This window comes from Phoxinus phoxinus (genome assembly GCF_949152265.1).
Source record: "Phoxinus phoxinus genome assembly, chromosome: 15".
Taxonomy (NCBI): domain Eukaryota; kingdom Metazoa; phylum Chordata; class Actinopteri; order Cypriniformes; family Leuciscidae; genus Phoxinus; species Phoxinus phoxinus.
The window spans coordinates 7,501-252,500 of record NC_136890.1 but is presented as its reverse complement, the minus strand read 5'-3'; the positions used below and the strand labels follow the sequence as shown (position 1 = coordinate 252,500).

The window sequence follows — 245,000 nt, the reverse complement described above, 5'->3', positions numbered from 1 at the left end:
TCTAAACATGTTTCTCATATATCATCAGAGAACTCCGTACACTTCTCAAACTGCACAAACACAGAGTGTGATGAGGTATTTCTGACGCTCGCAGGCTCGGCGTGTTTTCTGATGTCCGTGTTTATAACAGTTTATACACGCAGCAATGAAAGAAACATGTGAGATCACTTGCAAATCAGGTTTATTGGCGAAACTGACTGACTTTCAGTGGTTTGCAATGAACAAATCAAACAAAAGTCATTGGAATAGCTCAACACAACAGACGTTTCAAGCGGTTTCCCCAAATTCAACTGAAAATGCAACTTTTAATGACTTCTGCCGTCTCAGAATCCCCCTCCCCTGATAGACTCCCTCACAGCTGCACACATCTGCAGAACAGGCGTCGTCTCGCTAATCAAGGGCTCATTAGTGTCTCCAGGTGTGCTCGAGCTGAACACATGACATCTCTGACCTGGAGAGGTGTGTGTGACTGCATGTTAGAAATATGGCAAAAGAATGGTCCAAAAAGTTGAGAAGATATCATCTAGACAGGACTGGATCTCTCGTCCCTCTGGATCGGCGGTGTGTCTGAGGACTGAAGCGTGAGCCTAACCCTAACCCTAACCCTGACTAACCCTAACCCTAACCCTGACTAACCCTAACCCTAACCTGCAGCGTGTGGAGGCAGAGATGCTGTATATCCTCCGGCTCTGAGACCTGCAGCGTGTGGAGCTCGTGATGCTGTATATCCTCCGGCTCTGGAGACCTGCAGCGTGTGGAGCTCGTGATGCTGTATATCCTCCGGCTCTGGAGACCTGCAGCGTGTGGAGCTCGTGATGCTGTATATCCTCCGGCTCTGGAGACCTGCAGCGTGTGGAGCTCGTGATGCTGTATATCCTCCGGCTCTGAGACCTGCAGCGTGTGGAGCTCGTGATGCTCTATATCCTCCGGCTCTGGAGACCTGCAGCGTGTGGAGCTCGTGATGCTGTATATCCTCCGGCTCTGGAGACCTGCAGCGTGTGGAGCTCGTGATGCTGTATATCCTCCGGCTCTGGAGACCTGCAGCGTGTGGAGCTCGTGATGCTCTATATCCTCCGGCTCTGGAGACCTGCAGCGTGTGGAGCTCGTGATGCTGTATATCCTCCGGCTCTGGAGACCTGCAGCGTGTGGAGCTCGTGATGCTGTATATCCTCCGGCTCTGGAGACCTGCAGCGTGTGGAGGCAGAGATGATCCACTGAAGGATCAGGAGATCCTGGGAGAAGACATCACGCCGTCAGTGAGGAAGCTGGAGCTGGACCTTCATCCGGACAACGATCCCGAGCGTTCCTCAAACTCCACAGGCTTGCAGAAGAAGTGCTGGAGATACAATGCAGCACAGTCTCCTGACTCGAACCCATAGAAGATCTCTGCTGGGGTCTGAAGGCGGTTGCAGACACAAGAATAATCCTGAACTGGAATATCACTGAACTGGAATATCCCTGAACTGGAATATCACTGAACTGGAATATCACTGAACTGGAATATCCCTGAACTGGAATATCACTGAACTGGAATATCACTGAACTGGAATATCACTGAACTGGAATATCACTGAACTGGAATATAGTGGCTCAGACTCCTCAGGAACAGAATCTGCTGTCGATCACACATCTCGTCTGCAGCGGCTCGTAACAGCAAAAGGCTCGTCTACTGAGAGCTAAAGATGCTTGCCATGAAGGGGTGAATAATTTTGAGACTGCAGAAGTCATTAAGGTCATCCTTAAAAATATAATTTTTTGCCGTAACCGACCGACCATCCATCCATCTTCTTCCGCTTATCCGGGGCCGGGTCGCGAGGGCAGCAGTCTAAGCAGAGATGCCCAGACTTCCCTAGACACTTCCTCCAGCTCTTCCGGGGGGACACCGAGGCGTTCCCAGGCCAGCCGGGAGACATAGTCTCTCCAGCGTGTCCTAGGTCTTCCCCGGGGTCTCCTCCCGGTGGGACGCGCCCGGAACACCTAACCGGGAAGGCGTCCAGGAGGCATCCGTAACAGATGCCCGAGCTACCTCAGCTGTGGAGGAGAAGCGGCTCTACTCTGAGCTCCTCCCGAGTGACCGAGCTCCTCACGATCTCTAAGGGAGCGCCCGGCCACTCTGCGGTGAAAGCTCATTTCGGCCGCCTGTATCCGGGATCTTGTTCTTTCGGTCATGACCCAAAGCTCATGACCATAGGTGAGAGTAGGAATGTAGATGGACGGGTAAATCGAGAGCTTCGCCTTGCGGCTCAGCTCTTTCTTCACCACGACAGACCGGTACATCGACCGCATTACTGCAGAAGCTGCACCGATCCGTCTGTCAATCTCCCGTTCCGTCCTTCCCTCACTCGTGAACAAAACCCCAAGATACTTAAACTCCTCCACTTGAGGCAGGAACTCTCCACCAACCTGAAGTAGGCAAGCCACCTTTTTCCGACTGAGGACTATGGCCTCGGATTTGGAGGTGCTGATTCTCATCCCAGCCGCTTCACACTCGGCTGCAAACCGTCCCAGTGCAAGCTGAAGGTCCTGGTCTGAAGGGGCCAGCACGACAACATCATCCGCAAAGAGCAGAGACGAAATCGTGTTGTTCCCAAACCAGACACCCTCCGGCCCCTGGCTGCGCCTAGAAATTCTGTCCATAAAAATGATGAACCGGCGACAAAGGACAGCCCCACAACATACAGAGACTTGAGGTACTCAGGGCGGATCTCATCCACCCCCGGTGCCTTGCCACCGAGGAGTTTCTTGACTACTTCGGTGACTTCAGCTTGGGTGATGGACGAGTCAACCTCCGAGCCCTCAGCCTCTGCTTCCTCAATGGAAGACGTGACGGCGGGATTGAGGAAATCCTCGAAGTATTCCTTCCACCGTCCGACGTCATCCCCAGTTGAGGTCAACAGCTGCCCATCTCCACTGTAGACAGGTGGTAGGGCACTGCTTCCCTCCCCTGAGGCGCCGGACGGTTTGCCAGAATCTCTTCGAGGCCAGCCGATAGTCCTTTTCCATGGCCTCACCGAACTCCTCCCAGGCCAGAGTTTTTGCCTCCACAACCACCCGGGCTGCAGTCCGCTTGGCCTGCCGGTACCCGTCAACTGCCTCAGGAGTCCCACAAGCCAACCAGGCCCGATAAGACTTCTTCAGCTTGACGGCATCCTTTACTTCCGGTGTCCACCACCGGGTTCGGGGATTGCCGCCTCGACAGGCACCGGAGACCTTACGGCCACAGCTCCGAGCGGCCGCTTCGACAATGGAGGTGGAGAACATGGTCCACTCGGACTCAATATCTCCAGCCTCCCTTGGGATCTGGTTGAAGCTCCGCCGGAGGTGGGAGTTGAAGATCTCTCTGACAGGAGACTCGGCCAAACGTTCCCAGCAGACCCTTACAGTACGCTTGGGTCTGCCGAGTCTGTCCAGCTTCCTCCCCTGCCATCGGATCCAACTCACCACCAGGTGGTGATCAGTTGACAGCTCCGCCCCTCTCTTTACCCAAGTGTCCAAGACATACGGCCGCAGGTCAGATGAAACGACCACAAAGTCGATCGTCGACATACAGCCTAGGTGCCACGTGTACTGATGGACACCCTTCAGCTTGAACATGGTGTTCGTTATGGACAAACCGTAACTGGCACAGAAGTCCAATAACTGAACACCGCTCGGGTTCAGATCAGGGGGGCCGTTTCTCCCAATCACGCCCCTCCAGGTAGCACTGTCGTTGCCCACGTGGGCGTTGAAGTCCCCCAGTAGAACGATGGAGTCTCCAGTCGGAGCACTTTCCAGCACCCCTCCCAGAGACACCAAGAAGGCCGGGTACTCTGCACTGCCGTTCGGCCCGTAGGCACACACGACAGTGAGAGACCTATCCCGACCCGTAGGCGCAGGGAAACGACTCTCTCGTTCACCGGGGTAAACTCCAACACATGGTGGCTGAGCTGGGGGGCTATAAACAAACCCACACCAGCCCGCCGCCTCTCACCATGGGCAACTCCAGAGTGGTGAAGAGTACATTCTCTCTCAAGAAATGTGGTTCCAGAGCCCAAGCCGTGCGTAGAGGTGATTCCAACTATCTCTAGTTGGAACTTCTCAACCTCACGCACAATCTCAGGCTCCTTCCCCGCCAGCGAGGTGACGTTCCACGTCCCAACCGACCGACCCAATTATGTATTTATTTTCCCTTTTGGTCCGACCGACTTGCCGGTTGTAAACTTGCGTTAAGACCGACCGGTTTTTTTTTACTCTTCAAACAACTAATACAAATGCAATAAAATCATATTAATTATATTTTAGTAAGTATTGTGAATATAAATTGCCTAGGCCTACATACAAATGTAGGCTACGTTCTTTCTTTTAAATAGAAACCCGTGGCGCGTCATCTCATGTTTACACCGTTGGTTCACGCATGCCAACACCAAGCCAATGTGCAAACTATCACAAATCACAGTGAAAGTAAGTCGCTTAACACACCATCGTCTTCATTAAATGTAAAGAAATGAAATTATCTTACTGGGCTGTTGGCGCTCTCTCTTATTGCGGTCTTTGATTTGGAAATTTTAGCTGATGATCAGTAAATGCAGCTCATAACTGTTGCTTTAGGAGACGTGCACTCCATTAAATCTGCATATAGTGCGGGAACTGAAGATCGGATTTATATCCGCAAAAACACATTTATGTGAGCAGGTGTTCATGGAATCGTTTTGATAAATCAGAGAGCAGCTATCCGATCTGAGGAACACATGAAGCAGCCGGGTGTAAACAGCCCATCGGTGAAAAACTAAATATAGATGCATTGTTAACCCTCTGGGGACCAAGGTGTTTATGGGGCCCTTGGGATGTTTTGAAATACCCTGACATTTGTGCTTTTTTCAGTTATTTATAAACATGTTAATGGAAAAGGTGTAAATTCACTCTATATAGCACAAACAGGGCTACCATAATATGTGAGCAACATGTATGTACATGTTTGTATTTTTAAGAGAATAATGTTTATGCGTGGTTATTGAAAAAAATAAAAATGCTGAAATAGACCACAAAACGCATACTAAATATGTGTTCCGGAGACTTTTGACTAATGGATGCTGTCGCTTCGAGTTCTGGCTTCAAAATGATGTGAAAAACATCCTGCCTAATCGTTCACATAAAACAATACATTGATTTAAACTTTGTAAGACAGTTTTTTTGTCAGAAGAGGTTATGCATGACTCTGGTAATGGTCCATCAATATTAATGAGATTTAGACCCGGGGTGTGACAGACACTCCCCCAATGGCCCATCATGAGGCAAGCCTAAACACAGAGATTCAAGGGTTTTGTTCTGTTTTATTGTAATTCCTCTATGTGGAGGAACTAAATGTTCAACTGAAGACACAAGTGAACATTACATGCCAGGCATTTCCAAGGTGTGTCCTGCCTTTTACCAAGCTGTCCTTTGTAAAGCACACAAATCTTGCGACCAACTGTGCAAAAAGGAATATTTAGCAAAACTGCAATGGAAACAGTTTTTGCGCATTTACAGTCACCTGACTTAGAAGACGCGGTGTGTTTGGGGTAGGGGTGTGCGATTTTTACGATTGTACGGGGATATTACGATTTTTGATCGTGGACGATTAAAATGTCTCCACGATCTGGTTTTGAAGAAATATCGTAGGATCGCGCATTCTATCAGTTTGCATTTCTGGCGCCTCCGTCTCAACATACTGTACAGCGCGACGTATATCCACATCAAATGCAGAGGAACGGGACACTGTAGTTCATAAAAATTAATTATTTGCATGTGCTTTAAAGCCTTGCCGGTTAAACATGTCATTCGCTGCTGATGCGCTGTTCTAACGAGCGCTTTTCTGAGCGCAATACACCCGACGTGCGCATGCACTAAAAGCCTGTCTAACAGCGTCTGATTACTGGGCTAAGTTATCTTTCGAGTCTCATTGCTCTAATACTGTCAAATACACACAAGGTTTACATAAAAAAGTTGGTTATGTCTAAAGTGAAGGAACAATAGAAAAAATTAAGAAAAAATCTGCTTGTCAAATGCGTGTATATTAGACTCGTTGCGCGCAGATCTTAAAGTGACAGTAGCCCTAATAGTGAACATGCTGCCGCTTGTCCTTAAAGGGACAGTTACCCAAAAAATTCTGTCATTATTTACTCACTCTCTAATGTTGTTCCAAACCTGTATTAATTTATTTCTTGTGCTGAACACAAAAGAAGATATTTTGAGGAGTGTGGCTAACGGTTGCTGGTCCCCATTGACTACCATAGTGGGAAAAAACTATTATGGAAGTCACTGGGGTACATCAACTGTTTGGTTACCCACATTCCTCCAAATAACTTTTATTTTCAACAGAAGAGGGAGACTTATTCGGGTTTAAAACGTCTTGAGAGAATTAAAATTTTTGGGAGAACTATCCCTTAATAAAACAACAAAATACAAAGAGCATCTCACTCACTCTTGACTGAGAACTTTAAAAGTAGCTTTAATAAGAATCAATGTAAAATGTATACAGTGAAGTCGATGTTGTGTTTTATTTTCATATTTGTTCATTTAATTACTTTCTTCATTGCTGTTAAATTCACCAGCTGAAAAAATAAAGCACTGTTTATTTAATTTGTATATTAAGTTGTGTATGTGTATCTTTGTTCTTAATTTTTAATAACAAAGAAAATGACAAAGATTTTTTATCTTCGCCACTTTGGCCTAAATGTCTGCCATTCTTTTTTATTTTATATTTTGTTACCTAAGGCTTTGTTTTTAAAATAGGGACATTAGTTTGGCTGTGATGCTCAGTCACTTGCAAAATAGTAAAACCAACATGAAAAGGAATCGTGATAAAATCGTGAATCGTGATTTTCCTGAAAAAAATCGTGATATCATATTTTTGCCATATCGCCCACCCCTAGTTTGGGGTCCGTGTACGCAAATAATAATAATAATTATCATCATCATTATTAAAACATTTATTAGGCTACATATTTAGAGACGCTTTTATCCAAAAAGGGAACAAAGCAATTTGTCAAATGTCATTCATAATACGGGTTAGACAACAATAATACAGGGCTAAGATTATCACAAATAAACTCAAGATTTTGACGCATATCCAAGGGTTTGTGTGGAGTGTGGAGCGGCACTGCATGGCACGGAGGCGCAGGCGCGAACACTTGCATTTTCCTATCAACAGTGAAACAACTTAAAATAGCCTACTCTTATCATTTCTGGTCATACAGAAAATAATCATACATTATTCGCAACTACTTTTATTTGTGTAAACTCACAATAACAAGAAAGCGTTGTGCTTTTGTAAAATAAAATAAAACAATCAGGCGCGCTTTCATGATCTCCGTGAACTGGAGCGCGAGAACAGAAACTAAATATAGCCTATGTAGCTAAAGCTTGAAATGTCCACTTTAAAACGAACAAATTCGAATCGAAAGCTAATACATTTTGATTATGTAATGCGTATGAAAGGAGCATTTCTCTCTAAAAGCGCATCTGCTTAACAGCGGAGATGGAGATGTTTTTAGCCGACTTAGAAAACAATAGTTTATTAATAATGTTAATGGCTCTTCTCATTCAGCACTGCGGGAAAAATATCAATTCCAGGTTCTAATTTGGCCTTAGAAATCGACATGTTTTCCATATTAATTTGTGAAAATATCTGTAAAATATCTGTAATAATAGTGGGTAAATATGTACTTACTCTTTCTGATTTCTGAATGTGTTGCTAAGCGCACTCCGAGTTGCAGGCGTAGGTAGTGATGAAGCTTCATTCCTTTTTAAAAAGTTGAAGAATATTATTGTATCGTGCCATCTTCCCAACGCGCAGGTGACTGAATGATGGAACTTAAAGCATTTGCTTGGGGGCGTTTCCCTGTTTTGCATAGACGGCTTAACACATTATCTTGTGAATAGCGCGGCTCCGTCAGTAGAAGTGAACGAATTAAAGTCAATGAGCTCGTAATGAGCTCGACTGGAATCGCTCTCTTTTCATACAGATTACAGAAGCTGAGAATATTTGTTTTTTATATAAATTACTTCATTTGAAAGATGCGATCTCAAGCTTTATGCCCGTGGGTATGTTTGCCTGTTTGACTGGAGTTTCGCGAAGTTACAGATCATTTTCTAACGCGTTTCAAATTGGAGTTCATTGACAGAGTGCAGAACTCGCATCATGTTAATTTTTCTTTATTTGGCAAAAAGCAAAACACTTTATTTTTATTGTGAGTATACAGAAAAAAATTTGAAACTGAACAGTATCGATTGATGTATAACACGAAAATGAAAGATCAAAATTAACAGAGCATTTTGAGTTTATTTTGCATTGCTAAAAAAAAACACGAGCAAAACGCGCCGGCGCGTTTTTGGTCCCCAGAGGGTTAATCTAACACATGTTTTCTCATTGGTATTACATTGCATGTTAATGTAATTAACTGTTATTTTGTGAATTCTAAAGTCATTTTAATTTATTTGTTTCCCACTGAAAATCTACTTTCATTGATATCTAGTGGATTCTGCCGAACCTACCGGTACCTAACGACCCTTTTTTGCTGTTACTGCAAACCAAAATATTTTTAAGGATGGCCTAAAAGGTGCATTTTCAGTTGAATTTGAGGAAACCTCAATAGCTTTGTTGAGCTATTTTAATTACTTTTGTTTGATTTGTTCATTGCAAACCGCTGAAAGTCTTTCAATTTTGCCAATTAACCTGATTTTCAATGAGGGTTGAATCATTTTGATTGGAACTGTATTTATCTATTTGATCACACTGAGAAACATCTTAGACATTCAATATATATATCAAATAAAATGAAGAAAATAATGTTTTTTTTTACACCTCCAAACCCTCAAGTGTGATGTGGCTGATGTAGTTCCCCTACACCACTCTGTGTTTTCTTGGGCAAGTACACTGAAAGAGTGTGTGCAGAAGAGTGTGCAGGAGAGTGTGTGCAGGAGAGTGTGTGCAGAAGAGTGTGCGGTGATCTTGATGATGTGTGTTCAGGAGGCCGAGTTTTACTCTGTGGATCTGGAGAGGGAGAGTAAAGGCTTCGGCTTCAGTCTGAGGGGGGGGAAGGAGTACAGCATGGACCTGTACGTGCTGAGGTTGGCTGAGGACGGAGCCGCCACCAGGAACGGCAAGATGAGGGTACGAGACACACACGGCAACTCTCTTCACAGCGACCTCATCTTAGATATGACGTGTGTCGCCATCATGTGTTCAGAGAAGTGAATTCTGCTCGTCTCTCTATCCTCCTCTTTCTACTCTAACTATTCCTCTCAATCTGTCACTTGGATTTTGTACTTACTGTTTAGTAAAATGACAAAGTATTACAAACTGTAATGGAGGCAGTTCAACTTTCTGAATTTCTTCTATACAAACTGACTGTAACTCTGGAGATTAGTGTCTTCTCTGAGTGTTAATGCAATCCTCTAACTCCTCAATGACCGATCGATCTTTATCACACAGATCTGCTCTATTGCTTTACGATCTCCTGAAACTGCTCTACTAAGCATCATTGTTGGAAGTTACCCAGGGTGATGAATACACATTACTAAGAGACTGAGTTACTATGAGACAGTTTCCATTGGTTAATGCCTGCTGATCTAAAATCAGGGCTTCCAAAATACATGTTAGCATGTGCTCCTCTAAACTGAGAACGGCAGAACCCTTCAGTGCTCCGCAAGGCGTTCAGGACAGGTCCAGACTCACTAACCAGTGTATGTTCACAACGTTAAGAACATTTCCCAGAAGCTCCCAGTTGTTGATGTTCCTCTCGATCCTCGCATGAGCTCATTCTGGTGTGCGTCTGCAGGTCGGTGATGAAATTCTGGAGATCAACGGTGAAACTACAAAAAACATGAACCATTCCCGCGCCATCGAGCTGATCAAGACCGGAGGAAGACGAGCTCGACTGGTGCTGAAGAGAGGAGATGGGTCCGTCCCAGAGTACGGTGCGTAACCCATGCGGGACATCTTCAGCATTCATGTTTTTATCTATCCTGAACTGTCTTCTTGTTCTCCACTGTTAAATCGGTTCTTCTCTGTGATCAATAAGCCTCTATTGAGAAGTCTGAAGTTAAGACTTGAATATGAGACGCATTCAGCTGTACAGCAGCTCTACAGAAGTCATTATTCAGATCAGTGTTGATTCAGTTCAGTTACATAACTGTGTAAAGTTCATTAATTTAACCAGGAGAGAAGATTAAAATCTCATTGTATTATGAAATGAGCTCAATTCAGCTATAAGCAGCTCTACAGAAGACTATAGTGTCACTTTAAGCCAGTCGTGTGTTGATTCATTTCAGGTCAATGATAGTGTTGATGTTGCAAAAAAAAAAAATAGTCCATTGTGAAGTCGATTCAGCTGTAAAGCAGCTCTAAACAGTGCCATTAATCCGATGTATTAAGTTCTAGTTTTGTTCTCATCCAATAGTGCATATGGATAATTGAGTCTTCAGGGTCTGTAGTGAGCTCTTCTGAACAGTATTCAGGGTCTGTAGTGAGCTCTTCTGAACAGTATTCAGGGTCTGTAGTGAGCTCTTCTGAACAGTATTCAGGGTCTGTAGTGAGCTCTTCTGAACAGTCTTCAGGGTCTGTAGTGAGCTCTTCTGAACAGTCTTCAGGGTCTGTAGTGAGCTCTTCTGAACAGTATTCAGGGTCTGTAGTGAGCTCTTCTGAACAGTATTCAGGGTCTGTAGTGAGCTCTTCTGAACAGTATTCAGGGTCTGTAGTGAGCTCTTCTGAACAGTATTCAGGGTCTGTAGTGAGCTCTTCTGAACAGTATTCAGGGTCTGTAGTGAGCTCTTCTGAACAGTCTTCAGGGTCTGTAGTGAGCTCTTCTGAACAGTCTTCAGCGTCTGTAGTGAGCTCTTCTGAACAGTCTTCAGGGTCTGTAGTGAGCTCTTCTGAACAGTATTCAGGGTCTGTAGTGAGCTCTTCTGAACAGTCTTCGGGGTCTGTAGTGAGCTCTTCTGAACAGTCTTCGGGGTCTGTAGTGAGCTCTTCTGAACAGTCTTCGGGGTCTGTAGTGAGCTCTTCTGAACAGTCTTCAGGGTCTGTAGTGAGCTCTTCTGAACAGTCTTCAGGGTCTGTAGTGAGCTCTTCTGAACAGTCTTCAGGGTCTGTAGTGAGCTCTTCTGAACAGTATTCAGGGTCTGTAGTGAGCTCTTCTGAACAGTCTTCGGGGTCTGTAGTGAGCTCTTCTAAACAGTCTTCAGGGTCTGTAGTGAGCTCTTCTGAACAGTCTTCAGGGTCTGTAGTGAGCTCTTCTGAACAGTCTTCAGGGTCTGTAGTGAGCTCTTCTGAACAGTCTTCAGGGTCTGTAGTGAGCTCTTCTGAACAGTCTTCAGGGTCTGTAGTGAGCTCTTCTGAACAGTCTTCAGGGTCTGTAGTGAGCTCTTCTGAACAGTATTCAGGGTCTGTAGTGAGCTCTTCTGAACAGTATTCAGGGTCTGTAGTGAGCTCTTCTGAACAGTATTCAGGGTCTGTAGTGAGCTCTTCTGAACAGTCTTCAGCGTCTGTAGTGAGCTCTTCTGAACAGTCTTCAGGGTCTGTAGTGAGCTCTTCTGAACAGTATTCAGGGTCTGTAGTGAGCTCTTCTGAACAGTCTTCGGGGTCTGTAGTGAGCTCTTCTGAACAGTCTTCGGGGTCTGTAGTGAGCTCTTCTGAACAGTATTCAGGGTCTGTAGTGAGCTCTTCTGAACAGTCTTCGGGGTCTGTAGTGAGCTCTTCTGAACAGTCTTCAGCATCTGTATTGAGCTCTTCTGAACTGTCTTCAGGGTCTGTAGTGAGCTCTTCTGAACAGTATTCAGGGTCTGTAGTGAGCTCTTCTGAACAGTCTTCAGGGTCTGTAGTGAGCTCTTCTGAACAGTCTTCTGGGTCTGTAGTGAGCTCTTCTGAACAGTCTTCAGCATCTGTATTGAGCTCTTCTGAACTGTCTTCAGGGTCTGTAGTGAGCTCTTCTGAACAGTATTCAGGGTCTGTAGTGAGCTCTTCTGAACAGTCTTCAGGGTCTGTAGTGAGCTCTTCTGAACAGTCTTCAGGGTCTGTAGTGAGCTCTTCTGAACAGTCTTCAGGGTCTGTAGTGAGCTCTTCTGAACAGTATTCAGGGTCTGTAGTGAGCTCTTCTGAACAGTCTTCAGGGTCTGTAGTGAGCTCTTCTGAACAGTCTTCAGGGTCTGTAGTGAGCTCTTCTGAACAGTCTTCAGCGTCTGTAGTGAGCTCTTCTGAACAGTCTTCAGCGTCTGTAGTGAGCTCTTCTGAACAGTCTTCAGGGTCTGTAGTGAGCTCTTCTGAACAGTCTTCAGGGTCTGTAGTGAGCTCTTCTGAACAGTCTTCAGGGTCTGTAGTGAGCTCTTCTGAACAGTCTTCAGCGTCTGTAGTGAGCTCTTCTGAACAGTCTTCAGCGTCTGTAGTGAGCTCTTCTGAACAGTATTCAGTGTCTGTAGTGAGCTCTTCTGAACAGTATTCAGGGTCTGTAGTGAGCTCTTCTGAACAGTCTTCAGGGTCTGTAGTGAGCTCTTCTGAACAGTATTCAGGGTCTGTAGTGAGCTCTTCTGAACAGTCTTCAGGGTCTGTAGTGAGCTCTTCTGAACAGTATTCAGGGTCTGTAGTGAGCTCTTCTGAACAGTCTTCAGGGTCTGTAGTGAGCTCTTCTGAACAGTCTTCAGGGTCTGTAGTGAGCTCTTCTGAACAGTCTTCAGGGTCTGTAGTGAGCTCTTCTGAACAGTCTTCAGGGTCTGTAGTGAGCTCTTCTGAACAGTATTCAGCATCTGTAGTGAGCTCTTCTGAACAGTCTTCAGGGTCTGTAGTGAGCTCTTCTGAACAGTCTTCAGCGTCTGTAGTGAGCTCTTCTGAACAGTCTTCAGGGTCTGTAGTGAGCTCTTCTGAACAGTCTTCAGGGTCTGTAGTGAGCTCTTCTGAACAGTATTCAGCATCTGTAGTGAGCTCTTCTGAACAGTCTTCAGCGTCTGTAGTGAGCTCTTCTGAACAGTCTTCAGGGTCTGTAGTGAGCTCTTCTGAACAGTCTTCAGGGTCTGTAGTGAGCTCTTCTGAACAGTATTCAGTGTCTGTAGTGAGCTCTTCTGAACAGTCTTCAGGGTCTGTAGTGAGCTCTTCTGAACAGTATTCAGGGTCTGTAGTGAGCTCTTCTGAACAGTATTCAGGGTCTGTAGTGAGCTCTTCTGAACAGTATTCAGTGTCTGTAGTGAGCTCTTCTGAACAGTCTTCAGGGTCTGTAATGAGCTCTTCTGAACAGTCTTCAGGGTCTGTAGTGAGCTCTTCTGAACAGTCTTCAGGGTCTGTAGTGAGCTCTTCTGAACAGTATTCAGGGTCTGTAATGAGCTCTTCTGAACAGTATTCAGTGTCTGTATTGAGCTCTTCTGTACAGTATTCAGGGTCTGTAGTGAGCTCTTCTGAACAGTATTCAGGGTCTGTAGTGAGCTCTTCTGAACAGTATTCAGGGTCTGTATTGAGCTCTTCTGAACAGTATTCAGGGTCTGTAGTGAGCTCTTCTGAACAGTCTTCAGGGTCTGTAATGAGCTCTTCTGAACAGTCTTCAGGGTCTGTAGTGAGCTCTTCTGAACAGTATTCAGCATCTGTAGTGAGCTCTTCTGAACAGTCTTCAGGGTCTGTAGTGAGCTCTTCTGAACAGTCTTCAGGGTCTGTAGTGAGCTCTTCTGAACAGTCTTCAGCGTCTGTAATGAGCTCTTCTGAACAGTCTTCAGGGTCTGTAGTGAGCTCTTCTGAAGTCTTCAGGGTCTGTAATGAGCTCTTCTGAACAGTCTTCAGGGTCTGTAGTGAGCTCTTCTGAACAGTCTTCAGCGTCTGTAATGAGCTCTTCTGAACAGTATTCAGGGTCTGTAGTGAGCTCTTCTGAACAGTCTTCAGGGTCTGTAGTGAGCTCTTCTGAACAGTCTTCAGCGTCTGTAATGAGCTCTTCTGAACAGTCTTCAGCGTCTGTAATGAGCTCTTCTGAACAGTCTTCAGGGTCTGTAGTGAGCTCTTCTGAACAGTCTTCAGGGTCTGTAGTGAGCTCTTCTGAACATTATTCAGGGCCTGTAGTGAGCTCTTCTGAACAGTATTCAGCGTCTGTAGTGAGCTCTTCTGAACAGTCTTCAGGGTCTGTAGTGAGCTCTTCTGAACAGTCTTCAGGGTCTGTAGTGAGCTCTTCTGAACAGTCTTCAGGGTCTGTAGTGAGCTCTTCTGAACAGTATTCAGCATCTGTAGTGAGCTCTTCTGAACAGTCTTCAGGGTCTGTAGTGAGCTCTTCTGAACAGTCTTCAGGGTCTGTAGTGAGCTCTTCTGAACAGTATTCAGTGTCTGTAGTGAGCTCTTCTGAACAGTCTTCAGGGTCTGTAGTGAGCTCTTCTGAACAGTATTCAGGGTCTGTAGTGAGCTCTTCTGAACAGTATTCAGGGTCTGTAGTGAGCTCTTCTGAACAGTCTTCAGGGTCTGTAGTGAGCTCTTCTGAACAGTATTCAGGGTCTGTAGTGAGCTCTTCTGAACAGTATTCAGGGTCTGTAGTGAGCTCTTCTGAACAGTATTCAGGGTCTGTATTGAGCTCTTCTGAACAGTATTCAGGGTCTGTAGTGAGCTCTTCTGAACAGTATTCAGTGTCTGTAGTGAGCTCTTCTGAACAGTATTCAGGTTCTGTAGTGAGCTCTTCTGAACAGTATTCAGGGTCTGTATTGAGCTCTTCTGTACAGTATTCAGGGTCTGTAGTGAGCTCTTCTGAACAGTATTCAGGGTCTGTAGTGAGCTCTTCTGAACAGTATTCAGTGTCTGTATTGAGCTCTTCTGTACAGTATTCAGGGTCTGTAGTGAGCTCTTCTGAACAGTATTCAGGGTCTGTATTGAGCTCTTCTGAACAGTATTCAGTGTCTGTAGTGAGCTCTTCTGAACAGTATTCAGTGTCTGTAGTGAGCTCTTCTGAACAGTATTCAGTGTCTGTAGTGAGCTCTTCTGAACAGTATTCAGTGTCTGTAGTGAGCTCTTCTGAACAGTATTCAGTGTCTGTAGTGAGCTCTTCTGAACAGTATTCAGTGTCTGTAGTGAGCTCTTCTGAACAGTATTCAGGGTCTGTAGTGAGCTCTTCTGAACAGTATTCAGTGTCTGTAGTGAGCTCTTCTGAACAGTATTCAGTGTCTGTAGTGAGCTCTTCTGAACAGTATTCAGGGTCTGTAGTGAGCTCTTCTGAACAGTATTCAGGGTCTGTAGTGAGCTCTTCTGAACAGTATTCAGTGTCTGTAGTGAGCTCTTCTGAACAGTATTCAGGGTCTGTAGTGAGCTCTTCTGAACAGTATTCAGGGTCTGTAGTGAGCTCTTCTGAACAGTATTCAGTGTCTGTAGTGAGCTCTTCTGAACAGTATTCAGTGTCTGTAGTGAGCTCTTCTGAACAGTATTCAGGGTCTGTAGTGAGCTCTTCTGAACAGTATTCAGGGTCTGTAGTGAGCTCTTCTGAACAGTATTCAGGGTCTGTAGTGAGCTCTTCTGAACAGTATTCAGGGTCTGTAGTGAGCTCTTCTGAACAGTATTCAGGGTCTGTAGTGAGCTCTTCTGAACAGTATTCAGGGTCTGTAGTGAGCTCTTCTGAACAGTCTTCAGCGTCTGTAGTGAGCTCTTCTGAACAGTATTCAGTGTCTGTAGTGAGCTCTTCTGAACAGTATTCAGGGTCTGTAGTGAGCTCTTCTGAACAGTATTCAGGGTCTGTATTGAGCTCTTCTGTACAGTATTCAGGGTCTGTAGTGAGCTCTTCTGAACAGTATTCAGCATCTGTATTAAGCTCTTCTGAACAGTATTCAGTGTCTGTAGTGAGCTCTTCTGAACAGTATTCAGGGTCTGTAGTGAGCTCTTCTGAACAGTATTCAGGGTCTGTAGTGAGCTCTTCTGAACAGTATTCAGTGTCTGTAGTGAGCTCTTCTGAACAGTATTCAGGGTCTGTAGTGAGCTCTTCTGAACAGTATTCAGGGTCTGTATTGAGCTCTTCTGTACAGTATTCAGGGTCTGTAGTGAGCTCTTCTGAACAGTATTCAGGGTCTGTAGTGAGCTCTTCTGAACAGTATTCAGTGTCTGTAGTGAGCTCTTCTGAACAGTATTCAGGGTCTGTAGTGAGCTCTTCTGAACAGTATTCAGTGTCTGTATTGAGCTCTTCTGAACAGTATTCAGTGTCTGTAGTGAGCTCTTCTGAACAGTATTCAGTGTCTGTAGTGAGCTCTTCTGTACAGTATTCAGGGTCTGTAGTGAGCTCTTCTGTACAGTATTCAGCGTCTGTAGTGAGCTCTTCTGAACAGTATTCAGTGTCTGTAGTGAGCTCTTCTGAACAGTCTTCAGGGTCTGTAGTGAGCTCTTCTGAACAGTATTCAGGGTCTGTAGTGAGCTCTTCTGAACAGTATTCAGGGTCTGTAGTGAGCTCTTCTGAACAGTATTCAGGGTCTGTAGTGAGCTCTTCTGAACAGTCTTCAGGGTCTGTAATGAGCTCTTCTGAACAGTATTCAGGGTCTGTAGTGAGCTCTTCTGAACAGTATTCAGGGTCTGTAGTGAGCTCTTCTGAACAGTATTCAGTGTCTGTAGTGAGCTCTTCTGAACAGTCTTCAGGGTCTGTAGTGAGCTCTTCTGAACAGTATTCAGGGTCTGTAGTGAGCTCTTCTGAACAGTATTCAGGGTCTGTAGTGAGCTCTTCTGAACAGTATTCAGTGTCTGTAGTGAGCTCTTCTGAACAGTCTTCAGGGTCTGTAATGAGCTCTTCTGAACAGTCTTCAGGGTCTGTAGTGAGCTCTTCTGAACAGTCTTCAGGGTCTGTAGTGAGCTCTTCTGAACAGTATTCAGGGTCTGTAATGAGCTCTTCTGAACAGTATTCAGTGTCTGTATTGAGCTCTTCTGTACAGTATTCAGGGTCTGTAGTGAGCTCTTCTGAACAGTATTCAGGGTCTGTAGTGAGCTCTTCTGAACAGTATTCAGGGTCTGTATTGAGCTCTTCTGAACAGTATTCAGGGTCTGTAGTGAGCTCTTCTGAACAGTATTCAGGGTCTGTAGTGAGCTCTTCTGAACAGTATTCAGGGTCTGTAGTGAGCTCTTCTGAACAGTATTCAGGGTCTGTAGTGAGCTCTTCTGAACAGTCTTCAGGGTCTGTAGTGAGCTCTTCTGAACAGTATTCAGGGTCTGTAGTGAGCTCTTCTGAACAGTATTCAGGGTCTGTAGTGAGCTCTTCTGAACAGTATTCAGGGTCTGTAGTGAGCTCTTCTGAACAGTATTCAGGGTCTGTAGTGAGCTCTTCTGAACAGTCTTCAGGGTCTGTAGTGAGCTCTTCTGAACAGTCTTCAGGGTCTGTAGTGAGCTCTTCTGAACAGTATTCAGGGTCTGTATTGAGCTCTTCTGAACAGTATTCAGTGTCTGTAGTGAGCTCTTCTGAACAGTATTCAGGGTCTGTAGTGAGCTCTTCTGAACAGTATTCAGGGTCTGTAGTGAGCTCTTCTGAACAGTATTCAGGGTCTGTAGTGAGCTCTTCTGAACAGTCTTCAGGGTCTGTAGTGAGCTCTTCTGAACAGTCTTCAGGGTCTGTAGTGAGCTCTTCTGAACAGTATTCAGCGTCTGTAGTGAGCTCTTCTGAACAGTATTCAGGGTCTGTAGTGAGCTCTTCTGAACAGTATTCAGGGTCTGTAGTGAGCTCTTCTGAACAGTATTCAGGGTCTGTAGTGAGCTCTTCTGAACAGTATTCAGGGTCTGTAGTGAGCTCTTCTGAACAGTATTCAGGGTCTGTAGTGAGCTCTTCTGAACAGTATTCAGGGTCTGTAGTGAGCTCTTCTGAACAGTATTCAGGGTCTGTAGTGAGCTCTTCTGAACAGTATTCAGGGTCTGTAGTGAGCTCTTCTGAACAGTATTCAGGGTCTGTAGTGAGCTCTTCTGAACAGTCTTCAGCGTCTGTAGTGAGCTCTTCTGAACAGTATTCAGGGTCTGTAGTGAGCTCTTCTGAACAGTATTCAGGGTCTGTAGTGAGCTCTTCTGAACAGTCTTCAGGGTCTGTAGTGAGCTCTTCTGAACAGTCTTCAGCATCTGTAGTGAGCTCTTCTGAACAGTCTTCGGGGTCTGTAGTGAGCTCTTCTGAACAGTCTTCAGGGTCTGTAGTGAGCTCTTCTGAACAGTATTCAGGGTCTGTAGTGAGCTCTTCTGAACAGTATTCAGCATCTGTAGTGAGCTCTTCTGAACAGTATTCAGCATCTGTAGTGAGCTCTTCTGAACAGTCTTCAGCATCTGTAGTGAGCTCTTCTGAACAGTATTCAGGGTCTGTAGTGAGCTCTTCTGAACAGTCTTCAGGGTCTGTAGTGAGCTCTTCTGAACAGTCTTCAGGGTCTGTAGTGAGCTCTTCTGAACAGTCTTCAGCATCTGTAGTGAGCTCTTCTGAACAGTGTTCAGGGTCTGTAGTGAGCTCTTCTGAACAGTCTTCAGGGTCTGTAGTGAGCTCTTCTGAACAATCTTCAGGGTCTGTAGTGAGCTCTTCTGAACAGTCTTCAGGGTCTGTAGTGAGCTCTTCTGAACAGTATTCAGCATCTGTAGTGAGCTCTTCTGAACAGTGTTCAGGGTCTGTAGTGAGCTCTTCTGAACAGTCTTCAGGGTCTGTAGTGAGCTCTTCTGAACAATCTTCAGGGTCTGTAGTGAGCTCTTCTGAACAGTATTCAGGGTCTGTAGTGAGCTCTTCTGAACAGTCTTCAGGGTCTGTAGTGAGCTCTTCTGAACAGTATTCAGGGTCTGTAGTGAGCTCTTCTGAACAGTCTTCAGGGTCTGTAGTGAGCTCTTCTGAACAGTCTTCAGGGTCTGTAGTGAGCTCTTCTGAACAGTCTTCAGGGTCTGTAGTAAGCTCTTCTGAACAGTCTTCAGGGTCTGTAGTGAGCTCTTCTGAACAGTATTCAGCATCTGTAGTGAGCTCTTCTGAACAGTCTTCAGGGTCTGTAGTGAGCTCTTCTGAACAGTCTTCAGGGTCTGTAGTGAGCTCTTCTGAACAGTCTTCAGGGTCTGTAGTGAGCTCTTCTGAACAGTCTTCAGGGTCTGTAGTGAGCTCTTCTGAACAGTATTCAGCATCTGTAGTGAGCTCTTCTGAACAGTCTTCAGGGTCTGTAGTGAGCTCTTCTGAACAGTCTTCAGGGTCTGTAGTGAGCTCTTCTGAACAGTCTTCAGCGTCTGTAATGAGCTCTTCTGAACAGTCTTCAGGGTCTGTAGTGAGCTCTTCTGAAGTCTTCAGGGTCTGTAGTGAGCTCTTCTGAACAGTCTTCAGGGTCTGTAGTGAGCTCTTCTGAACAGTCTTCAGCGTCTGTAATGAGCTCTTCTGAACAGTCTTCAGCGTCTGTAATGAGCTCTTCTGAACAGTCTTCAGGGTCTGTAGTGAGCTCTTCTGAACAGTCTTCAGGGTCTGTAGTGAGCTCTTCTGAACAGTCTTCAGGGTCTGTAGTGAGCTCTTCTGAACAGTCTTCAGGGTCTGTATTGAGCTCTTCTGAACAGTATTCAGCGTCTGTAGTGAGCTCTTCTGAACAGTCTTCAGGGTCTGTAGTGAGCTCTTCTGAACAGTCTTCAGGGTCTGTATTGAGCTCTTCTGAACAGTCTTCAGGGTCTGTAGTGAGCTCTTCTGAACAGTATTCAGCATCTGTAGTGAGCTCTTCTGAACAGTCTTCAGGGTCTGTAGTGAGCTCTTCTGAACAGTGTTCAGGGTCTGTATTGAGCTCTTCTGAACAGTCTTCAGGGTCTGTAGTGAGCTCTTCTGAACAGTCTTCAGGGTCTGTAGTGAGCTCTTCTGAACAGTCTTCAGGGTCTGTAGTGAGCTCTTCTGAACAGTCTTCAGGGTCTGTAGTGAGCTCTTCTGAACAGTCTTCAGCGTCTGTAGTGAGCTCTTCTGAACAGTATTCAGCCCGTGTTCTCTTGATTCACCCCTGTTTTTCTCTCTGTTCTCTGCTGGGCTCCTCAGCTATGATGGGTCCGCATCTCGCTGCCTGTCTGAGGAGTGATAAGTTGGGCGAGCCCTGCTACTACCTTATGGGTCAAAACCAAGCCACGGTTTGTAAAGCACAGTGTGTGTCAACCCTTCCCTTCACCCAGTGGCGCGTCACAAGCGTGTGTTGTTCCCTCACCCGCCCTCATGCCACGCTTTCATCCCACTGACCTATGACCCCATGCTCAATGGATTCATATTCCCGATGGATGATGCTCGGATGCATGCGTGATGTTGTTGTTCTGTTAATGGCTGATAACAGATGGGTGAATGTTACGAAAGCTGTCAAGAGCATGTCCGCGTGTTTTTAAAATCAAAATCTGATTTTGCATTAAGAAAACTAAGCCTATTTTTTGGACCATTAATGTTTTTTTGCGTTGTGACATCTAATATGTTTCCATCACCCTATTATTATGTGAATTATGGAACATTGGTGGAGGGAAACACCAAGACAAATTCTAAAAATGTCCATAAAAAATATACTTTCCAAACCTTCTCAATTATGAGCAAACCTCCTGAAAACCCTTGCGTTCAGGAAGAGTTACGGAGGGAGCCGTGCTCCTGTTGCAACGCAGGGAACTGAGAGTTTTTGACATCTTGTTTTCCAGAGGTGTCCTAAAACCCTTCATCCACCTAATTGTATTAAAGTGCCCCTATTGTGCTGTTTTAAAGGCTCCTAATGTTGTTTTGGTGTCTCCTACATGCATCCATGATCAAAAACACTGTAATGTCCTCATAATCTGCACTGCAGCGTCAGCTCTCTTCTCTGTTTCTGAAACGCTTCCATCGAAGATTCAGTCTCTCTAAACCCCGCCTCTCTGAGAGCTGCTCTGCTGTGATTGGTCAGAAAACAAACGCTCATTATAATATCTGAATCTCAGCTCTTGATACGCAGTGATACGAACAGTAACGATGGCATGGGTTTTACCGTATCAATCTCATCAAAGTTAATTTGCTTTGACAGCGTCTTTGATTTGTTTCCCTTTCTTTTCTTTTGATTATCTGTATGTGAATAAGTGAATGTTTATGTCAAAGTTTGTGTTGTTATAACATGTCGTCTTTGTTATGTAATCTAAAAAGCAAGAAAAAAGAAAAAAAGAAAACAGTGTCTTCTCGACATGAACAACACGAACCAAACTCCTCCAGTCTCAGATAAACTACAGTGTTTGAGGGCGGGGCAAAGAGACACTGTTCATCCAATCAAGACCAGAGGATGGCATTATGCTAATTAGTTACAAACCTACACAGGTACAGCAGGAAGTGAGACTGAATTACTGACGACTCGTTTCAGTTCAGAACCGATTCTTTCTTTTATTAGACAAAAACTCAATTTATCTACACTTTGATCTTTAAAACTTTGCACTTTTTACATACATAAACAGCTTTATTACACAATGCATGAAAGATAATATTTGAAGAATAAAACAAACATATTAGGGGCACTTTAAAACATGATCACATTTGGGAAATGCCTGAAAGTGTCCGACACTGTATATCTGTGTGACAATAATAAGGACGCAAGGCTTTTGGAGCAAATATCCGTTGGTGATGCCTCCAAATTTGACGATTTGAGTCACTTAAATTACTCCACACTGATTGTGCCTCTCACGTGTCTGAAAGTGATATGCTTGAGCAGAAGAGATTTCTGTCGTTTGTGTGTTGGCAGCTGCAGCTGATCGTTCCGATGAACCCAAACATAGTTTTCAGAGCTATAAACTAGACCAGTCCAGCTCCAGCCTCGACCAAACTCACCTGTCTGCAACTACAGTGATCCTGAGGAGCTTGAGGAGCTTGATCAGGCGAGTTTGATCCGGGTTGGAGCTGAACTTTGCAGGAGCGCAGCCCTCGAGGGCAAACTGGTACTTTACAGAAACTTAGACATAAGATTCTTTGGTCACTACATAACTTCCATTCTTCGATTTGTGTCATTGTTTATTGTTGACTTGATATAATAAAGAATGAGTAGGTCTGTGTCCAAAGCTTTGACTGGTTGTTGTGTGAGCATTTTGCTTCCATGTGTGATTGCATGAAGTGCTGCCTGCTTGTTAAAAGGTCATGTGACGTCTTTACTTTTAAGGTCCTTGCATACTGAGTCCGAAATTCTCGCACGTTAAAAAATACGACCTCACGTTGTGTCAATCACATTTACAACACTGGCTCCGAAACTTTCGCCCGTCAAAAATATTTTCGGATCAGGCTCGATTTTCTGCGTTTTTCGCATCCGTAGCCAGCATTTTGAGAGATGTTTGACAAGTCAGAGCCACCGAATGACGAATATGAAAAAATGCATATGAACATTTCGGACTCTGTGTGCAAGGCCCTATACAAGCTGAGTGCTGCTAGTGTTCCTAACTGAAAGCCTTTCTTCATTCATTTCCAGACGGCCCAAATGACAGCTACCCTCCCTCGCCCGGGCCACAAAATAATTCGGAAGTGAGGACTTTGCTGGTCAGCGGCCCGTTTCATCCTCCGTCAGAGTCCAGCTATACGTCCGAATATCCCACCCCATCCCAGCCCAAGCAGCAACACCTGAAGGCCAGACAGCCGGAGCGAGAGAAGGACACCGGCCCGGATCCGCACCACCTGTCCTGGAACAACCAGCACAGCCCCAAAAACAACTCCCACCGCAGGGTCAAGAAGTCCGAGTCCGAGAGTGGCATTGCCAAGCTCTTCAAAACATTAAGGAAAGAGGGCGGATTCGGGAGGAAATCTTCCAATCAGGATCTACAGAGACAAGGCCGCAAACCATCCATAGACAGGGAAAGTATCACCGGATCTCAGATGCGTAGTGGATCCTTGGATCGCTCCTCCGGCCGGAAGCGCAACAGCTCTCCGGACCGCCGTCGGGCCAAGTCTGTGGACCGCCGCATCACTCGATCTTATAAAGATCAGTCCCCTGAACGCAGCTATCAGGCCTCTTCCCAGGACCTGCTGAGCCAGATCTCCACTCCTGAGAGGCATTCCCGTTCCCAACGAGACCCGCAGACGCCCCGCCGAAACCCCAGCAGCGAGGGCTACTTCACGAACGAAACGCTGGGCCACACCCCGGAGCGACCCGACAGAGCCGTGGCCCAAACACTCGGACGCACCCCGGATCGACCCGACAGAGCCGTGGCCCAAACACTCGGACGCACCCCGGAGCGACCCGACAGAGCCGTGGCCCAAACACTCGGACGCACCCCGGAGCGACCCGACAGAGCCGTGGCCCAAACACTCGGACGCACCCCGGAGCGACCCGACAGAGCCGTGGCCCAAACACTCGGACGCACCCCGGAGCGACCCGACAGAGCCGTGGCCCAAACACTCGGACGCACCCCGGAGCGACCCGACAGAGCCGTGGCCCAAACACTCGGACGCACCCCGGAGCGACCCGACAGAGCCGTGGCCCAAACACTCGGACGCACACCTGAGCGCGGGCTAAAGAACAGGAACCTTCTGCACAACGGCTCTCCGTCCAGTCAGGCTGAAAGACAGGGATATTTCCTGAACGGTGAAAGAGCCTCCCGCGGGAGATCGGACAGCAGCAGCGACGGGAGTCTCCTGGAGGAGGGCATCACTCCGCAGCTGAGGGATTATTACAATGCTCTGAGAGCCGGGAGCGGGATCGGGATCGGCCAGAACTCTCCCAGCAGGAGACGGCTTTACAAGGAGAACCACGCAGACCTCAGTATCTGACCGCTTCAGCACTCCTTCAGCAGTGGGGTTCTAGTTTCATCTGTCCATTTGTTTATATGTTGTTGCGAGTGAGATCCATGTTTTGTCAAGAAGGTACGGACTAAAACTGTTTTGTTCTCTACAAATGCATCTACTTTGTGTCCTCTTTTCTCCAGATTCAGATTTATTGAACCAGAGCACAAGCATTCAACGTGTGTTTTTTTGTTTGTACATTTGAGTAGATGTGGCAAAACTGGAACTCCAACTATGATGCTACTGTTTAAGAGGTAATATATTGAAGCTGTATATTTATTTTTTGAAAAATTTAAGTGTAACTTGATGGGCTGAAAAGCATCATTCGGACACTATCTGACCTTGTCTTAACACTGCACTGGACTGAGGCACGAGCCGCCCATTAGCAAAAAAAAAAGCGCGGAAGAACTGAGAGCAGAAAGGCATTATCTTGTGGCACAAAATTTTGTTGTTGCTGTTGTTTAGTTTTTTTTTTCCATAATCACCAGAAATTAGACTAAAGGCACATGTGTACAGAAAACTTGACCCGACATTAGCTTAAAGCAAGTTATTACAAAATGTATATTTTATGAACTAATCAGGTGCTTTTAAAAAGTGCGTTGGAGCTGTATGTTTTATCAGCAGGTGTTCCTCTGGAAGATGAAGCACTGAGAGCAGTTGAGCTACAGGAACTGAGCCAATACATGCAAACACTGGAGGAATGAGATACGAGTACAACAGTTGTCTGATTTTAGTCCCTGCATACTTATTAGTGGCAGTTCACAATCATCTCAATCAAGGTCTGAAATACTTTGGAGCGTCCATTACACAGCCACATTTACCTCCACACAGTCCAGTACCAAAGGCCATTGACAGGCTCTGAATTTCTGAACGGTGTTGAGAAATGTGTGGCCTGAACGTCCAGTTACAGGAGACTCCATGAAAACGGCACCTGGCACAATCTGCCGAACTGAGCCACGCGTGTTTCCGTCACGCTCTCACCGCGCAATACCTGTCCGTTTCGACAGGACCGTAATCTCTCGACCAGGAGCAAGAAGAGGGAGTTCCTTCAGTGTCATCTGAATAGTACTGTACTGTATGGAAATGGACGAATCCGCCGCTGTCTTTTGTACAGACTTTTATTACTGTATGTACTTTAAACCAGTGTAGGAAAGGATACTGTTGCCTTTTCTCTGTACAAAAAAAGAATTTATGAAAGATGTCCACCTAGAAGAAGATACTAACATGTTTATACTCAGCTCGCTGGGACTACGATCATGTGTACGCAGAATCAGGCATATGTGACGTTAGTTTTGTTTTCCTCCCTCCAGGAAAGGTGGGAGACTGATGTTTTTTCATGGAAGGCGGGTGAATATCTGTTGTGATGGATAGCCTGCTTCGTTTCTACAGATCTCGTGTACTGTCTGTGGTCTCTGCAAAGTTCTATGGATTTTAAATGCTTTTTTCTGTTGTTAAAATGGTCTGGTCTTTTTTTTTTTTTTTTTTTACAAAACGATGCATATATAAAAATTCTGCATTGTCCATAGCTTTATTTGACTCATGAAGTTATACATAACATTAGTCTAAGTTCAAGTAGACGTGGACTTTTTTTCTTCTTTCTTGTTTGAATGGATCACAATGTATATGTAGCTATCAAAAAGAAGTCTGTGAATGCTATTTTTATTATCAAATAAAGTTTTCCATACAAATGCACAATCTTGTGTTCATTGTGGTGGTGTGAAATTACACTACGTTTAAGAAACATTATAACCAAGCTGACTTGCAGACCCACTGCCCCCTAACCCCCCTAACCCTAACCCTAACTGAAGGTACCTGTGGCTCAAGTCTTATTTCTCAGGGTCCTTTAGGGTGTCTAAGACCCAACATCTAGCTACTGGAGTGCCTCAGGGCTCAGTGCTTGGACCACTTCTCTTCTCAATCTACATGACATCACTAAGATCTGTGATACAGAAACATGGCTTTTCCTATCACTGCTACGCTGATGACACACAACTCTACCTCTCATTCCAGCCGGATGATCCGACGGTAGCCGCTCGCATCTCAGCCTTACAGACATTTCTGGCTGGATGAAGGACCACCACCTTCAACTAAACCTTGCGAAGACAGAGCTACTTGTAATCCCGGCTAACCCAGCACTTCATCACAACTTCACCATTCAGCTCGTCATCCATAACTCCATCAAGATCAGCCAGGAACCTTGGAGTTGTAATTGATGACCAATTGATCTTCACAGACCACATTGCTAGCACTGCCCGGTCATGCAGATTTGCCTTGTACAACATCAGGAGGATCAGGCCCTTCCTATCAGAGCTGCACAACTCCTTGTTCAGGCACTTGTTCTATCCAGACTGGACTATTGTAATGCTCTCCTGGCTGGTCTCCCAGCTTGCACTGTCAAACCTCTGCAACTGATCCAGAAGCTGCAGCTAGAGCGGTCTTCAACGAGCCGAAGAGAGCACACGTCACTCCTCTCCTCACTAAATTGCCGCTCGCATCAAATTGAAGTCACTGACGTTTGCCTACAGAACAACCACTGGCACTGCTCCCCTGTACCTGAACTCATTACTTCAGACTTATGTGCCTTCCAGAAACTTGCGCTCTGCAAGCGAGCAGCGTCTTGTGGTGCCATCTCAAAGAGGCACGAAATCTCTCTCTCGGACCTTCACCATGACTGCTCCCTGCTGGTGGAATGATCTGCCTAACTCAGCCAGATCTGCGGAGTCCGTAGCCATTTTTAAGAAATTGCTGAAGACGTATCTTTTTCAGCAGCACTTGATCCAGTAATACTAAAACTTTCTCCTATATTCTATCTTAAAAAATAAAATAAAAAACTACGTTGGATTGAACTGCGAAGGGTCATAGCACTCACACACTGTTGTCCTACTGCTAGTTTAATTGCTTCTATTGTTCTCATTTGTAAGACGCTTTGGATAAAAGCGTCTGCTAAATTAATAAATGTAAATGTACTAATGTTTCTTTCAGGTACTAATATTAAGCTCTAAATTACTGGGAACTTTTGTGTTGTTTGGTCAGATTATTCTTTCAGTGCTGAACTAAGAGCCTTCTTATGTCCCTGTATCATGTCTACATGTGGCCTTGGCTCGCTTGTGCTGTGTTCTCAAATTGCTACAGAAAGGGAAAAGTACAATCAACAACCGAGGAATGTCTCTCAAAAATATTCAGGTGAGAGTGTCATGATAGCCCTGCATCCGTGCGTCTATATAGCATATTCTTCATTGAGTGTATGGTTATTTGAATTGTACTTCACTGGGAAGTTACTTAGGAAATTATCTACCTAATGAATGAATACACAAAGATTTGAAGGGATTATCTTTTAAGGGATTGCTGTAATTTTCTGGCTTTCTGTGTTTTCACTGTTATACTGTAGGGGGCGCTATTAAACATCTTCTGAAAGAGTACTGAATCTGTTTAAATCCAAGGACTTTAATTTAGAATATTTTCATCAGGTTAGAAACTGATTATTAATCACTTAAACCCCTTTATCTAAACCTCTCTACTTAACCGTCTGACTCGCACATCCGCCATGTTTTTATTTTTTTTAACACTTTTTGTTCGCGTTTGTTGTTCTAATCGAATCCTCGTCCCACGTGTAATGGGTTGTGGGCCGTTAGAGTGAGCACGGATCCCAACCGGGAAAAGTAGACTGTGCTAATGTTCAACATACTTCAATTTGGGACGCACTAATTCTAATTTGGAATACTATATCGGACAGATAGTATGAGTTTTCATTTTCTTTTTTCAAACTTGTTGAATACATGATTTACATACTTTCGACTACAGAAGAGTTCAGTTCAAAGTTGCTGTGCGTCTGTGTTCCTATTTAAACAGATGCCAGTGAAAGGCCAACTATACATAATCATTATCTATTTTCACCACTCTGACCTAGAGCTGGATTAACACGTCAGTTCTGATCCGACCTAATTCATCCATACATATCTGTCAAATCATCCTTCATAAAGCCTTTAATCCAAGGTGACAGTGAGGCTCGCCACTGTCTTAAACTTGCATTGAATAACATTACTCTTATAATATCCAGAATAAATTGTGTGTATTGTATAGGAATGTGTGTACAATTCTAACTCTTGTAGGATGTACTACGTACTAATTCTGAAACTTTGCAGTATTGTTCTGATCTTGATTCTAAATGTTCTCACAGCCTTCCTTTACAGCGAATATATACATCACATTAAAGCTCTCAGCAGAAATCTTGTTTATTCAGTTTAGAATACTATTTTGACATTTCATCACCATCACAGCTCAATCAACACATAAACAGAGCGATTTCATTTGCAAAGTGCTTTTTATTGTTACGTTGCCTTGAATACATGCCTCTACAATCACAACAAAGCCAGTATAAGGAGTCCAGCAGTAAGAGAGTTAAGATATTTTTTCCTTTTGCTGCATTTTAGGAAGAAAAACAAAAAGAATCTTATGCACCATTACGCTGGACTCGCTGGATGTACTGAAACTGGGACATGGTCTGTCCTCTTTCAGAACTGTCTTTTGGTTGAACCAATTGGGTTTTGTAAAAATACAAAAAGGAAAACTGACAGACGATTTTTTCTGCAAGTGGTAGCGGTCGCTCGTTTCCCTGGGCTGAGCGCTCCGTGGTCTCTGAGTGGGTTGCCGTCGAAGCCCAGTGCATGTCGCTGCTCGTCGTGCGTCACGTCCGTGTGTTTATGCTGGGGACACGGAGCTGGACGACACGGAGGAAGCCTCGGTCTTGGATGCGGTGGTGGAGGCGCCTTCTTCCTCCTCGAAGGGGTTCTTGCCGCAGCACAGGGTGGTGATCATGCAGTGGCGGAACTGCTTGTTCAAGCAGATGTAGATGAGCGGGTTGTAGACAGCAGAGGTCTTGGCAAAGAAGGCGGGTATTGTCATGAAGACCGGCCCGAATTCGGATCCCTTGTTGATGAAGATGTACCAGGCCACGCTGGCATAGGGGAGCCAACACACCAGGTAGGCGAAGCCCATGAGGATGACCATGCGGGTGACCTCGCGCTCGGCCCTCTGCGTGGTCTCGGACTCCTGCTGCTGGGCAGCGGCTTCCTTCACAGTGCAGACCAGACGGCCGTAGCAGAAGAAGATGATAATGAACGGGATGAGGGCGTGGACAAGGAACATGTAGATGACGAAGGACTCGTTGTTGTAGCCCTCGGCACGAGTGTAGTAATCGACTCCGCATGAGCACTGCATGCCCTCGGGGATGTAGCGGGACCAGCCGACCAGGGGAGGCACAGCGCAGGAGCTGGCCATGACCCACGTGAAGGCCACACCCATGATGGCGTGGTTCTCTCCGAAGCGGAAGTTGCTGATGGGCTTGCAGACGACGAGCCACCTCTCGATGGCCAGCGTAACAATGGACCAGAGCGCTATTTCACCACCCAGCGTTGCGAAGAAGCCTTCGATGTTGCAGCCGAGGCGTCCCAACACGAAGTAGCCATGCATCGAGGTGTAGATCGTTGTGGTGAAGCCGCCGAACACCATGAAGAGATCGGCGACGGCGAGGTTCAGCAGAATGTAGTTGAGGGGTGTGCGCAGCTTCTTGTGCTCGAGGGTGACGTACAGAGTGAGGAAGTTGATGGGGAAGCCGGTGAGAATGAGGAAGAACATGTAAGCGGCCAGGCAGGCGTAGGCCCATGGTGCCACCAGGTAGTACTGGGGATATTCGTACGGGCTCCTAACAACGCCGGTGGCATTGGACATAGGCACGTAGAATGCCGGTCCCTCTGTACCGTTCATGGCTGCGGTTGGATGTTGTGCTCAGCCCCTTCTGCGGTAGTCTATGGATGACTTGGCAGGAATGTAGAGAAACGAGGCAGGACCGTGCTACGACTGGTTGGGGCGTTCATGCACCCCGCTTTATAGAGACTCGCTCGGGATTAGCGGATGTTTCCAGGCTGTCAGCACCAGTCTATTTAGGCCAGAGCTAATAAAATAATCCCCGCCATCATTGCACTGCATATCTGGCAACTTATCAAGTTATTAAGGTTGTACCTGACCAGCAGGTAAGCAGTGATAAAAGTAATAAAAAAGGTAACCGTTTAGTTTAAGGTCCAATTCTCACTATGAACTAGCATATTACTAGGATAGCTGTTTATTAGTATGTATAAATCACATATTAATGCTTTATTCTGCATGATCATATTCTACATCCCATCCTTTAACGGTAACACTTTATAATACTGTTCCTTCATTCATTAATAACTACACAGGAACAAATGAGTAACTACCATTAACTAACAAGAAACTCTGATTAACAAATTAGTAAGTAATAGCGTTCAGTTGAATGTGGTAGTTCACTATTCGCTAATCAATAACTACTATTATTCATACCTACCAGAGGACTACTATATACAAGGTCCATAATTAACATGAATAATGCATAATATATAATATTAAGTAATGGTAACCCACTAGTAATGACTCAAGTGTTACTACATCCTTCTAAAGGAATGACTGATTTTTTGGATCAGTATCTAAAGTGAAAAACATGATAACTACTTAATATTGACTAAAGTCATTGCAAGCTTTTTAGATTTTTGTAATATTTTGAATAGTAATTCCTTCCGATGGATTTGGTAACACTTTAGTCATTACTAGTGTGTTACCATTACTTAATATTATACATTATGCATTATTAATATTAACTATGAACCAGTATATAGTAGTTCTTAGTAGTCTTCGGTGAGGAATGAAAAATAGTAGTTACTGATTAGCTAATTACTTACTAACTCATTCTTGTTAGTTAATAGTAGTTACTAGACCATTAATAGTGTGTTACTCATTTGCTCCTGTGTAGTTATTCATTAATGAAGGAACAGTATTATAAAGTGTTACCTTAACAAATATCTTACTAACTATTGATAAGCAGTAATTAGAAGTTTAATGAGGCAAATGTCGTAGTTAGTAGTCAGTTAATAGTGAGAATTGGCCCTGTTGGGTTGCACCATGTAAGCAACAATGTAGACGCCCCGAAAAGTATTTGGACACTTAAAAATACATGAATAATTCCAACAAACTAAATAGTTTGACAACAGACAAAAAAATGTTAAACCAAGGGATATTTTTGAAGATAGCACAAGCACATTTTAATCAAAACATTTGACAAAATGAAGTGTGTTTGGTTTGAAATTATTCAATATGCAAGTTTAAGAAATGAAGACTTCCTTGTTGTCAAACCACAGAACGTTCAATGTTACTGTGATTACCTGTGGTGCATTAGTACTAACAAGGTATACTGGGTTACTGTGAGGTAGAGGAGAACCAAAGACAAGTCAAATGCAGAGGTCGAGTTTTGCACACTACAAGATCCTTAACAATACTGTTGTGGAATATATTGGTCTTGATAAATAGTTTTTGTTTTCGCTAGTTTGCGTTTCCTGGGAAGTGAACTCACAACCTTGGGGATATTAGTGCCATTCATTAGCCTACCACTTGAGCTAAGGACCAGAATGCTGGAAAGCTCTTTAGCTACTGTTCTTGACAACACTTTATTTCGATAGTCCACTTTTGACATTCTAATAACTATAAGGAACTTTGCATAACTACATGTCAACTAACTCTCATCAAGAGTATTAGTCGATTATCTGCTTAATATCTGCTAACACTTTATTGTGATGCTCCTCCAACAGACATTCTACTGAATACAAGTAACTTTGCAAGTACAGGTCAACTTATTCTGCTAACCTAACAGAGTCTACTAATACTCTAATGAGAGTGATTGACATGTACTGTAGTTGCAAAATCACTTATAGTAGTAAAATGTAAACTGGAGTATCGAAATAAAGTGTAACCCTGCTCTTATTAATTGGTATTATAAATATAACACATCAAATTTAAATAAGTATATGAATTCAAGAATAAGTAGTTCTTAAAGACGAGAATACTAGTTGTAAAGCGCATTTGTATTTTGTGTGGTGTCAGGTGGACTACGGTTACCCTTGGCACTTGAAATGCCATAGACATGCTCAAGGCTCAGCATATTTCACACAGGTGGGTTTTATGAAGAGGATTTATGGATTACAGAAGAGTTACTCTACAATGAGAAGCTTAAGCACATTAGCGGTTCACTAGTCTGCTGTCCACACTGCAAAGAGGGAAAGGGGAATTGTTCCTAATTGGTCAGTATAGTCTCTCTCAGCATTCTGTGCAATCTTTTACAAATATTTCAACATAAAACATTCACACAATCTGAAGTACAATATATGAACAGAAACATTTTGTCAGTAATGTTAATGTTAGTTTAATGAGTTCAGTTTGTATTTTACAATCTTTGCAAGTTTGAAATGTCACCGTAAAAATGACTCTATACTTAAATTGACTCTATTTAAATAATTAATTTTCAGGCCATCACATATCAGAGCAGTAACTGTTGGAAAGCAGTTTACAAAAGCACTTCTCGTTTTCAAATTGAGCCTATCTATTTAATACTACGTGAAACTGTCTCATATGACACGTTTTTCCCTACTCAATATATTATAGTAGTTTTATGTATATTGGAGGTTTAATAGGTGTACATGTTGTCTTGGTTATTTTATTCCTCTGATCTGTTTTAATGTGTGTACAGATGGTACTCAACCAGAATGCCTATTACCGCCGCGCCAGCCACCGCGGCAAAACTACCGCGGTAAAAATAATCCAGTCGCATTTCAAAGTCATTCGCAAAATGAACACCAGGTGGCGCAAATGGACATCAGCAATTGCCGTATTTTGAAATGTTAGTGGGGTTAATGTCAATTAACAGATGAAATACTATAGAACATTGTTTAGGACAGAAAAATAGAATCATAATTTACAAATAGAGACGAGAACAATATAGCCTTTATTTCATATTGTAGGCTACGCCTAGATGTCGGTGGGCGACAAGCCTATTGCCCGTTGGGAGCAGCGTAATAAAAAAATAAAAATAATAATAATAATAACAAAAATAACAAACAAAAATAAATTAGGTGCAATGAAGCTGATTATTTGTTTACTATCCTATTGAGGAATGAGACGAACGATGAGCGCTTCTCTGGAGAAGACTGGAGAAACCGGGCGTTTCTCGTGAGTAAATTCATGGCCGAGTGGCAGAACTTGCGTATCGATCATTTGAATGATATGGGTTCAAATCCTGAACAAACATAGACTAATGTAGATTTCATATTAGCCTATTAATGCATGTCATAGCCTATTATTAATGCAGACAAACATACAAAAACATTTTTTATATAGGATATCCTTTTTTTTTTGGTTCCTAGCCTATATAAAGAGTTTGTAAAAACATGGTTTTAAGCAAGGTGCGATTTGCCAGGGGGACAGGGATTTCCTTCTGGTCTAAACATCCCTGCTTCTGCTGAATTATTTGAATCCTCCCTCCCTCCACAGTAATCAATGCTATAAATTACTTCACCAATAGACCATATAAAATATATAAACTATATAAAATAAAGATATGCAACAGGCACGTTTAAACGACAAACAATAAAATCATAACCAGTTTCAGTTACGTTCATGGTTCCAGTGGCCTTAATGCAAGCACGGCTTTCAAAATATCACACAGCGTTTTGAGATTATTTTGAATGAAATATTGAAGTTTATAATTAGTATTTTGGCACACCTATCCATTGTTCTAAAGTCGGGTTTTATACTGGCATGTTGAATTAGTGTTCATGCAACCGAAAGCCACTTTCCTCCGCTCAGTCACGATAAGAAATCGGCTAGGTCTAAAGCCTTTAAATGTCTAGATATTTAATAAATGTTATCTGATTAGGTAATCCGTATGAAACCGAGAGGTGCAGAGGATCTACTCAAACATGTTTATCATGTGAGCGCTTCCCAATGAGGAACGGACAAGGGTGAAAATCTCGCTATAATTAAATGTAGTCTAGGCTAAATTGCCCTGAATTTAATTGTAAAAACAGTTCAGATAATTTGTCGAAATGTTGCGATTTTGTTTTTATTTAAGTTCACCATTATTCTATAAATGTTATTTAGTTTAGCAGCAGCACCACGAAGCACTGTGGTTCGAGATTTATATATAAAATATACCAGCACAAAATATACTCCCACACTTCTACCAGCACTCACACACATCAACTCATCCCTCCACACTGGCACTTTTCCTACAGCATTCAAGCAGGCTCGGGTAACTCCACTGCTTAAGAAACCGACATTAAACACATCACTCTTAGAGAATTACAGACCCTTCTCTCTCCTACCATTCATTGCGAAAACACTTGAACGAGTTGCCTTCAACCAAGTATCATCTTTCCTCACTCTGACCAACCAACTAGATGTAAACCAATCTGGCTTCAAGAAAGGGCATTCAACCGAGACTGCATTGCTGTCAGTCACAGAAGCCCTACGGATCGCAAAAGCTGCCTCCAAATCATCAGTTCTCATTCTCCTGGATCTGTCTGCTGCCTTCGACACTGTGAATCATCAGATCCTCCTGTCCACCCTCTCATCACTGGGCATCACAGGAACTCCTCTCCACTGGTTTGAGTCCTATCTCACAGGAACTCCTCTCCACTGGTTTGAGTCCTATCTCACAGGAACTCCTCTCCACTGGTTTGAGTCCTATCTCACAAGAACTCCTCTCCACTGGTTTGAGTCCTATCTCACAGGAACTCCTCTCCACTGGTTTGAGTCCTATCTCACAGGAACTCCTCTCCACTGGTTTGAGTCCTATCTCACAGGAACTCCTCTCCACTGGTTTGAGTCCTATCTCACAGGTACTCCTCTCCACTGGTTTGAGTCCTATCTCACAGGAACTCCTCTCCAATGGTTTGAGTCCTATCTCACAGGTACTCCTCTCCACTGGTTTGAGTCCTATCTCACAGGAACTCCTCTCCACTGGTTTGAGTCCTATCTCACAGGTACTCCTCTCCACTGGTTTGAGTCCTATCTCACAGGAACTCCTCTCCACTGGTTTGAGTCCTATCTCACAGGAACTCCTCTCCACTGGTTTGAGTCCTATCTCACAGGAACTCCTCTCCACTGGTTTGAGTCCTATCTCACAGGAACTCCTCTCCACTGGTTTGAGTCCTATCTCACAGGAACTCCTCTCCACTGGTTTGAGTCCTATCTCACAGGAACTCCTCTCCACTGGTTTGAGTCCTATCTCACAGGGACTCCTCTCCACTGGTTTGAGTCCTATCTCACAGGGACTCCTCTCCACTGGTTTGAGTCCTATCTCACAGGAACTCCTCTCCACTGGTTTGAGTCCTATCTCACAGGTACTCCTCTCCACTGGTTTGAGTCCTATCTCACAGGAACTCCTCTCCACTGGTTTGAGTCCTATCTCACAGGAACTCCTCTCCACTGGTTTGAGTCCTATCTCACAGGAACTCCTCTCCACTGGTTTGAGTCCTATCTCACAGGTACTCCTCTCCACTGGTTTGAGTCCTATCTCACAGGAACTCCTCTCCACTGGTTTGAGTCCTATCTCACAGGAACTCCTCTCCACTGGTTTGAGTCCTATCTCACAGGAACTCCTCTCCACTGGTTTGAGTCCTATCTCACAGGAACTCCTCTCCACTGGTTTGAGTCCTATCTCACAGGAACTCCTCTCCACTGGTTTGAGTCCTATCTCACAGGAACTCCTCTCCAATGGTTTGAGTCCTATCTCACAGGTACTCCTCTCCACTGGTTTGAGTCCTATCTCACAGGAACTCCTCTCCACTGGTTTGAGTCCTATCTCACAGGAACTCCTCTCCACTGGTTTGAGTCCTATCTCACAGGTACTCCTCTCCACTGGTTTGAGTCCTATCTCACAGGAACTCCTCTCCACTGGTTTGAGTCCTATCTCACAGGTACTCCTCTCCACTGGTTTGAGTCCTATCTCACAGGAACTCCTCTCCACTGGTTTGAGTCCTATCTCACAGGAACTCCTCTCCACTGGTTTGAGTCCTATCTCACAGGAACTCCTCTCCACTGGTTTGAGTCCTATCTCACAGGTACTCCTCTCCACTGGTTTGAGTCCTATCTCACAGGAACTCCTCTCCACTGGTTTGAGTCCTATCTCACAGGAACTCCTCTCCACTGGTTTGAGTCCTATCTCACAGGAACTCCTCTCCACTGGTTTGAGTCCTATCTCACAGGAACTCCTCTCCACTGGTTTGAGTCCTATCTCACAGGTACTCCTCTCCACTGGTTTGAGTCCTATCTCACAGGAACTCCTCTCCACTGGTTTGAGTCCTATCTCACAGGAACTCCTCTCCACTGGTTTGAGTCCTATCTCACAGGAACTCCTCTCCACTGGTTTGAGTCCTATCTCACAGGAACTCCTCTCCACTGGTTTGAGTCCTATCTCACAGGTACTCCTCTCCACTGGTTTGAGTCCTATCTCACAGGAACTCCTCTCCACTGGTTTGAGTCCTATCTCACAGGAACTCCTCTCCACTGGTTTGAGTCCTATCTCACAGGAACTCCTCTCCACTGGTTTGAGTCCTATCTCACATGAACTCCTCTCCACTGGTTTGAGTCCTATCTCACAGGAACTCCTCTCCACTGGTTTGAGTCCTATCTCACAGGAACTCCTCTCCACTGGTTTGAGTCCTATCTCACATGAACTCCTCTCCACTGGTTTGAGTCCTATCTCACAGGTACTCCTCTCCACTGGTTTGAGTCCTATCTCACAGGAACTCCTCTCCACTGGTTTGAGTCCTATCTCACAGGAACTCCTCTCCACTGGTTTGAGTCCTATCTCACAGGAACTCCTCTCCACTGGTTTGAGTCCTATCTCACAGGAACTCCTCTCCACTGGTTTGAGTCCTATCTCACAGGAACTCCTCTCCACTGGTTTGAGTCCTATCTCACAGGTACTCCTCTCCACTGGTTTGAGTCCTATCTCACAGGAACTCCTCTCCACTGGTTTGAGTCCTATCTCACAGGAACTCCTCTCCACTGGTTTGAGTCCTATCTCACAGGAACTCCTCTCCACTGGTTTGAGTCCTATCTCACAGGAACTCCTCTCCACTGGTTTGAGTCCTATCTCACAGGAACTCCTCTCCACTGGTTTGAGTCCTATCTCACAGGTACTCCTCTCCACTGGTTTGAGTCCTATCTCACAGGAACTCCTCTCCATTGGTTTGAGTCCTATCTCACAGGAACTCCTCTCCACTGGTTTGAGTCCTATCTCACAGGAACTCCTCTCCACTGGTTTGAGTCCTATCTCACAGGTACTCCTCTCCACTGGTTTGAGTCCTATCTCACAGGAACTCCTCTCCACTGGTTTGAGTCCTATCTCACAGGAACTCCTCTCCACTGGTTTGAGTCCTATCTCACAGGAACTCCTCTCCACTGGTTTGAGTCCTATCTCACAGGAACTCCTCTCCACTGGTTTGAGTCCTATCTCACAGGAACTCCTCTCCACTGGTTTGAGTCCTATCTCACAGGTACTCCTCTCCACTGGTTTGAGTCCTATCTCACAGGAACTCCTCTCCACTGGTTTGAGTCCTATCTCACAGGAACTCCTCTCCACTGGTTTGAGTCCTATCTCACAGGAACTCCTCTCCACTGGTTTGAGTCCTATCTCACAGGAACTCCTCTCCACTGGTTTGAGTCCTATCTCACAGGAACTCCTCTCCACTGGTTTGAGTCCTATCTCACAGGAACTCCTCTCCACTGGTTTGAGTCCTATCTCACAGGAACTCCTCTCCACTGGTTTGAGTCCTATCTCACAGGAACTCCTCTCCACTGGTTTGAGTCCTATCTCACAGGGACTCCTCTCCACTGGTTTGAGTCCTATCTCACAGGAACTCCTCTCCACTGGTTTGAGTCCTATCTCACAGGAACTCCTCTCCACTGGTTTGAGTCCTATCTCACAGGAACTCCTCTCCACTGGTTTGAGTCCTATCTCACAGGAACTCCTCTCCACTGGTTTGAGTCCTATCTCACAGGAACTCCTCTCCACTGGTTTGAGTCCTATCTCACAGGTACTCCTCTCCACTGGTTTGAGTCCTATCTCACAGGTACTCCTCTCCACTGGTTTGAGTCCTATCTCACAGGAACTCCTCTCCACTGGTTTGAGTCCTATCTCACAGGTACTCCTCTCCACTGGTTTGAGTCCTATCTCACAGGTACTCCTCTCCACTGGTTTGAGTCCTATCTCACAGGTACTCCTCTCCACTGGTTTGAGTCCTATCTCACAGGTAGGTCCTTCAGGGTCGCATGGAGAGGTGAGGTATCCGAAGCACATCAACTGACCACAGGGGTTCCTCAGGGTTCAGTTCTTGGACCGCTCCTCTTCTCCATTTACACCACATCACTGTGACCCATCATACTGGCACATGGCTTCTCTTACCACTGCTATGTTGATGACACCCAGCTCTACCTCTCATTTCCACCTGATGATCCCACAGTAGCTGCACGTATCTCAAGCTGCCTGGCGGACATCTCGGCATGGATGAAGGAACATCACCTGCAGCTCAACCTGGCAAAGACTGAGCTTCTCGTCCTCCCTGCCAATTCATCTCTACAGCACGACTACGGACCACATCACAAAGACAGCTCGATCATGCAGGTTTGCACTGCACAACATCAGGAAGATCAGGCCCTTCCAACTGAGCATGCAACACAACTTCTCGCCCAGGCCTTGGTTATCTCTAGGCTGGATTACTGCAATGCTCTTCTGGCCGGTCTTCCATCATGTGCAACTAAACCTCTACAAATGATCCAGAATGCTGCAGCCCGTCTTATCTTCAACAAGCCCAAAAGGCCCAAGTCACTCCTCTGTTCATCTCTCTGCACTGGCTACCACTCGCTGCTCGCATCAAGTTAATTGCATGGCATTGACGCTTGCTTACAGATCTTAATTCACAAATCGCGCACCCTTGGTTGTAAGGATCCAAAGATCCCCGTGGAATTTAACATTGAGTTGAACATTGTATTCATGACAACAAATGAACATGCATTTGAAGATTGTATTTAGGTTTGCTTGGAAAAAGCTGGCCCAAACCCAGGTAGCGTTTTATTTCTTCAATTATTTAAATAATTAAATGTTTAGTAAAAAACTTTAATGACAGAAATATTAGCCTACATGTAGCCTAAATAATTTAATTCTTTCACTATCAACACTTTACTAGCCTAATGCTAATGTCTTTAATACTTTTAATACGGGAACGGCGGCGGTAAAAGTATTATTCTGGTTGAGTACCAACTGTATCTCTTTAACCCCTTATATTGGCACCATTACATATTTAATACAGTAATATCCTATACTAAACCTAAACTAATCTTGACAAACTATATATCATTTGAAAGCTTACAATCTCTAGTTTACATATTTGGTGACTGATTTTTAAAATACATTACAGAGGAGCAGTAATTTATCAATTTACAACAAGAATATGTTCATACTCCTATGGCGTGTTCAGACCTTTATTTTGAAATCGTGATGAACATGAAAAATCATGAAAGAATGGTAGAAACCTGTTTGTTTTCATGCCAAGAGTTCAAAAGATAGCATCCATTCAATTCTTTTAGAAAAAAAGCTCTGAAAATGTTTTAAATATAAAGAAAATAATAATAGATTCAGCATTAGTGATGTGGCAGCGAGCTATAATGCACATACGTGATCTTTTGTGTTTCTTAGAGGATGAATTCATTTCAAAATCTGCCAAACTTCCAGCACTACTTCTGAATAGGATGTCTACTTCATAAATTGTATGTAAATTATAAAAAAATAATGGTTCAGACTCAAACAACATATGGAGATGGAGGCGCCCAAGTGTGGTACTGCGCCCAAACTAAATCTCACTGAACGCTGATTTTCTGAGATATCAACCTAAAATTTGAAACACAACTTGTTCAGATTTTTGTCTTTGATTTTTTTTGCAGTTTTAGAGTCCACTAGGTTTTGAAAATATATATTTTATATAAAATATGAATAATTAAATTTTTAACGTTGTACATCTTCATAAACCCAAACTTCTATAACTTTTTTTCTGTTTAACTTTCTTAATTTATATAACTTCTACAAACTACTTCTTAAAAACAAGACCAATCTTACATCTATATTCCAAAGCATTCTTGAATTACAACCATTTAAGTTCGGAATGTGCATTTTCATGTCTATTAAAAAAAAAGGCTTGATAAGGGGTTAAGTGATACTGGGTCTGCCTGTCATGTGACGTGGCTCTCCTGTCCAAAACCATCTTTGGTCTATCACTTCTGTGGACCGTATACACCGGTGGACAGGGTCTGCGCCAGGGCATAAAATAATAATGACACTTCAGTAAACTTATTTTTAGGCAAACATTAAGCATTGCACTCTATAAAAACCATCACGCCATCACACTACCCGGCACTAAAGAGCAAAGCTACACATAAAGCACCCTCGTAAATAATAATGACCAGCACGGGCCACATATCAGTGACAAAGACCAAAAAGACATCTCAGCTTTAGAAAAGCTCCAGGCGGCGAGTGGTCGTCGTGTTTCAGAAATATTTCTTTCCATCCGTTACGTTATTTCTCTGTAAGGTCCCACTTCAGATGCCAGACACACGAGCTGAGCCTAGCGAGTGTGTTTCAATGCTCTTCTGTTGACTGTAAACAGCTTCTTGAGCATTAGTTCTTGTTTTTTCCAGCTCCGTCTTCTCTCTAAGATCAAATCCTCTCTCTCTGAGAAAACCTTAGAGATTGCTATCCATACGTTTGGATTATTGCAACTCTTCACTGTGGCATGTCCAAATACTCCATTGCTCGTCTCCGATTAGTACAGAAGGCTGCTGCAAAGTTCCTCAAAAGAAAATGAAAATTTGATCACTTTTCTCCAATTTTGAAATCGCTGCATTGGCTACCTGTGCATTTCAGAAGTTTAAAATTCTTCTCCTTGTTTTTAAATCCTTAAATAATCTGGCACCGAGCTATTTGTCAGAGCTACTCTGTCCACACGAACCCTGCTGTCTTTTGTCTGTCCCCAGATCACGGTTAAAGTGTAGAGGAGATAGAGCCTTACATCAGATCGGCACAGTCTCGAACTGTTATAAATCTTTTTTTAAAACCTACTTTTTTTCTTTAGCTTTTAATTCAATGTAAAGCTTCTGTCATGAATGCGTGGTTCCCTTTCGTTGTCACTTCGAGTTACGTCGAATGACGACGAAATGGGGTTCGCTTAGAAGCCTACCCTTTTCGAACAGTAATAAAACAAGCCAATGGCAAGCAAATGCCATGGGTCTGCTGAATTTGCATAGCATAACTCCGCCCCACCTTGTGGGTATAAAGGAAGTGAGCTGGCAACATGCAGATATGTTTTTGCTTCGGAGCCAAGAGCATTCTTCACTCCACAAGCCATTCTGAGATCATCTCTCTTCACTCTTCGAGACGAGCTACTATTCAGGTGTTGGTGTGATGGCGAATTCCAGCGAGCTTCATATTGCCTGCCGATCTGCGCAGTGGTCTGCCAGTCGTGTGTCTCTCCCTGGGCGCTTCAACACTGCTGTTTGAGTTTTATCTCTCTAAAAGAGCTGCACGCGGCGCGTCTTTTTAAAGACGGTTCGCCCGTGTATTTCTGGGTGCGATACACAGATTAAATCAGCTGATGGGCACGGACGCTGTCTGATGTGTTTGGGCAAACACGCAGACAGCGTTCGTGAATGCCTCATGTTCTCATTGTGGGGACATGACCATCGCAATGTAACGACCGAGACTCGATGACCTCCTCGAGAGAGAGTCCCCTCATCCACACCCCGATCTATTCTCTCCGCAAGAGGGAATACTTCGGCTGGTGGCCAAGGTGATCAGAGGCTGCTGTTGTGGAACCAACCCGATGATCTATCCTCGGTCCACACACCCCTCTTCACATTGCAACCCGTGTGGTATCCGGATGAGATCGCTGACCAGTCCCGGCCAGAGGTCGCGGGCTGGTCCAGCATTTCATTCGATGCCCTGGCAGATGAAATCTTGTCTATCGCCGCATCACAAGGTGGGCGTGAGTACGCTGGAGAAGACTCGGCTGTGCTGCCTCCTTCGGGTGTGACAGCATTGCCCGAGTCTGAACCAGAACTCTGCCATGCTTTCCCGGGCAGTCGCGAGCATTGGGTTTGTGTGGAACCCTCCGCCATGTCCCAAGCGCTTAAGGCTGATGATCGGTTTTTGGGGACGCACCGGCACACGTCGGCCCGCCCCCAATTCCTTTCTTCCTGGACGTGCATGAAGAGGTCATGAGACTACTCAGCGGCCTCTTCCACCTTCTCTGCCCTCAATGAGGTCGCGGCCAGTGGGTACACTGGGGTTCCCCCTGTGGAGTGTTCTGTGGCAACACAACTGTGTCCCCACAGCGCCTCCACTGGCGTGGCGACCCTAAGCACCCACCCACCCCAAAGCATGTAGGTTTTTTGTCTACTCCGGTGGCAGAGACCTATAGAGCTGCGGGGCTGGCTGCCACCTCACTGCATGCTATGCCCATCCCTCAGGTCTACCAGGCCAGGGGTGCTCATTGCTAATGCACGAGGGTGGGGCTGGTCCAGGGCTCTTGCAAGAGCTGCGTGCCGCCACCGACCTCGCTCTACGGGCGACGAAGGTGACCACACGCTCTCTGGGTCAGGTGATGTCCATATATGGTCCAGAGAAAAAAACTGGCTTAGTCTGGTTGATATGTGCGAGGCTGAGCGAACCCGCTTCCTCAACTCCCCATATCCCAGACTGGCCTCCTCGGCGGCGCAGTCGAGGACTCTGCCCACAGTTCTCGGCCGCCCAGAAGCAGACTGAGGCTCTGATTCCGCGGCCAGCTGCTCAGCCGCCTCAGTCTGCTCGCCGCCGAGGGCACCCTCCTGCGACACTCCCCGCCGGCCCTAGCAGCATCCTTCACCCAGGCTGTGCCGTGGAGTTAGTCGCAGAACGGTTTTAGACAGAACGCAGTGTTTCAGGACCTCCGACCAGCTCTTTGTCTGTTATGGTGGGAAGCTGAAGAGAAAGGCTCTCTCCAAGCAAGGTTGTCTCACTGGATAGTGGACGCCATTGCTTTGGCTTATCAGCAGCAAGGTCGACCGTGCCCCCTTGGTGTGACGGCCCACTCCACCCGGAGTATGACCTCCTCTTGGGCTCTAGCGCATGGCGCCTCGCTAACAGACATCTGCAGAGGTGCAGGCTGGGCGATGCCCAATACATTTGCCAGATTCTATATTCTCCGAGTGGAGCCAGTGTCCTCCCGTGTACTCGCTTCAACCAGCCGGTACTAGGACCCGCTCAGGTGTCTTCGCTTGCTCGCCATTCCACTCCGCGGACTGGATACGTGCGATATTTCCTCAGGTGAGCCTGATAAGCCCTGAGTTCCTCCAGCGCTGTTGACGTCAACGCCAGAGTTATGCCTCTGGCAGCTTTCGCGCTGGCTAGGTGCCGCCATGTGCATGGTTCCCCCTCTGGGCGACCCCCACGTGTGTATTTTCACATGTGTCTTTCCCTTGGCAAGCCAGTCTGCCACCCCTGGGGTTGAAATATTCCACCCTGCGGGCTGGACACCCCAGTGTTCTCCGTATGCAGCCCCCTCCGGGTCATATGTGTATTCTTAAGTCCCCCCTTCGGGCGTGCACTGATTGCATATTTCCACTGAGATATGCCTCCCAGTGTACCTTGGTATTCCTGTGTTAAGTAGGAGTCCTTCGTCCGTGCTAGTCTCACGACAGGGAGCTCAGACTTACGCAGGGCACTGGAAGACAGCCGAGGTGGCGTGATTGGACTGGGAACCCCATTTCGTCGTCATTCGACGTAACTCGAAGTGACAACGAAAGGGAACGTCTCGGTTACGGATGTAACCCTCATTCCCTGAGTAGGGAACGGAGACGTTACGTCTTCCTGCCACTTCCGCTGTACCACTGGAACAGCCTGAGTTCAGCTTGGCTCCTTCAGCGAAGAAACATATCTGCATGTTGCCGGCGCACTTCCTTTATACCCACAAGGTGGGGCAGAGTTATGCTGTGCAAATTCATCAGACCCATGGCATTTGCTTGCCATTGGCTCGTTTTATTACTGTTCGAAGAGGATAGGCTTCTAAGCGAACCCCATTTCGTCGTCATTCGACGTAACGTCACTCAGGGAACGAGGGTACATCCGTAACCGAGACGTTCGCCCTTGTCTCTTTATCTTGTGTTTTGTTCAGCACTTTGGTCAGCCATGTTTGCTGTTTTTAAATGTACTATATAAATAAATACAAACTTAAAACTGTGCAACGATGCACTCCGTTTGCACAATGCTAGAATTTGTTAAATCCATTATGGACTTCACATCTTAAAGGTCTTATTTTCTGGGTCAAGAGCGGCATCGCTGTGACCAGTTTTGAATGATGTTCACTGAAGCACACCTACATTTCACCAAGAATATGATCCTAAGCACTGAAGTACAGTCTGCGCAGCTCCAATGTTTCATTGATGTTGGCAGTTGTTTCTTCAACTACAACTTACAAGAATGGTGGGACATTGGGAAAATAAATATTAAGCAATTATGTCAACAATATACTCTGAATGTCACAAAAGTTTTAACTCTATAAAGAAGTTAGAAGAGGACATTTTAGAAATTCAAGTTTTAATTCAAGAAACAGGAAATCAAGACCATTTAGATTTTCTTTTTATGAAAAGATCAGCCTTGACTGACTTTTATAAAAGAAAGGCACCTGCCAACCATCTGCACATGTTTTGGACTGACCCTAACCCTAACCCAAACCCTAACCCAAACCCAAACCCAAACCCTAACCCTAACCGCAGCTGGTAACCTTTTGGTCTAATGTATTTCAGACGCTTAAAAAAGCTCTCAACACTAATATTGATCCAGATCCAGTTATAGCCCTATTTGGGGTCTCCCCTATGCCTGATTTGGCTCCCTGAGATCGTAAAGTCATTGCTTTTACTACAATCTTGGCCAGACGGGCCACCCTTCAAGCCCTGCCTTTGGCTTGCTCAGTTGGGGATATTCAATTTAAGTAATCAATGAATAATACTATTGATTGGCATTACCAAACATGGACGTTTTATTATTATTTTAATTTAATATTGTGAAGCTGCTTTGATACAATCTGTATTGTGAAAAGCGTTATAGAAATATTCTTGACTTGACTTCTTAAGTGGAGGGGTTAATAATGGACAATATCTTACTGTCTACCATTTATGACGTCTTATTCTGTATTATCATTGAAAACCAATAAAAAGAGTAAAAAAGGCTTTGGTCAGATCACGTTTCCAGAATGTGGAGCAGATTCTCCCACAGCGGTCTGACACTTTTTCAGACTCCATTCTCCATTGACTTTAACACCGGCGTCTCATATGTTTGGTCTCGGCAGGCTATTACCGTCGTAGTTTTATCAGAAATATGGTTAAACGTTGTGCCTGGGGCATTTGTAGCACAGATACGTGTTTCCCAGAGAGGTTGGAGGGGTGTCCGTTTCCCCTTCCCAAAACCGGTCAAATCCTGACCAGTGTCGTCTTTGGATTAAACTGTGTGGACGTCCTCAGTCAGCAAAACCCCTCAAGATCAACAACACACTTTTGTGTTTTAACCTTACTGTGAGTTACACTAGTTAGACAGTTTTATGCTGGTTTAGGTCATGATTTCGGTTCTCTACCCTAATTGTTGATACGCTAGCACACGCTGCTGATAAGCACAACTTTATACTCGCGTAGTCCGTTTGCTTTGTAATAACGATTATAGAAGTGAATAGAGACCAGCTCTGCATGAACAGTGTTGCTCCTGATATTGTGAGTCCCAGCCTCCGTCTCCATTAGGATATGCGTTGGGTCATGTGACTGTGACCGTTATGCTTTTGCCTCTATTTGGATCTTGTTGTTGCTTGTGTTTCACCGGTATGTCTTGAATATAGCCTTCGAACGCACACTGAGCCCCTTTTGCCTATTTCTGTCCGACACTTTATTTGCTGCTTTATAAAAGTTTGATAACATTCCAGCAGGAAGAGCGTCACAGCATAAGCCATGTTGATACCACACCAGAGCCCAGATGAAGTTGACGGACGTAGCAACAGTAGCTAAGGGGGGGGGGCGGGGCTTAGCCAAAGGTGAATTGAATCTTGTGTCCATGTTTGGTGCCATGGTGAAGTCAAGTGTAATGATGTGGCGGACTCAGAGGGATCCATTTGCAGCTTTTATTTAGAATGGTCAACAGGCAGGGTCGAATAGCAGCAGACAGAACAACAGAGAGAACACAGGGCAGATCGGGGTCACAGGCAGAAGTCGAGGCAGGCAGCAAAAGGCTAGGTCCAACAGGCAATCCGGGTCAAGGCAGGCAGAGAACAATCAGAGGTCGGTATAAACAGTCCAAGGTCAGGAACAGAACAGAAAACACAGAGATAATCGCTTGGAATGAAAGCCGGGGCAATGCAATACTTCGCAATGAACTGAGAGAGAACGGGGTTTATATGTGTGAGTGTGGATGAGCTGCGTGTGTTTGTGTAATCAGTCCCAGGTGAATGAGATGATGAGTGCTGATGAGTCCGGGCAGTGAGTATGGGAAATGTAGTTTGTGAGGAAGTGATCAGTCTATTGTGGAGCGCCCTCTGGTGGCTCTAGAGGGCACTCCAGCTGGTAATCGTTACATCAAGAATGTTGATTGATTTAATTTTTTTATAAAGCTACTCCAAGTGTTGCAATGTTTGAGATGTCTGGTGTTGTGGAGGGCCTTTGTGCTCGCTTGATGGCAATCTTCTTTTTTCTCAATTTATGTATTTTTTTTTAAATAGTTGTTTTTACTGTTTTAAAAACATTTAGGTGCAAATCATTTGTAATAAAGGTGTTTTCAAACTCTCTCTCTCTCTCTCTCTCTCTCTCTCATTTAAACCTGTGCATCTTGTCTCCTCTTGAAGCTTTAATCGTCGGCTCTGCCCACTTCTATCGCTCAACAAGCTTTCTTGTGGTTCTGATGAGATTCAGAGCCTCAGCCTGTGATTGGTCGAGGGCTGATGACTCACTCCCACAGGCTGTTGGGAGGAAGGCAGAACTGACACTCAGAGAGGAAAATGAAAGCATCTTCCTCACTGCAAACACTCTCCATAACGCTGAATAATCCTAACTGAAGAGAAACATCCACAGAACCCCAGGCTCAGTCCCGGTCGGAGACAAAGGAAGATCGCTACCAGACACCAGTCATAAACCCGGCTACACACTGTACAGACAGGCAAACACAGCAAGAAGAGGGAGAAAGAAATCAAGGTAAGTATAAAGCCCTGCATGACTGAGAGAAATAACCCTGTAATACTGAGTGTGTGGAAGAAGAGGGAAATGTATATAATGAATAGAGCATTAAATTAGATTGAGTTAATATAGCCTATGTATGTGTGTGTTATCTGATGTATGATGATTTAAGAAACTGGTATTTATGTTATTCGGTTGAACTGCAGCTGGTTATGATAATGAGAAATCACAGAAATCTGCAGAATTTGTTTATCTCGAGGGTGTTAGCGCTGTTATAGGTGCTTTTAATGGTGCGTGTGTGTGTGTGTGCGCGTGTGCGTGTGTGTGCGTGCGTGCGTGCGTGCGTGCGCGTGCGCGTGTGCTTGTGTGCGTGTGCGCGTGTGCTTGTGTGTGTGTGTGTGTGTGCGCGTGTGTGTGTGCGCGTGTGTGTGTGTGTGTGTGTGTGGGAGAGAGCGAGGGGGAGAGAGAGGTTTGCTTCCCCAGTTGAGTGGACGTGGGTTAGTTTCTCTGTATATTTTGGGTTGTGAACTGTAATATAATGTGTCATGATTGTGTGTGTTGAGAGAGAAGATTAATAGTTTGTGATGGTTTGAATAGAGGTGTGTGTGTAATGCAATTGGTGTTCAATAAAGTGAGTCAAAATGTATATTGATATAAAGCAATAAATAAAAAATACTTTAAATTTAAAGTTACGACACTAGTGTGTGTGTGTGTGTGTGTGTGTGTGTGTGTACTGTATGTGTGTACTATATGTGTGTGTGTACTGTATGTGTGTGTGTGTACTGTATGTGTGTACGATGTGAATGTGTGTTTACTTTAAACTACAAATATATTCATTTCAAGTGTGTGCATATTTTCTACATGTGTTTGTAATGTTACACAGTTTGTGCCAATGGTGTGTAGTGTGCACGTCTTTGAGCTCTGAGATACGTGTGTGTGTGTGTATTGTGTGTTGTGGTGTGTGTTCATGCCTGCACAGCTCTGTAATCGAGTGGGTGGCAAGTGAGAGATGGTTCAGCTTGTGCAAGAGCAGAATGTGAGTGTGATTGTGTGTGTGTGTGTGTGTGTGTGTGTGTGTGTGTGTGTGTGTGTGTGTGTGAGAGAGAGAGAGAGAGAAGAGAGATGCTGTGAAAACGCCACAGAGATGAGTGTTAAATGAGCACATTCTCCTCCTCAGTGTTTCATATCGCTCATCTCGAGGGGACAGATCTCTCTCTGTGTGTGTGTGTGTGTGTGTGTGTGTGTGTGTCTGTGTGTCAGTACTTCTCTCTGATTTACATATTTCATGGATTAGCACAGACATATGCACAGTGATTGGTTTAGGGGTCAGACGTTTGGCTGTTATGTAACCGTTCAGATTGTGCCTTTAATGCAACATATCAAGTGTAAAATGTATAATCTCATTTCTCAAAAAAAAAGTCTATATTCAATCATTATTACATTTCTCAAATATATGATTCTGTAAAATCTTGCACATTTAGATTAAATGTAAAATATAATTTTACAGACATTAACAGGGTAAATAATGGCACACACAGCGACCCAGTCGGACAAGCGAGGAGACGGCAGTGTTTATTATGTTATTGTGTTTATTATTATGCACTGCACACGCTGTGGATAAACTATGGACTAACCTTTATCCCCAAAAGAATGTGATCACATCAATAAGGAAGTTTACACCAAGATAAATTAATATGAATAACTTCGGGTGAATTCCAACCAAACGTGAGACTCCTGGCCTGCCCTTCTCATAGGACAGAGCCGTAAAGTGGGAAAGATGATGTCATTTCCTCTTTATCTGCAATGAATGTTACCATGACAACACTGCACTGTCTCCATCACCCTGTTAGTTGTTCTTATGATGAAATGTCTCATTTATTGATTTTAATTGAATTTTTTTCTCAGCGTTGTTGACTTTGCTCGACCCTGCAGATTTTGCTATCATCTCTAATAAACGCATTCCTTTCCTTGGAAGCTTTTACAGATTATATATGTTTCATGCATGATGGAAATGTGTGTAATACATCACAGTAACCCAACTGAAAACCTGTAAATGTGAGTGCAACTGACCTTATGTGCAGTCTCACCTAGCTTTAGAGAGAGTAGTGTTGGTTAGATGTGACCCCGTGAGAATGAGTCGCGGTCACGATTGAAACACACTCCAGTCTGAAGCCAGTCCATTGGCTGATGACACGAACGCCACGCTGTGATTCGTCCATCCGTCCTCAGATGAGGAAGTTGTAGCAGGATCCGGGGAGTATGGCAGCATCTCGAGTTCCTCGGGTCACTTCTTTGAGCGCTGTGTTCTTGCGCTGGTCAGGACGACTGCAGGCTCAGTTTATCAGATGTGGAGCTGACTCCTGGGTCCCAGTGGGGATGTGCACATCGATGCTCTAGTATCGGTACATCTATACTCACAAGCTACTTACTTGCTATCGATACCTCTGCAAAAATATCGATATTACAAATATATTAATAATTTCTGCATCACTAAGTGTTTTTGGTACTTCTGTTTAATGTTTGTGCTAAATAGAAAACACCCCTCCTGACATATTCAGCTGGCCCGTGAAAGAAGCGAGCGACGTGCCCTGCCCGCATGTACACCGTACTAAACCCTAACCCTAACCCTAACACACCGTACTAACCCTAACCCTAACCCTAACACACCGTACTAACCCTAACCCTAACACACCGTAACCCTAACCCTAACACACCCTAACCCTAACCCTAACACACCGTAACCCTAACCCTAACACACCGTACTAACCCTAACCCTAACCCTAACACACCGTAACCCTAACCCTAATCGCACTAAGGCAGAAAGAAAGCGAAGCGTGGTGCTACTTTTCAACGGCAGACAAAAATATTGCAAAGATGCAATATTTGTGACAAGAAAGTTTCACACAGCAGCAACACAAGCATCCTCTTTAAACATTTAAAACCCCTAACCCTGAAACGTATAAAGAGGCTGAACACACACACACACACACACACAGTGCCCAGTCTCCGCTCCTCTGTCCGACTCGCTGCAGGAGAGTTCAGGAGCCAGACCCGATCCCGGTACACAGAGGACACAGTCACTAGTCAATACATCTGTCCTGTGTCTCCTCTCTCTTTCGTTAGGCAACATTAGGGTAATAACATAATTATAGGCTATCCATACTTCCAACATTATATATATATATATATATATATATATAAAGAGAGAGATAAAGAGAGAGAGAGAGAGAGAGAGAGAGAGAGAGAGAGAGAGAGAGAGAGAGATATCGTCGCTGTCCGATGAAAACCGCGTATGTCCATTTTGCCGATTTAGAGATTTTTCAACGGATAGAATGTCCAGGTTCATTCCCGTATAGCTTCACATATCTCAATGACCAATGAAAACTTGTGAAATCATGTCATCTGATTTTCACGTATATCCATTTGGTGTCAAAGCTGTCAATCACGCCACGTATCTCCCACGCTGTGGAGGCATCTCACCGCGCCGGTCTCGGGAAGTTTCATCTTAAACCGGTGAGTTATAGGCTAATGATAATAAATGTGTCTGAAAAAATAGCGAGGCATTTTAATTGTTTATTAATAAACTATTGTTTTCTAAATCAGTCGGCTAAAAACATCTCCATCTCCGCTGTTAAGCAGATGCGCCTTTAGAGAGAAATGCACCTTTCATACGGATTACTTAATCAGAACTAAATGTATTAGCTTTCGATTCGAATTTGTTCGTTTTAAAGTGGACATTTCATGCTATATTTAGTTTCATTTCTCGCGCTCCAGTTCACGGAGATCATGAAAGAGCGCCTGATTGTTTTATTTTATTTTACATAAGCACAACGTTTTCTTGTTATTGTGAGTTTACACAAATAGAAGTAGTTGCGAATAATATATAGTTTTTTCTGTATGACCAGAAATTATAGAGTATTTTAAGTTGTTTCCACTGTTGATGCAAGTGTTCGCGCCCGCGCCTCCGTGCCGTGCAGTGCGCGCTCCACACTCCTCACAAACCTTTGGATATGCGTCAAAATCTTGTGTTTATTTGTGATAATCTTAGCCCTGTATTATTATTGTCTACTGAGATTATGAATGACATTTGACGAATTGCTTTGTTAATTTTTTGGATAAAAGAGTCTTCTAATATGTAGCCTAATAAATGTTAAAATAACGAGGATAATTATTGCATACATGCAATTGTTTCCATTGCAGTTTTGCAAAATATTCACTTTCTGGCAGGTGAAATACTGCATTATAATGGTTGTATTGGCATTCTAAAGGTATTTTAAGAGGTAAAAGTAGACATTTAATAAATTGAGCGTATTTAATAAACTGAGACGTGGGCTATTTAATAAACTGAGCGTAGCCTATTCATCTGTCAATATGAAACGACTTGGCCATTCCAATTAATGATCGGAAGAACGCGTATCGACCACCGTTACTGTAAAATATGCACGTATGTCCATTTAAACTTGATTTTGGTCAAATGTGGATTATATCATTACACTGGCAAGAATATGGTTACATTTAAATATGCCGTACCAAGTATGACAACGCTACCTCGACTGCTTTTGAAATTACGGTGTTTTTTTCACTTCCTGAAAAATAACTGTTTTGGACATACGTGAGTTTCATCGGGCAGCGACAATATATATATATATATAGAGAGAGAGATAGAGAGAGAGATTAGCCTTCGGGCAACCCACATGTTAATAATATATATATACTAATGGGTTCTGTAAATTTTTGTTTTCAAAAGAATAGTTATGTTCACAATTGCTGCATCTATTTGATCAAAAATACAGTAAAAACAGTGATATTGTGAAATATTATTACAATTTAAAATGACTTTTTTTGTGTTTTTTTATATATTTTAAAATGTAATTTAGTCCTGTGATGCAAAGCAAGCAGTGCGGTTTTAACAAGTGACATGTGGACATCAAGAACAACTGAAGCATATTTGACTGTATCAGGACATGTTATTGACCAGACCTTGACACAGTCCATGTCCAGTACAGCACACAGCACAACATATATCTGATGACTGGGGCATTACCAGCGAGGTCTTTGCTCTTATCACTGACAACGGAGCTAATATGGTCTCAGCTGTGCGGAAAACACACTGGAAACACATTCCGTGTTTTTCACACACCCTTAACTTAGTCGTGAAAGACTCCGTTAAGGCTGATACGAGTTTGGAGTCCATCCTAGAGAAGTGTGGTGCTATTGTTCGGTTCTTCCACCATAACACCAAAGCATCTGACAAGCTAAAAGTGCAAATACAGTTGCAACTGCCAGAGCATAGACTAACCCAAGCAGCGGAGACCCGGTGGAGTCCGGTGTTCTTCATGCTGGAGAGACTGTCTAAGCAAAGACGAGCGGTTAACAGCACTTTGTCTTCTTGGGAGAAACACCTTGTGCTTGAATGATGAAGAATGGTCCCATCTCAGCCAAGCCATTGAAGCCCTCAGGCCCTTTGAAGAGCCACTAAGGACGTTTCAGCAGAGCAGTATAACCATTTCAAAAGTCATACCTCTGGTCTCTCTTCTCCAGAATGCAGAATGCAATGATTTTTTTCCCATTTACGTCAGCTAAATGCACTATTTTTCAGGCTGTTTGAGATAATAGAATGGCTAAAAATCAATACACTATCTGGGAAAATGATAATAGTTAGACCTACTCAATAAAAAAATAAAAAAACTGGACGCACGAATGAGGTGAATTCGCCGCGCTAAGTAAACGCCTCATTCGCGCCGCAGGACCTCCAGACGCGCGTAAACGTGTCTTCACATTGACTTAAACATTGAAATAACTCGCGCCAGTTGGCTCTATTCGCGTTTGGTGTGAAGGGAGCATACACTTGTCTGCGATTCGTCCGACGCTGCTTCTGTATCTCTCTCCGGCCGGTGAGGTTTACTGTTAGTGTTCCATATAAAAAATGTATGTCCATATTAACTTCAGCCGAACATATGTACATGTCCAGAAGATGCTGTTTTTTGCTCTGCAAAAGCAAATTCTCTTTGTATACACTTCCAAATGATAAGGATGTGAAGTGAGTCTGTGGGTAAAATCATCTCAGCGATACAACATTTTGTTATGTAGCCGTCATTTTACTGATGACTGCTTGCGAGGCAAACGCAGGATTTGCCGAACGCTTATCCATTAAAGATGGGACAGTACCCAGTTTATTTGGACCAACTTGCTCCTCTGAATCCCAACCTCTAAGTATGATTAATTTTTTATGTATATTATTTTCTAGCAAATGTTCAGAATACATAGTTTTGTGTATTATATTTTGTATGTCTCTGGCTAACCGGCTAACTCACGTTATTACTGTCTTACTGGAATACTTCTGCTGATCAGCTGTGGGCCACTATTACCTAAACCTGTGTCAAGTCAAGTCACCTTTATTTATATAGCGCTTTTTACAATACAGATTGTATCAAAGCAGCTTCACAGTGATAACATGGAAATAATACAAAAAACAATTTCATCATCGTCCACCTTTAAGGCAGATCTATAATATTGTTGAATATTAAATGTCACCAACTAAGCAAGCCAGAAGGTAAGGCAACAGCGGCAAGGAACCAAAACTCCATCAGGTGACAGAATGGAGAAAAAAACCTTGGGAGAACCCAGGCTCAGTCGGGGGCCAGTTCTCCTCTGGCCAATGAGTGAACAGTGTATGATTATGATTCATACAGCATTACAGGTCAGAAGTCAGAATGAATCAGAGTATTTGTCCAGTTCCGGTTGTGTCTATTAATGCAGATTGTATGTTGTTCTTACTACTCTGAGTAAAGATAAAGGATGTTGCGAGATTTGTTTTAATGTTGAATCAGTCATTTACGTTAGTGCTGGGCGAACATATGCACCGTTATTGATACCATTAATAATACAGTTCCCACATGTGCACTTAAATGAGAAATATACACATCGGATTGTTGATGGACATACACTTGTTAATGCTGATAGAGGCATCCCATAATGTACAACAAACTGAGTAAAAACTTATCACTGAGAAACGTCCCGCTCAAGTTGTCCTTGCAATGGAGGTTCGGGTTGATAACTAGTTCTTCCAATGTTTCACCTTCGGTTGATTTCAAAATCAACACTATCGTTTCTGTCCTTCCAGTGTGTACTCACTGAGGATTTCCAAGCCTCTGGAGCTGAAATTCAGATAAGGTAATGGTCGTTCCATTTCTGACACGTGCTGTAAGCGGTTTATCAATCACAACAGACTGGGCCATCTGACCAATCAGAGCAGAGTAGACCAATCACAACAGACTGGGCTGTCTGACCAATCAGAGCAGAGTTCACCAATCACAACACACTGGGCCATCTGACCAATCAGAGCAGAGTAGACCAATCACAACAGACTGGGCTGTCTGACCAATCAGAGCAGAGTTGACCAATCACAACACAGTGGGCCATCTGACCAATCAGAGCAGAGTAGACCAATCACAACAGACTGGGCTGTCTGACCAATCAGAGCAGAGTTCACCAATCATAACAGACTGGGCTGTATGACCAATCAGAGCAGAGTAGACCAATCACAACAGACTGGGCCATCTGACCAATCAGAGCAGAGTAGACCAATCACAACACACCGGGCCATCTGACCAATCAGAGCAGAGTAGACCAATCACAACAGACTGGGCTGTCTGACCAATCAGAGCAGAGTTCACCAGTCATAACAGACTGGGCTGTCTGACCAATCAGAGCAGAGTAGACCAATCACAACACACTGGGCCATCTGACCAATCAGAGCAGAGTAGACCAATCACAACACACTGGGCCATCTGACCAATCAGAGCAGAGTAGACCAATCACAACAGACTGGGCCATCTGACCAATCAGAGCAGAGTAGACCAATCACAACAGACTGGGCCATCTGACCAATCAGAGCAGAGTAGACCAATCACAACAGACTGGGCCATCTGACCAATCAGAGCAGAGTAGACCAATCACAACAGACTGGGCTGTCTGACCAATCAGAGCAGAGTTCACCAATCACAACAGACTGGGCTGTCTGACCAATCAGAGCAGAGTTGACCAATCATAACAGACTGGGCCGTCTGACCAATCAGAGCAGAGTAGACCAATCACAACAGACTGGGCTGTCTGACCAATCAGAGCAGAGTTGACCAATCATAACAGACTGGGCCGTCTGACCAATCAGAGCAGAGTAGACCAATCACAACAGACTGGGCTGTCTGACCAATCAGAGCAGAGTTGACCAATCATAACAGACTGGGCCGTCTGACCAATCAGAGCAGAGTAGACCAATCACAACAGACTGGGCCATCTGACCAATCAGAGCAGAGTTGACCAATCATAACAGACTGGGCCATCTGACCAATCAGAGCAGAGTAGACCAATCACAACAGACTGGGCTGTCTAACCAATCAGAGCAGAGTTGACTAATCCCAACAGACTGGGCCATCTGACCAATCAGAGCAGAGTAGACCAATCACGACAGACTGGGCCATCTGACCAATCAGAGCAGAGTAGACCAATCACAACAGACTGGGCCATCTGACCAATCAGAGCAGAGTAGACCAATCACAACAGACTGGGCTGTCTGACCAATCAGAGCAGAGTTCACCAATCATAACAGACTGGGCCATCTGACCAATCAGAGCAGAGTAGACCAATCACAACAGACTGGGCCATCTGACCAATCAGAGCAGAGTAGACCAATCACAACAGACTGGGCCATCTGACCAATCAGAGCAGAGTAGACCAATCACAACAGACTGGGCCATCTGACCAATCAGAGCAGAGTAGACCAATCACAACAGACTGGGCTGTCTGACCAATGAGAGCAGAGTTCACCAATCATAACAGACTGGGCTGTATAGAGCTGGTAAGTCCCGCCCCCTCCGCTAACCCCGCTGGACCTCAAAGTTGAAAAAGCGTCAATGCAAGTGAATGGGAGAAAATAATTATTTTCTGGTCCCGTTTGAATTGTGCCATGAGTTTGAACATATGTTGACTGTGAATTTTTTATATAATCTTTCGTGTGAAGAATGCTACAATTTAGCGGGTAGAAGTTTGATACGGGTAGACTTTGTGTGAGAGCACTTTGTGGACTACAACTCTTCGCTGCTTTCGGCGCGTTTGAAACGTCAACACCACTAGCTCACGGCTCTAGCTAACGGATCCCGCTAGACATGGCTGTCTTTGGTGCACTTCACCGTCTTCTTTCAGGGAGAGGACAAAATCGTTGAGGTTGGCGAAAACCACGGGTAAGTCAACTTTATGTGGTGACGTCACATAGGCGACATGTAGTCTTTCTCGTTATGTCTTTTCCACAACTGCTAGCCGACGAATCATACCATATACTGTCAAACTTGTAACATGAAAGATTATATAAAAAATTCACAGACAACATATGTTCACATTCATGGCACAATTCAAACGGGACCAGAAAATAATAATTTTCTCCCATTCACTTGCATTGACGGTTTTTCAACTTTGAGGTCCAGCGGGGTTTTACGGAGGGGGCGGGACTTACCAGCTCTATGACCAATCAGAGCAGAGTAGACCAATCACAACAGACTGGGCCATCTAACCAATCAGAGCAGAGTTCACCAATCATAACAGACTGGGCTGTATGACCAATCAGAGCAGAGTAGACCAATCACAACAGACTGGGCCATCTGACCAATCAGAGCAGAGTAGACCAATCACAACAGACTGGGCCATCTAACCAATCAGAGCAGAGTTCACCAATCATAACAGACTGGGCTGTATGACCAATCAGAGCAGAGTAGACCAATCACAACAGACTGGGCTGTCTGACCAATCAGAGCAGAGTTCACCAATCACAACAGACTGGGCCATCTGACCAATCAGAGCAGAGTAGACCAATCACAACAGACTGGGCCATCTGACCAGTCAGAGCAGAGTAGACCAATCACAACAGACTGGGCCATCTGACCAATCAGAGCAGAGTTCACCAATCACAACAGACTGGGCCATCTGACCAATCAGAGCAGAGTAGACCAATCACAACAGACTGGGCCATCTGACCAGTCAGAGCAGAGTAGACCAATCACAACAGACTGGGCCATCTGACCAGTCAGAGCAGAGTAGACCAATCACAACAGACTGGGCCATCTGACCAGTCAGAGCAGAGTAGACCAATCACAACAGACTGGGCCATCTGACCAATCAGAGCAGAGTTCACCAATCATAACAGACTGGGCCATCTGACCAATCAGAGCAGAGTAGACCAATCACAACAGACTGGGCTGTCTGACCAATCAGAGCAGAGTAGACCAATCACAACAGACTGGGCCATCTGACCAATCAGAGCAGAGTAGACCAATCACAACAGACTGGGCTGTCTGACCAATCAGAGCAGAGAAAACAAATCACAATCCATATCTTAAGCCACGTTTCCATCGAAATTACCCGGAACAATTTGCCCCAGGAACTTTTTTTCCCCCGGGAACTGTTCTCCCCCCAGCCCTGTTGCTGTCTGCGTTTCCACCGCGGCCTAAAGTACCTTGAAGATTAGGCAAATAGTTCGGTGACGTAGGACTGCGCGCTACTTTACAGTTTCCACTGGATTTCATCCTCTGATTCTAAGCTTAATAAAGCCTGAACCTCGTCGTTGATCCATTGGTTGATCCAATAGCAAACAACTCTTACTGCACGCACCGCAACAGATTAAATACTGCATGGAGTCAATCAATCAAAATGCGAAATGAACTCAACCAATCAGCATGTTCAGCGCCGAAGTCCCACCCCTGAAAGTTCCTGAACTTTGAAAAAGCACTACCTCGCGAGCAGGGACTATATGAGGGGGAAACATTTACATTTAGAACATTTAGACCCTGATTCCTGCGGTGGAAACACACCGAGTACCAGCCCAAAGTCCCTAGTTCCTGCAGTGGAAACGCGGCTTTACATTAGGACTCTGCACATTACAGTCACACAATAGTCGCCAATTTGAAATATATTTTGATCTCCACTATTCCTTTCAAATTTGATCAGATTCTCACCAAAACTGTCTCAGCAGACCGAGTGTAACAGACGTAGTCCAGTAAGAGCTGTGAGTGTAAACTGCAATTTCCAAACCCGAAATAGTAGACAATCTCTTATGAAATGAAGTGGAATCAGGCTTTATGATTAGCCCTTTTGATGACCCCCTTTCCAAATGTTTCACATCAGCCCCATTGGAGCGGCACCCAGGAAATTCTCTGGGAAAAAAGCGCATTATAATTGATCTCTCAGCCCCACATGAATCCACCTTTCTCAGCATTAACAGACTCATCCCACTCAAAGAATATTCTCTTCATTACAATAATGCTGACCAAGCTATACAAATGATCAAAAGCATTGGTCGCGGTGCGTGGCTCGCCAAAACTGACATCACTTCACCGCTCAAAGTAATGTCCATCCACTCAGATTTCAGCCATCTCTTCGAGTGTGATGGCATGACAAATTATATTTCGCCGAGCACTTAAAGCTGCCATCGGCAAATTTTTTTTGATCAAATTCAGTGAAATTGACACTATAATCCGACAGAACAACATAAATAAGGTGGATAATAAAAAAACCCGAGCTTCTAACTCCACCTGTAGCGTGTTATTTTGTTTTGCAAAAATCCACCGCTCCTGGATCATCGGGTCTAATCAGCGCAGGGGGGTGTGAGATCTGACTGTCAATCACAGGTCGTGCAAAAATCACAGATCCCCCTCCCTCACGCGGACGTTACAATATCACATGCACACGACACGCCTGAAGTTCGCCTGAAGATTGTACGAAGCGTGATGGCAGAGAGAAAATCTAATAACAAGCTTCCAATTCCTCGGTTATTGCTATCTATGGATAGATTAGCCATGGCAGCCTACCTCCGAGTCTATGGTGTTGATCGATGCTGAAGACGGACGCGTTCACAGAAAATCAGGTACACACGCACTGACGATGGGCGGGTGCTCGTTGGTAGTGGGGGAGGGGCATGAGAGTTGTAAACATTCAAAATTGTGTCTAAGTCCACTCAATCTGCCAGACTTGCCGACGGCAGCTTTAACTTATGGCTGCAAACGCCCCAAAACATTTGACGCTGTCTGAAGCGATCTGCTGGATCTTGTTTAATAATCATGCAATCCCTTTCCTCAGTCATCTGCTTTATGATTTTTTAACCATCGCCCCGACAATGCAATCCCAGCTGCCCACCTTCGCATCATCCAAAATGAAGTTTAAAAAAAAAATCCACTCTCCTCTCTGTTAAAATTCACCATGCACATAATTCCCCAAAGTTGCCCTTTAACCTCACTCCTCCTGTCACTCCCTTCTTCTGCTCCCGTGCTCCCTACGCCTGCCTTGCTGCAGCAAATTAAACATTTAGATTACTTTTCTCAAGCAACGGCCTTACCTTTTTCTATGTCGGCTGTCTTTCCCTCTCAGACAATATCGAATTGTCCCACTCCACTGGCTTGGGGAGATTTGACCAACATGGTCTCCTCAGCTCTCCTCATGGTCTTCCAGCTGTATCCCTCAGGGCTCCAGACCCTCCAATCCTACTGGACAGCCTGGAAATGTTTTAAATTATTTCATCTCTCCAAAGGTGTCATGATTCTGCCATCTAGTCCTTGTCTTTCTTTAAGTCTTGAGGCAGGATCATGACAGACCCATGTTTTATGTGCAAACACATGGCCTTGTTGGGCCATGTGCTTGTGTTGTCTCGTCATCTAGCCCCGCCCTCCTTGTTTCCTCGTTTTGTCATTATTGCTTTACCTGTGTCACCTGTTGTTATCATTAGTCTCGTCATTATTGCTTTACCTGTGTCACCTGTTTTGTTATCATTAGTCTCCCTATTTAATCCCCTTGTGTTTGCTGTCCTGTGTCGGTTCATTGTTAATCCATGTCAAGTTTGTGAGTAACCTTGTTGAGCTATTTCTAGTATCAGTTGTTTGTCTTCTAGTATTTTGTCAGTGTCTTTGTCTAGTTAGTCACCATAGTCCTGTCCTGTTTTGCCCCCTCGTGGGCTTTGTTTTCCCTGTTATTTGTATAATAAATCGTGTTGCCTTGACTACTGTCTGCGATTGGGTTCGTCCTTCCTCACCTTCGTAACAGAATGAACCGACCAAAGAGGAACCCAGCAGACAGCATGTCCTCCCGGCTACAACCGGAACAATGGTGGTTGTCGGCCCCCACCGACAGAGAGAGGGTCAACTGTCCGATCCCGTCCGAGGGTGAGTGGATCCTGAGGAACTATGCCCGACTCTGGGATCATTTCTCCCAGGAGGATCAACACACTACTTCCTTGGGATCTCCACCCTCTGCCCGTCTGCCTGTGATCCAGGAGAGTCGCATCTTAGGCGTTGTTACGCAGGAGGAACAGGGGTGCCCCACTTCGACTCCTAAAGCGTCATCCGGCCCTGTAAGTCTCCGCGGCAAGCGAGGGAGACGGATCTCGTGGGAGTCTGCTTCGGAGTCTTCAGCGACGGAGTCAACCCTGCCAGAGTCTGTCCTCCCAGCACCAGTTACGGTCCCTGCTGAGCTTCCCCTACTGGTCACAAGCCCGGTTTTGGTCTCTGCTCCGCGGCCAAGGAGAAAGAGGAGGAAGAAGGGAGCTTTCTGTCCTCCATCTCTGTCTCCTCCTGAGCCCGCTTCAGTCAACGCTGTCCCAGAGCCCGCTTCAGTCAACGCTGTCCCAGAGCCCGCTTCAGTCAACGCTGTTCCAGAGCCCGCTTCAGTCAACGCTGTTCCAGAGCCCGCTTCAGTCAACGCTGTTCCAGAGCCCGCTTCAGTCAACGCTGTTCCAGAGCCCGCTTCAGTCAACGCTGTTCCAGAGCCCGCTTCAGTCAACGCTGTTCCTGAGCCCGCTTCAGTCAACGCTGTTCCAGAGCCCGCTTCAGTCAACGCTGTTCCAGAGCCCGCTTCAGTCAACGCTGTTCCAGAGCCCGCTTCAGTCAACGCTGTTCCAGAGCCCGCTTCAGTCAACGCTGTTCCAGTGCCGGCAGCAGAGAGGGTTGCTCATGAGTCTGCAGTCGTGAGAGCTGAAGAAAGAGCCGCGGCCGATTCTGCTGCTAAAGCAGTGTTACAGTCGGTTTCAGCTAGTCAGGAGATGCCTGTCGTCATTGCTGCCAGGACCCTGTCTGATTATTTGTCACGTCTTGTCAAAATCCTAGAAGTCCCTGTCAAGCCTGTCTTGTCCCCAGACCCCGTGCCTAGAGCTGCAGAGAACGCTGTTCCTGAGTCGGTTGCAGAGAACGCTGTTCCTGAGTCGGTTGCAGTGAATGCGAATCCTGAATCAGACATGAGAAGCGCGTCTTCCGAGTCTGATGTGAGGAGCGCTGGTTCTGATTCGTCTGCAGAGTTCTATGACCCGGTTCCAGCTCCGCAGTCTGCTGCTGCATTGCCTCTCTCCACTGCCCAGCCACCTACTACATCCCCTGTCTTGAGTCCTGCTTCATCTCCTACTGTTTCCCCCATCAAGATTCGTCCCGTATCGTCGCCCCCTGTTGTCCCTATCAAGACTCCTATCAAGTCGCCTTGTGTTTCCCCGGTCAGCCCTGTCTGCACTCAGCCCCAGTCTGTTTCCCCCAAGACTGTTCCATGTGTCTCCCCGTCCAAGTCTGCTCGGATTCCTCGCCCTCAACCCTCACCCCGTAAACCCAAGACCACAGTCCCACCCACCCACCCTGGACATTCCCCTATGAACTCTCTTGTTCCTCCGCCCCCCCTCCCGTGTTTGTTATTTTTATTGTTGCATCCCAACCCTGTTGTCGTGTTTTCGTGTATGCCTTTATTGTTATTTGTCATGTTTAGTTGGTTTGTGTCTTTGTCTCAGTCTGTCATGTCCCGTGTTTGATGTCCCCTTGAGGAGCGTCTGGAAGCCGCTCCTTAAGGTGGGGGTTCTGTCATGATTCTGCCATCTAGTCCTTGTCTTTCTTTAAGTCTTGAGGCAGGATCATGACAGACCCATGTTTTATGTGCAAACACATGGCCTTGTTGGGCCATGTGCTTGTGTTGTCTCGTCATCTAGCCCCGCCCTCCTTGTTTCCTCGTTTTGTCATTATTGCTTTACCTGTGTCACCTGTTGTTATCATTAGTCTCGTCATTATTGCTTTACCTGTGTCACCTGTTGTTATCATTAGTCTCGTCATTATTGCTTTACCTGTGTCACCTGTTGTTATCATTAGTCTCGTCATTATTGCTTTACCTGTGTCACCTGTTTTGTTATCATTAGTCTCCCTATTTAATCCCCTTGTGTTTGCTGTCCTGTGTCGGTTCATTGTTAATCCATGTCAAGTTTGTGAGTAACCTTGTTGAGCTATTTCTAGTATCAGTTGTTTGTCTTCTAGTATTTTGTCAGTGTCTTTGTCTAGTTAGTCACCATAGTCCTGTCCTGTTTTGCCCCCTCGTGGGCTTTGTTTTCCCTGTTATTTGTATAATAAATCGTGTTGCCTTGACTACTGTCTGCGATTGGGTTCGTCCTTCCTCACCTTCGTAACAAAAGGTGCCCAAGTTCCATAAACACATTTTTGCCAAACCTGCAATAAAAATTTAGCAAATTAGCTCTATGAAATATTAATTATTCATAACTTGTTATAATTGATTATGAATATGTGGATCAGTTAATCGGATTAACTTGATGTAGCTACATTAACATTACAACCAATTACTGACATCCTGTGAACCCTCAATATTGGTTATTAATTGATTAACAGAAATGTACATTTCCGGGGCATGGGAAATGTCTGTCTTACTGTACAGTACTATTCAGAGTCTGTAGCCCAAATCAATATGATTAGTGACTCCGGATATGAGCTTGAGACACGAACAACTTTACGTGCCATATGAATAAGACTTTATTAACTAGACTAAACATTTAAACTAGACTAAACATTTAAACTAGACTAAACATTTAAACTACTCTGACAAATACATACATACAGTTTACCAAGGGAAAGAGACTGAAGCAGAGTTCAGGAAAGCAAGAAGTTAGAGCATTGTTTGAAATTCAGCAGATCATCAGCCTGGAGCAAACCATCAGTTTAGTTCTAACACGCCCTTCTTTAAAAGGGGTAAGGATACTTAATGTGTCAAATAATGAGACTAAGTTTGATACTTGCATGTCTCGCCCATTAAACTGTCCTGATGCAATTTGTTGAGGCTCCAGTTGATCTCGGTTGATGTTGTCTTGATGAGAGAGAACCGGTGTGAGTCAGAGGGTCTTTGGTGAATGGAAAGACAAGGCCGCAGCCTGGCACAAGCTTGGGGGTCCTTGGGGGACTTCTAGTTCAGCATCATCTTCACATCAGGACTTCTCAGGAAGGACCACGAGAGTAAGAGAGCAAGAAGCAAGAGACTAAGAGGAAGGCGGATCTTGTGATCAGTGATTTTTAAAGCATGAAGATGTCACACCCTCTGGGACAATTTTTTTTTACGACCCATTGTGTTCTAGGAGGCATTTTAATATGTAATTTCATTGGGTGTTTCAGGCTACGTTTACACGTGGCCGGTTATTTTCATAAACGGACATTTCACCCCTCTCCGTTTTCAGAAAAGTGTTCGTTTACACGAACCCGTGTATATGCCGTCAAGAGCATGCCAAACCTATAGGTGGCAGTGTAACGAGAAGCTCAAGCCAACGTTAGCCAATAAGAATCCCGAAAATATAGGTCGCACTTTTGACGCAGTGCAAGTTCTGTCGCATGCTGTGACATCGACTGCCTAAAACTCCGTTTAGGATGTTTACATGCAAACGTGAAAACGGAGTTTTCCAAAATCTCCTCTCTGAACAGAGTTTTTAGAAAGAATCGTTTTCAGAGGAGAATTCTCCGTTTGCGTGTAAACGAGGGGCACAACCGAAGGGAAATGTCTCCGTTTTTCAAAATAACCATGTACGTGTAAACGGGGCCTAAGAGAAGAATCTTCAATATTCTTATAATACTAATGCGTCACAAAGTCAGCAAAATGTAATGTACAGTAACAACTGGGGGACGAAGTTTGGAGTTTATAGAGACCAAACGTGCCACACATGATTTAGAGTTCACAATAAAACATAAGCCAAACCACATAAAAGGAAAATCATGAGATGGGAAAATTAGATGCATGTTTATACATTTCTCAAGTGGTTATATATATAGAATATATAGGATTAACAGGGTTTATTTCTCCCTCTTAGTAAGAATGAAGTGAGAGTCACAACTATCTGGAAACTCCTTTTGGGGTCGTAAAACTTGTTATCAGTCTTGATACAATACAATACAATACAATTTTATTTGTATAGCACATTTAAAAACAACTGGCGTTGACCAAAGTGCTTAACAAGGCCAATAAGGGAAGACAATAAGACCAGTAAAGATACACATCAAAGAGAAGTATAGTCGCTCAAGTCAGGGTATATTGAAAGCTAATGAAAAGAGGTGCGTTTTCAGAGAGATTTTAAAAAGTGTCAGAGTTTGGGCAGATCTAATATCTGGGGTAGGCTATTCCATAGCTTAGGCCCATAAGCTGCAAAAGCTCGATCACCCCTATTTTTCAGTCTGGTCCTAGGGACAGAAAGTAAGTTAGAGTCCCCCGATCTTAGTGATCTTGACTTAATTTCTGGATGAAGCAATTCTGATAAGTACTGTGGAGCTAAGTTCTGTATAGATTTAAAAACAAAAAGCAAAACTTTAAAATCAATTCGAAATTTAATCGGTAGCCAATGAAGCGAAATCAGAACTGGCGTAATATGTTCAAATTTTCGTTTTCCTTTGAGAAGGCGTGCAGCTGCATTTTGGACTATTTGTAGACGGGTGATGTGTTTCTGAGAAATCCCAATATATAAAGAATTACAATAGTCCAATCTGGATGTTACAAAAGCATGCAAAGCTATCTCAAAGTGCTTACCAGACAAAAATGGTTTAACCTTTGCTAAAAGACGGAGGTGAAAGAAGCAAGACTTTACCACCGCCCTTATCTGCTTTTCAAGGGTAATGTTGTTGTCAATCCAGACCCCCAGATTCCGAATACAGGTAGTGCTGTAAGGTGACAACGTTTGGAGGTCACAAACATGAGTATTACGATCACTGGGGCCAAACACGATAATTTCCGTCTTGCTTTCATTCAGACTCAAAAAGTTAGCAGTAAGCCATGATTTCAGGTCATCTATACAATCGAGTAGTGGCTGTAAAGCCAACTTATCGTCACGCTTTAGAGGCAGGTACATTTGGGTATCGTCGGCATACAGGTGAAAAGAAATGCCATGTTTAGTTAAAATAGAACCTAAAGGTAACATATACAGATTAAATAGTTCTGGCCCAAGAATAGAACCCTGCGGAACACCACACCCAAGTTTCATTCTGGATGAGCACTGTTTCCCGATACGAACAGAAAAGCTTCTGTTAGTCAAATATGAGCGGAACCATTTCAACACCATCCCCTCAAAACCTGTACATGCCTCAAGACGAGAAATTAAAATATCATGGTCGACCAAGTCAAAAGCAGAGCTAAGGTCTAAAAGGACGAGAGCTACAGATTGCCCTGTGTCAGTAGTGAGCAGAACATCATTCATGACGCGTAGAAGTGCAGATTCTGTACTATGACGTAATTTAAAACCAGACTGAAATTTCTCATAGATCTGACTATCTGTTAAAAAAGACTGGAGTTGGCACAGAACCACTTTTTCTAAGATCTTAGAAATAAAAGGTAGATTTGAAATGGGGCGATAGTTGCTTAAAATTGATGAATCCAAATTAGCTCTTTTAAGTTTCGGCAAGACCAATGCATATTTCAGGCTGTTAGGAACAACCCCGGTGTAAAGACATTTGTTGATAATAGACAACAAATCAGAACCAACAGTACATACAACCTGCTTAAAAAATTTAGTAGGAATCACATCTTGAAAGCAACTAGTAGTTTTTAAAGTTGAAACAATCTCAGCCAAAGAGTCAAGAGAAACCATGTAGAAGAACATAATGGAACTTCAAGTGGCATATAAACAGATGGAGACAATTGAGATCTGATCATTGAGATCTTCTCATTAAAGTATGTTGCAAAATCTTCACAGAGAAAATCAGAAATCTCTGGTAAAAGATCAATAGTGGGATTTAGAGCAGAGTCAATTATTGAAAATAAAACATTGGGCCTGTTACTATTGTTTCTAATCAGCTCAGAAAAGTAGTGATTTTTAGCAGCTTTAGCAGCTTGATGGAATGCGGCGAGAGAATTCTTTAAAATTTCATAAGAAACATGTAGTCTGTCTTTACTCCACTTCCGTTCAGCCCTTCTACAGGTCTGTCTAAGAGAACGAACATTATCATTAATCCATGGTTTTGAAACATGATTATTTTTCTTTCTCTTTTCCCTGATTGGGGCAACAGCATTTAGAGCATTTGAGCAGACAGAATTAAAAAAGTTCAAATGTTCTTCAGCATCCAAGGAGCTCAATAATGGAGCAGTGGCTCGTTCCATAACTAAACCCGGGTACAATGCCACAAAGTCCTCCTTAGTACGTTCATTAAAAATTAGAGTTGTCCGTTTGCAAGTATGAAGTTTATGTCTGGTGTCATTATTAGGCAGAGAAAACAGAATCGGAAAATGATCCGACATACCAGTATTACAGATGTCAATGTCTGATACCAGTAAACCACGTGATAAAATTAAATCTAGAGTATGTCCCTGAACATGAGTGTGTCCAGACACCCATTGATCCAGGTCAAAAGAGACAATAAGATTCAGAAACTCTTTAGAAAGTGGCTTAGTGTCACAGCACACATGAATATTAAAATCACCCAAAATTAAAATTCTGTCAAATCTGGTGACCAGATCCCCCACAAACTCTGCAAATTCATTAATAAAGTCCTTATTCAGTTGAGGCGGACGATAAACCAGGGCAAATACCTGAGAGTTTGTTGATGTCGGTTGCACAAGTTGTACTTCGAAAGTACGGCAAGGGCTAGTTGTTAGACCACGGCAGGGATATTGTTTTTTAAACCGTGACGCCAGACCCCCTCCGCAGTGAGTTAAGGAATAAACAATCCTGTGGAACTAATTCTGTGAAAGGACTTAGTTCATCCGGTTTAATCCATGTCTCAGTGATAAATAAAATGTCCAGGTCCTTCATCGTGAAGAAATTATTTATTAAAAAAGTCTTGTTTACCACTGACCGGGCATTAATCAGGGCCACTTTAAGGGACGGTGCAGCTACCTCCAGCTGTGTTGTTCGAGTTGGTAAGCGAAGATTACAATGATTCACTCCACGACGTCGAAAGCTGGGAGAGACGATACGTGAAGGGTCGGGCAAAGGACATCCAACAACGGGTCGAAGCCACCGATGAGAGGGGAAGGACCATGCAAAAGCCCCGTCGAGACGACGCTCTCGGGTTAGCACAGAACCAACACACACAGCCGAAGACCGTGCAAGAAACTTCAATCGAGCAGCAACTCCCCCCCGCTTTCCACGCTTTCTCCGACGCCGTCGCTTCAAGAAAGGGTCAACGGGATACCAACGCTGTTTTACATGAAAGTGCTGATACACAGGTGGGGGAAATCGGCAGCACTCCTCAACATTGCCTTTAGTTATATCAATAGCCATGCGGATGTTTAGTAATGTTTGACGATCATAAACATATGACATATTGCAGTCCAAATTTAGCAGCGACAAACATAAAAACAAACATAAAAACACGAATTTAAAAAGTGAAAAGGAGGGCAATAGACGGCAAGCCACATACAACGGCGCCATCTTGGATGCCAGATCCAGATTGATGTGTCCTGTAACTGGACACCGGGTTCTGCCAGTGGGTAAGCTTCATTTGTGATGTTAGTTTTGGGGGGAGTTTCATAGACCTTTGTTGGGAGAGTGAGTTTGCTGGATTATTCATTAAATATAATGGATTGTTAGTGCGTGTCTGATTGGTCCAGACGCTACAAAGAACACCCAGACTTCACACCGCTATTTTATTCTTGTTTCAAAAGCACCTCAAACTAGTCCTCATCCAATCCAGCAACCCAATAGTCCAGCCCTATAGTCCAGTGGTGCAGCAAACACCACCAGTCAAAACGGTCTTTCACAACATCAGATCCAGCAGTGGATGTTGGTCTTTAGAAGTCTTTCAAAAGCTACATCAGATCCAGCAGTTTCATATCAAAAGAACTTTAATCAGCTAATTCACTTATAGGTGCCACCTGTGATTTCACCCTCACCTGCTTTATTCTTCTACGCTTGCTCTAGTTAGCACCCTTTGTCATTCTTAAACCAAATGCCATACCTATAGGCTAATTATACATTCAAACAACACATTCCACGTCATTAAATTAATTTAATAATCCAAACAGTGCTTACACAACCCTCCAGTTCATTTTTTGGATGCTGTGCTGAGAGTCACAACTCTCTGGAAATTCCTTTTGGGGTCGTAAAACTTGTTATCAGTCTTAATGTGTCCTGTAACTGGACACCATTTTCATGTCGTAGCGAGGGCTCCCCTTTTCGAGAGCTCGTTGAAGAGGAGACGGCGCTCTCCCGTCCGAATCGAAGTGAGGCTCCCCCTCTTAATGCTGCACAAGCTTTCCTATGTTTATGTATATTGTGAGTTCTCCCCTTCGAAGATGTGAGAGGGTTTGATTCTCATAAAGAACACAATAATCTTCACTCCAATCTTCTTATCCCAGCTTGCTGTATCCATGCATCTCTTTGGGGGTACTTTGGTTTTCGAGTAAAGTCTCAAGCTCGGTCCCTCCACCAAGGACAGCAAGCCAAATATGTTTATTCCCGGTTCTATTTAAAGAACTTGTGAAATAAGTTAATAAAGAGTTCATAGCACAAGTTCGGGAGGTACAGGTTTTAGCATCCCTCCGCCACCCCACCTCTACCTTCTCTGCTGGTGGGGGGTTACTACAGGTTTCGGGTCAAGTCTTGAGTATTTTGGTACATTACATTAACAGGCATTCTGGGCTCCATCTATAAGTGCCATCTCTCCAAAATCTGTTGCACTTGTGCGTCCCATGTCACCGCACTCCCACCGCGGTGCTTCCCTGTTCCTGCAGCGCTCAGTTCGGCAGCAGATTTTGATTTAGTTTTAGTCATATTTTAGTCATTTGAATTGTTTTAGATTTAGTCGAGTTTTAGTTGACTAAATATAATAAGATTTTAGTTGACTAAATCTACAGTAGATTTAGTCAACTAAAATCTAATGAGATTAGTTCATTTGTAATGCATTAATCTAGAATTTCTCTAAAATTTCCAAACTCATAATATACTCCTGGAGAAAACATCTATCAACCTCTTTATATAAATTATGTTAAAGTTTGAACACAATACAAACACAGATTTAACGGCTGTGACATATATCTTGTCTTTATCTTACAATTAAATAAAACCACTTTCTTCTAAATAATTCATTACATTTATATAGCGCTTTTCTAAAGGAGAACATATTGTCTTCTTTTCAATGACTGATATAGTCCTATGCATTCTCTATAACAACTTACATACATCATTCTTTATTCTTTTTATTCTTTACTGAGTTTTAATTGTTCACCGATTTTCTTTAAGTTTCACAATTTTCGTTTTTCAGTTCCTCTGGCGGTTCTTTCCATGTGGAGCCAATCGGTCATGCAGATAGACATAACCCAGGTCTAGAACTGAGGAAGTTTCAGGAAGTTTACAGTTCATTTTACATGTGTTGGAAATCACAGATGTTCTCAATTTGGCTTCAGTGCTCATAGGGTTTCTCATTTCAATAATCATGAAATTTATTGAGTTGTGGGCCTAACCCTGGGCCTTTAGTTGGTATGTTCCTGTTTTTCTGCATTTAGTGCCTGTTTACTTTGTTCCCTTTTTCCTGCCACTAGTTTGTTCCTATGGTTTCTAATGGCTTGTTTAGATATGTCCACCTGTTCTTCATTTATTTCCCTTTGTTCATACTAGTTATACACCACTGTGTTTAGTTGCGCTGGGTCTGAGTTTGACATTATTATGGCTGTTTAGACTTTTGGATATTTCTGAGTGAGTAAAAAGCTGTGTATTTTTGTATCTTTGATGTTTGTTATCTCTCTGCTGGGTTCTGTCTTGTCCAGTTGGCTCGGTTTGTGACGTTCTCCGGGGTTTTGGTCGTTGGCGGCCTCTCGGGGTCGAAGCGGAGTGCTGTTCTTGTCGGCTAACGGTTGGGTAACGTTTAAAAAAAAAAAAAAAATTATGATACAGTGTCAAATTGTTACTTCTAAAATGGTACCGGTGCCTAAACAGTGCCTGAACCGATACTTAAAAAAAGAGCTACAAAACAACGATGGATGACAATAAATAGCGGCTTTTTTATCAAAAACAATTTTTTATATTAAATGATGTTTTATGTAACAAAGTTCGGGAGGAGCAGGTTCAGATAATTAACCCAATTAGCACAAGTGGAGATCAATCAGTAATCAACTCAATGACAAGGTATAAATACACAGCAGACCTACCTCTGTTCATTGTTTATCAGCATCCCTCCTCCACCCCGTCTCCTCACTTCTAGTTCCATCCACTCTTACCCTAACCGGGGGAGTACTCTGGGGTCGGGCCGAACTCCCAGCTCGGAGCCCTCCCCCCGGACAGCACGCCAAATACGCATAACCTTTATTGTATTAATTTTATGTAGATGTGAACTCGTGAAAAATGTAAAGTATACTTCAATATATAAATATAAGTAAACACAAAACATAACAGATTCACAATAAAACCTTAGCCACCTAACCCAACTACAATAATGTAACAGTAAATAACAGTTACAGTGCTACTAACAGGCATTAGTAGAGGAATGTAAGCAACCGCGTTATTTGCACGTTTTTTCATAAGGCTATGTCCTTCTTGTTTTGCACTTCGTGCATGTGTATTGAATGTTAAATAAGTTAATGATGATAAGACTGTGTTTATCATGGTGATTTGCACTTAACACTTAGCAAACAGACCGTGAACGAGAGATCGACTGAGCGCGTGCGATTACCTGCGTCTGTCCTTCAGGTCATATTTTCATAAAAAAATAAGTTTGCCATGTCTAAGGAAAGCGAAATATTTGTCATATCATCCTTTAAAATTTTAAGGGTATTTCCCATGAATGGCGTCAGCGCTGTTCAAACGCATAAAGAAGGAAAAGATGGTGTGGTCGGGCAGGTGCTGTCTCGCTGCCATCTAGCTGTCAATTACTGCAAACATCTTCTTTGCAAACGCAATGCCATACTGGTAATGTTGTTCAAATAACGGGTAACGCTAATATAATTAACCAAGCTCAATGCACAGAGAGCATGATCATCACCTGTTCAAATCATCTAACGTTAGTGTTCTCTTCATACTGTGGATATACTGGCATATCTTTGCCTGTTGGACAATTTGCATCATATCAAAATGCCTAGACACGACCACAACACATGATGTAGTCAGCCGGATCCGGGCCGTATCCAGATCAGATGGAGGACCTGCGCCTAGACACGACCACAACACATGATGTAGTCAGCCGGATCAGGGCCATATCCAGATCAGATGGAGGACCTGCACCTAGACACGACCACAGCACATGATGTAGTCAGCCGGATCCGGGCCGTATCCGGGCCGTATCCAGATCAGATGGAGGACCTGTGCCTAGACACGACCACAACACATGATGTAGTCAGCCGGATCCGGGCCGTATCCAGATCAGATGGAGGACCTGCGCTTAGACACGACCACAACACATGATGTAGTCAGCCGGATCCGGGCCGTATCCAGATCAGATGGAGGACCTGCGCCTGGACACGGCCACAACACATGATGTAGTCAGCCGGATCCGGGCCGTATCCAGATCAGATGGAGGACCTGCGCCTAGACACGACCACAACACATGATGTAGTCAGCCGGATCCGGGCCGTATCCAGATCAGATGGAGGACCTGCGCCTAGACACGACCACAACACATGATGTAGTCAGCCGGATCCGGGCCGTATCCAGATCAGATGGAGGACCTGTGCCTAGACACGACCACAACACATGATGTAGTCAGCCGGATCCGGGCCGTATCCAGATCAGATGGTGGACCTGCGCCTAGACACGACCACAACACATGATGTAGTCAGCCGGATCCGGGCCGTATCCAGATCAGATGGAGGACCTGCGCCTAGACACGACCACAACACATGATGTAGTCAGCCGGATCCGGGCCGTATCCAGATCAGATGGAGGACCTGCGCCTAGACACGACCACAACTCATGATGTAGTCAGCCGGATCCGGGCCGTATCCAGATCAGACGGAGGACCTGCGCCTAGACACGACCACAACACATGATGTAGTCAGCCGGATCCGGGCCGTATCCAGATCAGATGGAGGACCTGCCCCATAGACACGACTACAACACATGATGTAGTCAGCCGGATCCGGGCCGCATCCAGATCAGATGGAGGACCTGCGCCTAGACACGACCACAACACATGATGTAGTCAGCCGGATCCGGGCCGTATCCAGATCAGATGGAGGACCTGTGCCTAGACACGACCACAACACATGATGTAGTCAGCCGGATCCGGGCCGTATCCAGATCAGATGGAGGACCTGCGCCTGGACACGGCCACAACACATGATGTAGTCAGCCGGATCCGGGCCGTATCCAGATCAGATGGAGGACCTGCACCTAGACACGACCACAACACATGATGTAGCCATGGGACTGCGCCATCTACCTGCTACCTGGAGCCACTCTACCTAAAGGCCGTGTTTACCCTCTGTCCATCCCGGAGCAGAAGGTCATGGAGGAGTATGTGGAGGAAGCTCTTCAGCAGCAGTTCATTGGTCCATCTACATCCCCTGCCGCTTCTTTTTCGTGGCTAGGAAGGACGGAGGCTTGAGGCCGTGCTTAGACTAACGACATCTCAACTCTCAAACGGTGAAGTTTAGTTATCCCCTTCCTCTGGTCCCAGCAGCTCTGGAACAGCTGCGTGGGGACCGCATATTTTCCCATTTGGATCTATGCAGTGCGTATAACTTTATTCGTATTTGTCGGGGTGATGAGTGGAAGACCCTCTGGCCACTATGAGTATAGGGTCATGCCCTTCGGATTATCCAATGCTCCAGCAGTCTTCCAGGGTTACATGAATAAAGTCTTCCGGGAGTATCTCAACAGATTCATAGTGGATTATATAGACGACATTCTCATCTACTCCTCTTCTCTCTCAGAGCATAAGCGCCACGTCACTCTAGTTCTGGAGAAACTGAGAGCTCATAAGTTGTACTTGAAATTGGAGAAGTGTGAGTTTTACACCACCACTGTGCAATTCCTGGGCTACATCATAGACCAACATGGAGTCCAGATGGACCAGAGGAAGGTGGAAACTATCCGGAACTGGCCCCTGCCCTCAACTGTAAGGATCTTCAGCAATTCCTCGGGTTCGCCAACTTTTATAGAAGATTCATTAATAACTACAGTCTCATCAGTGCTCCTCTGACCTCATCTCTAAAGGGCCGGCCCAAGTCTCTGTCCTTGTCTCCCGGAGCCATCTTAGCCTTTCAACGTCTCAAAGAAGCCTTCCTGACCGCTCTAGTCTTGGTCCATCCTAACCCTGATCTGCCTTGTGTTGTCGAGGTCAATGCGTCCTCAACAGGGGTTGGAGCGGCCCTTTCCCAGCAGCAGGGTGATCCTCCCAAACTCCATCCATGCTCCTCCTTCTCTAAGAAGCTATCCTTCAGACTATTCTCAACTAGGCTTGAAAACTGCAATAATTACACCAGTGTTCAAATCAGGTGATCACACGGCTATTAGCAATTATAGACCAATTAGTTACAGAGATTATTCTTTTTTTTTTCAATTACAAATTACAGAGAAATTAATTTTCTGACCAGTAAATCACATTTGAATGGTACTCCATTCTCATTGCATCCGATGCAATTTGGGTTTCGAAAGTATCATTCTACAAGAAACTGCAAATTATTTTCTTTTAGAAAAAATAAAATCTAAATTGGATAAAGGAGGTGTCGTGGGAATTGTCTATCTAGATTTAAAGAGAGCATTTGATACAGTAAATCATGCTATTTTAATGAAGTTATAAAATGATAATTTCTCACCAGAGGTAATCAAATGGATAAGGTCATATTTGCTGATAGAAAACAGTGTGTCCGAGTAGGCAATTATACTTCACAAAGTTACTAATTCTGTTTGTTACTAATTCTGTCTCGAGCCACCAGGCACTGTTATTGTGTGGATAATCACTTAATTATTGTTAAGGGTTTTCTATTAGAACGGTGTCGTGTAAGTTAATAATTAATGACATTTGCAATGGAAGTGAATAAATCAAAACTAACTTTAGCTGGACAATAACTTTTTTCTAGAGCTGCTGTAAAGCCAAAACAATCTCTGTTACTTTAATTTCCTATTATCACTGTAAAGCTGCTTTGAAACAATCTGTATTGTTAAAAGCGCAATATAAATGAAGGTGACTTGACTTTGTGTTCTCCAAGGTTCTATATTGGGGCCGTTGTTGTTCAGGTTGCATATTAATGACCTGCCGGACGTTTGTGTATCTAAGGTTACGGTTGCAGATACGGTTATATGTGCAATTATCAGCTGCAATGGTCAATGTAGCTAATTGGTTAATACATTCATGTTTACATCTTAATGTTAGTATAACTATATGCATGTTTTTTTTATCAAACTCTGCAAATAGAGATCAAGATCCAAATGTGATATAGCAGCAGGAAGAAAATTATCAGTAGTCCATGAGTATAAATATTTAGGCATAATAATAGATCCACAACTTACATTTAAAAAACAAGTAAAAAAAAATGTGTGAATAAAATTAAATTGAATATGGTAAGTTTGAGACATATTACAAATAATTTAACTTATACATTAATGCCATGATCTTTTCACATATGAGTTACTGCCTTACCAGCTGGACGCAGACAGGTGGGACTACATTACATTCAATAGAAAGATTCTATAAGCAGGCTTTGAAAATATTGGATGAAAGGTCTAATTGATGTCATCATTGTAAAAATTTAACTAAATATACTTTTTTTTTAACTGGGGAAATGTGATTACATTTGGAGATATTTTACTTGTGTATAACATTTTGCATGGTATGGCCCCACCTCCACTTAATGAGTTTATTAGACAAAATCCTAACTCATCTACTAACCATTACTAGAGGGGATTGTGTAATACCACATAAAAGAAGTGCTTTTGGGCAGTCAGCTTTACAACCATATCCAGGAATCTCTCCACAACCACCACCAGGATGATGTGACGGCAGCAACAGTACAGCAGCACCAGTGCGCTCACCAGCGCTACACACACACACACGCACGCACGCAAAGACGGTCCCTTGCCGCCACCTCGACATCTTAGGCATTTAAGTGGCACTGAATTGAGTCACCAAAATCTGCATTCTGATTTGCTCCGGTACATACCGGTCACATAGGGGGTTTCGGTGCCGAACCCTATGCATAGAGTGGCCGTACCACCTGAAACGGGCTTCTCTCAACTTCGTCGTGATTGGGGCAACTCAAAGTCTTCACCTGATATCCTCATTTATTACATGGTCGTGGAGGGTTAGCCCAAGTATCCATCGGAGCATCTTCATTTCCACTGCATGGAGGGCTAACTCATATTTCTTGGTCATGGGCCAACATTCGGCTTCATAAAGAGCATCTGGGTGCACGACAGTCTTACCGAAAATGCACTGGTTGGACGTGACACTGACAATGCTTCGAAGGTGACACTCGACGGTTGTTCAAACGGGGGGCTTGTTCTCGGCCACAATGCGGTAGAAGAGGTCGGCAAGGAAAACCACTCCACGATCACAGAGGATCTCATCCCTGGCCTCCTTGATTTTATACCACTTTAATTCGCTTGGGCCCTGTCGTTGGCTCCCTCGTATGACGTAGCGGGTCCATATGTACGTCCAGCTCCAGGAGACGGTGATGTGGTGCAATGCTGTCATACGGAATCACTTTAGTGTTGGTCTCCAGCTTCAGGTCTCGTCCCGTACCACCAGTAGCCGATCTGAGCCGCATGGTCACCACTGGTGTAGATCTTTTCTTGAAATACGTGTTGGTCAAGTCAAGTCAACTTAATTTATATAGCGCTTTTAACAATGTAGATTGTTTCAAAACGGCTGATAAACAGATAATTTAAGGTAACAAAGATTGTTTTGGCAACGATCATTAGTTATTAAATTAGGGGCCACTAAGACGACACCGTTCTCTCTACACAGACTTTAAACTGAACCTGTGAGAAATGCTGATGGCGCTCACGTGCGCATTAAGAATTCATTCTATAGTTATGTGCGTTTTAATATGTGCGCAGGTTTGTAATTCCCTACAAACCAAGCCTTAACAAACTACTTGTCTGGCCTTAAACATTTTAGACAGAATTTGATCACTTCGGGGTAGATACGCGAAACCGAAATTTCCCCACAATGCTTTATCTGTAGAGTGGTAAAGGGATCCTCCATCGGGAGAGGCTAGTTGTCATCGGGTCCAGGCGAAGGTCCTTCGTCAGATCTGGATACGGCCTGGATCCGGCAGGCTGCGGGAAAACCTTGGGATAAACAAAGACACTAAAATTAGCGTAGATGCCATTCTTCTTATGATGTAACGAGTACATCAGGATTTACGGGAAGTGTTCCCGGTCCCGGCTGTTCTAAACTATGTAGCCTAACATTGAGTTATAGAAGTCTATAATGTGTTATGTGAATGCTAGGCCGAAGAGATGTGTCTTTAGTCTAGATTTGAACTGACAGAGTGTGTCTGCTTCCCGGACAATGTTAGGAAGACTGTTCCAGAGTTTTGGTGCTAAATAGGAAAAGGATCTACCGCCAGCAGTCGATTCTGATATTCTAGGTATTATTAACTGGCCGGAGTTGTGAGATGGCAGTAGACGTGAAGGACTATAATGCGTTAAGAGCTCGCTCAAGTACTGCGGAGATAAACCATTTAGTGCTTTGTAAGTGATCAGCAATATTTTAAAATGTATACGATGTTTAATAGGCAGCCAATGCAGTGTTGACAGAACGGGGCTAATATGGTCATACTTCCTGGTTCTGGTAAGAACTCGAGCTGCTGCGTTTTGAACTCGCTGTAGTTTGTTTATTAACCCCCTGGGGTCTGAGGTGTTTTCTGGGTCCTGGAGGTGTTCTGACATGCTCTAACATTTGTGCTTATTTCTGTTACTTGTGACATTTTCATGGCTAAGGTCTTATTACACTGCATTCAGCACAAACTCTGCTACAATAATATGTCAGCAGCATGTATGTAAAAGTTTGTAGTTTTGAGATAATAACATTTATGCGTGGTTTGTGAAAATGACCAAAAAAAAAGTCACTGAAATAATGTCATGAAACACAAACTAATTATTTATTCGCAAGGCTTTTGAAAATTGTATCACGTAGCCTAGAATATTTGCTCCAAAACTATGTGAAAATCATCCTGAATACTCATTCAGATAAGACAATATATTGATTTAAAATTTGTATGACATGTTTTGTGTAAGAAAGCTTTATGCGAGGAGGCGTAAACCACCATGAATATTGAGTGTTTCACACCTGAGAGAGACAAAGAGCCTCCCATAATGGCCCTATTAGGAGCTCTCAGGCACTATCATTACATAACCTTGCACAAAGAATGAGGAGATTTAAAAAAGAACGGCTTTTTGATTGTTTGAATTTATTTACAACACAACATAATCCAAAGATACACAACAAATGGCAAAAAAGCACATTATTTAACACACTGAACTAAAGACAGAGACTTAACCAGTCACACAACTTTCCTTTCCTGAAACATAGTGCATAGCCTACCTGTCATTTCCAAGGTGTTTGATTTTTCACTTTACCTCCTCGTGCTCATGTTGAAGTCAGCAGGACGGGTAGCTACCTAAAATAAATATATATATATAAAAAAGCTGTGAACATGCTGATATCAAGAAGAAACCAGGGCTGCATGATTGTGGGAATACATTTTAGATTTCTGGTGAAAATTACTTTTTAAAATTTACAAAATACACACACACACACACACACACACACACACATATATATATATGTATATATATATATATATATATATATATATATATATATACATATATATATATATACACATATATATACACATATATATACATTTGTTGTGCCTTGTAGGCATATACCTGCAGGGCTGAATCAAATAATAAGAACAATAGTATAGCAGGCATAGTTAAAAAGGAACACTTCAGTAACACTACACTAGAGAAAAACATATTGATTATCATATTATGTTACTTCAAATGTTTACAATCGATATGACGTTATGAAATGAGATTGGAGTAAAATCATGGTGCGTTTTGCTTTTCAAACGCACGTCGCGCGAATGACTCAAACACACAGCGCGTGCAGGGAACATTCACTGAAGCATCGTGCAACAGTTCAATGGCAATATGAAGTTTATGCAACAATAACACTAACTAATATAATTCAGAATTATTTCTTACCTTAAAATCGTTCTTGTCTTCAAATCGCGATCTTCTTCTTCAGATGTAAACCCAATAATCTCACAGCGTGTCTTCCAAACTCGACGAGAGCAGAGGACTGATAAAGTTTGCCGCTTTGTTGTTGAGGTAATGGGGGCGTTCGCGCGACACATGGACGATTTGCATCTCTATATGTTTTGCGCGTGTGGGTGTGGTCACATTAAAACTAATGAGGAAGAGTTAGAGAAACTGAATATCTTGTTGGTTTTATACAAATTACTTAAACAGAGAATATTTGTTTTCGTTTTGAATCAGATAATTTAAAACTACACACTTAAATGATTATAAATATATAGAGCTCACAAATGTGTGACAAGTATTCGCTGAGTTTTTTAAATGTTTAGAGAGGTGCTCAAGAAAAAAAAAGTTCACGAGACGGAGAGGCAGAAAGCACACCCTGTTTAATTTCTTTATTTTACAAAAGCACAACGTTTTGTTTTGATTGTAAGTGGACACATACAAAAGTAGACATCTCACAGATTCTTTTTTAATTTTTATTAAGTCTGTATGACCATATATGACGGAGAATTTTAAGTTTATTCAGCTGCTATGTGAAAAAAAACGTGCAAATCACGCCGGCGTGATTGCCGACCCCAGGGGGTTAAGCGTGCAGGGCAACCACCCAGTAGAGCATTACAATAATCTAGCCTTGAGGTCATGAACGCCAGGGGTGTGTTTCCCAAAAGCATCGTTAGCCAACTATGGTCACAAATTCCGTCGTTATCAGCAGTTCAACGAGTCAGTGTTTCCCGAAAACATAGTTCCAATGAACATTCACAAACAGCATTGCAAAGTTGTGTGTTTGGAACGACAGATCTCGACCTGTGGTTAGAAGCAGAGTTTCTAGTTTGCATGCCATGTGGACTAAATAAATAAATAAATAAATAAATCCGTATCTTGAGCAAAATGTGACTAGCTAGTCACATCGTACTATGGTAGTAAAGCAGTGAGTTATGTCATTGTACGGGAAACGTACAATGTGGGTTGTGGGTTTCCACACATTCTAGTATGCGACTGTAACGCAGTATGTCATTACGGGAAGAAGGAGGTGGAAACCAGCAAACATTCAAATATTTTTAATAAAATATATAAACAAATAGAAAAACGAAAGTAAAGACATCAGCACCTCATGGTCGACTGCAGCAAATAAAATAGTCCAGGCCTGGTCCTCTCTCATCCTTCACGATCGTCGCTCCTCCTCTTCTGCTTCCGCTCCTCCGTGAGAGATATGAGACCAGTGCAGCGCGCAGGAGTCGCTCATCAGCAATCAGACCACCGCCACTCTGTCACGGCCCTCGGCATGGTCCTGCTCGCAACAGCGACATCCACCATCGGTCCGTGGCAGTGTCCTCCATGGCAGTGCGCGTACTCAGGAGTCGCACTTCTTTAGCCTTCTCTGTCCTTGAGCATATTTCTGTCAACGCTGAGGAAAGAGCGGCACACATCGCCATCGGGGGATGCCCTAGTTCGATGAGCCGACTTTGGAGACAGTTCCATAGATGCAATGATTCTGAGTGATCATTTTATGAAAAACTGGCATGAAGAGTATAAATGTGATGAAATGACTTAAATTTGCTGTATTACTATATAATTATCAATTAAGGCGAGACACGGCAGGCAAAAACATTTTTTTTTTTCCCACTGGTCAATTATGAGATTGTGGGCTATTTGTCTTCAATAACATGTCTTCTTTCAGACTTGTGCTGAAAAAAGTCCAAAATACACATTTAGGTCTTTATTTTACTACACTTTGTTTATTTGCGTGTGTAGATTTCGCCTAAATTCAACAAAAGTTAGCGTTCTAAATCTGATATTAGACAAAATTTGATAAGCTGATCCGCGATCGCTGTCTGCGCCCTGTCATCACACACACCGCTGGAAAGCTCTCTCTCTCCTTTGCAATGCTGTCGGATCCAAATATGGTAATGTCCTGTTTATCAGCAACCAATCATGAAAGTAAAATGCGCGATTTAACTCGAAATGCACAATCTCATTGGCTGATGCCAATTTCTGACAATGTGATTCGTTCAGAATTGTCACGTGACGCGCTCTAACATTTCATACTGTTTGTATTTATAAGTGATTCTTTCTTATACGACAGGCTTAAAGTTTGTTGTCATACCCTGACAGTTTCTGCTGACTCTGCAGTCGTCTTCAGAAGCGGCACGTGATGTTGCGGTGACGGCTATGGGTGTGGTATGTTTAGTTTTTGTCACTCCACCGGTGTGATGGACTGTTGATGTGTTGATGTGTTGTGTTGGATGTTATGATCAGTGATGGATGAAGCAATAATAAGTTTTGGATGTTAAACAGTGTGACACTTGGATTTTACTTGGACCTTAAGCATATTGTGTCTGTAATTTATGGCTTTCAATAGAAATTAGTGGAATTTTGCCATAAAAATCTTTAAAGGCCGTTTTCTCGAAATGAGTTTTTTCTCACACTCCTATTGACGATTTTCCACTTCTGTAGCACTTCTACACACACCAAACTTAACAGTCGTATTCCTAACTATATTGTGAAGGTTTGTCTAGAGGGATTTGTTGATCTATCATTCTTGGCCTGATTTATATGACATTTTATGTCTATAAATAGGGCGGAAATATTTTTTTTTAAGGCTATTGGCAGTATTTTCAGATTTACAGGGTAACAAAAGGAGATATTCACAATCCCCTCTGGTAATGTCTTTTCTTTGAATATATTAACAAAATGCAAAAATAATTTTGAACCTTATTTTTTTCAATGGTCAGATTAGTCACTTCAAAATATATGCAAATGTGTGCATATTTAATTAGATATAGCCTGATTTGCATATTTAAAAAATAAAATTACAGAAACCTTGCAATAGATTTTTCTCTCCTATTCATATGAACAACCAACTGATAAAGTTTCATGGTGATATCTGTAAGTTACGTCTTTTACCCTATTCACCTGTAGTGTCTCGCCTTAATGATAAAAAGGGTGAATTGTGGAAGAAATGTTATCTTTAAGATGTGTGTGACCATCATATGGCAGTAGAAGAGCACACACACACCTTATTTAAATATGGAGTTGTATTGGAATGGTAACGAGTGTTGGTACGTGACAGGAGAGCGTCCACTCAAGGATAAATGTGATGATGAACAAGTCTAAGAATGCTGGTTGAAATACCATCACTGGCCTAGAAAGATAACTTACTGGGAGTCAGGACTATAACGGAGAGAGGATGCCCTCGCTTCACTGTCTCTGTGTGACTGTACGACTGCTAGTCCTCATCAAAGACTATTGGAAATGTTTGTCTCTTATTCAGTGATATAATGTTGTTTGCCGTGTCGTGGGGGACCGCCACCGCTAGCCATTAAAGTCTTTACCAGCCGATACCACGAGGAGGTCAGGGTTTCAGCGGCCCATTAAATCTAAACTGATGCACAAAATCCAGCCTTTTTCCATCCCGGCGTCAACCATTGGCTGACACATACACAGGACTAATATTTTTCAAAAGTATTTGTTTTTTGTTGTCCATAAGAGGAAATATTCTACTTGCCAACTCCAAAATAATGCAGTTGTTGAGATGTGATACAATTCTGAAACAATTGACATTTTTGTAATATTGCACAATGGTGTCACTTCTGTTGTATGATGTAAATACAAATAATCTAACAAGATTAATAATTACAAAACCAAACCTGAACAGCAAAAGCCTGAATAGATTACATTTTTGATGGGCTGAAGTGAGAAGCGGTGGTGTGTGTAGGGGAATGGGTTTACACGTCCTCACTGATAAATCTGCTTTCTGGCTCTCGGATCAGCACAAGGTTTCCACGGAGACGTGTCACTGCAGAGCTCCATGGCGACCAGAGCACGAGCGCTGTTCACTGGGAGAGACAAAGCCAGAATCCTGCTGTGAGTTTGAATGATTAATGTGTTCACGGTCACCGAGAGCACTCCAAAGCCTCACACATCTTCGTGTGTTCCTGAGACTGGAAAGATGTGCTTCAGAATCCAGTATGGGAAAGATGCTGAAGCAACATTTTCTGTACAGAATCCTTGTTTTTAAGGGTCTTATAGATATGGTTAAGCTCCTCCTTCAGTGCATGTCTATGGCTGTCTTTCATCTGTTTTAATGTTGGCTATATGAAAATCCAACACCTAGAGGGCATGCAGAAAACAGGAGATGAGTGTGCTTTCTATTATAAGTTCTGACGCGCTTGATGTCATTCCATTCTTGTGCAGTTTTATGCTTTTAGTGATTTATCTCATACCTTTACGACTGTAAAGCAGCATATTCCCCAGATGATCATTATCATGACTGCACATCGTTTCCTCATACTGGTCTAAATCAAATGGAGACATACTGCTAAATATGAACATCATAAACATGTAAAGTATCTCGTTGTCGTGAACACACAGTGACGTGTAATGATCAGCGGGCGCAGTAATTACAGCGGCGTTATCCCGAGCCCACTCGCCGACACCGACTGACGCCGAGTGTGTGGGTTTGAAATATTTGCTCATCTTCATCATCGTCACTGAAAGCCTATGTACAATTTCTTACTCGGGTCAGAAAGGATTGAGATAAACAGGAAAGTGATTTGTGTCATGAAATCAATAAATGCGCAGTAATTGTGAGTAGGCGACTTTGTGTTGTTTGTAGAACTCTGCGACACATAACCTACGAGACACAACAGCAGCTGTGCAGTCCTGTACGGTTTCATAGCATATTCCTACATTATCTTCTTGACTTCCAACCAAAAATATGTCTCATTGGCTAATGCTCAGAAGAGGATGTTTATAGAAAATGACAACTGTGGACTTTGTTTAGCATGTTTTACACGCCAGTCTCCGCACATGTTTTATTGTGATGTAATCTTGGAACTTTGACACAGTGATGCAATCGATTGCTTCAAATGTAAAAGCATGTGACTTGTTCTGTGTGCCTCATGTTCGTACCTCGTGGGGTTTGGGCCTCAGCCATGTTTGTGAGTTCTTGTTTGGTAAATAATTGTGTGCAAGAACACGTGTAAAATAAGCAGTGTTGTGATGCTAAGAGTCTAAAGAGATGTGAAGGTCAACATCAGTCCTGTATTTGAGAGCTTGCTCTCATGTTGCCTTTCAGAAATAAATTCTCTCTTTCGCTGTCTCTCTCTTTCTCCCGCCCTCCCTTTTTTCTTTCTTTCTCACACACACCCACACAGAAACAGTCACATCCACAGGCAGGGAGAGCGAAGGATGAGGCATGACACATAAAGAGAAAAGCATTTATTTTCGCTTTGCTTCAGCACTGCGCTTCTCTTTTCTCCTCTATTTCTGGTTCGCTCAGCCCTCAGGTTATCTTCTGGACGCTGATATGAAGATGCAGGTCTGTATGGCTTCATCAGGATTGTTAAACAGGATCTAGCGATCTTTACAGCGATCTCATAAGACAGGCTTCCAATATCTATTGAAACGTACAGTCTCTACTATTTCATGGATTTGATCTAATAGCATGCTTCTGGAAATCATTATAGCCGTGTGGTTTTCTTTTCTTTTTCATTTTCTTTCTTTCTTTCTATCCTTGTTTTTCCTGCTAATTCTAAAGACCAAATTAATGTTCATGTGGTGCGCAAGTTTGTGATGTCACATTGACGTCTTGCGTGGTATAAGATTGTATAATTTATAATGTGAGATAAAGCATTCAGGTGTAGAGGTTCACAAACCAAAATCAATCAATCCCATTGCAAAGAGAACAGAAAGTACTGGTGATGATCGTAATACTCTGTGCTAAAATGGTTTGAGTGTATCATGCGTGGCTGAAATGTTGCTGCAGATATGTTGATAATGGCATCAGCATTTTTTGACTATCTCAGCACAGTTCATCACACAGGCACTCAGATGTGTGTTTAAAGACATTTTGATGAATTCAGATGGCTTTGTCTTCTACATTGCTCCATATATATATATATATATATATAAGTATTTCCAAGTACCGTGTAGTTTTTGAGATAATAGAATATCCATACAACAAAAATGTTGGTATTATGTGGATCTGGAAATTAATTAAATTATCATCACATGATGTTGAATATGAAAATACTCAGTTGTTTACTTAGAATAGCTACTTCTATTTGATCTAGCACTTAAGAATGTTATTTATTGAAATGCCTAATATAGTCTGGTTGATTGTCATATTAAATATTTTGGTTAATATTTGTGGTTACTGAAATGTAAATTATAATTTTTCCTGTCTAAATGTAGTGTTTCAACTATACTGAACAAAATTATAAACGCAACAATTTTGTTTTGGCCCACATTTTTTTCTTTTTTTTTTTCTTTTTTTTTTTTGGCCCCCTAACCCTAACCCTAACCCTAATTTTGTTCTGGCCCAGCTGAACTCAAAGATCTAATACTTTTTCTAAGTACACAACAGGCCCATTTCTCTCAAATATTGTTCACAAATCTGTCTAAATCTGTGTTAGTGAGCACTTCTCCTTTGCTGAGATAATCCTCCACCTCACAGGTGTGCAGATCAAGATGCTGATTACAGCAGGATTATTGCACAGGTGTGCCTTAGGCTGTCCACTATAAAGGCCACTCTAACATGTGACCACCATTTGCCTCACGCAGTGCAACACATCTCCTTCGCATAGAGTTGATCAGGTTGTTGATTGTGGCCTGTGGAATTTTGTAACCCTACGGCCACCATGGGCCACTCGATTCACAACGTTGCCATCAGCAAACCGCTCACCCACACGACGCCACACACGCTGTCTGGAATCTGCCGGGAAAACCGGGATTCATCCGTGAAGAGAACACCTGCGAAGGAGATGTGTTGCATTGCGTGAGGCAAATGATGGTCACACCAGATACTGACTGGTTTCGTCACACCAGATACTGACTGGTTTTCGGACCCCCCCCCCCCCCCCAATACAGTAAAACTGCACATGTTAGAGTGGCCTTTATAGTGGACAGCCTAACGCACACCTGTGCAATAATCCTGCTGTCTAATCAGCATCTTGATCTGCACACCTGTGAGGTGGAGGATTATCTCAGCAAAGGAGAAGTGCTCACTAACACAGATTTAGACAGATTTGTGAACAACAGTTGAGAGAAATAGGCATAGAACAAGTCTTAGATCTTTGAGTTCAGCTCATGACAAATGGGGGCGAAAAGTGTTCAAAGAGTATATGTTTGATGAGGTCCCTTATTGCATTGCATTCCTAAGCATCAGTAAATGAGTTGGAAGGCTACATTTCTATGCTGTCAATTTCAATGAATTAGTTTATTTCAGTCCTCTGTCAGTGTCCTCACGTTGATTGAGCATTTGGTCAACTGCTTAATAGTAATAGTAGATAGTAATACCTGGCCTTTTTGTCCTTTGTTTTGGTCCCCATGAGGACCGCAGCATATAAATCAAACAAAATTATTTTTTGAAAATGTATTAATGCAGAAAGTTTTGTGTGATGGGTCGGTTAGTGTAAGGGGTGAGAATATACAGTTTGTACAGTATAAAAACCATTATGTCTAAAACATGGAAGCCCAATATATGGGTGTGTGTGTTTTCAAAATAAAAGTGAAATGCACGCAAGTTTAAGTTATTTCAGCATTGATCTGTAAGTGTGTAAAACACGCTTAGATCTACATTTCTCACTCCTGGCTGTCTGTGTCTTTCTGCAGTGATTAATGGAATGAAGTGGTGATATGGCTCTGGATATGGAGAGGACAGTCTCTAAGATCATGTTTGACTTCCAGAGGAACTCGACCTCTGATGATGACTCTGGCTGTGCGCTGGAGGAGTACGCCTGGGTGCCACCTGGCCTCAAGCCTGAACAGGTAACACACACCTAATGACAACATGAAAGCATCTGCAACTCAATTTAAAGGGATAGTTCACCCAAATATGACTTTTATTCACATATAAACATTGATCAGCGAACATAAACAGAAGCTCAAATGTGTTGCGTTGCGCGAGAGAATTAAAACTCGCTGGATTTCAAGCTTGAGCTTCCATTTAACATGTTTTAGATCTCCATGTACATTTGCTGATCAGTGTTTATATTTGAATAAAAGCCTAAATTAAATCTGTTCATCCTATAAAGTGTTTGTCTCCCTTCGGAAGACATCAGAGTTTTGAGTGGATAGGCTTTCAATGGAGGGACAGAAATGCGGCTGACAGGCATTGAGTACCTCGCGGAGCTCCTCTAGAAGACTCTTGCGGCGATTTATTGTTTTATCCGCGGCAAGAGTGGTTATCGTCAGCGTTCTACTGTGATCGCACTTTCTGGATTACGCAAAGGAAAGTATCCTTGTCATTATGTGACTAGCTGACTGTCGTTGAGACGCTGCAGGGAAAACTGTAATGCGAGTGTGCCGTTCCAAAACATGAACTGGATTGACGGAGTGGGAGCCTCCTATAAACGTATGTTTATATATAAAATCCCGGAAAATGTACCAGACTATTAAACACGTCAGTACAATCTAGATTGCTGTGGATGACTGTTTGACTGGACTGTTGACTGTTTTTGAGAAGGGGGTTTATTTATTAATTTTGTTTCTTTTCTGTAACCTATTTTGTGGCTGGACAATTTTGAACAGATTTTTGTTTTTATTTCTTCTTTCCTCTCTTACCAAAAGTCAATTTTGGGACACTTGAATGTGTTGACTTTTGAATATACAGATTTGAATGCAATTCCATATCTGAGTCCTGTGGTGTTGAAATTGGGTTTATTTTCTACTCAAAGGTACATCATGTAGGAATTGCTCCCATCTAGCAGTGAAATTGTATTTTGCATTCAAACGAATAGTGCTCTCTAGCGCCTCGCTTTTTCAAATGCGTTTTGCAACTACGGGAGCCATTATGTGCCAAGAAGCTATGAACATGTCTTCCAATAGCCCTTCATCGAGTTTAACTATACATGTTCTACTGTTATGCTGCCTATATAATGAATTACACAACCAAGCAATGAAAAAAAGCTTGTAATTTAGACCTTAACATTGACTTACCTGTCGAGAAGAAAGCAGGCAACTTCAGCGTCCCTTTCAAAGTCTTTCTCCTTCATTAGCTCTTTACACCTGGGAAAACCTATCCCAATATTTACCCTAGGTTTTTGAATTCGCCGGTCACGTTTCCTTTTAAATAAAATTTTGCCAACGAGGATTCCTTCTCCTGTGGCTCGGCAGAAGTATGATCCTGAATTATGAAGTACCGTGCAGCCTTTCAAATTTTCCGTGGCAGTGACAGGCATTACGCCTCTCTCCATGTCCGTTTCTGCCGGTATCAGTCACGTTATGCTGGCTCTGAACGGAAATGCGTTGTGCAGAGTCTTCACATCTGTGAAACAAACATTCGCGCGTGCGTATTCGCGTCTACCGTGCCGCACTCTACGCCTCATTCGCGCCGCAGGAATTTTTTACGCGTGTAACGCGTCTTTGCATTGTCTTAACATTGAAATCATTTGCGTCTGACGCACTATTGACCGCGTCCGGTGTGAACGCACCATAAGAGAGCGTATTGTATTATCTCACCAGGGTTCAGTTCTTGGTTTTAAAATGTTGTGCTATGAGTGGTGCAACCATGTCTAAGACATTTTCACATATAGAATTAAACGTAGACAGAGGCTCTTCAGCACTCATATTACCAAGACAGTCTTCCATTGGTAGAGTAGAGTAACATCATGGAAAGCTAAGGCATTTCTGATAGTATTCGAAATAAGCTGAGAACGGCGAGCGTAATTAATAGATTTAGGTGCATCAAATGCAAAAGGAATAAAAAACTTATGATCAGAAAAACATTTTCACACACCTCAAGATTACAGAGGGAAAAACCATGAGAAAAACAGGGAAAAACACTAAGTCAAGTGTATGTCCATGATGATGAGTGGAAGCATTGACTTGAAGAGCAAAATCAAAGGCATTTAATAAATTAGAAAATTCCTTAGCTAGCAGGTCATTAGCACAACAAATATGAACATTAAAATTTCCTAATTTTAAAAGTTTGTCATATTTCGGAATGAAGTCTGAAAGATCAGTTAAAAACTCCTTGGGCCCTATTTTAACGATCTGAAACGCAAGTGTCAAAGCGCAAAGCGCAAGTAACTTTGTGGGCGGATCCCGGCGCTGTTGCTATTTTCCCGGCGGGATAAATGACTATTGCGCCTGCCGCAAATCTAAAAGGGGTTGGTCTGAAGTAGCTTCATTATTCATAGGTGTGGTTTGGGCGTAACGTGAAATAAACCAACCAGAGCGTCCTCTCACATTCCCTTTAAGAGCCGGCGCGCTTGTTCCATGGCGGATCGCTATTATAACGGCGGGTTTGCCAGCGCACGCCAGTAGCAGTTCACAGCCAAAGAGACCGATGTTCTCGTCAGGACCGTAAAACACAGAGAAGTGACATTGGGGATGATGGGAGAAACCCACCCAAATCAGCTTCGGTTAAACAGGCGTATAATGTGGGTAAATGTGTAGCCTAATCTAGATGATTAAAAAAAAAAATCTAGATAGATCTTTTTCCACATCTTCATGGACACAACAATGATTTCCCTCGTGTGTTAATATTTTTCCTTGTAATAATGTATGATTTGCAAAAATGAAAACTGCTGCATCTGTTTATATCAGAGAATCAAAGTGGATGCACATTAACACACTACATTATGGCCAAGCACGCGCCCTTAAAATACCATATCACTAACGCGCAACGCGCCATTGTCTTTAGACTGTTTTTTTCTTGGTCAGTGGCGCAATTGCTTTCTAAAACTGGAAAATAGCACCAGGGCAGTTTTGCGCCGGAACACACTCCTCTTTGCGCTGAACCGCCCCCGCGAGCGCAAGTTCATTTCCTAATTTACCGACGTGCGTCTGTGGAGGGAAAAGTCCACTGTGCGCGGGTGCAAAATAGGAATGATACATGCGTCGGTGTACAAAGTCAATTGCGCTGGGTGCAAGATAGGGCCCCTTGTTGTATATATGGGAGCGATATATTACTGCAAGCAAAAGTGGCTTGTGAAGTTCCAGCATAAACAGCTGTAGTTCAAAGCTGTTATACTCATTCAATGCAATAGTTCGGCAAGAGAAAACGTCCTTGGAGGCCAATCCTCCACCTCGCCCAGTCAAACGGGGAGAATTAAAAATTATGCAGTTTGACGGTAAATGTTCAGAGAAAGGACTTAAATCCCCAGCAGAAAGCCACGTTTCAGTTATAAATAAAAAATCCAGATCCAGAGAAGAGAAGAGAAGAAATCATTAATGATGAAAGTCTTATTTACCACAGATCTGGCGTTAATCAAGGCCATTTTTAGCCGTGGCCGGTGCTCGGTGGATACCTCAGGTTCCTTCGCCCTAGGTAGTGTGCGAAGATGGTCTGTGCACACTCCTCCATAGAAGAAGCGAGGAGAACAGAAGCCAGGAAGCGGAACCGCCGTAGTCGGAATCAAGGGTATAATCCCAGCGTGTACTGGCTCCAGAGAGCGCCATCGGATGAAGCAGTTCTTGTCACAAACCATTGCAAGGAGCCCCAGTGGAGACTGAGACTCACGATGGAGTGCCAAGAAGAGCTTTAACTTCACAACTATGCCACCTCGTCTTCCACGTCTCCTGCGTTTTTTCACCAGTAGGAAGCACGGCCAATGGCGTAGATAGTCAGGTATAGACAGCAGTAAGGGAGGGGGAGCGTAATATGGACCAGTTCTAACTTGATTAAACAGTTTGTTTGAGACGACTTCCATGTTTCAAAGAGATAGTCGGTCATAAGTTAATACTGGTGAAGCACACTGTGTCAACTGAAGTGTAGAGCAAAAAGAAACGAACAAACTAGACAGCACAGCAAGCGAAATACGGCAGGCCACATACAACAGCGCTATCTTTTCAGGACTTACTAGTCTCAATATAATATACACTGTTAAATGGAGGAGCTCTGCAACCATTAGGATGGGTTGAAGTGCAACTTGCAGTGCAAACATTAACAGTCACCCTACCTGTGGTTGTCCTTTCCCCACAGATGCTTGCCTTTCCTGTTGTGTTGGGTTTAGACTATCGTTTCTTCAGTGGGCTGCAAATGGACATACGGAACAATGTCTACTGCTTTTAGACTGATGAAAAATATAATTTTCTGAAAAATGCTCACTTCCATGACTGGCACAATTCTTCACCTCTTGCTCTCTTTTCTGCTCTTCCACGTCATACAACAAAGGAATAACTAAACCATCTGCATGTAGTGTGCCAAAACACCTGCCTAGATGAAAGAGGAAAGGAACGTTTTCTGATACAAGTCAAGCAGAACTCTGTTGTCTGTGTAAAAAAGATGTTTTGACATATTGAGTTTGTTACCCAAGATGTTCCTATAAAACAAAAACCTTATCGTGTTTCTCCTACAAAACAGAAGGTTATCAAACAGCTCATTGATTAGATGTTAGCTGCTAATGTCATCATGCCTTCCTCTTTAGCATGGTCTTATCCCGTGATATTGATTCCCAAGAAATCTGGTGGATCCCATTTCTGTGTGGATTACCGACAGGTAAATTCAGTCTCTCAATCAGATGCCTATCCGCTTCCTACCATTCAAGAAATTCTTGAGTCCTTGAGTGGTAATGTCGTTTTTTCCACCTTGGACATCAACAGTAGATATTGGCAGGTTCGAATGGAAGAGGACAGTCAAGATAAAGCTGCCTTCATATGCAGTCAGGGGCTATTTCATTTCAAGGTCATGGCTTTTGGCCTAAAAAATGCACCAGTGACATCCCAGTGGTTGATGGAGAGAGTCCTGGGAGAGCTACAGGGATAGAACTGGTTTGTCTATTTGGACAATATAATTATCTAATCTCCATCAATGGAACAGCACTTCCAGGACATCCAGGCTGTTTTGGATAAATTGATAGAGGCCCATCTGACTGTTAATAGGAAGAAAACACATTTCTGAAGTTTCTTGGCCTCATTGTGACTGCTACAGGAATCAAGGCAGGTCCAGAAACAATATCTCAGTTCAAGAATTTCCTGTGCCAAAAAACATAAAGGAACAAAGATGAATGAAAGTCTCATGGGATTGGAAGTACACGATTTTCATTTTTGGTTGAACTAACCTTATATATCTGTAATGTGACATTTTCAGTTGAAAAGATGGTATTCCATGAGAAAAATGCTAAAGGCAACAAATGTATGGCAGGATTTGATCACAAAATTGTTATATATAATAATTATATTATTAGAAAAATAAGTCACATTTTTCATAATTGTGTAATTATTTGTTTGCTTTTCATCATTTGTTCATTTTGTTGTAGTGAAATTCAATTTAATTTGCATTTGTTTGTATAACTTTTTACATACATATCGTTTCAAAACAGCTTCACAAGAAATGCTTGTTTCTATGTTACAATTAAGAGTAATCTGTTATCAGAGGTGACTGTGTAGAGTAATGTACAGTTTAAAGGCAATACAGATCATGCGTTAGCCAACTTCATGTATTCGTTTAAGCAAAAACAATGGGCATGTTAAAGCAATGATTAAATGTTGTGATCATAATGATTACAATGTATAGAAACTTTGGCATTGGTGCATGTTGATTCAGAGTTGGTGTCATCTAAAGTCCTGGCAGGGGTCATCATCTCTTCACAGATGTTGGATCATCTGAAGCCCTAGCAGGGGTCAGCATCATCTCTTCACAGGTGTTGGGTCATCTGAAGTCCTGGCAGGGGTCAGCATCATCTCTTCACAGGTGTTGGGTCATCTGAAGTCCTGGCAGGGGTCAGCGTCATCTCTTCACAGGTGTTGGGTCATCTGAAGCCCTGGCAGGGGTCAGCGTCATCTCTTCACAGGTGTTGGGTCATCTGAAGTCCTGGCAGGGGTCAGCGTCATCTCTTCACAGGTGTTGGGTCATCTGAAGTCCTGGCAGGGGTCAGCGTCATCTCTTCACAGGTGTTGGGTCATCTAAAGTCCTGGCAGGGGTCATCATCTCTTCACAGATGTTGGGTCATCTGAAGTCCTGGCAGGGGTCAGCATCATCTCTTCACAGGTGTTGGGTCATCTGAAGTCCTGGCAGGGGTCAGCATCATCTCTTCACAGGTGTTGGGTCATCTGAAGTCCTGGCAGGGGTCAGCGTCATCTCTTCACAGGTGTTGGGTCATCTGAAGACCTGGCAGGGGTCAGCGTCATCTCTTCACAGGTGTTGGGTCATCTGAAGTCCTGGCAGGGATCAGCGTCATCTCTTCACGGATGTTGGGTCATCTGAAGTCCTGGCAGGGGTCAGCATCATCTCTTCACAGGTGCTGGGTCATCTAAAGTCCTGGCAGGGGTCAGCGTCATCTCTTCACAGATGTTGGGTCATCTGAAGTCTTGGCAGGGGTCAGCTTCATCTCTTTTCTCAAGTGTTGGGTCATCTGAAGTCTTGGCAGGGGTCAGCTTCATCTCTTCACAGATGTTGGGTCATCTGAAGTCCTGGCAGGGGCCAGTGTCATCGCTTCACGGGTGTTGGGTCATCTGAAGTCCTGGCAGGTGTCAGCATCATCTCTTCACAAGTGTTGGGTCATCTGAAGTCCTGGCAGGGGTCAGCGTAATCTCTTCACAAGTGTTGGGTCATCTGAAGTCCTGGCAGGTGTCAGCATCATCGCTTCACGGGTGTTTAGTCATCTGAAGTCCTGGCAGGTGTCAGCATCATCTCTTCACAGGTGTTGGGTCATCTGAAGTCCTCGTAAGACGCTGGATCCAAAACTGGAGCTGGCGTAATCTTAAGGAACAGAAAGTAAATGGAGAATAATAAATTAATCTAGATCTCCTAAATATTTTTAGTGAGACTGAGCCCCAATCATTATCAGGAAGGCTATTTCAGAGATTAGTGCCAAATGTGAAAACTCTCTCCCTTTAGTGGACTTAGATATCTGAGGCACTACCAGAAGCCCAGAGTTTTGTGACCTTAAAGAGCGTGACGGATTGTAAGGCGATAGAAAATCGGTTAAATACACAGATGCTAAACCGTTTAGGGATAGGTCAGTAGTGATACTTTGTAATTGATATAGGACTTAATAGGTAACCAGTGTAGGGATGATACAATTGATGTTATATGATCATATTTTCTTTAGCAAGAACTGGTCAGAACTTTAGCAGCTGCATTTAGGCTTCAAATATGCAAGCTTAAGCAGAATATAATGTCTTATTTCTTTCTTTTGATTTTGAAATGAAACATGACAAGGATGTATTCTGACAGGTTTTATTAGATTCACTCGTAGATATTTAGATATCAACGATCTGTGCTTGTGAGGGAAATAGGGCAGACGAGGATCGCTGAGCATTTCTGATTTGCTGTTGACTCACACATGCACACATTTTAAAATGTTTGATATCGATATAAAATATTGTGCTCTTCATCTCAGATGCAATCTAAATTCTCAATTCATCTCAGTTCATCTCTAACCAATACATCACACACATTACACAAAAACAGAGTTTTTGAGTAAAACGCTGCGTTTTACGCTGTGGGTACACCCCTGTGTGATTGCGTCGTGAAGCATGTGTATAATCAGTCCAATGAAAGAGCGAGACGTCATAGGCGGGTGACGTCATAGACCAGGAAGCTATAAAGCACCCCTGAAAGCAGAGCGCGTCAGCTTCTGAGCCTTCAGCAAGCGCTCTCTGTATACTGTCCTTGTCTATTTATTGTTGTCTGTCAAAGTTACACTCACAATATATATATATATAGGGGACACACATCAGCTTTGTGTCGCTTGTTTGGCAGTGGAGCATGCCCAGTCAGTTCTCGAGGGGGCTGACTGTGAGCATTGCGAAAAGCTGTCCGTGAGGACGCTCCGCTCCTGCCGGGACGTTCTTTGAGGAGGACGGTTCGGTTCGAGCTCCCCAAGGTGCGGGTCCTGCTGTTGCCAAGGCACAGCGGCAGCACGCATCTTGGGGTTTCAGAATTTTTAACCCTCAGACATCCAACTATAGTAATGTTAAGGGTATTAAAGATTATGGTTATATGGCAATACCTAAGCTATCTCTCTCCTGAGTCATTGAAAGCCCCGACGTTACCCACCAAGCAATTAAAATCTACATCAACGCTGGTGGGTAAAGCGTATTCGGCAGCAGGTCAGGCAGCAGCATGCTTACACACTATGTCTATTTTAGAAGCATATCAGGCTGACCTGCTAAGGGACATTGACGATCAGGAGGAAGTCAGCGCTGAAGCAATTCGAGAATTGGGTCGTGCAACAGATCTTTCTCTCCAGGCCACCAAGGAGACGTCCAAATCAGTGGGCCGTTCTACGTTGGCCTGGTGGCCATGGAGTGCCATTTATGGTTAAATCTTTCTGATATAAAAGATAGAGATAGGTCTGTTGTTCTGGACACCCCTCTTTCGCCTTCAAGTCTGTTCGTCCGGTGTGAACGCACAGTAAGAAGAAGTCCTGACGCTAAGGGCGTCAAACTTCTGAGGAGGTTCCCTCCGGGGAGGGACGGTTTCGAGAAATCGGTCCTCCTCGGCGCCCTCTGGGGTGCGACTCTCTGAGCAGGGTCAAAGCGCTACCAGTTCGGTTGTTCCCTGCCGGTTCGCCGCTTCAGGGCACAGAGGTGTCAGCATCCCCATACGATCCTCTGAGGAGGGTCGTAGAACAGTCAGTTCAGTTGTTCCTTGCCGGTTCGCCGCTTCAGGGCACCGAAGTGACTGTTCGACCAAATCCAGAGACCAGTCTCGAGAGTAGAATTTCTGGCAGCGTGGAAACTACTGCCAAAATATTTCTCAGTGGGTCCTGCATATAATAGAAAAGGGTTACAGAATTCAGTTCGCCCAGATTTCAAGGGGTCCTTTCCACAGTGGTGGACATGGGGGCAGGCTCTGGTTATGGAGCAGGAAGTACTGACGCTTCTATAAAAAGGGGCTATAGAAAGGGTTTCTCCTCCCAGCAAAGAGTCAGGGTTTTACAGCCGTTACTTCATCGTTCCGAAAAAGGATGGGGGGTTGCGTCCTATTCTAGATCTGCGTCATTTAAACAGCAGGGTTCAGAAACTCAAGTTCAAAATGCTTACGCTCAAACAGATTGTATCACAGATTCAGTCCGAGGACTGTTTTGTCACAATAGACTTGAAGGACGCTTACTTCCATGTATCTATCCATCCTCATCAAAGGAAGTTCCTGAGGTTTGCTTTCGGGGGCGAAGCATACCAATATCGGGTTCTTCCGATCGGCTTAGGTTTATCACCCCACACCTTTACAATATGCGTGGATGCAGCTCTGGCTCCTCTGTGACTCCAGGCCATTCACGTATCAAATTATATCGACGACTGGTTGATCCTAGCTCAATCCGAGCAGATGGCAGTTCGGCATCGAGATGTCGTTCTGTCTCACATTAAGTTGTTGGGGTTGCGGCTAAACGCCAAGAAGAGTGTACTCCTCCCAGCTCAGAGGACCACTTTTCTAGGGGTGGTGTGGGATTCGACAATGATGCAAGCATGATTGTCTCCAGCACGTATTTCTGCGATTCTCACAGCCGTAAAAAGGGTAAAACTAGGCCAGTAACTCACTGTTAAACAGTTTCAGAGACTGTTGGGTCTCATGGCAGCTGCGTCCAACGTAATTATTTTTGGCTTTCTGTACATGAGACCCCTGCAGTGGTGGCTCAGGACCAAGGGGTTTTCTCCGAGGGGAAATCCGTTCCCCAAGATCAAGGTCACGCGGCGATGCCTACGTGCATTGGTCATGTAGAAGAAGCCTTGGTTCCTCGCCCAGGGCCCAGTGTTGGGGGCTTCTTGTCGATGCTTAACGCTATCGACGGATGCATCCCTCACAGGATGGGGCGCGGTCATGAGTGACCACTCGGCGACAGGTCTCTGGCAGGACCATCAGCTTTCTTGGCACATAAATCGGCTAGAAATTATGGCGGTATTTCATGCACTCTTGAATACTTCCTACAGACCTGAGTGGCCACCATGTGCTGGTCCGTACGGACAACACATTGGTGGTCTCCTACATCAACCATCAGGGGGATCTGAGGTCTCGATTATAATGCAAACTAGCTCATTAGATCCTCCTATGGGCCCAAGGGAAATTACTGTCACTCAGGGCAGTATATATTCTAGGGCATCTGAATGTGGGAGCAGATATCCTGTCAAGGCAGGGGCTGAGGCCCAGGGAGTGGAGACTTCACCCCGAGGTGGTGGAGCTCCTATGGGAGAACTTTGGTCAAGCTCAATCATCCGATACATCCAATTTGGTTTTCGCATCATCCGATGCAACCCATTGTCCGCTTTGCTCCTCTCGGACTGGATGCGATGGTGCAGGTGTGGCCAAAGCTACACTTGTACGCTTTTCCCCCGGTATCGATGCTCCCGGGAGTTCTGGAGAGGGAAAGCCGAGAAGGGGCTCATCTATTGTTAGTATCCCCGTACTGGCCGGCCCGAGTATGGTTCTCGGACCAAGTGTCCCTTCTGGACGGCACAATATTTCACTGTGGGCCTGGCCTCTGAGGGGGCCCAGCTCATAGAATCTGGTCTCTCGACTGAGGTCGTTGAGACCATCCTTCAATCCAGAGCTCCCTCCATGAGAAAACTTTATGCTTTGAAATGGAAATTATTCTCTACCTGGTGTGGAGAACGTAATTTGAATCCTGTTAACTGCCCGTTCGGTACAGTTCTTGATTTCCTACAAGAAAAGGGTCTCTGCTGGATTATCTCCTTTCACCTTAAAGGTGTACATAGCGGCTATTTCTGCTTACCACACCCCTCTGGGGGCTACTTCTCTTGGGAGACTTCTCTAACCCTAACCTCTTATTAATCGTTTTCTCCGTGGCACATTGAGGCTGAGGCCTGCACTGCACTCTAGAGCACCAGAATGGGATTTGGCCATTGTACTTGAGGGTCTGGCCTTGGCTCCCTTCGAGCCTATTGAAGAGGTTTCAGAAAAGTTCCTTACACTTAAAACTTTATTTCTACTTGCGATTTCTTCTATAAAGAGAATTGGAGATTTGCAAGCCCTGTCGCTTGCTCCTTCATGCCTGGAATTTGCACCTGGTATTGTTAAAGCATTTATTTACCCTAGGCCGGGTTACATTCCTAAGGTCCCTACTAATGTTGCAGGCCCAATTGTGCTGCAGGCCTTCTGTCCTCCACCTTTTAATACCCCAGATCAGGAAAGACTCAATCTGTTATGTCCCGTTAGGGCTTTGGATGCCTATGTTCACAGAGCTGCCCTGTGGCGTAGATCAGAGCAGTTATTTGTTTGCTTCGGTTCAACTAAGAAAGGTTGCCCTGCATCAAAACAGATTATGAGCAAGTGGGTAGTTGAGGCTATCTCACTTGCTTATGAAGCGGTCAGACAGACTTCACCTTTGGCTGTCAGGGCCCATTCTACTAGGAGTATGGCTGACTCTACAGCTCTAATTTCGGGAGTTTCCCTTTACAACGTTTGTGATGCGGCAGGCTGGTCCTCACCGCATATATTTGTCAAATTTTAGGACTTAGACCTCTCCACTCCTGGGGCTAGGTTGCTTGCTTCTTAGTGTGCACACAGACTTCACACAGAACGGGCACTTGTCATTATGGCGTAGTGGGCATGGGGTTCCCACAGCGTAAAACGCAGCGGGAGTTCCCTTGATAGGGAACGTCTTGGGTTACGTATGTAACCTTAGTTCCCTGAGAGGGAACGAAACGCTGCGTTTGCCTGCCATACTTCCTGCATGCCCTGATCGACTTGCTTCAGGCTTATCAGAAGCTGACGCGGTCTGTTTTCAGGGGTGCTTTATAGCTTCCTGATCTATGACGTCACCCGCCTATGACGTCTTGCTCTTTCATTAGACTGATTATACACGTGCTTCACGACGCAATCACACAGGGGTGTACCCACAGCGTAAAACGCAGCGTTTCGTACCCTCTCAGGGAACTAAGGTTACATACGTAACCCGAGACGTTTTCACACCTGTCCGATCCGTACCATAATAATCGCCTCTGAGATCGATCATTAATTAGATGAGGTCTCCATCTGAGTACCCCTCCTTCTTCTCATGACACTGTAAATGTTGCCTCACTCTCCTCAAAAAGTTGAACAGTCCATCTGGCTGATGCCAAGGGTTTCTGTTTCAGTTTTCTCTTTAAATCACCCAGCAATACAAGTGTACACTGCTGAAGAAGCAAAGGTAGCTTTATTCATCTCTCTGCTTAAAGGAATAGCACTGGACTAGGCCAAAGTCCTTTTAGGCAAGTCGTGCCACTTGGCCGCCATCTTGGCAACGCCTCTGGGCAGCTATTTCGGACTGACAAGACCAGGCTCCTATCTAAATGAATGGGCAGAGAGTCAGAACTGCACTTTCACTTGTCACCGGGTGGCCCCTCAGGTCTGGGAGGAAGTGCCTCAACGCATTGAAAACGGCCATCATCTCCAGGCAATTTATGTGCCAAGAGAGATGATGACTCCTCCACAGACCCTGAGCTGAGCGGCCTTCCATTTACCGCTCCCCAGCCGGTGAGGAAAGCATCTGTCGAGATCGCAACTCGATGACAAAGAGTTCCCAACACCGGACCCTGGGACAGGAACCAATGTTTCCTCCACATAACCAAGGCGCGGAGACACCGCCGCGTGATCTTGATTACCCGAAGTGGGTTTCCCCTCGGGGAGAACCCTCTGGTCCTGAGCCACCACTGCAAAGGTCTCATGTACAGCAGGCCAAAGGGTATCACATTGGACGTCGCTGCCCTGAGGCCTAACAGTCTCTCGAACTGTTTTACAGTGCGTGACTGGCCTTGCTTTAGGTCTTTCGTGGCTGTCAGGATAGCAGCTACACGAGCGGGCGATAGAACGGCCCGCATCGTGACTGAATCCCATACCACACCAAGAAAAGTGGTCCTCTGTAATGGAGACAGCACACCCTTCTTGGTGTTGAGCCTCAACCCCAATTTCTGCATATGAGCGAGAACGACACCTCGGTGCCGAACCGCTAACTGCTCTGATTCCGCTAAAATCAGCCAGTCGTCTGTGCAGTTCAGAATACGTATGCCCTGCAGCCTGAGCGGGGCCAGAGCTGCATCTACGCACTTCATGAACGTGCGGGGTGATAAAGCTAGACCGAACGGAAGTACCCGATACAGGTATTATTTGCCCCCGAAAGAAAACCTCAGGAACCTCCTGTGCTGAGAGAGGATGGAGATATGGAAGTAAGCGTCTTTCAGATCTATCGTAACAAACCAGTCCTCGGATCTGATTTGAGTCACGATCTGCTTGAGTGTCAGCATCTTGAATGGGGCTGATCTCTGGTCCCTCGGGGCTGGTCTCTGGTGTAACTGAGACACTCAGCTCGGGGACCTGAAACATACCGGCAGGAACTACCCGAACTGACTGTTTTTGAACCGCCCTCAGAAGGTTCACGTCTGACGCAATGTCGGGTCGACATTGCGCCAGACGTTCGTTGGGAACCACTGCGCCCCGAAGCACCAAGGGTGGCGGGGTTGGCAGAATGGTCCCCTGAGGACACCGAGGTGGAACGGACACCGTATACTGAGGTGTGACCCGCTGCACACCGGGTGGGGCTGCCCTCACAGGACCTTTTCTTTTGAGCCGAAGTCTTCTTAGCCTGCAGAACGGTCCTCAGATCCGGCTTCGGCTTCGAGGACTTCGACTGAGAGTGCTTCCAGTATTTTTGCAGAGGTGCACGAGACGCAATACTCTCCTTTTACTGTCCTCTATATGAGGAGCCTGACGGCTGGGGCTGCTCACGCCCAGCAGCCCCAGGGGGTTGGACTCGGTGAGGGAGACATTTTTTGAACGCCTCTGACTGTTTTTTAGCCTCCTGGAATCTCTCGACGACCAAATTGACGGTGTCGCCGAAGAGACCAGAATGCTCGATGGGAGCATCCAACAGAAAAAAACTATCCTTGTCTTTTAAATCTGCTAGATTCAGCCAGAGGTGCCTCTCAGTGGCTACAAGGGCTGCCATAGACCGCCCGATTGCTCTGGCGGTCTCCTTAGTAGCCCTGAGAGATAAATCTGTGGCCCAACGAAGTTCTCGAACCTCATTGGGACCGACTCTCTCACTTATCCAAATCCCCCAGCAGCAGATCAGCCTGATATGCCTGGAGCAGAACCATAGTGTGCAGACACGCTCCAGCCTGACCTCCTGCCATATATGCTTTGCCCACTAATGTAGATGTTGTTTTTAATGGCTTAGTGGGCAAAGCTGAGGTCTTCAGAGACGATGCTGAACCGGGTGACAGATAGCTCGCGAGAGTCTGTTCAGCCCGGGGCATCGACTCAAAACCATACTCTCTCAGCCCTCTAATCCCCGAATAAATATTCACTTGAGGACTAAAAAGCCGAGAAGAATAAGGTTTATCCCATGATCTAGACAGCTCACTGTGCAGATCAGGAAAAAATGGAAGACCTCGTGGTTGAAGTGAAATACTGGATGTTAAAAAACACTCGTCTAATTTGCTTTTCGGACGGATGCGCTTTTGTATCTTCCTGGTCATGACGTCACCAGCCCGCGGCGTTCGTTCATTCATTCCATTTGGTTAGGGTTAGGGTTAGGGTTAGTTGACATAGATGCTTCAGACACGTTCATAGATGCTTCAGACGCGTTCACGCTGGGGGCGTTCCCAAAGCGTCATCGACGCATCACGAGTTCCCTCGAAAGGGAACTAATATTAACCCTTGATCACCTGAGGCATCTTTTCCAAAATTGTATTCAAGTTGTTTTATGGCCAAAATGAAGACCTACACATTAATCAAGTGCCCTTTGTTTTACACAAAGCTTTCAAGCGGTTTATGCAATAGTCAATAGAACAATTACAGTATATGCACAATATGTCTGTAGTCTGTACTGTGACTAAACAAGTTTCTAATTGTTTATATGAATTATGTGATCCATTTGCCTCTGTCTGTTTCTGTTTGGGTGAACACAGGTTCATCAATACTACAGCTTTTTCCCAGAAGATAAGGTCCCTTATGTGAACAGTATTGGTGAGAAGCATCGAATCAAACAACTCCTTCAGCAACTGCCACCGCATGACAATGAGGTTTGTTAGTACAGTCATAACTCATAACATAACAAAAGTTTAATACAAAAATGCATAACAATAGCACATACTTTTATTCTTTAATTTCTGTCTGTACTCATCTTAGCATTAGACTTCAAGAAGTATGCAGAATTATTTCAACACAATGTTTTTTTTTATATATAATAAATTAAAGATTACATTCTTTGTTACAAGTCAGAGGTCAACTACTGATACTTAGATCCTCAGTTAAATAAATGTCTGTTCTCTTTTAGTCAGTCACATTCAACATTACGACAGAACGACTGACGAATTGGGATCTCGCCTGAGAGTGACCTTTGAGTGTAACTAAATGAGCCAATGCACATTGGCGTACAGTGATGCTGACGTCTCCATTCCCTCCTTCAGGGAATGGGGGTTACAATAGTAACCTAGACGTTTGCTAGACAAATGTGCTTGTCAGAAATCAATAATCTCCACTGATACTGAATGCAACATTTACATATGATGATGAGTGTAAATGAAAAGAACTCGTCTAGAGTGACTCCACCTGTTGTGAATCATCAGACTCAAATCCATTTGCAACAGTTTATTATTACTATTCAAGGTTAACAGGCAAGGGTCCAATACCAGCGAAAACAGTGTAGCAGGGCAGGCAAGGCGTAAAGGGAACCAGGCAGGAGATCAGGGGCAGGCAGCAGACGATACGAGATCCAGGAATCAGGCAGGAGATCAGGGGCAGGCAGCAGACGATACGAGATCCAGGAATCAGGCAGAAGGTCAATGGGCAGGCAGCAGACGATACGAGATCCAGGAATCAGGCAGGAGATCAGGGGCAGGCAGCAGACAATACGAGATCCAGGAATCAGGCAGGAGATCAGGGGCAGGCAGCAGACGATACGAGATCCAGGAATCAGGCAGAAGGTCAATGGGCAGGCAGCAGACGATACGAGATCCAGGAATCAGGCAGGAGATCAGGGGCAGGCAGCAGACAATACGAGATCCAGGAATCAGGCAGGAGATCAGGGGCAGGCAGCAGACGATACGAGATCCAGGAATCAGGCAGGAGATCAGGGGCAGGCAGCAGACGATACGAGATCCAGGAATCAGGCAAGAGATCAGGGGCAGGCAGCAGACAATACGAGATCCAGGAATCAGGCAGGAGATCAGGGGCAGGCAGCAGACGATACGAGATCCAGGAATAAGGCAGGAGATCAGGGGCAGGCAGCAGACGATACGAGATCCAGGAATCAGGCAGAAGGTCAATGTGCAGGCAGCAGACGATACGAGATCCAGGAATCAGGCAGGAGATCAGGGGCAGGCAGCAGACAATACGAGATCCAGGAATCAGGCAGGAGATCAGGGGCAGGCAGCAGACGATACGAGATCCAGGAATCAGGCAGGAGATCAGGGGCAGGCAGCAGACGATACGAGATCCAGGAATCAGGCAAGAGATCAGGGGCAGGCAGCAGACAATACGAGATCCAGGAATCAGGCAGGAGATCAGGGGCAGGCAGCAGACGATACGAGATCCAGGAATAAGGCAGGAGATCAGGGGCAGGCAGCAGACGATACGAGATCCAGGAATCAGGCAGAAGATCAGGGGCAGGCAGCAGACGATATGAGATCCAGGAACCAGGCAGGAGATCAGGGGCAGGCAGCAGACGATACAAGATCCAGGAATCAGGCAGGAGATCAGGGGCAGGCAGCAGATGATACGAGATCCAGGAATCAGGCAGGAGATCAGGGGCAGGCAGCAGACGATACGAGATCCAGGAATCAGGCAGGAGATCAGGGGCAGGCAGCAGACGATACGAGATCCAGGAATCAGGCAGGAGATCAGGGGCAGGCAGCAGACGATATGAGATCCAGGAATCAGGCAGAAGGTCAATGGGCAGGCAGCAGACGATACGAGATCCAGGAATCAGGCAGGAGATCAGGGGCAGGCAGCAGACGATATGAGATCCAGGAACCAGGCAGGAGATCAGGGGCAGGCAGCAGACGATATGAGATCCAGGAACCAGACAGGAGATCAGGGGCAGGCAACAGACGATACGAGATCCAGGAATCAGGCAGGAGATCAGGGGCAGGCAGCAGACGATACGAGATCCAGGAATCAGGCAGGAGATCAGGGGCAGGCAGCAGACGATATGAGATCCAGGAACCAGGCAGGAGATCAGGGGCAGGCAGCAGACGATACGAGATCCAGGAATAAGGCAGGAGATCAGAGGCAGGCAGCAGACGATACGAGATCCAGGAATAAGGCAGGAGATCAGGGGCAGGCAGCAGACGATACGAGATCCAGGAATAAGGCAGGAGATCAGGGGCAGGCAGCAGACGATACGAGATCCAGGAATCAGGCAGAAGGTCAATGGGCAGGCAGCAGACAATCGAAGAGAGGGGTTTAGCAAGGGTCGTAAACACGGGCATGATAACTAGAAAACGTTCTTTGGAAAGGAATTATCTTGTGATTTTTAAATCAGATCCCAAGCTCTTTGATAAAACAGTGTCCCCAATTTGCACTGTATTGTCAATTTATGTTTTGATGTTTTCTGGGTGTGTCTGGTTTTTCAACTGTCCAATAATTGCTAATTATTTACACAGGGCACTACATAGTTAAACAAATTATAGCCAGTTTCTGGTCTTTTGGGAAACTGTGTAGGTTTAATTCCCCATTTGAAGTTTTAAATGCAATTGCAACTGTTTACAGGTTAAAGATTTATTAATCTGCAATCCTAGGATCTACAACAACATCTATGTTAAATTGTGCTTCATAAAACAAAACACCACTTGATGCTGTATGTTATAGGGATTTTACCACAGGTAGGGGGTTTTCTTAGGCAAAGTGGAGTAAATATTATAAAAATAATATACACGAATATTATAAAAAGCATATTTATTAATAGCAATAATCTAAATAAATAATACCTGTGCAAAGAAATGTTTATTCATAACTTCATCATAGCTGTTTATGACTGAAAAGCAAGGTTGCTACTTGGCGCATTAGAATTGAATGTGCAATCACAGGTGTATGTTCATTTTATAACGGCATTGCATGAGGCTCATCCAATAAGAATTCAGATGATCTGTAATGATGCTTGCTTACTGATGATACTTTCTGATGTCAGGTCCGGTACTGTACCTCACTGGATGAAGAAGAAAAGCGGGAATTGAAGATCTTCAGTAACCAGCGAAAGAGAGACAATCTAGGCAGAGGCACTGTGCGACCTCTACCCCTCACTATAGCTGGAGCTACATGTGAACAGGTACATGCCAGTACTAAATAACAGATTGGAACATGTTTTTTGAACCATTCATAACAATGCAGGCAGTAATAGTCTTTTAGGGGAGATACGCAAGCTTTTGTTTCTCACCCTCATTATCTTAGAGATGTGCACGTAATCTCTCCATAGCCACCAGACATTTGCAAAAATTTTACATTAACTCATGGACCAAACAACATATTTTGAACTTGATTAACAAAAAGGAGTAGCTATGCAGATGTAGTAAAAATGTTTCAGTATAGATTTCAGTAATGATTGCATGTTACATTGCATATTATAGGCTGCACAATAAAGGTAGGGACACACCAAACCAAACGCCAGAGAACTAGCGCTGATGAAAGCCGACTGTGTTGTCTGTGTTACTGTTGCCGCCTCAAAACGTCTGTGCTTAAACACACCGAAAGGACTACATGCGACTGTCAAATAGCACGTGTGTTCCGTGCCTGCATGTAAAGGAGATAACTGTCTATTTTAGCAGATATATTAGTCTATATTCATCGTTCTAACAGGGAAAGCGAAACTAAGACTGCATGTGTACAAACCATAAATAAAGCAGTGCTTTCTTACCCTTTTGAAGTCGGTGGGCGCTCGGAAACGGAAAAGGTGTGTCCCTGTCTTAAGATGCAACAAGCAGCAAATGATAAAATGTCCCTCTCACACAGTGCAGAGACCAGATCAACGGTGGCGATATTGCAGTGTTTGCCTCACGGGTTGGCCATGGCCTGTGTTGGCACCCCCACTGTTTTGTGTGCAGCGTGTGTTGCGAGCTATTGGTAGATCTCATCTACTTCCAGCTGGATGGGAAGATCTACTGTGGCCGCCACCATGCTGAACGAATTAAGCCACGTTGTTCAGCATGTGATGAGGTAAGCTGACCAGAATCCAAGCATCTGTCCAATGGCTGAAATCAACCTTTATTCTGTTTGCATTCTTAAACATTCCAGAGGGTGACCTGTGACATGTCAGAACCCAGAATCCCTGCTTCAGAATATAAAATCCCTCACATAAATTGTGAACATAAATGCACACACGCATTATGTTAATAAATCTCTCTCTTTTTGTAGATTATCTTCGCAGACGAGTGCACAGAAGCAGAGGGGCAGCACTGGCACATGAAGCATTTCTGCTGTTATGAGTGTGAGGCTCCACTAGGTGGTCAGCGGTACATCATGCGTGAGGGTCATCCTCACTGCTGCAACTGCTTTGAGTCACTTTATGCAGAATACTGTGACTCTTGTGGAGAGCACATAGGTAAGGGAGGGCCTCCTTCAATCTGCATTTTTTCCTCATGCTTCAATCCACAGAATTACTGCAAGATCAACTATGACTTAATGCATAGATCTGGGGCCGCATTTACAAAACATTTAATCTTACCACTAAGAGTTCTGCAAAATGACAGTGAAAGTTCTTAGTTAACCTAAGGTTTTGGGGTCCTTGAGATGTTTTGACATGCCCTGACATTTGTGCTTTTTTCAGTTGCTTATAAACATAGTAATTAATCGGCATAAACAGGGCTAACATAAAATGTGAGCAACATGTATGTACATGTTTGTATTTTTGAGATAATCATGTTTATGCATAGTTATTGATTTAAAAAAAAAAGTTGTAACACTCTCAATATTAGCGATGTCACATCAATAAAATACAAATAGTTCAGTCATTTCCCGATGCAAAAGAGATTTGTATTATATAAACACCCAGAATATACATATCAATAATCAAACACATGAGCAAAGCCCACCTTGTCGTGACTTATCGTAGTTCCCAAAGTCTTTGCACTAACAGACGAGTCGCATATCTCTTACCGCATCCTTCGTTAGTCCCAGACAAATGTACCTCAGTCCTTTGTGCTGCATTGCATCAAAAAGTCCAATGTCACGAAACACTCCAAAACGACACAAGTAAATCCTGCCAGCGAGGCCTTTGCTGCAAACAAGGATATCCACCTGGTAAGCTAGAGGTCCGTCAATTGGAAAAGTTCCCGGGAAAACAACACACCACACATTGGTTCCTACCCCCTTATATACATATGCAATTGTCATTCAGGAAGAAAACACCAGACAGGAAGAAACAAAAAACAGGAAATAATACAAGAGTCCAGCACAGTATTATAGGAAATGGAGTCAAGAACTTCATAGTATTAGAAATCAAGATACAACTTTATAACCTTAATCCAATTTCCATTCTTCCCTCCCCCAATCTATGACATAGTAGGAATAGGACCATAGTACCTTTTCAAAATGAACAACATTAATACTGTCAGCTTTTTCAGGAGAACCCCATCTTATACTGTAGTTTACTGGCCCCAATTTCTTTTCCACCCTAGCAGGCCCCTCCCATTTAGGCGCAAGCTTAGCTGAAAACCTGTTAGGAGCACTAGAGATAGGATGAGAACGGATCCAGACCAGATCACCAGGTTTAAACTGCGCATCTTTATGCTGGGCATTGTAATATCTGGCTTGTCTGGCACGTTGCAATCCCACTCTACGTGCTACCTCATCTGCCAATCTTCTTTGTCTGTATAGCAATGTATAGGCAGCTTGATTCGGAGATGGTGATTTATATAAAAGTCTTTCAAGCGGACCTTTCAAATTTCTTCCAAGCATCAGTTGTAACGGAGTTACACCAGTCGACTCATGATGTACTGAATTGATAGCGAATCTTAGCTCTTCTCTTAGATCTTATTTACTCTTTCGGTTAAATTTGTTTGGGGATGATAACTGGTTGTTAATTTATGCCCCACTCCCCAATCTTTACACAGTTCAACCAAAAGATTTGAAGTGAATTGAGGCCCCCTGTTAGATACAAGATATCGAGGTACCCCCCACCTGGTAAATATCTCTTCCTTTAGTATTTTCACTATCTTCTGTGTTGTACTATCTTTTAATGGAAAGAGTTCGACCCATTTTGTATAGTAATCAACAATCACCAGCAGGATCGTGTTTCTTTTCTTACTGAAAGGAAGAGGACCCATTAGATCAATTCCCAGCGTATGGCTGGGTCCTGTAACTTCTGTTGACTGCATAAGCCCAGACGGTTTGGAACATTCCCCCTTGTATCTCTGGCAAATGTTACATGTCTTGACATGTTCACAAACGTTTTTGTGAATGGTAGGCCACCAGGCCACCTCTAGGACCCTCATAAGTGTCTTTAATCTGCCTAAATGTCCTCCCAAGGGGTTGTCATGGAAGTACTCCAAGAACGACTTCACCAAGACTTGATGGACCACCACTTGGAATGTATGCCCATCCTGTTTTAGAGGTACTCATCGATATAGAATGCCTTGATGTTCCTCCATTTGTATCCTCCCTGGTTTCTGAGGTAGATCTTGATTACGTTTCTTCAATGATGGAATGTCAGGGTCACTAGCCTGGGCTTTAGCTATCTCAGACAGATTGTGTGGCAAGTCAGCAGTGAGTTTGGATCTTGTTATAACCATGCAGGGTAACACACCTTCAGAGCGGGCCGGATATATTCTTGAAAGAGCATCTGGTACCTGGTTGAGGCAACCCCATCGATAGAAAACCTTGAAGGTAAAAGCTTGCAGTCGAAGAATCCACCTTGTCAACCTTGAAGACGTCTTAGGGCAATTAAAGGGCCAAGTCAAGGCTGCATGGTCTGTATAAACTTCAAACTCCACTCCTTCTAAGTAATGCCTCCACTTATCCACAGCCCAGACAACTGCCAAGCACTCTTTCTCTGAAGTTGAATAATTAGTTTCAGCCCCCTTTAGCATTCTTGAAGCATAGGCAATCACCTTCTCACCTTCTTCGGTACATTAAGTAAGGACAGCACCTAGCCCCACGTGGCTTGCATCGGTATGTACCTGGAAGTGGAGTGACAAATTAGGCTGAGATAGCACAGAAGGATTTGTGACTGCACGTTTCAATTGCGTAAAACTGTCCTGACATTCCTGCGTCCAATTCCATCTCACTCCCTTCTGCTTCATACGATTTAAAGGCGCAGCAACATCCGCAAAATGAGGTATAAACTTGTGATACCATCCTACAAGTCCTAGAAACCTTTGTAGCGACAGGATATCACCGGGCACTGGATATTCACTTATGGCTTGGGTTTTGTCAGGATCCACTTCCACACCATTGTCTGACAATATGTGTCCCAAGAACTTCAGCTGACGTTGAAAGAAGTGACACTTCTTCATGTTCAGACTTAATCCTGCTTTACACAATTTCTCCATTAAAGCTCTCAAATCGACTAGATGTTGCTCTTTTGTCTTGGAATATATGATGATATCATCAATATACACGAAGCAGCTTTTTCCAACGATCTCAATCAATACTGTCTGCATCAACCGTTGGAAAGTGTCTGATGAGTTCCGTGCTCCAAACGGCATGATCTTAAATTCAAACAGACCTGCTGTAGTAACAAAGGCTGTTTTCTGCTTAGAATCCTCTGTCATCTCCACCTGCCAATAACCTGACTTCACGTCTAAGGCAGAAAACCACGTTGCCCCGTCTAAGGACTCCAAAATGTCGTGGATCATGGGTATAGGATAGGCATCTGAAATCAAATGGTCTTACTATTTACCTTCCGATAGTCAACACAGAAGGACTATGGGTGATGACCAAGGAGAGAGAGAGGGTTCAATTATGTTTTCTTTCTACATCTTTTCTACTTCTTCCTCAATAATCTTATTTTTAAATGGTGAAATCCTATAAGCCCTGGATTTTACTGGAACTTTGTCTGAGGTCTGAATTTGATGTTTTACCACTGAAGTTTTTCCCAACTTTCCTGATGTTACATTCGGCCATTCCTGCATCAGCTGCTGTACCTCGGGAGGGAGCAGATCTCCATCAACCATTCCCGGCACCTCCTTTCTGGTTCTTAAAAAGGAATATGATTGTTCCTCAGTTGTAGGATAATACAGGCTGAGGTTGCTCCGTGGATGAGAGCTAATCATTTGATTCCCAGATCTTTGGATAAAATATGGTTGTTGACTACAGATAAAAGGATAACCAGAGTCACCTCTTTTAGAGGGTAGTTTGTAACAGAGTTGTGAGAAATCAAAGGTGGCACCAACACGAGTTAAAAAGTCTAATCCCAGAACAATGGGAAAAACCAGGTGGGAGTCTTCCATTATATACACCTCCACCTTCACTCTTTCTTGGTGCCAGTCATACTTCAGCTCAACTTGTCCCTTCGATTGATGCATCTTTCCATCAGCCATCACAAAGTTCTGCTTAACATTCTGAATTTCATCATGCATACCTGCAATCTCCTTCCATCGGCTCTCTTGGAATAAGGAAAAGGCACTTCCCGTATCCACCACAGCCTCAACCTGCCATCCATTCAGTATGATAGGGACCACCAGAAGTGATGCTGGATTAATTTGATTCCGATAGTGATGGCGCTGTATCACTGATAGACCTGCTGACACACTGGGAGCAACTGGTTTGTTAGAGCCTCTTTTATTTATCTTGTCTTTTCCAGCTTGGTCATTGACTTTTTGCCAGTAATCTTTTATGCTCATACAATCTTTTCCCACCTGGGATCCAATCTTAACTAATTGCTCAACCAAATGTACAGTGCCCCTCAAGGAACCTGCTATTTTGGGGTTGATATTATTGAGGATCTAGTTCACCAGCTCTTCCTCACTCAACTCAGGTTTCCATTTTATACACAAAGCTCTGTAATCATATGCAAAGTATCTGAGCTTTTGTCCAGGTTGCTGCACCATCATTCTCAGCTTCTCCTCCACTTCACTCATATAGTCTGCAGGGAGAAAGGCTGCCATGAAAGCTTCTTTAAATTATTTCCAATCATAGACTGTACACTTTGCAGCTCTCCACCAACTCGAGGCTGAACTTTTTAAAACTGTACTCAATGTCCCAAGCAACTCAGGCCATGAAAGAGGTCTTGCCTCCATGTAGCTTTCACATCGTTCTATGAAATGCAACATATCCGCAATTTCCATAGATAGCTCAAACTCAGGAAACTCTAGTCAAATCGGAGGATTTGCACAGAAAGAGGATGCAGCGGCCAGACCAGTCAAGTTATGTGTATTATGCCACATTTACACATAGCCGGGTATTTAGAGAAACGAATATTTCTCCCCCTCCGTTTTCAATAATAACATCGTGCACACAACCCGCATAAATACGCCGTCGAGCGCCTTTATAACTATGCTAAACCTATGGGCGGCAGTGTAGGGAGAAGGATAAAGCCATGCAAGCCAATCAGAATCCTCAGAATCGACAAGAGAGAACCTAAAACTCCGTTTCTCCCAGTTGACACGGCAACACATAACCGGCGTTTTCAGAAATCTCCACTTTGGCCGGAGTTTTTAGAAATGATCGTTTTCTGGGATAAAAACGGCGTTTTCGTGTAAATGACAGGCCAAAACGCAGAGAAATATCTGCGTTTTCCCATCGTGTAAACGGGGCCTTAGTCTGAGACACATTAGTAACAGGCTCAACATGGATTTGGGGAGGAGTGGTTGTACTCGTAAGTAACCGTGGAGAAGTAGGGGTACTACAGAACTTAACTTTCAACAGTTTCATCTCGATGAAGCAAACAATTCACCACTTCCCTTTCCAACCCCTGATTATTTTTTTCTTCTAATTTGGAGAGACTGATATCGATAATTTGCCTGAAACTGGTCTCTCTATTTAGAGAGCTATTAATGGCATCAGTTAGTTTAGTTTCTAAAACTTGTATCTGTTCTTTCACATTCCCAACTTCAGTTTTCATTTGTACCATTTCAGTTTGTGACAAAACATTAACATTCTCATCATCATCATCATCATCATCATCAGACTCATCTCTATCAGATGTAACATATAATGAACTTAACATAGAAGATATTTAATTGGTGGAGTTCCTTCTTAATACAAAAGATTCAGCAGAAAAATCTGGCTCATTTCCCTTTTGTTCTTTGTCTTCTACGTTCTCCTCATTAAGTCAAGTCAAGTCAAGTCATCTTTATTTATATAGCGCTTTTTACAATACAGATTGTATCAAAGCAGCTTCACAGTGATAACATGAAAATACAAAAAAATTATTGCATCATCGTCCACCTTTAACCCTCTGTAGTCTAAGGTGTTTTTGGGGTCCTTGAGATGTTTTGACATGACCTGATATTTGTATTTTTTTCAGTTGCTTATAAACATATTAATGGCAAAGGTGTAATTACACTCTATTTAGCACGAACATGACTATCATAATATGTGAGCAACATGTATGTACATGTTTGCATTTTTGAGAGAATATTATTTATGCGTGGTTATTCAAAAAACTCAAACTTAAATGTTCTGATATAAGACCACAAACGACCAACTTCACATATTCCCACAATACTTTTGACTAATGGATCTTGTCGGCTAGAGTATTTACTTCAAAATGATCTGAAAATCATCCGGGCTAATCGTTCACATTAAACAATAGATTGATTTAAATTTTGTAAGACACTTTTTGTTTGGAAAGGCAATATGCAGGGGGGCGTGAATGATCCAACAAGGTCATGAATAATGTCCTCATTCACACCTGGAGACAAAGAAGACCTGCTAATGCTGCATACTAATGAGCCTTTCACTGAGTGTGTCACTGAGCCACACAGAATGCAAAGAATGCAAAGACAACACACACATGTATATATATATATATATATATATACATACATACATACATCTACAGAATTGGTTCAGAGTTGGAAACATCTTGAAAAAAAAGTGTATTTTTCCACAAACTGTGTAGGCCTATGCTTGCAAATTGTATAATATCCAAGGTAAACATTTCTAGTAATTGTGCAGTTAATTCTCATTCGTATTTTCAGAAAGTTTTGGATTATGTAGGCTATCCTCTCCCCAAATTTGTCACTAATAAAACACAAAAATAATTTAAAGAGAAGGCTTATATTGACCTTTTAAGATTTTGTTTGCACCTTGGAAATTAGGTTTTGATGTGGCAGTACAAACTTTATAATCTATCCAAAACGAAATGTTGTCTTTCATATTTCGTCTGTAACATATCGTCTTTTATAATATAGCCTATATTAGGGCATAAATGTTAATTTGCAGTTTAAAATGTTGCTTATACAAAGACATTTTATTTCAACGTATTCAGTCGATTTTTACTCATCTCAGTAGGCAATAGATATTTCATTCACACACACAGACACGCGCGAGCTGTAACGTTAGTAAACAAACGCATGCACATGCGAATGCGATGCAAATGCGATTCAAATTTAAACAGTCTTTTGCGGATTACAGACACCAGTTCATATCGCGATTAGAACAAAGCACTTACTGATGATCTGCAGCAGGATCCGTTGTTCGGCTACTCCAGCACGTTTGAGGTAAAATTTCCAGGATAATCACGATATTATTAGCAGAGCTATTCCTCACAGCGAGTGTGTTGTCCAGCTGTTGTGGGCGTTGACTGGTTTGCATGTGTTGCTCCAGATAATCTGCGTTTGAATAGCGCGCGCTCTCGATGGGCGTGTCACTTTAGCGGAGTAATGCGCTGCCAGAACCATAATGAGCACAGCTGATCTCTCGCTCTTTTTATATAGATTACATAAACAGAGAATATTTGTTTTAGATTTGAATTAGATAATTTAAAACTACACACTTAAATGATTATAGAGATATATAGCTCATGTCTGAGTGAATAGTATTCGCTGAGTTTTGTTTGAGTTTAGAGAAGTGCTTCAGAAAAAAAGTTCACGGAGACGGAGAGGCATAAAGCACTCCCTGTTTACTTTCTTTATTTTACAAAAGCACAATGTTTTATTTCGATTGTAAGTGGACACATAAAAAAGTAGACATTTAACAGCTTATTTTTTCATATTTCTTAAGGCTGTATGACCAAAACCGACGGAGTATTTTAGGTCTATTTTGCTGCTATGTAAAAAAAAACGAGCAAAACGCGCCCACGCGTTTGCCGACCTCAGGGGGTTAAGGCAGATCTATAATATTGTTGAATATTAAATGTCCCCAACTAAGCAAGCCAGAAGGTAAGGCAACAGCGGCAAGGAACCAAAACTCCATCAGGTGACAGAATGGAGAAAAAAACCTTGGGAGAACCCAGGCTCAGTCGGGGGCCAGTTCTCCTCTGGCCAATGAGTGAACAGTGTATGAAGTTCAGAATGAATCAGAGTATTTGTCCAGTTCCGGTTGGTTTAAGTCGGAGTGGAGAGGAGGAGAGACTGGTTGACACTTCAGGTCAGCGGCGTCGTCGTCGTGTCCTGGCGCTGGTCCTTCATCAGATCTGGATACGGCCTGGTTCCGGTGGACAGCAGTAAACCTCGGGATAGACAGAGAGACTAATATTAGCGTAGACGCCATCCTTATTATGATGTACCAAGTACATCAGGATTACGGGAAGTGTTCCCGGTCCCGGCTGTTCTAAACTATGCAGCCTAATTATAAGTCTATAATGTGTTATGTGTATGCTAGGCCGAAGAGATGTGTTTTTAGTCTAGATTTGAACTGACAGAGTGTGTCTGCTTCCCGGACAATGGTAGGAAGACTGTTCCAAAGTTTTGGTGCTAAGTAGGAAAAGGATCTACCGTCAGCAGTCGATTTTGATATTCTAGGTATTATTAACTGGCCGGAATTTTGAGATCGCAGTAGACGTGAAGGACTATAATGCGTTAAGAGCTCGCTCAAGTACTGCGGAGCTAAACCATTTAGTGCTTTGTAAGTGATCAGCAATATTTTAAAATTTATACGATGTTTAATAGGCAGCCAATGCAGTGTTGACAGAACAGGGCTAATATGGTCATACTTCCTGGTTCTGGTAAGAACTCGAGCTGCTGCGTTTTGGACCAGCTGTAGTTTGTTTATTAAGCGTGCAGGGCAACCACCCAGTAGAGCATTACAATAATCTAGCCTTGAGGTCATAAACGCATGAACTAATTGTTCTGCATTATTCATTGAGAGCATATGACGTAATTTAGATATATTTTTAAGATGGAAGAAAGCGGTTTTACAGATACTAGACACATGACTTTCAAATGAAAGATTGGTATCAAAGAGCACACCCAGGTTCCTAACCGACGACGAAGACTTAACAGAGCAGCCATCAAGTGTTAGACAGTACTCTAGGTTATTACTGTCACATGTCTGTCCTGTCTGGTGGTGCACATGGGTGTTTTGTTATTTTGGGGCCATGTGCTCTGGTCATTGTCTGGTCCCTCCCCCTTGTTATCTGATTATTGGTTTATTTGTCCCACCTGTCCTCCTCGTTACCCTCCTGTGTTTGCCTCCCTATTTAGTCTCCCTGTGTTTGCTGTCCTGTGCTGGATCGTCATTGTTTGTCATGGTATGTCTTTGTATGTTACGTCCCTTCATGGTTTCCCTGCGTCAAGTCAAGTCTGTTCGGTTCTGTTTTTCCCCCTCGGGGTAGTTTTTGTTGTGTTTGTTTTATTTTATTATTTAATAAAGAAGTTTAACCCTAACCTGCTTTTAAGTCCTCGCTCCAACCACCGTATCGTGACAGAACGATCCAGCCACAAAGGAGGACTTAGCAGAGATGGGTATCTTCCTCTTCCCGTCTCCCAGTTCCAGGGGTGCGGAGGATGATACTGCGAATACGGGGACTCAGCGTAGAAGGGGCTCCCACCATCTGCCAGCCTCCACTGCCTGCAACCCCATATACCAGCGCATGTTCCAGGTCACAGCACTAAGGTCCCTCCGTCAACGGGGGACTGACCTGAGGGAGTTTGCCCGTGAGTTCAGGAGTGTTGCTGAGGGGCTGGAATACAATGACGCGGCTCTCAAGGACTTATTTAGTTTGGCCCTTGATGAACCTCTCAGCCTGGAGAGGATGTTCGGCAAGGAGCACCTTTCTCTTGAGGGGTTGGTGGATTTCTTAACTGAGCCCGCTGCCGTCCCGGAGGCCCTCCCGGAGCCCGCTGCCGTCCCGGAGGCCTTCCCCGACGTCACGTCTGCCGATCCAGAGACCGTTCACGTCACGTCTGCTGTTCCAGAGCCGGAGCCAGTGTCTGCTGTTCCAGAGCCGGAGCCAGTGTCTGCTGTTCCAGAGCCGGAGCCAGTGTCTGCTGTTCCAGAGCCGGAGCCAGTGTCTGCTGTTCCAGAGCCGGAGCCAGTGTCTGCTGTTCCAGAGCCGGAGCCAGTGTCTGCTGTTCCAGAGCCGGAGCCAGTGTCTGCTGTTCCTGAGCCGGTGGTGCCTGTCGCAGTTCCTGAGCCGGTGGTGCCTGTCGCAGTTCCTGAGCCGGTGGTGCCTGTCGCAGTTCCTGAGCCGGTGGTGCCTGTCGCAGTTCCTGAGCCGGTGGTGCCTGTCGCAGTTCCTGAGCCGGTGGTGCCTGTCGCAGTTCCTGAGCCGGTGGTGCCTGTCGCAGTTCCTGAGCCGGTGGTGCCTGTCGCAGTTCCTGAGCCGGTGGTGCCTGTCGCAGTTCCTGAGCCGGTGGTGCCTGTCGCAGTTCCTGAGCCGGTGGTGCCGGTCGCAGTTCCTGAGCCGGTGGTGCCTGTCGCAGTTCCTGAGCCGGTGGTGCCTGTCGCAGTTCCTGAGCCGGTGGTGCCTGTCGCAGTTCCTGAGCCGGTGGTGCCTGTCGCAGTTCCTGAGCCGGTGGCGTCTGTCGCAGTTCCTGAGCCGGTGGCGTCTGTCGCAGTTCCAGTTCCGGAGCCGGTGGCGTCTGTCGCAGTTCCAGTTCCGGAGCCGGTGGCGTCTGTCGCTGTTGCAGTTCCGGGGCCGGTGGTGTCTGTGACTGTTCTTGAGCGGGGGTCTGTTCCTGTTCCGCTTTGGTCTTCGCCGCCGTGGCTGCCCGAGTGGTCGTCTTCACCCTGTTCGTCTCCGCCCTGGCCGCCAGATGGACTGTCGTCTTCGCCCTGGCCGCCAGATGGACTGTCGTCTTCGCCCTGGCCGCCAGATGGACTGTCGTCTTCGCCCTGGCCGCCAGATGGACTGTCGTCTTCGCCCTGGCCGCCAGATGGACTGTCGTCTTCGCCCTGGCCGCCAGATGGACTGTCGTCTTCGCCCTGGCCGCCAGATGGACTGTCGTCTTCGCCCTGGCCGCCAGATGGACTGTCGTCTTCGCCCTGGCCGCCAGATGGACTGTCGTCTTCGCCCTGGCCGCCAGATGGACTGTCGTCTTCGCCCTGGCCGCCAGATGGACTGTCGTCTTCGCCCTGGCCGCCAGATGGACTGTCGTCTTCGCCCTGGCCGCCCGAGGGGTCTTCACCGCCCTGGCCGCCCGAGGGGTCTTCACCGCCCTGGCCGCCCGAGGGGTCTTCACCGCCCTGGCCGCCCGAGGGGTCTTCACCGCCCTGGCCGCCCGAGGGGTCTTCACCGCCCTGGCCGCCCGAGGGGTCTTCACCGCCCTGGCCGCCCGAGGGGTCTTCACCGCCCTGGCCGCCCGAGGGGTCTTCACCGCCCTGGCCGCCCGAGGGGTCTTCACCGCCCTGGCCGCCTGATGAACTGTCCGCTTCGCCCTGGCCGACTGATGAACTGTCCGCTTCGCCTGTCCCTCCCGTCCCGCCCTGGTCTGTCCCTCCCGTCCCGCCCTGGTCTTATGGAGCGTCTGGTAGCCGCTCCGTAGGGAGGGGGTAATGTCACATGTCTGTCCTGTCTGGTGGTGCACATGGGTGTTTTGTTATTTTGGGGCCATGTGCTCTGGTCATTGTCTGGTCCCTCCCCCTTGTTATCTGATTATTGGTTTATTTGTCCCACCTGTCCTCCTCGTTACCCTCCTGTGTTTGCCTCCCTATTTAGTCTCCCTGTGTTTGCTGTCCTGTGCTGGATCGTCATTGTTTGTCATGGTATGTCTTTGTATGTTACGTCCCTTCATGGTTTCCCTGCGTCAAGTCAAGTCTGTTCGGTTCTGTTTTTCCCCCTCGGGGTAGTTTTTGTTGTGTTTGTTTTATTTTATTATTTAATAAAGAAGTTTAACCCTAACCTGCTTTTAAGTCCTCGCTCCAACCACCGTATCGTGACAATTACGTGTGGAAGTTTTTTGTCCAATAATTAGAATCTCTGTTTTTTCTGAATTTAGTAGTAGGAAATTACTAGTCATCCAATTTTTTATATCAGCTATGCATTCCGTTAATTTTGTGAATTGGTAGGTTTCGTTAGGTTTTGAAGAAATATACAGCTGAGTATCGTCGGCATAACAGTGAAAGCTAATTCCATGTTTCCTAATGATATCTCCTAATGGTAGCATATACAGAGTGAACAGCAGCGGTCCTAGTACTGAGCCTTGTGGTATGCCATACTGAACTTGTGATTGATAAGACATCTCTTCATTTACTGCTACAAACTGATAACGGTCAGATAAGTATGATTTAAACCATGCTAGTGCAATTCCACTAATGCCAACATAATGTTCGAGTCTATTTAAAAGGATGTTGTGGTCAATGGTGTCAAATGCAGCACTAAGATCCAGTAATACTAATAGAGAGATACAACCACGATCGGATGATAAGAGCAAATCATTTGTGACTCTAACGAGAGCTGTCTCGGTACTATGGTACGGTCTAAATCCGGACTGAAAATCCTCGCAGATATCATTTCTTTCAAGAAAAGAACACAGTTGTGAGGATACTGCTTTTTCTAATATCTTTGACAGAAATGGCAGATTAGAGATCGGCCTGTAATTGACTAGTTTTGTAGGATCAAGTTGCTGTTTTTTAACAAGCGGTTTAATCATAGCTAGCTTAAAGGTTTTCATTAATACTCTCCATTATCCCCAATAATATACACACCACTTGCCAGAGATACAAGGGGGGATGTTCCAAAACCGTCTGGGCTATATGCAGTCAACAGAAGTTATAGAACCCTGCCATACGTTGGGAAAAGAAACACGATCCTGCTGGTGATTGTTGACTCCTATCTGGAACTTTAATGAAAGAGTTCAACCTATTTTGTATAGTAGGGTTAGGGTGTGGGTGGGTGCTACAAAGTTTCTGAATAAGGCCACAAAACACATACTAAATATGTGTCCACAATACTTTTGACTAATGGATGTTGTCGCCTAGAGTTTTTGCTTCAAAGTGATGTGAAAATCATCCTGCCTACTCATTCACATAAAACATTGATTTAAATTTTGTAAAATACTTTTTTGTTTAGAAAGGCAAAATGCGTGGGGGCGTGAATGATCATGAATAATGCTGTGATTCACACCTGAGAAGACAATGACCTGCATAATGAGCTGCATAATGAGCTGCATAATGAGCAGTGTTGGGTATCGTTACTTTGGAAAGTAGTTAATTAGGTTACAACGTTACCATCAATTAAAAGTAATCAGTTACGTTACAGCGTTATCTATTCATAAAAGTAACGCGTTAGAGTACTCGTGCGTTACCAAAATTTAAAAGCCGTTTGCAGCGCCTCACACATGCTGCAGCTTAATTGACAGACACGGCCCCCTTTAAATGCACCTAGAAGTCGTGACTCCTGGCAATGAATAACGTCAGTCATCCGACTAAATTAACACTGCAGGATAACAATAACAGAAAGACAGTCATCAATAGGCTATTCCACATAGCGTTTTATTTATTTATTATCACAGAACATATTAATCAAAATTCACACCTTCCCAGCCCGGGGTAGTAGAGATGCGCGGATGGGCTATTATTTCAATAAAAAAATCAATAATTATAATGCCGATATTATTTCAGTATAGAAATGCAGACATATCCCAAGTCTACCGGAATTTCCGGGAGTCTCCCGCATATTGATAGACTGGGGAGAGCGAGTCTGAGCCTCGGACAATATCAGGAAGGCTATTCCAGAGTTTAGGAGCTAGATGTGAAAACGCTCTCCCTCCTTTAGTGGACTTAGTTATCCTAGGTACGACCAGAAGCCTCGAATTTAGCGATCTTAAAGAGCGCGAATTTTCTTGATCTAGTAAGAACTCTAGCAGCTGCATTTTGGACTAACTGTAGCTTGTTTACCGAGGAAGCAGGACAACCAGCTAATAAAGCATTACAGTAATCTAGTCTCGAGGTCATGAATGCATGAACTAACTTTTCTGCATCAGAAACAGATAGCATGTTACGTAGCTTAGCAATGTTTCTAAGGTGGAAAAAGGCTGTTCTTGTGACATTTGTAATATGATTTTCAAAAGACAAGTTGCAGTCTAGTATAACACCCAGATCTTTTACTGTAGAGGATAAAGTAACAGGACGTCCTTCTAGATTAAGGTTGTATTGTAAGAGGTTTTGTGGGCAGTTTTTTGGACCAATCAGTAATACCTCCGTTTTATCTGAATTTAATAGAAGAAAATTACACGTCATCCAATATTTTATATCTTTAACACACTCTGTCATTTTAGATAATTTAGTGTTATCATCTGGTCGTGATGAAAAATATAATTGAGTGTCATCAGCATAACAGTGGAAACTTATTCCATGTTTTCTTATAATATTACCAAGTGGCAGCATATAAATTGAGAATAGCAGAGGGCCTAACACAGATCCCTGCGGCACTCCATAATTTACTGACGTTATCTTTGATTTTTCCCCATTTAAATGGACAAAATGGTAACGGTCTGATAGGTACGATCTAAACCAGCTTAATGCTTGTCCCTGAACACCAGTGTAATTTTGAAGTCGATCTAAGAGTATTTTATGATCTATAGTGTCGAACGCAGCACTAAGATCGAGTAAAACTAGTATTGAGATACAACCTTGGTCAGAAGCTAAAAGTAAATCATTTGTAATTTTAACGAGTGCAGTTTCTGTGCTATGATGAGGCCTGAATCCTGACTGAAATTTTTCATATATATCGTTTTCTTGCAAGAAAGATAACAATTGAGCAGACACAACTTTTTCTAGTATTTTAGACATAAATGGAAGATTTGAAATGGGTCTGTAATTTGCTAGGTTATTTGGATCTAATTGTGGTTTCTTAATAAGAGGTTTTATAACTGCCAGCTTGAATGTTTTTGGAACATGTCCTAAAGATAGAGACGAGTTAATGATATTGAGAAGAGGCTCTTCCACTACAGGTAACACTTCTTTCAGTAGTTTAGTGGGTATTGGATCTAATAAACATGTTGTTGGTTTGGATGAAGTGATAAGTTTATTTAGCTCTTCCATAGTTGTAAAGCGCTGTAGTTGTTCTTGCGGGGCGATAATTGAGGCTGAATCATAAGACGCTGTCAAAGATTGTACATTTACAATTGTGTTTTTGATGCTTTCTATTTTCTCAGTGAAGAAATTCATGAAATCATTACTATTAAAATGTAACGGAATATTTTGGTCAGGTGATGTTTGTTTATTTGTTAGTCTAGCCACAGTGTTAAATAAAAACCTTGGATTATTTTGGTTATTTTCTATTAGTTTGCGGAGATGCTCAGCCCTGGCTGCTTTTAGAGCCTTTTTATAACGTGACATACTGTCTTTCCACGCGATTCTAAAGACCTCTAAATTAGTTTGTTTCCATTTGCGCTCTAAGTTACGAGTTTCTCTCTTGATAACATGCGTAGCACTGTTGTACCATGGTGCTTTAGTTTTCTCTCTAACCTTTTTTAATCTAATTGGTGCAACAGTTTCTAATGTACTAGAGAGAATGGTGCTCATACTGCTAGTCATTTCCTCTAGTTCATCTGTTTGTTTGGGTTCACTGAGGAGCGGAGATAGATCAGGTAAGCTATTCAAGAATCTATCTACAGTGGTTGGAAGGATTGTTCTGCCTGGTCGATAACGCGGCGCAACATGGCACATTTCAGCCGTACGTAGTATGCAAGTTACCATGTAATGATCAGTGACATCATCACTTTGCGGTATAATATCTGTATCGGTTGGATCGGTTCCATATGATATAATTAAATCGAGTGTATGATTAAGACGATGAGTAGGACCACTAACGTTTTGCTTGACCCCAAAGGAGTTTAATAAATCTGTGAACGCAGCCCCTAACGCATCATTTGTGTTATCAACGTGTATGTTGAAATCTCCAACAATTATTGCCTTGTCGACATTTACTAATAGATCTGAGAGAAAATCTGCAAACTTTTTTAGGAAATCCGCATAGGGCCCTGGAGGTCTATATACGGTAGCCAAGGCTAGAGATAATAGGGATTTCTTTCTTACATCTAGGAGCGTAACATTTAGCACAAGTACTTCAAACGAATTAAACCTGTGGTTTTCTGAGTAACATTAAGAATATCTCTATAGATTGTTGCAACACCGCCGCCACGACCAATCAGACGGGGCTCATGCTTATAACCGTATCCTGGTGGAGTGGACTCATTGAGAACGAAATAATCATTCGATTTAAGCCAGGTTTCAGTAAGGCAAAGTACATCGAAGCTATTATCTGTGACCATTTCATTTACAATAACCGCCTTAGGTGTAAGCGATCTAATGTTTAGAAGACCTAGCTTTAGAAATTGTTTTTGTTCACTAATATTGAGATTTTCTGGTTTAATCACAATTAGATTTTTCTTAGATCCTACAGTAGATTTATTGTTTGGCCTCACTAAACGAGGAATAGACACAGTTTCTATATAGTGTTCTACACTGGTACTTATATCACTTAATTTGGGACAGCAAAGAATGTGATTTGGACTTTGACTTACTAGTCATATGGTGTGTAACGTCTTGGAGATGTTGTCCGACAGAACAGCCGCTCCGATTCTGCTGGGGTGCAGGCCATCAGCACGGTAGAGCCTAGGTCGCTCCCAAAACAGATTCCAATTATTTACAAAGAGCAGTCTCTGTTCATTACACCATGACATCAACCATTCATTTAGTGCAAACAATCTACTGAACCTTTCTTGTCCTTGTCGGTACGTGGGAAGCGGTCCAGACACGACGATCTTTGCTTCAGGCGATGTTCTGCGTACCGTCTCGATCAGGCTCCTGTAGTCCCTCTTCAGAACCTCCGTCTGCCGCAGCCTGATGTCGTTCACCCCCGCGTGCAGCACGACAGCTCCGACGCGCTCGTCACCGTTCAGGATCTCGGGGACCTGCGCAGCGACATCGAGAACACGAGCACCAGGAAAGCAGTGAGTGCGCACCATACCTTTACCTGAGGTAGCGCGGACATGCCGGACGATGGAACTGCCGATGATCACAGCATCGTCGCGTTCCGTCTCGCGAAGAGGGGAGAAGCGGTTCCGGGTGGAGATCTCGAAGACCGGGAGGGGCGGAGAGGTCCTTGCTCTGGTCCTGGCTCGCGTCTTCCGTTGTGGAATCATCCAGGGCCCATGGTGCTGTGTTGGTGCCGGAGTGAATGAAACCAGGGATGATCGCGTCCTGTGCAGAGAAACATGCGGAGTAAAAGAGGACGGAGTCGAAAAGTTACTAACCACTGACTTGTGAGGATCGGCGCGTGATGCTTCAAGCGCTGATCGTCGGTCTCGCAGCTCGGCCTGCCTCCCCAGCAGATCACGGATCTGCTTCTCCACGGACTCCAGCTCCAACCGCACCGAATGCAGCTCAAACGTGTCCTCACCTGCACTCAGAGGTAGACACACATCCGATATATTCGCCATTATAACAGATGAACAATAAATTAGCAGTGATACTACCAATATCACTACTAATTTAGGACTGAAATCATGGATAGAACCCGTATCCTTTCAGTGATACGAGTGTAAATAAGACGATCGATAGGCGAGACCATGCGTGCAATGCTAGCGGGCTAACGTTAAAGATAGTAACGGAAGTTCGGAAAGTTGGATATAACTAACGATATCAAAGCAATCCGATTGTTTTTTATAAAGAGTAGTATCGGAGATATGTTCACACGCTGGAAAAATAGAAAATGCTAATTTATAAATGAGTGTAAAGAAGAAAATCAAGGATTTATGAATCAATTCGACGGAGCTCCAAACACAAACAACGCTCTCATTATATTACTATTACACTATTATTATTCCTCACAGCATCGCAAGACAACGTAAAGTACATGAATCTGATTAAACTTGATGAGTTTTATTGACCTGATGTGGCCGTTGACAGGTTTGCATGGATTGCCTCAGATCATTTGCGTTTCAATAGCGCGCGCTCTCCGTGGACGTGTTCATATTAGCAGATAATGAGTTGCCATGAGAACGACTAACATCTCTCTCTTTTCATACAGATTACATAAACAGAGAATATTTGTCTTCGTTTTGAATTAGATAATGTTGTGGCAAAAATTCATCAAACAAACATCACTGCGTAAGAGACACTCAGAGTCAAATTATAAAAATAGAAGTATTTATTCTTGCAAGAATAGGAGCAGTCTAATACACAGTTGTTACCGTGTGCAGAAGAGTGACACCCCCCCCCCCCCCCCCCCAGACAGACTGAACCACCTTTTTATCCTAACCCTTCCAATGTCTTCTTCCCCCAGAGCTTCCCCCCAGTAGATTTCCATCCAGTAGTTTTCCATAGACAAGGAAGCCATAACATTAGTTTAGACATTCGTCACTAGTTGGCCCACTAAGCCCCCCTTCACCAAATGGCCTTCTGACATCTAGGTCAGAGGTCCTTGTTCGTCTGTACTCTGGAGTGTCTCCCCCTTCTGCCTCCCCAGGTACATAAACAGAATCTTCTCTCACTACAAGTGAGAGACACACATGTGACATTCTTTGAATCATCTATATTTTACTAAAGATCAATGAATATCATAAAATCGCCACCACAATAATTTAATTGTAGACACTCAAATGTTTAAAAAGAGTATTGCTCATGCCTGTGTGAATAGTATTCGCTGAGTTTTGTTTAAGTCGTGCTCCAGAAAAAAAATCCACGGAGAGGCAGAATGCATACCCTGTTTATTTTCTTTATTTTACAAAAGCACAATGTTTTGTTTCGATTGTAAGTGGACAAATAAAAAAAGTAGACATTATACAGTTTATTATTTCATATTTCTGTAGTCTGTAGGACCATAAATGACGGAGTATCTTAAGTCTATTTTGCTGCTATGTGAAAAAAATCCAGCAAAATTTCAAATCGCCGCGTTTGTCGATTCCAGAGGGTTAAGAGTTTTCTCTTAAACCCTATTCACAAAGCTGCTGAGACCAACGCTTACTAAGGAACAGAGAGAAGTCTAAAGCTAAGAGAAAGGGCGGGGTTGATCTCGTTGCTATGGATGATGTCAACAAGCTTACTAACTATGACCACAGTGATTGGCTGATGGGGGAGGAGTCTCTGTCAGTGATATAAATATTGTAGAATGAGGTATCATGTTCCCATATTAAATTAAGATTTCAAAATTAAAATGTTATCATATTCAAATAAAGGTTTTAAAATGTAGGCTAAATGTCACTAAATAAACTACTATATGTTCAGCTAATTATCTTACATGGCTGCATCTCAAGAGATTGTTTTATTAAACAGGTTTTATAAACATCGGTAGGAGTACGTTCAAACGGTCTATCTAATACGCTCGAGTCTCAAGAGATATACACAGCCAAGAGCCGACTCAACTAGTGACCTCTGCAGTTTTCTGCATCCCTCCGCCCCCCTGTTCCTCACTTTCAACTGGGGATACTGGGAATAACTCTGGGTTTGGGCTGAACTCCTCACTCTCGGCTGGGGATACAGAAATAACTCTGGGTTTGGGCTGAACTCCTCACTCTCGGCTGGGGATACTGGGAATAACTCTGGGTTTGGGCTGAACTCCTCACTCTCGGCTGGGGATACAGGAATAACTCTGGGTTTGGGCTGAACTCCTCACTCTCGGCTGGGGATACAGGAATAACTCTGGGTTTGAGCTGAACTCCTCACTCTTGGCTGGGGATACAGGAATAACTCTGGGTTTGGGCTGGACTCCTCACTCTCGGCTGGGGATACTGGAATAACTCTGGGTTTGGGCTGAACTCCTCACTCTCGGCTGGGGATACTGGAATAACTCTGGGTTTGGGCTGAACTCCTCACTCTCGGCTGGGGATACTGGAATAACTCTGGGTTTGGGCTGAACTCCTCACTCTCGGCTGGGGATACAGGAATAACTCCGGATTTGGGCTGAACTCCTCACTCTTGGCTGGGATATACGGGGAATAACTCTGGGTTTGGGCTGAACTCCTCACTCTCGGCTGGGGATACAAGAATAACTCTGGGTTTGGGCTGAACTCCTCACTCTCAGCTGGGGATACAAGAATAACTCTGGGTTTGGGCTGAACTCCTCACTCTCGGCTGGGGATACAGAAATATCTCTGGGTTTGGGCTAAACTCCTCACTCTCGGCTGGGGATACTGGAATAACTCTGGGTTTGGGCTGGACTCCTCACTCTCGGCTGGGGATACTGGAATAACTCTGGGTTTGGGCTGAACTCCTCACTCTCGGCTGGGGATACAGGAATAACTGCGGGTTTGGGCTGAACTCCTCACTCTCGGCTGGGAATACGGGGAATAACTCTGGGTTTGAGCTGAACTCCTCACTCTTGGCTGGGGATACAGGAATAACTCTGGGTTTGGGCTGAACTCCTCACTCTCGGCTGGGGATACAAGAATAACTCTGGGTTTGGGCTGAACTCCTCACTCTTGGCTGGGGATACAGGAATAAATACTGGGTTTGGGCTGAACTCCTCACTCTCGGCTGGGGATACAGAAATAACTCTGGGTTTGGGCTGAACTCCTCACTCTCGGCTGGGGATACAGAAATAACTCTGGGTTTGGGCTAAACTCCTCACTCTCGGCTGGGGATACAGGAATAACTCTGGGTTTGGGCTGAACTCCTCACTCTCGGCTGGGGATACTGGAATAACTCTGGGTTTGGGCTGAACTCCTCACTCTCGGCTGGGGATACAGGAATAACTCCGGGTTTGGGCTGAACTCCTCACTCTCGGCTGGGAATACGGGGAATAACTCTGGGTTTGGGCTGAACTCCTCACTCTTGGCTGGGGATACGGGGAATAACTCTGGGTTTGGGCTGAACTCCTCACTCTCGGCTGGGAATACGGGGAATAACTCTGGGTTTGGGCTGAACTCCTCACTCTTGGCTGGGGATACGGGGAATAACTCTGGGTTTGGGCTGAACTCCTCACTCTCGGCTGGGGATACAGGAATAACTCCGGGTTTGGGCTGAACTCCTCACTCTCGGCTGGGAATACGGGGAATAACTCTGGGTTTGGGCTGAACTCCTCACTCTCGGCTGGGGATACAGGAATAACTCTGGGTTTGGGCTGAACTCCTCACTCTCGGTTGGGGATACAGAAATAACTCTGGGTTTGGGCTGAACTCCTCACTCTTGGCTGGGGATACAGGAATAACTCTGGGTTTGGGCTGAACTCCTCACTCTCGGCTGGGGATACAGAAATAACTCTGGGTTTGGGCTGAACTCCTCACTCTCGTCTGGGGATACTGGAATAACTCTGGGTTTGGGCTGAACTCCTCACTTTTGGCTGGGGATGCAGGAATAACTCTGGGTTTGGGCTGAACTCCTCACTCTCGGCTGGGGATACTGGAATAACTCTGGGTTTGAGCTGAACTCCTCACTCTTGGCTGGGGATACAGGAATAACTCTGGGTTTGGGCTGAACTCCTCACTCTCGGCTGGGGATACTGGAATAACTCTGGGTTTGGGCTGAATTCCTCACTCTCGGCTGGGGATACAGGAATAACTCTGGGTTTGGGCTGAACTCCTCACTCTCGGCTGGGAATACGGGGAATAACTCTGGGTTTGGGCTGAACTCCTCACTCTCGGCTGGGAATATGGGGAATAACTCTGGGTTTGGGCTGAACTCCTCACTCTCGGCTGGGGATACTGGAATAACTCTGGATTTGGGCTGAACTCCTCACTCTCGGCTGGGGATACAGCAATAACTCTTGGTTTGGGCTGAACTCCTCACTCTCGGCTGGGGATACTGGAATAACTCTGGATTTGGGCTGAACTCCTCACTCTCGGCTGGGGATACTGGAATAACTCTGGGTTTGGGCTGAACTCCTCACTCTCGGCTGGGGATACTGGAATAACTCTGGATTTGGGCTGAACTCCTCACTCTCGGCTGGGGATACTGGAATAACTCTGGATTTGGGCTGAACTCCTCACTCTCGGCTGGGGATACTGGAATAACTCTGGGTTTGGGCTGAACTCCTCACTCTCGGCTGGGGATACTGGAATAACTCTGGATTTGGGCTGAACTCCTCACTCTCGGCTGGGGATACTGGAATAACTCTGGGTTTGGGCTGAACTCCTCACTCTCGGCTGGGGATACTGGAATAACTCTGGGTTTGGGCTGACCTCCTCACTCTTGGCTGGGATACTAGAATAACTCTGGGTTTGGGCTGAACTCCTCACTCTCGGCTGGGGATACTGGAATAACTCTGGGTTTGAGCTGAACTCCTAACTCTCGGCTGGGGATATAGGAATAACTCTGGGTTTGGGTTGAACTCCTCACTTTCGACTGGGGATACGGGAATAACTCTGGGTTTGGGCTGAACTCCTCACTCTCGGCTGGGGAACTTTAAAGTGGAGTCAAACCTCTTTTTAGCCCAATTCTGCTCCTGCCGATCGACTGCCCTGCACAGTTAATCTCCAACCCTAATCAAACACACCTGAAGCAACCAATTAAGGTCTTCAGGATCACTTGAAAATTAAAGGAAGATGTGTTTGATTTTGGGTTGGAGATTTATTGTGCAGGACAGTCGATCGACAGGAGCAGAATTTGGCACCCCTGATATAGAGTCTCAGTCTATATTAGACACTGGTGTTTTAGTAAGCCAAACAATTAGAATGTAATAATAATATTATTAATAATTATAAATTACTATTATTATTCTCATGACAGCAATAGCCATATATTGTAAAAAAAGTTAAATAAATTAAACCGAATATTTCCTAAGTATATTTTACTTTATGCTACATTAGGGAAATCACAATACATTTGTCCTAATTTCTACACTTGCAAGAGATAAACCCTTGAGCTTTTATTGTGATGGAAATTACAGATGAGCTTTTGGCGAAAAACTGCTATTTGTGTGAAAATGTGTTTAAAAATGCATCTCATTACAAATCTCTTGAAATGCTGTAATCATCTTCCCACAAAAATGATGGAAATAATGCAAATGTGAAAATAATGCATAATTGGGGGCCCGTTATGTTCTTAAATACATGCTAAACTCAAAGCACATGCCGAAATGGAGTTCACTGCATTCATTCCCTGTGAACTGAGTTGTTCTAAGACACGGAAAACATAGGATCACAAGCTGATTGAAATGAGCAAAGAGCGCACTTCGCTATTTAAATAAAACACAGACTTTTGCCATTTGGTAAGAGCATTTTTTGTTTGTTTGATAGACACTTTGAGCAATGGCACAAAACAATGTTAGAGACATTTTATGTTATTATGAGAAGTTTTACAATATATGTAAACTGCGGTATATGCATTGGTATATGGTCAGAAATGTTCACCACAAGCTCTGGTGGTCCTGAAGCATAAATCACTTCTCTATGGGTTCCCATCCACGAAAGCCATCTCGAGGTAATTGGGGGTTGGCATCTAAAATGGCTGATCCGCCGAGGATGGCAGGATGTGTGGCTATAAAAAACAAGTCTGGTCAGCACTTCCAAGTCCGGTGGTCCCGGAAGTACTTCCACTGCCATGCTGCCTGTGATGGCTACCACAACCTTGTGTGTTTGGGCCACACAGGTCTCTCAACTCTCGGTTTGGCCTGTCACAGCCAAGGAAGCCATTGTAGAACTCTCTGTCTGCTCAGCAAAGGAGGTTTTCCCTGAACTCTGGGTCCTCTCTCGGCTCTGTTACTTACATAGAAGCCATCTCTGAATTCTCTGTCAGCCCTATCACGGCCAAGGAGGCCATCCCTAAACTTTCTGTGTCCCTTGTCATAGCCACGGAGGCCATCCCTGACCTTGCTATGCTTCCTGTCTCGGTTCTGCCAGCCACACCGTGGTCTCTAGTTCTACCGACTTACCAGAGGTCTCCACCATGGTCATCAGCATCGTAGTGGTTTCTCTTTCTGCTGGCTGCACTCTGGGTGGTGTTCAGCTCCAGCATGGTGGTCCACTGTTCCATCAAGAAGGGTTTGTCTGCAAACCATGCCCCTGCAAGTTACGCTAACTACTACCATTTACGCCTTCCGCAAAGAAACAAGCATGGATGTCATTGACTAGAACAATCTTTTGAAGTAAAGTATTCCATATTTTATGTATGAAATCTTCGTAAGGCTTACTTAGGCCCTGTTTACACCTGGTATTAAAATGTGTTTTGGTCAATCGGAAAACAATGTAAATGCATCTGACTAAATATGACTGAAAATACACATAATCTTTCAATCCCCCCTTTTATTTTTGATCACAAAACAAACTTCATTAATCATGTATACACCATACTGCATACATGCTCGAAGCTCCATTACTTAAAATGACAGTATAAGAGATCATGGTGAAACTTAGCATTCTCTTGAATACTTGAATCCTCTGTACACTTTTATTTTGAAGTTATGATCTTGTGAAAGTAGCAGAAGTGTTGTGCTCTCTGGATGTTTAGATGTGTTCAGCTAGGTGGCCAGTACAGTGCAGTCTAGGCGCTGAATGTCTTTGTAGAAGTTCCAGTGTTCCAGAGGATGATCAATCACACAAAAGGAAATGTATCTTGCCAAGGAAAATATTTTAAACCAATTATTCCCAACTGCCAGTAAAACTGACCCTATTTAAAAATATTGGCAGGGCACTACTTTGTTTATCAGTGGTTGTATGTTTACATCTTTTTCCTCAGGCGACAAGAACTCTGATAAATACTACTGCCATCTAGCTCTCATCTCTAGGTAGATGTTTCAAATCCCAATGGCTTATGTCTGTCCACTCATGTTTTCTCTGCACCGTAACTGCTTCATCAGCTAATAAGATATCCTGAAGTGGGCTTTCCCTTCTGGATTCTGGTGATAACCTCTGAGTTATTTGAATCTTTAATCCTTGTGCACTGTTCAATTTCTGTGTACATCCTTTATGGAGCGGGTCAAATTGACCCTAATTGGATTCAATACAATTCCTCAAAAATGACACTATGAAAAAAAACAAAGATTCAGGTACAAACATGGTGCATTTGTATTTCCAACATGGTGCTGGTTTTGCTCTTGCGCTTGGAAATGGCACACCTCACATCTCATCCATTTTTCCACATCATCCGTGTTCACTCCTTCATTTTCTGTGGGTCTGAAGCGGATCCACCTGCTTGCACTGACTCAACCAAAGATTTTCATCTGTAATTTGCAATTAATTCTGAACACCCTGATTTAGCTTTTTCAAGTGTGTTTGGTTAGGGTTAGAGCACTTTTAGATACACTTGGAGTTGAAGTGCCCTGACATACATAAAATAAATGTTTTTATTTTGTGTCTGTACAGTTGCTTTTGAATAGCTGGCTATGACGTAATAGTAATTTTGTTTGTATATGTCAAAACACATCAGCATGTTGAAACTTTGCATGCATGTTCATGATGATAAATGAGAAAAAGTCACAAAATATCAAGAAAAAAAACATAGGTTAACCAGTATTTCCAACAACTAGAAAATCTAAATGGGTCAAATTGACCCGCAACATAACACAAGTTAACCATTTACTGGGCAGCATACCAAAGGTGCCAAGAATTGATTATTGGCATTGTGTATTGTCAGGCTGAGTCTTTCATCAGTTTGAACAAGGCTGTCAGGTGTTAGATTTTCATTGGACATGGGCAGGCCTGTGACATGTTCAAAATAGCATAGTGCAATTTTCTTACTGCATTGCTCATCATTATGTAGTTTTGTTTTAGCTTCCATCAACGATGACATTTGTTTTCTGGATGCTTCATCTTGAATCAGTTTACATTGCAAAACTGGTTGAGTATCTTGCTGAAGTTGTCTTAATGCCACTGTACATGCATACGTGCACCTCTCTCCTTAAGCGGCTTGTTTAGCAGCACCAAATCATCTTTGGCTTCAGTTGTTGAGACTTCTGTACATGCTTTTTCTTTTGGGGTGGTGTCTTCATTTGTCGTTTTTACATACACATTAAGTCAATCAGTTGTTGGATGAGATGTCACTAGTTGGTGCGGCAGAGAGAGGCTCAAGAGTTTCCCTGTGGCTCAACAGCTTTTAGCAGAGACTGGGTTTTTTTTGGCTGTCAAACTGCTGAAACATCTTCAACAGGTTGTCCTTACAATTGCTTGGATGTCTTAAACTCAGCTTGGAATCACAAAACCAGTGTTCTTCCTCATTGCAACACCTGTATCTTACCTGAGTTTTTGCTTTTGAGATGTCTCTGATATTCACTTTCTTTATGCTCATTGTTCATTGTCCTGTTGTTGTATGACAAACTTTAGGGTTGCAATGCTCTGAGACTGACTTCCTGCATTCTTTCAATCTTTGCTGACCATTCAACAATCTGCTTGAATGCTGTTCCAATACTGTCCCAGTCATCATTCTTGATTTTAAGTGCTATTCAGATCTCTGGTTTTAGCCTGTTTACAAAAGCTGTTTTCAGGGGCCAAGTTTGTCTAAAGCGTTCTTCAAACTCTGCAAAAATTTCTCCTGTCTTCTGCATGCATGAGGTAATTCTAGCCCTATTAACCTGTGCAGGTTTCAGATTAAACAAGAAAGTTTGTACAGCTTCCCATCCAGCCTTGATGTTCGCTTGAGACTCACCAATCCTTCTTTCAACACCTTCTGTTAGTCTCTGTTGGTCATTGTCACGTAAGTTCACATTAACAATCATCTCTTCGTGAAGTGGATGTAAATTGTAGATTTTCAGTAAGCGTTTAAGAAACGTCTGGCAATCATTTTGACCATTTGTCAACTTGCTCCGGAGTAGCTGGTTGGTATGTCCTACAGATGGTACTCAACCAGAATGCCTATTACCGCCGCGACAGGCACCGCGGCAAAACTACCGCGGTAAAAATAATCCAGTCGCATTTCAAAGTCATTTGCGAAATGACCGCCAGGTGGCGCAGAGGGACATTGTGCAAAACAGCAGCTATTGCCGTATTTTGAAATGTAAGCGGGGTTAATGTCAATTAACAGATGAAATAGGCTACTATAGAACATTGTTTGGGACAGAAAAATAGAATCATAATTTAAAAATAGAGACGAGAACAATATAGCCTTTATTTCATATTGTAGCCTAGACGTCGGTGGGCGACATAAGCCTATTGCCCGTTGGGAGCAGCGTGATAAAATAATAATAATAACAAAAATAACGAACAAAAATAAATTAGGTGCAAAGAAGCTGATTATTTGTTTACTAATCTATTGAGGAATAAGACGAATGATGAGCGCTTCTCTGGAACAGATTGGATAAACCGGGCATTTCTAAATGAGTAAATTCATGGCCGAGTTGTAGCCTACGTATCGGTCATTTGGATGACACGGGTTCGAATCCCGTACAAACAAAGATTATTGTACATTTTATATTAGCCTATTAATGCATGTCATAGCCTATTATTAATGCAGACAATCAAACAAACAAAACATTTTTTTATACAGGATAGCCTTTTTTTTTTGGTTCCTATAAAGAGTTTGTAAAACATGGTTTTAAGCAAGGTGCGATTTGCCAGGGGGGATGAGGATTTCCTTCTGGTCTAAACATCCCTGCTTCTGCTGAATTATTTTAATCCCCCCTCCCTCCACAGTAATCAATGCTATAAATTACTTCACCAATAGACCATTTAAAATATATAATGTAAAGATATGCAACAGGCACGTTTAAATGACAAACAATAAAATCAGAACCAGTTTCAGTTCATGGTTCCAGTGCCTTAATGCATGCACGGTTTTTAAAATGTCACAAAGCGTTTTGAGATTATTTTGAATGAAATATTGAAGTTTATAATTAAGTATTTTGGCACACCACGCCGAGTGGCGCTATCCATTGTTCTAAAGTCGGGTTTTATTCTGGCATGTTGAATTAGTGTTCGGCAGACGCGGCGGCGCGTTCATTTGGATTTATTTTTCTCATAACAGACACCTAAAATAACTTAGGCCCTTTAGGCTACTCCGTAGTTTGTTAGTCATACAGATCAGAGTAGAGTAGCCTACATCGTTCAAAACTGTAAACTTTTATTCATATTCAAACTTTTATTCAACAGTGTATCTGTCGTCTCTGTCTCCGGGAACTGCGCGTCACAAAAATGAACCGAAAGCCACTTTCCTCCGCTCAAGTCACGATAAGAAATTAGCTTTGTCTAAAGCCTTTAAATGTATAAATATTTAATAAATGTTATCTGATTAGGTGATCCGTATGAAACCGAGAGGTGCAGAGGATCTACTCAAACTAGCTGTTATGTGAGCGCTTCCCAATGAGGAACGGACAAGGGTGAAAATCTCGCTATAATTAAATGTAGTCTAGGCTAAATCGCCCTGAATTAAATTGTAAAAATAGATCAGATCATTTATTTGTCGAAATGTTGCGATATTGTTTCATTTAAGTTCATAATTATTATTTAAATGTTATTTAGTTTAGCACTGTGGTTCGAGATTTATCTATAAAATAATAATAATAGCTAATTCACAAATCGCGCACCCTGGTTGTAAGGATCCAAAGATCCCCGTGGAATTTAACATTGAGTTGAACATTGTATTCATGACAACAAATGAACATGCGTTTGAACAAATGAACATGAACAAATGAACATGCGTTTGAACAGATGAACATGCGTTTGAACAAATGAACATGCGTTTGAACAAATGAACATGCGTTTGAACAGATGAACATGCGTTTGAACAAATGAACATGCGTTTGAACAAATGAACATGCGTTTGAACAAATGAACATGCGTTTGAACAGATGAACATGCGTTTGAACAAATGAACATGCGTTTGAACAAATGAACATGCGTTTGAACAGATGAACATGCGTTTGAACAAATGAACATGCGTTTGAACAAATGAACATGCGTTTGAACAGATGAACATGCGTTTGAACAAATGAACATGCGTTTGAACAAATGAACATGCGTTTGAACAAATGAACATGCGTTTGAACAAATGAACATGAACAAATGAACATGAACAAATGAACATGCGTTTGAACAGATGAACATGCGTTTGAACAAATGAACATGAACAAATGAACATGCGTTTGAACAAATGAACATGTGTTTGTATTTAGGTTTGCTTGGAAAAAGCTGGCCCAAACCGAGGTAGTGTTTTATTTCTTCAATTATTGAAATAATTAAATGTTTATTAATAAACTTTTATGACAGAAATATTAGCCTACATAGCCTAAATAATTTAATTATTTCATTATCAACACTTGACTAGAATAATGCTATGTCTAGAATTAAGTGTGAATTGCGACTTCTCTTTGTTTTAAGTCGGTCTGAAACTCAGATCGCCTGTGGGGGGTTGGGGGTTCAGGAGGTGTTAATGTTCTGTCTTTCATATGCAGAGTGAGCCTGATGACCAGGCAAAGGCAAAATACTTTTAAAGATAAATCTCTCGATGTGTCCAAATGTAGGCCATTAAATTATAAATATTGTAGTTTTATGTAGTGTATTTAAAGAGGTTTCACACACACTTTTAGTTGAAGTGTTCAATCCATTTGTTTCAACTGGTTTTGTAGAATTTTAACTAGGGCCGGGACTTTAACGCGTTAATTAAGATGAATTAATTACACAAAAAATAACGCGTTAAACATGTTTAACGCATTTTAATCGCACTTATTTTTGCACCGCGGAACGTTTCTCACTGGATGAGTTTAGGCGGACCGATTACACTGGAGCACCAACTAGCGTTCACAACTTCCATAGACAGTATTTAAACGATAACTTCTAGCGTTGCGGTTGCCACCCGTCCCGGTTTTCCAGGGATTGTTCTCTTTTTTGAGCGACAGTACCCGGAAAATGTATATTCTTTCCCGGGACACGAATTGTCCCGTTTTTTTGTGAAAATGTACTTCTAAAGTAGAATTTCCTGGTTTCAAATTAAACCGTTTCCGTCTACTGTTACTTTGTTTTCTTCATGGTTGTGTACATCCAATCCTGTGTCCGTAAACGGGTAAAACAGTGGATTGGCCAATGCCAGGCGTTTACTTTTATTTGATTGGAAGCTCAACTTATAGCCTAGCAACTGCCTGCGCTGTCGGTCGGTCGGCGCGCGCGCATCAACACACATCCAGGACTAAACAGCGTGAGCAGTTGCTAGCTAGCTTTAAAAAACGTTCTATTTACATCTATTGTGTGAAATTGGGGGAGAGACGGACGAGGAGGATAACACAACAAAATCGGATGAGCCACCAGTGTCAAAGAAAAAACTATTTACAACCTATAAGATCATGGTTGTGTGCAAGCTGTGCAACAAGGAATTCGGAGCGGCTATTGCTAACGTTACACTTAATGGCAAAAATAGCACTGGCCTGCTGGACTTGGTTAAACAAAAATAAACAATATTTTGTTGCTTAAGCTTATGTATTCAGTCATTATTCAATGGTATACTAAAAATCCATGTGAAAAAAATTACTTCTCACTGTTCTCAGGTCAAATATTTATATGTGATTAAAATGCGATTAATTTCGATTAATTAATTACAAAGCCTCTAATTAATTAGATTCATTTTTTTAATCGAGTCCCGGCCCAAATTTTAACACGTTTGAGTAGTGTGTTTGTCAAAAATCTGGCATTATCTAAACATGAACTATCGACGAAACGCGTTCTTGCCAACTAAACGAATGCAAGTGAGCAGCAGATACAGAGCGCTTATTCTCGATCCACCTCGTTTTATTGTACGGTGAATTCAACCAGGCATTCTGTTTGAAGCAAGACTCAATCATTTGTTACAGTTTTTTTTTCGTGATCTGTCTGGATGACACACAGCGACATCAGTATTATCAGCTGTATAACGGGGTTTTACCCTGAAATCTTGTTTAATGTCGAGAGAGACCCGGCGCGCGCAGTGCAGGGAGACTAAATAAACTAAGATAAAAGAGATCCAGCGTGAGAGAGAAGCAAAGTAAAACGCATGATCTTAATTTATGTTGCTTTGAACTATTTTCGTTTTGAAGACTAGCTTACTGTTTTAATTGTTTATTTAGCTGCAATTTCTTTGGCAATACAGATTTAAAATGTCGCAAGAATAAGATTCTGTTTCTTACTTAATAAACTCTAACTCGATGCAACCCTGTTTTAAATAAATAAACTGCCCCCGACACTTTATTTAAACCTTGAAATGTCCAGGATCTGTTTTTAAAAATTTCTTCCTTTGCTATGGCAGGTATCAATGTCAGTCATCTCAATTCGTGGATGATTCACAAAACAATATTTTAGCAGATTAAAGATAGCTTCGTCATTTTCATTTTCTGACGCGATCGGCTGTTAATCTTCCTTCATCAGGTTTGTCGTCTGTGCAGCGGCTCTACTGGAATCTAGCAAATTTATGTCGTAATGTGCCATTGATAATTAAACAAAACGCTTGACTTCAATAAACAGTTACCTATCTAAGCATCAAGAATGGTAAAACATTTAACGCTGTCAGCCAAAGCTAGTGAGATTCGATCTCGCATCGCTTGAAGCTCCGTGAAGCTCGTGCTGTTGCGTTATCCACTGCGCTACCGTCGGTCCGCTGATAAGACGTTGCTCTTGCAAAGCCTCATTGATGTAGCCTAATATTTTTCTATTGCAATGTTTTGTGTTGAAATGTTTTCATTATTTATTAAATGTATTAGGCCTACATTTAATTTCAGTCTTGTGATTATATGAATTAATTTAACTACATGTTTAACTTGAATTGATCTGTTTTACCACATTTCAATCACTCTCAATGAGCCGCGGCGTGGCGGCAGATTACGCAATAGAGAGAATAAACTGACACTTTTCAAAGTCTGCGATTGTAGCGCCTCTTAGCGGTCAAATGCAGCAAATACACCCCCGCAATTTTACCGCCGTGGGAACGGTGGCGGTAAAAGTCTCATTCTGGTTGAGTACCATCTGTATATGGAACATATTTCTTTACCACTTTTGTCACAGTGAGAGTTTGTTGTTCACCATTCTCCTCCTACTCCTCCTTATTGTCAATTTCAACTTCACTTCTTCTGTTTTTGACAATCACAGGAACAAGTTTAACCGTTGAGTTCCTTGAGGCATAAACACACGTGTTGAAGGGAAATTCAGCATCACTGTCAACAGAGCTGCTTGAAGATCTTGATTCCAGTTGTTTGGAGAGTAAAGTCAGCAGCTTGGTGTTCTCATTTAAAAGTCTTTCTTTGTCCTTTTCATTCTGCAATTGTTCAGCCAGTGCTCAAACCTTTGGTTTCTTTGCTTTGTTCTCATACTGTAACTTGTCAGTCTCACACTTCTGCTCTAGTATTTGTTTTACCAAAATCACAGATAAGCCATCTCTGTTGGTGTTTGTCCTTAAGCGCTGCATCTTTCCATAAGCCCCTTTAATGTCCGACAAGGCCCATGGTCCATTCTCAAGAGTGCTTGATGCCGTACTTCTGGCACATGTCATCATGGCACTTCCACAGTCCCAGCTTTTTGCCCAAATATGCATTCAGATTCTTCAACATCTGATCAATGGTAACATTCGGAGGTTCTGTCCCTTGCCTTTCTGTTGTTGGTCTCAGTGTAGGGCCATTACTATTGTTTCGTACAGACTCAGCCATGGCAAGTACAGGAAAAGTGCCCTCAGAAAGGTGTAAAAACAGAACAAATGGTGTTAGAGCCATTAAAGGTGCTTATTGAGATTTAAATATAGGCCTACATCTATTTTTAGACTGACCATTTCAGATTCACAGACAAATCGAACATGTTTCCAAAATACAGTTTTCTGGAAAAGAAAGCACAGGGATAAAGCTTGCCTGGATTACCATGGTATTGAGACAAGAGTTCTCCAATACCACAATCGGATCCATCTACTTCAACAATGAATGGAAGATTGGGATCTGTTTGTTTAAGAATAGGACGCGGTCGTAAAGCTGGTTTTGAGAAACTGAAAGGCCTGGTGTGCTGCATTGTTTCATGGTAGCATGGATAGTTAGTTCTTGAGTAAAGACGTGAGTGGAGCCGCAATTATACTGTAGTTTCTAATTAATCTTGTTGGCGAAACACAGAAATTGTTAAAGTTGGGAAACAGTGACATGAAGACAATTTGATTGACAGTAACTTGACCATTGTGCGAGCTCACCCTGGTTCCAGGAGATAGAAGGATTGTGACCCAGGATGATAGTATGCTTGGGAGAGTTGATTACATAGAGCGAAATGGTTTCCATGTGAAATATTCCAATCTTGAGGGTAACCGGTACTGTTTGATGTGTGATACTGGGGCCAAAGGGTGTGTTGTCTACAATAGTAATGTTGATAGCCGGTACATGGAACTGGAAATGGGTTAGTTCCTTGACCAGATGAGTTCCTTGACCAGATCTCTGTGAATTGAATCCACTGCTGCCCTTGAATCAACTAAATATGTAAAACATTTGCTGTCCTTATCAGATAATATCTTAATGGCAGAGAAAAATCTTACCAGTTCTGCATGGGGGGTGGGCAGAGAGTAGATGTAAGGTGTAATGTAAATTGTTTAGCTGATCTTGATAACCCTTGAGCACCTCACTCTGATAAGTGAACGCCGCCTGTAGTTGAGAAACTTCCAGGATTCAGTGGTGGCGAAGTATTCTGTGACGAAATGGGCATGGAGGCAGCGTTTGAATCCATTTGTAGGAAGTTTGTTAAAATAGCACGGCAGACAAACGATATCCAATAAAGCAGGCATGATGATCATAACAATAGACAAAACAGCAGGCAATGGAAAACACTCGGTAAGGCAGTAGAAGCCGGCAATACTTTGCAAAGTATTGTGGCAGGAACATGGCTATTTATGCATTTGGCAAACAGGAAATAACTAATCCAGAAGCAGTCTGTGATCAATACTCCCTCTGGTGGGCAGCTGAATGGGACTCAGCCTTAGTTGTTACATAAATGTATCCTCGTATCCCTTTAATAACGGAAAACAAATTATTTGATAAATTTTTTATTGCACCCTTAAAGTTCTCTATGCTCTCCTACATTTTTCAAATTAGGAGCATGCATGCTCCTTGGAATAAAAGTGAGTATCAAGCCCTGTGGGGTAATATATAACTTACCAGAATATTACCAGAACTTATTCAGGAGGTAAAAAACTGTTAAAAGCACTTTACTACATTGCTTTGAGCTATATATATATATATATATATATAAAAGGATATGACCTTGAGCCTAATATAGTTTAATAATTAACAGTTTAATTTGATCTTGCTCTTTAATGCATGGGAATATTTACCATTTTAAAAAGAGACATATTGTCTTGTCTTGTCTTGTTTATTTAATAGCACTTTTAGAACTAACCGAAGTTTAACCAAAATGCTTTATGTAAAAGGAAGAAAAAAAGTACACCCACATTGACCAATAAAACGACAACATATAAAAACACAACATTTAACCGTTATACACTACCAATATTAAATGAGCTTTCAGAAAATTCTTAAACATGGACAGCGATTTGACAGACCTAACGGCAGCTCATTCCACAGTCTCAGCCCTGCTACTGCAAAGATTCAATCGCCTTTATGAAGGCAATTTGTTCTAGGCAATACAAGGATATTTTGTGCCAAGGGTGCCCCGTCTCTGAGAAAGGAGGTCCTTCCTCAGAGGAATTGGCCAGGGAGGATCTGTCGTGAGGAGTACAAGTTCGGAGAACCAGGTCCGACTGGGCCAATGAGGAGCAACCAAAATGACCTGCTCCTCGTCCTCCCTGATCTTGCACAGGGTCTGTAGCCGGTACATAGCCGGTACACCAAGCGGGACAGGTACCCGAGAACTGTGCCAGCGGGGTCATGCAAACCACAGATGCCCCCTCGGTGGTGCAGCGAGGTGGAATGACCGGCCAATGAGGGGTGTGTGGACCGAGGAGAAATCGTCGGTGTTGTTCCACAGCAACAGTCTAAGGTCACCATGGCCACCAGCCAAAGTATCCCTTTACGTGGAGGAAATGGATTGGGGTGTGGATGAGGGGACTCTCGCTCTAGTGAGGTCATTGAGTCTCGACCGCAACATTGCGATGGTCATGTTCCCACAATGAAAACATGACGCATCCACGAACGCTGTCTGCGCGTGAGCCCATACACGCGAGGCAGCACTCGTGCCCATCGCACCCAGAAATACACGGGCTAAACGTCTTTAAAAAGATGGGCCACGTGCAAGCTTTGTGTCTGTGTTGAAGTGCCCGTGGAGAAACACACACGCTGTAGCAGACCACTGCTCACAGATCAGCAAGGCAGAAATGTGAAACTCGCTGGAACGCACTGTCACACAAACACAGACTGGAGACCTGCTCGTTTCGAAGAATGGATTGTGGAGTGAATAATGCTCTTGGCTCCGAAGCAAAAACATATCTGCATGTTGCCAGCGTACTTCCTGATATACCCACGAGGTGGGGCGGAGTTACGCTATGCAAAATCCGCAGACCCATGGCATTTCATTGCCATTGGCTCGTTTTTTAATTCTCGAAGATGATAGGCTTTCTAAGCGAAAGCCCATTCTTCGTCACTGACGTAACTCGTAGTGACTACGAAAGGGAACAGAAAACTTTTAATGTGTTCTGGCCATTCATTTGCATGACAACAACAGTGTTTGGAAGCTTGAAAACGCAAACTTTGAAAAAGGTTCCAAGGTGCAAGTTTCGAAACATTTTGAAAAAAGTTATCATCTCTAACTGTGACGGCGTGCACATGTGTATTATGTGTTTAGTCTATAGGTATATGAGTTTGAATATAAATATATATATATATATATATATATATATATATATATATATATATATATATATATGTGTGTGTGTATGTGTGTGCGCAGGCGCGTAGTCTTTCTTTACAAATTTGCCTCACCAAATTACTTGTCTGGCCTGCATAATACATATTTTTTAGTCGCTTCCGCGTATCCATGCGAACTGGAATCATTTTGATAATGTTTTATCTGTAGAGGTAAAGGGAAGGAAGGATGTAAAGCGCTTTCTATGTAAAAGCCGCGAGCCGAGGAAATTTCAAAGTATGTACAAAGTTTTAAATCATGGCGTTTTTACAGAAATAATAATAATAATACGTTTGTAAAGTAACCAGGAGTATAAAAAGGTGCTTTATAGTAAGTTATGGCTCTTTGGAAGGTTTTTGTTTTTGTTTTTAAATGTGTCCCTCTTGGCCTCTGAACGTGAGTACTCCTTGGGTACACCCCAAAAATGCCAGTGGCCACCCCTGGTGGTTCTGGTGGCATAATATAGTGGCCACAGATGGCATAATTTTCTTTATGCAAAATGTAATTTCTTCTTTGGGTGTGATTTTTGTGGTAAATTTTGAAATACCAATACTGATTTTCCACACACTACATTTGAAGTCGTAATTAGCAAAAAGTAAATAAATGAAGATGGTTATTGTCTTTTGTCTGTAATGTGTTTTAGGTATAGACCAAGGTCAGATGGCATATGAAGGTCAACACTGGCATGCCACTGAAGAGTGTTTCAGCTGTGCCCGCTGCAATCAGTCTTTGCTCGGTCGTCCCTTCTTGCCGAAACAAGGTTTGATCTACTGTTCCCGTCTCTGCAGCCAAGGGGATGAGCCTGATCTGTCGGACTCCTCAGACTCTGCTTTCCAGAGTGCACGTTCCCGACAGTCACACCACAGTGGTCAGATTGGCAAGGATGGGACAAAAGGGAAGGGTGAAGGTGTCCGACAAACATCATCTGGCTCTACACAATTAGTTGGTGATGCGGAGCCTCTAGCTGTTCAAATGGATTTGCTGAGCATCTCAAGCCCAGCACCCAGCCGCACTCCCCATCGCACACCAACGAGAACCCCAAGTAGAACCCAAAGTCGGTCTCCAAGTCTCAACTGTGAGCAGCCAGTTTGGGTAAACCGGGATGAGCCTTACTCTTATGAGTCTCAACAAAGAGATTCCTCCACATCTCCAAATCCCCATCAGCTACGAAGCCAATGTAGCATGCGTACCGTTTACCCTCTTTCTCCCAATCAGCCACCCAAGATAGTGAGCAGTCCAGAGTCTTGGTCCAAAGAACCACCTGGGGGTAATTCCAAAAAGCCTCCAGTCATTGCTGCTCTGAGGGGGCACTCTTTCAATGAAAACTGGATGCACCATGGCCAAGAATCTGAATTTCGTGCTCCTAAGCTCAAAACACAAATGAGCTTCAATGAGGTATCAAGCCGTAATTCTGGATTTTTGGACAAGCGCAGTATCAGTGTGCAAGGTTTCCCCCGAGAGATGCGTCCTCCATTGCTGAGGAGCAGGCACCAATTTGGGCCAAGCTTTGGTGAACTTACGCCACTAGAACAAACACCAAGAGGTTCTGCTGACTCACTGGCTCTTTCATACACTACAGGTGAGCTTAAATTCTGTTCAAATTCAAATACCATGAAACTTCATATCACTAATTGACAGGGATATGATACAAACAAAAGATTAATTGGTGCAATAGTATCCCCATTGTACCTATATCTGATCTCTCCCCATTGTACCTATATCTGATCTCTCTCCATTGTACCTATATCTGATCTCTCCCCATTGTACCTATATCTGATCTCTCCCCATTGTACCTATATCTGATCTCTCCCCATTGTACCTATATCTGATCTCTCCCCATTGTACCTATATCTGATATCTCCCCATTGTACCTATATCTGATCTCTCCCCATTGTACCTATATCTGATCTCTCCCCATTGTACCTATATATGATCTCTCTCCATTGTAGCTATATCTGATATCTCCCCATTGTACCTATATCTGATCTCTCCCCATTGTACCTATATCTGATCTCTCCCCATTGTAGCTATATCTGATCTCTCCCCATTGTACCTATATCTGATCTCTCCCCATTGTACCTATATCTGATCTCTCCCCATTGTACCTATATCTGATCTCTCCCCATTGTACCTATATCTGATATCTCCCCATTGTACCTATATCTGATCTCTCCCCATTGTACCTATATCTGATCTCTCCCCATTGTACCTATATCTGATCTCTCCCCATTGTACCTATATCTGATATCTCCCCATTGTACCTATATCTGATCTCTCCCCATTGTACCTATATCTGATCTCTCCCCATTGTACCTATATCTGATCTCTCCCCATTGTACCCATATCTGATCTCTCCCCATTGTACCTATATCTGATCTCTCCCCATTGTACCCATATCTGATCTCTCTCCATTGTACCTATATCTGATCTCTACCCATTGTACCTATATCTGATATCTCCCCATTTTACCTATATCTGATCTCTCTCCATTGTACCTATATCTGATCTCTCCCCATTGTACCTATATCTGATCTCTCTCCATTGTACCTATATCTGATCTCTCCCCATTGTACCTATATCTGATCTCTCTCCATTGTACCTATATCTGATCTCTGCCCATTGTACCTATATCTGATCTCTGCCCATTGTACCTATATCTGATCTCTGCCCATTGTACCTATATCTGATCTCTCTCCATTGTACCTATATCTGAGCTCTCCCCATTGTACCTATAGCTGATCTCTCTCCATTGTACCTATATCTGATCTCTCCCCATTGTACCTATATCTGATCTCTCTCCATTGTACCTATATCTGATCTCTCTCCATTGTACCTATATCTGATCTCTGCCCATTGTACCTATATCTGATCTCTCCCCATTGTACCTATATCTGATATCTCCCCATTGTACCTATATCTGATCTCTCCCCATTGTACCTATATCTGATCTCTCCCCATTGTAACTATATCTGATCTCTCTCCATTGTAGCTATATCTGATCTCTCCCCATTGTACCTATATCTGATCTCTCCCCATTGTACCTATATCTGATCTCTCCCCATTGTACCTATATCTGATCTCTCCCCATTGTACCTATATCTGATCTCTCCCCATTGTACCCATATCTGATCTCTCTCCATTGTACCTATATCTGATCTCTCTCCATTGTACCTATATCTGATATCTCCCCATTTTACCTATATCTGATCTCTCTCCATTGTACCTATATCTGATCTCTCCCCATTGTACCTATATCTGATCTCTCTCCATTGTACCTATATCTGATCTCTCCCCATTGTACCTATATCTGATCTCTCTCCATTGTACCTATATCTGATCTCTACCCATTGTACCTATATCTGATATCTCCCCATTTTACCTATATCTGATCTCTCTCCATTGTACCTATATCTGATCTCTCCCCATTGTACCTATATCTGATCTCTCTCCATTGTACCTATATCTGATCTCTCCCCATTGTACCTATATCTGATCTCTCTCCATTGTACCTATATCTGATCTCTCCCCATTGTACCTATATCTGATCTCTCTCCATTGTACCTATATCTGATCTCTCCCCATTGTACCTATATCTGATCTCTCTCCATTGTACCTATATCTGATCTCTGCCCATTGTTTGTCTTCAGCAGGAAACTCCTTAGATGGGACTAACAGGCGTCAGGAGCACTTCTCTCGATTTTCTATGCCTGACCTGAGCAAAGACTCTGGGGTAATTGTGTCTGATAAAGGCACCATGGGTACTTTAAACTCATCAATGCAGTTCCGCAGCACTGAATCCCTGAGCTCTGTCCCAAGACCCCTTGCTGATATTGGCATGCCTGTCAGAGTAAGGTACCCTCCTCCACTATACTGGGATTCGCACAGAGGGCTAAGTTTTGAGGATCCAGTCAAAGGTCGCATTGATCTTGCAGGAAGCATGTCCTGTATGCAAGAAGGCAATGCCCAAGCAATGACGCCACGGCCAAGACGTCCTCAAACACAAGACTCTCCCAGACAGCAGCGTCAGCGACAACGTCACCACCACAAGGGTCACAAAGGTCATAAATATCACCATCGCTCCCGCCGCTCTCGGTCAGACAATGCCCTGCATTTAGCTACAGAAAATCAGAGTTTCCCTGGGGATCCCATTCATAGATTTCACAATGACTTTGAGCGACCATCCTCATCAAGAATGTCACACAATCTCTTTGGAGCTAATTATGGGTATCGACAACAGTTCTTTAGGCCATGCCCTCGAACCACATCGGACCTCACCTTGCAGGATCCTGGAGGTCCACAAATTGGACAGTATATGGGTAGGTATGGAGAAACAGCTGATGATGAAGATCAGTTTTGCTCAACCTGTTCCTCTTCTTCAGAGGTGTCTGATGATGATGCTTACCTTATGGGTGAAGTCATTCCACGGCCAGTGCAGCTCCGATACTTTGACAATGAGGAATTGCGACATCGTTATAGTCCTACATTGACGGGTGGTCACACCCAACTACATACACGCAAACGGCGAAAGAGCAAGAACTGCATCATATCATAAGCAAATGGTAATGTGAGTATCTGAGTGTGTGTATGTGAGAGTGGGTGAAGTGAGTATGTGAGAAGTGAGTAGACCCCTGTACATCATCATTTAAATGTCAAATGATTCAAAATTACTAAAAACTTAGTAGGATCCAAGTACACCTTTTATTACAGAGATTATTTTTTCCCCCTTAATTTGATGTCCACCTTTATTTTTGATAGTCTCAATCTTTTTCAGCATGGAGGACCAGTGTTTTGGAGAGATTCTTTTTTTTCAGATGCTCTTTGCTGGAAAGGGTTGAGTTGCTCTAGTTTTCTCTTTAAAATAACCCAAAGGGGTTCCATTGGAAGTCAGGCAACACACTTTGCCAGGTCATTTTTTAAAACTGTTTTCATCTTTAGAATCTTGCATGATTTTGCCAGTGTGCTGTGGATCGTTATCATGCTGAAATATTCTTATTTTGCCCAATGTCTTCCAATCTTGCTTTTTTGTTCTGAAGGGTATGCAAGGATTTGTCCATAGAGATTGATACCATACAATGTCCTTGAGCTGCCACAGAAACCCTGATTTCCATTTATTAACCCCATTTTCATGTCTAAAGCACTTGTCCTTCTGCTTTTCAGAACTAGATTGTACAAGTAATTTTAAGATAGGGATGTCCAATCCTGCCTCTGGATGGCCACCATTATGCAAACTTTGCTCCTGCCTGGAAGTTTCTAGTAATCCTGAAGATGTTGATTAGGTGATTCAGGTGTGTTTAAATAGGGCTGGAGCTAAACTCTGCTGAAAGGTGAACAGAATTGGACATCCCTGTTTTAGGATGATTAGTGGTACTATGGCTCATTCTATGCCTCCTATTTACTGCTGCAACTGAGTTTTGAATACATTTTAGTTGGTCACAATCTCCCTGTATCCTTTTTTATCTTTGTGAAGTCTCACAATCAGATTTTTACAATTTTCTGTCCAATCTTCTCCATGTGGAGCCAATCAGTCAGACAAATACAACCCATAAGTCCACCATTGAGAAAGGTTTGGTGTTCACAGGTAATTTTAAAACAACGGTAATGCAATTAGGTTATTTCGAAATATCAGGTTCAGAAATATCAATGATGAGGACACAAATTTGTATGATGACATGTGTATTACACTGGTATTACAACTTAAACATGGTTTATGAGGACATTTCATGAGTCCTCGTAATTCAAACAGCTTACTTTTTTTTTTAAAAACAATGTTTTATTAAAAATGTAAAAATGCAGAATGTGTCCTGTAATGGGCAGGTATAGGGATAGGGGCAGTGTAAGGGGATAGAATATACAGTTTGTACAGTATAAAAACCATTACGCCTAGTCCTCATAATGTAGTTGCTCCAACATTGCAACCAATACCAACACCTGTGTGTGTGTGTGTGTGTGTGTGTGTGTGTGTGTGTGTGTGTGTGTGTGTGTGTGTGTGTGTGTGTGTGTGTGTGTGTGTGTGTGTGTGTGTGATCAATACTCTTTGTCAAAATTTAGAAATAATGCAGTTATCAAGAGTTATGATAACATTTCGATTCATTTGACAGTGATATTTCACGGGGTGTACTCACTTCTGTTGTGTATTGTATTTTTTTTCCTAAATATCCAACTATGGGTTGAAATCCAATTCAGGCATGTTTCAGTCATTGCATAAGTAACACTGTAGGTAATGTGTTCTGATCTGAAATCATATGTTTACTGTGACTGGAGATTGCACAATGATCAAATGTATTAATTTCTATTTATTGGAATTGTACATGGAATTTTATCTATTGCTAAGAATATGAATTTTGTTTTGTAGAAACCTGTGCAATAAGAATCTGCTATATAACTTCATTTCAGGAGAGGGAAAGAAGTGCACTCAGTGTGCACTTAACCTTCAGAATTAGGATATGGATTTTTAACTTACGTTGAAATGAATTTGCGTTACTCTTGAAAAAATGTGGGATTACTGCTCGGCACATTCCATAACCTCAGTGCATCAAAAATCTAGTTACAACCATTTTCGTATCTGTTTTTAGATTTTCTTGGTTGTGAGTATAATTCTAGTCAAGTCTACACTCTCCTCTTTCTTTTTCCCTTAATTTTTGGCATAATTTAGTGGCAATACGGTTTTCTATAATCCCCTCGCTGCTTACTGTTAATTGTTATAAATACAGTAGTTTCCTAATATGCGCTCTTCATGGTTTTCAACTTGTTTTATTAATGTCATTCTAAAATTTAACTTTATAAAATGTTTATCATTTTGTTGGGCAATGTTGGTTATGGTTTTAAATGCAATATTCTGTCTTTTCCAAAGTCATTTACAAATAATACCTTAAAATTACATGTTTTCCTAATTATAAAAACAATATATAAAAATAATGTAGTATTGTAAAGGTTCTGTAAATATTGTCTTAAATATTTCTATATTTTGTATCTCCAGATGCATAATTTGTATCATATTATAGAGTGTAGAAACCAATGGTGACTGCATGTGTATCTCCGTTCATGTATTGTATGTGAATTAAATAACTATTTCAACAAACAAACAAAGTCTTTAATTAAGCTTCAGATTAATATCCTTGTGATCTTTTAAAAATGCTATTTTATATTATATTTTCTGAACTGTAATCTGATGTAGGGTGTAAATTACTTCTTTTGTGCTTTTTTAAATTCCTTCAGTTTCAGATAATCCTCTCCTGTGATCTTAAAGTCCCCATGCATATGCAAATTAGCCCCGCCTCCAATCACTCACACCATCAGAGATCCAATCGCTCAACTTTACTATAGTAAACGCTGCACAATGGCAAGTGGAAATATTGGTTTAATTCAGCCATTCATGTTAGAACCAGAAACTGATTCGGAAAAAGTAATTGAAGAGTGAGTTATACAGGCTCGTCTACAAGTCGATGTATCAGAATGGTAATGTGTTTTATGTATCGCTCTCTACAACGTCGGACACACAACGTTAATTAACATGATTAACCTTTAGCTTGACTACGTTATCCAACAGCCAATCAGATGTTGCTAATGTTACACAAACCATGTTCCGGTTCGCCATCTCAGAGTCGGACAGCTGCCTTCTAAACATCAGCATCCTTAGAAACGCTTTTGAAGAAAAGCATAGGTCATCATAACATCGTAATATACATCATATAGATAATGACTGTCACTTTTTGGGGCTCAGAAAACCGTGCCGTTTTAGTGTGTATCCCTTTAACCCTCTGGGGTCTGAGGTGTTTTCTGGGTCCTGGAGGTGTTCTGACATGCTCTGATAATTGTGCTTATTTCTGTTACTTGTGACATTTTCATGGCTAAAATCTTATTACAAATCTTATTACAAACTCTGCTACAATAATATGTCAGCAGCATGTATGTAAAAGTTTGTAGATTTGAGATGATAACATGTATGCGTGGTTTGTGAAAATTACAAAAAAAAAAGTCACTGAAATGAGGTTATGAAACCCAAACTGATTATTTATTCACAAGACTTTTGAAAATTGTATCACGTAGCCTAGAATATTTGCTCCAAAACTATGTGAAAATCACCTTGACTACTCATTCAGAACAGACAATATATTGATTTAAAATTTGTATGACTTGTGTAAGAAAGCTTTATGCGAGTAGGCGTAAACCACCCATGAATATTGAGTGTTTAACACCTGAGAGAGACAAAGAGCCTCCCATAATGGCCCTATTAGGAGCTCTCAGGCACTATGAGGAACTGTGAACAAAGAATGAGGAGATTTAAAAAAGAACGGCTTTTTGATTGTTTGGATTTATTTACAACACAACATAATCCAAAGATACACAACAAATGGCAAAAAAGCACATTATTTAACACACTGAACTAAAGACAGAGACTTAACCAGTCACACACCGTTGTGCCATTCCTGAAACATAGTACATACCTGTAATTTCCCAGATGTTTGATTTTTCACTTTACCATGTTCTGCTCGTGTTGAAGTCAGCAGGACTATACCTAAAAAAAAACAACCTGTGAACATGCTGATATCAAGAGAAACTAGGGCTGCACGATTTTGGGAATACATTTTAGATTTGTTCTGGTTAAAATTGCTTTTTAAAATTTATAAAATACACACACACACATATATACACACACACACACATATATATATACATATACATATATATATATATATATATATATATATATATATATATATATATATATATATATATATATATATTTGAACACCAGGCATACGTGCAGGACTGCATAAAATAATAACAATAGTAGGCTATAGCAGGCATCGTTAAAAAGGAACACTTCAGTAACACTACACTAGAGAAAAATATATTTATTATCATATGTTACTTCAAATGTTTACATCGATATGACGTTACATTAATATGACGTTATGAAATGAGATTGGAGTAAAAACATGAAGCCTATGTTTGGGGCGTTTTGCGGATTTTTCTGTCCGAGCCCGGCCCGCGTCCGATAGGCATAAATATATATTTTTCTCATACTAATTACACTTGTACGTTTGTTTGTGTGGAAATTATTCGGAAATGTCAACAGATGAGCGCATCAGCGCGCAGAGCAACAAGGCTCTTGGCGCGCATGCACGTGTCTCGTTGTCACGGCTACATAAACAAATTTCCGCACACAGGAAGACAGATGTTATGGTAATATTTTACATGTATTTTAATCACAAAAATTAACGTTGCATCAAGTGAAAGCATCAGGCACATTGGCTACCTACATAATAAGATAAAATGTTCAATGCCGCGCTGATGTGGGCTCGGGTCGAACTATTTCAAACACACAGCGCGACTGAGAACATTCACTGAAGCATCGAGCAACAGTTCGACTGCAATGTGAAGTTTATGCAACAATACTAATATAATTCAGAATTATTTCTTACCTTAAAATCTTTCTTGTCTTCAAATCGCGTTCTTCTTCTTCGGTAAATCCAATAATCTCACAGCATGTCTTCCAAACTCGACGACTGCAGGACTGATGAAGTTTGGCGGCGCTTTGTTGTTGATGTAATGGGCGCGGTCGCGCGACGCGTGGACGATTTGCATCTCTATGTTTTGCGCGTGTGGGTGTGGTCACATTAAAACTAATGAGGAAGGATTAGAGAACTTGGATATCTTGTTGGTTTTATACAAATTACTTAAACAGAGAATATTTGTTTTCGTTTTGAATCAGATCATTTAAAACTACACACTTAAATGTTTATAAATATATAGAGCTCACAAATGTGTGACAAGTATTCGCTGAGTTTTGTTTATGTTTAGAGACGTGCTCAAGAAAAAAAAAGTTCACGAGACAGAGAGACAGAACGCACACCCTGTTAATTTCTTTATTTTACAAAAGCACAACGTTTTGTTTTGATTGTAAGTGGACACATACAAAAGTAGACATCTCACAGATTCTTTTTTCATATTTATTAAGTCTGTATGACCATATTTGACGGAGTATTTTAAGTTTATTTAGCTGCAATGTAAAAAAAATCGCGCAAATCACGCCGGCGTGATTGCCGACCCCAGGGGGTTAAATGCAAATGATCTGTTCCTGCCGGTACGGAGGACGGAGCTTTAAGAGATCGTGCTCCAGTGGCAGGACGATCTCGTCTCATTCACAGAACAGAAACAGTGGCATGTTCATTTCGACACGGAGTCGGACAGTAGAACAGGGTTAGTCTACTTTAGTCACGGTTATGCACAAGCCTGTTGTAGCAGACCGCGTCCGAATGATGGCCAAACAAATACTGATGAGTTAAATGAAGTTTATTGTACATCACATAAAAGTGTTACTCCAGAGTTGAGCTGAATAAACACAGTATAAGAAGTGTGCATTAAAATCTTATCCATAAACTCTCTCTCTCCCTTTCATTATCATCAAGATACACAGCGAAGTACACAAAACACTTGTTGCAACTAACAGTAAATAAATATAAACACACATTTTCAGTGTGTGCTTAATAAACTGGTAAACTTTATATCCGTAAAAGACTCGATGAGCTCGAGTGTCATAAAGTGCTCGCTCGCTCTCACTTTCACTTCTGCGTGATCAGTGATGTTAGTCCTGTCGCTCCGGAGACTGTACGCTGACCACGAGAGCAGTCGCTGATCAATCCTCGAGGAACAGCGAGAGTAAATGAAGACTGCTGTGTTCATTCTTAAATCCAACAACACAATCCTCAATCGGTGTTCAGGAGACGTTCTTGTCTACAGCTGCTCCGGCGTGGAAACGATGGCGGACTGTGTTTAGCTCACTCAGGGCGGGTTTATGCTAATACGGCAGTGTCAGTCAACAGTTGTGGGCGGGGCTTGTGCAAATCTACGTCACATTGCCCGAATCTGAGAGCAGCTCGTTCTGAGACGGTGCTTATGATTTATGGGGATTTAAAATAAACACAGGGTGGATTTTTGTCTTTATAGGGTGGTTGTGTACACACACTGCCAACACACATTTATGTTCAAACACCATGTAAAAGTGAATTTTGCATAATAGTGCCAAAATAATCAGCAAGGGTATTGACTGATGAATTTGCACATGGTTTGACTTAAAAGCATATTAAAAACACCACATAGACATACACAAAATTAAAAACTTGATTTTCACCACAGGGGGACTTGTATTAAAAAAAACAATTTTTATTTGTAATACATGTAGACAGACAAAACTCAAGACACAACAGCAAGCTTAATACCAAACTAACATTTCACTGAATGCTTTATGTACAACTAAATTCATTCTTCTTTACTCTTCCACTCATATTTGAGACTTGTTTCTCAACATGGTACTTATAGTTACAGAGCAAACAATATACAGGCAGGCATGCATCAATGCAAACTCTGGGACCGCACGGGTTAGCTTGAATTTCATTTTAAACATTTTGTAATCTTGGTAATGACCATTAAAAATGTGACTTTTCTCACTGGGTTTGTGGAATTACAGATAACTGGCCCAGTCTCTGATTATCAACAGAATAAATACAAAGGTGTAATTAAAATTAAATTTATTGACAATGTATATTAACTGGGTCAATATCGTGACAGCTTTTTAGCATTAGGATCAGAGCTACAAATAATTTAAAGAAACACTGATAGAGCTAACAGGTGTGCTAATAAAGTGGCACACTTTTAAAGATGAATGGATGGCGTGAATAAGAAGTTAGTAAATAAGTGTCTGCATTCAGCCTTCACTTGATGGAAAGTATTTGGGAGGTGGATGGAGCGTCTAGCTCTCGGGAATCATACTCATGGATGAACTGCTCCATGGCCTTGATGCAGCGCGTGCCGATGTCCCTCAAGTTTTCATGCAGAGACGGCTGAATTGTCTTCTCCAAGGATGGGTCCTTCGTCACCAACATCTTCACAACCATGCCAAATGTGTCACAGTCCTGCCGATACACCTGTATGAATTATAAACAGTGATTACTCAAAACATTACAATATATTAATTCAACTACTTAATTTTCCCACCAGCATTTTTGTTTTTAAAAACCTGCCAGCCAGCGGCAGCCTTTTTTTTTATTATCCTTCACAAAATGGTTATGGCCCTCAGATTGTATTGTTGTATGAATATCTGAACATGCGCTATATCAAAAGAAAGAACAGAGCCTCTGCTTTAAAAAATAAACATTTTATTCTAGTTTCATGCATTCTTTTCATCAATACTTGAATGTGGGTAAGCTTAATAAAAAAAGCAACATTTTGAACAAAAAGCTGAAACAAACGGTTTCAAAAACAGCAATGCTTATTTTTCACATGTTTTTTGATCTGGAGATTCAGTTCTCTTTCAGAAGTTAGTGTTAATGAAAGCAAGTAAGCAGTGGTTACTGTCAAATACATATCTAAGTTACTTATTCACATAATACCACTAATTTGTTTTTATTTAATAATCTATACTATGTTACTAAATCCTTACCATATAGTATGTGCCATGTTATTTACATGGTAATCCATTGTACTTCAAAGAATGCCCTTGTACTATAAAACACATAGCAATGTAATGGTACTTTAGGGTCCTCATGTATAAAACCTCCTGTAGATTTCATCCTAAAAGCTACAAAAACCACAAAAGCTGGATTTCGCTAGAACCTTTGCAAAATACCCTTTATAAAACCCAGTCAGCAGAAGATTGTGTTCACATGCGTCTCCGCCCCGAAATAACCATATATGACCTTACAACGCCTCGTTTTACAATGCATTACGTCATCTGCATATAATTTCCATGTATATTCCCATATTGTATAAAATACATGTCAGAGAAGAGTTATTTTCAATCTTTTCCACTGGCAAAATAGTAGGCTATTTCTAATTGCTATAAGCAAATAAAATGTATGCAATTTTGCCTATAAGGTAAACGTATTTTAGGATGGTTTATTTTATTTTTGAATGAAAACAGATAGGCCTTATTTTTTTGCAGCGTAAATAATTATCTGACTCAGCGTGTTACTGACAAAACATTTACAAAAATAAAATGTGCATTTCTTACCGTTTCCTTCTAATTATATGCTTAGATATATACAGTAATATTTTTCATAATATTGGGAAGACCCCGGAAATGGTTATCTGTCGGTCTGTGCACGACATCAACAGCTCCTGCGTGCAGAAGAGGTTTTTACGTCATCAGACTTATTCAAACCGGCCGATGGATCGTTCGATCACTGCGCGAGTCCTTCAGTGTTTGTCATTATACTGTCTATGTTGCTAAGCGACCTGCTTAGATGTAAAAAGTGTGCATCATTGATCATTATTCGCACAAAAATATTTTCTCAGAACACGAGTTCCCTTTCGTAGTCACTACGAGTTACGTCGTGACGCCGAATGGGGTTTCGCTTAGAAAGCCTATTGACTTTGAGAATAAAAAACGAGCTAATGGCGATGAAATGCCATGGGTCTGCGGAATTTGCATGGCGTAACTCCGCCCCACCTCGTGGGTATTGAAGAATAACAAATTTTAAAAATCTATTTCAGATATGCTTCCTTGCATAAACATCACGATGAAGAATACAGATTTTAGCATTTGAGGTTTTAATTTAGATTCCAAAATAAACTAAGAAAGTTTAGCAGCTGTTATGCAAGAGATCCAGCCAGACCTGTTTTCTTTCCATTGTAAGTTAAATGAGTCAGATCTTGTTCTGACCAATTTGTTCTGCAAATGGCTTTTGGAGCCCCTGGCCCAGACGTTGAATCGTTATGCTGATTGGATTAGCAATGCAATAGAGTGTTATGCTGATTGGCTCTGTTTTCTCTTGAGCAAGCCAGATAACCTGCCAAACCGGTTTCCCTACTATTGTATGCTTTGTTTGAATTTGTCTCCACCCCCAGAAGTCCCTCCTCCTTGGAATGTATATAGATTACAATGTATCCTATTTTAGTTTAGACTTGTTGTACTAACTGCAGCTACGCACAGAGAGTTCTCAATAAAATAATAACTTCTGTTTGAACGCAATCCCAACGTCTCCTGGTCTCTGCTTTGACGAAGGAAAAAGTTTCCTACAGTATATAAGGAAGTACGCTGGCAACATGCAGTTATGTTTTTCGCTAAGGCAGCCTTTGTGGATAACTCATGTTCTCATTACGGGAACATATCCATCGCGACACTGTGGTCGGTCTCAATGACCCACTACCAATGACCCGCTACCAATGACCCGCTTCCAATGACCCGCTTCCAATGACCCGCTTCCGGGGAGTCCGTTACACTCCTGGTTGCATTGGCCAAGAGGGTAGGGGACCTGCAGGCATTTTCGGTTGACGAAGCGTGCCTGGAATTCGGGCCGGCCAGCTCTCACATGATCCTGAAACCCCGGCTTGGATACGTGCTCAAGGTTCCCACCACTCCGTTCAGAGATCAGGTGGTGAACCTGCAAGCGCTGCCCCTGGAGGAGGCAGACCCAGCCTGGGCACTGCTCTGTCCAGTAGGCGCCCTCCGTGCTTACGTAGACAGAACGCAGTGTTTCAGGATCTCAGACCAGCTCTTTGTCTGTTATGGTGGGAAGCTGAAGGGAAAGGCTCTCTCAAAGCAAAAGTTGTCTCACTGGATAGTGGACGCCATTGCTTTGGCATACCAGCAGCAAGGTCGAAGTGGTTCAAGGTCAACACACTCTGTCAGTTTAAATCTATACAAAAAACACATCTCTTTAACCTGGCATACACATAGAACATTTTCAATTTATATTATTCAAATCAGTTAAATGATTGTTAGGTTGCATAAACTAGGTCAGCCGGAACCGGGGAAACTTCCTATAACAACTGATGCACTCGTTACATCATAAGAAGAATGGCATCTACGCTAATGCTTGTCTTTCTGCTTATTCCAAGGTTTACTGTAGTCAGCTGGATCCAGATCAGATGGAGGACCTGCGCCTAGACACGACCCCAACACATGATGTAGTCAGCCGGATCCGGGCCGTGTCCAGATCAGATGGAGGACCTGCGCCTAGACACGACCACAACACATGATGTAGTCAGCCGGATCCAGAACAGATGGAGGACCTGCGCCTAGACACGACCACAACACATGATGTAGTCAGCCGGATCCAGAGCAGATGGAGGACCTGCGCCTAGACACGACCACAACACGTGATGTAGTCAGCCGGATCCGGGCCGTATCCAGATCAGATGGAGGAACTGCGCCTAGACACGACCACAACACATGATGTAGTCAGCCGGATCCGGGCCGTATCCAGATCAGATGGAGCACCAGCGCCTAGACACGACCACAACACATGATGTAGTCAGCCGGATCCGGGCCGTATCCAGATCAGATGGAGGACCTGTGCCTAGACACGACCCCAACACATAATGTAGTCAGCCGGATCAGGGCCGTGTCCAGAACAGATGGAGGACCTGCGCCTAGACACGACCACAACACATGATGTAGTCAGCCGGATCCAGAACAGATGGAGGACCTGCGCCTAGACACGACCACAACACATGATGTAGTCAGCCGGATCCAGAGCAGATGGAGGACCTGCGCCTAGACACGACCACAACACGTGATGTAGTCAGCCGGATCCGGGCCGTATCCAGATCAGATGGAGGAACTGCGCCTAGACACGACCACAACACATGATGTAGTCAGCCGGATCCGGGCCGTATCCAGATCAGATGGAGCACCAGCGCCTAGACACGACCACAACACATGATGTAGTCAGCCGGATCCGGGCCGTATCCAGATCAGATGGAGGACCTGCGTCTAGACACGACCACAACACATGATGTAGTCAGCCGGATCCGGCCGTATCCAGATCAGATGGAGGACCTTCGCCTAGACACGAACACAACGGTGATGAAGTGACCGATATAAAGGAATCTATGGATTATGCATATTACCTCGGTTTTCTAAATGAAGGAAAAAGGGCACTCTCTAGGTTTGCTACACTGCTGATTTCTCTGAGTAATAGCTCCTTCAGCGGAAAATATTTACAAAATGATAAACGGCCCCAGTTAATTGCACCAAAATATGTACCTGGAATGGTGAGGCTTAAGCACCATCTGCCATGCAGTAAATTGGCATTATTCTATTAATGCTTCAGAGGTCGTCACTCCTGAGTTCCTAAAGCGTCAGCTATGGTCCCTACATTCAGGGAAGACACTTTGCTCAAGCAAACAGTATTTTCCTTAAAATATAAACAATTAATGGTTTTGCCTTAGAGAACGTTTGATCAGGGTTACATAAAAGCATTACAGACAAGGTTACATAAAACAACCAATGGCAATAATTGTGAATTTCTATATTGCTAAGAGAAAAATGATTAAATAATATGCATTTCACCCTTACTAAAACCATTATTATTTGTGTGTGGAGAAGCAGGGAGTCTTGTAGAAACTCTAGGTATGTATGCGTGTTTGAGCTGCCCAGCTTTTATCGGATCACTTCAAAATAGCACCTACTGCCTCATCCCTGGTAACCATGGAGATAGCGTGTCTGTGTGTGTGTGTGCGCGCTGCGGGGTTAAATTACCATTCCGCATGTATCTGAGTCATCGCATCATGAGCTCTGCTGTGCAGTTTCTTGAAAATAGAATGAATGACTATGATTACAATGAAAACACACAATATAATAGAGCTAGATTAGACTTGTGTAAATCACTGAAGACACAAACTTACCAACAGGTCTCAAAATAAAACATTATTCAGAATAGCACTACTCTTGCTATTTCTGCTGCATGTTTTGCTGTGAAAACGATGTGAATTCTCTGTATGCATGTAATATGCAGATGATTTTCTACAATAGCTAGAATGCATGATGAGGAGCCTCTCTAGTACGCAGAATCCTGTAGATGAGTGGAGTGGAGGAAAGTGGAGTTCAGTCCATGCTCATGAATCCACTTCCGTTTCTCGCTCACCCCCCCGGCCTCACTCACCAGGCACTCAGTGAACCTTCATTACACTGTGTCAACATTCATTTTACATTCCAGTTTAAATTCAGAGGTGGAAAGAGTACTGAAAATCTGTACTCAAGTACAAGTACCATTACATTGCTGAAATAATACTCAATTACAAGTAAAAGTACTGGTGTCAAAAAAGTACTTAAGTAAAAGTACAAATTACTCTTCTCAAAAACTACTCAGAGTACTAGTTACTAGTTACTTTTTAGCCGGCGATAGTTGATGTATTACCAAAAAACATTCAATTAAATCATAGATTTATGTAGAAAATAGCTACTTTTAACACATTTTTACCTTATTGACGAAGGACATTAATTAGTGGTCATGATACTGGAATTTCTAAGTTCAATATGTAGTAATGCTGTTAAACAGACTGGTTATTTGTACAAATCATACAAATGCCCCATTCCGAAACATTTATAACATACATTTACATTGTAAAAAAATTAAAGATCCACCTTTGATTGTTGAAAGTTTTCCTGGTGCATTTCACTTACAGGCAATAAGATTTCCTGTAGCATTTTCACAACTTTTGACAACGTTTAATTCAAGAGCATGTAGAGATTGGAGCTGGGCGTCATTTCAGAGCTCGCGTCCAGTTTTCTGAGATTACATGAATGTGCCCTCGCGTTATATTGCGCTTGCGACATTTGCCATTAAAATATGCCATAGAAACCTGCAGGTATGAAAAAAATGATACGCAATACCTGCCGATCCAGAGACGCTTCACGTCACGTGTGCCGATCGTCTGCCGATCCAGAGGCGCTTCACGTCACGTCTGCCGATCCAGAGACGCTTCACGTCACGTCTGTCGATCCAGAGGCGCTTCACGTCACGTCTGCCGATCCAGAGGCGCTTTCACGTCAGTCCTGCCGATCCAGAGACGCTTCACGTCACGTCTGCCGATCCAGAGACGCTTCACGTTACGTCTGCCGATCCAGAGGCACTTCACGTCACGTCTGCCAATCCAGAGGCGCTTCACGTCACGTCTGCCGATCCAGAGGCGCTTCACGCCACGTCTGCCGATCCAGAGGCGCTTCACGCCACGTCTGTCGATCCAGAGGCACTTCACGTCACGTCTGCCAATCCAGAGGCGCTTCACGTCACGTCTGCCGATCCAGAGGCGCTTCAAGTCACGCCTGCCGATCCAGAGACGCTTCACGCCACGTCTGTCGATCCAGAGGCGCTTCACGTCACGTCTGCCGATCCAGAGACGCTTCACGCCACGTCTGCCGATCCAGAGACGCTTCACGTCACGCCTGCCGATCCAGAGACGCTTCACGTCACGTCTGCCGATCCAGAGGCGCTTCATGTCACGTCTGCCGATCCAGAGACGCTTCACGTCACGTCTGCCGATCCAGAGACGCTTCACGCCACGTCTGTCGATCCAGAGGCGCTTCACGCCACGTCTGCCGATCAAGAGACGCTTCACGTCACGCCTGCCGATCCAGAGACGCTTCACGTCACGTCTGCCGATCCAGAGATGCTTCACGTTACGTCTGCCGATCCAGAGGCACTTCACGTCACGTCTGCCGATCCAGAGGCACTTCACGTCACGTCTGCCAATCCAGAGGCGCTTCACGCCACGTCTGCCGATCCAGAGACGCTTCACGTCACGTCTGCCGATCCATAGACGCTTCACGTCACGCCTGTCGATCCAGAGGCGCTTCACGCCACGTCTGTCGATCCAGAGGCGCTTCACGTCACGTCTGCCGATCCAGAGACGCTTCACGTCACGTCTGCCGATCCAGAGGCGCTTCACGTCACGTCTGCCGATCCAGAGACGCTTCACGTCACGCCTGCCGATCCAGAGACGCTTCACGTCACGTCTGTCGATCCAGAGGCGCTTCACGTCACGTCTGTCGATCCAGAGACGCTCCTCGTCACGTCTGCCGATCCATAAACGCTTCACGTCACGCCTGCCGATCCAGAGACGCTTCACGTCACGTCTGCCGATCCAGAGGCGCTTCACGCCACGTCTGTCGATCCAGAGGCGCTTCACGCCACGTCTGTCGATCCAGAGACGCTTCACGCCACGTCTGCCGATCCAGAGGCGCTTCACGCCACGTCTGTCGATCCAGAGACGCTTCACGTCACGTCTGCCGATCCAGAGACGCTTCACGTCACGCCTGTCGATCCAGAGGCGCTTCACGTCACGTCTGTCGATCCAGAGACGCTCCTCGTCACGTCTGCCGATCCATAAACGCTTCACGTCACGCCTGCCGATCCAGAGACGCTTCACGTCACGTCTGCCGATCCAGAGGCGCTTCACGCCACGTCTGTCGATCCAGAGACGCTTCACGCCACGTCTGTCGATCCAGAGACGCTTCACGCCACGTCTGCCGATCCAGAGGCGTTTCACGCCACGTCTGTCGATCCAGAGACGCTTCACGCCACGTCTGCCGATCCAGAGGCGTTTCACGTCACGCCTGTCGATCCAGAGACGCTTCACGTCACGTCTGCCGATCCAGAGGCGCTTCACGTCACGTCTGCCGATCCAGAGGCGCTTCACGCCACGTCTGTCGATCCAGAGACGCTTCACGCCACGTCTGCCGATCCAGAGGCGTTTCACGTCACGCCTGTCGATCCAGAGACGCTTCACGTCACGTCTGCCGATCCAGAGACGCTTCACGTCACGTCTGCCGATCCAGAGACGCTTCACGTCACGCCTGCCGATCCAGAGACGCTTCACGTCACGTCTGCCGATCGAGAGGCGCTTCACGTCAGTCCTGCCGATCCAGAGGCGCTTCACGTCACGTCTGCCGATCCAGAGACGCTTCACGTCACGTCTGCCGATCCAGAGGCTCTTCACGTCACGTCTGCCGATCGAGAGGCGCTTCACGTCAGTCCTGCCGATCCAGAGGCGCTTCACGTTACGTCTGCCGATCCAGAGGCGCTTCACGTCACGTCTGTCGATCCAGAGACGCTTCACGTCACGTCTGCCGATCCAGAGACGCTTCACGTTACGTCTGCCGATCCAGAGGCGCTTCACGTCACGTCTGTCGATCCAGAGATGCTTCACGTCACGTCTGCCGATCCAGAGGCGCTTCACGCCACGTCTGTCGATCCAGAGGCGCTTCACGCCACGTCTGTCGATCCAGAGGCGCTTCACGCCACGTCTGTCGATCCAGAGGCGCTTCACGCCACGTCTGCCGATCCAGAGGCGCTTCACGTTACGTCTGCCGATCCAGAGACGCTTCACGCCACGTCTGTCGATCCAGAGGCGCTTCACGCCACGTCTGCCGATCCAGAGGCGCTTCACGTCACGCCTGCCGATCCAGAGACGCTTCACGTCACGCCTGCCGATCCAGAGGCGCTTCACGCCACGTCTGTCGATCCAGAGGCGCTTCACGCCACGTCTGCCGATCCAGAGGCGCTTCACGTCACGTCTGTCGATCCAGAGACGCTTCACGTCACGTCTGCCGATCCAGAGACGCTTCACGTTACGTCTGCCGATCCAGAGGCGCTTCACGCCACGTCTGTCGATCCAGAGATGCTTCACGTCACGTCTGCCGATCCAGAGGCGCTTCACGCCACGTCTGTCGATCCAGAGGCGCTTCACGCCACGTCTGCCGATCCAGAGGCGCTTCACGTTACGTCTGCCGATCCAGAGACGCTTCACGCCACATCTGTCGATCCAGAGGCGCTTCACGCCACGTCTGCCGATCCAGAGGCGCTTCACGTCACGCCTGCCGATCCAGAGACGCTTCACGTCACGCCTGCCGATCCAGAGGCGCTTCACGTCACGTCTGCCGATCCAGAGACGCTTCACATCACGTCTGCCGATCTAGAGACGCTTCACGTCACGTCTGCCGATCCAGAGACACTTCACGTCACGACGCTTCTTCCTTGCCTCATCGTAACAATAGCTAGCCATACATGGACAATGCATATGTTGAAAAATATTAGCACTAGTTTCCCATATATGGAAATGTATTATATAATATATTGCATTATATTTTGCAGTATGTTCCCATAAATGTTTGTTCCATAAGGGTTCATTGGTATTGTAGCAATCTACACTAATTGCATGGAAAAGCTTTCATTAGTGAAGTGTTCTTGACTGAAGGGTGAGTGTCAGACTCTTGTCATATATATATGTGTGTTCCGTAAGGGAGGCTTGATGCAGATTAAACACGCAGTGGACAAGAGTGTGTCTCTCGAACTGTGTGATGTAACAGACAACTTGTTTTCCACTGTGGTTCTGTTCACACAGCAGGGGTTTGCCGGAAATGCCATTGTCTCTTTTGTAAATAATAACCAAACTGTGTGTGAAAGTAACCATATTGAGTAACCATTATACTCTACACACATTATAGTGTATCCACTGGACACTACCAATCTCAGAAACCTCTCTGCATTCTTACATTATACTCTCATGGGGACCAACTTTTCGTGGTAGTTTTTTCAGCACATTTGGTATCTACTAACCCTAACCCTAACAGTGGGAATACCTTGACCACACACACACACACACACACACACACACACACACACACACACACACACCAATTTACCTCCTCTATCTGCTCTTGTTTCTTCTGTATGGCTCTGCTTCGTGCTGCATTTCTCTTGCTGGCCTTCTGTGACACCTGTAGAGGTCAATTAAATACATCATCAATCTTTAAATGCAAAAACATACATTTTAGTATTATATATGTTACAGTTTGTAGCAAGGATCAACCCATTTTTTAAAGCAATGCTTTGACAATTTTAATATATTTTAATGTGATATGTTTACATACTCATGACATAAGCTATAACTCTGCACAAACAGGAACAGTAAGTGATTGTATCACAAATGTTCACATAGTAATATACTCTTTCTATGATGGAGGACTGAAGCATAAGATTCAACTCAAGCTCTAAGTTTTCCCTGAAATACGAACTAAAATTAAACGTTGATGTTGGCTATTGTCACAGGCTGGTTGCAACAGAGATGATACTGGATCTTAGTGCAGCAATAAAAGTATTTATTGAAAATAAAATCAAACTAACAGAAATACTCAGGCTTCTCAGAAATACCAAAAACAAGGAAACAACCAGTAAATAGTGACTACGACAGACACCTAGACTTAAGTCCTGTCACAGCGCTTAAATACTCTGAAAATGAAAAAAATAAAGTAAGAAACTAACTAGACACACCTGAACTAATTACCCTAATAAAATCTGTAACCAAGGAGACCAACAGGCAGGGGCGTTGATTAAGATCTCTTCCATGTAACAGTGTGGAGTGTGCAAAGCACAGACTTTGCTTAGACAAGCAGAGGGATGAAAACTACTAAAGGTCCTAGTGCTACTGGACTAAGTGTCATCATGCTCAGTCAATCAGATTCAACATACATGTACAGTACATCACATCATTTGTTGATAGAGTTTGACTTGTATTGTACAAGAACACATTTCTTTAAGTGTGATCATAGTGAAATAATGCAAGGAGTTTCTGGTCTCTTACTGTGAATGGCAGTGATGGTCTGTCTCCAGAGGATGGCCAGGGGATGTCTATAAAAAAGGAAGGGAGAGAAAAAGAGGGAAAAGTAAGAAAAAAGAGAGAGAGTCTTCTTTAAGAAAATCTGTGTGGTGTCATTTTGAAAAATATGCCGCACAGCATTTGGGCTTTTGTGTTATTTAAAGTTGTGTACCTGGACGCTTAAATGCATATAAACATGTTCAACCACTCTCACTCTCTCTCTCTACTCTCACATACACACAAGAACACCTTCAACTCTCCGTCACTCACACACACACACGCACACATTCACATACAAGCACATTCTCTCTCATTATATCTCACTTTTAAGCAACACATACACACAAAAGCAGTGAGTCATCAGCCACATAACTGTGTGAGATGGAGGGGGAGGAAAATCTTCTCAACATGCCACATCTGATTTCTAGCCAACTCAAAAACAGACATGCACGTCTGCATGCATGCACATGCACAAAACTTTTACACACACCCACACAAATGTACATGCCAGAGTTGTGCATTATTAAGAATCCATGAATTTTAATTGAGGTGATAAAAATGATGCAGTATTGTAATTTAAATTAGCAGAATAAAAGTGAAAGACATTACATTTTTAAAAATATATTTCATTAAACGGTATGAATTACCCATATTGTTGATAAAAAAAATCATTCACACAACACTATCAATGTAACGCATTTGTGAAGACAGGCGGATGAAGACAAATAAAGTTCCAACACACCAAATAGGTACAAATCTAACAAGATTCTCCCCACTCAGTGAAACACCCACTGAGAATTCTGTTGAATGTGTCCTAGTTACTGGCGATTCTATTACACAGAACATGAAAATAGAGACACCAGCCACCATAGTCACATGTTTGCCGGGAGCCAGAGCGCCTGACATCAAAGCAAATTTAAAAGTGCTGGCTAATGCTAATCGTAAATTCTCTAAGATTATTATTCACGTCGGCACTAATGATGTTCGACTCCGCCAGTCGGAGATCACCAAAATTAATATTAAAGAGGTGTGTGAACTTGCAAGTACGATGTCAAGCACTGTAATTTGCTCTGGCCCCCTTCCTGTTCGCCGGAGTGATGAGATAGTTAGTAGATTGTGTTCACTCAATGGCTGGCTGTCTGGGTGGTGTCCACGAAATAATATAGAATTCATAGACAATTGGAAAAGTTTTTGGGGCAGACATGACCTGTTGAAAAGAGATGGTATTCATCCCTCCTGGGATGGTGCTGCTCTTTTCTCTAGTAATTTGGCTCATAGTCTTAGAGGTCAAATATGACAATCTGGGGCTCAGGTCAGGAAGCAGACAGACTGGCTTAACCGACCGTCTGCTAGCGGCCTCACGTCACCAAGGTCAGATAAATCCCATCACATAGAGCCTCTTTCCCCTAGATATCATCATATAGAGACTGTGTCTGTTCCCCGAACTTGGAAATCCAAAAAATGTCCAAACCCATCTAAATGTTAAAAATTGAATTGATTTTCAACAAATAAAAAACAGATATAATACAGATGAGCAAATTATAAAGCTTGGGTTGCTGAATATTCGATCTCTTACTTCAAAAGCGCTAATAGGTAATTAAATGATTACAGATTATAACCAGGGGTGCACATAACTGGTACGCAGGTACGCATGCGCGACAAAAATCAGGAATGCGTAATGCCACTTGTGTTACTACGCGCCTTTGCGTACTGTCGCCAAAATGCAACCTAGGCAGTGTTAATTTATTTTTTTCACAGATGAAAACGAGACGATAACTAAATAAAAACCTTGTTTTAAATGATGACCACTATGACGAATAAAAACTAGACGGAAATTGGTAAGGGAGGGACGATTGGGGAAGTGATCCATAAAAATGGAAATGTGACGTCATGATTGACAGCTGTGGCCACGCTACATATGGGGTGAGTACCAAACACCATCTCCTGGTCCTCACCTGAGTAACTCACTGAAAAAGTTATGTGCACCCCTGATTAGGGATGGCGAAAACTAAAAAAATTCTTGACCGACCACCGAGCCTCATTAGCCGGTTGAAACCGGTTAACCGATTAGTTTAAAATATGCTACGCTATTTGAAATAACAGCCATTTCAAGCCGCGCCTGCAATTTCACAACTCTGTCGCATCTCTCCGCCGCTCTGCCTCCCGCTCACACACACACACACACACACACACATGGCGCCGGCGCCGCCCTTCCACTCACGTCACTTTTTTAAAATCCCCAACAGCGTGAAACAACGCGGCGCCGAGGAGCTTGTATGTAATCGGCGGACAAATGGCTCCTTAGTTTCGAAATGGTTCGGGTACAAGGTGATCGCGTTGAAAATAAAGGCGTTTGTCTAGCGTTAGAAGCTCATTTGAAACATTGCCGCGGCTCATTTCAGAAAATGACAGCTCCGAACCGAAGAGACGCCGCTTTAGTTTGAGGTAACTGTTAGTGCTAACAATAATAAAGAAAGATGATCATCATCACCTTATCTGTTACCACTGAAATGTATTTGAAATGTATTTTCATATTTAAGCACTGTATTACACAAGTTGCAACTTACGTTACATCTGTGTCATTCTGTTTGGTGAAATGGTCCCACACACTACTATTTTCTGCACGCTTCCTCCTGTCGTCTGCCCTGGCTCTAACCTCGAGTGTGTTAGCCTGTAGCCTTTACTTTCTGCAAACCTTGTGAGCGCGCGAACCCAAACGCTGTGACCTCGCGCCGAATGTTTTTATTGGTTTATTAAGTATAAACGGGCGAGTTATGAAAGATTGAGTGAGAGGGATTTGTTCACTTCACACAAAAATATATTGGAATGAGATGCTAACTGTAGTAGCGTTTAGTCCACTGTCTATAATAGAATAATTTAGAGATCACTTTTTTTTTTTTTTTTACCGACTGCCGAAAACTTTGATCGGTTAACGTTGATACGGTCAACCATCGGTCAAACGGTCATCGGTTAACATCCCTACCCCTGATTATAACCTAGATGTGCTGTGTTTAACAGAAACCTGGCTAAAACCAAACGATTACATTGCTTTAAATGAGTCAACCCCACAAGATTACGGTTATAAACATGAACCTCGTCTGAGACGCAAAGGAGGAGGTGTTGCTGTAATTTATAGTAATATTTTCAAAACCACTAAGAAATCTAGTTTTAAATATACTTCTTTTGAAGTGTTGGTGCTTAATGTAAAAATATATAGTGTAAACGATAAATCACGTTTGAAAATTCTGCTGGCTACTGTATACAGGCCACCAGGGCACCATACAGACTTTATCAAAGAATTTGCGGACTTTCTATCAGAATTAGTATTGGCTGCAGATAAAGTACTAATTGTTGGTGATTTTAATATACACATCGATAATGAAAAAGATGCATTGGGATTGGCATTTAAAGACATTATAAACTCAATTGGAGTTAGACAACACGTGTCAGGACCGACTCATTGCCGTAATCATACTCTAGATCTAATACTATCACATGGAATAGATGTTGATGCCGTTGAAATACTGCAGCAGAGCGATGACATCTCAGATCACTATCTAGTCTCGTGTAAATTACATTTAGCCAAGGCTGCAAAGCCGACTCCGTGTTATAAATATGTTAGACCGATCACATCTGCCACTAAAGATTGCTTTATCAATAATCTTCCTGATCAGTTTCATCATCTCAGCATCCCGGATAGCTTAGAAGAACTTGATATTGCAACAGAAACTTTTAACTCTCTCTTTTCCAGCACTTTAGACACAGTTGCTCCGCTGCGCTTAAAGAAGATTAAAGAACATAGTCCAGCGCCGTGGCACAACGAGCACACTCACACACACACACACACACACACACACTCAGGCCCTTAAGAGAGCAGCCAGAAAAATGGAGCGCAACTGGAAGAAAACAAAACTAGAGGTGTTTCGGATTTCATGGAAGGAGAGCTCGATTGTCACAGTGTCTGGTTTATGTTCCTTGGGTCACCACTAGATGTCCTCCTTCCCCACGGTGTCCATCACACTATTGAACTACATTTCCCACGATCCTTGTCTTCTCATTACACTCAGCTGTCCCTTGTCACTAATCATTGCACTCAGCCAATTCCCCATTAGCATTGTCATTTCCCTGTGTATATAACCCTGTCTGTTTTAGTATGTGTCATGGAGTCCTTGTTAATGTCCCCACACTTCCGTTCCTGTTGTTGCCTGTACCTTGTTCTTGTCTTGTGTCTTCGGATTGCCTTTATGGATTATGACCCTTGCCTGGACTGTTTTGTGAGTACGGATTACCCCTAATAAATACTGCGCTTGGATCTACCTTTTCCTGTGTGTGTTCGTGACAGAAGGACTCCGTCACTAAAGGATCCAGCAGTATGGGTTCCCGTATCCTTCCCCCCGCTATGAAGAGGGAGAAGAGACCGCAGAGGCGAGAACCGTCATCTGGGGAGTCAGAACTTCGGATGACGCTGTTCGAATGCTTCGCGCTGTGGGCTGGGACGACTGAGGAGACCATGGCGGTCGCTTCCACTGAGCCCTTTTCCGCTGGTTCCACAGAGGCCTGGTCAGCCAACACCATTTCCCAGAGAGGTTCTTTTGAGGGAACCCGTCTGGCCAGGTTTCGTGGAACCCGTGGAGGCCGCATGGGAGGAGGTGGTCGAGATGGACCCCGATACCATTCCCCGCTTCGGCCACTCTTCGACTCTGGACCAGTGGTTTCCAGCCCAGAGCCTGCATCTCGCCATCGAAAACGGCGGAGGAGGAAGACTTCCTGCCTCCCCAATGGCCCGGAGGCCGTCCCCTCTGAGCAGCCCGCTGTCGTCCCGGAGGACTTCCCCTCTGAGCAGCCCGCTGTCGTCCCGGAGGACGTCCCCTCTGAGCAGCCCGCTGTCGTCCAGGAGAATGTCCCCTCTGAGCAGCCCGCTGTCGTCCCGGAGGACGTCCCCTCTGAGCAGCCCGCTGTCGTCCCGGAGGACGTCCCCTCTGAGCAGCCCGCTGTCGTCCCGGAGGACGTCCCCTCTGAGCAGCCCGCTGTCGTCCCGGAGGACGTCCCCTCTGAGCAGCCCGCTGTCGTCCCGGAGGACGTCCCCTCTGAGCAGCCCGCTGTCGTCCCGGAGGACGTCCCCTCTGAGCAGCCCGCTGTCGTCCCGGAGGACGTCCCCTCTGAGCAGCCCGCTGTCGTCCCGGAGGACGTCCCCTCTGAGCAGCCCGCTGTCGTCCCGGAGGCCGTCCCCTCCGAGCTGCCCGCTGTCGTCCCGGAGGCCGTCCCCTCCGACCAGCCCGCTTTCGTCCCGGAGGCCGTCCCCTCCGAGCAGCCCGCTGTCATCCCTGAGATTGTCTCGGAGCCGCCCACCATCAGTCCTGCCACGGCTAAGAAGGCGGTCTTCCTTTTTTATGCAGTAGCAGTACTGCGTGCTTGGAGGAGACACAGCACCCCTGCCGAGCCTGAGCTTCACGTCACGTCTGCCGTTCCAGAGACTGTCCACGTCACGTCTGCCGTTCCAGAGACTGTCCACGTCACGTCTGCCGTTCCAGAGACTGTCCACGTCACGTCTGCCGTTCCAGAGACTGTCCACGTCACGTCTGCCGATGCAGAGACGGTTCCTGTGCCGGAGGCTGTTCCCGTCAGTCCTGCCACGGCCAAGAGGGCAGTCTTCACCTTTTACATGGTTGCTGTCCTACGTGCCTGGGCTGCACACACCACCAAGATGGCAGCCTCCAGTCTGGTTGGAACCCCGGACACTGTGCTTCAGCCGGTGTCCGTGACTGTTCCTGAGCCGGTGTCCGTGACTGTTCCTGAGCCGGTGTCCGTGACTGTTCCTGAGCCGGTGTCCGTGACTGTTCCTGAGCCGGTGTCCGTGACTGTTCCTGAGCCGGTGTCCGTGACTGTTCCTGAGCCGGTGTCCGTGACTGTTCCTGAGCCGGTGTCCGTGACTGTTCCTGAGCCGGTGTCCGTGACTGTTCCTGAGCCGGTGGTGTCTGTTGCAGTTCCTGAGCCGGTGGTGTCTGTTGCAGTCCCTGAGCCGGTGGTATCGGTGGCTGTTGCAGTTCCTGAGCCGGTGGTGTCTGTTGCAGTTCCTGAGCCGGTGGTGTCTGTTGCAGTTCCTGAGCTGGTGGTGTCTGTTGCAGTTCCTGAGCCGGTGGTGTCTGTTGCAGTTCCTGAGCCGGTGGTGTCTGTTGCAGTTCCTGAGCCGGTGGTGTCTGTTGCAGTTCCTGAGCCGGTGGTGTCTGTTGCAGTTCCTGAGCCGGTGGTGTCTGTTGCAGTTCCTGAGCCGGTGGTGTCTGTTGCAGTTCCTGAGCCGGTGGTGTCTGTTGCAGTTCCTGAGCCGGTGGTGTCTGTGACTGTTCCCGAGCCAGGGTCTGTCCCTGTCCCGCCTTGGTCTTCACCGCCGTGGCCGCCCGAGGGGTCTTCACCGCCGTGGCCGCCCGAGGGGTCTTCACCGCCGTGGCTGCCCGAGGGGTCTTCACCGCCGTGGCCGCCCGAGGGGTCTTCACCGCCCTGGCCGCCCGAGGGGTCTTCACTGCCCTGGCCGCCAGATGGACTGTCGTCTCCGCCCTGGCCGCCAGATGGACTGTCGTCTCCGCCCTGGCCGCCAGATGGACTGTCGTCTCCGCCCTGGCCGCCAGATGGACTGTCGTCTCCGCCCTGGCCGCCAGATGGACTGTCGTCTCCGCCCTGGCCGCCAGATGGACTGTCGTCTCCGCCCTGGCCGCCAGATGGACTGTCGTCTCCGCCCTGGCCGCCAGATGGACTGTCGTCTCCGCCCTGGCCGCCAGATGGACTGTCGTCTCCGCCCTGGCCTCCAGATGGACTGTCGTCCTCGCCCTGGCCGCCCGATGGACTGTCTGCTTCGCCACGGCCGCCGGTTAAGTTGTCATCCCCTGTTCCTGTTCCCCTTCATGGTCATGGTAATGACTTTATGAACTTCTTCACTTATAAGATCGATAATATCAGGGACAAAATTATAACTATGCAACCGTCTAATACAGTATCGCATCAGGAAGTGCATTGTAGTCTCCCTGAGGAAAAATTTGATTCATTCATTGCTATAGGAGAGGAAGAATTTTGTAAACTTGTTAAATCATCTAAATCGACAACATGTATGTTAGACCCTATACCGACTAAGCTGCTGAAAGAGATGCTTCCAGATGTCATAGATCCTCTTCTTAATATCATTCATTCGTCTTTGTCTCTAGGATACGTACCAAAAACCTTTAAGCTGGCTATGATTAAACTGCTTGTTAAAATAACGCAACTTGATCATGCAAAATTAGTCAATTAGGGTTTGCCCGGCCTAACCAAGGCCTAACCCGATCTCAAATCTGCCTTTGAACGCAGCATAAGCTGTCAGTCAGTTGTGTGCACGTGATGCGCAGTGGTCGCACCAATGGTTCGTCAGACCTGCACGCTCTAATTCTAACACTTTAATAGTATGTATAACTCCTACCTTAATATAACAAGCTGTGTTACTATGATGAATGATTTCCTCAAAATGTAGATCTGTATGCAGGTACGAGCCGGTACTCTATCCGAATGAAATGCATACATCTCTCTCACTTTTGCTCGCGTGCCAGCGATTAACCCTCAGCGTGTCAGTGTTGGCACGCGTGCCTTAGGTTGCCTACCCCTGGTTTAAATCATACTTATCTGACCGTTATCAATTTGTAGCAGTAAATGACGAGATGTCTTATCAATCACAAGTTTAGTATGGTGTGACGGCCTGCATACATGTCTTTGCTGTCCTTGTGTTTCAGTGGGGCGGGGCGGTAAACTTGAGCGCGAATGGAGGACACCTGTGCTTCGAGTATCTTCCTGATAAGGGCTTCCTGCTTCCTGCCTTGGGGAGAGAGAGAGAGGGGGTTTCTCTCTCCCGCGTGTCCTCCTCTGTTATGCTTTATGTTTTGTTTGCTTTTGCCGTACCACAAGGCTCAGTACTAGGACCGCTGCTGTTCACTCTGTACATGCTACCATTAGGAGATATCATTAGGAGACAGTGGGGCGTGGCCATAAGCCAGTTAAGCATTTAAACCAGCTAGTCAATAGAAGTTGTCAGAAGAAGCAGTCGAACAGCAAGAGAGAACATCAGTGTGTGAGTGTTTACTTTTCTCAGTCGATTTTAGCGCGGTTCTTTGTTGCTAGGAAACTTTGTGTTGTTTACTGTGTTTTACTCTGGTAAAACGCAAGCGCACGTGGCCTTTGTTTGTGTCGTGACTTCGGAGTTTCGCATGGATAAACAGTGGGGCGTGGCCAGCTGTATTCAACAATCAGGTATTAGGCGTGTATAAATAGGTTTAGTGCTCCGCGGCAGCAGTCGCGGCGGTGAGAAGTCCTCATCGTGTGAAGACCGAAGAGTGTAAAGACCAACGACTCTACCTGTGCGACTCCACCGAGCAAGGACACCGGATAGGAACTTGAGTAGCAATTTCTCGTTATTTGTTTTATCGTTTCCTCTCTTTTCTAATCAACTTTTAACTGGTCTTTCTATGTGTGAGCTCTTACACCATGTGACTTCTAATCCCTACTATAACTAACATGCGTAAATCCAATGCCACACGTCAGAGGCATTCCAATCCTAACAACCTGCGTACCCTTCCAATGTCTTCTAGTACCATTTTTTCTTTTCCTATTGGTCTCTGGAATTGCCAATCTGCAGTAAATAAAGCTGATTTCATTACATCTATTTCTAGTCATTTAGGTCTCAGCCTTGTGGCCCTGACTGAGACCTGGATCAGACCAGAGGACACAGCCACACCAGCTGCACTCTCCACTAACTTCACTTTCTCACACACCCCTCGTCTGACTGGAAGGGGTGGAGGTACTGGTCTTCTCATCTCAAACGATTGGAAATGTAATAATTTGCCACCTATGTGTAACAACAGCTCATTTGAAACACATTCTATTACCATCACTAGTCCTATTAAAATCCATTGTGTAGTTGTATATCGTCCCCCAGGTCAGCTTGGCAGTTTCTTAGAGGAGCTCGATGTCCTACTCTCATCCTTCCCCGAGGATGGCACTCCTCTCATAGTTCTTGGAGACTTCAACATCCACCTTGACAAACCTCAAGCTGCTGATTTCCACACTCTGCTTGCCTCATTCGACCTCAAACGAGTATCGACTGCGGCTACTCACAAATCAGGTAACAAACTAGACCTTATTTACACACGCTACTGCTTCACTGACCATACACTGGTCACTCCACTGCACACCTCAGATCACTTCCTCCTCACTCTCAATCTCAACCTGCCTCAGAACACAACACGCACTCCTCCACAGGTCACCTTTCGGCGTAATCTACGCTCTCTCTCACCCTCTCGTCTATCCTCTTTGGTCTCATCCACACTTCCTCCACCAGACCAGCTCTCAGCACTAGATACTAACAATGCCACTGATACTCTTTTCTCCACTTTAACATCCTGCTTGGACAACTTCTGCCCCCTTTCCTCCAGGCCAGCCCGCTCCACTCCGCGGGCACTGCCCGGTCATGCAGATTTTCCTTGTACAACATCAGAAGGATCAGGCCCTTCCTATCAGAGCTACACAACTCCTTGTTCAGGCGCTTGTTCTATCCAGACTGGACTATTGTAATGCTCTCCTGGCTGATCTCCCAGCTTGCACTGTCAAACCTCTGCAACTGATCCAGAAGCTGCAGCTAGAGTGGTCTTCAACGAGCCGAAGAGAGCACACGTCACTCCTCTCCTCAAAGAATTGCACTGGTTGCCAGTTGCCGCTCGCATCAAATTCAAGTCACTGACGTTTGCCTACAGAACACCCACTGGCACTGCTCCCTTGTACCTGAACTCATTACTTCAGACTTATGTGCCATCCATAAACTTGCGCTCTGCAAGCGAACGGCGTCTTGTGGTGCCATTTCAAAGAGGCACAAAATCTCTCTCTCGGACCTTTACCATGACTGGTCCCTGCTGGTGGAATGATCTGCCTAACTCAGCCAGAGCTGCAGAGTCTGTAGCCATCTTTAAGAAACTGCTGAAGACAGCACTTGATCAAGTAACACTAACTCTTTCTCCTCTATTTTAACTTTATATAAAAAAAATATAAAAAAAACAACAAAAAACCTGCGTTAGATTGTACTGCAAAGGGTCATAGCACTCACACACTGTTGTCCTACTGTTAGTTTAATTGCTTCTATTGCTCTCATTTGTAAGTCGCTTTTGATAAAAGCGTCAGCTAAATTAATAAATGTAAATGTCTTTAGTTCAGTGTGTTAAATAATGTGCTTTTTTGTCATTTGTTGTGTATCTTTGGATTATGTTGTGTTGTAAATAAATACAAACAATCAAAAAGCCATTCTTTTTTAAATCTCCTCATTCTTTGTGCAAGATTCCTCATAGGCCCTGAAAGCTCCTAATAGGGCCATTATGAGGCTCTTTGTCTCTCTCAGGTGTGAAACACTCAATATTCATGGGCTGGGTTACGACTACTCGCATAAAGCTTTGTTACACAAGACATGTCTTACAAATTTTAAATCAATATATTGTCTGATCTGAATGAGTAGTCAGGGTGATTTTCACAAATATTTGCTAGATTTAATTGTATTGTGCATAGGCACTTTTGGCCCAAGTCCCCGTTAATTCCTGACTTGTGGTCCAGCCTTACACACATTCCACCTGTGATTTACTTGTAATTAGAGGCTAGACCTTTGAATGGAGAAGGCTATATCACTACCTCCTAGTTTTAAGATGGATCCAAAGAAAAATTTATGCACTGTATATAAAAATCAGTTGAACCAAAAGTTGCAACAAACAGATACACACAATGCAGCTAACCTGTGGTGCCGGGTTTGATGTGTTGTCTGAGTGCTGTGAAGGAACTCTTGTCCAGGCCTTTACTGAACCGCTGTCTGGGAGGAGAAGAGGCTCTGGACCTACGGCTCATCTGTAGGCTGGTCCACTGACCTCTATGATGCCTCTGGTACCTCAATGCAAAATTTGGACGTTGTAAAAAACGCTCCTCCATAGTCCTGAAAAACCTGAAGCTAAGAAAAGGAGAAATTATCATAAGATTGTTATCTAAACAGATTTTTGCCTAGATTCAAATTCAGGTTACTAACAGTTATTAATTAATAGCTATGTATTACCCTGTATAAGCACTCTACACTGGTATTCTATGGTAACTTTTACCAACAAGTATATCAAATAACCAAAGCAGTGTTGGTTCTGATAGGCTCTGACTCGTTATCAAAAAAACAATGGGTCTTTTTAATGAAACATTCGTAAATATACGAGTAAATATGTGAGTGATCTGCGCGTAAAGAGACCTTCCCGAAAAATCTTCTCCTGATTCACAAATATTTCGTAAACATCAGATGTGATAGTGAAATGTGTGTGTGTGTTAATGAATTCCAATCAGTCATAAATGGGACGCGCGTGCACGCTCATTCTCAATTACCATAAATCCCGCCCATTAAATCCGACTGACAACTATATATGGGCATCATATTATGACACCAAACAAAGGATTTCAACATGTCTTCTCAAAAGCGAATGAAAAAGAAAAATTTATCAGATAATATTTTATTATCAGAAGTTCATTCAAAACGCCACATTTTATTTTCAAGCGTACATAGGCGTATCAGGTCCTAAAAAAAGGAAGCTTGGCAGCATATTACAGACGCAGTTACTGGAGTTTCATCTGTTAATCGAACAGTCCCAGAAATGAACAGAAAATGGTTTGACATGAAGCTCGACTGCAAAAAACGAATTAGTTCACTTCAAAAAAATATAGCCCAGCCCCATTGAAAGCAATTAATTATTTGATTAAAGTGTACCGTTTGCAGATGCTATTACTGGCTCTCATAATAAAAGTAAAAATAAAAACCGAATGTAATTACAGAATGAAAATGTCAACACCTCAATCGGAATGAAAATGCACAAACCGATTGAAATTTCAGTCGGATTGAGATGGTGGAATAAACCTTTTCAGGAACCGATCAAACGAAAAACTACACCATGTAAACGAGCTGATCCGACTACTTTGAGTGTACGTCTTTCTGTGCATGCCAGGTTTTGCGCTGGATAATTCTGTCAGCTAAAATCAGCTTTAAAGACTTTTTAATTTAAAGATAATTTACCTCAAAACTCATTTTCATGTTTGAATGCCCTCTGTTTGTGATCCGATGTGGATTCTGATCACCGTACAAGGGAGAAATATTTATACCTGATGCAAGAGACTATGCACGCTATAGTAAACATGGTAACATTAAATATGAACGCTTAAAGAAATCAGACAAATCATGAAGGCTATCATAATCTTGTTTTTATTTTATCTGTCAGTGGCATATTTCTCGTCTCTTTATCTATCATAAAATAAAGCAACTTTTTTTTCGGGAGCTTCCTCTGTTTCTCTGACTGAATATAACTGTAGCCTGCTGGCAGTCGAGAGGTGCTAAAGCGGACTCGTACTGGCGGTGGCATATTTGTAGAAATTTTCATTCTTTCTAAATGTGATATAAATATGTCCTGTAACTATTTTCTTTCTTTTTTTAAATAGACGATAAACCGGTAAACCACTTTTCTGTGTGACTAATGTGAATTTTTTACACAAATGAATTAATTATGATTAATGTATCACTTTTTTTTGTAAACCTGTGGTAAAAATCGATTCCTGGGTTTTAAATATTCAATTAAACAACAAAAATGCCAGCAAACGAAAAACAAAACAAAAAAAATGAGATCACGCTGTTTCCAGGGATTTCTTTCTGATAATTTTATCAACATATATACCCGATGTAAAAGACTATGCATGCTAACCATTACCATAGTAAACATGGTAAATATGAACGCTTGAAGAAATCCGACAAATCATAAAGGCTATCATAATCCTAAGTTTAAACTACCATTTGTTGGGTTTGTGTGACTTTGTTCCAGAGAGGCATGTTACAGCGTGTTTTAGTGAAGCGCTGTGGAGCTTCTGGCCCGACAGTGGAAACGCAGCAGATTTTGGGACCGGTGCTACTGGCCCGAGGCTATTAGCCCGGCACGGCCCGTTTAAAGCCCTGGCTCGCACTGGCCCGAGGCTATTAGCCCGGCACGGCCCGTTTAAAGCCCTGGCTCGCACTGGCCCGAGGCTATTAGCCCGGCACGGCCCGTTTAAAGCCCTGGCTCGCACTGGCCCGAGGCTATTAGCCCGGCACGGCCCATTTAAAGCCCTGGCTCGCACTGGCCCGAGGCTATTAGCCCGGCACGGCCCGTTTAAAGCCCTGGCTCGCACTGGCCCGAGGCTATTAGCCCGGCACGGCCCATTTAAAGCCCTGGCTCACACTGGCCCGAGGCTATTAGCCCGGCACGGCCCATTTAAAGCCCTGGCTCGCACTGGCCCGAGGCTATTAGCCCGGCACGGCCCGTTTAAAGCCCTGGCTCGCACTGGCCCGAGGCTATTAGCCCGGCACGGCCCGTTTAAAGCCCTGGCTCGCACTGGCCCGAGGCTATTAGCCCGGCACGGCCCGTTTAAAGCCCTGGCTCGCACTGGCCCGAGGCTATTAGCCCGGCACGGCCCGATTAAAGCCCTGGCTCGCACTGGCCCGAGGCTATTAGCCCGGCACGGCCCGTTTAAAGCCCTGGCTCGCACTGGCCCGAGGCTATTAGCCCGGCACGGCCCGTTTAAAGCCCTGGCTCGCACTGGCCCGAGGCTATTAGCCCGGCACGGCCCATTTAAAGCCCTGGCTCACACTGGCCCGAGGCTATTAGCCCGGCACGGCCCATTTAAAGCCCTGGCTCACACTGGCCCGAGGCTATTAGCCCGGCACGGCCCATTTAAAGCCCTGGCTCGCACTGGCCCGAGGCTATTAGCCCGGCACGGCCCATTTAAAGCCCTGGCTCACACTGGCCCGAGGCTATTAGCCCGGCACGGCCCATTTAAAGCCCTGGCTCGCACTGGCCCGAGGCTATTAGCCCGGCACGGCCCATTTAAAGCCCTGGCTCGCACTGGCCCGAGGCTATTAGCCCGGCACGGCCCGTTTAAAGCCCTGGCTCGCACTGGCCCGAGGCTATTAGCCCGGCACGGCCCATTTAAAGCCCTGGCTCACACTGGCCCGAGGCTATTAGCCCGGCACGGCCCATTTAAAGCCCTGGCTCACACTGGCCCGAGGCTATTAGCCCGGCACGGCCCATTTAAAGCCCTGGCTCGCACTGGCCCGAGGCTATTAGCCCGGCACGGCCCGTTTAAAGCCCTGGCTCGCACTGGCCCGAGGCTATTAGCCCGGCACGGCCCATTTAAAGCCCTGGCTCGCACTGGCCCGAGGCTATTAGCCCGGCACGGCCCATTTAAAGCCCTGGCTCACACTGGCCCGAGGCTATTAGCCCGGCACGGCCCATTTAAAGCCCTGGCTCACACTGGCCCGAGGCTATTAGCCCGGCACGGCCCATTTAAAGCCCTGGCTCGCACTGGCCCGAGGCTATTAGCCCGGCACGGCCCATTTAAACCCCTGGCTCGCACTGGCCCGAGGCTATTAGCCCGGCACGGCCCGTTTAAAGCCCTGGCTCGCACTGGCCCGAGGCTATTAGCCCGGCACGGCCCGTTTAAAGCCCTGACTCGCACTGGCCCGAGGCTATTAGCCCGGCACGGCCCATTTAAAGCCCTGGCTCGCACTGGCCCGAGGCTATTAGCCCGGCACGGCCCGTTTAAAGCCCTGACTCGCACTGGCCCGAGGCTATTAGCCCGGCACGGCCCATTTAAAGCCCTGGCTCGCACTGGCCCGAGGCTATTAGCCCGGCACGGCCCGTTTAAAGCCCTGGCTCGCACTGGCCCGAGGCTGTTAGCTTGGCACGGCCCGTTTAAAGCCCTGGCTCGCACTGGCCCGAGGCTATTAGCCCGGCACGGCCCGTTTAAAGCCCTGGCTCACACTGGCCCGAGGCTATTAGCCCGGCACGGCCCATTTAAAGCCCTGGCTCGCACTGGCCCGAGGCTATTAGCCCGGCACGGCCCATTTAAAGCCCTGGCTCGCACTGGCCCGAGGCTATTAGCCCGGCACGGCCCGTTTAAAGCCCTGGCTCGCACTGGCCCGAGGCTGTTAGCCCGACACGGCCCGTTTAAAGCCCTGGCTCGCACTGGCCCGAGGCTGTTAGCTTGGCACGGCCCGTTTAAAGCCCTGGCTCGCACTGGCCCGAGGCTGTTAGCTTGGCACGGCCCGTTTAAAGCCCTGGCTCGCACTGGCCCGTTAGTGGAAATGCGGCTAATGCCTAACGCTAGCGCGACGATTAAGTGATTCCGATTGAAAGAGTCAGCACATGTAAACACCAGATCGGTTTAGATAACATCCCATGTAAACAGTCAACCGGAATCCGTCAATCAGAACGATCTCAATTAGAGTAGCACAAAAGTGTGCATGTAAACAGGGCTAGAGAGACGGGTCTCAGGTTTTTTTTTTGTTTTGTTTTTTTTTAAGGATTTTGTGGGCGGGCCTGACATCATGGCTCGATGATGCACTGGCGTCACTGATCATGGCCCCTCTCCCAACCCTATAATAACTAGAGTGCGTTAGCATCAGTAATTCGCCCGCTCAATCGCGAGTTACTGTCATTAGTGTTAGTTACTACAGCCGACAGTTTGCTAGCTAGCTATGCCTTCGTCACGTAAATGCATATTACCTGTTTGGGATAATTTACAAAATTATAATTATAATTATATATAATATATAATTATACCCCTGCCGGGCTCGCTCTCTCTCTCTGCTCGTTCTTCAGTTAAACATGCGCCCTGTCACACGCGCAGCAGTTCGTCTACATTCGGCTACTCACCGATCAGATAAGACTATGGCGGGACAACCATTTTATTAAAAACATTTTATTACATTACTATTTTGGTATGAACATTCACCCGCCAGTGTGGCGGATAGCCTTTTGAGATTTACTCGCCAATTGGAAAATCTACCCGCATTTGGCGCTTGGCGGGTGTTAATTTCGGACCCTGCCTGAGTGTGTGTGTGTGTGTGTGTGTGAGTGTGTGTGTGTGTGTGAGTGTGCTCGTTGTGCCACGGCGCTGGACTATGTTCTTTAATCTTCTTTAAGCGCAGCGGAGCAACTGTGTCTAAAGTGCTGGAAAAGAGAGTTAAAAGTTTCTGTTGCAATATCAAGTTCTTCTAAGCTATCCGGGATGCTGAGATGATGAAACTGATCAGGAAGATTATTGATAAAGCAATCTTTAGTAGAAGAAGTGATCGGTCTAACATATTTATAACACGGAGTCGGCTTTGCAGCCTTGGCTAAATGTAATTTACACGAGACTAGATAGTGATCTGAGATGTCATCGCTCTGCTGCAGTATTTCAACGGCATCAACATCTATTCCATGTGATAGTATTAGATCTAGAGTATGATTACGACAATGAGTCGGTCCTGACACGTGTTGTCTAACTCCAATTGAGTTTATAATGTCTTTAAATGCCAATCCCAATGCATCTTTTTCATTATCGATGTGTATATTAAAATCACCAACAATTAGTACTTTATCTGCAGCCAATACTAATTCTGATAGAAAGTCCGCAAATTCTTTGATAAAGTCTGTATGGTGCCCTTGTGGCCTATTTTTTACATTAAGCACCAACACTTCAAAATAATTATATTTAAAACTAGATTTCTTAGTGGTTTTGAAAATATTACTATAAATTACAGCAACACCTCCTCCTAACTCTACTAAATTTTGAAACCCTCTAACGTGATTCTTTTGTTTATATGCATCAGTATGTTAAAATATTATTTGTACTTTCCGGACTATTAACACAAGGCGTTTACTCAGGACATTACCCTTAAACATACCCGGGTATGTCACATAATCTGCTTTCTGGAATACCACCCTGTTCCAGAGTGTTTTTTATTTTTGATCTATTGGTATTTAAAGGGTTAGATCAGGATTTTAGACATGAATCTCTATAGCTTCCCCATAAGCAGTGTGGTGCATTGACCATGACTTACCCCCGACAGCGTCCTGTGAGCCGAGCTCCGGTCCAGTTTTGGTCAAGATGAAATTAGTCCGGCAAGTTTGCTGGGGTCACGGCAATAAAACTTTTTTCTTCTCAAATCAATATGTGTTCAAAAGAGTGATATATTTAAAGCACAAAACCGCTGTCTATGGAGAGGTCAGACCTCGTAATGGCTTAGCACTATTTTCTTCCCCGTCATATCACTGCGCGCTGCCGCTACCTACAGCCAGCTGCGAGCCGCGCACGTGTAACTTTGTTTACAACTCGTAAAGAGAAAGATAAAATGTCAGACTACAGCAGCGACGATGACAACATTGACTTCTTTATCTTCGCCAGTTTGGTGTTCACATTGAAGCCCAGAGCAATGAGCCAAAGTCGCCTCAGAGCAACATCTGCCACAGGAAATCTTTGAAATGTGTGAGGAGAAAGCGCCACATCTTTGTTTGTACAGTCCGGATAGTCACAAGTCCGCACCATTTTGTACAAAGCTTGTACAAACTGATCGCTCTTGGTGAGTAGCTATGTTAGCTCGTTCGTGTAGCTGTTCTGAGCACGTAAACACTGCTGTAAACACTGCCGAACAACTGAAAAAGTGGTGTGCGCCTGCGCAGCTCGCAGCTGGCTGTAGGTAGCGGCAGCGCGCAGTGATATGACGGGGAAGAAAATAGTGCTAAGCCATTACGAGGTCTGACCTCTCCATAAACAGCGGTTTTGTGCTTTAAATATATCACTCTTTTGAACACATATTGATTTGAGAAGAAAAAAGTTTTATTGCCGTGACCCCAGCAAACTTGCCGGACTAATTTCATCTTGACCAAAACTGGACCGGAGCTCGGCTCACAGGACGCTGTCGGGGGTAAGTCATGGTCAATGCACCACACTGCTTATGGGGAAGCTATAGAGATTCATGTCTAAAATCCTGATCTAACCCTTTAAAGTTGACTTCTGCAAATAGGGTTTATTCTTCTACTCTTTCTTCTTCCAACCAACGATGACAGGTCCGCTAAAATGACTCAACTAAGAGAGTAGTCAAAAAAAATTTTCACGAGTTTCAACCTTGATTTTTGACATTTTCTTACCGAGAACGAAAATATTTCCCCTCAAACCTTGGCCGATAGAGGTGGGTGTACCGTGAGGGACTCCTTATTCTCTGGATATGTCTTTTCTTGTTCTGAAAAATATACAAATACGGTTTTAAATGACATTCAGAAATGCAACTGATAATCATCAATTGAAGAAAGCTAGTTTAAAAAATGTAGCCTTAGTTACACACAACTTAACAATTCAATATTCTAGACAAGATTTCCAATATCATCGTATGTTTGTAATAGTTGCTGGAAAAACAAATAAGCACGTTAAAAACACATTAGGTTTATGCTATAATATTTTTATCTTATCTTTAATTTTTTATCTTTAATCAGTATTTTATTACTGTGAATTTGTTTAATGCTAATAACAAACTTAAAAATATTGATTGAACTAAAAACTGTCTTGCAAAGATGTTTAGCCATTTTCCTTCCACATTTTCACATGAATACATTATATAGAACACGTCATGTTGCAAAAAACAAACAAACACAATGTATGAGATGAGAATAAAATAAATAAATTAGAGAAAAATAAACATTGCATATAAAAGTTCTTTGTAAACCAAAACACGAAGAACATCTATATAGAGCAAAATCTGCCAGGCCCACTGGACATGGACTGAGACTGGAGCCTCATCAATAGGGCAAGCTTGCACTGAATACTCTGCAGTCAACTGACCCTGGAGCTCGAGCTGGAGCAGGTTATGTTCAGAGAGTAAGTTGCCATGACTACTCACATACCCTGAAACTTTCCTCAGATTTTTGGAACCGAAAGTTGAGGTTCATACGGTTCACTCACTCGGTTAGATCTACTCTACGAGAGAACGAGATCACATCACACCTGTATTGATAACCCTTCATTGGCTACCTGTTCAATTTAAATGGGAATAGGAGCGGGCTTCACTCAGTGATTAAAGTAAACTTTAAGAGTGCTGGCCTGAATAATTGGAATATTTAGAACAGGGGAGAGGCCGCACTATGCATAAATAGTCTTTTTATTTGCACAAACGCGTTTTGGCACACTGAAGAAGGCACGCGCCGAAACGCGTTTGTGCAAATAAAAAGACTATTTATGCATAGTGCGGCCTCTCTACCTGTTCAATTTAGAATACAATACAAGGTGTTAATGTTTGTTTTTAAAGCATTACATGATCAAGCTCTTGAGAATATAAAGGACATCCCATATCAGCCTCAACGTCATCTACGTTCGTCTCAGAACATGCTCTTAACCGTCCCACGGTCTCGCTCGAGGCGTAGTGGAGATCGGCCTCTCTCCGGCACTTTGGAATGAGTCGCCGCTCTCTTTGAAATCATTGACAAGCATGAATACTTTTAAAAAGGACGTTCATCAAGCTTTTAACGTCTGATTGGGTCTGAGAACTGTGAGTGATTATTTGCCTGATTTTTGGTGTCATGTGTTAATGTCTTTTTGTGTATTTTAGAATTATTGTAATTTCTGTGTAATTTTGGAGTGGTCTAATACTTAATGGTAATAATTTAATGGTTTTAAAAGTGCTTTATAAATTTGAGTTGAGTTGAGTACTCTATGGTTAGTTCTACTGAGAGAATCCTGAAGCCAGACTGGTTCACGTCTGTGCTTTTCACAGACAAATGGCATTTCATCTCGCTGAAGGCATTGGCTGCCTACAAGACTTGTTGTGGTTTCAATCTTTTTATGAAATCACTTCTCAGAGATCTTTGATGCCAGAAATGTTAGACTTTATTCACAAACAAAGCCGAGCGCCCTTCTGCAGAAAAAGACACTCCAGACATGTGGTCGGCTTCACATATATACCCACATCACTTCCAAAAATGGTAATACCTCCTATAGATATTTTTGGGGCTGAAGTCTCACACATGTGACACACACAAATAGAATCATCTGCTGCATCAGCATTTTTGACCTTTCCCAAAAGTCAAACCAAAGACACACAGAGAGGAAATAATGGTGTACAAATATATAGCTAAATTACTGATCTTCTAAATAATAAAATCTTCAACATTCCCTCCTCTGGGGCTTATCTAAGCCCCACTTTACTATCCCTTTCCCAGAGTGTAGTTTCACAATCCAGCCCTCTCAGTTATGCTACCTAGTGACTCAATTAAGTCACTCAGTCACCTTTCCAATGACTAGGTTGTGCTACCACACTCTGACGGAGTATTCGAGCCAAACATCTTTCTCCACATATTTTCTTTTCTTTCAGTTGTATTTTCTTTCTTTCAATGGAGAAAGTAAAAGACTTCGAATTCTCCCTATCAAAACAAAAAAGAGTAACACATTGTTATAAGCGTGAGCGTGTAGTTTGTTCTGCCTTGCCTGTGGTTGTCACAGTTATGTAGAATACATCAAAACATTAAACCATGCATTATACTATTAAAAGTTTTTCTTGTAGTGCAGGATTTTAGTTACCAAAAATCCAAATCACAGTCTCTGCTGCACCAAATTAATTGATATAAATACTAGTGTAGAACATTTAATAGAAACTGTGTCTATTCCTCGTTTAGTGAGATCAAATAATAAATCTACTGTAGGATCTAGGAAAAATCTAATTGTTATTAAAACAGAAAATCTCGCTATTAGTGAACAAAAACAATTTCTAAAGCTAGGTCTTCTGAACATTAGATCACTCACACCTAAAGCAGCTATTGTAAATGAAATAGTCACAGATAATAGCATCGATGTACTTTGCCTTACTGAAACCTGGCTTAAACCAAATGACTATTTCGGTCTAAATGAGTCCACTCCACCAGGATACTGTTATAAGCATGAGCCCCGTCTGATTGGTCGTGGCGGCGGTGTTGCAACAATCTATAGAGATATTCTTAATGTTACTCAGAAAACAGGTGACAAATTTAATTCGTTTGAAGTACTTGTATTAAATGTTACGCTCTTAGATGTAAGGAAAAAATCCCTATTATCTCTAGCCTTGGCTACCGTATATAGACCGCCAGGGCCCTACGCTGATTTCCTAAAAGAGTTTGCAGATTTTCTCTCAGATCTATTGGTCAATGTCGATAAAGCATTAATTGTTGGAGATTTCAACATACACGTAGATAATTCAAATGATGCGTTAGGGGCTGCGTTTACAGATTTATTAAACTCCTTTGGGGTCAAGCAAAACGTCACCGGACCAACTCATCGTCTTAATCATACACTCGATTTAATTATATCATACGGAACCGATCCAACCGATATAGATATCATTCCACAAAGTGATGGTGTCAGTGACCACTTCCTGGTAACTTGTATATTACGGACTACAGTACTATGTCATACTGCGCCGCGTTACCGACCAGGCAGAACAATCCTTCCATCCACCATAGATAATTTCTCAAATTGCTTATCTGATTTGTCTCAGTTACTGCCTGAACCCAAACAAACAGACGAATTAGAGGAAGTAACTAGCACTATGAGCACCATTCTCTCTAGAACATTGGATATTGTTGCACCCATTAGATTAAAAAAGGTCAGAGAGAAAAGTAAAGCACCATGGTACAACAATACTACGCATGTTCTAAAGAGAGAAACCCGTAAATTAGAGCGTAAATGGAAACAAACTAATTTAGAGGTCTTTAGAATCGCGTGGAAAGACAGTATGTCACGTTATAAAAAGGCCCTAAAAGCGGCAAGGGCTGAGCATCTCCGCAAACTAATAGAAAACAACCAAAATAATCCAAGATTTTTATTTACCACCGTGGCTAGACTAATAAATAAACAAACGTCACCTGACCAAAATATCCCGTTACAGTTTAGCAGTAATGATTTCATGAACTTTTTCACTGAGAAAATAGAAAGCATCAGAACCACAATTGTAAACACTCAATCTTCAATCGCGCCTTATAAATCAGCCTCAATTATCACCCCGCAAGAACAATTACAGCGCTTTACAACTATAGAACAAAAAGAGCTAAATAAACTTATCACTTCATCTAAAACAACAACGTGCTTATTAGATCCTATACCAACTAAACTACTGAAAGAAGTGTTACCTGTAGTGGAAGAGCCTCTACTCAATATTATTAACTCGTCTCTATCTTTAGGTCACGTTCCAAAAACATTTAAACTGGCAGTTATAAAACCACTCATTAAGAAACCACAATTAGACCCACATAATCTAGCAAATTATAGACCCATTTCAAATCTTCCATTTATGTCTAAAATATTAGAAAAAGTTGTGTCCGCTCAACTGTGCTCTTTTTTGCAAGAAAATGACATCTATGAAAAGTTCCAGTCTGGATTCAGGCCGCACCATAGCACTGAAACTGCGCTCGTTAAAATCATTAATGATTTACTTTTAGCTTCGGACCAAGGCTGTATCTCAATACTAGTTTTACTTGATCTTAGTGCTGCGTTCGATACTATAGATCACACAATACTCTTAGATCGACTACAAAATTATACTGGCGTTCAAGGACAAGCATTAAGCTGGTTTAGATCATACTTATCTGACCGCTACCATTTTGTCTATTTAAATGGAGAAAAATCGATCATAACTTCAGTAAACTATGGAGTGCCGCAGGGATCTGTGCTAGGCCCTCTATTATTCTCAATATATATGCTGCCACTTGGAAATATTATAAGGAAACATGGAATTAGTTTCCATTGTTATGCTGATGACACTCAATTATATATTTCATCACGGCCGGATGAAAACGCTAAATTATCAAAATTGACAGAGTGTGTTAAAGATATAAAAGATTGGATGACGCGTAATTTTCTTCTATTAAATCCAGACAAGACGGAGGTACTACTCATCGGTTCAAAAAACCGCCCACAAAACCTCTCACAATACAACTTTAACATAGTAGGATGTCCTGCTACTTTATCCTCTACAGTAAAAGACCTGGGTGTCATACTAGACTGCGACCTGTCTTTTAAAAATCATATTTCATATGTTACAAAAACGGCATTTTTCCACCTTAGAAACATTGCTAAGCTACGTAATATGCTATCAGTTTCTGATGCAGAAAAGTTAGTTCATGCATTCATGACCTCGAGACTAGATTACTGTAATGCTCTATTAGCTGGTTGTCCTGCATCCTCAATAAACAAGCTACAGTTAGTCCAAAATGCAGCCGCTAGAGTTCTTACCAGATCAAGAAAATATGATCATATAACACCTATCTTATCATCACTACATTGGTTACCTATAAAGTTCCGTATTAATTATAAGGTATTGTTACTGACTTATAAAGCCCTAAACGGCTTAGCTCCAGTTTATTTAACGGATCTTCTATCGCCCTATAATCCATCGCGCTCTTTAAGATCGCTAAATTCGAGGCTTTTGGTTATACCTAGGATATCTAAGTCTTCTCTAAGTCTATCTAAGAGCATTCTCACATTTAGCTCCAAAACTCTGGAATAGCCTTCCTGATACTGTTCGTTGCTCAGAGTCGCTCTCCCAGTTCAAAACTAGATTAAAGACGCATCTCTTTAACCAGGCATTCATATAAATGTTTTAATCTTACAGTTAAATCCGGCCTCTAGTTCATAACCGCCAGAGGAGAACTGGCCCCCGACTGAGCCTGGGTTCTCCCAAGGTTTTTTTTTTTCTCCATTAGGTCACCTGATGGAGTTTTAGGTCACCATTAGGTCACCTGATGGAGTTTTTCGTTTCCTTGCCACTGTTGCCTTTGGCTTGCTCAGTTGGGGATATTCAATTTAATGAATCAATCAATATTACTATTGATTAGCATTACCAAACATGGACGTTTTATTATTATTTTAATTTAATACTGTGAAGCTGCTTTGATACAATCTGTATTGTGAAAAGCGCTATACAAATATTCTTGACTTGACTTGACTAGAATTTCTCTTCGACCCAGACACTTTACGCATCGTAGAGGGTCACCCTTCGGGGAGAGGTTAGGCTAGCACATACACCCAGGGTCTGGCTCGTCAATCATCTTCTCCTTCCTCACTTGAGTCATTGTCCAATGCTTGTACATTTAAATTTGGTTTATAAGCCCAATCTTAATAATATTGGTTGCCCTTTAAAATTAATTTTCATTATCTTGATATTTCAGCATTTCCATTTGTTTAACAGTGATTTTAACAACTAATGATCTTACTATGGGAAGTACACAACAGAATAATAACCACCTTTCAATATTGCAACTTCAGAAAACATTCCTAATTTAGCAAACCATGTTCATACTTCTCCAAACTTCAAATCAAGTTTTTCTTAACTTTTTGTTCTTAAACTTTTTTGACTTAATCCTGTATTCGCTAAATGTTCCTCCCTGCACAGTATTATTTGGTAAACGTGCAACACTGATCTTCAAACATAAGTCCTTCTACTTTTCTCATGTAATTGTTTTCCTCCTAATGCAGACAAAGCTTTACAGTAAATCTCTGCTGATTTATAATAAATAATTTATTCATTCTGCGTTTTTATTTTTCGTGATCCATATGAATTTTGATTTTAAATAGGGCTGGGTTAAATACCTATTTTTCTCATTTTCAATTGCTTCTTTTTATGAAGGAATATCAATTATTAAATTCGAAGAATCAATCTTTTAGTCAATCATTTTTAGTTGATGAACGAACAGAACATTGTAGTGCACCTTTTATCCTTTAAATCGCTTTGTGCTTCATTATAAAGTTTCATATTTTAAATTCAGTTTTATTACCAAAATGTAACAATAAATACCATTTAGACATTTTTAATCTCGCGTTATAGCTCCTCATTGGAGCTCCTCAGTTCAAGCGGTTCTCAACTGAATACCTTTTCTTCCTTTCTACTAATTTCTAAATAAACTCATGAATAATCTAGTTATGTCCCATGTAATCACTCAAACTACGAAAGCTTTAGAGCAATGTTACATTTACCTCATAAAAGTCATTCAATAAACTCATTAGACAATTAGAACAAATAACTCTAGAAAATTACTTTTCCACTACCTTACATATTGATTATATGTACATTTCTTTTTTCTGTAAATCTAAAACCATCATTTTCATATCAACCATTTAAAACATAAAGCATTATAACTTAATTATTATTAAAACTTCCCTGTGTGCAATTTAAGTGTTCGTATACAATTCATTTTAATCTTCAATATTCTTGGAATAACTTGCTAACCCATTATCTGAATTTATTTCTGATAGCATTTCAAATCTAAGGAATACTTCTCTGTTAGAAATCTCATTTCTGCATCTGCCCCTCCTCTGCTATATCATTACCTTTACCCGTCTATAATCCATTATCAAGCGTTTTAATAGTCCTTGTCGCCTATTTGTGTCGCTGTTCCTTTCTTAACTGTTTTTTGGCACAAATTTTTACATTCGTAATCTCTCTTTACAAATTTCACATTCTTAATCTCTCCTTTTCCTTAATCTCTCATAATTCCCCCCTTGCGTACTGGTCAAAACCATTGCGCATCTGGATTGAAAATATTCAAAAGTGATGTTGGTGTAACAATCTGTCCTTCATGTGAATGTCAAATATCTTTTTGACCCTCCTCTGGTACCATTGATTGTTCTTAAGTGCCTGCTTGTTATTGAATTCGAATAACTTCCAATTAACTTGAGTTTGTCGTCCTATTAGCACTACTTGATATATATTTATTTAGTCAATAGCATAATGAATTATAACATAATCTTATGAATTAAAATTAAAATCGAATATTTGTTAATAGCCAGTCTTAATACTTGTTTTAATTTCAACTGTAGCCTTAAACTAAGTACCCTTTTGGATCTTTTTTAAAATGTCTTTTAGTTCTTTTTCTTTATTTTACTTTATGAATTGTCTTAATTCCAATTATGCTATGTACATTTCTTGAATTAGTCGTTAACATTCATTTTATCATCATACCATACATTTTCTTCTCTGGTGGGGTTATTATTAGGTTGCTACTAAATATTCAAGGGCTTTAACATTACATTTTTAGAAAAGTTTGGTTGATGTTGAGTATTGTCTGAACTTGTACTCATCTCTTTCACTCTGTTGATTCTCTTCTTTGCACAACTCCTTGTGAATCTCCCACTTTCTGCAACTTTTCATTCCTGTGAATTTGGTTAAGTTTGTCTCCTTTTTCCATTCATGTTGATCTTTGTGAGTTGTTGCAATGGTTTGTTTCCTCTCATTTGCCAGGGAACTTGATCCCTCAATGTCCTTGATCCCTCACTTTCTGTTGTGGAGGGGGTTGAGGCTTGTTGGTGTATTTTAAGTTGAGACATGGACTCAAGTCACTTTGCTGATTAATGCACAAGCCTCTTTTGAGCCTCTTCTGAGATTACAATGCGAAGTCACTGGTTCTTTGTTAGAACCATCCCAGAAACCTTCCTGGAATTGAGCTACTATCATCTGTGAATGAAATCTTAATTATTTCTGTTAGTGACAACAACATATATTAAATCATCTGCTCATCTGGCCCATTGTCCTCCTCGGTGTTACCTGTAGAATGGTCATGTGGGCTGAGTGGTTTCCTTTCATTAGCAGCAGGGCTTGAACCCATATATTCCCTTTTTATTTTATAAATTTGGCTTTTTATCTTCATATTTGCACCTTCTTTACATTATTCTCACATTACATTTCAAATGTACTTTTTACAATTAGTCAATTCAAAACGTATCTCATTGTTTTGAGTCCCACTATCAGCACACTATTCATCTTGGACAACACTCAACCCACTTTACAAGACAGAAGTTACAAGACATTATTTCAGACTTTTGACAAAGAATCAGCTCCATCACGATATGCTGAAAAGAAAGTCAGATGTGTTATGCTCCATCATGATATTCTGAAAGGAAAGTAAGATGTGTTATGCGCTGCGCAAAATGTGGCACTGTTTTTTCCCATTATTTTTCTTCTATTGCCACTACAGTGTTAACCAGGAAATTTAATCAAATTCATCCATGGTCATTATTTTATTGGGCAGAATTTGCCCTGTGGGCCCACATATTCAATTTTCAATACAGCTGTATTGGCAAAATAATTGATTTGCCTCTGTGTCTCTTCAAACACAATCTCTCACACCATTCATACTCAGTCACACACATTGGCCATCACACACTCCTGTGACTGCTGCAGCAGGTTCTGCTCTAAATGCAGAACTTATAATTTTAGCTGTGGAATGCATCAGGTCAACACAACTATGTCCAATCACTATTGAGAAGTTTCCATGATCATAAGGTTTCCGTTTAACACCGGTTGTACAAAACCTTTTTTCTTTTTATAAACTCGAATATCCTCTATATTTTAGAATAATAGGCCTAGTTGGTCTAATTTTTCTTTCATATTATTTTATCTTTGCTCATGAGCTGCTTTTAAGAAGAAATTGGAGATCTCTGCATAATCTTGGATTCTTGGCCAGTAACATTTCCATGTCATTATCCCAGTTTTGACGTTTGTGACTTCATAATTTTGGACTTTTGGAGTAACTTTTCCCTCCAATCTATCTCTAGAAATTACCAAAACAAGATGGAGTGACCAGTATCATTGCTTTGTCAACAATAATAATCATGCTTTTACAATAATAATCATGCTTTGACATTTTGTCTATCTTTCTCTTTGCCAGAGAATAATTCTATCATGCTTTTAGTCCTATAGTTGTTTAATCTATTAGCCCTCACTATACCAAATCCAGCCTCCGTTCAAATTATTTGGTGAGTTTGAGCACCCACTTCTGTCTGTCAACATATTTTCTTTTTCTTATAGGGCTGGACTTGTACCTACTGAAAAAGCAGAGAGGGTTAGTTTAGCAGAGAATATAAAGAATTGCTCTTAGACCAGTGAATAATCAAAATGAATAAAGTTAATATAATAATTAACCAACTTTGAAGCAGTCTCTGGAGTGATCATTAGTTGCCACACCTGTGGTGCCCGTACAATTGCAGTTCTTCTGTTTTTAGATCATCAGTCCGTTGAAGCTTCTTGGCTGTCACTCTGCATGTGTCGTCAGCCGATGCTGTCACTCAAAGGCCTGGTGTTAGCCTCTGCTGTTTCTCTGCCTCTTCTCAGTTTGGGCTTTGAAGTTGATCCTGCCTGAGTTTTGCATCTCAGGATTTTATCTTTGTCCTTAGGAAAAGTCTCAAGTGAACGTTTCACCTTTTCCAGCATTAAATCAGTCTTTCTCCTTGTTGAGCTTTCCAGAAAGTCAATTTCAGGAGGGGAGCAGAAAGCCCCTCACCCACTTCTGTCTTCTTTCTGCAGTCTCTTTGACCTTTGGCCTCTTGTTGCTTTCATTGAAACTGTCAGTGAAGCCATCTGAAATTTGAACACTCAGAGATCCGCATGAATCAAATTAAACTTTGAAAAATACTAGGTCCAATTGTGCCTGAGCTGTCAGCTCTTTATCTAAATTTCACTTTTTAACCATCTTTTTTACTAGTTCTTCTATATAAAAATCTCACTGGTTGACAACAGCAGTTCTTCCATTCTATTTTTAGTAAAGCAAGTTCTTCATTGCAGGAAAAAGCAAGCTATTTCTGTTTTTCAATATCAGCAATAATCTAACTTTGATAATCTAAGTATAATTAACTTTTCCCTATCATAAAATCAGCTTTCAATCTTTATTCTATTTTTGCATGCTGTGTTCAAATAATCTAGCATGGTGAATAACATTTTTCTCAACCAACATCAAGGAATTCCTCTTATCTTTTCTTTTCAATTATTGAATCAACAATATTTACTACAATTCTAAGATTCCTAATGTTTATGAAACTTAGTCACCCAATCTTGATCACCTAACACTGCACAACTTATTTTTTCTTAACACAAACTTAATAATTCGCAATGGAATAATTTTCCACTCTGTCTTCAGGGATAATGAGATACAAATTTAGACGTCTTCAGATATAACATATTAAGCACTTGCAATCTTATTTATATTGATCTATTAATATATATATTATTTTTTATCTTATTTCATACTGCATTAATCTGCAGAGTTAATATCTTCAAACACTTGCTTCCCTTTACTTTTGTTAATTCACACCATTTATTTCTCTAAATCCCATTCACACATTCTTTGTCCCTTTTCAAGTGACCAGGGTCAGGGGAGGTCACTATTTTTACCCACAGGCACAGTCAAGCAAGACACAGGATCCCATAGACACACACACTCTATTCTGTACTCTATTCCCTGTCAGATCTGAATAATTTGCTACTTCTCAATTTTTGTATTTTAAAACACTACATTAAATATTCACTGTTTCACCTCCTCAACAGAGCAAAAAACAATACCTCTAAGATTCACTGATTCACTTCCTCAACACAGTGAAAAAACAATACCTCTTTAACTATACTAAAACTTCATCTGTGCACATGCTATTTACTTGTATCCTTCAAGGCCCACTTACAAGTAAAACACAAATCAATAATAACTGATATCCTTATCAGTACGGTTGTCATCCATCCAGGCCCACTTGACAACATAAAATCTTCTTCTGTGTATATGCTATTCTTGTATCATTCAATGCCCACTTACAAGAAAAACACCCTGTGTGCATGCTTTTTGCGTAATCATCCATCAAGGCCCTCTTGAAACGCAAAAACACAGATAAATCAACTGATATCCTTATCAGCCACTGATATCCTTATCAGTAAATACAAATCATCTGTATGCATGCTCTTGCCTATTATCCATCGAGGCCCACTTAATAAAGCAAAACACAGATTCTTGCATATTCGTACAACAAAACCTTAGCGCCAAATCAGCAACACCAGTGTTCACAAAATCCACACAGGATCATATAAGCACTGGTAAACACTACTGGGAGCTCCCCCGCGCTATTACAAACTACTTGATATCTACAAGGCCTTCTTATTAGAAATCAAACTGCATGCAATCATTTCTGGAATCAAAGACCCCTTTTTCAATTTTGTTTTGGTTCTTTTAAATTTGAAGAAGCTTTTCTTACCACTTCCGGGCAGCTGGTGACCAACACATACATTACACAAAAGCAAAAAATGCTCACCTCAAAGTACAGTGGCCACTGTTGTCTGTGCCGGTCACCAGAGATGCCCTGTGTGGTTCCTTCAGCTCCTAACAAGTCCCTGTTCGGGCGCCATTTGTTGTGGTTTCAATCTTTTTATGAAATCACTTCTCAGAGATCTTTGATGCCAGAAATGTTAGACTTTATTCACAAACAAAGCCGAGCGCCCTTCTGCAGAAAAAGACACTCCAGACATGTGGTCGGCTTCACATATATACCCACATCACTTCCAAAAATGGTAATACCTCCTATAGATATTTTTGGGGCTGAAGTCTCACACATGTGACACACACAAATAGAATCATCTGCTGCATCAGCATTTTTGACCTTTCCCAAAAGTCAAACCAAAGACACACAGAGAGGAAATAATGGTGTACAAATATATAGCTAAATTACTGATCTTCTAAATAATAAAATCTTCAACAGACTGAAGAAGACGGAAGCCTCTCTCTCGCTGACGCTCTGCAAGCTGGGTTAGCGTCTCTCCTGCGGCGGCGTTGCAAATGTCGCCTCATAAATGTGGCTTGTGCAGGGCTCATGCCTCCTCTAGGTGAGGACACCCAGTGTGTATATTGCCTGCCCGACGTGAACTTGCTCCGCTTCTTCCTTCGCCTCGTGACCCTTCAGCGACCCGGCCATTCCCTCATAACACTCTCTATCTCATAACCAGGTTGAGCGCTTTTCTACAAATATTTGTGTACTGTACGTATGGTAAGGGAGGTATTGGCAAAATGTCACCTGTAGTAAGTCAGTCTAGTCACTAGAAACGTACTACATCTTTGGAATATGAAGAAAAAAAAAACAACTTTTGATGGATTATAGTAATTTATTTCTAAATATATGTACTGTACATCATACAGTAAGGGAGGTATTGGCAAAAATTTTCACCTGTAGTAACTTACTAATCGGAACCTACTACAAGCTTTGAAATTTGAGCGTCTCTGTTTAAAGTTTTAAGGTAATTTTAATTCATATAAATAATACGTTTTAACGCAATTGGTTGAATTTGTAGACGTTCCCTTAGGCATCGCGCCGTGGCAGCGCGTCACAGCATTCTCAGGTATAAATATGCAGATATAATGCACGTAAGGTTATTTTGAATGAATATTACATGTAGATATACACTGATTTCAATCTTTGTATTGATCTGTATTCTTTGTAAGACTGTTGACTTTATAGAACAGTGGAAAACGAATGTCCGGCGAACAGTGGCGTATCCAGGACATTTTTACTGGGGTGGCCAAGATGGGACACAAAGCTAGTGTGGGGTGGCCATATCTACTATAAAGTAATGTTATGTAAACATTCAAACTCGCATGAGCAATAGAGGATTCTAATAATAGTAACAAAGTGCAATAGAGGTAGCTATAGTTCTTGCTTTTGCTCATTCTCCTGCTACAAAATGCTTTCACATAGGCCATAAGACCATAAGACAATACTTAAAGTCCAATGATGCCAACTGGTGGAATGGTACACTGAAGTCACGGTTCGGTTCAGACATCACGGTTCGGTACGAATTCGGTATAATGAAGGGAAAAGCAAAACAAAAATGCAGAAGGCATTTTTATTTTATTGTGCATGTTTCAGTCTGTACCACCTAGTGTCATACAGTCCCATGAGCAGCAGCAACAGCCGGCCCTGAAGTGTGTAAAGTAATATGTAAACCGTAAACAATAAGTACCCCACATCATCTCCAGACTCCATCTGTAACTTGTAAACAAAATAAGACAATCCATAAAACTGAAAATACAGCATCTCTTATTTATGTGCTGATTGCCTAATCCTAACCCCACCCCTAATCCTAACCTTGCGTCTAAATTAGTTGCTTACATTAACAAAATGAGCCTACAATAGCAGACATAAGCCCTTTAAATAAAAATAAATGGCCATGTTTTATAAAAAGGTTCACAAAACGAAATAAAAATGTTTAGAAAATATGTAACGTTAATTTAGTTGTAGGTTACATTCTCATATCCATTTTCTCTCTCTAATGTCAGTTCAGTTCAGTTCAGTAATACTTTATTAATCCCCAAGGGGAAATTCTTTGTCACAATTGCACAATTGCCCACATGTATAATAAACAACAATAAATATTATAAAAGCATTTACATTATTTGGATATGTTATAATGAACATATTCATTAGATCTAATGTTCCAGTGAACAAGGGAATAAATAACAACGAAAATATTACACATTAATTTTTAAAACAGGTCAGATTAAACAAATAATGTTGCACAGCAACCAAAATATTAACAATTTAAAAACTAACTAATGATTCCTGTGTCAGACACTCAGAGGGAAGAATTATAAAGCTTAATGGCTTTATAATGTCACGGGATAATCTGGTTTACTGCTTTACACGATTCTTTTGTAGTGTGGTTTTGGTCTACTAAAGTGTTGTACTTAAATAAACATTCACGAGTGTACCTTACTACTTCTCGCCGCTGATTCCTGATGGTTTAGAGGACAATTACACCGAGTCACACCCTGTCGTTTCAAAGAATAGTATACCGGCGAGCGCGACGTGGATGAAGTGAATGGACCTTGTCCATTTGGGGGTCATCGGAGGCTCGCGCTGCGGAGGCAGGCGACAGTATAAACAAACCTAGCTTAAGGCGGGGCTACAGATTAGGTGTCCACAAATAACCCGCGTATCTAACAGTAGTTCCGCAGCATTACATTCATTAATTTGCACGCGAGTTTTATTTATTTTTATACCATGTATTCTCCGTGTAAATTCATGCACCGAACCGTTTCGGTTCAATACGAATACATGTACCGTTCCACCCCTATGCCAACAGACCAAATATAATTTAAGGATTAAGGTGCTTCTTTAAAAAGTAACTTTTGAACATTGTACTAGCCCTAAATCAGTTGATCAGCTGTCATCACAGCATCTCTTGTTTCTTGTGTTGACGAACATTCAACTAGGCTACCTATCAGATCTGGGGTGGCCACAGGGGTGGCCAATGAGCTTAATAGGCCACCCCCTAGAATCGCCACTGCCGGCGAATATCGAACTTAAAACTAACTTTACCCTATTTACCTAAAGCGAAATATGTTATTCTTGTCATCCTAACAACATATACCGAGAATATCAATATCAATGGTTCCGGCCCAGGTCATATGTGTTGTGCATAGGAAGATGAATAAACAGGAACTGAAGTGACTGTCCTCGAAAAAATATAAAACAAAACCCACTCGCAATTAAAAACAGTTGAAGTAACCCAACTTCTAAAACATTACATGACGTTCTGTTAGGCGTCGTTTCTGAGATTCTATATGTAATATTGAATGTGCAGTTATTCTAAACACTGGAACAGAGACTACAACAGAGCTTGTAATGATGGCGTTGTTGCTGATGTTCAGGAGCGAAATTAAGCATTCATACCGTTTTACTGCAATGAGCGGGATCTCCTGTACGCCTGTCCATCCTGTCCGAGGTTTCCCGTTGAATTACCGATTATTGTGTTTTCTGAACATGAACACGAGCTCCGCCAAAATATTTTCCAACTAGACTTTCACTTTCACTTTCACTTTGTGTTGTCGCTGCTGCTGTCATCGCTCAGTTGCAGTGTGTTGAAGTCATGCACTTCTTCCAGAGCAAACACGTCTGTCTTCAGCTTTCCTATAGGACAAATCTTTTGTGGCACGTTCTTTTTGCTTTAAAATAAAGTTAAAATAAAGTAAATATATATATATATATATATATATATATATATATATATATATATATATATATATGGTGACTCCATTTAAATTTTACTATTAATTGTAATGGATTAATCTTCTTTTTTGTGTGTGTATATATTTTATTCATGTTCTGAAGTCCCCTGTTACAAATATTCAGCTGTGTTTGTTCTTGGTTTCTTTTCCATGGACTTTTAGTTTTTAATTCATTAATGTCCTGTGTTTTTTTCCCACATCTCCACATTGTTGTGGTTACTAACGTCATTAGTTTGTTTAGTTCAGCTGTGTTACATTAATTACATTGTTTGTCAGCAAGCTTTATAATGGGAGTGAATGGCTGTATGTCTTTGGAAGTCCATCAAAGCGCATCCATTCATAATGAAAGTTCTCCACGCGGCTCTGCGGGGGTTAATAAAGGCCTTCTGAAGTGAAGCGATGCGTTCGTGTAAGAAAAATATCCATATTTAAAATGTTATCCACTAAAATAACCAGCTTTCGGCAGACGGCAGTACGCATTGATTTCCGCCTAAAGAGTAAGGCTTGAATAGACGCACAGCGTAATGGCGACCGCGGTTGCCCAGCCCTGTGTGTTTGAACCGCGAGAGGAGTCAAAGCTTACGCTACTCCTACATCTACGCTATACATCGTCAAGGCCGTCTGCCGGAAGATAGTTATTTTAGTCCATAAAGTTTTAAATATGGATAATAAAAAATGTCACAAACACAACTCTGCCTGGCATTTATTTGTGGACCGCTTTCTGTGCATTTGTAAATCGCTGCACGCATTTGTAAATCCCCTCAAGCATCTGTGGATTTTGAAACACTTCTAGCGTGGATGCACAAACAAATCCACAAATAAGTCGACTCCACCCACCGTTTACGCAAGCCAATCAGATAACAGACATATTGAGCTGACCAATCGTAGCATGTTCTCGCTACAACCAATCACGGTAGGCTTTACACTCGGGGGAGATCTTGAACTTTGAAATAACTGAAATACCTCTGAAATAACTTTGCTCATTCATCTGCATTGGCTCACATAGGAAGTGAAAGAACCAAAAAATTGGTATAGTAAAATATTTTTAAAATTTGGATTTTGTTAGACCATTACATACATTTTTATGAGTCTTTGAAAATGGAAAAGAAACAGCGTTTTACATCTCTGTTATGGGATCACGTTATGGAAGTGTCACGTTATTTAAGATGGAACAGAAAAGCATCAATAAGTAGCAGACGAATTAATAACTGGATTCAACTTCGTGATAAACACGCAAGTTTGTGTAATATGTGAGATTACTTTGACACAACACCCAACAACTTTTCCCACTTCTGAGTTTTATTGACACAAATGATCAGCCCTGTGGATCTAATGATCTATAGAGCATTATAAATAGTATTTTCAATATTAAATACCTGTATTACAATTCCCTTTGTTTGTACAGAAGATATAGGGGGATTCTTTTTAAACGTGTGACAGGTTGTTGTCACAGTGTCTGGGTGTGTTTCCCTGGGTTATCACTAGAGGTCCTCGTTTCCACGGTGTCATTCACGATTAACTACATTTCCCAGCATTCTGTTCTGCCACTCATCTGATCACGGCACACAGCTGTTCCCGTCACCTTGTGTTTGTGTGTGTGTATAACCCTGTCTGTGTTAGTGTTTGTCATGGAGTCCTTGTCGATTATCACACCACTTCTAAGGTCTGTTCTTTGTTTCTTGTCTTCTTGGATTGTTTATATGGATATTGACCCCTACCCGGACTGTGTTTTGAGTACGGGTTTCCCTAAATAAATACTGTACTGCATCATTGGATCTTCTATGTCTCTGTGAGTGTGGATCGTGACAGATGTTGCGTTCCAAGATATATGCTATCATGCACTTAAAAGTGAAATGCCCAGCAATCTGCACATTTATTTATCTGTTAAAACACTTGATCACACAAATAATATTTCATATGAATCAGACTTAATTGTTTTTGATGGTAAAAGTTACAGCATCCAAAGTAAATGCAAAGATGTATTTTTCAGCATTGCAAAATTGTATTTACACCATCCACTCAAAACCCCAGTATTTCTGGGGTTTTCAAGCATTTCACAGATTCTATGTACCATACTGGTCCCACTTTATATTAACTGGCTTTAACTACTATGTACTTACATTGAAATTAATAATTTGATACAATGGACTGATTGTGTACATATGTTTTTACATTGTACTTATATTTTAAAAATACCAGCTTGTAATTACAGCGGTAACTAATTTATGTAATTACATTTGTAATTACACTGTTGACCTGTCCCTTACACCTTAAACTTGACCATACCAGCACACCTGTCTCTAACCTGACCCGTATCACATCTCAATAGCAGAAAAGGTAGAATTCAGTTTTAAGTGAGTACTGAACATAACAAAAATTTTCTTGTTATATTCATGATATTTAGGTATCGAAAAACATACAAAACAATACATCAACTTGTCAAACGTGTATTTCTGGGTTGTGTCGAGCCATTCTGGTTGTTTGATGAGAAAAAGATTAAATGTAGTTGCAATAAACGAGATAAGATCCCGCACATCAGCTGCAGCAGCGGAGGACTTTTATTCTTCTGTGCGGAACTGAGGAAGAACTGATGACGGAACAGTTTCATCTCCGGCTGGCCAATCAGAGGAAAGGGGAGATTCATTCCCGCCCACGTGTAGAAATCGAATAATCAAGCTGCTAATTCATTTTTCTACCTCAGAACGAAAAACGAAATATCAAGGTGAATTCTTTTTTTCTTTTTTTTTATGAAAAAACTAAAAAGGAACTGTTTTCTCATTTTTATACTTTCAATTTAAATAAAAAAACTAATGAACGAATGATACACGGATTGCCTCCACTCCGCTACCACTCATTTGACCTGCGCATACACACTGTACTGTACAGTAGAAGAACAAATGTCTGATGGCATTTAAGAGGCTTTCGCTTTCTTCATAAAAATAAACACAATGCTCTGCATATATATATATATATATATTTCTAGATGTTGTTTTCACACTTTTATTTAAAGTCCCCCAGAGCTTTCGGTATGTAGGACAGATCCTGCAGTGATTCACAGCTCATCATCTCTAATCTGTGAACGACAGTGATCTGTGCTAATGGACGACTGGAGTGTTAATGGGAGACATACATGTGAGCATTAGCCAGCTCACAAAAGATATCAACTACAACTCAAAACACTATTTACAGTCACACTAATGGAAGAACATGAAAATACATTAAATGAAAAAAGCATTGTGATAAACAACATATTTAAGACAACAGTCAAACTATTTACTGTGTGTATATATATCAGTTTGTGTCCGCATTTATATATCTGTGGGCAGTGCTGTGGGTTTATACACAAAATGCATGTTTACAAATGTTTAGTTAAATGTTTAAATCACATTTATTAAAGTATTATAACTTTGTCTATGGATGTGTGTGTGAGCAAAGACAATATATATTGGCTTAAATATATATATTATATTCTCTTACTTTTTAAAAAAAAGTAAATTTACATGTATATAAAGTGTAAATATTTACTTAAGATAGAGAATTTAAGGCATATATTTACACTTTATATAAATGTAAATTAACTTTTTTTTTTTAGGTAAGAGAATATAGTAATATATATATATATATATATATTACTATAAAAATACTTCCATACCATAGCACACTTATCACTTCAGCAAAGATATATACAGGCTTATTTTTTTATTTTTAATATGCTTTAAATTCTCTTATTTTTCTCTCTTATTTAAATTTTTTATTTAAAAAATTAAAAATAAGCCTGTATATATCTCTGCTGAAGTGGTTAGTGTGCTATGGTATGGATGTATTTTTATTAAATATCTATCTAGGTTTACTGATTTTATCTAAAAAAACACTGTCAAGGTTGAGTAAAAAAAAAATGTATGTTGATATATTTGAACTACTTTATATTTTCATTGATTTATTATATACAGGTGTGTACATACTGTATACTTTAAAACTGTTAAGGAGGTCAAGAGTTTTTGTCTTACTAAACTAAAGCATGATGGGCCATCAACACCTAGGCAGGAGCTGCTGGATGCTGAGACCTGATTGGATGTTTTGAACTGGGGGCTGCTGGATGCTGAGACCTGATTGGATGTTTTGAACTGGGGGCTGCTGGATGCTGAGACCTGATTGGATGTTTTGAACTGGGGGCTGCTGGATGCTGAGACCTGATTGGATGTTTTGAACTGGGGGCTGCTGGATGCTGAGACCTGATTGGATGTTTTGAACTGGGGGCTGCTGGATGCTGAGACCTGATTGGATGTTTTGAACTGGGGGCTGCTGGATGCTGAGACCTGATTGGATGTTTTGAACTGGGGGCTGCTGGATGCTGAGACCTGATTGGATGTTTTGAACTGGGGGCTGCTGGATGCTGAGACCTGATTGGATGTTTTGAACTGGGGGCTGCTGGATGCTGAGACCTGATTGGATGTTTTGAACTGGGAGCTGCTGGATGCTGAGACCTGATTGGATGTTTTGAACTGGGGGCTGCTGGATGCTGAGACCTGATTGGATGTTTTGAACTGGGGGCTGCTGGATGCTGAGACCTGATTGGATGTTTTGCTCAGGTTAATAGCCTGTCTGCTGTAACAACTTTTCAGAATCATCTGGAGATTATCTTTGCTTGTGACTGAAACCTTACAACAGGTTTTTTTAGTATCATCTAGATATCATCTATTGTTTTTGACCAGTCACTGCTGGTTTTTGAACAGCATTTAAAATGGCTTCTGAAGGGTAAGTACTTTCTATCTATTATCTAACTTGCTCTGTTTGCCTTATGTACCTTGCAAAAAATGCTTATCTTAGTATTTTTGTCTTGTTTCCAGATCAACTATCTTAAATCAAGAAGCATATTCTAGATAGTAGATACATATAAGTGTTGTGCACAAGCGGCAACCTCCCTGTCTCTCTCTTGAAACCAACACGGAAGTGAATTAAACGGCAATTCCTCGACTGGCCGCTTGAGGCTGGCTGCAGAAGGGAGTCAAATCTGTATCTCCCGCATGTTAAAATGCCCAACTTTACAGCAGAAAAAAACACGTGTACAGCCTGGTTCTCTCTGTGGCTTTGGTCTATACAGCTAATTTTGCCCTTCATAACAACTGTGAGGGGGGTGCATTTTTTTATAACTCACCCGTTTAGTTGATTAATATTTAAAGTTCTGCTAAATTAAGGGTGTGTCCACTTTTGAGTGACAGGTGGATTCCCGCTGATGTAAATGCTAGCCGGTTAGCCGTCACTTCACCTCAGCAAATTCCAGCTGCTGAACTTGCCATCTCTGCCGTGTTTGTGCTTTTTTTCGGGATTATTTCATATAACGTTAATTTAATACACCCATTACCTCGCCCACGCCTTGTCGTCGAGTATCGTTCGAGAGAACACCAGCGCTGTATTCCAGTGGTTTTCCTCGGTGAACATGCACTAACGTTAATGGATGTCTGACAATTTCGTTACTTTTTGGAGTTTTCAGATTTAAAAGCGTCTATATATAAAGGCTACACTCGTTCTGCGGTGCCGTTGCTCTGGAACAGATTATAATATGTTTATGTTCCGTCAGATGAAATCCTGCAGGTGTCTGTGTTTCTCCGTCCATGCAATAAATGCACATCCTTGAATGAGCGCGTATTTCTAGCGCATTTAACGTTACTTGAACTTCATAGGTAATATATCTATGTTTTGACCCATTTGAGATTTGAGATGCGGCCAAAATCAGAATTTAAAATGGACTGAAAGCTCTCTACGAACTTGACGAGCGATGTCACGCTGACGGACCACAGACTGTAATAAAAGAGTGACTGACATGCACATAATCACGGTCACACACACACACTCTCAGAGTAACGTTAATATTGTAAAGTTACTGCATAATACATTTTCAACTAGCAGAATAGCTGTACAGAATCACGATACACAGTCTCACTTGTAGCTATGTCTTTTAACTATTATAATATTTCGAAGGGCAAAAACAGGACCTTTTAATTGGCATTCTGATTTTAATCATCAACTGTCAGTGTCACTTTAGCGCGAGCCCCTGTGCAGTCGCAGACTCGGTACTGTGAGTAGCATATAGCATTAGCTCCCAAGCCTGAGCTAACCATGGAGCTAACTCCATAACGTTGCGCTGGGTGGGCGTGGTTTCAGATAGCCAGGCTCCTCAGCTCCGCCTCTTTGCCCATATTCTGTTATCCGGGAGTGACGAGCGGTGACGCGAGGCCAAGATGGCGACGGCCGGCTCCGCACACTTTAGGCTTCAAAAATGCTCTTCAGAAACCTACGGGTGACGTCACGGACACTACGTCCATATTTTTTTACAGTCTATGGTTGTGCATGAACGCGTTCATATTTTCGCCGAACGCTGAACTGAATGAATCACTTTTCATACAATGAATGTGAACGAGAGCGGCGCTCACTCTGGCAGGAATGAGCATAGATATCATATAATAAAGGCTAGATGTCTCGTCCGCGCTGCTGGCCAATGGAGGTCGACATCCGCACACGGCGGCCATCTTGCCACAGTCAGCTCGCTCACTCGTAACATTGTTTAATGGTGTAAATAACCATAACTTCTACCGATTTTCAAACGGGTTGGTTTGTTATAAACGTCAGAGATGTAGTTATGACACTGCGTACTTATGAATAATTATAATATTATATATTTCAACATGTTCAACAGAGTAAATCCGTCAAGATTTCAGTGAGATTAGAGTATGTGTGTTCGTGCAGATCACTCGCCTTACAGAAAGCTTCCCTGTGACAAGATGGCCGGCGGGTGATGCCGTTCGAGACTCCGCCGCAAGACATCTAGCCTTTATTATGTATATCTATGGGAATGGGCAGCACGCGCAGTTCACGTTCACGCTCATTTGAAAAGTCAGGTTTTACCAGGGCTTAATTTGAGCCGGAACATGTTCCGTCACCTCCGACATTGGATCCGGAACCTTTTTTATTGGATCCAGCACCTCCATAGACAGTATATAAGATGGACACAGCGACCCCATAGACTTCAACGGAGAAAAGTGAAGCCCATTTGAAGCACTCACTTCCTGATCGCCAGGCGTACTGCGCCGGCTCAAACTGAGCTTGAACACGTGAGCAACGTGTCTGACAGCTGTCAGTCTTCTAGTAGCTGTGCGGAGAGAAATCTGAATCATTCCCTTCCGAATCTCGCAGAGACTGAGAGCGTGAGCATTAGCTGTCCATGAGCTAGCAGCGGGAGCAACTTTATCACTCTCTATGGGCTACTCCCTTCACTTTATCGGACTTTATGCTCCACGTCCCCCCGATTGCCCGCGAGCTTCTACGCCAGTCTATACGGTAATTTCTCAACTGTGCGACAGAGAGTCGCGTGAGTTATGACGCAATCGTTAGCCTATTTTTACAAAAACGGCTTCTACGGGGCCATAACGTAAGGTACAAGGTAATGGAGCCTTTTATACATTGTCGAGTTTCTTTAGAAATAAATAATGGACAAATGGAGTCTTTGGACGCCTCAGATGTAAAGTTATTCGCTGTTAAAGTGACGCAAAAATGAATGGGAGTCAATGGAGTGCTAACAGCAGGTGAAGTTCTGCTACAATGGCGGCGCCCGCGGAGGCTTCAGTTTCCGGCGGATGGATTACCCCCTTGGGCACCTCCTGTGTCACTAAAATTAATTGCCTAAATGAAAAAAATAAAAATGACTGTTTGTGTAGTGTTCAATGTTTGTGACACATGACTTGCACTTGCAAGAGTTGAGATTGCTGTTAGCCTCGATCGTTTCACTCAGGGGAAAAATGTCAAAAAGACAGGAAAGTTTGCTTAACTTTTTCAAATACGCTGGACAGTCAGATCCCAAACCAGCAAACATCGTTCTGATCAAAAAGGAGACCACGGTGGACACAGTAGCCTAGTATCGATATCTCGTTATTTCGACATAAATAAGGGGACATCCTAATCTGCATTAAGCCACATTAAGCGTTCTTATAGCCTAATGGCTTTCTATGGGAGGAAAATGCTTAACCGTTCATATTATGGGCTCATCTGATGTTTTATACACAGCATAGCCTATTTGTTAGGATTTTAGTATCATAATGATTAGGCTTATAAATGCACGCACAATTATCCGTAAACTTGATTTGAACAAATGCCTTTCAACTTGTGAGTGCAAAATTCAGAATTAAATTAATGTGCAGAAATTGGTACAAATAGAGAGTAGGCTATGTAGGCCTACTATACTGTTGTAGCCATGATTTTTTTTTCCCATTCATGTTGATTTATGAAAAGTGAACAGCACGACCGAGTAAGATAGGATGCGCAATAGACATGGAGCGGGTCAGACAATGATTTTGACCGTTGAAGTTGTTATACAAAGCCTTTCTTTAAAGTGAATTTCGTTTTGTATAAATTGTATCTTAATTGTAATAAATTTTTCATCAACCAATTGGTAATGGATGGTAAAGCGGTTCTATTGCGTAAGATAGTGGCCTATCTTAAAAAGAATTTAACAAATGAACGTGCACTAGTTCATTATCATCTGTGTGAACTGAACTTTGAGCTAGTTCTTTTTAAGTATGAACTGGCACATAGTTTACTATTGTCTTATTTTCTGAATTTATGTGACTTTTTGCTTTAAATAAGCTAAATGATCTACTCAAGAAATTGAGAAATTGAGTTCTAATTTTACTTTTCTAGTAAATGCTTCTTGATTTAAGGATTTGTAGATATCTGGACTGGGAATAACAGGAATGCTGGTGTGTGTGACACAGGCCGTGCGTGTGCTTCTGTACTGCAGACTCAGTCTTCTGACACGCGGACTACATGTATGTAACTCACACATGTGTACTCTATAAGCACGCGTGTCCTCTGTGTCCGCACAGATCCTTCCACAGCCGGATCTACTTCCTCTGCCCCCGGTGTCAGAAGGCCCCGCGCTCTCTCCCTGGGCATCTGAGGGCCGTGTGTATGCGTGACGGCACCGAGGCCGAGATACACACTACTGTGATCACAGCCAAGAGAGACATGTCCGAATTCACCCACACGGGACGCTTCTGGGAATACCAGCAGATCCAGGAGATTCTGGTCGCTGCTGATCCTCTGGCCAGGTGTGTGACATACACGTATGCTTCACTGCTTTGTCATTTCCTGTTGCACTACTAAAACCCATATTTAATCTGATGTGTGTGTGTAATCACTATTACTGTCTTAGGTTGTTAGAGGAGATGCAAAAGAAGGGCTTGGTGGTCCGAAACATCCCCCCAGTCCTCCCAGCTCCCACACTGCCGTCTTTACCTCCATGCGCTCCTCAAAGCCCTGGAGAAGGTGCGGACGAGCCGGACGATGACCCAGCATCCGAGGACAGCTCTGGCGAGGACTATCAGAGGTAATCACATCATCATCATGAGACTGGACATGATGTCTCCTCAACATATACACAATCCTTTGACCACCTGATTTCTTTAATTTCAGCACTCAGGGATCACCCCCTTCTTCAGGGATTTAATCGCTATTTGTACATTAACTTGGGAAACAGGAAGAGCAAACAAGAGGTAAGTGAAAGGAAATATACCTTTAAATGACACCCACCCACACACACTTTCACAATTAACAGAGTAAATTAAGAAATCAATGTGAAGGAAAATGTTTTTGGTTCTTATCCCCATAGTTCAAAAAGGGGATATTTAATGGTATTTAGCCTATCCAAAATTGTATGTATTACCATCACATACCAACAATTATTACCATCACATACCAACAATTATTACCATCACATACCAACAATGTAATATTAAACCGTTACATCGGACAACACAATCGGATGAGGATATAATAACACGAGGTCAGTGATGAATAAGACATTTATATTAAATTACTTCTTCATTGCACACGGCTTAGATTTTATGTTTATTACTGAGACGTGAATTACAAGTGGGGACATGAGTCCTTTCTCTGAGCTCATACCACAGGATTGTAGATTCCTAATACCCCTCGTTCATCGGGTCAGGAGGAGGACTGGTTTATGTTAATTGATTGATTGGTTGAGTATGCTCCCAATTATTGTGGATTCCTCTCAGGTGTGTTTGTCATGTGTCCATGCCATGTGATGTTCTATTTAAGCTGCACCTGTACCAATAAACAACTGATTGTGTGTTCTCACTGCAACCTGTGTGAAGCATGTTTATTCTGTCTTTAGCCGGTATCTAGTCAAGCTCTGTTTAACAGTTTATATTCTGAGAGAAGTTTAACTGCAGATTAATAGCAGCAGAATAATGCGGATCATCTGAACGACAACTGTTGAGACTAGACATTTGTAGTCCAGTTGCCATTGCTATTATTTATAGGCCTCCAACAGCACAGAAATATTTTATTAATGAATTTGGTGACTTTTTAGAAGGTTTGTTTTCAAAATTTGATAGATTGTTCATTTTAGGTGATTTTAACATGTCTGCTGCCTAGAAAATGTCATGACTAAGGACTTTTTAAACTTGATCGATTATTTTGATCTAACCCAATTAGTTAATGGTCCAACTCTTATGTACAGCCGTACTTTAGATCTGCTATTAACCCATGGTCTCTCTACCAAAGATTTAGAATTAAACGACCATGTTATCTTGGACCATAAACCTATATTGTTTAATATTCCTGACTCATGCTGTTTTGTCAATCCTGTGAAATCTCTGCAATGTTTTTGCAGTTTTTCCTCGATGACTGGTACAGAATTTATTACACAGTTTATTGAGGTGTGTAGGGTGTCTGACTCTGTTTTCAGGATATGGGTGTTGATGAGCACTTGTATTGGTTGCATTGAACCTCTAAAGATGTGTTAGATGCAGTGGCTCCTCAACATTAAACCGTGTAAAGTTTGGTCTGATCTGTGGTTACATTATGAGATAAGAGGTCTTAGACAAATCTGTAGGCAGGCAGAGAGAAAGTGGAAGAAAAAAAAGTTTGTGACATTTTTAGTTCCCGACGAAGTTTCTCAGGGTAGAGGGCGTCATAAAGGAAGTTTGCTTAGGGCACCAAAATGGCTAGCAGCGGCTTATCTATCAGATTTGTTAATAGGGCATCAGACAGGAAGAACTATGAGATCATCAACACAAAATTGACTGAAAATCCCAAGGACCAAGTTGAGCCAGAGAGGGGATCGTGCGTCTGGGGTAGTAGCGCCAAGACTTTGGACTAGCTTACCATTACATGCTAGTGATACTGACTTTGTACATGTCTTTAAAGTACAATTTAAGACTCATTTGTTTGACATGGCCTATTCATCCTTTTGATGATCTTTTTTTTTTTCTATTTTATACTACAGGGCCGTTGAATGCTTGAATCTGATTGGTTGACAAACGTTCTACGGTGTGCAATTATTTTCAGGGAACCGCACGGCTAAAGTAGTTCCGGCAGGTCTGTAACCGCAGTACAGCTCCATATCACTGCGCGTATTCGACATCGACAATACGATACAATTCATAACAAGAGAAACCATGCAGCCCCATGCGCTTGATCTGCAGTTTTCAATGTCTAACTTCACAATCAATGGAAACATGCAGTTTAATTTTAATAAATAAAGTATACAGTCCTATACATAATCAATGGAAAATTAAACTGAATATTTAAATAAATTGATAGTCCTGTTGCACGGGTTTTCGTGATTATTGAAGATAATATAACAAATAATTATTGATAGGCCTATACTTGTTAAAAGGGCTTTGTGTTTCATTTATTAGTCTAGTCGACTGTCACTAATAGAATGAACGAATTAATTCAAACGAATTGAATTAATAAATAAATAATAATATTGACGCACATGCTTCTCTCTAAGGCCGCTTATGAATGTAATTTGACACTTATGACTGATCATGCACGCGTGTTCAGCGCGTTCAGTCTGTGTTCACAGCGGTGTTTAAAATCTCCAGCATTCACAGTCAGAGAATATTTAGTGGTTAAGTGTGTGTCCAGCATTACTCTGCTATCAGCGGCTCAAACCTCCGCTAACTCTACAATGACGTTCTGGAATCAGCAACAGAGCAAGGGTTTAGATGCGCAAGGAAGTTCTACATACAAGAGCGTTTTAATGACAAAAACTTTACAAACGTCTTGAAATACATCATCTGAACAATATGTCGAGGTGTGGGAACTGTAGTAGAAGCGGAACAATTGACGACAGGCCGTTGAATTATTATAAAAATAATGCACACCCGATGTGTAACTCCGCTTCGCGTCGTGACCACATTACCACCTCGGTGTGCATTATTTTTCTAATAATTCAACGGCCTGTCGTCAATTATTCCTTACTTATTACTGTTGTACTATTTTGTCTATCGTATTCAGATGATGGAAAGCACATTGGTCAACATGTGTTGTTTTAATAGTGCTATACAAATAAAAGTGACATTGACAATTCAGGAAATAATCTAATGAAATAGCATTTTCAAACCCTCACTCCCCATTGGGCTGTACCATTTCTCTGGTACGTTCAGACTGTGTTCTTTGCCTATGGGTTAGACTGCCATGTACATCATCATGCGTTGTGTAAATGTTATGAGCAGCACGTCATCTAAGCAGGTTTGCAGAACTGTCTTCATTTGGTTGTTCATAGTGTTTCTCTCATCTATATAATGAAGTCATAGTCTAGCTAGCTAAAAGTTCACACAGCTCCTAAAGCTCTCTGTACCAAGCCAATATTGTCCGTATGTTGGTGAAACTAAGCTAAGAATGGTTGATTGTCTTAACTTTTCAATGTAGTTTGATTGATAATAATAATAACGGTTGAGGTTTACATGATGAATGATACATTCGTAATCCAGAATTTTGATAGTAAAATGATTACATCTTGCTTTGCAAAGCACATACACCCTTTTGTGTTTTATTACACTATGCATATGAATCAACACAAAACTGGAAAGTATGCTAAGATGAGGCATCGATCGAATGGACAATAGGGCCATCTAGTGGTCGATAAAAATATGGTGGAAATAAACTGACGAACTAAAACAAATACAAATGGCTGATATATAAATGGGTTTACAAGCGGTGGTCATACATTTGTGTAATATTTTACTGCCTTTGTAACATAGTGATAGACATATAGATAGATAGTTTAAATCATACTTATCTGACCGTTATCAGTTTGTAGCAGTAAATGAAGAGATGTCTTATCAATCACAAGTTCAGTATGGCGTACCACAAGGCTCAGTACTAGGACCGCTGCTGTTCACTCTGTATATGCTACCATTAGGAGATATCATTAGGAAACATGGAATTAGCTTTCACTGTTATGCCGACGATACTCAGCTGTATATTTCTTCAAAACCTAACGAAACCTACCAATTCACACAATTAACGGAATGCATAGCGGATATAAAAAATTTGATGACTAGTAATTTCCTATTACTAAATTCAGAAAAAACAGAGATTCTAATTATTGGACAAAAAACTTCCACACGTAATAACCTAGAGTACTGTCTAACACTTGATGCTGCTCTGTTAAGTCTTCGTCGTCGGTTAGGAACCTGGGTGTGCTCTTTGATACCAATCTTTCATTTGAAAGTCATGTGTCTAGTATCTGTCAAACCGCTTTCTTCCATCTTAAAAATATATCTAAATTACGTCATATGCTCTCAATGAATAATGCAGAACAATTAGTTCATGCGTTTATGACCTCAAGGCTAGATTATTGTAATGCTCTACTGGGTGGTTGCCCTGCACGCTTAATAAACAAACTACAGCTGGTTCAAAACGCAGCAGCTCGAGTTCTTACCAGAACCAGGAAGTATGACCATATTAGCCCCGTTCTGCGTTAGATTAAACTAAGAAGGGTCATAGCACTTATACTGTTGTCCTACTGTTAGTTTAACTGCTTCTATTCTCATTTGTAAGTCGCTTTGGATAAAAGCATCAGCTAAATGAATAAATGTAAATGATGGTTTAATGAGGCGATTTATCATTTTGTGCTAATTTCATTGTTAATGTCTTAACAAGAGGGAATCTGCACTAATATTCAGGGAATTTCGCATATACAAGTGAAACTCGGAAAATTTGAATATTGTGCAAAAGTTCATTTATTTCAGTAATTCAACTTAAAAGGTTGAAACTAATATATAGACTCATTACATGCAAAGTGAAATATTTCAAGCCTTTATGTGTTATAATTTTGATGATTATGGCTTACAGCTTATGAAAACCCCAATTTCAAAATCTCAGAAAATTCTAATATTGTGAAAGGGTTCAGGATTGTAGGCTCAAAGTGTCACACGCGAATCAGCGAATTAATATAAAACACATGCAAAGGGTTCCTGAGCCTTTAATGGTCTCTCAGTCTGGTTCGGTAGGATCAACAACAAACAACGTCAGAAGTGTCTTACCTGGGCTAAAGAAAAAGATAACTGGTCTGTTGCTCAGTGGTCCAAAGTCCTCTTTCTGATCAGAGCAAATTTTGCATCTCATTTGGAAACCGCGGTCCAAACCGCGGTGATGGAGTTTTAGGTCACCTGATGGAGTTTTAGGTCACCTGATGGAGTTTTAGGTCACCATTAGGTCACTTGATGGAGTTTTAGGTCACCTGATGGAGTTTTAGGTCACCTGATGTAGTTTTAGGTCACCATTAGGTCACCTGATGGAGTTTTAGGTCACCATTAGGTCACCTGATGGGAGTTTTTCGTTTCCTTGCCACTGTTGCCTTTGGCTTGCTCAGTTGGGGATATTCAATTTAATTAATCAATGAATAATACTATTGATTAGCATTACCAAACATGGACGTTTTATTATTATTTTAATTTAATACTGTGAAGCTGCTTTGATACAATCTGTATTGTGAAAAGCGCTATATAAATATTCTTGACTTGACTTGACTTGACTTGAAATATATCACTTTGCATGTAATGAGTCTATATAATATATTAGTTTCACCTTTTAAGTTGAATTACAGAAATAAATTAACTTTTGCACAATATTCACATTTTTTGAGTTTCACCTGTAGATTAATGGTTCTCGTGTGTGTAAGCCTATATAAAATGGAGAGTGACATCACCAGTCGAAATCCCCCCCCCCCCCAACATGTTTTAGGTAACACTTTATTTCGATAGTCCACTTTGAACATTAGTAACTTTGCAGCTGCATGTCAACTAACTCATGAGAGTATTAGTAGACTGTCTGCTTAATATCTGCTAACTCTTTATTTTGATGGTCCCCCAACAGACAATCTACTGACTATAAGTAACTTGGCAACTACAAGTCAACTTATTCTCCTAACCCGAACCATAACACCTAATTATGACCTCACAGTCTACTGACAGTCTATTACAGCCTACTAATACTCTAATGAGAGTTAGTTGACATGTAGCTGAAAAGTTACTTATAGTTAGTAGAATGTCTAAAGTGGACTATCGAAATAAAGTGTAACCCTGTTTTATATCGAGCCCTGCAGATTTGAGTGTTAAATGTATAATTACAGGTGGAATCAGTCTCCAGGTTCATGCATTACATGGACCCCAACGAGCCGAACCTGAATTTTGTACGCGAGGTGGAGAAAGTACAAGAGTACTTCACTGTACTGAGCCAGACGAAGCTTGCAAAGCAGACGGTGCTGAACTACTGGAAGAGTCTGAAGAGGTCAGAACTGTGTGACATATCAAACATATATAACTAATTTATAACTAACTGATTATAGGAATAGGCCATATTCTGACTATAACAACCATTTCTTTTCTCTCTCTCTCTAAGGTTCATGAAGTACATCATTACCTCCACCGACACCCGCACTAAAGATCCAAGTCTATTCAACGACTGCAAAAACTTTATGGATCCTCTAGATGGCATACAGGTTGGCATGTCTAAGAAGGTCAACAAGGAAGTGATACAAAAAAGGTCAGTTTTTTATCTATTAAATGGAAATTCAACATTCCTATTTGTTTTCCTCAGGCACCAGGGTTCCGGCCAGGAGAAGCTGCCGGGAGACTGTGTTAGGATCTTGGATGTCGCTCGTATGGATTTCCTGGCTGTCATGGGCAAACTGCAGGGTCCAGGAGCCGCTTCAGGGGAGGCCCTCGACACAAACCAGTGTCTGCTTGTCCTCTATTATCTTGAGGCAATAGTTATACTCAAGCTCCTTCAGCTGCCTGGAGTTGTGACTAACATGACTGTAAGTGTATGTCAGTAACACCGTGCTTTATTGACCAGTGCCTCCTGATCTGCACAGATGTGTTTACCCGTTGAGTGTTCGTGACAGGTGTCATTGAAAGTGCACGTGTGTCTGTTTGCAGGTTGAGGAGTGGGAGAGCAGAACCCATCTGCCGGACGGAGCTTCTGTGGCGGTGAAAGAACATAAAACCGCTGCATCACAAGTAGCACAAGTACCGCTGTCGGACGAGCAGGAACGTGTACGTATATATTCAAAATTACATTATATTGTGGCCTATATAATTAAATATATATTCAATACATTAATTTATTTATTTTCCACAGTGGTTTGGCCTGTACTTTAATGAGATTCGGCCAGTGATGCTCCAAGGTAACGGTGGTAAAGTCAGGGAACGATGTGACGGCAGAGGACAGTTTTTTGTCTCAAGCAGTGGGAGGCCGATTCACAATCCCTGCAACGACTTGAAGACTCCATGCCAAGTAAGAGTCATTATACATATCTGCATCATTTTTTACAAAATCAAAATTACACAAATGTGCTCATGGTCCGCTTGTTCTTTTGCATACTGATGTTGCCTTGTGTTCTAGATACAACATTCCCAGTGTGACCAGCAGCGACGCTCGGACAGCCTTCAGGGCGGCAGCTAAAGACCTGTCGGAGGCGCAGAGGACTGCAGTGGCTCGGCTCCTGGGACACACTCCAGAAACTGACCAGAAGCATTATCAGGCAAAAACACTGACAGATGCATTCCTGGCCCACAGCGTGATCGAAAAGCTTGCTGGAAAAACACGGTATGCAATCTGACATCTAATGAACGTGATGATGATTATGTATTGGTGCTACTCAAAGCAAACATTAATTGGCACTTTCTTCGTTATTTTTCATTGATCTTATAGACGTGGGTTTGGTGGGTCTTCCAGCAGAGAGCACAGGATGGATGAACACACAGCGTTTGACTTGCTGGTTCAGTCTTTCCCAGTGACTCTCGACGGGCCTCCTCCGAAAAGGGCACGCAGACATCAGCTGTGTGCTGAACACGAGAGGCACTGCTACGACCGCTGGCGTAGCCAACAGTTCAAGCTGCGTGAACAGCGTGTCCTTGGTGAGGATCCATATACACACTTTCTTACAGTCAGAAATGTAACGTCAGGGGTGCAGAAATAGTTAAATTTCATAGAACATGTAACCACAATGGCTAATGCTTCTCATGATTTGTCTTAATAGAACATTTTGGTCGGCGTCACAAGTGGAGGCCTGGATGGAGAAACAGGGCTGGACATCTAACATCCCACAGGCTTCTCTAATCCTGGCTACATGTTCCTTTACCAGAACAAAGCAAGTAAGGGCATGTGCATTGATGCCCATAAGGAAATATGCCAGTGCCACCCCCTCGCCATAAGGCGCCTGATCAACCACTCCAGCAAGAGAGCCAACATTCGTCCAAGGTTGTTCGTCTACAATGACAGAGATGTTATTCTCTTCATCGTATCCAGGGAATATTACAGTTACAGTTACAGTTAATGATTAGCTCCTTTGCGGCTCCATCTCTTTTTAGTAGGCTACTGCTACTTATTTCTTTTTAGTGCATCAAAAAAGAGCACCAATATAATTTGTTAATTAATAATTTGTTACATTTATATAGCGCTTTTTCTGAGACCTCAAAGCGCTTAACATATGGAAGGGGGAATCTCCTCAACCACCATCAATGTGCAGCTCCACGTGGATGATGCGACGGCAGCCATATTGTGCCAGAACGCCCACCACACACCAGCTTACTGGTGGAGAGGAGACCGTGATGAAGCCAGTCAGTGTATGGGGATGATGAGGAGGCCATGATGGACAGAGGCCACTGGGCGGCCAGGACACCGGGGTTATAGGCTATGTGAGCTGAACGATTAATAATTGTATAATGATGTATAACTGCTCTTTATATTTAGATTTTGTTGGCTCTTAGAAGAGGCTTTAGTCTTTCATGGATGTGTGCATGTTTGCACATTTTTACGAAACTCTTTAAATTGGCTCTTTAAATCATTAAGATTTCCCCACTGTTGATGAGAGGCATCCACTACTTTGAGCAGGAGAAGTGCATACTCCACGTGTAGATCCGGAGGAGCCCTTTCCAGGAAAAAAGGGAAAAGTTAAAGGGGTGGTAAAGTATTTCACTTTTCTAACTTTAGTTAGTGTGTAATGTTGTGTTTTCTAACTTTAGTTAGTGTGTAATGTTGTGTTTTCTAACTTTAGTTAGTGTGTAATGTTGTGTTTGATCATAAACAACATCTGCAAAGTTACAACACTCAGGCCCCGTTTACACGATGGGAAAACGCAGATATTTCTCTGCGTTTTGGCCTGTCATTTACACGAAAACGCCGTTTTTATCCCAGAAAACGATTATTTCTAAAAACTCCGGCCAAAGTGGAGATTTCTGAAAACGCCGGTTATGTGTTATCGTGTCAACTGGGAGAAACAGGGTTTTAGGTTCTCTCTTGTCGATTCTGAGGATTCTGATTGGCTTGCATGGCTTTATCCTTCTCCCTACACTGCCGCCCATAGGTTTGGCATAGTTATAAAGGCGCTCGACGGCGTATTTATGCGGGTTGTGTGCACGATGTTATTATTGAAAACGGAGGGGGGGAAATATTCGTTTCTCTAAATACCCGGCTATGTGTAAATGTGGCCTCAGAGTTCAAAGCAAAGGAAGATATTTGCTTTTAAAAAAAAAGGACTACAACAAACGGCTGGTAGGAACTACACGACATTCCTCCCGGGTTAGTGACATCAGCAACCCTATAATCTACATAAGCCCCGCCCCCGGAACACATAAGCCCCGCCCCCGGAACACAGTCCATGTTGAGGAGAGGAAGAGTTGCTGTCGAGCACATCTGTGAGTCAGCTCAAACTTTAGCATCCATCTTTTCACATGCAATAGAAAGTCACTCTGTGTGCGTCTCACAGCAGTTCCTACACGAGCGATTTATAGATTACCATGACAGAATATGCTAATATTGAAGATAGTTAACTCCACATCAGCAACATAAACTCATCAACTAACCAATCAGAGACGTCCTGTTCTTCTACATGTCATGTGTCACTTCTTCTGGAGTCTCTCCATCTTTGTCTGACTCCGTTTTAACATTAAAGGCAGAACAGTTTCTGTAATTTTAGTGTGTCTTCATGAGGTAATTGCAGCTGCTAACACACACACACACACACACACACACACACACACACACACACACACACACACACACACACACACACACACACACACACACACGAGCTCTTGAAGCTCCGCCCCCTGCAGTAGCTCATTTGCATTTAAAGGGCTAGACACAAAACAGTGCGTTTTTGCAAACCCTCAAAAAATGACAACTTTAACATGCTATATAAAAATATCTGTTGAGTATTTTGTGCTAAAACTTCACACACACACTCTGGGGACATCAGAGATTTATTTTACATATTGTGAAAATGGCATTTTACCACCCCTTTAAAGGAAAATCTCCACCAATCTCAGTAGCACCAGTTTTGTTTGAGCCGTCTAATTGAGTTCAGGTCAAAATAAGGTGACGCACAATGCCACGATCGTCGAGAATTTTGGAGAGTATAGAATTAGAAAAAAAAAATCCAAGTAGGGGCCAAGACTCATTATCCAAGCTTTCCTCCAAGAAGGCAGGCAGATCTGAACGTGGCCAGGAAGGATGCGCCTCCAAGGCTTGGCCATGTAACGAATGGACCTAATCAAAATGCTCTAGACCTCATAAAATCTTCCCCCTCTCCCCTGTTGTCATTGACCCTCAAACCAGTTCTCTTCAAAGACCGTTATCACCTCTCTCCCCTGAACGATCTCTGCAAGAGACTGTGGAGCACAGCACAGGAGACCAGACAGCACGAGCCGCTTGGTCAAAGACTATAGAGATAAACTTCCAATACACAAGGACAGTTACTCCATCCACAAACTTTCCCAAATGTTTATAGTATTTATCCTGTGTTTTATGCATTTCCCTATGTTTTATTAGCCTAGTTATGATTCTTTAATTATGTTAGAGTAACTTCAAATGTTGATATCCAAAGATTATGTATCACTGCTTTAATGTCTTCAAATCCCTCTTTCTTGGTATCAAAAGAATCCTCTTTTGATTTTAAAATCAATGGTGTACAACATGTTATGTTAAATTGCATCATAAATATTTTTACCATACTTGTGTAAAGACGCACAAATTCTCCAAGCCACCATAAACATGCAAATGGGGATGAGATGAAACAAAGACTTTCTCCCGGTCATCTTTGATTGGTCACCTCCCCAAATGGGGTGAACTGATAGGACCTTTAACCCTCTGGGGACCGCAAACCGTTTTGCTCGTTTTTTTTTACAAAGCAGACGAATAGATTTAAAATACTCCGTCATTTTTGGTCATACAGACTTAAGAAATATGAAAAAATAAGCTGTTAAATGTCTACCTTTTTATGTGTCCACTTACAATCGAAATAAAACATTGTGCTTTTGTAAAATAAAGAAAATAAACAGGGAGTGCTTTCTGCCTCTCCGTCTCCGTGAACTTTTTTTCTAAAGCACGTCTGTAAACTTAAACAAAACTCAGCGAATACTATTCACCCAGACATGAGCAATATATTTCTATAATCATTTAAGTGTGTACTTTTAAATGATCTAATTCAAAACTAAAACAAATATTCTCTGTTTATGTAATCTATATAAAAAGAGCGAGTTCTCATTATAGCTCGTTATCTTTTAATGTGACCACGCCCACGGAGAGCGCGCGCTATTCAAACGCAAATGATCAATACATGCAAACCGGCCACATCAGCTCGATAAAACACACCAAGTTTAATCAGATGAATGTACTGTCATCTTGCGAGGCGGTGAAGAATAATCCTGGGAAATTTACCTCAGAAGTGCTGGTTAAGTTTTTTATTCTTATATGCTTTGTTCTAATCGCGATAGTGTCTGTAAACCGCAAAAAGACTGTTTAAATATGAATCGCGTTTCTGTGTGTGATGAATGACGGCATATATGCGCGCTGTTGCTAGCCTACTAGTTGTGGCTAGTTTTGGAAAGACTATTACGTTTTTACTGTAAAATAGACATCAAATTGTCATGATTCTGCCATGTAGTCCTTGTCTTTCTTTAAGTCTTGAGGCAGGATCATGACAGACCCATGTTTGTGTGCAAGCACATGGCCTTGTGTTTGGGCTGTGTGCTTGTGTTGTCTCGTTACTCATCCCCGCCCCCTTGTTCTCCTCGTTAGTCATTATTGTTTCATCTGTGTCACCTGTTGTCATTATTAGTTTCTCCCTATTTAATCCCCGTGTGTTTGCTGTCCTGTGCTGGTTCATTATTGATCCCTGATTGTCATTCTGTGTGTGAAACAACCCGTGAGTAACCCGTTGAAAGTCTTGTCTGGAAAGAAGTGTTTGATCCCGTCTTTACTGTTAGTTTAGTGTATAGTTTATTATACTCTATAGTATAGAGTCTTAGTCTAGTGTTGTCCGTCTAAAGTAGTCTAACCTGTCTTGTTTTGACCCCTCGTGGGTTTTGTTTTCTCTGTTTTTTGTCTTTAAATAAACGTTGTGTGTTGCATACTGTCTGCGCTTGTGTTCATCCTCATCCTCAATACATCAAATAAGCTTTTGTTAGCCAGTTTCTGCTCATATGTTAAATATATATATATATATATATAGTATGTTTTGTCAAATAAACTCATAAACTATAGATGTTATAGTGTTTGTTCCAATGTAACGTTAGGCTATATCAAACTAATGAATCTTTTGAAATATGTATGATACTTAAAAAAAGAGAAAGATTACACTTGAAATATTGTTATAATTGTGTTTTTTTTTTTTTTACATGTGAACACTTTTTAATAAAATGGAAAAAATATATTTACAAGGTAGATGTAAAATAATCTTTATAGGTCAATAAGCCTTCTCATTAAATTATTTATTATTGTTTTTTATTAGTGACACATTTGGGCAGAGGATGTATTCCAAAACTTTCTGAAAATACAGTGTGAGAATTAACTGCACAATTATTAGAAATGTTTACCTTGGATATTAATAATAATAATAATAAATTTTATTTATAATGCACTTTTCATTTGCGAACAAATCTCAAAGTGCTACATCAAACATATTTCAGAAGTAAAAACAGGGGCAAGGATAAGAAAACATTAAATATAAAACAGTTCAGTTTCACATTAATTGTAGCTATTTTTAAATAAAAAAGTTTTTAAGTCTTTTTTAAAGTGGTCAACTGCCTGTGGAACCCTCAGGTGGTCTGGCAATGAGTTCCACAGTCTCGGGGCAACAGAGGAGAAAGCACGGTCTCCCATGGTCCGGAGCTTGGTTCTGGGAGGACGGAGACGATTGCCATTTTGTGAACGGAGGTTTCTGGTTGATGTTTGCTGGGTGAGAAGTTCCTTGAGGTAGGGTGGAGCATTTCCATGGATGCATTGGTGGGTGAGGAGAGTGATTTTGTATTGGATCCTGGCGGAGATGGGGAGCCAGTGAAGTGCTTGAAGGATGGGGGTTATGTGTTCGTATTTACGCACTCTCATTAGGATCCTAGCAGCACTGTTCTGTATGTGTTGGAGTTTCTGCAGACTCTTGCTAGAGATCCCATACAGAAGAGCGTTACAATAGTCCAGCCTGGAGGAGACAAAGGCATGGACAAGTTTTGTGGCGTCAGAAAGGGTGAGTGTGGGACGGAGTTTGGCAATATTCCTAAGGTGGAAAAAGGATGATTTGCACAGATGTTTGACATGGTTGTCAAATGTGAGGTGAGAGTCAAGTTTTACACCGAGGTTGGTTACTGTAGATGAGAGAGGGATGACTTTTCCAGAAAAAGTGATAGAGGTTATTAGGGACGACTGAACCTGCTGAGGAGTGCCGACAAGAATTGCCTCAGTTTTGGAATAATTTAACTGAAGGAAGTTCTGACTCATCCAGGCCTTTATCTCCTCCAGGCAGGAGGTCAGTAGTGGTGGTGTGCAAGATGATGAAGGCAGAGCAGCCGGGAGGTGGGGGGTTGGGTTTATTTTGAGGTAAAGTTGTGTATCATCAGCGTAGCAATGGAAGGAGATACCATGCTGGCTAATGATGCGGCCAAGGGGGAGCATATAGAGAATAAAGAGAATTGGACCAAGTACTGACCCTTGAGGAACACCACATGTGACAGCATGTGGGTGAGATTTAGCTGCACCCAAACTGACGTACTCGGTCCTTCCAGATAAGTAGGATGTGAACCAGTCCAAAGCAGAATTTGATAGTCCTATATCACTATGGAGGCGGTCGAGAAGAATGTTGTGGTCGACAGTGTCAAAAGCTGCTGTGAGGTCAAGGAGGATAAGAATTGAGGGGGAGCCAGCATCGGCTGCCATCAGAAGGTCATTTGTGACTCTGACCAGAGCTGTTTCTGTGCTGTGGGCGGACCGGAAGCCTGACTGAAACTTATCATACATGTTGTGACGTTGAAGATGGTCCTGGAGCTGAGCAGCAACTGCTTTTTCCAATACTTTGGAAAGGAATGGAAGTTTGGATATGGGCCTGAAGTTGGCAAGGTTTTCCGGGTCCAAACTGGGTTTTTTAAGAAGTGGGGTGATAGCCGCAATTTTGAGGGGGGAAGGAACATGGCCAGACTGGAGGGAGTGGTTTATTGTTTTTGTGATGAGGGGACTTATGGCAGAGAGATTTGATTTTATCAGGATAGTGGGAAAGGGGTCCAGGGCACAGGAAGATGATTTCATTTTTTTAATGATTCCCTCAATTTCAAGTTGAGAAACTTCAGAGAAGCAATGAAGAGAGTGGAAGAAACCAGACTGTGAACTGACAGAATGGGCAGGTAGTGCAGAGGAACCGGAGAGATGCGATCGGATGGAGTCAATTTTTGTTCTGAAGAAAGTGATAAAGTTATTGCAGCGTTCCTCTGTGTTTTCTGTGTGAGTTTTAGTCTGAGGTTTAAGGAGATGGTTTATTGTAGAGAAGAGCTGCTTGGAGTTTCCAGGACTGTTGTTGATGATGTCCGAAAAGTACTGTGACCGTGCATCTTGAAGTGACTTGGAGTAGGCTTGTTGGTGATCTCTATAGGCTAATCTATGTACAGTTAATGCAGATGTTTTGAAACGACGCTCAAGGATACGGCCAAGTGCCTTCATTTTCCGCAGCTCCAAGGTGTACCATGGGGCTGAGCGTACGAAGGATACTGTTTTGGTCTTGATGGGGGCATGAAGATCCAGAAGTCTGCAAAGTGAATTATTGTAAAACGCGACTGATTCACTGGCTGATGAAAAATTTGCAGAGGAGAGATGGTAGAGATCCAGGGTCAAGGTGTCTGGGTCAATGTTTTTAATGTTACGAAAGCAGATTTGGCGTTTAGGCTTGGAGTGAGGAGGCAAAAATGGCATTTCCACCGAAATTAACTTATGGTCAGATAAGCCAAGATCATGCACTTGCAGGTTATTAATGGAAGCAGAATCAGTGATGACCAGATCAAGAGTATGCCCTCTGGTGTGTGTTGGGACATCAACATGCTGTGTAAGATTCAAGCAGTCTAGTAATTGTAAAAATTCAGCAGCTGCGCGACAAGAGGGGGTGTCAACGTGAATATTCATATCTCCAAGTATTAAAAGGTTTGTAGATGTGGAACCAATTGTTGTAATTAGATCGTGCATCTCCTCGACAAAGGCTGAGTTTGGTTTGGGTGGGCGGTAGATAAGTAATATTGTCATCGGAAAAGGAGGTTTGCATTTGAAAGCTAAGCATTCAAATGAAGAAAATTCAGGTAATGACAGAGCGGACAGTTTGAATTTAGTTTGGTGTATTATCACAAGACCACCACCACGTCCAGTGCTGCGAGCTTTCTGCAGGTAGGTGTAAGCAGAGGGACAGGCTTCGTTTATGGCATAATAAGCCTCTGGCTTATGCCAAGTTTCAGTGAGGCACATGAAGTCCGTCCGATTTTCCAAGATGTGATCGTGTATAAAGCTTGCTTTTCCTGTCAAGGATTGTGTATTTAAAAGCTCTATTTTAATGTGTGGAGAGTTTGCGATTTTCTGCACGGGTCTGAGCAGGCTGTGATCCGCTCCTGGTTTTCTGACCCACTCAGTGTGCCTCGCAGTGTTTCCAAGGGCACTAGACCAGGCAGTAACAGCGCTCTGATGACGTAACTGTAGTGCGACGTTTCGCTCAGCCGACCAGAAAGATGCAATAGAAGACCCGGTGTAAACAAACTTTCTGCGGGAACCTCTGTGGATGTAACGTGGCCTGCGCAGGAGTCCAGACTGTTTGATGGCTGAGATGCATACTGGAGTGGAGTAGTTGTTATATTTCAGCAGTTGTAGATCGGAGTATATCAACATGATGCCAATCGCGTTGAATGTTCGTCTGATGATTGCCGTTTGCCACGAGTTAGCGGCGCAGAGATGGAAACTGGGCAGGTGATCCGAGGCAAAACAATGCCAATCCTCACCGAAACAGCTGAAGGACTGTCTGGGACAAAGCCACTAACAGTGGGAGCTAGAAAGCGCCGGGATTTTCCGGGTCGGTGCCTCTTTTGCGAGAGGACGATTTGCTGAAGCCAATGTGAGCGAAGAAAGTAGCAGGTAAGCTACACAGTCATACAAATCCAGTGGACAACCGAGCGTGCAGGTCCAAAAAAAAATTTGGGAAAATGCTTCACCCAGCGATAGTTACAAAGACATGTAAAACAGAACTAAAAAAAGTTAAAAAACATAAAATCTAGGGTTAAAAATCTAATATCTAAAATCAGTCAAAGTCAGGAGCAGAAGCGGCGAACAGTCAGCGCCTGCGTCCTCTGCGTCCCGGCTAAATGATCTGTGGTGTGTGAGAGAGACGTGTGATTATACAATTTGCATGTATAAAAAAGTTGTGACAAAAAATCCAGGTATTACGGTGTACTAAAAATGTGCTTTTGACTCATTTATATTTGGATTTTATTTATTTATTTTGTCCTCGCATTCTTTCTTGTGACGCACCTGAATGAAAGGCTCAGTATGCGGGTCATTAAGCGGGTCAATGTCTTAGGTGTCTTCTCACTTACTATTCATCATGGTGTTGGATCGTCGCTCCTGCGCATATTGCCTTCCCAAACAAAAAGTGTTTTACAAAATGTAAATCAATGTATTGGTTTATGATTAGGCAGGATGATTTTCAGATCATTTTGAAGGAAAAACTCTAGGCGACAACATCCATTACTCAGAAGTATTGCTAACATATATTTACTATGTTTTGTGGTTGTCACGGATACAACGGAAGCAGACAGGTGGTAAGTTGAATTGAAGTTTATTGAACAAGGTGCAACAGATCCGGGATGCAATGGTGAGTAGATACTTTGAAGTTAGAGTTCACAAAGACTTAACTGAATGGTAAACAATGTCTCTTGGTTGTAGATGCTGGCGAAAGGGTTCGCGAGGGTTCTCAATGGAAGGCAGACGGATGGTTGAAGACAGCAGATGGGAGACACCGAACACGACAGGTAAGTAGAATCTCTGAGGTGAGTAGCGTGGATGAGTCTGTATGTCAGTGGTGTTTGACGAGACCAGACAATGACTGGTGAGTGAGAGTGGTGTATAAAGGGTGTGACTGATGAAGAGGCCAGGTGAAGGTGATTAGAACTCAGGGGAAAGTGAACGAGTGGGTGGAGCGAGTGATGATGAGGATGGAGTGAGTGATGATGAGGGCGTGGCTGTGACAGTACCCCCCCCCCTCCCACCAGGCGCGACCCGCGCCGTAGATGGAGAAGGGCGGAGCTGACGGAGGGAGGAGCCATGGAGGAGGAAGGGTAGAGGGGTCCAGGGGCCCGACTGACGGAGGCGGAGCAGAAGAGGGAGGAGATCCGGGGGGAGCCGAAGAGCCGACGGACCCAGGCGACACCGAGGGACCAACTGGACATGGCGGACCCGCCGGCTCTGGCGAGTGAGGGACTGACAGGGGACAGAAGGGCACGGTGACGACAGAGGGAGTGAGGACCAAAGAAGGAACTGAAGGGAGCGAGGAGTCCAACAGAGCCGGGAGGACGAAGGGACGAGGCGTAGCCGGAGGAGAGCAGTCCAGAGGCGAGGGAAGGTGGACGAGTGACCAAGGTGGATTCGGGGGGACGAGTGAGCCTGGAGGAGCTGGTGGACTCAAGGGCCATGGAGGGGCTGAAGGAGGTAGGAGCCAAGGGGACGGTGATGGACAGCTGGCCTGAGGTGGAGTGCTGGAGACGGAGGCTGGAGGCGGAGACCGGAGATCCACCGACCAGGCAGTAACAATAGGCCGGTGGACCGCCGGCGACTCCACCTCCCTGAAGGTGACAGGAGGAGTAAAGGGTGCAGTACAGGACCAATCCGGGGTGATGAAGCCGGGCGACACCGGTGATGAGGAGGGCGGGCCGGGAGGGACCGGCAATGAGGAGGGCGGGCCGGGCGGGACCGGCGATGAGGAAGGCGGGCCTGGGCTGGACGGGACCAGCGGCGAAGGCTCTGGGCTGGACAGGACCAGTGGCGAAGGTGGTCCTGGGCTGGACGGGATCAGCGGCGAAGGCGGTGGGCTGGACGGGACCAGCGGCGAAGGCAGGAGGAGTAAAGGGTGCAGTACAGGACCAATCCGGGGTGATGAAGCCGGGCGACACCGGTGATGAGGAGGGCGGGCCGGGAGGGACCGGCAATGAGGAGGGCGGGCCGGGCGGGACCAGCGATGAGGAAGGCGGGCCTGGGCTGGACGGGACCAGCGGCGAAGGCTCTGGGCTGGACAGGACCAGTGGCGAAGGTGGTCCTGGGCTGGACGGGATCAGCGGCGAAGGCGGTCCTGGGCTGGACGGGACCAGCGGTGAAGGCGGCTCTGGGCTGGACAGGACCAGCGGTGAAGGCGGCTCTGGGCTGGACAGGACCAGCGGGGAAGGCGGCTCTGGGCTGGACGGGACCAGCGGCGAAGGCTCTGGGCTGGACGGGACCAGCGGCGAAGGCTCTGGGCTGGACGGGACCAGCGGCGAAGGCTCTGGGCTGGACGGGACCAGCGGCGAAGGCTCTGGGCTGGACGGGACCAGCGGCGAAGGCTCTGGGCTGGACGGGACCAGCGGCGAAGGCTCTGGGCTGGACGGGACCAGCGGCGAAGGCTCTGGGCTGGACGGGACCAGCGGCGAAGGCTCTGGGCTGGACGGGACCAGCGGCGAAGGCTCTGGGCTGGACGGGACCAGCGGCGAAGGCTCTGGGCTGGACGGGACCAGCGGCGAAGGCTCTGGGCTGGACGGGACCAGCGGCGAAGGCTCTGGGCTGGACGGGACCAGCGGTGCAGGAAGCTCTGGGCTGGACGGGACCAGCGGTGCAGGACGCTCTGGGCTGGACGGGACCAGCGGTGCAGGACGCTCTGGGCTGGACGAGATCAACGGTGCAGGGAGCTCTGGGCTGGACGGGACCAGCGGTGCAGGTTCAGCAGACGGGATCTCAGGAACAGAACGAAGCGTGAAGGCGGCCATCCTGGGAACCAGAATTAGGCGTGGCCGCCTTCTTGGCTGGAGACTCCCCAAAGCTGCTGCTAGATCCATTTGTGGTCGGGCCATGGGACTCGCAGAGGCAGCTCCCGAAGCAGCGGGTGTTTGCGGAAATGAAGGGAGGTGAGGATCTTGAGGGACATCAGCGATGAGGGGAGGATTAACTGGTGGATTTTGTTGTAAGGCTTGACGAACAGCTTGAACCAGATCCGCGAAAGTATCGCGCGGTGGTGAATCCTCGGAATCGGCTGCAGCTTGCATGATGGTCTGGTCTTCTGTCACGGATACAACGGAAGCAGACAGGTGGTAAGTTGAATTGAAGTTTATTGAACAAGGTGCAACAGATCCGGGATGCAATGGTGAGTAGATACTTTGAAGTTAGAGTTCACAAAGACTTAACTGAATGGTAAACAATGTCTCTTGGTTGTAGATGCTGGCGAAAGGGTTTGCGAGGGTTCTCAATGGAAGGCAGACGGATGGTTGAAGACAGCAGATGGGAGACACCGAACACGACAGGTAAGTAGAATCTCTGAGGTGAGTAGCGTGGATGAGTCTGTATGTCAGTGGTGTTTGACGAGACCAGACAATGACTGGTGAGTGAGAGTGGTGTATAAAGGGTGTGACTGATGAAGAGGCCAGGTGAAGGTGAGTAGAACTCAGGGGAAAGTGAACGAGTGGGTGGAGCGAGTGATGATGAGGATGGAGTGAGTGATGATGAGGGCGTGGCTGTGACAGTGGTGTAATTTCAGACACTTTAATTTTTTGTTTTTTGAATAACCATGCATAAACATTATTCTCTCAAATACAAACATGTACATGCATGTTGCTCACGTATTATTGTAGCCCTGTTTGTGATAAATAGAGTGTAATTACACCTTTGCCATTAATATGTTTATAAGCAACTGAAAACAGCACAAATGTCAGGGCATGTCAGAACATCTCAAGGACCCCAAAAACCCCTTGGTCCCCAGAGGGTTAAGAGTGTCTGATTAATTCAGATCATGGCTCCATCTCTTCGAGATGTTTCCTTTCTTCTTCCGGCAATTTCATCTTCAAGTAAACTTCTTTGGATTCAACGTGGACCACCCCAATAACCCAAACGAAGGCTTCAGTGCACTCCTGGCAAAATCATCAAGAATCTCCTGCATTTGGACTTGTTCAGCAACCAAAGTCAATGCAAGTACCCGTGTGCAGCCTTTAGGTGCGTTTCTAAGTTATTGTGCCCCTTTAAGGTGACCCTGATTCTCTGATGTTTCTCGGAGGTTGTGGTTTACTGATTGTAATTTCGTCATTCTCTTTTCCTCTCTCTTTACTTTTCTTTCTTGATTCTGTATATAATCTTTGCTTAGATTAGTTGTGTGTGTAGCCTACCGTAGTTTTGTTTATTAAAATGGCGTCAGGTGCAGGTGTCACGGGAGTGACTAGGACCGGAATTTTTATTTTTTTCTCTTTGAGACGCCCCACGCTGATTGCGGGTGATTGGCCGCACCTGTGGGAGGAGAGCAAAGACACGAGTGCTGATTCAAGGGAGAGATATAAAAGCAGCTGTTTTACAGGAGTGAGGGCGAAGTTGAGCCCCGGGGAGGGAGTGGAGGCCCGGTGAAAAGCCCAGTGCACGGTGCAGAGAGCGAGCGAGTGCAGCGATGGTTTGGAGGCAGCGAAACTGAGGGAGGAAGGAGCTACGAAAAGGAGTAACTGCTTGGAAGATAAGTGACCAGCTTTATGTTGTGGGGAAAGCGATTAAGGAAGGAAAACCATTGACTTTGTTGCGAGACTGACAAGCTTTGTTGTTCACCATATGCCTGCCATCGACCTGCATGGAAATATCTCGCTGAGACTGAACATTGTTCTAGTTTTGGGGATTGGAGTGATACTGCTGTGTCTGCTGAACTTTGCACGACTAATGAGAGTGATATTGCGGTGATCGCACGTGTGGGGCGAAGTACAGTGTTTGCAGCGAGGGAAAAAGTGCAGCAACAACGTGTTGATTGGTGGAGGATAAAAGCATTTCAGTTGAACACACCCAACACCGAAAGCCCATTGTGAGTACGCTCTCTTGACGATATACTGACAATTCTGAATGTCTCCTCTCTTTATGCTGTGTGCATTGAAGTCTCTATGCTGAGCCACCACAGTCAAAAGCTCCGTCTTCTATGCTGAAGCACCCCAGTTAAAGGCCCCTTGTGAGTACTCTCTCTTGACGATATACTGCATACTCTGAATGTCTCCTCTCTTCATGCTGTCTGCAGTAAAGCCTATGTGCGAGCCCCCACCGCTGAACGCCCCTGTGAGTACATTCTCTTCAGTCCATGTTGGCCCTGTTGAACTCCCTTCCTTTCCCTGTGTTAAGCACAGCAGAGCCACTGAGTGAAGCGACTGAACGGAGCCATTGAACAGAGCCACTGAACGGAGCCATTGAATGGAGCCACTGAGTGGGGCGACTGAATAAAGCCACTGGGTGGAGCGACTGAACGGAGCCATTGAACAGAGCCACTGAGTGGAGCGACTGAATGGAGCCACTGCACGGAGCCATCGAATGGAGCCCACTACATGCCCGTTTTTAATAAATCTACATTTTAACTGTTCCTCTGTGTCCGTCTCTCTCCTCTTGTGCTACGGGGTAGCTCCTCAGGGTGGTTTGGTAGTTCGGGGGTGTCGGTTGGCTGGTTGCTACGGCGACACCGCACCCCCGGCCTGTGACACAGGTGCTTGTGGAGCACTGGCTGCAATTTTAGTTATGTTGTTTCTGAATGTTGTAGGTTTTAGATATGAATATAGTTACAAGCAAAATGGAAATAACGCATGTATACGGGAGCCCGTTTATAAAGTCTGTGGATCCTCTGTGAACGCTTTTTGGATATGGCAGTTCTGCTTTGATCACCACGCAGACCCTTTTCGCTGTCAGAAACAGAGCTCGTGGAAGGCAGCGGGCTGACGCTTTTGGCACAATAATATCGATCTGTCTGCTGCTCGCCAGAGATATTCATCAGTGTCCGGGGCCAAACAGCTTGCAAATGAAACACCGGCCAAAGATGAGTTGCAACAGTGACTGTCCTAACTGCGGTAAGGCTGTGAGGATTAACGCTAAAGCAGTCGCTTGTGACTTTTGCGATACTTTAGTTCACATAAAGTGTGGAAATATTGCACCTAAAATCTATGATCGGGCCGTAAGGAGCAATTCAGACATTCCGTTAGCATGTAAAAGGTGTTGCATGAATGAAATGTGTCACGTGAATGTCAATGATTGCTTGGAGGAGTTGGAGTTGCAGTGTTCTGATGATATTTTGGTTGATGCAAGAAAAGACTGTGAGGCTGTCTTTAATCGGAAAGGGCTTCACTTTATTCATGTTAATGCAAGGAGCTTGCTGCCTAAACTTGAGGAGAACAGTCAACTTGCAAGAAACTCTAAGGCTGCTGTGATTGCCGTGTCAGAAACCTGGCTTGATGGATCAATACAGGATGTTGAAGTCGAGCTTGCGGATTACTCCATTTACAGGCACGATCGTAACAGAAACGGAGGAGGAGTGTGCCTATTTATAAGGAATGATTTGTCATATAACCCGCGGTCTGATCTACAGGTGGAAGGTTTGGAGTCTGCATGGATTGAACTGTTGCTTCCTAAAACTAAACCCATTATCATTTGTGTTTGTTATAGACCCCCTAAGCAAACAGATTTTTATGAACTTCTTGAAATGGTCTGCTATAAGAGTAATGTATGTATGGAGAACGAATGTATTCTTATGGGGGATTTTAACACAAATGTATTACAGCCTTGTAAGAGTAGCCTGAAAGAATCTCTTAACTTTTTGCAAGGTGTCGGGCCTAAAACAGTTAATCACTGAACCTACTAGAGTGTCTGTTAACAGTCAATCCTTACTAGACTTAATATTAGTTTCAGAACATAAATATATTTCTCAATCAGGCATCCTTGATATTGCTTTGAGTGATCATAGTGTCACCTATTGCACTCGTAAAATATCTAAATCACTATTGAAGACTGGTAGCTATAGTTCAATTAGATACAGATGTACAAAACATTATACAGCCGAGGAATTTAAAGAAATGCTTTCTAGGAGGGATTGGTCAGATGTTTTAAGAAGCAATGATGTTGATGGGGCCTGGTTTTTGTTTAAACAGCACTTTTTAGAAACTCTTGATACTGTTGCACCAATGAAGGAAACCAGAATTAAACAGAGAAGTGCAATGGATGACTTCTAACATTTTGGATGACTTCTAACATTTTGGACCTTATTAGACAACGGGATAAATGGTTCAGAAAGTTTAAGAGGTCAACTTTGTCTTGTGATTATGTTAAATATATATATATATTCGTAATCAGGCTAGTTACAAGGTACAGAAAACAAAGTCTGAATTTTATGCTGATGCTATTACGGCAAATTCACATCAGCCTAAAAAGCTATGGAAAGTTCTCACTGATATTGCCGTCAAAGGATAATCAAAATCTAAGACTGGCAATATTGGGTTAGTTATTGAGGATAAAATGATTTCTAACAAACAGCAGGTTGCTTGCGTTTTTAATACTTTTTTTACAACAGTTGCTGCCAGTTTGGTCGATAAGCTGCCGAAGGTGTCAGGTAGATATGGCCCATCATTTGTAAACTCCTTTTATAAAAATAAACATGTCACTCCTGATGTTTTTGAAATTGATCCTGTCTCAGAGGAAAGGGTGAGATTGTGTCTATCCACTTTGTCAATTAACAAAGCTACTGGACAGGACCTTATTCCATCCAGATTTTTGCGCGATAGTGCTCACCCATATAATAAATTTGTCTTTAAGTCAGGGTATCTTTCCATGTGATATGAAAAAGGCCCGGGTAGTCCCCCTTTTTGAGAAAAATAGTAGATCAGATGTTAGTAATTATAGGCCTGTATCAATTCTGACAGCCATATCAAAGGTGTTTGAGCGTCTTGTGTATGAGCAGGTGGAAGATTAACTTGTCAAACATAATCTGCTGTATGAACTGCAGTCTGGATTTAGAGCAGCATATTCGACTGAAACCTGTCTTATTCATTTATGTGATTATATTCGACAAAACTTTGATGAGGGAAAGTATGTGGGTATGATTCTTCTTGATTTACAAAAAGCCTTTGATACTGTATATCATACAATTTTATTATCAAAGCTGCAAAGTATAGGCTTCAGAAATACTGCTGTGAAATGGTTCACCTCTTACCTCACTGGAAGAACTCAATTTTGTGATGTTGAGGGGACCATATCAGATTCTCGAGATATTACTTGTGGGGTTCCTCAAGGTTCAATCCTTGGCCCTCTTTTATTTTTGGTTTATATTAATGACATGCCAGCTGCTGTGAAATGTAAGCTGCTTTTATATGCTGATGATTCTGCATTGTTGGTCTCTGGGGATGACATTAGCAAGATTGAGAAGACACTGCGTAATGAATTAAATAGTGTCAGCAAGTGGCTTATAGACAACAGGCTTTCAATACATCTGGGAAAAACTTGTAACAATCCACCTTTTTACTTCAGGCTGTGTTATCTTAAATGCACAAGGGGTTCTTTTGAAACATTGACCAAATTAACAATAACCAACTATAACATTTGACAAACAGTATCTTCTATCTACTAGCATGAAAGGAAAACACTCACCAAACAAATACACTATTACAGCTCACAGAATAAAGCTTTATATTTTCACACATTCAAATGACCCACACAACCCCCCAATAGTTCAATGTCCTTTCTCTTTCAGTCCCGAAATTCACCTAAAAGTCCAAACTAAATGACGGATATTCTGTCCTTTATCCTGATGGCTGCGAGAGAGTGAATAATCCAAGGCCGATGCCGGTCAATAGTCCCATAACATAGCAAACAAAAATAGTAATCCACAAAAGAAAAGAAACCAGTACGCGATCGTTGGTTTGCAGTTATACCACGCACATAATAAAACAAACAAACAAAACAAATCGGTCTCACCAAACTCCGGTGAATTAGTCCAGCCAGCCACCTGGGAAGGTTATTTAGTCACGTCCTCAATTTGGTGACGCACCCGTATTCCACTCATTACAAACGGCGTTTAGGTCCCATAGTCTGTTTTCCCAGTTGGAATGCCTTCTTTCTCTCTCCCACCCAAGAGAAAACAGTTTACCAATGCTAGTAGCATGCGGCAGCAGCCCTGAGTACGGGCGCCACTACCTCTGGTTTCACACACCTCCTTTCCTACAGACCGCCCCCTATAGATATAAGTTTGCGTGTGCGGTGATAAACGTATCGACCGACCAGTGGCCTAATACCAAACACCCTTCATATACCATTACACACAGTGGAATTAAACATGAAAAAAAATGATACATATAAATAAGTACATATACATATCACTCAGACATTATATGAAACCTACAGACCTATATGCCTCAATGAAGTACTTAAACTCCTTGCCGAATTTTAAGAAACATACCTAAACTAATGTGGCAGTGTCACAAACTGAGTCCATTTTATTTGGAACAAAAAAGAAGTTGTCTAAAGTAAAATTGCTTAAGATCGAATGTGTGTGAAATAGTGTCTCAGAAAAGTGTTACATACTTGGGGTTAACATTAGACCAGTCATTAACCTGTTCATCTATTGCTGACAAAATACTATCCAAGTGTGCAGGTAAATTGAAATTTTTATATCGCAGAACAAGGCTTTTAGATTTTTCTATCAAGAAATTACTGGTTGTATCGTTAATTCAATGTCATTTCGATTATGCATGCTCAGCTTGGTACTGTGGATTATCAGTTAAACTTAAAAACAGACCGCAAGTGATGCAAAATAATGTTATCCGCTATCTGTTAAATGCACCCCCTAGGACTCATATTGGCAGAGATGCTTTTAAAAGAGTAGGACTATTGCCAGTACAGGTTAGAGTGGAGCAGTTAAAGCTGAATCATATGTATAATGTCATAAATGGTTCTGCTCCCAAATATTTACACTCCAATATAAAAATGGTTCATACACAGCATTACCATAATACTAGGGCCAGTGTCCGTTCTTGTAGAGTACCCAGAGTCAACAATGCAGCTGGAAGTTCTTCTTTTTTTTATACTGGTATCATGCTGTGGAATAATTTGCCAATTTCCCTCAAAATGGTAAATACCAGAGGGACTTTTAGATATCAGGTTAAGGCCCTTTTATGGAGTAGAGTAGCTGATCTTTTTAACTAGCAAAGATTGATTAATTTATGTGGTTTATGATTTTTTTGATTTTAGGATGTTGTTGAAATTCGGATGATTTGTGTAAATGTTTTTGTCTTTGTGTTTTATCACCAAGGACCATGTTGGAAATAAGTGTTTACACTTTAACATGTTATCCTTTGGATTATGTAGGTTTTTTAATCCATAAATAAATCAAATCAAAAAAATCAAAAATAAACCATTATATTCATGCTTTATTGTCTCTGCACTGTAAAAACTTAAGGTGCTTCAAATATCCTGTCGGATACTCGAGGAACTTAACAATGTAATATAGGTGCCTCAAAGCTCTTTCTCCTGTAGTAGGGTCACTGGGGGAGCTTTGACAATCTTTGCGGTTCTTGCTGGAACTTATGGGATCCTTTAAGCACTTTGTATTCAGTTCAGAGGTTCTGGAGTCACCTTTTCATTACCATGAGACCTCGAAGTGCTTTGGGGGAAATTAAGGAACTCGAATGCTATAAAAGGGTTATTATAAGAACTTTTAACATTTGAGTGGTTCCTGGAAGATCTCTTATGTTAAAGCCAGCATCTGTAGGAACCCAATGGTTCTGTGAGGCCAGAATAGCTGATTGTGTGTTGAGCATCTGCAAATTACTTTCACTGTGATTTGCGATAGTTTGCACGTTGGCTTGATAAATAGATGCTCCGCTGCAGTGATGCGGTGTGTTGCAGTGTGTTGCAGTAGCGTCGTCATATCTGGCTATAACATGACACATACTGTAGCACACACTCTCACACATTTTTTTTTTTTTTACATATGTAAAACTTTACATATGGTTTCAACAAGATGGATTTACACTTGTCCAGTTTTGTCTGGAATGTGGCCCAGACCTAGATTTAAATTCGTCTCGAATGCGTTTCGGAAGGCATTTACACATGGTCTTTTCATGATCAGATAGCTATCAGATCACAGAACCAACACTGAGTGGGGGCCCCAGGCAAAATTTATCAATAAGGACATTTTTTTATTTTATAAAGGCTATGTTTTATATATAGCTAATATATACGACGTTTTTGTTAATATATCTTCATTACCTAGCTAGCCTACATTATTATACAAAATTCAAAAAGTAGTAAACCCAGAACATCTGACAGAACATTTTTACAACATTATGTGCTTATTTTTTTTAATTAACGAAATGTCAATCTTCATCTTTTTAACAGAAGATACAACAAAATACAACAATCTTCAAGATAGGCTACAGTAAATGTTTTATTATTTTATTAGTTCATTAACTAATTGTTAACACAAATTTAATGTAAAGAGTTGGATACTTATTATTAATTAAATAATGTCAACTATAGTAAATGTATTGATTAGAGTTGCCATATAGTAAAGATTTTACTTGTCGACTAATCGCACGTTTATTAATTTCTGCTTAAATACTTTGGAGGGATATGGATATACTTGGCACTATTTCCAAGTGCATGGAGGGATATAGCCCATTCTGCGCTCAAGCGCATCCATAAATCTTGCCGCAACAACAGGCTAATTATAATAAATATGTCTTAAAAAATAATGATGCATTTTAATTGTTTGTTAATAAACTAATGTTTTCTAAATCAGTGTCGACTGCAAACATGTCTCCATACATCTCCGCTAATAGAGAGAAATGCATCTTTCATACGGATTAATCAGATGATATTTGCTTTCGATTTGATTTTTTCCGTTTAATAGTGGACATATCAAGCTTTATATAGATATTTTTCTCATATATGTGAGGCTAGTAGGCTGTATCCTACGATATGTTTCTGCTTATTTTTTGACGCACACCAGTACACGGAGACCATGAAAGCGCGCCCTGATTGTTTTATTTTATTTTACGAAAGCTAAACGTTTTCTTGTTATTGTGAGTTTACACAAATAAAAGTATTGCGTCTAATGCATAATTATTTTCTGTAAGGCCAGATATTGAGTATTTTAAGTTGTTTCCACTGTTGATAGGAAAGTGCAAGTATAATCGCGTGGGCGCCTCCATGTCATGCAGTGCGCGCTCCTCACTCTGCATGACCACTTGGTTAGGCTATGTGCCTAATAATAGCAGAAATGTACAAAATCACAATCCAAGATGGTAGCTAGTCTAAGGTCTGCTCAGTGTCTCTCTCTGGACTGATTTCATTTAAATGGATTTCATAGTATTTTACTCCTTTTAAGTTGTAGTTTTTAAGTTGAACAAGTCATTTATATGGAAATTTCATCTTGAACTTTTAAGAAGATTGTGGACTTCTATAAAAATGACACTATACCTCTGCTCTGAGCTAATTTTGCTAACCTGAGCCTGATCCAACTGACCCTATTAGACCAGGGCACCAGGCTAAACAGAGCTAGGCAAACGGGCTTGAGCCTGCTACATTCTCCTGGAGCTTGGGCTAACCAACCTGAGCCTGCTACATCCTCTTGGAACTTGGGCAAGCCAGCCTGAGCTTGCTACATCCTTATTGGAGCTTGGGCAAACCAGCCTGAGCCTGCTACATTCCTTTGGAGCTTGGGCTAACCAGCCTGAGCCTGCTATATGCTCCTGTAGCTAGGCTAGCGGGCCTGGCCTGCTTTATTCTCCTGGAGCTTGGGCAAACCAGCCCGAGTCTCACCTATCATCCTGGAGGCTAGGCTAATGGGCCTGGCCTGCTACATTCTCCTGGAGCTTGAGTTAACAAGCCTAAGCCTGCAACATCATTTTGGAAACTGGGCCATACTCTACAAGATAAACTGGTACTGTTACTAGTCAACTTTACTATTAGTAAATTAATGACAATGGCAATTTTCTTAATTTTCTTATCCCTGTTGGTCACTTGGAACTTTAAACCGGGCACTGATCCTAGGGTGAGTTGTTTTAATAATGTGGTGGGCATACAGGAAACCTACTATAGTGGCACAAAAAAACAGTATTGACATGCACCAGGAACCATAACACTTTTGTTGGAACCTGGACTTCTGGATGGATCTGTATTGGGATTTGCCTAAACTGCAGAATTTTTTTGCTTTTTATAAATTGTCTTTCTCAATTAATGACAGGCATTGCCTGGTTTCAGCATATGATAGGCCGGCTTCAAAATATACTGTGAAATGCAGATTGATTATTACACTACTCCTACTTCTATCTGGAAATGTGCAGCCCAATCCTGGCCCCTGTTTGCAATATGTCTTGACCCCTGCTGAATTTAAATCAATGCCTGGACTTAAATTTGTTCATCTTAATGTTCGCAGTTTACTACCCAAAATGGACATGGTTAGAATTTGGATTGAATCTACAGATGCAGACATAGCGGTAATTTCGGAAACATGGTTGACGAAATCAATTACTAATGAAGATATAAATGTGCATGGGTATAATGTTTTTCGCAGTGACAGGCCAAAGAAAGGTGGTGGCGTAGCTATCTATGTTAAGTCAAGATTTGGTGCATCAGTTGTTCTGTCTGAGTCTCTCTGTAAGCAAATGGAGTTTTTGGCCTTAAATGTTAAAATATTTAAGTCCCTTTCAATAACTGTTGTGGGGTGTTATAGACCTCCATCGGCCTCCAGGGAGGCTTTATCATCTTTAAAGCTTCTTTTGTCCAGATTGAACTATAGGGAACTTTTACTGGCCGGGGACTTGAATTGGGACTGGCTAAATGTTGTTTCTGATGAATTTAAATCTTTCTGTGATTCTATCAGTCTTAGCCAGTTGGTAAATGTACCTACAAGGCCTAATCTAAAAAATCCAGATAAATCTACTTTAATCGACTTGATTCTAACAAACGTCCCTCATAAATTTTTATCCATGGGTGTCTTTTGTAATGATCTGAGTGATCATTGTGTTATTGCTACTTCGAGAGGCAGTAAAATACCCAAATGTAAATCGCAAATTATTAGAAAGAGGAATTTAAAAAACTTTAATGAATAAGCCTATCATCATGATCTATCTTTGATTAACTGGGGACAGCTAGGCCTGTTGCCTGACGTTGAGCTTGCCTGGACACTTTTTAAGGAGAATTTTGAGAAAATTGTAAATAAACATGCTCCTTGGACAAAGCACAGAGTGAAGGGACGGGAAACCTTAATAATCCACAGAAATTTTGGAAAGTCATCAAGTCTCTTTCTGTGAATAAAAGTAATGAAGCCCTCCCAAAATTCGTCTTAAAAAACTCTCTCCCAGTCTACGACAGAGTTGATGTCTTAAATTGCTTTAATGAGCATTTTGTATCAGTTGGTTCTCTGTCCGAGTCGACAGGAGTAGTCGCTGTCACTCACTCTATGCACATTCTCTCCAGTGTTTTCTGGAGAGCCTTATAATTTTGTTTCTTTTACTGTGCAGCAGGTGCATGGAGCTCTTAAAGCGTTAGATCACAGAAAACCTCCTGGACCAGATTTAATAGAGCCTTACTTTCTGAAAAAGGCAGCTGATTTTGTTGCAGAGCCCCTTACAATTCTTTTTAATCTGTCAATTCAAACTAATGAAATACCATCAGTTTGGAAGTCAGCTTTTGTTACTCCCTTGTTTAAAGGAGGTGATCCAGCAGTTTTAACTAACTATAGGCCTATATCTAACTTGTGTGTTTTGTCAAAAATTTTTGAATCCCTTGTTTCAGACCAAATAAAAGAGTTTTTATACTCAAATGAACTCCTTTCTAAACTGCAATCAGGCTTCAGGAAAAATCACAGTACCATCACTGCTGTTACAAAAGTAATTAATGACATACTTGTCGCTCTTGACAGAAAGCAATTCTGTGCATCACTTTTTCTTGATTTGTCGAAAGCTTTTGACACAGTGGACCATGCTGTTCTAAAGCATAGGCTTCTTTGTCTGGGATTGTCTGATTTTGTAGTTTCCTGGTTCATGAATTATCTGAGTGACAGGACTCAGTGCATTAAATGTGATGGTCTATGTTCTGCATTAGTGAAGGTTCACAAGGGGGTGCCACAAGGCTCAATATTAGGTCCTCTCTTGTTTATCATGTATATAAATGAACTAGGCCAAAATGTGTCGGATGCTAATATACATTTCTATGCTGATGACACAATTATTTATTGTTTTGGATCATCCTCAGCTAAAGCGGTTGAGTCTTTGCAGAAAGCTTTTGATGTGGTTCAACGCACGCTTATGCAGCTTAAGCTGGTTCTCAATGCTGATAAGACCAAACTGATGCTGTTTAGTAATACTAAGAAGGTTTCTCAAGCTCATCCTCCTGTGTTCACTTTGACTGGAAGTGTCATAGAGGTGGTTCATTCTTATAAGTACCTTGGTATCTGGCTTGATGATGCTCTCACTTTTAAGTCTCATATAGACAACCTTGTGAAGAAACTCAAACTTAAACTGTCCTTTTACTTTCGAAATAAATTTTGTTTTTCTTTTAAAGCAAAAAAGCAGCTAGTCACTGCAACATTTTTATCTGTCTTAGATTATGGAGACCTGGTGTATAGGACCGCTTCAGCACAATGTCTGTATAAGATTGACACTGTTTATCATGCGTCTCTGAGATTTATTACGAATTGTAAAAACTTGACCCATCATTGTGAATTGTATTCCAGAGTGGGATGGCCATCGTTGTCCAACAGGAGATCAGGGCACTGGCATATTTTTTATCTATAAGGCCATGCTTGGTCTGTTGCCATCCTACATCTGTAGTTTAATCACATGGAGAAGTGTTGGTTCTTATTCACTGCGATCAAATGATCACTTGCTGCTCTTTGTTCCATTTGCCCGTACAGAACTGGGAAAAAGGGCTTTTGTCTACTCCGCTCCTTCTGCATGGAACTTTTTGCAAAAAGACTTGAAATTATCTGAACTTATTTCCTTAAATACTTTTAAGTCCAGATTGAGAGAACCTGAAATTACCTGTTTAAATTGTAAATGTTTTTAATTATTTGTATTGTGCAACTTTTATAAAATGTAATTGACTGTGTTTTTGCTGCCTCTTGGCCAGGACTCCCTTGAAAAAGAGGTTTTTAACCTCAATGGGACTTTTCTGGTTAAATAAAGGTTAAAAAAAAAAAAAAAAAAAAATAGCAAACAATTATCTAGGTTAACGTTAGAGTGAGCGGCCATGCCAGACGGATAATCCTCATGTTTAACAAATCAAATCATGCATTTTCTACCTACCGCGAGTCAGTTTGAAACAGGCGGGTGTGCAGGACCCTTTTTAATTAACGTTTGGTGTAGGTCTAGAGATATCTGAACATCTTTGCCAAGCGCAAACCAGTACAAACCAGTACAGAAGTAATCAATAAATTATCGGGGAGGGTCATGCCTTTTTTCACAATCATTTTAGAGGGTCATAGAAAAATGTATTGCTGCCGAAGGGAGGGTCAAGTCCAAAACTCCTCCGGTGGCCCCTTAAATAAATAACGAACAGTCCCTAAGTAAGTACTAATTGAAATGAAGTACCTACTCAGTGAGTATGCGGTTTCGGACGCAGCCATGGACTTTGTTTTGCCTTCTGTGTTTGTGCACCATGTGTTTTCTTGTCAATCAGTTTCACCTGTTACCTGTCATCATCCTCATCAGTCATCACTCATCGTGTGCACCTGTTGTCACTTAGTCTCCTCATTTGTCTGTGTATATAGTCTCCCTAGTTTCAGTTCTCAGTTGTTGGTTCTACTTCTACAAAGCTTGCTTATGTTTGGTGCATGTCTTGTTCATAAAAATAAATAAATAGAATTTAATCCTGACCCGTCTTCCTGGTGTCCCTGATCGTGCCTCACGCAGCCCAAGAGTGACAACTGTCAGTCTGTGATGTAGGTTGGAGAGTGAAGAACCAACTGAAGTGAGGGTAAGAAATGTATTCTAATGTTGTTTATTTTTCACTTGTACTTAATTTGTCTTGAAGATCTCTACTCTATGTATATTTGTATATAATTTTTAAATGTAGAAAGTTAATATTGAGATTAAATGTAATGAACCGATCAAGAGTTGTTTAATTAATAAGTGCTGTTGGAGACACGAGTTTGATTGGGACATGGAAGTGAGGAGCTGTGTCAAGAGATTGAAGACAAACTGTCTGAGGATAGGAACTGTCCAGGTTTGGCAAATATTGTATTTGTATATTTTTTCTGTTCTTGCATTTCTATAGTCTTCACTGGTTTATTTAATTTTCCTGTTAGTCTAATTGTGGCTTGTTTTTATACACCAAAGATGTGGGAATATGAGGAATTATTTAATTGCTTTTTCATTGTCACTGGAAAAGGGTGAGTAACATTCAGGTGCATCCCACAAAAGCTTGAATGGTGTTTATCCCACAGCTCTTCAGAATTAGTGATTTGAATCTGAACCATTTCTAGTCAAGTCATCTTCATTTATATAGCGGTTTTAACAATGTAGATTGTTTCAAAGCAGCTTTACAGTGATAAACAGATAATTTAAGGTAACAGAGATTGTTTTGGCTTTATAGCAGTTCTTGAATAAAGATATTTTCCAGCTAAAGTTAGTTTTGATTGATTCACTTCCGTCGCAAGGATCATTAGTTATTAAATTAGAGACCTCTAAGATGACACCGTTCTCTCTACGCAGACTTTAAACGCGAACCTGTGAGAAACGCTGATGGCGCCCATGTGCACATTTCTAATAAGGACTGTCTATGTATACCTAACAGGTGTAAAGGGACTTGCTTTAATGTAAGCCTAAGCGTTTGAGTTTTTTGGATTTGTGCAATTTAATTTATTTTTACAAATACAATTTTTTTAACATTGAGTTAAGAACTTATTTGTTCTTAATATTGAACCATTTAATAGTTTGCCCTGTAGGTATTTACGAGCACATCATTTATTGATTGTCATACATTTAATTTCTGTTTAATATTTATTTAATCTTTTGTATTTATACCTTCACCTCATGTATCCAATTTAAGACTTGTTTGTCTGTCCGTTGTCTCAATGGACCTTTTTATTATTATTTGAGTGTTCCCCCTCCCTTGTATTTCTGACTGCTTTTATCTTTGCAATTTGTTTCTGTCTATTTTTTGTTGCTTTGTGTTTATTATTTAATGTTTTCCATACATCTTTAATTTATGTTCCCTGTCTTATTAGCCATTATGCTCTTATATGGCCCTGTTCCATTGACTATTTTATGCCCATTCCTATTTTACTAAAACGGTTGTATTTTGTATTGAAATGTACTGTATAAAATCTTTTGTCTTTACGGTTTGTTTATTTTTAAATGTATGCACTTGTTTTCATTTAGTGGCTGTCTTATGCTTTTCTACTTTGTGATTTTACTCTATGCCCTTGTGCCCATTTGTATTTGTGCCTAATGCTGCCATTTTCATTTAGTCTGTTTAATTTATTTTCTCCCCATTGATGTAATGGCTACTCTGGTTCACTGGTTACTTCAATCATTTTCATTACTTTCTGAAAATGTGGAGAACTTAAAGTGTTCAATAGTTGGACTTGGCTGGGACTTTCAACCCTGCACCCTAACAGTCCATCAACTACAGTTGCATATCACCTAAGTCATTTAAGCCTTGGGTCTTCAGCTCTGCCTAGATCCCTGCCTCTGATGGCTCTATCTGGCCCATTCACCAAAGGTCCACCTATCCATTCATCGACTGTGCCATGGGCCTACATCCTGGTGAGGCTTTCGGGTATGTTCTCACTTTGTTCCTTCCGTGATCGCCTCCGTGGTGGTTCCCTTTGTCAGCACCTGCCTTGGTCACACCTTCTCCAGCTCCACGTCTTCGAGCCGCCACTAATCCTCTTTTTCATATCACTTTCATCATTTTTGTACAGTTTTGTATTCCTGTTTAAGTGTACTTGTAGCTCATGCTCCTTTATTTGTCTCTTGTGTATAGATATTAATGTTTTGTGTTAATGCATTTGACTGATTGTAATGTATTTTTCTTTTATTGTAAAAGTGTTTAACAATTTTTATGTAATAAATTGATTAATTTTGTGTCCTTTAATTTTGTAGAGTCCCAGGGGTAGAGTCCCAGGGGTAGAGTCCCAGGGGTAGAGTCCCAGGGGTAGAGTCCCAGGGGTAGAGTCCCAGGGGTAGAGTCCCAGGGGTAGAGTCCCAGGGGTAGAGTCCCAGGGGTAGAGTCCCAGGGGTAGAGTCCCAGGGGTAGAGTCCCAGGGGTAGAGTCCCAGGGGTAGAGTCCCAGGGGTAGAGTCCCAGGGGTAGAGTCCCAGGGGTAGAGTCCCAGGGGTAGAGTCCCAGGGGTAGAGTCCCAGGGGTAGAGTCCCAGGGGTAGAGTCCCAGGGGTAGAGTCCCAGGGGTAGAGTCCCAGGGGTAGAGTCCCAGGGGTAGAGTCCCAGGGGTAGAGTCCCAGGGGTAGAGTCCCAGGGGTAGAGTCCCAGGGGTAGAGTCCCAGGGGTAGAGTCCCAGGGGTAGAGTCCCAGGGGTAGAGTCCCAGGGGTAGAGTCCCAGGGGTAGAGTCCCAGGGGTAGAGTCCCAGGGGTAGAGTCCCAGGGGTAGAGTCCCAGGGGTAGAGTCCCAGGGGTAGAGTCCCAGGGGTAGAGTCCCAGGGGTAGAGTCCCAGGGGTAGAGTCCCAGGGGTAGAGTCCCAGGGGTAGAGTCCCAGGGGTAGAGTCCCAGGGGTAGAGTCCCAGGGGTAGAGTCCCAGGGGTAGAGTCCCAGGGGTAGAGTCCCAGGGGTAGAGTCCCAGGGGTAGAGTCCCAGGGGTAGAGTCCCAGGGGTAGAGTCCCAGGGGTAGAGTCCCAGGGGTAGAGTCCCAGGGGTAGAGTCCCAGGGGTAGAGTCCCAGGGGTAGAGTCCCAGGGGTAGAGTCCCAGGGGTAGAGTCCCAGGGGTAGAGTCCCAGGGGTAGAGTCCCAGGGGTAGAGTCCCAGGGGTAGAGTCCCAGGGGTAGAGTCCCAGGGGTAGAGTCCCAGGGGTAGAGTCCCAGGGGTAGAGTCCCAGGGGTAGAGTCCCAGGGGTAGAGTCCCAGGGGTAGAGTCCCAGGGGTAGAGTCCCAGGGGTAGAGTCCCAGGGGTAGAGTCCCAGGGGTAGAGTCCCAGGGGTAGAGTCCCAGGGGTAGAGTCCCAGGGGTAGAGTCCCAGGGGTAGAGTCCCAGGGGTAGAGTCCCAGGGGTAGAGTCCCAGGGGTAGAGTCCCAGGGGTAGAGTCCCAGGGGTAGAGTCCCAGGGGTAGAGTCCCAGGGGTAGAGTCCCAGGGGTAGAGTCCCAGGGGTAGAGTCCCAGGGGTAGAGTCCCAGGGGTAGAGTCCCAGGGGTAGAGTCCCAGGGGTAGAGTCCCAGGGGTAGAGTCCCAGGGGTAGAGTCCCAGGGGTAGAGTCCCAGGGGTAGAGTCCCAGGGGTAGAGTCCCAGGGGTAGAGTCCCAGGGGTAGAGTCCCAGGGGTTAGGGTTAGGGTTAGGGTTAGGGTTAGGTTAGGTTAGGGTTAGGGTTAGGGTTAGGGTTAGGGTTAGGGTTAGGGTTAGGGTTAGAGTGTTAGAGTTAGGGTTAGGGTTAGGGTTAGGGTTAGGGTTAGGGTTAGGGTTAGGGTTAGGGTTAGGGTTAGAGTGTTAGAGTTAGGGTTAGGGTTAGGGTTAGGGTTAGGGTTAGGGTTAGGGTTAGGGTTAGGGTTAGGGTTAGGGTTAGGGTTAGGGTTAGGGTTAGAGTTAGGGTTAGGGTTAGGGTTAGGGTTAGGTTAGGGTTAGGGTTAGGGTTAGGGTTAGGGTTAGGGTTAGGGTTAGGGTTAGGGTTAGGGTTAGAGTTAGGGTTAGAGTTAGGGTTAGGGTTAGGGTTAGAGTTAGGGTTAGGGTTAGAGTGTAGGGTTAGGGTTAGGGTTAGGGTTAGGGTTAGGGTTAGGGTTAGGGTTAGAGTTAGGGTTAGGGTTAGGGTTAGGGTTAGAGTTAGAGTTAGGGTTAGAGTTAGGGTTAGGGTTAGGGTTAGAGTGTAGGGTTAGGGTTAGGGTTAGGGTTAGGGTTAGGGTTAGAGTAGGGTTAGGGTTAGGGTTAGGGTTAGGGTTAGGGTTAGAGTTAGGGTTAGGGTTAGGGTTAGAGTTAGGGTTAGAGTTAGAGTTAGGGTTAGAGTTAGGGTTAGGGTTAGGGTTAGGGTTAGGGTTAGGGTTAGGGTTAGGGTTAGGGTTAGGGTTAGGTTAGGGTTAGGGTTAGGGTTAGAGTTAGGGTTAGGTTAGGGTTAGGGTTAGGGTTAGGTTAGGGTTAGGGTTAGGGTTAGGGTTAGGGTTAGGGTTAGAGTTAGGGTTAGGGTTAGGGTTAGAGTTAGGGTTAGGGTTAGGGTTAGGGTTAGGGTTAGAGTTAGGGTTAGGGTTAGGGTTAGGGTTAGGGTTAGAGTTAGAGTTAGGGTTAGGGTTAGGGTTAGGGTTAGGGTTAGAGTTAGAGTTAGGGTTAGAGTTAGGGTTAGGGTTAGGGTTAGGGTTAGGGTTAGGGTTAGGGTTAGGGTTAGGTTAGGGTTAGGGTTAGGGTTAGGGTTAGGGTTAGGGTTAGGGTTAGGGTAGGATTAGGGTTAGGGTTAGGGTTAGAGTTAGGGTTAGGGTTAGGGTTAGAGTTAGAGTTAGGGTTAGGGTTAGGGTTAGGGTTAGAGTTAGGGTTAGGGTTAGGGTTAGAGTTAGGGTTAGGGTTAGGGTTAGGGTTAGGGTTAGGGTTAGGGTTAGGGTTAGGGTTAGGGTTAGGTTAGGGTTAGAGTTAGGGTTAGGGTTAGGGTTAGAGTTAGAGTTAGGGTTAGGGTTAGGTTAGGGTTAGGGTTAGGGTTAGAGTTAGGTTAGGGTTAGGGTTAGGGTTAGGGTTAGGGTTAGGGTTAGGGTTAGAGTTAGAGTTAGGGTTAGGGTTAGGGTTAGGGTTAGGGTTAGGGTTAGAGTTAGGGTTAGGGTTAGGGTTAGGGTTAGGGTTAGGGTTAGGTTAGGGTTAGGGTTAGGGTTAGGGTTAGGGTTAGGGTTAGGGTTAGGGTTAGGGTTAGAGTTAGGGTTAGGGTTAGGGTTAGAGTAGGGTTAGGGTTAGGTTAGGGTTAGGGTTAGGGTTAGGGTTAGGGTTAGGGTTAGGGTTAGGGTTAGAGTTAGGGTTAGAGTTAGGGTTAGGGTTAGGTTAGGGTTAGGGTTAGAGTGGGTTAGGGTTAGGGTTAGGGTTAGGGTTAGGGTTAGGGTTAGGGTTAGGGTTAGGGTTAGGGTTAGGGTTAG

General features: G+C 43.2%; 5 protein-coding genes across 12 annotated transcripts in view; 3 read left to right on the top strand and 2 right to left on the bottom strand.

The window, feature by feature from the left end:
- Positions 1-23,633, top strand: part of magi1a (membrane associated guanylate kinase, WW and PDZ domain containing 1a) — a gene marked incomplete at its 3' end in the record, with an annotated part of 120,153 nt that extends 96,520 nt beyond the window's left edge. For 5 of the 7 annotated variants that reach the window (XM_079638145.1, XM_079638146.1, XM_079638144.1 and 2 more), the window contains 3 exons: positions 8,987-9,130; positions 9,798-9,936; positions 22,339-23,633. In XM_079638145.1, coding sequence (XP_079494271.1) covers positions 8,987-9,130; positions 9,798-9,936; positions 22,339-23,633 — 1,578 coding nt within the window. Of the gene's footprint in view, positions 1-8,986; positions 9,131-9,797; positions 9,937-19,934; positions 20,024-22,338 lie in introns of all 7 variants that reach the window. The other 2 variants (XM_079638148.1, XM_079638147.1) reach the window with 1 other exon arrangement.
- Positions 23,634-27,947: 4,314 nt separating this feature from the next.
- On the bottom strand, positions 27,948-29,519 carry rho (rhodopsin). The gene has a single exon (XM_079638154.1). It carries the CDS (start codon positions 29,406-29,408, stop codon positions 28,344-28,346), a length of 1,065 nt encoding a protein of 354 aa, XP_079494280.1. The 5' UTR covers positions 29,409-29,519; the 3' UTR covers positions 27,948-28,343.
- A 17,076-nt stretch (positions 29,520-46,595) lies between these two features.
- Positions 46,596-148,117, top strand: prickle2a (prickle homolog 2a). Of its 2 annotated transcripts, none has more exons than XM_079638153.1 (8): positions 46,596-46,802; positions 85,864-86,019; positions 101,047-101,160; positions 104,268-104,405; positions 105,086-105,289; positions 105,488-105,674; positions 141,689-142,624; positions 144,696-148,117. In XM_079638153.1, the coding sequence occupies exons 2-8, from the start codon at positions 85,888-85,890 to the stop codon at positions 145,595-145,597; spliced, it is 2,613 nt and encodes an 870-aa protein (XP_079494279.1). In that variant the 5' UTR covers positions 46,596-46,802; positions 85,864-85,887; the 3' UTR covers positions 145,598-148,117. The 2 variants fall into 2 exon arrangements, with proteins under 2 accessions (XP_079494279.1, XP_079494278.1); XM_079638152.1 differs by having other exon boundaries at positions 46,600-46,802; positions 144,693-145,709.
- Positions 148,118-152,187: 4,070 nt separating this feature from the next.
- On the bottom strand, positions 152,188-196,967 carry LOC307011999 (uncharacterized protein). Its single transcript, XM_079638156.1, has 6 exons — positions 196,783-196,967; positions 181,440-181,531; positions 174,213-174,421; positions 163,414-163,460; positions 162,476-162,550; positions 152,188-152,972 (listed from the first exon to the last, which is right to left on the bottom strand). Exons 1-6 carry the CDS (start codon positions 196,822-196,824, stop codon positions 152,760-152,762), a joined length of 678 nt encoding a protein of 225 aa, XP_079494282.1. The 5' UTR covers positions 196,825-196,967; the 3' UTR covers positions 152,188-152,759.
- Positions 171,992-173,309, top strand: LOC307011998 (uncharacterized protein). The gene is made up of 3 exons (XM_079638155.1): positions 171,992-172,240; positions 172,379-172,564; positions 172,875-173,309. The coding sequence occupies exons 1-3, from the start codon at positions 172,021-172,023 to the stop codon at positions 173,177-173,179; spliced, it is 711 nt and encodes a 236-aa protein (XP_079494281.1). The 5' UTR covers positions 171,992-172,020; the 3' UTR covers positions 173,180-173,309.
- Positions 196,968-245,000: the final 48,033 nt, after the last annotated feature.

Bases quoted from the DNA above. Each gene is read 5' to 3' on its own strand.
- prickle2a (XM_079638152.1), top strand. From the start codon at position 85,888: ATGGCTCTGGATATGGAGAGGACAGTCTCTAAGATCATGTTTGACTTC. The intron at 86,020-101,046 runs GTAACACACACC...GGGTGAACACAG, and splicing joins CTGGCCTCAAGCCTGAACAG to GTTCATCAATACTACAGCTT. The intron at 142,625-144,692 runs GTGAGCTTAAAT...GTTTGTCTTCAG, and splicing joins GGCTCTTTCATACACTACAG to CAGGAAACTCCTTAGATGGG.
- LOC307011998 (XM_079638155.1), top strand. From the start codon at position 172,021: ATGTCTTCTAGTACCATTTTTTCTTTTCCTATTGGTCTCTGGAATTGC. The intron at 172,241-172,378 runs GTACTGGTCTTC...ATCGTCCCCCAG, and splicing joins TCTGACTGGAAGGGGTGGAG to GTCAGCTTGGCAGTTTCTTA. The intron at 172,565-172,874 runs GTAACAAACTAG...CCTTTCCTCCAG, and splicing joins TGCGGCTACTCACAAATCAG to GCCAGCCCGCTCCACTCCGC.
- LOC307011999 (XM_079638156.1), bottom strand. From the start codon at position 196,824: ATGGACAGGCGTACAGGAGATCCCGCTCATTGCAGTAAAACG. The intron at 174,422-181,439 runs GTAAGAAAATGT...TCCTTTTCTTAG, and splicing joins GGGAAATATTTTCGTTCTCG to CTTCAGGTTTTTCAGGACTA. The intron at 162,551-163,413 runs GTAAGAGACCAG...TGACCTCTACAG, and splicing joins GACCATCACTGCCATTCACA to GTGTCACAGAAGGCCAGCAA.
- rho (XM_079638154.1), bottom strand. From the start codon at position 29,408: ATGAACGGTACAGAGGGACCGGCATTCTACGTGCCTATGTCCAATGCC.